Raw genomic sequence first — 288,358 nt, 5'->3', positions numbered from 1 at the left:
TTTGTTCATTTTTCTTTATTTCATAATGTTCTGCATATATTTTATTGTATAAACCATATGTTTTAGTTATGATTGAATCAAAGCATTCAATAATGTTAATAAATCATGATTTATTTAATCATTTTTCTATTAATGTATATTTACCTATATTTTTTGCAATTATGTGCAATGCCCTTATGGAAATCTTTTAAAGATGTTTCCATTAGCATCATTATTGTTTGGAATATTTTTTCAAGGGCTGCTTTAAGTAGTGTTCAAATTACATGGGCCAACATCTCTGTAATAACTATTTTGTCAGCTTAGTCTAATATAATGGGGGAAAAAAAGATTGAGCTTATATTTGGGGAGAAGCCATATTCTAATTAGTTATGTATCTCTTCCACAAGCTGGGTCATACATTGGTCTTTTTTTTTTTAAACTGTTGTGAATCTCTTAATAGCTTTTCTGGTTTTACCAGCGTTAGGTCTATTTGGCAGATCAGAGATGAGACTGAAATTCACTGAACAGTAGGGAGGATAATTATTTGTTTCAGGTAACCCAAGTATGAAAAGCCTCTTACTTGCTCAATAGACCATCCACACTGTCTTTCTTTAATAAAGAAGAAATTTAAGAAAGTGCATGTGGGCCTTAGATAATTTTATTGTATTTTGGCAGCATAAGGGAGTTACTTTGTAGTTGAAGAAATGTTTACATGTAGCTTCTGATTTTAATAAAATTAGATAAATTTATATAATAATATATAATGATAATTATTACATAACAAAATTGTGGAATCCATTATATAATTATGTTATGTAATAAATTATAATATTTCTAATAAAATTAATAGCATTTTAATTAAAATTAACTTCTAATTTTTATTAAAATCTTAGTACTATCAAGCATGGATAAAAGTCAATGAAAGAAACTTTGATTTTATTTTAAGCCCAGGATGGGAACAGAGGAAGAAAATCCATGCCATAATTTGATGAATTTTTGGCCAAAAGATAAGATACCTGGGCATTAGACTCAGGTCTGCTATCAACTAGATATGTGGCTTTATACAAGTCATTTAATCTCTTTCTCATTTTCTCAATTTAAAAAGAAAATGGAACATGGATTGGATAATCTTTAAAATGCTTTATGTTTCTAAGATTCTGATCCTGTGAATATAATTTCTTTCAGAATTCCAATTTCCTCATCTGAAAAAAAAGAACAAAATAAGGGCCTTTGAAGATTATTTGTATTATATTAGAATAGAACAGATACCAAATGTAGAATAAGAATTAATAAACAAAAATTTATGAAGCATTTACTATGTGGCAAACAAAATGCTATACTCTGATAACATAAAGGCAAAGAAAAGAAGGCTTCAGCCTCATTTCAGAATCCATCTTTTACTAGTTATGTAGTTGTGAGCAAATCATAATCTGTTTGAGCCTTATTCTCTTCAGTGAAATATTAGCAATAGCTTGCATTTACATATTGCTTTATATGTGCCAGAAACAATTCTGACATTTTATAATTATTATTTTGTTTGATCCTTATCATGACCCTGGATAGTAGGTGTTGTTATTATTCGTGCTTTACAGTTGAAGAAACAGATAAAAAGAGATTAAGTGACATATTTAGGGTCACACAGCTAGCAAATGTCTGACATGAGTTTGGAATCCAGGTCTTTCTAACTCCAGTCTGATATTCTGTGTTCATGATGATGATTAAACAAAATGATATAAACAAGTATTTTTATAAAATCTACAAGTGTGAAATTCATTGAATTCATTATGAAAAAAAAAAAAAACATTATGAGAAAAGCAGTATCTATATTTTGTAATGTATTAAGAAAATTGTAAGTGCAGAATAGGGCAGTGGGGTAGTGTAGTGGTTGGAATGCTGGGCCTGGGATTAGGAAGACCTGACTTCCAATCTGGCTTCAGAAATTTAATAACTGCATCACTTTGGATCAGTGAGCATCATCGTTGGGGTCCTCATCTGAAAAATAAAGTAGAAAAGAAAATGACAAACTGCTTCAGTGTCTTTGCCAAGAAAAAACCCAAATAAAGTCATGAATAATCAAACACAACTGGGAAAAATTGATTAAAAAGTACAAGATGTTTTGTATTTTCTTCTTTTTAAATTATGGCTATATTTTATATTCTCATTTTCTTAAGAGGTTACTTGTGAATCTTAGGTACTTGATTCCTACTTTCTTCTTAGCTATTTCATTTGAACAGCAAACCCTTTTTCTTTCTTACTTTTTTCCTTAGGTACCTTCCTCTAAGAGTTCAGAGCTATAAGATTGGGATTAAAATAGCTGATGCCTTTCTCAGATTAGAACATATATCAATTTAATCAAATATTTAATCAGAGTATTGAATTCAGTGTGAGTGAAATGTAATCTTTTTTGTTCAATTGGGAAATTCCAAGCAAGCTAGATAGAAACTTTATTTAAGTTGGTTGAATTGTTTGGTCACATCCTGAAGAACTGGATAAAACTGAACCTAATGTGTAGAGGAAAATTTAATATCTAACATTTTAGTGGTAGAGGGCTCTAGATAATTACCAGAGAAGGAATTATTTAGTCTGGAAGGAAAGAGAACTTCTAGACTTCAGAGGGCTAGAGAAATAGGGATTTTTATCATAATCACAGTATACCTGGCTGCAAGCAATTATGAGGAGCTTAGGATAATTGGGCAAAATGAAGAAGGACAATAAAAATTAGACAAAGAGTTCAATTAAAAAGCTACTGCCTCCCCAAGGGGAAAAATTTTGAGAAAAGACTTTCATGAGTTCTGATTTATTTCTTTAATACAAGTACTCATAAGCTTGAGATCATTTTTTTCATCAGATTAATTATATATCAGTGAAAAAGTATATCATATAAGATTTTGGGAGATGCATTTTATATCAATTGTTCTTAATATATTCCTTTAGTAAATGGCCAAAGGCAAATTAAAGTTGAATGACAAATCAATAACAACTGAAAGAGAATTATGAGATTCCTCAAGGAACAGTGATAGGGAACCCCTCCTCAAGACTTAAGATTGCCTTTAGATTCCCCAAAGAGATCTTGTAGTATCTTAGGGGTCTAATCTGACAGTGAAAGTGAGAGTTTGAAAGAGTTAAGCCCCAGACTAGCCTTTATTAAAAACATCTACCAAAAATATTTACAAAAAAGTATATTTTCCAAATCACATGGCCTTTGTAAATTTTGTAAAATACAAATTATTTTATAAATATTTTTGTAAGATTTTTTTTTGTCACAGAAAGAAGCCAATTTTGAAAATGATACCTATCGAATATTCTAAGGAAACCATTAAGCAAACTAACATTGAAAAGTGATTGTACATATTAATAAGGTAAATTTATTAATTAAACATATTTTATAAGATCTTGATGTTTAAAAGGAAAGAGTAATGTGTGATTTAATTTTAATAAGATAATACCCACATTATCATTTTTACTTGACCTGGTTTCTTTTTGTCACTTTATAAAATAAATATTTACAGTAGAATTAGTACAAATTGTGGTAAGAGATAATAATCAATGTATAGAACATTTATCTTCATATCAGGAAGAATTTGGTTTGATTCTGACCTCTAAGACACTTTTTTTTTTTTTGACTCTGAAGAAGTTGCTTACCCTTTTGGCAACTTAAATAACTATGTGAGTTGATAAGTTAGAGGGAATGAGTCTATGTGCATTGACACATAATTCCTAATGCCAATGAAATTACAGATCAAGTGTTTATCTTCCTATTTTTTATAGAAAAGAGTTGGAAACAAAATAAGTGATTAGAGATGATTATAAGAAGTCATTGTGTATTTGCAACAAATGTGTATTTGCATGTAATTTGAACATTATTGTACTCTCAAGTATATTACTTTCATCCCTCCCTGACGCCCATTCATCATCTATGTGTAGAGGTTTTTGGATCAAAGTATCCTTCCATGCTTTCATTTTCCTATATACTTATTCTCTTTCATGAAAATAAAAGTTTTTTTGGCAGCCATTGTTTTTGCATTTGTAATTTCATTCTCAATACTTTACACAATATTTTAGTTAACAATATTTTCCTCATTCATTCAAATTTGAGGAATTAAAAGACATTTGGAAGACTCATTTGTTTGCTATTTGTTATGCTTATCCCTAAAAATTATCATGAATAATGGATAAACTTTGGATAATTCAAGATAAAGTGAATACTACAAATAAGTATCAAGATATTGTTGGAGAAACAGCAAAAAGAGAAGTCCAATTTATGAGTGAGTCTTGGTATCAGTTAGTATGTACCATCCTGCTATTAAATACTTGCTTCATTGAATTGCGTTGAGAAGGGAAAACAATTGGATAGGTGAGATTGGTTCTTCTCATATAGAGCTTTGAATACTAAGGAGAGAAGTTTAGATTTTATGAGGTATCCAAGGAAGATGCTGACAATTTCAGATCAATAAGACAAAACTTGTATTTAAGCAAGAAGATTCTTGAAGCAGATTCTTGGTATATTTGTGTGGAGAGGAGAGTCAGACCATTTGGAAATTAAGTAACATAACTACTCAAATGAATAAAAGGCTAACATGGCTACTCAAATGAATAAAAGGCATCATAAATTCACTATTTTATTAATTTACTATTCAGTAATCTTTCAAATTATAAAAATTATAATACTTTTACACTTGCATTATTTTATCATTTAACTATTTTAGCATTTATTGCTTTTCTCTTTAACTATTGTACTAGCTTACTATTTTATCTATCTTGAAATCCTGTCATATGAGATAGTTTTGAAGCATCAGGCTCAGATACAATGGGAGCTTTAATCATTAACTTGCACATAGGTATCCCAGGTCATAGAAACAACTCACTGGACTGAAATAGCAGTGGGATTTGATAACACTCTAGGTCTCTGAGCATCTTTTTAAAGCCTTGTCCTGCTAACTTGCTGGCATGAGGAAAGAGCTATAAGAGTGTTCTAAACATTTTGTGCTTCACCTAACCCTGGTTTGCTTGCTGCAGAAGACAGAGATTTCACCATGTAGTCAAAAAAATGTACAGAAATTTTTGCAAAAATGATTCCATTCAGTGTTGACATATAGAATGTGATTATGTGCAATAAATAATCCAGTAAACCTGAAAGATAAACAGCTTTTGTTGCAAGAGAATGTCAAACATATCTCATTCAAATAGTACCTCTGAATGAAACAAAGCATATTTTACAAGATCATAAGATGGTTTAAGTAGATGCATTCTCCTCTAACTCACTCACAAATACCCGGACTCTTCTAATTCATTAATAGACTTTCCAATCATCTTGATGGTAGAGCTTCTTTCATATGTTGCTTTCCCCAAAAAAGATGTAAGCTTGTTCAGAGCAGACTACATGCCTTTTCTATTAGTGTCTCTATTGTTTAGTATAGTACTTGACACAATATGGGCTCTTTAATAAATGCATTTTCATTTGTTCAATTATTTATTCAGATATTGTATCATTAAACAAATTGCTATGATTTTATCCCTTCTTTCCAAATAATAATGTGCATAGTGACTGTCACATATTAAAAGCTAAATAAGACATTGTTAAATTTAATTGAATAGAATGATATCTACTTATACCTGTTTCAGAATTATGTTCTAAAAGCTAACACTAATTTAATGATATCTTGTGGTATTAAAGTAACTTAATAAATTATATTATTTCATTCTACATTATAAGACCTAAAATACCTTGAAAAACTATTATTCCTTTTATTTTTATTTCCTCAGAAATATTTATTTATTATTAAGAGCATACAGATAATAAATTGAAAACTAAGAACAAAAATCTCATTTCTATCCTAGGCTACAAATATTTCTATTAAATATTAACATCTTTTCTATTATGTCATATATACATATATATATATATGTGTGTGTGTGTATGTGTTTGTGTGTGTGAGCATTTACTTAAAATGCTACAGGAAATATAGCTATAGGAAAGGCTTATTTAAAATGAATTTTTATAAACATATGAGTTAATGGTCATAAAGCTTCTTTCTAAACCTAATGTTTGGGAAAATATATTTAAAGTTTTCTGCACTGATTTGAGAAAAGCATCCTATAGATCATTATGTACATAAGAAAAAAAATTAACTGAACTTATTGAGGAATTCATGATATAATAAGGATGTAGGGAATGTAATTTATATGGACAGATTTAGAATTTAATTGCGTATAGATATATGTATATATATATATATATATATGTATATATATATATATATATGTGTGTGTGTGTTGTGTAATATGTAAAATAAACATATATCATGCATATGTTTTTGCATGTATATGTAAAATAAGAATATTCAGTGGAAAAAAGACAGAGAGAAAGACAAAGACAGAGAGACAGAGAGAGAGGGAGAGAGAGAATTTCTGCTTTCCTTTCAAAAAGACATAACTTTTCCAAAATTGAGCATTCATTCTTTTGCTGCAATCCCTACTGGAGTCAAACTAATGCCTTAATATCACAGTGGAAGCAGATAACAGCAATGTGATCTGATTTTAATTAATTACATTTTTTCTTTTAGTAATGTAAGTTAAATTTTAATGATTCTGAGAAATTCTTAGCTTTCCAAGATTTTAATCTATCTTCTAGTTATTCCCTTCCCTCATTTGGTAGTTCATTCATTAATAGAAATTCAAACAATTCCTTCTTTTTTATTAATTTGTATAATTATAACATTTTCTTTAACAGTACATATGCATAGGTAATTTTTTTTTACAACATTATCCCTTGTACTCCCCTCTGTTCTGAGTTTTTCCCCTCCTTCCTTCCACCCCCTCCCCTAGATGGCAGGCATTCCCATACATATTAAATATCTTATAGTATATCCTAGGTACAATATATATGGGCAGAACAGAATTTTGTTGATATTGTTGTTTCAAAGGAAGGATTGTATTCGGAAGGTAAAAGTTATCTGGGAAGAGAAATAAAACAAAAAAAAAAATGCTCACAGTTTACACTCATTTCCCAGTGTTCCTTTTTCTGGATGTAGCTGATTCTGTCCATCATCTATCAATTGGAATTGGATTAGCTCTTTTCTATGTTGAAGATCTCCACTTCCATCAGAATACATCCTCATACAATATCATTGTTGAAGTGTATAATCCCCTAGTTCTGCTCCTTTCACTCAGCATCAGTTGATGTAAGTCTCTCTAAGCCTCTCTGTAATCCTCCTATTGGTCATTTCTTACAGAACAATAATATTCCATAACATTCATATACCATAATTTACCCAACCATTCTCCAATTGATGGACATCAATTCATTTTCCAGTTTCTAGCCAATATGAAAAGGACTGCCACAAACATTTTGGCACATACAGGTCCCTTTCCCTTCTTTAGTATTTCCTTGGGATACAAGCCAAGCAGTAATACGGCTGGGTCAAAGGGTATGCACATTTTGATAACTTTTTGGGCATAATTCCAGATTGCTCTCCAGAATGGTTGGATTCTTTCACAACTCCACCAACAATGCATCAGTGTCCCCGTTTTTCCACATCCCCCCCAACATTCATCATTATTAGTTCCTGTCATCTTAGCCAATCTGACAGGTGTGTAATGATATCTCAGAGTTGTCTTAATTAGGATTTCTATTATCAATAGTGATTTGGAACACTCTTTCATATGAGTGGATATAGTTTTAATTTCATCATCTGAAAATTGTCTGCTCATATCCTTTGACCATTTATTAATTGGAGAATGATTTGTATGTTTTGGAGATGAGGCCTTTGTCAGAACCTTTAACTGTAAAAATGTTTTCCCAATTTTTTACTTCCCTTCTAATCTTCCTTTCATTAGTTTTGTATGGGCAGAAACTTTTTAATTTAGTGTAATCAAAATTTTCTTGGGAGTCTGATTGGTATATCACTAAATAAATAGATTAGTTTGGAGAGTATTGTCATCTTTATTATATTCGCTTGGCCTATCCAAGAGCACTGATTGTCTTTCCAATTATTTAAGTCTGACTTTATTTTTGTGGCAAGTATTTTATAAATTTGCTCATATAATTCCTGACTCTCCTTTGGTAGATATATTCCCAAATATTTTATACTATCAACCGTTATTTTGAATGGAATTTCTCTTTGTATCTCTTGCTATTGGATTGTGTTGGTAATGTATAAAAATACTGAGGATTTATGTGGATTTATTTTGTATCTTGCAACTTTGCTAAAATTTTGAATTATTTCTAATGGCTTTTTAGCAGAGTCTTTGGGGTTCTCTAAGTATACCATCATGTCATCTGCAAAGAGTGATAATTTGATTTCCTCATTTCCTACTCTAATTACTTGAATCTCTTTCTCAGCTCTTATTGCCAAGGCTAGAGTCTCTAGTACTATATTGAATAGTAATGGTGAGAGTGGGCAACCTTGTTTCACTCCTGATCTTACAGGGAAAGGTTCTAGTTTATCACCATTACATATGATGTTTACTGACAGCTTTAATTATATGCTCATTATTATTTTAAGGAATACTGTACTCTCAAGCACTTTTAGTAGGAATGGATGTTGGATTTTATCAAATTTTTTTTTCTGCATCTATTGAGATGATCATATTGTTTTTATTAATTTGATTATTAATGTGGTCAATTATACTAATGGTTTTTCTAATATTAAACCAGCCCTGCATTCCTGGTCTAAATCATTTGGTCATAGTGTATTATTCTGGGGATAATTTTCTGAAGTCTTTTTGCTAATATCTTATTTAAGATTTTAGCATCAATATTCATTAAGGAATTTGATCTATAATTTTCTTTCTCAGTTTTCGATCTAAGTGGTATAGGTATCAGTACCATGTCTGTGTCATGAAAGGAATTTGGTAGGACTCCTTCAATCTCTATTTTTTCAAATAGTTTATATAGCATTGGAGTTAGTAGTTCTTTAAATGTTTGGTAGAATTCACATGTAAATCCATCTGGTCCTAGGGATTTTTTCTTAGGGAGTTGGTTAATAGCTTGTTCTATTTCTTTTTCTGAGATGGGACTATTTAGACTACTTACTTCTTCCTCTGTTAATCTGGGCAAGCTATATTTTTGAAGGTATTCTTCCATTTCATTTAAGTTATCAAATTTATTGGCATAAAGTTGAACAAAGTGGCTCCTAACTATTGTTCTAATTTCCTCTTCACTAGTGGTGAGTTCTCCCTTTTCATTTTCAAGACTAACAATTTGCTTTGTCTATTTTGTTGGTTTTTTCATAGAACCAACTCTTAGTTTTATTAATTAATTCAATAGTTTTTTTTTTCCTTTTACTTTCAATTTTATTAATCTCACCTTTTATTTTTTGAATTTCAAGTTTTGTGTTTGTCTCGGGTTTTTAATTTGTTCCTTTTCTAGCAATTTTAGTTGTAAGCCCAATCGTTTGGCCCTCTCTTTCTCTATTTTATGTAAGTAGAGATATAAAACTTCCCCTTATTACTGCTTTGTCTGTATCCCACACATTTTGCTATGATGTCTCCTTATTGTCATTTTCTTGGGTGAAGTTATTATATCTATGATTTGCTGTTTTACCCAAGCATTCTTTAGTATAAGATTATTTAGTTTCCAATTATTTTTGGTCTATTTTCTCCTGCCTTTTTATTAAATGTAATTTTGATTGCATTGTGGTCTGAAAAAGATGCATTTACTATTTCTGCCTTACTGCATTTGATTTTGAGGATTTTATGCCCTAGTATATGATCAATTTTTATATAGGTTCCATGATCTGCTGAGAAGAAAGTATACTCCTTTCTTTCTCCATTTAACTTTCGCCAAAGATCTATCATATCAAACTTTTCTAGTATTCTATTTACCTCTTTGACTTCTTTCTTATTTATTTTGTGGTTTGATTTATCTAATTATGAGAGTGCAAGGTTGAGATCTCCCACTATTACAATTTTGCTGTCTATTTCTTCTTACAGGTCTCTTAATTTCTCTTTTAAGAATTTAGATGCTGCACCAGTTGATGTGTATATGTTTAATATTGATACTGCTTCATTATTGATGGCACCCTTTACCAGGATATAATGCCCTTCCTTATCTCTTTTAATTAGATCAATTTTTGTTTTTGCTTGATCTGAGATGAGGATGGCTACCCCTGCTTTTTTGGCTTCACCTGAAGCATAGTAGATTCTGCTCCACCCTTTTACTTTTAGTTTGAATGTATCACCCTGTTTCACATGTGTTTCCTGTAAATAACATATAGTAGGATTCTGACTTTTAATCCAGTCTGCTAACTGCTCCTCTTTTTGAGGCAGTTTGCCCCATTCACATTTATGGTAAGAAGGACTAATTCTATATTGCTTGCCATCCTGTTAACCCCTGCTTATGCTTTTCTCCTTTCCTTCCCTCTTACCCCCCTACCCAGTATTAAATTTGTGAATACCCCTTGCTTTTCATAGCCCTCCCTTTTTAGTATCCCTCCCCACCTTAAAATTCCTCCCCTTATTTTACCCCTTTTCCTCAAAATTTTTGTATTCCCTTCCCCTTAGCTTACTCCTTCCCTCTCCTTTTCAATGAAGTGGAAGAAGTTTCACCATAAATCGAATATGTCTATTGATACACACTATGTTCATTTCCCTCCTTTCTTTCTTTCAGATATAATAGGTTACCTTTGCTTCTTCATGAGATGTAGTACCACCACTTTACAGTTTTTTATGATATAATTTCCTTTCCACCTCTAGTTTCTAGGACAAATTTTACATATGTTATTTACATATTTTTATGGCAGAAGTATAATTTCTCAAGATTTCTTTTTACCTTTTTAGAAATCTCTTGAGTTCTGTATTTGAAGATAGAACATTTTATGTAGATCTGGTTTTTTCACCAAGAATATATGGAATTCATTTATTTCGTTAAATGTCCATCTTCTTCCCTGGAAAATGATGCTCATTTTTGCTGGGTAAGTTATTCTTGGCTGCATACCAAGTTCCTTAGACTTTTGGAATATCATGTTCCAGGCCCTTTGTTCTTTTAATGTGGATGTTGCTAGATCCTGGGTTATCCTTATTGTGGCTCCTCCATATCTGAATTGCTTTTTTCTAGCAACTTCTAGTATTTTTTCCTTTGTCTGATGGTTCTTGAACTTGGCCACTATATTTCTTAGCGTTTTGATTTTAGGGTCTCTTTCAGTAGGTGATTGATGAATTTTTTCAATGTCTATTTTACCCTCTGTTTCCAGAACGTCTGGGCAGTTCTCTTTGATAATTTCCTCGAAAATTATGTCCAAGCTCTTTTTTTCCTCACATTTTTCAGGGAGTCTGATTATTCTCAAATTGTCTCTCCTGGATCTGTTTTCTAAGTCTGTTGTCTTTCTAATAAGGTACTTGACATTCTTTTCAATTGTTTCATTGTTCTGGTTTTGCTTGACTACTTCTTGGTTTCTCCTTGAGTCATTCATTTCTACTTGTTTGAGTCTAATTTTCAATGATGTATTTTCTTCACTCACTTTTTTTATATCTTTTTGTAATTGTCCGATTGTGTTTTTTTTTTTAATTATATATATATATATATATATATATATATTTTATAATATTATCCCTTGTATTCATTTTTCCAAATTACCCCCCCTCCCTCTATTCCCTCCCCCCGACGACAGGCAATACCATACATTTTACATGTGTTACAATATAGTCTAAGTACAATACATGTGTGTGAATATCATTTTCTTGTTGCACAATAAACATTAGAATCCGAAGGTACATGCAACCTGGGCAGACAGATATTAGTGCTAACAATTTTCATTCCCCTCCCAGTGTTTCTTCTCTGGGTGTAGCTACCTCTGTCCATCATTGATCAACTGGAAATGAGTTGGATCTTCTTTATGTTGAAGATTTCCACTTCCATCAGAATACATCCTCATACAGTATTGTTGTTGAAGTGTACAGTGATCTTCTGGTTCTGCTCATTTCACTCAGCATCAGTTGATTTAAGTCTCTCCAGGCCTCTCTATATTCCTCCTGCTGGTCATTTCTTACTGAGCAATAATATTCCATAACCTTCATATACCACAATTTACCCAACCATTCTCCAACTGATGGACATCCATTCATCTTCCAGTTTCTAGCTACAACAAAAAGAGCTGCCACAAACATTTTGGCACATATATGTTTCTTTCTGCTCTTTAGTATTTCTTTGGGATATAATCCCAGTAGTAGCGCTGCTGGGTCAAAGCCAATTGTGTTTTTAAGTGACTTTTTTTCTTCTATGGAATTTGTTTTCCATTTTATCCATTTTATTTTTTAGAGAGCTGTTTTTGTTATCCAGCTTACTAATCCTGTTTTCCTTGGAGTTGTTTTTCTTTTCCAATTCACTAATTTTTTTTTTCTCAATGATTTGATCTCTTTTTCCACTCTGGATAACTTCTCCAGGATCTCTTGCCAAGCTTCCCTTTCCTTTTCCCATTTCTCTTGCAGCTCTTTTGTGTGAGCCTTCTTGATTTCCTCTATGAGATTCTTTTGAATTGAGGAGCAGATCATATCCCCCTTAGGGGATTCCTCTGGGGACAGTCTGTTTTTAGTCTCCTCAGTATTTGAAGTCTGCTTTCTCTCCATACAGAAGCTGTCAATGGTTAGAGCCCTTTTGAATTTTTTGTTCATTTTGTCAGAGCGGAATCCCTTCTTTTTATGAAAACTGTTGCAAAATTATCTCTCTAAATAAAAAAAATTAAGAGGTTTATTTTATTTAACCTGACAAGTATCTCTGAATATGTCTGTAAAGATTTTGTGTTGTTTCTCATTTAAAAATTGTAGTTTTACTACTTTTTAGGTTTTTCTAATTAAAGACCTTGTAAGTATAATAATTTTTATATTTACTTCTAAACTTATAAAATTGCTATGTAACAATGTGTTAATTGTAAGCAGTATAACAAGACAAAAATATATTAAGTAATCAATTGGTCTCTTGAATATTCATCATCTTCATAACAACATCATGTATAACTTACAAGTATGTACAAAATAATTAAATTAAGATAATCTCTATGAGATACATAATTTTGTTAGATTTTTTTCAAAGTAGTCATTGATTATAGAAAAACTAGGTGATACAGTAGATACAATGTCAGGCCCGAAGTGAAGAAGACTTTTTCCTGCATTTAAATCTGGCTTTAGGGGGCAGCTAGGTAGTGCAGTGGATAGAGCACCAGCCTTGAATTCAGGAGGATGCGAGTTCAAGACACTTAACACTTTCTAGCTGTGTGACCCTGGGCAAGACACTTAACCCCAGCCTCAGGGATGTGGAGGGGAGGAATCTGGCTTAAGACACTTAATAGGTATATGATGCTAGGTAAGTCATTTAAATTTGTTAGCTCCAATTTTCTCATCTTCAAATGAGCTGAAAAGAGAAGTAGCAAATGACTCTATGGTTGCCAAGAAAATGTCTAGTAAGGATCAGAAAGAGTTGGACATGATTGAAAAATGTCTGAACAATAAAAATCATTGATTATAAATGCTTCCATTTATAGAGCTGCATTTAAATAAAACCAAAATAGAATTATCTTAACAAATGGAAATGATAAGTATTGTATGAATTTTATGTTATTTATGAATGTCTTAAATTTTACTTATTGATGTATTCACAATGTATTCCTTCCTTATAAAATTGTCACTAAAAATTAAGACACCTTTGAGGTACTACTGAACAACTTTCAACTAACTGACTAAGATGACAGAATAAAATAATGAAAAATGTTGGAGGGGCTATGGGACAACTAGGACACTAATACATTGTTGGTGGAATTGTGAATGGATCCAACCATTCTGGAGAAGATTATGTGATGATGGACAGAAAAATTGTGATAGACATGGCTCTTTTCAGAAAGTGAGGCAATTCAAGGCAATTCTAATAGACGTTTGATGGAAAGTGCTATCTGCGTCTGAGAGAAAGAGAGAGTCATAAGGACATTATGTGTACCAAAGCATAGTATTTTGACATTTGTTGTTATTTTTATTTGTTTGTTTTTGCTATCATGTGCTTTTTTTCCCTTTTTTTTTTCTTATGCAGCATGATAAATATGGAAATATATTTAGAACAACTGAAGTTGTTTAACCTATATTGAATTGCTTGCTGTCTTGTGTGAAGGAAGAAGAAAAATTTGGGACACAAAGTTTTGTAATGGTGAATGCTGAAAATTATCTTTGCATTTATTCAGGAAAATAAAATACTATTAACAATTTTAAAAAATAAAGAGAAAGTGCCAAAAAAGAAGAAATATTGGGCCCTAGATTTTAAGTCAAGGGATCTGTGTTGAATCCAAACTCTGTCACTTACTAGTTGTGTCATTTGGACCAAATAAATTCAACTCCTGAAAGCTTGTTCTTTTAGCTATATTTATGGTATTATCTCATACATATATATATATATATATGTTTAACACTGACCCTTATGAAAACTTCTGTTTTAAATTTCCTCTCCTTCCCCTCACCACCTCCCCTAGCTGGCAGGTAGCCTAATACATGTTAAATATGTTAAAATATATGTTAAATCCAATATATGTGTACATGGTGATAGTTATCTTTCTACACAAGAAAAATCAGATCAATAAGAAAAAAACAGAAAGAAAACAAAATGCAAGCAAACAACAACAGAAAGAATGAGAATGCTATGTTGTGGTGCACACTTAGTTTCCACAGTCCTCTCTCTGGGGGTAGATGGCTCTCTTTATCACTGAACAATTGGAACTGGTTTGAATTATCTCATTGTTGAAGAGAGAAATATCCATCAGAATTGATCATCGTATAGTCGCTTTATATAATGATTTCCTGGTTCTGCTCATTTCACTTGGCATCAGTTGATGTAAGTCTCTCCAAGCCTCTCAGAAACCACCCTGCTGGTCATTTCTTACAGAACAATAGTATTCCATATGCCATAATTTATTCAGCCATTTTCCAATTAATGAATATCCATTGAGTTTCAAGTTTCTTGATACTACAAAAGGTCAGCCACAAACATTTTTGCACATGTGGGTCCTTTTCCCTTCTTTAATATTTCTTTGGAATATAAGCCCAGTAGGGCTTCTGGGTCAAAGGGTATGCACAGTTTGCACAGTTTTGATAACTTTTTGAGCATAGTTCAAAATTGCTCTCCAGAATTGTTGTATCCATTCACAGTTCCACCAACAATGTGTTATAGTAATTATAAACAGAATATCTCTTCAATCCCATTTAATTTAACAAAAGTTTATTAGCATTCTGTTGTGATCAAAGAAAACTTAAAGGAGAGTTTAGCTTCTAAGAGTTTTACAGTAATCAGAAGATGATTGACTTCTGGTTAAACTTTTATTAGGTACCCACTGTTTCAGGTACTATGCTGACTAAAGGGGAAATAGTTAATAACAATAATTAAAAAAACAAAAAACAACAACAACAACAACAACAAAATAACAACAATCCCTTCCCTCAAGGATCTTACAATCAAATTCTAATAAACAACAAAAAACACATATACAATTCTGTCCATAATTTTTTTTCTTTTTCTTTTACCCACAAGTAGCTAAATCTTCTTCAGAAGATGGCAGATTTAGAGTTATAGAGACCCTTACAGGTCATCTACTCTAACAATGGTAATTTTACATAGTACAAGGAAACAACATAGCAGAAATGACTTGTCCTAGATCACACTACTACTAATTTGAAACAAAGTAATGTCATTCTAGATTTTATGTTTTTCTCATCAAAACAAGTTAATGCTTATTTATTAGTCATCTACTAGAAGAACATGATGGTACAATATAAATAAAGAATAAAGATCTAAGAAAATCATCAATCTATATGATTTTCCATTTGGATGACATGTTGTTAGCCATTAAGTTTCACCTTGATATGTCTTAAAGCAAACAATGTCATTCTATGTCATCAAAAATCACATCCATGCAATCCTTAATTCCAATATCAAAATTTCAACATAGTTTCCTACCTCAAATTGAAGGGCTATTAATGTAGGATACATTTTAAGAAGTTTGGAGATTCATATGTCTCGCATTATTTTTCTTGTATTATGGCACAGGAAATTAACTTAGCTGTAACAGATTTGTGGTGGTTTGATAATATAAGTAATATATTAATTACATTATAGTGAAATGAAATTCATGGGAGTAAATTTATGAGGAATGTGCCTATCTACAACCTTGATATAAAAAGAAGAAATTTTAGGGTATAAGAGAGAGCAAAAGTAAAAATACAATTAATAAATCAATCTATTAATGATAATTTATTGAACATCTAGAATGTACCAGAAAGTGACTTTTATAGATGCTACAGATTTAAAGAAAGATAACAGAGGTCTGTATCCTCACAGAACTTAGATTAATGTATAAAAATACAAATAAAATAAATACAAACTACTTGTTTTAGCACTTCATCGTCAGAAAAGATCTCACATAAAAGTTTATGCCTGAGCAGACCACTGAAGGAAGTGAGGGATAAGAAGAAAAGGTGAGAATGGGACAAGAATTGAAATAGAGAAGTAGGCCTGGAGTTCGACTGTCTGAAAAGAATATCATATCATCATTGTTATGAAGGATTCACATAAATTATGAATTTAGGAAAATATAGCAGAAAATATCCCAATGTCTTATCTGTTAAATTTAGGTGATTCAACTGATACTCTAATTTTCACAATATAGGCACACCACTTTCTTTTCCAATTACACTTGTTTTTATTAAAGTCATTCATAGTATTTATGACATTATTGTCATTGATGACAAAAAATTATACTTATATCTATCATCCATCTGTGCATTCTAATTTCTTATTAGCTTGTAGGATGTACTATTTATTCTCAGGTATATAATATAATAAAGTGTACACACACACACACACACACACACACACACACACACACATATATATATATATATATATATATATATATACATGAAATAATCATTACAGAATTTGACATCTTAGAGTCATTGAAAAAAAATTAGTAATTTACTAAAAAGCAATTCAGTCCAAAATCTTCTTCATATTATTCATTTGTTCATATATAATAATTCTCTAAGATACATTATTTGCTGGACTAATGTAGCAACCATTTTATTCACCTATAGATCTTTCCTATCGTTTTCAGTCAAAAGATATTATTGTTGCTGCAAGATAATTATTAAGACATAATCCATGAATGAGAGGATTTGGGGAAAGGTTTGGGTTTAATAAAGAGTGGGAAATGTTTGATTTGTTCACATTTTCTTAAACAGGAAATTTTTCACTAAAAGCATTATAATACCTTTTCTACTTGACAAGGCCTAATGCAGATTTAGCTACACTAAACATAATCTTTGAAACTTCTGTGTCATCTCCACAAAACAATATAATCAACAATCATAGTTTAACAGGAGTTTTAGTAATTCATTATCAATAAATCCAAGATTTATTAAACACATTATTATAAAAATGCATGCAATATTCAGTACCTATCCCTAATGAATTCATAGTAAAAGAGATACTTTTGAAGCAAATAGACTTAAATGTCCTAAGTAAGCAATATTTTTAGGGGAATCATTGAATTAAGAAGCAAGTAGAGTATAACTTGGTAAAATTATCATTAAAAGTAACTATATTTCAGGATTAGTGAACAATGTGATTATAAATAGGTTAAATTCAATTTAATTCAATAAATATTTATCATAGTTAATATAGGCATATAAATATGGCTATATAGAAAGCACTATGCTAGATGATGGCATTATGAAGGGTAAAAATGAAATAGGCCTTACCTTTGAAAAAGTTACAATTTACTAAGGATGGAGCCAGATTTGGACCTAGGACTGTGGTTAGTATATATTTAAGATTAGATATACTAAGACAAGTTGAACATGCTCTGGGTTTTGATCCTTCCTTTTGAAGTCGCTATGCTCAACCTTCAATGACCCCAAAAGAAGCCCTTTGCTACTTCACTGATTCCTTAAATATATTATATCAAGTCCCCAAAATATAGACTGTATAATTCTCTCACAAGTATAATTTACAAAGTATACCTCTGTATAGTTTTTCCATGACTAAGTCTGCTATTTGTGTTGGTTGTTTTCATTCTGATATATCATTTTCCTATAACAGCTGCACAGTATCACATAATTTCCTGGTGTTTATAGGAGGCAGATGAATATTACAAAAGTGTGACCTACATATACTATTATCTTATTTCTTATGTTCCTCTGACTGCTTCACTTAATTTAAAAAGATAGCATGATTTTCATTGAATTTTAAGTCTCTATACATTTGTAAAAATAACTTTAGAATGGCTGTTAAAGGTTATGAAGAGTACTTTTGGCATTGTTGTTAATTAAGTAGTGTATGGGAATCCAAACACTAAACTTAAAAAAAATAAAAGAAATCATATATTACTGATCGTATAGCTGTAGTTGTTTGTCTTATGGCAAATATTAGGGAGAATACAAGATTTTTAAATTAATGATGTCACTGATTTTCAAATTCCATTCCTTGTCTTATGTTAGTCATTTGTCAATAATGAAACTGGCTGCTGATTAAAAAATAATAAAACTGTCCATTACTTAATGTATAGAAGTTATTTAAATTTTTTTTACATTTTCTTCAATCATTTTTGAGAGTTAAAAGCAACATTAGAAGTCAGTGAATATCAGAGATGAATATTTGTGTCTATTAAACCAACAGTTCCAACTCACTTTTTTGCCTTCCTAACTGTTAAAGACATAGTCCTTAGAATGTACTATAGTCCTAATATTTTTCAAATTATTTTGACTTTGTTTTCTGTCTATAATATCTATCAAAATATAGACATATTATAGTATTCCAAAACTTTGCAGTTAAAGCTCATATTTTTCTATAAAGAGTATCACAAAAGAAAACTTTATTAGGAATTATTGATGAAATAAGTAATTTCCTAAAAGATTATGCCTTTGTGCTACTTAGTGTCTTGTATAGAAGTAATCAAATAACTGAGCTTTCCATAGGGCAAGTCAATCAGACAGTTAAGGAGATCTTTCAGGGGATGACTTTATGTTTTAGATGACTTGGTAAAGAAATATGGATTAGGTGAGATTTGCTCTACATTATGGCCAGCAAAAATTGACTATTCCACAACATGCAAAAGTCTATGAGTTCTTTCAACTCCCTATGACTTGTGCTAATTATAAAGTCATTATCCAAGACAATTATGTGACAGAGGATTAGAAATATAGTTTCTAACTTTACTGTTATTCTAACCATGTGTTTATTCTAATCATATATTCCATATATGGAATCCATTTAATTCCCATTTCAAAGTTATTATAATACAAATGACTCGTAGAGGCAAGGTCAGAAAACAAGAGCTAACTAACAACTCCTATATCAATGGTCTCTACTTTATTAACTGTCAATTTTTACTTTCTTTTTCTCCCTTGCCTCTCCTCACTCTCTTGCTCTTACTTTCCCTCGTTTACTCTCACCAGAGAACAGCAATGAAAAAAATGCCTAAAAGCCTGAAATAATAATTTGAATTGGTCTCAAGCTCAAAGGGTACACTTAAAAGAGCTGAAAAATGATTTGAAAGATCAAGTAATAGATGTAGAAGAAAAAAATTGGAAGAGAAATGACAGCTATGCAGGAAAATGATGAAAAAGCCAATAATTTGAAAAAGAAAAACCAAAAATTGGAAAAAAAATATTTAAAATATAGAAATATAGAATTGGTGAAATGGGAAGAAAAATTACACTGAAGATAAAAACTCACTTAAAAGTAAAATGGACCAGATTGAAAAAGAAGTAAAAAGGCTAACTGAATAAAATAATTCATTGAAAACTAGCATTGGACAAGTGTAGGCTAATGACTCAATAGGACATCAAGAATTAATAAAACAAAATGGGAAAAATAGAAAAAAAATGTAAAATACCTCAATGACAAAATAACAGACTAGGGAAAGAAATCAGGAGAAAAAAGTTAAGAATTATTGCATTACCTGAAAACTATGATAAAAATATATCCTAAACAAGATCTCTCAAAAAATTATCAAGTAAAAATGCCCTAATATTCTGGAACTATAAGGTGAAATATTCATTGAAAGAATATACTGATCATCTTCTGAAAGAGACCCTAAAATGGAAACTTGAAAGCATATTGCATTTAAATTTTAGGATTACATGTCAAGCAAAAATACTATAAGCATATAGAAAGGAATAACTCTAACATTGAGGATAGTATTACTCAGCATTTAACACTTCCACATTAAAGGATCAGAATATGATATTCCAAAAGCATTACTCAGCATTTAACAACTTCCACATTAAAGGATCAGAAGACCTGGAATATGATATTTCAAACATCAAAGGAGATTAGGTCTACAATCAAGAATCAACTACTCAGAAAACTGATTATAATCTTTTAGGGGAAAAGATGTACACTCAGAGAAATGGTAATGATACTAATTTTGTTATAATCTGTTTTTTTTTTCCAAATAATTGTATTCAGTTCTAGGTTTCACATTAGAATAGTGTTGGCTATATTTAATCCTGTTCAGAGGAGGGCAGCTCTGATGATGGAGAACTTTGATAAAATAGTTTTGTTTTTGTTGTTGTTGTTGTTCAACAGCTATTTATTGATTTACTACTTTGTGCAAAGCAACACTTTAAAAAAATATATATATATATATTTTTTTTTCTGAGTTACATTAGAGCCAACACTTTTTGGTCATACATGTACATTAATTTTTAGATATTTCCTTATGAATCATGTTATAGAAAAAGATCAGAACAAAAACGGAAAAAAAAAAGATAAAAGAAAAAGAAAAAAAACTGAATATAGCATTGTTGATTTACATTCAATCTTCATATTTCTTTCTCTGGATTTGAATGATGCTTTCTATCCAAACTTTATTTGGTTTCTTTGAATCACCTACCTGCTAAGAAGAAGCAAATCTGTCATAGTTGATCATTGTGCAATTTTGCTCTTGCTGCATAAAATGTTTTTTTTTTCTTTTTTGACTTATTTCATTCAACATTTAATCATGTCAATTTTTCCAGGATTTTCTAAAATCAACCTTTTAATAATTTTAGAGAACAATATTATTCCATTACTTTCACATACCATAACTTATTCAGCTAATTGATGGGCATCTATGTACTTTCCAATTCTTTGCTACCACAAAAAGAGATGCTACAAACAATTTTGCACATGTAGGTCCTTTTCCCCTTTTTATGATATCATTGAGATATACACCCAGTAGAGACATTGTTGGATCAAAGAGTATGCACAGTTTGATAGCACTTTGGCCATTATTCCAAATTGCTCTCCAGAATGATTGGATCATTTCACAATTCAACCAACAATGTATTAGTGTCCCAGTTTTCCCACACCCCTTCCAATATTTAGCATTATATTTTCATGCTTTTTTATCCAATCTGAGAGGTGTGAGGTGGTACCTCACAGTTCTTTAATTTGCATTTTCCTAATCAATAGTGATTTAGAGCATCTTTTTTTTTCATTTAATTATAGATAGCTTTAATTTCTGATGATAAAGGTGTTTTTTTTTTAAATCAAGGTAATTCAGTAAATAAAGTACAAAATCTGGAATCAGAAACATTTGATTTCAAATCTGGTTTCAGACCTTTACTAAGTGCATGACTTATGCAAGTCACACAACCTCTATTACTTCTGTTTCTTTTACTCCAAAATGGGTAAAATTAAATTAAATTAAATTAACTTCCAGGGTTTTTGTGAAGATCAAAAGATATGAAGAGCATCTAACACACTGCCAGCATTTAATAAATGTTGCTCTTTTTCCAAGCTTAATCTTTTTTGCCATACAAGGACAAGTTGAATGCATTGAGAGATATAATCTTAAGAGAAAATTCATGGAAAATATGAGAGAGGTTTAAAGTATTTAAGAGAAGAGGAGCCAAGATGACTGAGTAAAAGTAAGGACTCACATTAGTTCTCTCTCAAACCACTCACTACCTTTAAATAATGATTCTAAACAAATTTTAGAACATCATAACCCACATGAATAAAGAATGAACCAATTTTTCAGCCCAAGACATCTTGAAAGGTTAGATGGAGGGGGCTATTACACCAGAGTGGGAGTGGAGCACATTCTAGTGAAAGCTGCTATAGCATAGCCCCAACAAAGTAACAGCAGGCCTTGGTAGCCATTTAATCATCAGCAGAAGTGGTAGCTTCCAAAAGCTCTCATCCTTTAGACAGTAAAAGGAGGGTTGAAAAACTGGTTGCAAGGAAATTGCATCATGTTTCTTTGCTAGTTGTTAGCATAGTAAGACTATGTTGTTTTTCCCATACTTTGATCCCAGTTGCAGTACTGGGTGGAAGTCTCAGGGTGAGGAAGAGCACTAGCCTACCAGAGCTTGTAGCCTTAATGGAACAGGGATTCTTCACATTATTCCAGGATAGGAAAAAAGTTCTTGAGGTTACTTACAGACTGGAACACATTCCAGAAGGGTAGTAGACACATGTCTCCTTAGATTATAGAACCTTGGAACAACTGAAAACCTACAGGTCCCTAGAAGTATTTCAGAAAATAGCTCTACAAAATCCCTAATTCTTGGGATAGCATACCCTCCTCCCTAAAAGCAGAGCTCTTCTTTACCAAAGAATTAATAGTCAAATAATAGCATGGAAAATGAACAAACAACAGAAAAAAGATTCTGACCATAGAAAGTTATCATGGAGACAAGGAAGATCAAAACATATATTCAAAAGATAACAAAGTAAAAAATTCCCACATCCAAAGTCTTCAAAAAAAATATGAATTATTCTCAAACCATAAAAGAGAACAAAAAAGCATTTTTAAAGTAAGAGGGGTAGAGAAAAAAAATTGGGAAGAGAAATGAGAGTGATGGGAGAAAATCATGAAAAAACCTATTTCAACACACAAAAATGACATATTAAAAATAGACTGTAACAAATGATAAAGTACAAATACATATACAAACACATACATACACATGCATTGAAAAAATAACATCTTAAAAATAAACTGGGACAAATGATAAAACTACAAATACATACACATATACACAGGGAAGAAAAATATGCTTTAAAAAGAAAAATTGACCAAATGGGGAAAAAAAACTGTAGAAAACAACTCCTTTCAAAGGACAATTGGACAAATGAAAGGGAGGTGAAAAAGCTTTCAGCAGAAAATTATTCCTTAAAAATCAGAATTGAACAAATGCTAACAATTAACTTTATGGGACATCAAGAAACAATAAAACAAAACCAAAAGAATAAAAAAAGAATATATTGTAAAGTATATTATTGGTCAATATCATAATCAAATTCCATATCTCTCAAGTCTGACAGAAAATATTGGAAATAGTCAGAAATAAATAATTCATATAGAATGAAGCCTCAGTCAGAATGATATAAGATTTAGCAGGGCTTAGAAATATAATATTCTAAAGAAAGTATAATTACAACCAAAAATTACATACCCAATGAAAGTTAATATAATCCTTAAGGGGGGAAATGAATATTTAATGAAAAAGAGAATTTTCAAGCAATCCTGATGAAAAGACAAGAGTTGAATAGAATATTTGACTTTTAAATATAGAATTGAAAAGAAGCATGAAAAAGCAAAAGGAAAAGGGAAATCATAAGGGACTCAATAAGATAAAACTCTTTATATTCCTTCATGGGAAAATAATATTCCTATGTCATAAGAATTTTCTGATCATTAGAGCTATATAGATAGAAGGAAGAGGTATGAGTTGAATATGAAATGATGAAATATAAAATTTAAATTAAATTAAGGGATAATTCTATTATGAAAATGTTTTGCATGACTACAAATATATAACCTATATTGAATTACTTGCCTTCTCAATGGGGATGGGAGTGAGGAGGAAATATGGAATACAATCTAAAACACAGAGTTTTAAAAATGAATTTTTATAAACAGTTTAATCATTTCTGGAAAAAAATAAAATACTAAACAAATAAAAATCAAAAGAAGAAGAGAAAATAAAACAAGTAGGAAACTAAACAGATGTACAGAATATATAAAAGTTAGATATGAGAGAACTTTCAAGATAAATGAATAGGAACAGGAAGAAACATGCATTTTTCTTAGCAGTACTTGACACCTACAGAAAATAGACTACATAAATACTCAAAATCAACGTTAAAAAAGAGATATATAAATATATATTATTTTCTGATCATAATGCAATTAAATGACATTTAACAAAAAGCATTGTCTTGGATCACTGTGGAAGGAAAGAAGGGGGAGGAAATGGGGAATGAGTGAACTTACTCCCACTAGAATTTGCTCAAAGTATGAATAACATTCAATTGGGTATGCCAATCAATCTTACAGGAAAATAGGCAGGAGAGTAGATAAAAGAAGGAGGGGTGATAGAAGTAAGGTCAAAGATGGGGAGATGGTTCTCAGAAGCAAAATTCTTGAGGAGGAACAGACTGAAAGGAAAGAAAAACTAGAATAAAGAGGAGTGGGAGAATATAGTAGAAATATTTATTGTGAAAAATGTTCTCTAATAAAGGTCTCATTTTTTAGACATATAGAGAACTGAGTCAAATTTATAGAAATAAGAGCTATTCCCCAATTGGTAAATGATAAAAAGATACAAAGTTTTCAAATGATGTCATCTATGTAGTGATATAAAAATGTTTTACTTCACTATTTATTGGAAAAAAGTGAAATTAAAGAAATTTTGAGTTACTACCTCATACATATTAAATTGCCTAATAGGACAGAAAAAGGAAAATGATAAATATTGGAGGGGATATGGGCAAAATGAAATATTAAAACATTATTGGTGGAGTTGTGAATTGATGCAAACACTTTGTAAGGAATTCAAAACTATCCTCAAAGGGCTATCAAACCATGTCTACTCTTTGACTTAGCAACATCACTACTAAGTTTATATCAGTAGAGGAAAAAAAGACATATGTGAAAAATAAATTCTCTTTTTAAAATTATCACATAGATAGATAGGTAGATAGATAATTTTTCACATTCACCCTACAAAATCCTTTGTTCCAATTTTTTCCCCTGCCTTCCCCTCACCCAAGGTGGCAAGTTTTCTAATATGTGTGGTACACATGAGCAATTCCTCTATACATATTTTCACAAATATCTGGCTGCACAAGAAAAATCAGATCAAAATGAAAAAAACAAAAAAAGAAAAGAAAATACAAGGAAATACAAGGACATAACAACAAAAAGATTGAAAATATTATGTTGTGGTCCACATTTAGTTATCAGTATCATCTTTCTCAGAGCAGATGGTTTTCTTCATCACAAGACCATTGTAACTGGTCTGAATCATCTTATTGCTGACAAGAGTCATATCCATCAGTACTGATCACCATAAAGTCTTTCTATTGTGTACAATGATGAAGTTCTGCTCATTTCACTCAGTATCAGTTCATGTAAGTCTCTCCAGGACTATCAAATCATCCTGCTGATCATTTTAATAAGCTATAACATTCATTACCATATCTTGTTCAGCCATTCTCCAACTGAGGGGCATCCACTCACTTTCCAGTTTCTTGCCACTACAAAAAGGGCTACCTCAAACATTTTTGCACATGTGATTCCCTTTCCTTCCTTTATGATCTCTTTAGATCAGCTTTAGAAACTGAGTAGACACACTGCTGGATCAAAGGATATGCAGTTTGATAACACTTAGGGCATAATTCCAAATTTCTCTCCCCAATGGTTAAATCAGTTCACAATTCCACCAACAATGTATTAATGACAAGGTTTCCCCACAGCCCCTTCAACATTCATCCTTATCTATTTCTGTCATTTTAGCCAATCTGACAGGTATGTAGTGGTACCTCAGAGTTGTTTTAATTTGCATTCCCCTGATCAATAATGATGTAGAGCACCTTTTCATATGACTAGAAATTGTTTTAATTTCTTCATCTGAAAATTGCCTGTTCATTATCCTCTGAAAATTTATCAATTGAAGAATTGCTTAAATTCTTACAAATTTCAGTCAATTCTCTATATATTTTAGAAATGGGACCTTTATCAGAACTCTAGAATGTATTTTTCCCCAGTTTTGCTTCCCTTCAAATTTTGTCTGCATTGGTTTTTGTTTATTAAAAAAAAACCTTTGTGACTTAATAGATTCAAAAATATTTATTTTGTGTTCAGCAATTAACTCCAATTCTTCTTGGCTACAAATTCCTTCCCATTTTTCTTCTGACTCTCTTTTAATATCCCTTTTAAATTCTGCCAAGAAAACCTTGTGTGATAAGGCCAAATTCATATCACTCTTTGGAGTTTCATTTGGAGACAATCTGCTTTCAGTGTCCTTTGTTTGAAATCAGTTCTCTTTCTCCATAAAAGGTATATATGGTCAGAGGTGTTTTTTTTTTTTTTTTTTTTTTTTTTTTTTTAATATTGATGTTTGATTTTGTGGGAAAGGGGAGATTGTACAGCTTCTCTACAAGAAACTATGGCTGTGGCTGGATTGGTGCTGACTAACTTCCAGTGCTGGGTGGATGGCCAAGTCCTGAATTATTTTGGAGTTCAGACACTCACTTTTTGCCTTTTGTATTTGTGCTGTATGTCTTAAAGTAAATATGCTTATCTACTGGCTTGTAATAAGAACAGAATAGTCAAAAATCCTGGAGATTCCTCTGGTTATAATACCTAAGGATTTGGGGCCCACACTGTCCTGGATCTGCACTGTGCCAGCACTTAGCCCTTCTTTTCATTCCTGATTGAAATAGACCTTTTCTGAAGTTCTTCCACAATATCTTCTGCAGGAAATTTATTATACTCCTAATATTTTTGGTTCTGTCACTGCAAAACCTGTTCAGAGGCTTGATTTGGTGTTGATCTGAAACATATCAGAAAGTTCTCAGATTAAAGATGAATCTCTTTTCCACCCCTACAAAACTTTTTAATAGAAGTCCTTTACTTGTAGCAAATAATTAGAAATTCAGATGCTGATCAATTGGTGAATGATTAAACAAATTGTGGCATATTATTATGATGGAGCATTATTGTTCTATAAGAAATGATGAGTAGTACACTCTCAACAAAACCTGGAAGCATTTCTGTGAGTTGATGAAAAGTGAAATATCTTGAGTACAAAGTAAAAGCAATATTGTAATTGTTAATTACATATCTGTCAATGACTTAGTGATACAAAATTTTTGAAAGAAAAATATTATTGAGCTAATAAATACATCTAAATGCTGGATTTATGGGGGGGAAATAAGATAGATAAGCCTTTGGTCATTAAAAAAAAGAATCATAAAGAATATTTATTATCAAAACTGAAAAATGTTGAAATCACAACCACTGAAGAAAAAAAAAATAAAGCAATCATTAAGAAATATTTTGCCCTTTTGTGGGTCAATAAGTCTGACAACCTGAGTGAAACTCATAAATATTTGTAAAAATATAAACTGTGTAGATTAACATATCAGGAAATCAAATACTCAAATTATCCCCATCTTAGAAAAAGAAATTGAACAAGTTATTAATGAACTCTCTAAAAAAAATCCCCAAGGCCAAATGGATTTAAAAGTGAATTCTACTGAATTTTGCCAAACATTCAAAGAACAATTAATTCCAATAACATATATGCTATACAGTGCTGATACCTAAACTAGAAAAATATAAAACAGAGAAATAAAATTATAAATCAATTTCCTTGTGAATTTTGAACAAAATACTTGTAAGGAAATTATAATAATATATCAACAGGATAATATATTATAAACAGGTGGGATTTATACCAAGGACACAGGGATGGCTTACTATTAGGAAAATCATCAAGAATTGATGCTGAAAAAAAATTCTGAGAAAATGTAACACCCATTCCTAATAAAAACAATTGAGAATTAATATCCTTAATATGATAAGCAGTGTCTCTCTAAAAGATCAGTAAGCATTATATGTAATGTGACTATGCTAGAAACCTTCCCATTAACATTAAAGTTGAAGTAAGTGTGATTATTACCTTTACTGTTCAATATAATACTAGAGATATTTGATATAGCAATAAAAGAAGAAAAAAGTTGAAGGAATGTGAATAAGAAATGAGAAAAACACATTATCAGCCTTTGCAGTTGATATAATAGTATATTTAGCTAACCCTAGGGAATTAACAAAACAAAACAAAACAAACAAACAAACAAAAAAACAAACAAAAACAAAAACGAAACTTGAAATAATGAACATCTTTAGCAAAATTGCCAGATATAAAAAATCCTCAAAAATCGGTATTTCTTTTTAAGAATAACAAGGTCCAGCAATAAGAGATAGAAAGAGAAATTTCATTTAAAATAATTATAAATAATATAAAACAGTTGGAAGTCTACTTGCCAAGACAAACGCATAAAGTATATAAACACAATTCCAAAACACTTTTTACATAAATCAAATAAGGTCTAAACAACTGGCATAATATCAATGGCTCATGGGTAGACAGAGACAATATAATAAAAATTGCAATTTCACCTAAATTAATTCACCTATTCAATTATATATCAATGAAACTTCCAAAAGTTATCTAATAGAGCTGGAAAAAACAAAATTCATCTGGAATAACAAAAGGTCAAGAATATCAAAGGAATTAATCATTCTGTATTTTTTACATGGAATTTAAGATAGAAATTGAAAAAAAAACTTGGCTACTTGAGAAGAATGACAATTAACTTTAATAAAAGAGTAAACGTGAAAATTTGTATTTTATATTTGAGGTGCCAAAACTAGAAGGGAAAATATTGAGAAGGGAAAATATTATAGCTGTTCAGTTTTAGTTTGAGGTTTTCTCTATGTGAGAAGTGAACTCTAATCCTATTGTTCATGTTTATCATCCCAAATAAATGGAATTCTTCTTTGGGATTTACTTAAGCTAATTCATTAGCCAATCTAATAGATATGAAATAGAATCTGATAATTATTTTGATTTTCACTTCACTTATAAAAAAAATTAGCTTTTTCTATATGCCTGTAGATATATTACTTCATCTGAAATTTGTTTCTTTCTTTTGATCATTTATCAATTGAAGAATAGCTATCATTTCTATAAATTTGACTCAGTTCTTGATATTTTCAGAAATGAGACCTTCACCAGAGAAACTTTCTTCATTTTCCCCCACAATATCTCTTGTTCTCTCCTTCCATTCCTGTTCATTTTATTCTCTTGTTTTATGCCAAACCTTTTCTAAAGTTTTGTTTCTATCACCTGCTAAAATCTACCTTCATGTCTATCCATTTCCCCTCTCTTGTCTCCTTTTTCTCCTGATTTCTTGCAGAATAAGATAGGCTTTTTCACCTGTTTCTCATGTTTTTCCTGAAACTTCCATCATTCTCATTAAGGCTCATTCTTTGTCTCTTAAAACATCTTGTTGCTTGTTCTCTTTATCACAATTTTCTCTCTTCTTCAACCTAACTTCCACTCAATTGCTTTAAGTTTTTTCTTCAAGCATATTCAGACCACATCAAACCCCTGATCAATAAACTCTAGTGGCTCCTTTTCACTTTCAGGATTAAGTATAGAACTTTTGTTGTTCAAAGTTCATCCTCACCTGCTCTGCCCTCCTACCTTTATAGTTTCCTTACATCTCTCTTCCCTCCCCAAACTCAAGTACTTTGAGATCCAGTTGCATTGTGTTCTTTAGTGTTTCGTGAACATGACAAATTGAATTAAAATTCACTTACTGTCCTTCATGCCTGGAATTCTCCCCTTATCTCTGACTCCTGACTTCCTTTGGTTCCTTCAAATGTCCACCAAAATTCATAATCTATACTAGAGAAAGATTTTTTTGCATCTCTGTTAATTCCATTGCCTTTACATTATTGATTATTCCTAATTACATATCATTTCACAAAAATATGTAAACTTTTTACATTTTTAACCATTCATCTCCCTCATTAGATTGTTAGTTCTTTTAAAGTAGAGATTGCCTTTCATGAACTTTTTTATTTCATGTGTTTATCACATCACCTGGAATTTGGTAATCATTCAATATTTATTAACAGATCCATGATATTTATCCAATATTCAATTTTTTAAGAGTACTTACAACTTGCATTATTATAGTAATGGTGTATGGTTTTCCTGGTTCTTCTACTTAACTCTGCATTGGTTTATATGTTTTTTTCTATTGCTTCCCTAAATGTTCCTATTTGTCATTGGTTTTATAGAAGTAATATTTAATTTAACACACTAACATCATAATGATTAGCTTTGCTCTAGAGAAAACTTTCAATATCAACAAAGAAAATAACTGATAAACCGGGGAAAACTCATATTTGTTTTTAAAATTATTTTTCTATTTGCTTTTCAACATGCATTTTGTCATATAAAGGTAGTTGGAACTTTATTATTATCATCATCATTATATTTTTATTTCATCTTACCTGTTTTTAAAAACGTGAAAATGTATTAAGTGTATTAATCAAGACATATCTTCTAACAAGAAATAATTTATTTTTGTTTATTTTTCTTACCTACCTACCTATCTCAGACTAAGTCTTCTTATCTCATTCCTGAGGGAAGGGAAGGGAAGGGACTGTTGATATTTTTAATCCTACCATACGCATAAAATTATCACACATGGAGGTTCATATAACATTGAATGAAATGACAACTTATATAAACTATTCTCTAAATGCATCTGACTTCTATGTATAAAAGACAATGTTAAATTTCATCAATGGACTCTTCCTCCTCCTGTTTTCTGATTGTAGAAGCAGTGGAATCAACATGTGCAGGATAGTGAAGCTTTTGATTTGGCATTCCAGATCACAAAGGAGAACTGAAAGGTAGCTAAAGCATCATACCCCCACTACACAATTTGAGGTGCTTACATTAATACTTTTCGTTAGCAAAAAAAAAAAAAAAAAAAAAAAAAAAAAAAAAAAAAAAAAAAAAGTTGAAGAAAGAATAAAACCATAGAAACTTACTATGAGGAATAGGGAAGATTGAAGTTCATCTTTAGAGGAATACACTGAAAAATAAAAAGCTTCTTCTACCCCAAAGAGGCATGTTAAAAGGCTCCTTGCCCAGTGAGAATTTATAGAAGACCTCAAAAGCAAATTTAAAAATCAGATGACACACATTGGGGAAAAATAAATAAATAAAAACAAATGAATAAATTAATGAAAATTAAATAAAGAATTTCCAAGAAACAGTTTATGAAAAAAGTTAATTAACTAGAAAAGCAGGTAAAGTCTTAAAGACAAAAATAATTCTTTGGAAATTATAATTGAGCAAGGAAAAGCCAGTGAAGCTAGAAGAAACCAAAAAAATAATAAAAAGAACATAAAAATGAAAAAAAAAAAAAACTAAACAGAATGTGAAAAAACTATTATAAGAAAGAATCAATCAAATAAAACCAAAAGATTGAAAAATAGCAGCAAGTGCAAAATTTTTCATTGGAATAATAACAGACATGGAAAATAGATTCAGGAGAAATAACAAAAATTATCAAACTACAAAAAGCCCTGTTTTTAAAAAAATGAAGTGTATTGGACAACATATTTTAAGAAATTATCAACTAGAAAAAAATAGTAATTCAAGAAATTATCAAGAAAAACTAGAAAAAGCATGGCTTTCTTCAATAATGAGATAATTCAAGAAAAAAAATTACATGAACTAATGCTGAGTGAATAAAGCAGTCATGAATACATTGTACACAATAACACCAAAATGTGAGACGATCAGGTATGAAAGGCTTGGTTCTTCTCAGTAGTTCAGTGATCCAAAGTAATCCCAATAGACTATATGTATATGTATGAATATGTATGTGTATTGTGTGTGTGTATGTGTGTGTGTGTATATATATATATATATATATATATACCTTTATTTAATTATAACCTTTTTATGAGAAAGCTGAGGGGAAAAAATAGTCTTAAATTGCATTTTTCTTACCAATAGAGATTTAGAAAATTTTTTACTTTATATTTTTCCACATGACTAGAAGTGGTTTTCTTTTGTTCAACTGAAAATAATTTGTTCATATTCTTTGACCATTTATCAATTAAAGAATGGCTTTTGTTCTTAAAAATTTGAATCAATTCTCTCTATATTGTACAAATGAGGCCTTTTCTAGAACCTTTGGATGTAAAATTTCCCCCCAGTTTACTGATTCCCTTCTCCTCTTGTCTACATTGGCTTTCTTTGGTACAAAACTTTTTAACTTAATATGGTCAAAATTATCAATTTTGCATTCCATAATATACTTCTTTGTCCACAAATTCTTTCCTTCTCCACAGATCAGAGAGATATTCTATCCTTTATTCTTCAATTTGCTTATACTATCATTCTTTATGTCTAAATAATGAATTTTGACCTTATCTTGGTATAGGTGTTAGGAGTGGTGAATGCCTAGTTTTTGCCACACTAATTTCCAATTTTCCCAGCAATTTTCATCAAATAGTGAGTTCTAATCCTAGAAGTTGGGGTCTTTCAGTTTATCAAACACTAGATTATTATGGTCATTGACAATAATGCTTTGTGAACCAAATCTATGATTGATTGTTCCATTTCTTAGCTAGTACCAAATGATTTTGATGAACACTGCTTTATAATATAGTTTTAGGTCTGATACAAGTATAGCTAATTATATTCATTAAGGAATTCTTTTTTGCCATACATATCTGCATCTCCTTTTGTATTTAACCAATTTTAGTTTTTTAATAGTTTTCCAAACCATTATCTTTTTTTTCATAATTCTCTTTCATTGTTCTCGTGTCTTTTCACAGATTTTCTCCTACCTCTCTCATATAATGTTTAAGTTCCTTTTTTATCTCTTCCATAAATTCTTTCTGGGCTTAAAATCACTTCTCTTTTTCCTTTGGCATTTTTCCAGTAGAAATTATGACATTGTTGTTCTCTTCTGTTTGTATCTTGGCCTTTTGTATCACCATAATAACTTTCTATGGTCAGATTTTTTTTATTTATTTGAATATTTGCTTATTTTAAAACTTAATTAATTTCTTTACTTCTCTTAAATTTGCTCTGCTCTGGATCCCATCAGTTGAAGAACGGCTGAATAAGTTCTGGTATGTGAATACTGTGGAATATTATTGTTTGATAAGAAATGATCAGCAGGATGATTTTAGAGAGGCTTAGAGAGACATAAACTGATGCTGTGAAATGAGCAGAACTCAGAGATCATTATACATGGCAATTACTATATTATATGATGATCAATTTTGATAGACTTGACTCTTTCCAACAGTGACATGATTGAATCTAGTTCCAATGATCTTGTGATGAAGACAGCCATCTACACCAGAGAGAGGACTGTGGGAACTGAGCATGGATTACAACATAACATTCTCACTCTTTTTGTTGTTGTTCACTTGGATTTTGTTTTCTTATTCATTTTCTTTTCTTTTTGATCAAATTTTTCTTGTGCAACAAGATAATTGCACAAATGTTTACATGTATTGGATTTAATATATATTTTAACATGTTTAACATATATTGGATTGCTTGTCATCTGGGGGAGGGAAGGAGAAAGAAGGAAAATTTGTAACACAAGGTTATGCCAGGGTCAATGTTGAAAAATTATCTGTGTGTATGTTCTGAAAATATAAGCCTTTAATAAAAAAAAAAACACACAAGAAAAATAAAGGACAATGTTTAATATAAAAAAGAGCTTTAGAGGCTTTTACTTTTCAGGTAAATATTTTGCCCAAAGTCACACAGGATGTAAAAGCTTTGGAATCTAGATCCTTTACTTTGAATTAAATGCCCTTTCCACTAATAAACAAACAAACACATAAATACATTTGCTCTGCTTCCTGGTGGAAGGAATACTTTCTCAGGCTTTTTTTTTTGACAGGGACTATAGTCCCTGTATTTTTACCTGCTCATGCACTAATGAAAAAGACATGCTACTTTTTGTAGGTAGGGAACTAAAGTTATCTTCAGTTATTTGAAGTGCTGTCATGTAAAAAATGGGTTAGACTTTTTTTTTTTGCAAGTTGAATATGAGTCCCTAAAAATTCTCAAAATCTATGTTTTGTATTGTTATGTAGTAGACCCTACAATAAGAACTAGTCAGAAATGGCAAATATAAATTAATTGACTATTCTGGTTAACAGTAAATTTCCATGAATGCCAAGCAAAGATTATTATTTCAACAAATATGAATACCATGTTACAATTACCCATACCATATTGAACTATATTTATGCCTTTTTTTGCTTGCTTATTTAAATTCAATTTTTTTTAAAAAATCCCATATCTTAGCATGCCTCAAGGGCATTAATTATTGTTAAAATAGAAAAAAAAGGTGCTAAAGTACTAGGTGATTAAAACTGCAAAATAATAGACTGCAAAGAGTTGCTGGGATTTTATAAAATTCATAAAATTGTCTGCCAAATATAAATTATGGAAAGTAATATATGCTGAAAAAATAAATGATTATTTTAATAGATTGTGTATTTGTGGGTATACATACACATACATACAAAAACACACATACAAAAACAGTTCCATTTATTGATTTTTCTGGACCTATAGAGTTATCTCAAGTAAGAGAACCATGGTTTTCTTGGTCTCATATTTTATTTTCTTAGGAACACAGGTTTTGTTTAAAATCAAATAGTACACACAGTTGCTGCATGATGGGTTGTCTATGAAATGGACAGGGCAACTTGGTTATAAGTGATTTCATGAGCTAAATAGTGTTTCCATCAGTCATAAGAATGACACTTATACCCAAGGGTGACAAGGTCCCTAATTGCCTGATTTCAGCCTCACTGTCTCCTTTCTATTTATTCTCCTGTGCATCATAGGTCACCAGCCATGAGGCAAAAAGCCAATGCCATAACTTAGGAAGATGCTTTTTAATGAAACTAAATGTCTCCTCTCTACATCTGTGTGCCTCAGTAAAAGAGAGCAGTAGTTACTCTATTCTTGATTTACATTCAATTTACAGGGATAGAGAAGATTATTTCTCTCTTTGCTTTACTTCCTGAGCACAGGAGTCTCAAACTAAACCATTTTTTTTTTCTTTCTCTGTTCATTTCAGGCTAAAGGATTATGGTATCACAACAATAAGTAATGGTTTCTAATGCCATATTTATGAAAATTATTAAACTGAGGGATGTTATCCTTAAAGACTCCCAGAGCTTAATTTTTCTGCCTGTCAAACTGATAAACTGAATGGGTGAGGGTAACGAGGTGAAGATATAATCATATTATTTTTACTTCATTTTAAAAAGGATAAAAACATTCTCTATGGTAACAGCATCATTGCAGCTTATAAAGGACCCTATTTTCTCCCAGTTCAAAATGGTCTTCAGAATTATGCATAGAAACAGTTTAGTCAGAGATATAACTATTATGCTTAATTTACACATGCAAATGTTCTTTTCACATGGGAAGTTTGTGTATGCAATTACAGAGGCTGACTGTGGAAATGTATCACTGTATGTCAGAACTATTAATATAATATCATTGGTTAACATTTTTGTTTCAATTATACTCAGTGCTTTAATTATTGGGACCATTTATATGTATATTAACTTATGGCAAATACATTAATATAGCATACTGAGACAACACTGGTTTTAATTGCTGATTTCTTCTACCATATTCAGGAAATGGAGGGCAGTCAAAGTTTTCTATTATAATTCATGGCACTTGCAAACTTACTGTACCCTAATTTTACAGGACTCGTATGTTCCTCTTATATTCATCTTCCCTCAAAGCAGAAGGTAAATTCATTACCAAATATTGTTTTTACTTTTTCCATAACTATTTTATATGACCTCCTCTCTCACCCATAAAAATGGCATCCTAGCTCAGGCTTTCTTGAATTTCTGCAGACTTTGCTATATCTTCCTGATAGGTCTCCCATCAGCAAATCTTTCCCTACAGACCATCCTCCACACAGAAAATTGATTGCCCTAAAGATTGTCTGAGCATATCACTCCTCCTCTTAGTAAACTTCATTATCTCTCTACTCTTTAGGTCAAGTTGAAATGCATGAATTTAACATTTAAGATTCTCATGATTACAGATTATCTCAAGTAAGACTAAGATAATAGTCATTTTTTCAGGTCCAAGACTTGTAAAGTTTTGATTTTATATCCTCAGAACCTAGCACACTTTCTTAAACATATCAGACATTTAACAAATGCTTACTGACTTAAATATAACTGTACTTGTCAGTCATAATTTTTTAGCTGGAAAGGTTTTTCTGATGATTATTAAATCCATTAAGCAGTAAGTAGCAGTGATAAGATTTAAACTCAGGTTTTCTGAGTGCAAATTTATCCTTCTTTCATGTCATGTTCCTACCTTCCCTGTCTTTTCAAAAACAATGATGAAATGGAAAGAGATTTTTTTTTTCAATTATGAAAAATAATTCATAGTTGATACTTCTCTCTTATATTTATGCAGTTTTTTTGTTCTTTTAATAATATTGTTCATGTAAAGATATCTGACTCTAATTTTATAAAATCCTCATCAAATTTTGGGCAATGTAGAAACCCAGTCTCTACCAATGGAGAAAAAACAGAGCAGAAGTCAAGGATCTTTTTTTTTTTAAATAAGGATATAAAAATGGGTCACTAAAAATAGTTTAATGCTTTATTGTAAGGGAATTTAAAACATTATAATTGTTCTTACCATCCCTGAAAAACAGGTTCCTCTCTGAGTTAAAGCTAAAAACATTTTCAAAAGTCATTCTGCAACAAATATGTGAACAAAGAATTTTCAAAAGAAGAAATTTAAATTATCTACAACTAAAGAAAAAAAAATTTCAAATCACTAACAATAAGTGTTGTAAAATTATAAAACACTATATAAGCATCAAATAAAGATTACAGAAATTGAAAAGAAGAGAAAGCTTTTATGACCTGTTTTTTTTTTTAATTTGTTTGTTTCTCCTTAGCATTTAGCATGATGCTTAAAAAGCAATTAAATGTTTGTTTGTTGATTGCAAAAAGCCTAAATATTAATAGAAATAATAATAGAAGATTTAACTGTAAAGAAAGAAATTGTATTTTCTAATCAGGAGTCAGCCTTCAAAGTTCTTCACAGTCTGTATCCTGCTTTTATTTCCTGTTTATTTTCATATTATTCACCATGAAAAACTCTATGATCAAACTATCCTACTTGACATTGCTTGAATTCAACATTCCATTTTCAACCTTCATGACTTGTACATTAATAAAGTCCATGTGCTTCTAATACACTCTCCTCTTATCTCTACATTTTAGGAATCCTTTCAGTTTTTTTTGTTGTTGTTTTGTTTTTGTTTTGTTTTGTTTTGTTTTGTTTTTAAGGAGCAAATTAGCCAACAATTCTACTGAATCCTTTATTGAACCTTGAAACTTCTAGTGCTCTGTTCCTCTTCAGATGTCTTATGTTTGGTCATCTGTGTATTTGTTGATTTCTTTTAGTTGAATTTGAGCTCCTTGAGGATAATTGTACTGTAAGTTCATACTAAAGTACTGGCCTAATGCTTTCCTCTTGAATAAATATAAGATGAATCTCTGATTTCTCTCTCTCTTTCTCTCTTTCTCTCTCTTTTTCTGTCTCTCTCACCCTTCTTGATCTCCAAACATGTAGATATATGTACATACATATGTATACAGAGACACAAGTAAAGTATATCTGTATATGTGTATATATTTGTGTATATATATATATATTGCATATTGTAATGAATATTATAATTATGCACATTTTTATAATTTTATATCTATAGCTCTCCATATAATGTCTTTTTATCTATCTATTTATTTTATGCATCTGAACCAAAGTTGCCAGAGATGAATAGGAATTAATCATCTCATCCAAAGTTATATCATTATTGTCAAAGATGGGGCTTAAACCTTTCAATAGATGGAGTGCTGACCTTGGAGTAAAGGAAGCAGATTTATATTCAAATCTAGCCCCAGACACTATTGGTGAAATCCTGAATAAATCACAAGGTCTTTTTGACTATAAAATGAACATAATAATACTACTTAACTCCCAGGGTTGTTGTGATAAGATAATATGATATTAATAAGATGTTTAAAAAAGTTTAAAAACTATATAATTATTAGTTTTTTAATAATTCTAGGAATAACAATTCTTATTATTATATTTTAATGCCAAGTCCAGAACCAAGTATTCTTTGACATTCTGATTCTTCGGTTTTGGCACTCAGCAACAGTATTAAATATTTTAATGAAATTCACATTAACAATTTTATCTAAACAGAAATGGAAGAAAAATGGAAACAGAAAAACATAGATAGAAAAGAAGAAAGGGGACAGAGAATTAGGAAAACATAAAGTAAGAGAAGAGAGAGAGAAAAAGAAAGAAAGAAAGAGAAAAAGAGAGAAATGAAAGGAAACAGAAAAATTCATCCCACCATAAGGTATCCTAATGACAAAATCATACTGTCTTATTACTACTCCTATTCATAGAACTAGAAATTGTGGCTAGGCCTCATCTCTTTTGTGTTCCAGTCCCATATGCCTACTGGACATCTTTAGCTGCCTAGGCATTTCAAGCTATGTTTAGAATGCAATTCATTATATATCTTTCTAATCCAAACAGTTAAACAATCAAACAAATAAAACTATTAGTTTTCCAAACTAACCTATTTTGAACATATCCTTATATTTAAAGACATGCAAGTTTGCAGCTAGAAGTCCATTTTTAATTCTTGCCTCTTCCACAATCTACATATCAAACAAATAAAAGCAAGAACTACTACTTAATAGAAAATATTATTTTCTATATCCAAATTCAGGTCGTCATCATTTGTGAAGATTATTGCAATAGGCTCTTGATGTATTTCCTTGCCCTTATTCTATTGCTTTCTATGATTCATCCTCCTAGCAGCTATTAAGTTACCATTCTTAAAACATATCTGGATGTATCACACAAACTTCCAACCACACACATTTACACGCACACACATGTGTTTGCACATGCCACATTTGTGTCTTTCATAAAAGTTCACAATTTCCAAAATGTATTATCTTTTTATGTTTATCATTTAAACCCACTTTCTTCTTTCAAAGTACATATTGGGTAAAACTTACATTTTAAAAACTTGTTTTCTGTAATTTTAAACACTTTCTCTCAAATTTTTATGAATAATTTTGTATATCCCATCCTTACTCCAGCCAAGAAAAATATATCTGATGACCAGCATTATTTTTTAAAAATTTAACATTACTTAAAATAATAGTTATTCACATTACATTGCATAGAGACTGATTAATACACAAGAAAGAATCAAATAATAGTATTAGTCCCACAAAAATATCTTTGATTGTCAAATGTATTGCTTGTTGTAAAGAACTGAAACTCTAGAAAAGGTGTGCTTGAATCAGACAACAGAGCAACCTAAGGCTAATTAATTATTGGATATGAGACAATGACTCTATTAGCATATGTTTGGATAAATTGCTCTTCTCACAGTGCTGAGTGAATGTTTGGTGTTAAGATAATCATAGGTGTTAAGATAATCATGACAGGGTGGAGGGTCAGATGCCAGAGACACACTTTTTAACAGGAGGAGGAACAGGGAAGTTAAGGACTTTGGAGAGGAGAATGGAAGATACATCTTTAGTGAGCCTCATGGCAGTTTGCCTGCTTCTTTCACTTATCCCCCTAAAAGTCAAGGACTTTTACTTTTTCTGACTCTGGCTGACCCAAAGCCCTCCACCTAGGGTGGAAGGACCTATCCTGTACTTCACAGCTTGTATTCTCTTGAGAATCTCTCCTTTTTTCATTCAGTTTTCTAAGAAAATACTAATTAACAATCTATGAGTGAAGGTAATTAAATGCACACAACACACACACACACACACACACACACACACCCGTCAGTATCACATTTATCATTGTATACATTGTATACCCTACAAAGAAGAGTGTAATATACATTATTTGTCAGACTTTTTAAAATGATTACATTCTTTAAACTTATACAGTTATTAAACTATATGTTTGCTTGATTATTAAATTTCATTTGATGAGTAGTAGGTGCTGTTTCAATCACCATGTAACAGATTAAGAAATAAAGATATAAACAGGTTAAAAACTTTGCCTAGGGTCACAGATGTAATAGCTGTCATTTGAACTCAAATCCTTTCTTTTTCAAGACCAACATTCTATCCATTGAAACACCTAGTTGCCTCTATATTTATAAATTGTATGATAGGTGCCAAAATGTACAAGGTCACTGAAAGCTCCAAATATAGATGAAATCAGAGTTCTGTTTAAAATTGAGAGAGAAATAAAGTAATATATTGAAACAAATTAAAAATAATGTACTTGAAATCAGAATGACAAGGGAACCCCAAAACTCTGAAAAATCCTTAAAGGAGAAAACCTCCTTGGACTCTGCCTCAGGGAGGGTTCTTCACCCTAAGCACAAACAGTTTAATCTTTGTTATATGGCTCAGTCTAGAAACCCACTGAATTCAATTCAAATTCTAAACCTGGCTGAAACCCAGCCCCAAGCCAACCTGGGACTCCACCTACAATCCCCCTTCAACTTGTAGCCACAGCCCCCTATTATAAAAAAAAGCCAAGCTAGAGTCCTCTCTTTGCAGAGGTTTCAAACATGGCAGCCTTACACCTGGCATGTCAAAGAATTTCTACCCACTGGAACCCTGGTTCTGGTGCCTTTTATCTCTATCTTCAAATTTACTAACTAGACTTTACTTCCAAACCTCATAATAAACTTCTTTTATCAATCTAGGTTTTCAGGTCTGCAAATTCCTTAACAGGGCACTCTTGTGCCACTACTAGAACTCATTTAACTCTGTATCCTTGTGCCGAATCCAAAGGGGGAGCTTATTTGACTTCCTATACCCCAAACCTGCCACTAGACCTCAATTAAACCAATTTCATTTAGTTACCCCAATTCTAAACCTCATCAAGAAAACCTCATCAAGCTTCTGGATATAGATTCTCACAAGCCTATCATAAAAGTTTAGAAAAATGATTTAGACTAGGGATACATATGTACATTATACTTGAAGTCAAGAGGGGTGGGATTGTTTTCTGCCTTTATATATGTGCCAACTTGTTGCCAGGAACAAATTAATTGGCCTTAGAGATTAGCAATTATTGTCTCTAAAAAATGAAGATTTATGAAGTAGACGCATAACTACCTATTGAACTAGGTAATTGTGAGAAACATACATTGATTACATTAAAGTAATATAAAATTGTGAATTGTGGTTATAAATTTTTACCTTCAGTCCCCTAATTTGCAAAATGGTAATATTACTATATATTCTTCCTAATTCTTCCTAACACATATTAAGAACTTTGGGATTATAAAATGCAATAAAAAAAAAGAGAGAGAAGGAAGCCAGGAAGTTGCCTTCCCCCTTTTCCCTAATCAACAGTTTAATCAAGTCTCTAAAAGAATTCTGAAGCAACAGAATATGAAAGAAAGAAGGAAGGAAAGAAGGAAAGAAGGAAGGAAAGAAAGAAAGAAAGAAAGAAAGAAAGAAAGAAAGAAAGAAAGAAAGAAAGAAAGAAAGAAAGAAAGAAAGAAAGAAAGAAAGAAAGAAAGAAAGAAAGAAAGAAAGAAAGAAAGAAGGAAGGAAGGAAGGAAGGAAGGAAGGAAGGAAGGAAGGAAGGAAGGAAGGAAGGAAGGAAGGAAGGAAGGAAGGAAGGAAGGAAGGAAGGAAGGAAGGAAGGAAGGAAGGAAGGAAGGAAGGAAAGAAGGAAGGAAGGAAGGAAGAGAGGAAGAGAGGAAGGAAGAAACCTAGAATAAAACAACTTTTCAGCTCAAGAGAATTTAGAAGGACTTTAGGAAAGGTATGTCTCACTTAAGTAAAAGAGGATTGCAGCACATCTCAGGTAGTATTCAAGCCAGTGAGAGGGCTTTAGTTGTCCTAAGCTCAGCAGGATTTAAGGTGCTCTTAAGGTGCTATCCTAGCTCAGCAGACCACTGGAACAACAGGCCAGCTTAGAAAAAAGGGAAACAAAGGTGTGACTAGACTTGTCCATGCCAGGGAAGAGAGTAAAACACCAATAACTCAGGCCCTGGAGCAGAAAATCTTTCACCATGCCCTAGACTCCAATTAAAGACACTTAAGACACTAGTGCCTTCATTTTAGGAGAATCTACTTAAAAAAAAAATAAATAAATAAATAAAGGAAGGAACAAAAAAACAGAAAAGAGCCCTGACCATGGAAAACTATTATAGGAACAGGAAAAATCCAATCATGAACTCAGAAAATGACAAAAATGTCATAATGTCTACATGCAAAACTTCAAATGGGGAGATGAATTAGCCTCAACCCCCCAAAAAAACACTTTTTGGAAGAGCTCAAAAAGATAGAAAACATTGAGAAAAGACATGAGAGGTATGCAAGACAGAGTCAAGAGCTAAAAAAAAAAAAAAGAAAAGAAAAGAAAGACAAACGGACTGGAGAAAACAATTCCTTAAAAAAAAAATACAATCAGGAACAACTAGGAGGCACAGTGGATAGAGCACCAGCCCAGAAGTCAGGAGGGCCCTGAGTTCAAATCTGATCTCAGACACTTAACACGTCCTAGCTGTGTGACCCTGGACAAGTAATTTAACCAAAATTGCCTCAGCCAAATATATGTGTGTGTGTATAAATAAATAAATAATATATATATATATATATATATATATATATATATATATATATATATATATATATATATATATATATAAAATGAAAAATAAAAGAGATATAAAAGCTAACTGAAAAAAATAGTTTCTTAAAAATTAGAATTGGGAAAGTAGAAGCAAAAGACTCTCTGAGATATCAAGAATTAATAAAACCACGGGGGCGGAGCCAAGATGGCGGAGAAGAAACACACGACTCAGTGAACGTCCTCACTCCCTCACAACCAATTAGATAAATTAAGTCTCAGAATTAGCTCAGGACTGATAGATACCACAAGGACTGGAAGCACGACTTACCAGCTGAAGAGAATCTGGAGTTTCAACAGGAAAGGTCAGTTCTCAGGGGAGGAATAAGAAAGACCAGCACAGACGGTGGGGTAGGGGCACACTGCGCCCATTGCAGTGGGAAGGGCTCTGGGATCAGAGAAGCCATTGAGGTAAAGGAATCTGGCACAGGCTGTTAGCTCTTCTCTGCTAATTATTTAGCAGTTCAGAAGAGAAAGCCAAAATATTTTAAAACTCAGATTAGATTTTCCCCGGACCCTGGGGGTGACTCAACAGACTCGGCAACAGGGGGTGTGGCCTCAGCTACCACCTGAGAATAGTTAAGAGATTGACAAGTGGGTGGATACGGCCCAAGGCAACACACACTGCCTAGCTTAGCTGGAGGGAGTGGAACTCAGCTCCAGGAAGTCCCAGAGAAGCGGAACCTTTGAACTAGGGACCGCGGTTTCTGGCAGACACTTCCAGTTTGAGCGCAGGGGCTTCTCACGTCACCTGCTGCAGACATCCACTCCCCACCCGGACACATAGGCTGGGCTTCTTGCTGTCTTCACTATTCTACGCCCTTGAAGCAGAGTAGTGCTAATCACCTCTGAGGCACCTCCAGGGAGGGGGTGGGGAACTCTCTCCCAGAGCTCTCTCTTAGCTCAGGCTCAGGAGCCGCTGCATCCATCCGGTCTGGGAGGAAGCTGGTAAAGAAGTAAATAATTTCCTACCCCAGAGACAGACCCCAAAAGATTTTTTTAAGTATGAGCAAAAAAGCTAGAAAAACCATAGATTCCTTCTATACAGAGAAAGAGCGGGTGTCCAACCCCGAGGAAGTTGACAGCAGAGAACCAACAGACAACAACCTAAAGGGGAACGATTCCTGCCCCCCATCACATAACTCTCTCCTAGAAGAAGCTCTTAAAAAATTGAGGGAGACGAAGAAAAATGGGGAAAAGAAAGGGAAGTTATGATAGAGAATAACAACGTCCTGAAATTGGAGTTGGAAAAAATAAAGAATTCACAGGAGATGCAGGGAAACAAAATTAGTGAATTAGAAAAGGTTAAAAAAACACAGGAAAGTAGGATTTCTGAATTGGAAAAGATAAAAAAGTCTCAAGAAAATAGAATTTCTGAATTGGAAAAAGAAAATAATTCTCAAAAAAAAAATTAGGGAAATGGAAAAAAACTCAATAGAGCAAAATAATTCATTTAAAAATGAAATTGGGCATTTACAAAAAGAACTAAAAACTGTGAAAGAAGAAAATAACTCCTTAAAAGTCAGGATGGAACAAATAGAAATGAATGATTCACAGAGAACCCAAGAATCAGTCAAACAAAACAAAAAAAAAAAAAATGAGAAGCTGGAGAACAACGTCAAATACTTACTGGGAAAATCTATAGACCTGGAAAATAGATCTAGGAGAGATAATCTGCAGATTATTGGACTTCCAGAAAACTATGACCAAAACAAGAGCCTAGATTCTATTTTACAGGAAATTATCAAAGAGAACTGTCCAGAGATAATAGAAACAGAAGGGAAAGTAGATGTGGAAAGAATTCATCGAACTCCTTCTGAAATAGACCCTAAAAAAAGAACACCACGGAATATTGTGGCTAAGCTGCAGAATTACCACACAAAGGAGAAAATCCTGCAAGCAGCTAGAAAAAAACAATTTAAATACCAAGGTGCCACAATAAGGGTCACCCAAGATCTGGCTGCCTCCACATTAAAAGATAGAAGGGCCTGGAACCTGATATTCCGAAAGGCAAAAGATCAAGGACTGCAACCAAGAATGAACTACCCAGCTAAGTTTAGCATCTTTTTCCATGGAAGAAGATGGTCATTCAATGAAACAGAGGAATTCTATATGTTTCTAAGAAAAAAACCAGACTTAAACAAAAAATTTGATCTACATCCACAAGACTGAAGAGAAACAGAAAAAGGTACACAGAACCCTTGAGAACTGTAACTCTGTTGTGGGTATATAAAAAATACTCAAGGATAATTTGATTTTACTGATATAAAAGAAAAAAAGGGGGGTGTGGTAAAGGGAAGGAGGTCGGTTCAGAAAAAGGGGAAGGAGTGATAAAAAGAGGGAAACTACATCCCAGGAAGAGACATAGAAAATACAACATATCTGAGGGAACTTAGTGAGGGGGAGAATCATTGTGTGAATCTTACTCTCATCAGAAGAGGCTCAAAGAGTAAATAATTAACATATTTGTTTTTCAGAGAATTTTCTCTCACCTCATTAAAAGGGGGGAGAGGAAAAGGGGAAAGGAAAAGGAGAATAAGTGAAGGGACTTGGAGGGAGGGGGGAGGGATCCTAAAAAAAAAAAAAAAAAGAGGGAGGGTTGCGCGTCACAAGGGGGGTCTGTAAATTAAATATCGGGGAGGGGGATCAGGGGGGTCAAGGGAAAAAAGTATAATCTGGGGATAATACGATGGCAGGAAATACAGAATTAGTAATTTTAACTGTAAATGTAAATGGGATGAACGATCCCATCAAACGGAGACGGATAGCAGATTGGATCAAAAAGCAGAACCCTACAATATGTTGTCTACAGGAAACACACTTAAAGCAGGGAGATACATACAGAGTAAAGGTAAAAGGTTGGAACAGAGCCTATTATGCTTCAGGTAAAGCCAAAAAAGCAGGGGTAGCTATCCTTATCTCAGATCAAGCAAAAGCAGAAGTAGATCTCATTAAAAAAGATAAGGAAGGAAACTATATCCTGCTGAAAGGTAGCATAAATAATGAAGCCATATCAATACTAAACATATATGCACCAAGTGGTATAGCATCTAACTTTCTAAAGGAAAAGTTAAGAGAACTGCAAGAAGAAATAGACAGTAAAACTATAATAGTGGGAGATCTCAACCTTGCACTCTCAGATTTAGACAAATCAAACCACAAAACAAACAAGAAAGAAATTTAAAAAGTAAATAGAACATTAGAAAAACTAGGTATGATAGACCTTTGGAGAAAACTGAATGGCAATAGGAAGGAATATACTTTCTTCTCAGCAGTTCATGGATCCTATACAAAAATTGACCATATACTAGGACATAAAGATCTCAAAATTAAATGTAGGAAGGCAGAAATAATAAATGCCTTCTTCTCAGATCACAATGCAATAAAAGCTACATTCAGTAAAAAGTTAGGGGTAAATAGACCAAAAAGTAATTGGAAACTGAATAATCTCATCTTAAAGAATGACTGGGTGAAAGAGCAAATTATAGAAACAATTAACAATTTCACCCAAGATAATGATAATGATGAGACATCATATCAAAATCTTTGGGATGCAGCTAAAGCAGTAATAAGGGGAAATTTTATATCTTTAGAGGCTTATTTGAAGAAAATTAAGAAAGAGAAGATTAACGAATTGGGCTTACAACTTAAAAGGCTAGAAAAAGACCGAATTATAAACCCCCAACCAAAAATTAAACTCGAAATACAAAAATTAAAAGGAGAAATCAATAAAATTGAAAGTAAAAAAACTATTGAATTAATAAATAAAACCAAGAGTTGGTTTTATGAAAAAGCCAATAAAATAGATAAACCTTTGGTAAATTTGATCAAAAAAAAGAAAGAGGAAAATCAAATTGATAGTCTTACAAATGAAAAGGGGGATCTTTCCACCAATGAAGAGGAAATTAGAGAAATAATAAGGAGTTACTTTGCCCAACTTTATGCCAATAAATTTGATAACTTAAGTGAAATGGATGACTTCCTCCAAAAATATAGGCTCCCTAGATTAACAGAGGAGGAGATAAATTGCTTAAATAGTCCCATTTCAGAAAAAGAAATAGAACAAGCTATTAATCAACTCCCCAGGAAAAAATCCCCAGGGCCAGATGGATTCACATGTGAATTCTACCAAACATTTAAAGAACAATTAGCCCCAATGTTATATAAATTATTTGAAAAAATAGGGGATGAAGGAGTCCTACCAAACTCCTTTTATGACACAGACATGGTACTGATACCTAAACCTGGTAGATCGAAAACTGAGAAAGAAAATTATAGACCAATCTCCTTAATGAATATTGATGCTAAAATCTTAAATAAGATATTAGCAAAAAGACTTCAGAAAATCATCTCCAAGATAATACACTATGATCAAATAGGATTTATTCCAGGAATGCAGGGCTGGTTTAATATTAGGAAAACTATTAATATAATTGACCATATTAATAATCAAATTAATAAGAACCATATGATCATCTCAATAGATGCAGAAAAAGCATTTGACAAAATCCAACATCCATTCCTACTAAAAACTCTTGAGAGTATAGGAATAAATGGTTTATTCCTCAGAATAATCAGGAGTATATATTTAAGACCGTCAGTAAGCATAATATGCAATAGAAATAAACTGCAACCTTTCCCAGTAAGATCAGGAGTGAAACAAGGTTGCCCACTATCACCATTACTATTCAATATAGTACTAGAAACGCTAGCCTCGGCAATAAGAGCCGAGAAAGAGATTCAAGGAATTAGAGTAGGAAATGAGGAAATTAAACTATCACTTTTTGCAGATGACATGATGGTATACTTAGAGAACCCCAAAGACTCTGCTAAAAAGCTACTAGAAATAATTCAAAATTTCAGCAAAGTGGCAGGATACAAAATAAATCCACATAAATCCTCGGCATTTTTATATATCACTAACAAAATGCAACAGCAAGAGATACAAAGAGAAATTCCATTCCAAACAAATGTTGAGACTATAAAATATTTGGGAATCCATCTACCAAAGAAAAGTCAGGAATTATATGAGAAAAATTACAAAACACTTGCCACAAAAATAAAATCAGATTTAAATAATTGGAAAGACATTCAGTGCTCTTGGATAGGCCGAGCGAATATAATAAAGATGACAATACTCCCCAAACTAATCTATTTATTTAGTGCTATACCAATCAGACTCCCAAGAAACTATTTTAATGACCTAGAAAAAATAACAACAAAATTCATATGGAAGAATAAAAGGTCAAGAATTGCAAGGGAACTAATGAAAAAAAACTCAGAGGAAGGTGGTCTAAGTGTACCTGATCTAAAGCTATATTATATAGCAGCAGTCACCAAAACCATTTGGTATTGGCTACGAAATAGACCGGTAGATCAGTGGAACAGATTAGATACAAAGGACAAAAAAGGGTACATCTATAGCAATCTAATCTTTGACAAACCCAAAGATTCCAACATTAGGGATAAAAATTCATTATTCGGAAAAAACTGTTGGGAAAACTGGAAATTAGTATGGCAGAAATTAGATATGGATCCACACTTAACACCATATACCAAGATAAGATCAAAATGGGTCCATGATTTAGGCATAAAGAGGGAGATAATAAATAGATTAGAGGAACAGAGGATAATCTACCTCTCAGACTTGTGGAGGAGGAAGGAATTTATGACCAGAGGAGAACTAGAGATCATTATTGATCACAAAATAGAAGATTTTGATTACATCAAACTAAAAAGTTTCTGTACAAATAATACTAATGCAAACAAGATTAGAAGGGAAGTAACAAATTGGGAAAATATTTTTAAAAACAAAGATTCTGACAAAGGTCTCATTTCCAAAATATATAGAGAACTGACCCTAATTTATAAGAAACCGAACCATTCTCCAATTGATAAATGGTCAAAGGATATGAACAGACAATTCTCAGAGGAAGAAATTGAAACTATATCCACTCACATGAAAGAGTGTTCCAAATCACTACTGATCAGAGAAATGCAAATTAAGACCACTCTGAGATACCACTACACACCTGTCAGATTGGCTAAGATGACAGGAACAAATAATGACAAATGTTGGAGGGGATGTGGGGAAATTGGGACACTGATACATTGCTGGTGGAGTTGTGAAAGAATCCAGCCATTCTGGAGAGCAATCTGGAATTATGCCCAAAAAGTTATCAAACTGTGCATACCCTTTGACCCAGCAGCGCTACTACTGGGATTATATCCCAAAGAAATACTAAAGAGCGGAAAGAGACATATATGTGCCAAAATGTTTGTGGCAGCTCTTTTTGTTGTAGCTAGAAACTGGAAGATGAATGGATGTCCATCAGTTGGAGAATGGTTGCGTAAATTGTGGTATATAAAGGTTATGGAATATTATTGCTCGGTAAGAAATGACCAGCAGGAGGAATATAGAGAGGCCTGGAGAGACTTAAATCAACTGATGCTGAGTGAAATGAGCAGAACCAGAAGATCACTGTACACTTCAACAACAATACTGTATGGGGATGTATTCTGATGGAAGTGGAAATCTTCAACATAAAGAAGATCCAACTCACTTCCAGTTGATCAATGATGGACAGGGGTAGCTGCACCCAGAGAAGAAACACTGGGAGGGGAATGAAAATTGTTAGCACTAATATCTGTCTGCCCAGGTTGCATGTACCTTCGGATTCTAATGTTTATTGTGCAACAAGAAAATGATATTCACACACATGTATTGTATCTAGACTATATTGTAACACATGTAAAATGTATGGTATTGCCTGTCGTCGGGGGGAGGGAATAGAGGGAGGGGGGGTAATTTGGAAAAATGAATACAAGGGATAATATTATAAAATATATATATATATATTAAAAAAAAAAAAAAAAGAAATTAAGAGCTCAAGGAGAACTTCCTGAAGAGGGGGGCATCAGAAATGGAGCTGGAAAATTAGATAGGTATAGGTTAGATAGAAAAAGACTGTAACACATTTAAGAAATAGGGGGCATTATAGTTTGTGGTGTACCTTAAATGCCTGTGTCTTTAATGTACCTTCTCTCCAAATGAACATTAAAATATATATTTCTTTATACTTTAAAAAAAAAAAAAAAAAAGGATTAATCAAACCAAATCAAAAAAAGGAGTTATATATAAAATACTTAATTGGAAAAATAACTGACCTGGCAAAATAGGTGCAAGGAAGAAAATTTAAGAATTATTGGTCTATGCAAAAGCCATGATTAAAAAAAAAAAAACAAAACAAACAAACAAAAAAACTGGACAGTATTTTTTTAAGAAATTATGAAGGAAATCTGTCCTGAACTTGATGATAAAAAAAGTCTTTTAAAAATCCACCAATGACCCTGTGAAAGAAATCCCAAAATGAAAACTTTAAGGAACAGTGGTAGCCCAATTCCAGAACTCTCATGTCAAGGATACAGCAACCAACCAGGGTGGGGGTGGGGGAACAATTCAAATAGGAGCCACAGACAATATTACCTAGGATTTAGCAGTTTTTATATGAAGGGATAAAAGGATTTGGAATATGAAATTCTGGAAAACAAAGGAGTTTGGATTATGACCAAGAATCAAACCCAACACAATTATAAATCTTTTAGGAGGGATGATAAATGAAGGACTTTCAAAATTTCTTGATGAAAAGATCAGTGCTGGTATTGAGATACAAGACTAAGAGAAACATAAAGAAAAACCCCAGACAAAATATGTTATAAAATAAGGTTAAAATGTTTACATCGCTACACAGGAAAATTATACTTGTAACTTTTGACAATTGTATCTCTTTTAAGGCACTTAAAAAAAGATATATATATATATATATATATATATATATATATATATATATATATATATATATATATATATATATATATATATATATATATATATATATATATATATATATATATATATAGACAGGGACTGTGAATATAAGTTGACTGATAGAATGCTATTAAAAATTAAGAGATGAAAAAAAATGTATTATATTGAGAGAAGGGCCATAAAGGAGAGGGATATCAGGGTTTTTTTAACCTTATCTTATCAAATTTGGCTTAAAGGGGAAAGACATACATATTCAGCTCAGTATAGAAACTTATCTTACTTTATAGGAAAGTAAGGGGAAAGGAGAAAGGAGGAAGAAGAAGAAGAAGAAGAAGAAGAAGAAGAAGAAGAAGAAGAAGAAGAAGAAGAAGAAGAAGAAGAAGAAGAAGAAGAAGAAGAAGAAGAAGAAGAAGAAGAAGAAGAAGAAGAAGAAGAAGAAGAAGAAGAAGAAGAAGAAGAAGAAGAAGAAGAAGAAGAAGAAGAAGAACAAGAACAAGAACAAGAACAAGAACAAGAACAAGAACAAGAAGAACAAGTACAAGAAGAACAAGAACAAGAAGGGAAGGAGCAGGAAAAGAGTGAGGGGCAAGATAGAGGTTAAAGGGAGAGGAAAAGAAGAGAAAATGATATAGACAGAGAGAGAAAAAAAGAGAGAGAGAGAGAGAGAGAGAGAGAGAGAGAGAGAGGGAGAGAGAGAGGGAGAGAGAGAGACAGAGAGAGAGAGAGACAGAGAGAGAGAGACAGAGACAAAGAGAGGTGTATATAAGGGAGAACAGAAGGGAGGTCAGAAAGAGAAGGAGAAAAGGCAAAGCAAAGGAAGAAAGATTGATAGAAGGAAGGGCAGACTGAAGAAAGTTGTGGTCAGAAACAAAACACTGGTGATGGGTGTTTATAATAGGAGTATCATTTCTCAAATGAGTCAAATTTATAAGAATATAAGTCATTCCCAAATTGATAGTCAAAGGAAATGAACAGGCAGTTTTCATATAAAAAATAAAGCTATCTATAGACTTATAAAAATAATATATTCGCTATTGATTAGAGAACAGAGAATTAAAACAGCTCTGAGCAGTACCTCATACCTATTGGATTAGCTAATATGACTGAAAAGGAAAATGATAAATGTTAGAGAAGATATGGAAAAAAAATTGGAGTACAAATGCATTGTTGGTAGAGCTGTGAACTAATCCATTTGAAGAACAATTTAAAATTATGCCTAAAGGGCAACCAAATTTAGTTAACTATTTATCAGTTGGGGAATTGCTTTGTAGCAGCTCTTTTGGAGGTGCCAAAGAATTGCAAAAGAGTGGATGCCCAGCAATTGGGAGTAGATGAATAACTAGTTGTACATGAAAATAATGGAATACCATTATGCTACAAGAAATGATGAGCAGACATAATTCCAAAAAACCTAGAAAGATTTATATCAATCTATTCTGAGTAAAGTGAGAACAAAGAGAACTTTGGACATAGTAACAATAGCACTGTGTAGTTATCAACTATGAAAGACTTAGTTTTTCTCAGCAATACAATGATCTAATATAATTCCAAAAATATATATATTGGAAAAGATTTATGTTTTTATATTTGTACATGGATAACTTTTTCAGATTGCTGCTATATTGGGGAGGGAGGAGATGAGGGAAGAACAAAATTGGAAATAAAAATTAAAAAAAAAATAACATTGAAAACTATTTTTCCATGTAATTGAAAAAATGTCTTAAAATTTATACTTCTGAAGTGGGGCTCTAGAATGTGCACAAACCATGTGTGATGAGGTCTTTTCATGTGAACAAGATGAAAAGCCTGTTTGTAGGACAGTCCTAATCACAGAGAATAAAAGTCCCTTGCAAAGTCTGTGTAGGTTGGGCAACTTTTGAAACTGAGTCTAATCAATAACTACATGATAGGAAACAATATAACTAGGACTGATATGGGGCCTGACATTAAACAGTTTATAAAAAATCAACCTAATCCAGTTAGCCATATTCACATTCAACTTTGCACTGCTGATGTGAGATCCCTATCTTGTAAGAGACTGTAAGGGGAGAGATTTGGCCTTCTCCTCTATGTTTACATATGACCTTGTGAAATGGCTTTGTGTTTGGTCTTTAAATCTGTTCTTTTTCATTCTTTGTGAAAAGAATGTACAACCTTGTATTTTTGTTCTTCTTGTATCCTCAAAGACCCTTTGTAAAAATTGACTGAAATTAAATGATGGAGTAAAACTGAGATACTGACCAGTAGCATGTAAGAGTCAGAGAAATATATCCAGTGGAGATATGAGATATTGACACTAGAGAAGAATTACTTTTAAAAGTCTCATAGGAGATACCACTACACACCTGTCAGATTGGCTAAGATGACAGGAACAAATAATGATGAATGTTGGAGGGGATGTGGGAAAACTGGGACACTATACATTGTTGGTGGAGTTGTGAAAGAATCCAGCCATTCTGGAGAGCAATTTAGAACTATGCCCAAAAAGTTGTCAAACTGTGCATACCCTTTGACGCAGCATTGCTGTTATTGGGATTATATCCCAAAGAAATACTAAAGAGTGGAAAGGGACCTGTATGTGCCAAAATGTTTGTGGCAGCTCTTTTTGTTGTAGCTAGAAACTGGAAGTTGAATGGATGTCCATCAATTGGAGAATGGTTGGGTAAATTGTGGTATATGAAGGTTATGGAATATTATTGCTCTGTAAGAAATGACCAGCAGGAGGAATACAGAGAGGCTTGGAGAGACTTAAATCAACTGTTGCTGAGTGAAATGAGCAGAACCAGAAGATCACTATACACTTCAACAACAATACTGTATGAGGATGTATTCTGATGGAAGTGGAAATCTTCAACATAAAGAAGATCCAACTCACTTCCAGTTGATCAATGATGGACAGAAATAACTATACCCAGAGAAGGAACACTGGGAAGCGAATGTAAATTGTCAGCACTACTGTCTATCTACCCAGGTTACTTATACCTTTGGAAGCTAATAATTAATGTGCAACAAGAAAAAGGTATTTACACACATATATTGTATCTAGGTTATATTGTAACACATGTAAAATGTATGGGATTACCTGCCATCGGGGGGAGGGAGTGGAGGGAGGGAGGGGATAATTTGGAAAAATCAATTTAAAAAAATAAATAAATAAATTACCCATGCATATGTACTGTCAAAAAAAAAAAAAGTTATATTTATAAAATAAAATTAAATTAAAAGTCTCCTAGGAAGATGTAGCATAAATAGCTTTGTAAGAGTAGTATATCAGCTATAATCATATTACATATCCTCAAAACATTAATATGTTGTTGAAATTATTTTCCTTTATGGAAATAGTGTATATTTATAATTTGCTTTGAGTTTTACAATGCATTTCTTTTTATTTCAAAGTCACCCTATTTCCTATTTGTTAGGTTCTTACTAAGTGCTAATGAGATAATGAGATATTAGGTTCTTACAAAGTGCTAAGTCAGTACTTGACAATTCTCTAGTTCTGGCCCTTCCTGGGGAAGAGCTTGCATGTTTAGGAGGAGCAAGTTCATTGGTTGAAGTAATTCTTCCCAGAAGCCCTTGCATTATCCCACGCCTATTCTCTGGGAGGATAAAGAGGGCAGCTCTGGAGGAAAAAGGGAGTTGTTTTCTGGACCAGACTTGAGGCTGCTCTCTGCAGGAAGGGAAGTCAGCTCTCTACAGGAAGAAGAATCTGTCTTAGAGATTTGAGTTGACACAGCAGATCTCCTCCCAGAGAGTGATCAGCAGCTTCTGGAGACAACAGCACATTACATATTGGCGCCCAATGTGGGGCAAGGACTTTTCCTTATCCTGACAAGGACTTATTCTGAGCCCTACAGAGGAGCTAGACCGGATCATTGGAATTTGGCACCCGAACAGGGACAGACATGATCCTGATTCCAGTGGAAAAGCCTCCAATCCAGATCTCAGTCTCTCTGACCCAGAACCGTAAGTAACAAGGAAACTTTATTAAAGATTAAGTGAACATTCTAATAGATAAATAAGGAACTTAACTTGTTAAGGGCTAAACCAGCAATCTCTTATAGCTGAAATGGGGCAGATGTTAGCTAAAGACAATCCCTTGACCTCAGCAGACTCAGCCCAAGCTCCAGCGGCAGCCTCAGCTCCACCACCAATCAAGACTGGTACTATAGAGAGTATAAGTAAGATAATTGAGGAGCAGAGTTTACTTGTAACCTGGGTACAGATTGCTAAACTCTTGGCTGCATTAAGATGCATGTCCCCTTGGTTCTTAGAGGAAGAAAAAATCGATGTAGATAACTGGAAGCTAGTGGGATTTGAAATGAAAGAATTTCATGCAAAAAAATGGGCCTCGTTCAATTTCTGAAGAGGTATTTTATATCTACAACATAGTTCAATTAGACTTAAACTATCGAGAAGTTGTAGGAGAAAGAAAACTTTTAAGAATGAACAGAGGAGGAAGTGTGAGGAAAAAAGGAAAGATCAAGATCTTGCCCAAGAGAAAAGGGATTTAAATGAGGAATTAGGGTGTGATGACTCTAATTCTCTTGACAAAGCTTCAACCCCGCCTAAAGAGCAGATTATTGATGGGCCCACATCAACTCCATCTTCAGAGGTGGAGGAAGAAGGAGGAGGGGAAGAGGCAGAAACACAAACAGAATTACCTGTGAAGCAGCCTAAGCCTATGACAAGATTAGAAAAAGCATTGGTTAAAGCTAAGAGAGAAGGACAGGATATAAGTGATTTTATACATGCATATCCTGTGATTTAAGATATTGACTCTGTAGGTCATAAAAGGAGAAAATATGCACCTTTAGATTTGGATAAAATTAAAGATTTGAAAAAAGGTTGTACCCTTTATGGGGCTACATCAGCTTATGTTAAAATGTTACCAGATGGTTTGTCTTATGAAGTCCTAAACCCTGAATGATTGGAAATCCATAGCAAGGACATGCCTAGAACCTGGAGAAAATTTGTTATGGCTTGCGGAGTTTCATAAATTATGTAAAATCCAAGTAAGATGCAATTTGGAAATAGGAGTTAACACAAAATTCACTTTTGAGCACTTAGCTGGTAAAAGTCAGTATGGAGAGAATTCAGAACAGATTAATTATACCATGACAATATATGAGCAAATTGCTAAGGTTGCAATAAAAACTTGGAGTGTCCTCCCTGGACAGAAAGATCACGGAGAGGCTTTCACTAAAATAGAGCAAGGTCCCAATGAACCTTTTGCAGATTTTGTGGGACGTTTGCAAACTGCTGTCAAAAGAACTATTGGAGAAAATGCAGCTACAGAAATAATGACCAGACATCTGGCTAAGGAAAATGGCAATGAGATTTTAAAAAGAATTATATGGAGATTAGACAAAGATGCTCCTTTAGAGGAGATCATAAGACACTGTGCTACAGTGGGAACAAATGCTTTTTACACCCGGACAATGATGAACGTGGAAAGACAGGGTCCCTCCTGGCAAGGGACTTCTAGAGAAACTCGACAATGTTTTCAATGTGGAAAAATTGGACATCTAAGAGCTCAGTGTAGATATGGAGATACAGTGAGAAGACAGGGTGAGAGAAGACCTAAATCTCCATATCCAAAATATCACAAGGGTCTCCACTGGGCCTCCAAATGTAGATTGACCCAGGGAAATAAAAGGCAGGGCCCAGCTTCAGCCCCCAAAGTGGGGCATGATGGCAGCCGAGATTACATCCAGAAAATTTTAAGACATGATCAATCAGCCAAAAGGCAATCATATGGAAAAAAGGGATTGAAATTAGGAAAAATAGAGTTGTGTGCAGTAGAGACTACTGAGATACTGCCTGGAGAAGTGAAATCTGTTCCTATTGAGCCTATGGATCCTTTGCCTCCAGGCACAGTAGGCTTGACCATTTCACCTTCTGAGAGTGCCTACAAAACAGTGTCCATCCATACATTGATGTGGGAAACTGGAGAACATGTAGCTAATATCACAGTCACTAACACAGGTAGACAACGTGGGAGAAGTAGTAGCATCAGGCTTATTGTTACATACCCCTAATAAGCAACCTGGTGATAGTTGCCTAGAATCTGACTCCAGTGAACCAAATCCAGGAATATATTGGACAGCAGCTGTGACAGCTGACCGACCTATGCTTACTATTTATATAAATGGAATACCATTTGAAGGACTGGTAGATATGGGTGCAGATTGTACAGTTATTAGAGGTGCCAATTGGCCCAGTCACTGGCCAAAGATTAAGGCAGACATCTACATGTCTGGGGTAGGGGGATCAATAGCAGCAGAAGTTAGTGATAGGCCTTTGAGGTGGATATTTGAAGGTGAAACAGGAGTTTTTACTCCTTATGTGGTTGAAAAAATCCCCATCAACCTGTGGGGAAGAGACATTTTACAGCAGAAAGGATTACAAATAAGCACTTCGGCTTTTTAGGCAGGGCTGCTATTGAAGGCCTACCTGCACTTTCACCAGTTCCTATTCAGTGGAAGACTGATTCACCAGTGTGGGTAGAACAGTGGCCCTTAAGAAGTGATAAAATTCAGGCCTTATTAGACATAGTGAACGAACAACTTGACCAAGGACACTTGCGGCCTTCTCTAAGTCCTTGGAATACCCCAGTATTTGTGGTGAAAAAGAAATCTGGACAATGGAGGATGTTAACTGATCTAAGAAGAGTAAATGAACAGATGGAAACTATGGGAACTCTTCAACCTGGACTTTCATCTCCTACTCAGTTGCCAAGAGAATGGTCTCTATGGGTTATAGACATTAAGGATTGATTCTATTCTATCACTCTAGATAAGGAGGATATGAAAAGATTTGCTTTTTCAGTGCCTAGTGTTAATTTGGCTGAGCCTTATAAAAGATATGAATGGACAGTTTTGCCACAGGGAATGAAAAACAGCCCTACTATGTGCCAAAGGTATGTTGCTGCTGTTCTTGCTCCAATAAGAAAAGCATTTCCAAAAGTAATATTATTACATTATATGGATGATATTTTGGGATGTGCACCTGAGAAACAAATGTTAGAAGCATGTCTACAAAAGACCATGGAAACACTAAAGTACTACAAACTGCATATAGCTACAGAAAAAAATTCAAAAACATGCTCCTTTTCAATATTTAGGATATGAAGTACAAAAAGCTTTCTTTAAGAACAGAGTAGTTGAACACCTTAAATGATTTCCAAAAATTAATAGGAGATATCCAATGGATGCATCCAGTATTAGGCTTAACTACCAATCAACTTCAACCTCTATATGACATTTTAAGGGGAGACAGTGCTTTAATTTCACCACGCCAGCTTACAAAAGAAGCACAAGAGGCTTTGAGAGAAGTTGAATTGGCTTTATCTAATGTGGTTGAAAGAGTCACTCAAAAACCCTTGGAAATATCAGTTTTTGCTACAAAAGAGGCACCCACAGCAGTCCTTCATCAAGGAGACAATGTGATTGAGTGGATGAAACTCCCAGCACAACCAGAACAAAGCCTTACTCCTTACCCAGTGCTTGTGGCTAGAATTTTATTAAAGGCAACTAAGAGAGTAATACAATTATCTGTAATAAATTCTGAAAAAATATACAAATTCTATACTCACACACAAATTAATGTATGCTGTGAGACCATCCCAGAATGGCAAATTTTATTGGCCACCGCTCCAAATTTTGCACATGGATCTCCATTAAAGATAACCCGACTACTACATAATTGGCGATGGATTTTTGAAGAAAAGGTTTCTAAGGTTCCTCTTAAAGGACCAACAATCTTTACAGACACCTCCAAAGAAAATATTTGTGCTGTATACTCTCATGATTTAACCATAAAGAGAGTAGTCAGGACTCCTTTTCAGTCCACTCAACAGAATGAATTATTTGCTATCATGCTAGCTCTTTCTTATTACCCAGGATATGTAAATATAATTATTGATTCAGCCTATTCAGTAGGTGTAGTCTATTCAGTAGGTGTAGTACAAAGAATTGCCACAGCTGAAATAAAATTTGCAGCCTCTAATATTTATCAGCTCTTCAAGGAACTTCAGGAGCAAGTGAGAAAACATCCAGGCAAGATTTATATCTTGCATGTCCACTCACATAGTGGACTTCCAGGTCCTATTTTTGATGGAAATTCAAAGGCAGATAGCCTTCTAACCATGTTAGCCAATAGTCCTTTATTTCAGGAAGCACAAAAATCTATCATCAGGCTGCTCGAGCTTTACATTTACAATTTGGAATCACAAGAGAGGAAGCTAGGAGCATAGTAAAAAGCTGTACAGCTTGTCTTCCTTTCCATGCTCCTGCACTCTCTCCAAGGAGGTTTGAGGCCCAATGAAATCTGGCAAATTGATGTGACCCTCTATAAATCTTTTGGTCATCTGTCTTTCATCCAGTGGTAGTAGATACCTTTTCAGGATTCACTTTTGCAGTGCCAACAGCAAAAGAGACAGCCGAGTGCTCACTGAATTCCTTATCCAAGAATTTGCAATTATGTGTGTGCCACAAGAAATAAAAACAGATAATGGACCTGCATATAGTTCTAAACAATTTGCACACTTCTGTGTGCCGTATAAGATATTACACATTACTGGAATACCTTTTAATTGGCAAGGTTAGGCAATGGTAGAGAGAAGAAACAGAGACATTAAGACAGTCCTCTAAAAACAAAAGAAAGGGAGAACCACAGGTAGCCCTAGGGAACTTCTAAATTTAGTTCTCTATACCATTAATTTTCAAATTTTTGGCAAAGATGCACTGGCTCCGGTAGACAGGTTTTATAACCCACCAGAAGGGCAGTGTCCAGTGCGAGCATCTCCACTGTACTTAGATAATCGCCAGGTGATGTGGAGAGACCCAGAAAGTGGTGAATGGAAGGGACCAGATAGGTTAACTGCCTGGGGGAGAGGGTTTGCTTGTATTTCTTCAGATGGAGAAGGAATCAGATGGGTACCAATGAGTTGTATTCACCTTGTCCATCCGAGAGACACAAAAAAAGAGAAAGACCTCAAAACAAAGGAGAAAATCTAAGAAACATCTGACACTGAAAGAGCATGGCTAATAAGACTGTTAAATAACTGTAAAAACCATCAGGAATCATTAGATTTCCTAACACAAGATGAGACTTATGGACATTTATAAATTCTCAATTTATGATTATTTGATGATGTTATTTGTTACATACTTCTAGCATGCATTATGTTACTATGTTACTATGTGTTTATGTAATCTATGCAATTATGTGTAATGCCTCCCATATTGATGGATTTATGTTTCAAGGTTATGACCACCCTATGTTCTAAATCAAAAGAAAGGGGGAGATGTTAGGTTCTTACTAAGTGCTAATGAGATAATGAGATATTAGGTTCTTACTAAGTGCTAAGCCCGTACTTTACAATTCTCTAGTTCCGGCCCTTCCTGGGGAAGAGCTTGCATGCTTAGGAGGAGCAAGTTCATTGGTTGAAGTAATTCTTTCCAGAAGCCCTTGCATTATCCCACACCCATTCTCTGGGAGGATAAAGAGGGCAGCTCTAGAGGAAAAAGGGAGTTGTTTTCTGGATCAGACTTGAGGCTGCTCTCTGCAGGAAGGGAAGTAGGCTCTCTACAGGAAGAAGAATCTGTCTGAGAGATTTGAGTTGACACAGCAGATCTCCTCCCAGAGAGTGATCGGCAGCTTCTGGAGACAACAGCACATTAAACCTATTATTACCCTCCCTATTTTAGATAATAAATTGGTACTACAAACATTTAAAAGAATTATAGGGGGCTGAGTCAACCTGGCACCGAGTAGACAGGTCTTTGAGCTTTTCCTGGTTTTCCTCAGAAATACACCTGATCAATCTTCAGTTTAGTTGTGGCATGAAAAAAAACCACAAATATTTGGAGTATAACAAATTTCCAGCAGAATATTTTGGAAGAATTTCAAAAAAGGTCTGTCTCAATTGGGCAGGACAGGCAATCTGTCCAGGGCAGGTGCAGCACAGGGAGGCCTATAGTGGAGAGTCCTCTGTGCATGGGGGCAAGCTCTAAGCTGAAATATAGCCCTGTTTACTAAACTCTTCTGGTTCAAAAGCCAGTGGATAAAAGACTATTTGTGAAGCCTCCAACACAATTATAGAAGGCAAATAGTGAGCCCCTGAATGCCAGCATAATGTGGGATTTGGCCATGACTAGCCAGTACATGAAAGAAGCCTGCAATATGGGCCTAAGAAAGTATGAAGCCACTGTCAATTGTAGAGGAAGCTTGGGAAAATCTTCATTTTGCTCTAAGAGCAGATTTTAACCTTTTAAAATGACTAGAAAAAAAAGTAAAAACCACTTTGATCATAGATAGCTTTTATGGAGGCAGGGAAGAACACACCTCAGATTATGAGGACAATAAAAGCAAAATATCTTTAGATGAATTCTCAAAGGATGATATAAGTTGGTCTCCATCTACCAAGGTTCTCTTGGAAGAATTCAAAAAAAGGAACTTGAAAGATAGAAGGGATATAGAGAAAGGAAATGAGAGCTCTGGAAAAGGAAACACAGAAATTGTCTGAAGAAAATCACTCCTTAAAAAATAGTGCTGGTTAAATGGAAAAAGAAAACAATTCCTTGAAAAACAGAATTTGTGAAATGGAAAAAAAAATCAATGAATAAAACCACTCATTTAAAAGTTGCAAATATAAAAGGAGATTTTTAAAAAGCTAATGGAGGAAAATAATTCACTAAAAATTAGAATTGAAGAAATGGCAGTAAATGACTCAATGAGATATCAAGAATCATTCTTTTTTTTTTTTTTTGAAAAAAAAATTTTTTTTAAATAGAAGAAAATGCAAAATACCTCAAGGGAAAAACAAATGTCCTGGAATTTGATCCAGGAGACACAATCTAAGAATTATTAGACAATCTAAAAATGATGAAAAGAAGAGCCTAGACAACATTATTCAAGAAATCAAAAGGAAAACTTCCCAAATGTCCTAGAATCAGAGAGTGAAATGCACATTGAAAGAATACACCAATCATTTCCTGACAGAGACACCAAAATGAAAACTCCAAGGAACATTGTAGTATAATTCCAGAATTATCAGATTAAGGAAAAAATACTGCAATAAGCCAAAAAGAAATAATTCAAATATGGAGGTGCCACAATCAAGATTACAGCAGCTTTCATTTTAAAGGATTCAAGGCCATGGAATATGATCAAAGAAGCCTGAACTATAGGGAAGAATCAACTATCCAGCAAAATTAAGCTTTATGTTTTAGGGGGAAAGATGGGCATTCAGGGAAATGAAACAATTTCAGTCATTTTGGCTGAAAAGATCAGAGCTGAAAATAAAATTTAATCTTCAAATACAGAACTCAAGAGAAGCATAAAAATACTAAAAGGGGAGAAAAACTGAGGGTTTTTTTAAAGGTTAAAATGTTTACATGCCTCAAGAGGAAGATGATATATTTAACTCTTGAGAATTGTATCTTTATTAGAGATATACTTAGAGGTTTGGATAAAATTTGACTTTGTTATAATGACTAAAAAGAAACAAGGGTAGGAAAGGGATTGTGCTAGAAGAAGAAAAAAAAGGAGGTGAAAAAGGATAAATTATATAAAATGAAGAAGCAAAAACATTTTATTATAATTGAGGAAAAAAGGAAAATGGGTAAGAATTGTGTGAACGTTCATATAATTGGATTTAAAGAGAGTATATGAAATATATTTAGTTTTATATATACATTTATCTCACCCTATATGGAAGTAGGAAAGAAAAGGGGAAAGGAAAGGGAGATGTAATAGAAATGGGAACATGTGAAGATCCAGGCTAGCTTCTCTGAAGGGTTCAGAATCAGTCCTTGTCCCACATTGGGCGCCAAAATGTAAAGGTCCTGTCATCTCTAAGTTATAATCCTTCTCTTGGAGGAGATCTCTTTTCCGTATAATATTTTCCTCTGTGAGCAGGTTTCTTGGGAGGCTTCTGGATCCTCCAGCCAGAGTGAAAGTAGAATCTAGAATCCTCTTCTTTCTAAATCCTGGCTCTGAATCAACTTGAGCTTCCCTGAAGTTCTCTGGGGAAGTCTTATTCTTATCCCAGTCTAGCCTGGTTCTTCCAGACTGCCATCTAAACTCAATCTCCCAGTCTAAACTGAATCTCCAAACTCAATGCTGCCCTCTTTTATCCTCGAAGACGCTTAGGTCATGAACGCATGTTGACCTTATCTTGGTATATGGTATTATGTGTGGTCTATGCCTACTTTCTGCCATGTTTGTTTCCTTGTCATTCTCTTTGGATGAAATTATGGATTATTTCTGATTTGTTGTTTGATTCACTTATATTTTAATGTGAGATTATTTAACTTCCAATTGGTTTTTAGTCTATCTTTCCCTGGCCCTTTATTGAATGTAATTTTTGTTGCATTGGAGTCTGAAAAGGAAGCATTTACCATTTCTGCTTTTCTGCATTTGATTGTGGGGTTTTTATCCCCTAATACATGGTCAGTTTTTGTGAAGGAAGCATGTACAACCGAGAAAAATAGTATATTCCCTCATATCCCTATTCAATGATCTCTAGGGTTTCTAGGATTCTATCAATCTTTTTAGTTTACTTCTTCTTTATTTTATTTTTTTTAATATATTTGTCTGATTCTAAGAGGGAAAGATTGAATTCCCTCACTAATATAATCTTACTCTATATTTCTTCCTATAATTGGCTTCAAATCTTCTCCAGCAATTTTATTGTTCTACCACTTGGTGAATATACATTAGTATTTTTACTACTTCATTGTTTATAGTAACCTTTATGAAGATGTACTTACTTTCCTTATCTCTTTAAATAAGATCTTTTGGTTTTTGCTTTTTTCTGAGACCCCAATTGCTACTCTTGTTTTTTTTCTTTACTTCAGCTAAAGCATAATAAATTCTGTTCCAGTCTTTTATCTTTTGTCTTTACTCTGTACGTGTCTCTTTGTGTCAAATGCGTTTCTTATAAACAACATATTTTGTAAGATTCTGCTTTTTAATCCACTCTGCTATTTTCTTCCATTTTATGGGAGAGTTCATCACATTCCCATTCACAGTTATGATTACCAGCTCTGCATTTCCCTCCATACTATTTTCTTCCATTTTATATATATATAGATCTATATATATATAGATCTATAGATATATATATACATATATATATATCTATAGATCTATATATATAGATCTATATATATATATTTGTGTTCTCTCTTTCAACTCTGTCCTTAGTCTTCCTTTTTTTTTTTTTGTTTTACTCACCCAACACACTACTTCATATGCTATCATCTCTACATCCTTCTCTTAATAGTGTTTTCTGATGACAAGGCAGACCAAAATACAAACTCCGACAAGGGCAAAATGTGCACAGAGGACATCTCAAAGAGTAATATAAATTGGTCTTAAGCCCAGTGAGACTTCTTGGAAGTGATCATAAAAGATTTTAAAAGGTAAATAAAATAAAAATGAAAATATGAGAAAGGAAATGAGACAGATGCAGGAAAAAGTCAACAGCTTGGAAAAGGAAGGAATATAATTGTATGAAGAAAACAAAATTAATCAAATGAAAAAAGATACAAAAGCTAACTAAAAAAAACTTATACATTAAAAAGTAGAACAGGAAAAATGCATGCTAATGACTGTGAGAAAGCAAGAATCAGTCAAACAAACTCAAAGAAATGAAAAAATTGTTAAAAAAAAAAAAAAAAAAAAGTGAAATACCTCATTGCAAAATGGCAAAATAAATCCAGAGGAGATAATTTAAAAACTATTGACCTACCTAAAGACCAGACCAAAAAAAGAGACCAGACCACATTCTTCAAAAGATCATTAAGAAAACTGCTTGAATATTCTAGAAACACAGGGGGAAATACTCATTGAAAGATTCCAGCAATTGCCTTTGGAAAGAGATCCCATAAGGAAAACCCCAAGGATCATTGTTGTGAAACTCCAAACCTACACTTTCAATGAAAAAATACTGCAAGCAGCCAGACCAAAAAAAAAAAAAAGGCAAATATTAAGGAACAATAGTCAGGATTACCTAGGACCTTACAGTTTCTGTAATAAAGTATCAGAGAGCCTAGTATACGATATTCCAAAAGGCAAAGGATCTAGGGTTACAACTAAGAAATAATGAAATAATAAAATAACTACTCAGTGAGGCTTAGAATCTTTCAGGGGGAGGAATTGGATCTTCAATGAAGTAAGACACTTTTAATCATTTCTATTAAAAAAAAAAAAAAACAGAACTAAATAGAAAATTTTATCTACAAACACAAGACGCAAGAAAAGCATAGAAAGATAAATGGGATAATATATATTATTTAAAGGATAAATTGTTTACATTCATAGATAGGAAAATAATATCTGTAACTCTTGAGGAATGCATCTGTCGGGAGCAGAGCCAAGATGGCGGAGAAGATACATGCGATTTTGTGAGCTCCCTTCTTCCCTCATTATCAATTAGTTAAATCAGCCTCAAAAATAATGCTGGATTAATAGAAACCACAAGGACTGGAAGCATGACTTACCAGCTGAAGAGAATCTGGAGTTTCAACAGAAAAGGTCGGTTTCCAGGGGAGGAAGACAAAAGGCCAGCACAGACAGGGTGAGGTGCTAGCACACTGCACTGGCTGTAAGCTCTTCTCTGCTTATAAAACAGCAGTTCAGAAGAGAAATCAAGCAACTTTAAAATATAAAGCCAGAGCCTAGAACCACGCCAATCTGGAAGTGACCTAGCTGTCCAGGGCTTCACCTGGAGGTAGTTAAGAGCTTGAAAGGCAGAGACACAGCCCAAGGCAACATTTAATTCACATAGTGCCTGGCTTGGCTGGAGGCTGTGGAACTCAGCCAAGGAAGTCCCAGAGAAGTGGAACCTTTGAAATAGGGACAGCAGTTTCTGGGCAGACACTTCCAGTTTGAGCACAGGGGCCTTTCACTTCAACTGCTGATATCCATGCCCCATGGGACGCATTGGCTGGGCTTTGGGTCGCCTTTACAGTTCAGTGTTAAACCTCAGGGAAGTCTCTAGGACACACAGCAGGGTCCTTCACTGGGCAACCCAAACAGCACAGCCTCAACCATACTAATCACCTCTGAGGCACTTCCAGGGACGGGGAGGGGAACACTCTCCCAGAGCTCTCTCTTAGCTCAAGCTGCATCCATCTAGTCTGGGAGGAAGGTGGTAAAAAAATAAATAAATAAACTTCTTATCCCAAGGGCAGACCCCAAAAGATTTTTTTTTTTTTTTTATTATATATATATATATATTTTATAATATTATCCCTTGTATTCATTTTTCCAATTTACCCCCCCTCCCTCTATTCCCTCCCCCCGACGACAGGCAATACCATACATTTTACATGTGTTACAATATAGTCTAGGTACAATACATGTGTGCGAATATCACTTTCTTTTTGCACAATAAACATTAGAATCCGAAGGTACATGCAACCTGGGCAGACAGATATTAGTGCTAACAATTTTCATTCCCCTCCCAGTGTTTCTTCTCTGGGTGCAGCTACCTCTGTCCATCATTGATCAACTGGAAGTGAGTTGGATCTTCTTTATGTTGAAGATTTCCACTTCCATCAGAATACATCCCCATACAGTATTGTTGTTGAAGTGTACAGTGATCTTCTGGTTCTGCTCATTTCACTCAGCATCAGTTGATTTAAGTCTCTCCAGGCCTCTCTATATTCCTCCTGCTGGTCATTTCTTACCGAGCAATAATATTCCATAACCTTCATATACCACAATTTACCCAACCATTCTCCAACTGATGGACATCCATTCATCTTCCAGTTTCTAGCTACAACAAAAAGAGCTGCCACAAACATTTTGGCACATATATGTTTCTTTCTGCTCTTTAGTATTTCTTTGGGATATAATCCCAGTAGTAGCGCTGCTGGGTCAAAGGGTATGCACAGTTTGATAACTTTTTGGGCATAATTCCAGATTGCTCTCCAGAATGGCTGGATTCTTTCACAACTCCACCAGCAATGTATTAGTGTCCCAGTTTCCCCACATCCCCTCCAACATTTGTCATTATTTGTTCCTGTCATCTTAGCCAATCTGACAGGTGTGTAGTGGTATCTCAGAGTGGTCTTAATTTGTATTTCTCTGATCAGTAGTGATTTGGAACACTCTTTCATGTGAGTGGATATAGTTTCAATTTCTTCCTCTGAGAATTGTCTGTTCATATCCTTTGACCATTTATCAATTGGAGAATGGTTCGGTTTCTTATAAATTTGGGTCAGTTCTCTATATATTTTGGAAATGAGACCTTTGTCAGAACCTTTGTTTTTAAAAATATTTTCCCAATTTGTTACTTCCCTTCTAATCTTGTTTGCATTAGTATTATTTGTACAGAAACTTTTTAGTTTGATGTAATCAAAATCTTCTATTTTGTGATCAATAATGATCTCTAGTTCTCCTCTGGTCATAAATTCCTTCCTCCTCCACAAGTCTGAGAGGTAGATTATCCTCTGTTCCTCTAATCTATTTATTATCTCCCTCTTTATGCCTAAATCATGGACCCATTTTGATCTTATCTTGGTATATGGTGTTAAGTGTGGATCCATATCTAATTTCTGCCATACTAATTTCCAGTTTTCCCAACAGTTTTTTCCGAATAATGAATTTTTATCCCTAATGTTGGAATCTTTGGGTTTGTCAAAGATTAGATTGCTATAGATGTACCCTTTTTTGTCCTTTGTATCTAATCTGTTCCACTGATCTACCGGTCTATTTCGTAGCCAATACCAAATGGTTTTGGTGACTGCTGCTATATAATATAGCTTTAGATCAGGTACACTTAGACCACCTTCCTCTGAGTTTTTTTTCATTAGTTCCCTTGCAATTCTCGACCTTTTATTCTTCCATATGAATTTTGTTGTTATTTTTTCTAGGTCATTAAAATAGTTTCTTGGGAGTCTGATTGGTATAGCACTAAATAAATAGATTAGTTTGGGGAGTATTGTCATCTTTATTATATTCGCTCGGCCTATCCAAGAGCACTGAATGTCTTTCCAATTATTTAAATCTGATTTTATTTTTGTGGCAAGTGTTTTGTAATTTTTCTCATATAATTCCTGACTTTTCTTTGGTAGATGGATTCCCAAATATTTTATACTCTCAACATTTGTTTGGAATGGAATTTCTCTTTGTATCTCTTGCTGTTGCATTTTGTTAGTGATATATAAAAATGCCGAGGATTTATGTGGATTTATTTTGTATCCTGCCACTTTGCTGAAATTTTGAATTATTTCTAGTAGCTTTTTAGCAGAGTCTTTGGGGTTCTCTAAGTATACCATCATGTCATCTGCAAAAAGTGATAGTTTGATTTCCTCATTTCCTACTCTAATTCCTTGAATCTCTTTCTCGGCTCTTATTGCCGAGGCTAGCGTTTCTAGTACTATATTGAATAGTAATGGTGATAGTGGGCAACCTTGTTTAACTCCTGATCTTACTGGGAAAGGTTGCAGTTTATTTCTATTGCATATTATGCTTACTGACGGTCTTAAATATATACTCCTGATTATTCTAAGGAATAATCCATTTATTCCTATACTCTCAAGAGTTTTTAGTAGGAATGGATGTTGGATTTTGTCAAATGCTTTTTCTGCATCTATTGAGATGATCATATGGTTCTTATTAATTTGATTATTAATATGGTCAATTATATTAATAGTTTTCCTAATATTAAACCAGCCCTGCATTCCTGGAATAAATCCTACTTGATCATAGTGTATTATCTTGGAGATGATTTTCTGAAGTCTTTTTGCTAATATCTTATTTAAGATTTTAGCATCAATATTCATTAAGGAGATTGGTCTATAATTTTCTTTCTCAGTTTTTGATCTACCAGGTTTAGGTATCAGTACCATGTCTGTGTCATAAAAGGAGTTTGGTAGGACTCCTTCATCCCCTATTTTTTCAAATAATTTATATAACATTGGGGCTAATTGTTCTTTAAATGTTTGGTAGAATTCACATGTGAATCCATCTGGCCCTGGGGATTTTTTCCTGGGGAGTTGATTAATAGCTTGTTCTATTTCTTTTTCTGAAATGGGACTATTTAAGCAATTTATCTCCTCCTCTGTTAATCTAGGGAGCCTATATTTTTGGAGAAAGTCATCCATTTCACTTAAGTTATCAAATTTATTGGCATAAAGTTGGGCAAAGTAACTCCTTATTATTTCTCTAATTTCCTCTTCATTGGTGGAAAGATCCCCCTTTTCATTTGTAAGACTATCAATTTGATTTTCCTCTTTCTTTTTTTTGATCAAATTTACCAAAGGTTTATCTATTTTATTGGCTTTTTCATAAAACCAACTCTTGGTTTTATTTATTAATTCAATAATTTTTTTACTTTCAATTTTATTGATTTCTCCTTTTAATTTTTGTATTTCGAGTTTAATTTTTGGTTGGGGGTTTATAATTTGGTCTTTTTCTAGCCTTTTAAGTTGTAAGCCCAATTCGTTAATCTTCTCTTTCTCAATTTTCTTCAAATAAGCCTCTAAAGATATAAAATTTCCCCTTATTACCGCTTTAGCTGCATCCCAAAGATTTTGATATGATGTCTCATCATTATCATTATCTTGGGTGAAATTGTTAATTGTTTCTATAATTTGCTCTTTCACCCAGTCATTCTTTAAGATGAGATTATTCAGTTTCCAATTACTTTTTGGTCTATTTACCCCTAACTTTTTACTGAATGTAGCTTTTATTGCATTGTGATCTGAGAAGAAGGCATTTATTATTTCTGCCTTCCTACATTTAATTTTGAGATCTTTATGTCCTAATATATGGTCAATTTTTGTATAGGATCCATGAACTGCTGAGAAGAAAGTATATTCCTTCCTATTGCCATTCAGTTTTCTCCAAAGGTCTATCATACCTAGTTTTTCTAATGTTCTATTTACTTTTTAAATTTCTTTCTTGTTTGTTTTGTGGTTTGATTTGTCTAAATCTGAGAGTGCAAGGTTGAGATCTCCCACTATTATAGTTTTACTGTCTATTTCTTCTTGCAGTTCTCTTAACTTTTCCTTTAGAAAGTTAGATGCTATACCACTTGGTGCATATATGTTTAGTATTGATATGGCTTCATTATTTATGCTACCTTTCAGCAGGATATAGTTTCCTTCCTTATCTTTTTTAACGAGATCTACTTCTGCTTTTGCTTGATCTGAGATAAGGATAGCTACCCCTGCTTTTTTGGCTTTACCTGAAGCATAATAAGCTCTGTTCCAACCTTTTACCTTTACTCTGTATGTATCTCCCTGCTTTAAGTGTGTTTCCTGTAGACAACATATTGTAGGGTTCTGCTTTTTGATCCAATCTGCTATCCGTCTCCGTTTGATGGGATCGTTCATCCCATTTACATTTACAGTTAAAATTACTAATTCTGTATTTCCTGCCATCGTATTATCCCCAGATTATACTTTTTTCCCTTGACCCCCCTGATCCCCCTCCCCGATATTTAATTTACAGACCCCCCTTGTGACGCGCAACCCTCCTCTTTTTTTTTTTTTTTTTTTTTTTTTTTAGGATCCCTCCCCCCTCCCTCCAAGTCCCTTCACTTATTCTCCTTTTCCTTTCCCCTTTTCCTCTCCCCCCTTTTAATGAGGTGAGAGAAAATTCTCTGAAAAACAAATATGTTAATTATTTACTCTTTGAGCCTCTTCTGATGAGAGTAAGATTCACACAATGGTTCACTGAGTCGTGTGTTTCCTCTCCGCCATCTTGGCTCCGCCCCCCAGACCCCAAAAGATTTTAAAAATATGAATAAAAAGCTAAAAAGAACCATTGATTCCTTCTACACAGAGAAAGAGCGGGTTTCCAACCCCAAGAAAGTTAATAGCAGAGAGTCAGCAGATAACGGCCTAAAGGGGACCATACCTGCCCCCCATCATATAACTCTAACCTAGAAAAGACTATTAAAAAATTAAGAGAGTTAGAAGAAAAATGGAGAAAGGAAAGAGAAGCTATGAAAAAGAATAACAACATTCTGAAATTTGAGTTGGAAAAAATAAAGAATTCACAAGAGATTCAGGGAAACAAAATTTGTGAATTAGAAAAGGTTAAAAAAATCACAGGAAAGTAGGATTTCTGAATTGGAAAAGATAAAAAATTCTCAAGAAAGTAGGATTTCTGAATTGGAAAAGATAAAAAAGTCTCAAGAAAGTAGAATTTCTGAATTGGAAAAAGAAAATAGTTCTCTAAAAAAATAATTAGGGAAATGGAAAAAAATTCAATAGAGCAAAATAATTCATTTAAAAACTCAGTTGGGCATATACAAAAAGAACTAAAAACTGTGAATGAAGAAAATAACTCTGTAAAAATCAGGACAGAACAAATAAAAATGAATGATTCACTGAGAATCCAAGAATCAGTCAAACAAAACAAAACAAGAAAAAAAAAAAAAGCTGGAGAATAACATCAAATACTTACTTTACTGGGAAAATCTATAGACCTGGAAAATAGATCTAGGAGACATAATCTGAGGATCATTGGACTTCCCGAAAACTATGACCAAAAAAAAGAGCCTAGATTCTATTTTACAGAAAATCATCAAAGAGAGCTGTCCAGAGATAATAGAAACAGAAGGGAAAATAGGCGTGGAAAGAATTCATTGAACTCCTTCTGAAAAAGACTCTAAAAAAAAAAAAATTCCAAAGGATTATTGTGGCTAAGCTGCAGAATTACTACACAAAGGAAAGAATATTGCAAGCAGCTAGAAAAAAAAAAAAAAAAAAAAAAAAAAAAAAACAATTCAAATATCAAGTGGCCACAATAAGGGTCACTCAAGATCTGGCTGGCTCCACATTAAAAGATCAAAGGGCTTGGAATCTGATATTCGGAAAGGCAAAAGACCAAGGATTGCAACCAAGAATAAACTACCCAGCTAAGTTTAGCATCTTTTTCCATAGAAGAAGATGGTCATTAAATGAAATAGAGGAATTCCATATGTTTCTAAGAAAAAAACCAGACTTAAACAAAAAATTTGATCTACATCCACAAGACTGAAGAGAAACAGAAAAAGGTACACAGAACCCTTGAGAACTGTATCTCTGTTGTGGATATATAGAAAGTCCGCATGGATAATTTGATTTTACTGATATAAAAAAAAGGGGGGAGTAGAAAAGGGAAGGGGGTAGTATCAGAAAAAAGGGGAAGGAGTCATAAAAAGAGGGAAACTACATCCCAGGAAGAGGCATAGAAAATATACAATATCTGAGGGAATTTAGAGAGAGGGAGAAACATTGTGTGAATCTTACTCTCATCAGAAGAGGCTGAAAGAGAAAATAATTGACATATTTGTTTTTCAGAGAATTCTCTCTCACCTCATTAAAAGAGGGGAGAGGAAAGAGGAAAAGTAAAAGGGGAATAAGGGAAGGGAATTGGAAGGAGGGGGGAGGGATACTAAAAAAGGGCGGGCTGCGCATCACAAGTGGGGTCTATAAATTAAATATCAGGGAAGGGGTTCAGGAGGGTCAAGGGAAAAAGCATAATCTGGGGATAATATGTTGGCAGGAAATACAGAATTAGTAATTTTAACTGTAAATGTGCATGGGATGAACTCTCCCATCAGATGGAAACGGATAGCAGACTGGATCAAATGTCAGAAACCTACAATATGTTGTTTACAGGAAACACACTTAAAGCAGGGAGATATATACACAGTAAAGGTAAAAGTTTGGAGCAGAATCTATTATGCTTCAGGTAAAACCAAAAAAACAGGGGTAGCCATCCTTATCTCAGATAAAGCAAAAACAGAAGTTGATCTAATTAAAAGAGATAAGGAAGGAAACTATATCCTGCTAAAGGTTAGCATAAATAATGAAGCCATATCAATACTAAACATATATGCACCAAGTGGTATAGCATTTAACTTTCTAAAGGAAAAGTAAAGAGAGGTACAAGAAGAAATAGGCAGTAAAACTATAATAGTGAGAGATCATAACCTTGCAATCTCAGATTTAGACAAATCAAACCACAAAACAAATAAGAAAGAAATTTAAAAAGTAAATAGAACATTAGAAAAACTAGGTATGATAGACCTTTGGAGCAAACTGAATGATGATAAAAAGGAATATACTTTCTTCTCAGCAGTTCATGGATCCTATACAAAAATTGACCATATATTAGGACATAAAGATCTCAAAATTAAATGTAGGAAGGCAGAAATAATAAATGCCTTCTTCTCAGATCACAATGCAATAAAAGCTACATTCAGTAAGAAGTTAGGGGTAAATGGACCAAAAAGTAATTGGAAACTGAATAATCCCATCTTAAAGAATGACTGGGTGAAAACCATTCTCCAGTTGATAAATGGTCAAGGAATATGAACAGACAATTCTCAGATGATGAAATTGAAACTATTTCCACTCATATTAAAAAGTGTTCCAAATCAGTACTGATCAGAGAAATGCAAATTAAGACAACTCTGAGATACCACTACACACCTGTCAGATTGGCTAAAATGACAGGAACAAATAATGATGAATGTTGGAGGGGATGTGGGAAAACTGGGACACTATACATTGTTGGTGGAGTTGTGAAAGAATCCAGCCATTCTGGAGAGCAATTTGGAACTATGCCCAAAAAGTTGTCAAACTGTGCATGCCCTTTGACCCAGCATTGCTGTTATTGGGATTATATCCCAAAGAAATACTAAAGAGTGGAAAGGGACCTGTATGTGCCAAAATGTTTGTGGCAGCTCTTTTTGTTGTAGCTAGAAACTGGAAGTTGAATGGATGTCCATCAATTGGAGAATGGTTGGGTAAATTGTGGTATATGAAGGTTATGGAATATTATTGCTCTGTAAGAAATGACCAGCAGGAGGAATACAGAGAGGCTTGGAGAGACTTAAATCAACTGTTGCTGAGTGAAATGAGCAGAACCAGAAGATCACTATACACTTCAACAACAATACTGTATGAGGATGTATTCTGATGGAAGTGGAAATCTTCAACATAAAGAAGATCCAACTCACTTCCAGTTGATCAATGATGGACAGAAATAACTATACCCAGAGAAGGAACACTGGGAAGCGAATGTAAATTGTTAGCACTATTGTCTATTTATCCAGGTTACTTATACCTTCGGAATCGAATACTTAACGTGCAACAAGAAAATTGGATTTACACACATATATTGTATCTAGGTTATATTGTAACACATGTAAAATGTATGGGATTACCTGCCATCGGGGGGAGGGAGTGGAGGGAGGGAGGGGATAATTTGGAAAAATGAATTAAAAAAAAAAAAGAATGACTGGGTGAAACAGCAAATTATAGAAACAATTAATAATTTCACCTAAGACAATGACAATGATGAGACATCATACCAAAATCTGTAGGATGCAGCTAAAGTGGTAATAAGGGGAAATTTTATATCTGTGGAGGCTTATTTGAACAAAATAGAGAAAGAGAAGATTAATGAATTAGGCCTACAACTTTAAAAGCTAGAAAAAGACCAAATTAAAAACCCCCAACCAAAAATCAAACTTGAAATACAAAAATTAAAAGGAGACATCAATAATATTGAAAGTAAAAAAAAAAAAAAAAAAAACTATTGAATTAATAAATAAAACCAAGAATTGCTTTTATGAAAAAGCCAACAAAATAGATAAACCTTTGGTAAATCTGATCAGAAAAAGGAAAGAGAAAAATCAAATTGTTAGTCTTACAAATGAAAGGGGGGATCTTTCCACCAATGAAGAGGAAATTAGAGAAATAATAATGAGTTACTTTACCCAGCTTTATGCCAATAAATTTGATAACTTAAATGAAATGGATGACTTTCTCCAAAAATATAGCCTTCCTAGATTAACAGAGGTGGAGATAAATTGCTTAAATAGTCCCATTTCAGAAAAAGAAATATAACAAGCTATTAATCAACTCCCCAGGAAAAAATCCCCAGGGCCAGATGGATTCACATGTGAATTCTACCAAACATTTAAAGAACAATTAGCCCCAATGTCATATAAACTATTTGAAAAAATAGGGGATGAAGGAGTCCTACCAAACTCCTTTTATGACACAGACATGGTACTGATAGCTAAACCAGGTCAATCAAAAACTGAGAAAGAAAATTATAGACCAATCTCCTTAATGAATATTGATGCTAAAATCTTAAATAAGATATTAGCAAAAAGACTTCAGAAAGTCATCCCCAGGATAATACACTATTATCAAGTAGGATTTATACCAGGAATGCAGGGCTGCCAATATTAACAAAACTTTTAGTATAATTGACCATATTAATAATCAAATTGCGAAAAACCATATGATCATCTCAATAGATGCAGAAAAAAGCATTTGATAAAATCCAACATCCATTCCTACTAAAAACGTTTGAGAGTATAGGAATAAATGGACTATTTCTTAGAATAATCAGGAGCATATATTTAAGACTTTCAGTAAGCATAATATGCAATAGAAATAAATTGCAACCTTTCCCAGTAAGATCAGGAGTGAAACAAGGTTGCCCACTATCACCATTACTATTCAATATAGTACTAGAAACGCTAGCCTCGGAAATAAGAGCCGAGAAAGAGATTCAAGGAATTAGAGTAGGAAATGAGGAAATCAAATTATTACTCTTTGCAGATGACATGATGGTATACTTAGAGAACCCCAAAAACTCTGCTAAAAAGCTATTAGAAATAATTCAGAATTTTAGCAAAGTTTCAGGATAAAAAACAAATCCACATAAATCCTCAGCAATGTGCTTCCCTGGGCAGGGCCATTTCAAGTGCCTTGTGGGACTATTCCCTGAGCAACTGCTAATACCCCATAGTGAGCTTTGGCTTAGGATACTGACACTTTCACTGCTCAGCCTCTTGCCTCAGGGCAGTCGTTAATCCACACAGCAGGGTTCTTTGAGGGGTACCTCCATAGCTCTGCCATGCAGGACTGGATCACTCCCTTTGAGGAACTATTTCCCAGAGCATTTCTGTACCTGACCACTCTTTGTAGCCAGTTGGCAGGCTGTCCATACCCCTATCCCTGTTCTGCAGAGGAAACTGGTAACCTCAACATAAAGAAGATCCAACTCACTTCCAGTTGATCAATGATGGACAGAAATAACTATACCCAGAGAAGGAACACTGGGAAGCGAATGTAAATTGTTAGCACTAATATCTGTCTGCCCAGGTTGCATGTACCTTCGGATTCTAATGTTTATTGTGCAACAAGAAACTGATATTCACACACATGTATTGTACTTAGACTATATTGTAACACATGTAAAATGTATGGTATTGCCTGTCGTCGGGGGGAGGGAATAGAGGGAGGGGGGGCAATTTGGAAAAATGAATACAAGGGATAATATTATAAAATATATATATATAATAAAAAAAAAATAATAAGGAGCATATATTTAAAACCTTCAGTAAACATCATATGTAATGGTGATAAACTAGAACCTTTCCCTGTAAGATCAGGAGTGAAACAAGGTTGCCCACTATCACCATTACTATTCAATATAGAACTAGAAACTCTAGCCTTGGCAATAAGAGCTGAGAAAGAGATCCAAGGAATTAGAGTAGGAAATGAAGAAATCAAATTGTCACTTTTCGCAGATGACATGATGGTATACTTAGAGAACCCCAAAGACTCTGCTAAAAAGCTATTAGAAATAATTCAGAATTTTAGCAAAGTCGCAGGATACAAAATAAATCCACATAAATCCTCAGGATTTTTATACATTACCAACACAATCCAACAGCAAGAGATACAAAGAGAAATTCCATTCAAAATAACAGTCGATAGTATCAAATATTTGGGAATATATCTACCAAAGGAGAGTCAGGAAGTATATGAACAAAATTACAAAACACTTGCCACAAAAATAAAGTCAGATTTAAATAATTGGAAAGACATTCAATGTTCTTGGATAGGCCGAGCGAATATAATAAAGATGACAATACTCCCCAAACTAATCTATTTATTTAGTGCTATACCAATCAGACTCCCAAGAAACTATTTTAATGACCTAGAAAAAATAACAACAAAATTCATATGGAAGAATAAAAGGTCGAGAATTGCAAGGGAACTAATGAAAAAAAACTCAGAGGAAGGTGGTCTAAGTGTACCTGATTTAAAGCTATATTATAAAGCAACAGTCACCAAAACCATTTGGTATTGGCTAAGAAATAGACTAGTTGATCAGTGGCATAGGTTAGGTTCACAGGACAAGATAGTGAATAAAAATGGCAATCTAATCTTTGACAAACCCAAAGATCCCAAATTTTGGGATAAGAATTCATTATTTGACAAAAACTGCTGGGAAAACTGGAAATTAGTATGGCAGAAACTAGGCATGGATCCACATTTAACACCACATACTAAGATTAGATCAAAATGGGTCCAAGATTTAGGCATAAAGAACGAAATCATAAATAAATTGGAGGAACATGGGATGGTTTACCTCTCAGACTTGTGGAGGAGGAAGGAGTTTGTGTCCAAGGGAGAACTAGAGACCATTATTGATCACAAAATAGAACATTTTGATTACACCAAATTAAAAAGTTTCTGCACAAACAAAACTAATGCAAACAAGATTAGAAGGGAAGTAACAAATTGGGAAAAAATTTTTACAGTTAAAGGTTCTGATAAAGGCCTCATCTCCAAAATATACAGAGAATTGACTTTAATTTATAAGAAATCAAGCCATTCTCCAATTGATAAATGGTCAAAGGATATGAACAGACAATTTTCAGATGATGAAATTAAAACTATTTCCAATCATATGAAAGAGTGTTCCAAATCACTATTGATCAGAGAAATGCAAATTAAGACAACTCTGAGGTATCATTACACACCTGTCAGATTGGCTAAGATGACAGGAACAAATAACGATGAATGTTGGAGGGGCTGTGGGAAAACTGGGACACTGATGCATTGTTGGTGGAGTTGTGAAAGAATCCAACCATTCTGGAGAGCAATCTGGAATTATGCCCAAAAAGTTATCAAAATGTGCATACCCTTTGACCCAGCAGTGCTACTACTGGGCTTATACCCCAAGGAACTACTAGAGAAGGGAAAGGGTCCTGTGTGTGCCAAAATGTTTGTGGCAGCCCTTTTCATAGTGGCTAGAAGCTGGAAGATGAATGGATGTCCATCAATTGGAGAATGGTTGGGTAAACTATGGTATATGAATGTTATGGAATATTATTGTTCTATAAGAAATGACCAACAGGAGAAATACAGAGAGGCTTGGAGAGACTTACATCAACTGATGCTGAGTGAAACGAGCAGAACCAGAAGATCATTATACACTTCAACAATGATACTGTACGAGGATGTATGCTGATGGAAGTGGATTTCTTCAACATAGAGAAGAGCTAATCCAATTCCAATTGATTAATGATGGACAGAAACAGCTACATCCAGAAAAGGAACACTGGGAAATGAATGTAAACTGTTATTTTTACCTTCTGAATCCAATTCTTCCTGTGCAACAAAAAATTCGGTTCTACACACATATATTGTATCTAAATTATACTGTAATATATTTAACATATATAGGACTGCTTGCCATCTGGGGGAGGGGGTTGGGGGAGGAAGGGAAAAAATCTGAATAGAAGTAAATGCAAGGGATAATGTAAAAAATTACCCATGCATATGTACTGTCAAAAAATGTTATAATTATAAAATAAAATAAAAAATTAAAAAAAAAAAAAAGAAAATAACTCATTAAAATTCACAACTGAACAAATAGAAATGAATGATTCATTGAGACACCAAGAATCAGTTAAGCAACACCCCCCCCAAAAAAATGAAAAATTAGAAAGAAACATTAAATAGTTTCTTGGAAAAACAATAGACCTAGAAAATAGAACTAGGAAAGATAATCTAAGGATTATTGCACTTTCCAAAAATTATGATGAAACAGCCTAGATACTATTTTACAGGAAATCATCAAAGAGAACTGCCCAGATGTAATAGAATCAGAAAATAAAATAGGCATTGAAAAAATTCATCGAATACCTTGTGAAAAAGACCCCAAAAATATAATTAAAATATTACAAGCAGCAAGGAAAAAACAATTCAAATGCCAAGGTACACCATAAGGGTCACTCAAGATCTAGTTTCCTCCACATTAAAGAATCGAAGGGCCTGGAATCTGATATTTTGAAAGGCAGAAGAACTTGGAATGCAATCAAGAATAAACTACCGAGCTAAGCTCAGCATTTTTTTTCTATGTAAGAAAATGAACATTTAATGAAAAAGATGAATTCCATTTGTTTCTAAGGAAAAAAGCAGATCTAAACAAAAAATTTGATCTCCAACTATAGGACTCAAGAGAAGCAGAAAAAGGTAAAAGGAGCTCTTGAGAACTGTATTTCTTCTACATAAAGACCACATGTATAATTTGATTTTACTGATAAAACATAAAAAATGGAAGTAGAAATGGAAAGGGGATAGTGTAAGAAAAAGGGAAAAGGGGAGATAAAAAGAGGGAAACTACATTCCACAAAGAGGCAAAGAAAACCTATCATATCTGAGAGAACATAGAGAGAGGGAGGAACATTCTGTGAATCTTACTCTCATCAGAGTTGGATCAAATAGAAAATAATAAAAAAAAAAATCTCTCTTACCTCATTAAAAAAAATGGGAGAGGAAAAGGGAAAAAGAAAAGAGTATTAAGGGAAGGGTACAAGAAAGGGAAAAAGATTTAAATGGAGAAGGGAAGGATACTAAAGAGAGAGAATTGCATGATACAGGAGAGGCCCATAAGTTTAATATGGGGAAGTGGGTCGGGGAGGCAAGGGGAAAAAAAAAAAAAGTATAATATGGGGATAATATGATGGAAGGAAATACAAACTTAGTAATTTTAACTATAATATGTTGTTTACAGGAAACACATTTAAAGCAGGGAGATACATACAGAGTAAAAGTAAAAGACTGGAGCACAATCTATTATACTTCAGGTGAAGTCAAAAAAGCACAGGTGGTTACTCTTATCTCAGATCAAGCAAAAGCAAAAATTGATCTAATTAAAAGAGATAAAGAAGAAAACTATATCCTGCTAAAGGGTAGCATAGACAATAAAGCAATATCAATACTAAACATATATGCATCAAGTGGTACAGCATCTAACTTCCTAAAGGACAAGTTAAGAGAGTAGTAAGAAGAAATAGATAGAAAAACTATAATAGTGGGAGATCCCAACCTTGCACTCTCAGAATTAGATAAATCAAACCACAAAACAAATAAAAAAAGAAATGAAAGAGATAAATAGAATATTAGAAAAATGAGGTATGATAGATCTGTGGAGAAAACTGAATGGTGACAGAAAGGAGTATACTTTCTTCTCAGCAGTTCATGGAACCTATACAAAAATATATGGTATACATATACTATATATAAGGACATAAAGACCTCAAAAATAAATTCAGGAAGACAGAAAAATGCTTTCTTTTCAGATCCCGATGCAATAAAAAATACATTCAATAAAAAGTTAGGGGTAAATACACTAAAAAGTAATTGGAAAAAAATAATCTCATCTTAAAGAATGACTGGGTGAAACAGCAAATTATAGAAACAATTAATAATTTCACTCAAAATAGTGACAATGATAAGACATCATACCAAAATCTGTGGGATAAAGCCAAAGCACTAATAAGGGGAAATTGTATATCTTTAGAGGCTTATTTGAATAAAATAGTGAAAGAGAAGATCATTGAATTGGGCTTGCAACTTAAAAAGCTAGAAAAAGACCAAATTAAAAACTCCCAATCAAATTCTAAACTTGAAATTCTAAAATTTAAAGGAGAAATTAATAATATTGAAAGTAAAAGAATAACTATTGAATTAATAAATAAAACTAAGAGTTTGTTTTATGAAAAAAACAATAAAATAGATAAACTTTTCATAAATCTGATTAGAAAAAGGAAAGAGGAAAATCAAATGTTTAGTCTTAAAAATTAAAAGGGGGAACTTTCCACCAATGAAGAGGAAATTAGAGCAATAACAAGAAGTAACTTTGCCCAACTTTATGTTAATAAATGTGATAACCTAAGTGAAATGGATGACTTTCTCCAAAGATATAGGCTTCCCAAATAAACAGAGAAGGAAGTAAATTGCTTAAATAGTCCCATTTCAGAAAAAGAAATAGAACAAGCTATTAATCAATTCCCCAGGAAAAAATCCCCAGGGCCAGATGGATTCACATGTGAATTCTACCAAACATTTAAAGAACAATTAGCCCCAATGTTATATAAATTATTTGAAAAAATAGGGAATGAAGGAGTCCCACAAAATTCCTTTTATGACACAGACATTGTACTGATACATAAACCAGGTAGGTTGAAAACAGAGAAAGAAAACTATAGAACAATCTCCCTAATGAATATTGATTGGAAAATCTTAAATAAGATATTAGAAAAAAAGACTGTAGAAAATCATGCCCAGGACAATACAACATGATCAAGTAGAATTTATACCAGGAATACAGGGCTGGTTCAATATTAGGAAAACTTTTAGTATAATTGACCATATTAATAACCAAATTAACAAAAATGATCATCTCAATAGATGCAGAAAAAGTATTTGATAAAATCCAACAGCCATTCCTATTAAAAACACTTGAGAGTATAGGAATAAATGGACTTTTCCTTAAAATAATCAGTAGCATCTATTTAAAACCATCAGTAAACATCATATGTAATGGGGATAAACTGGAACCATTCCCAATAAGATTAGGAGTGAAACAAGGTAACCTACTATCACCATTACTATTCAATATTGTATTAGAAATGCTAGCTTTGGCAATAGGAGTTGAGAAAGAAATTAAAGGAATTAGAGTAGGTAATGAGAAAACCAAATTATCACTCTTTGCTGATGATATGATGGTATACTTAGAGAGCCCCAGAGATTCTACTAAAAAGCTATTAGAAATAATCCACACCTTTAGCAAAGTTGCAAGATACCAACCAAACCCACAAAAGTCATCAACATTCTTATATATCACTAAAAAATCCAACAGAGCTACAAAGGGAAATTCCATTTAAAGTAACTACTGATAATATAAAATATTTAGGAATCTATCTGCCAAGGGAAAATCAGAAACTATGCGAGCAAAACTACAAAACACTTTCCACACAAATAAAGTCAGATCTAACCAATTGGAAAAATATTAAATGCTCTTGGATAGGGCAAGCAAATATAATAAAGATGACAATTCTACCTAAACTAATCTATTTATTTAGCACTATGCCAATCAGAATCAAAAAACAAAACAAAACAAAACAAAAAAAAACTATTTTAATGACCTTAAAAAAAACAATAAAGTTCATATGGAAAAACAGACAGTCAAGAATTTCAAGTGAATTAATGAAAAAAAAACACAAATGAAGGTGTTCTACTTGTACTAGAACTAAAATTATATTATAATTCAGCAGTTACCAAAAACATTTGATATTGGCTAAGAAATAGACTAGTTGATCAGTGGAATGGGTTAGATTCAAAGGAAAAATATAGCCAATAACTTCAATACTCTAGTGTTTCACAAACCCAGAGAACCCAGCTTTTGGGATAAGGACTCACTGTTTGACAAAAATTGTTGCAAAAATTGGAAATTAGTATGGCAGAAACTAGGCATTGACTCACACTTAACACTGTACACCAAGATAACATCAAAATGAGTTCATGAACTAGGCATAAAGAATGAGAATATAACTAAATTAGAAGAGCAGAGGGTAGTTTACCTCTCAAATCTGTGGAAAAGGAAGGCATTTATGAGCAAAGAACTAGAAGCATTATTGATCACAAAAAAGAAAAATTTGATTATATTTCTACTTTACTAAGTAAAGTTACATGACACTGGAATGCCAGTCACTAATGACTGACATTGCCAACATATTGCTCTAGGAGGCTTAAGTCAAAAGCATTACAGAAAATAATAATAATAATAAAATAAAAAAACTCCTAAGAATCAACCCTGAGAACCTTGAAGTGGTATAATTGTTAATCTCTGAGAATTTTGAAACTCATGCTCATATTGATTAGACATATCCCAAAATAATCTACATCCTTCCTCAAAATTTTAAGAGTACATATGAAAAGTTGCAATGATCTTTTAATATTATTGACTGAAAATCCTTTTAGTGTTTCATCCCCAGTTATAATCACTGTTGATTATTGGCTCAATATATGTAACTAATGAAAATCAAATCGATTACATAAAGAGATAGTTATTGAGGATATATAGCAAGAACAGAATACAATTGCTACCTTAAATCCATGTAACAATATCTCTTTACCTTTGATATATTGGACCCTAAGGATAGTGGTTTTCAAGCAATTTTTACAAAGTATTTTACTCACCAATAGCATTACCAAATAAAGCTCAACTGATAAACAAGTCCCTCTCTTTTATAGACCCATCATCTTGGTTATAGAATCCATCCACAGCAAAATTTTAACTTGAACATATGGGAGTCTATTCTCCCAACCTTTTAAAGGTCACAAGGCCATTAGTCTGATTCAATAGTCCTTAATCTATGATCTATGAGCAGGAAACAATAGACACAACAGAGACTAAAAAAATGGCAGAGACATTTTCTCATGGGCTAAGTAGTGACAGCCTGGGTGGGGAGATAATAGCTTGAAAAGGGCTCTTGCTTAACTCAGAATCTCATTCTTGTCACTAAATTTGAACATGTTCTGGAAGGAGTAGGAAAATGCCTTGCCTGATTGCTAATGCTGTGGTAAGAGAAGCTAATATGGAGCATGACCTTTTCATTCCACATGTTATCATACTTTTTTAGAAGCAAAGTAAGCAATCTTTTTTACAAGGGCATGAGAAAAATGTTTTTTTGTATCCTGAGGGTGGGGCCTCATATGGATCAGTCTACTTTTCTTTCATGGGAATTACCAATGAAATGTTTGGGTTTTCTTTGGTGCTTTTGAGAAGACTGAATTTTCCATTAGAATAATTCATTCTGACATAATGGAAGCAATGAAGAGATAGTATGATGAAGTTGATAGAAATTATATTTGTTCAAACAAATATTCAGTGATAATATTTGTTCAAATAATCACAGTAGAGTGTTGTTGATATTCATTCAAATGGGTATACAAGGAAAGGAATCATCAGTATTTAGTAGGGGGAAGAATGGACTAGAATTCATGAGATTTGGGTTTGATTCTAAACCTTGCTACCAACTAGCAATATGTTTTGAGAAAGTCATGTGACCCCTCTTGGTCTTAGTTTACTAATCTAATAAAAAGAAGGCATTTGAGTATAGTATATCTAATATTCTGTCTATTCATGAATTTTTAATCTTTCTACTACATATGACTCTTATACAATACTCTGAATAAAATATTCTTCTGGAGATATGTGACACTGTTCTCTTTAAATAATTTATCTTTCACAGAATCACAGATTTAAGGCTGGAAGGGATGGTGATCATCATCTAGTTCAATCCTCTTGTATTAAAGATAAGAAATCTATTTCATTTCTGAATATTTTTAGAAACATGGAAAATATTTCTGGGGAAAGGTTGGTATATCAGTGGACAGAACAATATACCTTGAGTTTTGCACTTAGGGGAAAAAAAGGAAAAAAATACATTCAATTTTTGCCTCAGCCATTAGTTTTGTAATCCTAGGCGATTCAATTCCCTTTTGTCTGCCTCAGTTTTCTGAATGATAAAACAATGATAACAATAATATTTACTTCTCAATGTTCTTGTAAGGATCAAATGAGATACAAATGCTTGTAAGGGAGTAAAGTGACACAGTAGAAAGAATGCTTGAGTCAGGAAGATATGAGTTCAAATTTGGAAAGTGATTTGTAAATTTTTATAATACTGAAAGAACTTAAAGCTGTCCAAGCTTGTTAAACACTTACTTTTGTATCACTGATGAAAGACTAAAAATCATACTAGAGAAATGAAAAACCCTATCTCAGTAATCAACTTATTTATAGACTAAGGGAAATATACATTTTCTACATATACATCTGATTCCCTCCTCTTTAATGTCAAATGACTGAATATCAAATGAAAAGTTAGTAAAACCATCATACAAATCAATCATTTGAGGAAATCTTTCAATATTTAGCCAGATATTTGTTTCTCTACCTTAGTTTGCACTTACATTCATCTCTAGGTAAGCCAGATATCTTCATGATATAGATAAAATCAAGTTACTATTTATGACAGCAGATCACCTCATAATGTTTCCTAATAAACAAAAGAAGGTAAAACTGGAGAAAGGACAAAACTTTCTTGGAAATTCCATTATTGCTTGAAGAAGAGAAGATAACTATTAACATTAGCCATATGTTTTGTTATAAGAAACTTATCAGGCCATTGGCCTGTATAAATGTCTCCCTCCTTCTCCATAGTTCATTTTTTAAATCTCTGTCTTTTCCAATTTCTATTTAGACTGAATTCTCTCTAGATCAACATTTTATTTCCCCATTTCTCTTTGATGCCAGAACATCACACTTTGGTTCTGAAATATTTTCTAGGTTCAGGTAAGTTTTCAGGCTATGACTAAGTATTTCACCCAATTAAAAGAGAATTCCTTTTTTACCTAATGATGTCTGAGAACCATGTTCATTTCTTCTGAGTAAGCAATCAATATATGTCTAGGTGTGATAAATGTATCATGTCATGGCATTTAACTTATGTTAACTGAGGCTGCCTATGATGACCTCCACACTTACTTAATCAATTAACCAATACACATTTATTACACATTTACAACATGTATAATAGCTTGCTGAGCCTTAAGGTTATAAAGAAAGGTAAAATGAATCACTGTCTTAGAGTATGCTTAGAGGGTATGGGTAAACTATTTAAAAACTATTCATGATAATAGCTTTCTTTTTTTTTTTTATTAGACTCATTTTAATGGCCTCAGAAAAGTAGAAGTTAAAACATCGATATAAATTTCAAAGAAATAGATTTTGTGTAAAATCAAAATAAATATTTGTATAGCTTTTTATTTACAAGACATATACAAGACAATTTTTCAGACCTGACCCTTGCAAAACCTTCTGTTACAACTTTTCCCCTCCTTCCTTCCACCCCTTTCCCTAAATGGTAGGTAGAACAATAATTGTTAAATATGGTAAAGTATATGTTAAATGAAATATATGCATACATATTTATACAGTTATCTTATTGCACAATAAAAATCGGATTTAGAGATAAGGTGAAAATAACTGGAGAAGAAAAAGAAAAATGCAAGTGGACAATAACAGAAGGAGTGGAAATGCTATGTTGTGTCCCACACTCATTGCCCATAGTACTTTTGCAGGGTATAGCTGGTTTTCTTCATTATTGAGAGACTTTAAACCCTGAGGAGACTAAAAACAGACTATCTCGAGATGAATCCCCAAAGGGGGATATTATCTGGTCCTCAACACACACAAGATTCTAATAGAAGAAATTTAAAAGGCTCTCACAAAAGAGGTAGAAGAAAAATGGGAAAAGGAGAGGGAAGCTTGGCAAGAGAGTCTGGGACTCGTCCTACTCATTTAAAGATAGAGTGGATAAAGAAATCAAATCCTTAAAAAACAGAATTAGTAAATTGGAAAAGGTAAACAACTCCAAGGAAAACAGAATTACTGAATTGGAAAAAGAAAATAGCTCTCTAAAAAATAAAATTGGCAAAATGGAAAAAAATTCCAGAGAACAAAACTTACTTTAAAACTCAATTGTACAATTAGAAAAAATATATATAAAAGTGATTGAATAAAATAATTCATTAAAAATCAGATTTGAACAAATGGAATTGAATGACTCGAGGAGACACCAAGAATCAGTCAAGCAAAACCAAAAAATTGAAAAAAATGTCAAATAGCTTTTTGGGAAAACAACAGACCTGGAAAATAGATCTAGGAGAGATAATTTGAGAATTATTGGACTTCTTGAAAAATATGATGAAAAAAAGAGCCTGGACACTATTTTCCAGGAAATTATCAAAGAGAACTGCCCAAATGTTATAGAAACAGAGAGTAAAATAGACATTGAAAGAATTCATCAATCATCTACTGAAAGGGTGTCTAAAATCAAAACTGCAAGAAATATAGTGGCTAAATTCCAGAACTATCAGACCAAAGAGAAAATACTACAAGCTGCTAGAAAAAATCAATTCAGATATAGAGGAGCTACAATAAGGATGACTAAGGATCTAGCAGAATCCAAATTAAAGGATCAAAAGGCCTGGAATCTAATATTCTGAAAGGCAAAGGAACTTGGTATACAGCCAAAAATAACCAGCCAAAATGAGAATTTTTTTTTCCCAGGGAAGAAGATGGACATTCAATAAAATAGGTGAATTCCATCTATTTCTGATGAAAAAACTAGAACTAACTAAACAAAAAGTTTGATCTCCAAATATAGGATTCAAGAGAAACCCAAATAGTTGAAAAGAAATCTTGGGAACTATATTTCATTTATAAAGATATATAAAGAACACATGTATAATTTGTTCTAGAAACTAGAGGTAGAAAGGAAATTATACCAGAAAAAGGGTAAAGAGGGGGTACTACATCTCACAAAGAGGCAAAGGAAACCTATTATATCTGAGAGAAAGAATGGGGGGATGAACATAATGTGTATCTTACTTTCATCAGAATTGGCTTAAGAAATTGTGAGGAAAAGGGGTAACATAGAGGGAGGAACTCTAAGGTGAGGGGAGGAATACTAAAAAGGGGGGGGCTGTGAGAAGCAAGTGGTGCTCACAAGTTTAATACTGATGAGTGAGGTAAGAAGGAAGGAAAGGAGAAAAGCATAAACAGGGGTTAACAATATGGCAAGTAATAAAAAAATTAGTCATTTTAACCATAAATGTGAATGCGGTTAACTCCCCAATAAAGAGGAAGATGCAGACTGGATTAAAAGCCAGAATCCTACAATAAGTTGTTTAGAAAAAACACACTTGAAGCAGTAAAGGTAAAATGTTGTAGCAGAATCTACTATGCTTGAGGTAAAGTGAAAAAAGCAAGAATAGCCATCCTGATCTCAGATCAAATAAAAGCAAAATTTGATCTAATTGAAAGAAATAAAGAAGAGCACTATATCTTGCTAAAGGGTAGCATAGATAATGAAGCAATATGAATATTAAACATATATGCACCAAGTGGTGTAATATATAAATTCTTTTTTTTTATTTAGAATTTTTTCCCACAGTATATGTCATATAAATTCTTAAGAAACTAAGAGATCTGCAAGAAGAAATAGACAGCAAAGCTATAATAGTGGGAGATCTCAACCTTGTACTGTCAGAATTAGATAAATCAAACCACAAAAATAAATAAGAAAGAAGTCAAAGTAGTAAGTAGAATACTAGAAAAGTTAGATATGATAGATCTTTGGAGAAAACTAAATAGAAACAGAAAGAAGTACCCTTTATTCTCAGCAGTTCCTGGAACCTATAAAAAATTGACCATATATTAGGACATAAAAACCTCAAACTCAAATTCAATAATGCAGAAATAGTAAATGCATCCTTTTCAGAACACAATACAATTAAAATTACATTCAATAAAAATCCAAGGGAAAATAGACCAAAAATAATTGGAAACTAAATAATCTCCTCTTAAAGAATGATTGGGTGAAACAGCAAATCATAGACATAATTAATAACTTCACCCAAGAAAATGACAGTAATGAGATGTATACCAAAATGTGTGGGATAAAGCCAAAGTAGGAATAAGGGGAAATTTTATATCTCTAGAGGCCTACTTGCATAAAATAAAGAAAGAGAAAATCAATGAATTGGGCTTACAATTAAAAATGCTAGAAAAGGAACAAATTAAAAATCCCCAGTCAAATACTAAACTTGAACTTCTAAGAATAAAAGGACAGATTAATAAAATGGAAAGTAAAAAAACAAAACAAAATAAAACAAAAACGATTGAATTAATTAATAAAACTAAGAGTTTGTCCTGTGAAAAAAGCAACAAAATAGACGAACCCTTAGTAAATCTGATTAAAAAAGGAAAGAGGAAAATCAAATTGTTGATCTTAAAAATGAAAAGGGAAAACTCACCACTAATGAAGAGGAAATTAGAGCAATAATTAGGAGTTACTTTGCCCAATTTATGCCAATAAATTCGATAACTTAAGTGAAATGGAAGAATACCTTAAAAAATATAGCTTGTCCAGATTAACAGAGGAAGAAGGAAATTGGGTAAACAATATCATTTTTGAAAAAGAAATAGAACAAGCTATTAATCAACTCCCTAAGAAAAAATCCCCAGGACTAGATGGATTTACATGTGAATTTTACCAAACAATTAAAAAACAATTAGCTCCAATACTATATAAAGTATTTTTAAAAATAGGAATTGAAGGAGTCCTGCCAAATTCCTTTTACTACTGTACATAGCATTTTGATCCAACAGTGTTACTACTGGGCTTATACTGGAAAATGAATAGATACCCATCAATTGGAGATTGATTGGGTAAATTGTTATGTATGAATGTTATGGAATATTATTGTTCTATAAGAAATGACCAGCAGGATGAATACAGAGAGGCTTGGAGAGACTTACATCAACTGATGCTGAGTGAAACAAGTAGAACTAGGGGTTCATTATACACTTAACAATGATACTCTATGAGGATGTATTCTGATGGAAGTGGATATCTTCAACATAAAGAAGAGCTAATCCAATTCCAATTGATCAATGATGGACGGAATCAGCTACACCCACAAAAGGAACACTGGGAAATGAGTGTAAACTGTGAGCATTGTTTTTTTGTTTGTTTGTTTGTTTTGTTTTGTTTCTCTTCCCAGATTATTTTTACCTTGCAAATACAATCCTTCCTTTGCAACAACAACAATAACAACAAAATTCGGTTCTGCACATATATATTGTACCTAGGATATACTATAAGATAATTTAATATTTATGGGAATGCCTACCTTCTAGGGGAGGGGGTGGAGGGAAGGAGGGGAAAAATTTGGAACATAAGGGAGTAAAAGGGATAATGTTGTAAAAAAATACCTATGCATATGTACTGTCAAAGAAAATGTTATAATTATAAAAATTAATTAAAAAAAGAAAAAAAAGATTTAATTAAATGATTTAGTTTGTCAAAGCCATTTGATTTCTGATCCTATGATCATCATTGCTCTTTGATTTTGTGATAAAATTTTTCCTTTATAAAATTAGAAATTTGGGTAATAGCTACAGTGAAAAGAGATCAAAGAAATAAGGAAGATAATTTTTAAGATTCTATTCAGGGACTGTCAGAATATTGTTATTTTGATTAAATGTTGATTAAGGTGGCCTGTCAATACAAAGCTGATTTCTAATGCCAGAGAAAAACATAAGTTTAGCAGAAATCATGTGAAGATACCTCAGTAGGAGAGGAAAGCCTTTTGATTGGAAAACATCATTTTGAATCACTATTCTGGCAAATGCTATCTGGATAAACTTCAGCAAGTTACTAATATTCTTGGAGACTCAATTTCCTTATGTGTAAAACTGGGGAAACCTGAATCAGATCTCTAAAACTTAATTTTATGAAAAGATACAATAAATCTAAATTATGATCTAGAAGTTGTCAAGTAGAAGTGACCAGAGAAAAGAAAATTAAATAAAAGCTATGTCAGAAGGGTTATTTGGAAGATATTAGATTTTCTCCATAAATATTTAGCTTAGGGGACAGAGCCAAGATGGCACTCATCTGAGTTCTCTGGGAAACACCTCCAAGTACCTTTAAATAATTTTTTAACAAATTCTAAAATGACAGAAGCTACAAAAAAGGTAGATAGACATGTTTCCAGTCCAAGACAATTTTTGTGAGAAAATCTATATTGCAAGAAGAAGAGAGTAGAGAGCAGTCAAGGACAGACTGCACCTAGTGTAGACCCATCAATTTATCAATGATCAAAAGATAGGAACAATTCTCAGATTAAGAAATTATATATAGGGGCAGCTAGGTGGTGCAATGGATAGAGCACCTGAATTCAGGAGAACCTGAGTTCAAATCTGGTCTCAGACACTTAACACTTCCTAGCTGTGTGACCCTGGGCAAGTCACTTAACCCCAGCCTCAAAAAAAAAAAATATACATATATATGCATATATATATATATATATATATATATATATATATATATATATATATGTATATTTTGTATATGCATATATATATATATATATATCTCCACATGGAAAAGAGGCTCAAACAATATTGATTAGAGAAATGTAAAATGAAAACACTTTTCAAGTAGTATTTTCTACAATTAGATTGAGTAATAGGACAGAAAGGGAAAGTAACAAATGCTGGACTGGTTATGGGGAAAATGAGACATTAATGACCTCTTAATGGAGTTGTGAACTAATTTAACCATTCTATAAAGCAATTTGGAACTATGCCCAATGGGAAATAATAGCATGAATTTTTTTTTTAATACTATTAGGTCTGTATTCCAAGAAAGATGTTTTTTAAAAGGAAAAGGACCTACATTATAAAATATCTTTATAGAAGTGTTTTATCCCCCACTGGGAGCAAAGAATTGGAACTTCAAGGGAGGTCTATCAATTGGGAAATGTTTGAACAAATTGTGACATGTAGTTATGATGGAATACTATTATTATATAAGATGTGATGAACAGGATTCTCTCAGCAAAATTTGGAAAGACTTCCATGAGCTCATGGTTAGTAAAATGTTCTGTGCACAAAGTAACACCAATATTGTAAGATATTGTAAGATAGCTGTGAATGATGGCTATTCTCTGCAACATAATGATCCAAGAAAGCATTGAAGGATTTATAATTCAAAATGCTATCCATTTACAGAAACAGATTTATAGTGTCTGAATATAGATTGAAACATACTTAAATTTTTTTTCTTAATTTTATTTTTCTTATGTTTTCCAGAATAACTATTATGGAAATGTTCTTCACTACTACACACATATAGCCTACATTGAATTGTTTGTCTTCTTAAGGTGTGGGGGTGAAGGTCTTGGGATGGATGAAGGAAGAAAATTTGAGGCTCCCAATTTTTTTGTTTTTATTTAGCATGCAAATTTGCTTTCATCTTTAATAAATTGTAAAATAATATGTATACTAAATGACTGTTTTAAAGTAAATTTCTTTATGATTTGCTATTGCTAAATGTTTGATTTATATACCTATATACTAGGAGTCATGTAAAAATGTCTCTGGTGAAAAGGGGTCACAAATAGAAAAAGTTTAACAAGTCCTGGTTTATATGAAACTGACTGTCTCTGCAAGGCAAGCCTGCTGTTATTTTTAAATCTACACTATTCTAAATTGCTAAAATAATTTTCCTAAAGCACGAATCTGAGCATGTCACTTCCTCTATTTGATAAACTCCAATGTGTCCCTATTACCTCCACCATCAAATGTAATTGCCTTTGTTTGGCTTCAAAAGCTCTTCATAAATTTACCATTCTTCCCTATCATTACATATGACTATCCTCTACATATTCTGCAATCCAGAGGTACTAGTTTTCTTACAGATTTTTCCTTATACAAAATATTCCATATAGCAAGCCTTCAACATTCTTACTGGCTCTCCCCATGCCCAAACTACTCCTTGCTCATCTTTATCTCTTGAATTTCCTTCTTTCCTTCAAGTCTTAAATAAAACTCTAACTTTGGTGAGAGGCCTTTCCTAGTCCTGCTTAACTCTAGTGCCTCTCTTCTGTTAATTACCTCCAGTTTATCCTATCATTGTTTATATATACTTATTCTCATACTTTTCTATGAGATTGTGAGCTACTTAAGGATGTCTTTTTTTTTTTTTTTTGCTTTTGTATTCCCAGCACTTAATCCAGTATCTGGGACATAATAGGCTCTAAATAAATGTAAACTTTATGTATTGAAACCTTATTCATATCTTTTACCCTTTCATTGATGTGAAAATGGCTCTAGTTCTTAGAAATTTGAATCAATTAATTACATATCATGTAAATGAAATATTTATCAGAAAATCTGATAAAAAGATTCATTTGATCATAAATTCTTCTTTAATCCATATGAGAAAATGTTTTCTTATTTTCCCTCTAAGTTTTTCATCTTTAAATTTATGTATTTAATATTTTCCTAGTTACCATCAACATATATTTTTTACATTTGTTTCAAAGATTTTTGAGATCTAAGTACTCTCCCTTATTCCCACCCACAATTAAGAAATCATATATAAATTTTTGCAAAACATTTCCATAAAAGTCAAGTTGTGAAAGGAAAAAAAAAAGATTTCTCATCATAATGAAAATAAAAATCTTCAAGAAAAACTAGAAAAACTAAGATAAAAAGAGAAAACTGAGAGAAATAGAGAAAGCTTCAGTATGTATTCAGATCAAATAAATTCTTTCTCTGGATATTTATAGGAATTTTTATCATAAGTCCTTCAGAGTAGTTGTAGATGATAATACTACTGAGAATAACAAAGCCATTTTTAGCAAGTAATCCCAGAATATTGCTATTACTGTTTATACAGTATATTTCACTTTATTCATGGAGGACTTTCTAGATCCTTTTTTTTCCCTGACAGCTCATCATTTTTCCTAGAATAATAATATTCCATCATAAACACATACAAAAGTTAATTAACCCATTTCCAAATTGATGGGTATCCCCTCAATTTCTAATTTGTTTTGTTTGAGAAGAGAGCTTCTATTAATATTTTTGAGTACATATGGGTCATTTTCTTTTTCTCTGTATTTTTCTGAATCTATTTAGATATTCATGCCTAATAGTAGTATTGCTAGGTAAAATGATATGCATGAATTTGCAGGCTTTTGGGCATAGATAATTATCTTTTGATCATTTATCAATGGGGCAGGTTATGAGAACTTATCAAAGAAACTTGCTTTGAATTTTTTTTATAATTACTATTACTAATTATATTCCCCCCCATTTATTCTCTCTCCCCTTTCACCCTGCCCTTCCTCAAAGTTGTTTTACTACTGAGCACTCCCTCCAACAATATGCCCTCTTTTTTATGACCTTCCTCTCCCTTCCCATATCTCATTCCCCTCCTATTTTCCTGCAGGGTAAGATCGATTTCTGTGCACATATGGTATACTATTTCTTCTTTAAGCCAATTCTGATGAGAGTAAGAGTTACTCACTTACCTTCTCCTAGACTTCTTCCTCTCCACTGTAAAATTTATTTCTTGCCTTTTTTTAATTGAGCTATTTATGTTCAAATATATATGCATATATAATTTTAACATTAATCCTTGCAAAACCTTGTATTACAATTTCACGCCCCTTCTCAACTTCCTCCTCTAAATAGCAAATAATACAATATATATTAAACATAGTAGAAACATGTTAAATTTAATATATGTATACATATTTAAACAATTATTTTGCTGCACAGAAAATCAAATCAAACAAGTAAAAAAATGAGAAAGTAAATAAAATGCAAGCAAACAAGAAAAAAAAATGAAAATACTATGTTGTGAACACATTCAGTTTCCATAGTCCTCTCTTCTATGGCTCTCTTAGTCACAAGATCATTGGAACTAGTCTGAATCATGTCATTGTTAAGAAAGCCACATCCATCAGAACTGATGATCATTGTACACTATACACATGTACACTGATCTCCTGGTTCTTCTCATTTCACTTAGCTTCAGTTCATGTAAATCTCTCCAGGCTTCTCTGAAATCATCCTGATGATTGTTTCCTATAGAACAATAATATTCCATAACACTTATATACCATAATTTATTCAGCCATTCTCTAAACAACAGGAATCCACTCATTTTCTGGGGTGCCACAAACAGTTTTTACCCATGTGGGTCCCTTTCCCTCCTTTAAGATCTCTTTGGGATATAATCCCAATAGAAACACTACTGGATCAAAGGGTATGCACAGTTTGAGAACTTTTTGAACATAGTTTCATATTGCTCTAAAGAATGATTGGATCCATCTACAATTCCACCAGCAATGTATTAGTATTTAAATTTTCCCACATCCATTCCAATATTTGGCAATATATTTTCCTGTCATTTTAGCCAATCTGAGAGGTGTGTAGTGGTATCTCAGAGTAGTCTTAATCTGCATTTCTCTGATCAATAGTGATTTAAAGCACCATTTCAAAGGACTAGAAATGGTTTCAATTTCTTTATCTGAAAATTGTAAGTTCATGTGCTTTGACAATTTATCAATTGGAGAATGGCTTTAATTCTTATAAATTTGAGCCAATTCCCTATTTATTTTAGAAATTAGGCCTATATTAGAGTCCTTGAAGGTGAAAATGTTTTCCCAGTTCATTGCATCTCTTCCAATCTTGACCATATTAGTTTTGTTTGTACTACAACTTTTTACATTAATATAATCAATATTATTCATTTTGTGATTAATAATGATCTCTACTTCTTCTTTGGTCACAAATTCTTTCATCCTTCATAGGTCTGAAAAGTAAACTATCCTATGTTCTTCTAATCTGCTTATATCACTCTTTATGTCTAGATTATGAACCCATTTAGACCTTATCTTGGTATACATTGTTAGGTGTGGGTCAATGCCTGGTTTCTATCATACTAGTTTCCAATTTTTCCAGAAATTTTTATCACATAGAGTAGTTTTATCCCAAAAGCTGGGACCTTTAAGTCTGTCAAACACTAGAATACCATAGTCATTGACTATTTTGTCCTATAAGCCTAACCTATTGCATTGATCAACTACTCTATTTATTAGCCACTACCAAATGGTTTTCATGATCACTGCTATAATAGTTTTAGATTTGGCACAGCTAAGACACCTTAATTTGCATTTTTTCCATTAATTTCATTTAAATTCTTGAACTTTTCTTCTTCCAGATGAGCTTTGTTATTTTTTTTTCTAGATCTATTTTCTAGTAAATAATATCTTGGAAGTTTTATTGGTATGGTACTAAATAAGTAGATTAATTTAGCTTGTATTGTCATTTTTATTATAATCACTCATGAGTGCTTAATATTTTTCCAACTGTTTAGATATGACTTTATTTGTGTGGAAAGTGTTTTGTAGTTGAGATCATATAGTTTCAGACTTTGCTTTGGCAGGTAGTCTCCCAAATATTTTGTATTATCAACAGTTATTTTAAATGTAATTTCCCTTTTTATCTCTTAAAGCTGGTCTTTGCTGGTAATGTATAAAAATGCTGATGATTTCTGTGGATTTAATTTGTATCCTGCAACTTTACTGAAGTTGTGTATTGTTTCTAGTAGTTTTTTAGTTGATTCTCTAGGGTTCTCTAAGTCTAACATCATATCATCTGCAAAGAGTGATTTGGTTTCCTCATTAACTACTCTAATTCCTTTAATCTCTTTTTCTCCTCTCACTGCCAAAACCACTTCTTGTAATACAATATTGAATAGTGATAGTGGGCAACCTTGTTTTGCCCCTGATCTTATTGGGATTATTCTAGTTTCTCCCCTTTAGATATGATGCTTGCTGATGGTTTTAAGTAGATTCTTGACCTTTTAAATACACATAATTTGTGCCATTCTCCTCCCTTTCTCTTTCTCTCAATATATTTCTCTCACACTTGTTAATTTTATCACTAAAAAGAGATATCATTTGTTCATATTCAACTCAAAATTGTACCCTCTATTCACACATACTCATTCTAAGTTACATAATAATGAGAACATTCTTATGACTTACAAGTATCTTCATCTCATATAGGAATATAAACAGATAAATCTTATTGAGTTCCTTATGATATCACTTTCCAGATTACCTCCTTATGCTCTTCCTGAATCCTGCATTTGAAAGTTAGATTTGGGCACTATATCCTGCTAAAGGATAGCATAGATAATGAAGCAATAACAGTATTAAACATGTATGCACCAAGTGGTGTAGCATCTAAATTCTTAAAAGACAAATTAAGAGAACTGTAAGAAGAAATAGACAGCAAAACTATAATAGTGGGAGATCTCAACCTTGCACTCACAGAATTAGATAAATCAAACCACAAATAAATAAGAAAGAATCCAAAGAGGTAAATAAAATACTAGAAAAGTTAAATATGATAGATCTTTGGAGAAAACTAAATGGAGACAGAAAGGAGTACACTTTCTTCTCAGCAGTTCATGGAACCTATATAAAAACTGACCATATATTAGGACATAAAGACCTCAAACTCAAATGCAGTAAGGCAGAAATAGTAAATGCATCCTTTTCAGACCACAATGTAATGAAAATTATATTCAATAAAAAGCCAGGGAAAATAGACCAAAAATAATTAGAAACTAAATAATCTCATCTTAAAGAATGATTGGATAAAACAGCAAATCATAGACATAATTAATAACTTCACCCAAGAAAATGACAATAATGAGACATCATACCAAAATGTGTTGGATGCAGCCAAAGCAGTTACAAGGGGGAAAGTTTATATCTCTAGAGGCCTACTTGCATAAAACAGAGAAAGAGAAGGTCAAAGAATTGGGCTTGCAACTAAAAATGCTAGACAAGGAACAAATCAAAAACCCCCAGACAAACACTAAACTTCAAATCCTAAAAATAAAAGGAGAGATTAATAAAATGGAAAGTAAAACAAAACAAAACAAAACAAAAAAACAAAAACAAACAAAAAAAAAACTATTGAATTAATTAATAAAACTAAGAGTTGGTTCTATTAAAAAGCCAACAAAATAGACCAACACTTAGTAAATCTGATTAAAAAAGAAAAAAGAAAAATCAAATTGTTAGTCTTAAAAATGAAAAGGAAGAACTCAAGAGTTACTTTGCCCAACTTTAAGGCAATAAATTCTATAACTTAAATAAAATGGAAGAATACCTTCAAAAATATAGCTTGCCCAGATTAACAAAGAAGTAAATTTATTAAACAGTCTCATCTTAGAAAAAGAAATAGAACAAGCTATTAACCAACTCCCTAAGAAAAAATCCCCAGGAATAGATGGATTTACATGTGAATTCTACTAAACATTTAAAGAACAATTAACTTTAATATTATTTAAACTTTTTGAAAAAATAGGGATTGAAGGAGTCCTACCTAATTCCTTTTATAACACAGACATGGTACTGAAATTTAAACCAGGAAGGTTGAAAACAAAGAAAGAAAATTATAGACCAATCTCCCTAATGAATATTGATGCTAAAATCTTAAATAAAAATGTTAGCAAAAAGATTACAGAAAATCATCCCTAGAATAATACACTATGACCAAATAGGATTTATACCAGGAATGCAGGGCTGGTTCAATATTAGGAAAACTATTAGCATAATCAACTATATCAATAACTAAATTAACAAAAAACATATGGTCATCTCAATAGATGCAGAAAAATCATTTGACAAAATCCAGTATCCATTTGTAATAAAAACACTTGAGAGTATAGGAATAAATGGACTATTCCTTAAAATAGTCAGGAGCATATATTAAAACTGTCAGTAAGCATCATATGTAATGGGGATAAACTGGAACCTTTCCCAATAAAATCAGGAGTGAAACAAGGTTGTCCACTACCACCATTACTATTCAATATTGTATTAGAAATGCTAGCTTTGTCAATAAGAGTCAAGAAAAATATTAAAGGAATTTGAGTAGGTAATGAGGAAACCAACCTATCACTCTTTGCAGATGATATGATGGTATATTTAGAAAACCCCAGAGATTCTACTAAAAAGCTTTAAGAAAGAATTCACAACTTAAGAAAGCTGCAGGATACAAAATAAATCCACATAAATCCTCAGAATTTTTATATATCACCAAAAAATCCAACAGCAAGAGATACAAAGAGAAATTCCATTAAAAATAACTGTCAATAGTATAAAATATTTGGGAATCAAGCTACCAAAGGAAAGTCAGGAATTATATGAGCAAAATTACAAAACACTTGCCACAAAAATAAAGTCAGATTTAAATAATTGGAAAAACATTAAGTGCTCTTGGATAGGCCAAGCAAATATAATAAATATGACAATACTCCCTAAAGTAATCTATTTATTTAGTGCTATACCAATCAGAGTCCCAAGAAACTATTTTAATGACCTAAAAAAGAAAACAACAAAAGGTTGAGAATTTCAAGGGAATTAATGAAAAAAAAAATCAAATGAAGATGGCCTAGCTGTACCTGATCTAAAACTATATTAAAAAGCAGCCGTCACCAAAACCATTTGGCATTGGCTAAGAAATAGATTAGTTGATCAGTGGTTAGGTTCACAAGACAAAATAGTCAATAACTATAGCAATATAGTGTTGGACAAACCCTAAGATCCCAGCTTTGGGGGTAAGAATTCACTATTTGATTTAAAACTGCTGGGAAAACTGGAAATTAGTATGGCAGAAACTAGACATGGACCCATACTTAACACCATACACAAAGATAATATCAAAATGGGCTCATCATTTAGGCATAAGGAACAAGATTATAAATAAATCAGAAGAACATAGGATAGTTTATCTCTCAAACTTGTGGAGGAGGAAGGAATTTGTGACCAAAGAAGAACTAGAGATCATTATTGATCACAAAATAGAAAATTTTGATTACATCAAATTAAAAAGCTTTTGTACAAACAAAACTAATGCAAACAAGATTAGAAAGGAAGTAACAAAGTGGGAAAACAATTTTTACAGTTAAAGGTTCTGATAAAGGCTTGATTTCCAAAATATAGAGAACTGATTCTAATTTATAAGAAATTAAGCCATTCTCCAATTGATAAATGGTCAAAGGATATGAAATTTTCAGAAGATGAAAGTAAAACTATTTCCATTTATATGAAAGAGTGTTCCAAATCACTATTGATCAGAGAAATGCAAATTAATACTAATCTGAGATACCTCTACACATCTGTCAGATTGGATAAGATGACAGGAAAAAACAATGATGAATTTTGGAGGGGATGTGGGAAAACTGGGACACTAATACATTGCTGGTGGAGTTGTGAAAGAATCCAACCATTCTGGAGAGCAATCTGGAATTATGCCCAAAAAGTTATCAAACTGTGCATGCCCTATGATCCAGCAGTGCTACTACTGGGCTTATATCCCAAGGAAACAGTAAAGAAGGGAAAGGGACCTGTATATGCCAAAATGTTTATAGCAGCCCTTTTTGTAGTGGGTAGAAACTGGAAAATGAATGTATGCCCATCAATTGGAGAATGGTTGAGTAAATTGTGATACATGAGTGTTATGGAATATTATTGTTCTGTAAGAAATGATCAGCAGGATGAATACAGAGAGGCTTGGAGAGATTTACATGAATTGATGCTGAATGAAATGAGTAGAACCAGGAGATCAGTATACACTACAACAATTATACTCTATGAGGATGTATTTTGATGGAAGTGGATATCTTTGACAAAGAGAAGATCTAATTTAGTTCCAATTAATCAGATGGACAGAATCAGCTACCCAGAGAAGAAACACTGGGAAATGAGTGTAAACTGTTTGCATTTTTGTTTTTCTTCTCAGTTTATTTTTACCTTCTGAATGCAATTCTTTCTGTGTACAAGAAATTTGGTTCTGCACACATATATTGTATCTAGGATATATTATAACATATTTAATATGTATAAGAATGTCTGCCATCTACGGGAAGGGGTGAAGGAAAGGAAGGGAAAAATCAGTAGAGAAGTGAGTGCAAGGGATAATGTTGTAAAAAATTACCCATGCAATGTACTGTCAAAAAAAAAAATCAGATTTTCCATTCAGAGCTGGTCTTTTCAATACCAGTGCTTGAAAATCCTTTCATAGAATGACTACCTTTTTCTTTGAAGGATTATATTCAGGTGATTCTTGTTTGTAAACCTAGCTTTATTGTTCTCCAGAATATCATCTTCCAGTCTCTCTGGTTCTTTAATGTAGAAGCTGCTATATCTTGTGGTATCTTGATTGTGACTCAGTACACTTGAATTGTTTTTTCTGGATACTTGACCTCTATTTCTTCCTTCCTTCCTTCCTTCCTTCCTTCCTTCCTTCCTTCCTTCCTTCCTTCCTTCCTTCCTTCCTTCGTCCTTCCTTCCTTCCTTCCTTCCTTCCTTCCTTCCTTCCTTCCTTCATTCTTCTCTTGTTCCTTCCTTTCTTCTTTTTTTCCTCTCCCTCTTTTTCCTTTCTTTCTATATTTCTTTTTGTATTTAATTTTTTACACAAGATCCTTCAGGGAAGGGAAGTTGGTAGCTGGACTACCAGCAATATAATGGGCATTCACCAGGCCAGAAATAGTTTTTTGGTATATTTTTTAATAAATTTCTCTTTTGATTAGACCTTTGATTTCATCAAAGAGTGCCCTATCAGTAAGGAGCTTTCCCTACCTTTTCCAATGGGACTTCAATTTGTTTTTTGTGACTTGTCCAGGATAAAGTGTTTTAACTAGCAGGTAGTAATTACTCAGTACATGCTTGTTAAATAATTTAGTAAATGAGAGAAAATAGTCTTCCTTATCTAATAAACCCATTGTCCAATGGATTAGTGAGTACAACTCTAAAAATGGTTTCCTAGACTACTAGTGAACTTGAAAACTAAATAGCAAAGGACTATTAATTTTCTTTGTTCCCTATGCTACAAATCATTTTCTAAGTTTGCAATTTTGCTAATGTTTTAAGAATATGTACTATATATCTTCACTCTATTTCCTTTTACTTTTTTTGCCACTGAATATACAATAGTTGCAGATCTGTAATTATATCAGTGTGTATAATCCCATCACTTTGAAAATGGTTTTATTATTTGCCATGACCAAAATAAATTCCTTGCTGCTTAGTTTATTTTTTGATGATGAGGAATCATCTTTGATTTTAGGTTGGCTCATCCTTAGACAATAAACACACAGTTTTTCAAGGGCATGTATTTTAAATATCATGGTATATAACCTCAGAGGTCTGGTCTTCTGTCAGAAGATAACTAAAACAAGGTGACTGGGACTTTGTCTTAAGACATGAAATTTTCTTGATTTCAGCTCTCTTGTTTGTAATTTTTTGAACCTCAAAAATTAAGTGCCCTAACACTCATTAGCAAAAATAAAAGTTTTTTTTTTTTTGTTTTTTTTTTTTAATTCACAGATAATAGATTGAAGTAATCTCTTTCCCTGTCAAACTCTGCTTCCTGTATAGTAGTTGGGTTGCATGTCAGTGTCCCAGAGGATCTTATTCTTTTTCATTTGATCTTTTTTTTTAAATTAATAATTTTTTATTATATATATATATATATATATATATATATATATATATATATATATATATATATATATATATATATATATATATATATATATATATATATATATATTATAATATTATCCCTTGTATTCATTTTTCCAAATTATCCCCTCCTCCCTCTATTCCCTCCCCCCGATGACAGGCAATCCCATACATTTTACATGTGTTACAATATAGTCTAGATACAATACATGTGTGTGAATATCATTTTCTTGTTGCACAATAAACTTTAGATTCCGAAAGTACATGTAACCTGGGCAGACAGATATTAGTGCTAACAATTTACATTCACGTCCCAGTGTTTCTTCTCTGGGTGTAGCTACCTCTGTCCATCATTGATCAACTGGAAGTGAGTTGTTTTTTCTTTATGTTGAAGATTTCCACTTCCATCAGAATACATCCTCATACAGTGTTGTTGTTGAAGTGTACAGTGATCTTCTGGTTCTGCTCATTTCACTCAGCATCAGTTGATGTAAGTCTCTCCAAGCCTCTCTGTATTCCTCCTGCTGGTCATTTCTTGTCTTATTTCTTTTTTCTTTGTTCTTAATGAAAAATTGTACAATATACAAATTGCCCTGAGAATGATAGTTGACTTTTGTCCCAAATATAAAAAATTCTTTGCTATAATTTTGACATAGTCATTAGGAACCTAGAGGAAAATATGAAATACCTACTAGGCAAAACAACTGACCTGGAAAATAGCTCTAGGAAAGATAATCTAAGGATTATTGGACTTCCTGAAACCTGATTAAAAAAAAAGAACCTAGACATTATCTTGTAGGAAATCGTAAATAAACATGTCCTAATATCTTAGATTCAGAAGGTAAAATATCCATTGATTCCCCAATCACTTCATGAAAGAGACCCCAAAATTAGAACCCAAAGTTATTACTATTTATGGCTAAATGTCAGATCTATCTGACCAAGGGAAAGATATTGCAAGCAGTTAGAAACAAACAATTTAAATATCAAGGATACAGTCCCCTGTAAGGGAATTTACAGACCCAAAAACCTAGATGAATAAAAGAGGTTTATTGGGAGTTTGGAAGTAAGGGTAAAAGTAGAAAGACAGCAGGGCCAAAGCTGGCACCAGGTGGACAGGAACCCAAACATGGCCAGTATAAGGATACCATGTTTGGGGCTCCTGCAAAGAGTGGGCACCAGGGTTCCCCTTTTTATAATATGGGCTTTTGGTAATCTTGAAGGTGGGTGGAGTCCCAGATTGGCCTCTGGCTTGAGCTTAGGCCAGGGTTAGAATTGAACAGAATTCAATGGGTTTTTACATAAGGAGGAAGCTGTTTGTGGGGATTGGGGAAACTTAAGCAGATTAGAATGGGGGCTGGGAAAGCCTAGATATCTCCCATTGGGATTAATGGGGCTGGGAATTAGAAAAGAATCTTTAACCCACATCACTTCTATGTTAAAGGATCAAAAGGCCTGAAGTCTAATATTCTGAAAGGAAAGGAACTTGGATTATAACCAAGAGTAAGCTATCCAGCTAAAATGAACATTGTTTTCAAGAAAGAAGATGGACATTCAATGATACAGGTGAATTTCTCTTATTTCTAATGAAAAGATAAGAACTGAACAAAGAAACTGATCTCCAAACACAGAAATCATGAGAAGTATAAAAAGGTAAAAAGGAAAGAACTCTTGAGAGCTATATTTCTGTTCTGGATATACTTAGAAAATGTGGGTATAATTTGACTTTATTATGATAATATGAAAAAGAAACTAAAGATAGAAAGGGCAATGTACGGGGAAAAAAAGGGAAAAGGAGGTAAAATAAAGGAAATTACATCTCATGAAAAGGCAAAGAAGAACTATTATAATTGAGGCAAAGAAGGGACAGGGATGAGCACAGGTGAATTTTACTCTCATTCTATTTGGTTCAAAGAGAGAACATGAGACATATTTGATTTCACAGAAAAACTGGTTTTACCTTAAAGGGAAATAGGAGGGAAAAGAGGAAAAGAAAGGGAAACACTATAGAAGAGAAAACAGAAAAATTAAAAAAGAGGTGTAAAAACCAGGAAGGGGCTCTAAAGAGGTAGGGCTGTTTGAGGGAGGTAATGATCAGAATCAAAATACTGGGAAAGAGGGAAGAGGAAAGGAAAGAGAAAAAAGCATAACTTTGGGTAAATATGTTGGCAGTAATTACAGAATTATTTGTATTCACTGTGAATGTGAATGAGATGAACTCTCATAAAATGGAAGTGGAGAGCAGACTGGATTAAAAGCCTGAGTCTTACAATGTTATTTACAAGAAACACGTTTAAAGCAAAGTGACACATGGAAAGTGAAAGTAAAGGGCTGGAGCAGGATCTATTATGCATCAGGAGAAGTAAAAACAAAACAAAACAAACAAACAAAAAAAAACAAACAAAAAAAAAACAGGGGTAGCAATCCTGATTTCAGATCAAGTAAAAGCAAAGATAGATATTAATTAAAAGAGATAAGGAAGGAAACTAAATTTTACTAAAGGGAACCAGCAAAATAAATAATAAACATATATGTATAAAGTGATATAGCATCCAAATTCCTAGAGGAGAAATTAAGAGAGATTCAAGAAGAAATTGACTAGTGGGGGATCTCAACCTTGTGCTCTCAGAACTAGAGAAATTCAATCAGAAAATAAATAAGAAAGAAGTTAAGGAGGCAATCAGAATGTTAGAAAAGTGAGCTATTATAGGCCAAGATGGCGGAGAAGAAACACAGGACTCTGTGAATGTCCTTACTCCCTCACAACCAATTAGATAAATCAGCCTCAGAAATAGCATTGGACTGATAGATACCACAAGGACTGGAAGCATGACTTACCAGCTGAAGAGAATCTGGAGTTTCAATAGAAAAGGTCAGTTCCCAGGGGAGGAAGAAGAGAGGCCAGCACAGATGGCTGGGCACTAGCATACTGCGCTGATCGCGCTGGGAAGAACTCTGGGATCAGAGAAGCCACTGAGATAAAGGAATCTGGCACAGGCTGTTAGCTCTTCTCTGATTATAATATAGCAGTTCAAAGGAGAAAGCTAAACTATTTTAAAAATTCAAAGATAGATTAGATCTTCCCAGGATCCTGGGGGTGACTCAGCAGATCTTGGCACTGGGGGGTGTGGCCCCTAGCTCCCACCAGAGACTAGTTAAGAGATTGAGAAGTGGATGGATATGGCCCAAGACAACACACACTGCCTAGCTCAGCTGGAGGGTGTGGAACTCAGCCCCGGAAGTCCCAGAGAAGTGGAACCTTTGAACTAGGGACCACCGCGGTTTCTGGCAGACACTTCCACTTTGAGCGCAGGGGCTTTTCACATCACCTGCTGCAGACATCCACGCCCCACCAGGATGCATAGGCTGGGCTTTGTGTCGCCTTTACTGTTCAGTCTCAAACCTCAGGGAAGCCACTAGAACACAGTGCCCTCAAGGCACAGCAGTGCTAGTCACCTCTGAGACACATCCAGGGAGGGGGTGGGGAACTCTCTCCCAGAGCTCTCTCTTAGCTCAGGGGCCGCTGCATCCATCCAGTCTGGGAGGAAGCTGGTAAAGAAATAAATAAATAAATTCCTAGCCCAGGGACAGACCCCAAAAGATTTTTCAAGTATGAGCAAGAAGCCAAAAAGAACCATTGACTCATTCTACACAGAGAAAGAGCGGGTATCCAACCCCGAGGAAGTTAACAGCAGAGAGTCAGCAGATAACAGCCTAAAGGGGAATTATTCATGTCCCCATCACATAACTCTCTCCTTGAAGAGACTATTAAAAAGCTAAGAGAGTTTGAAGAAAAATGAGGAAAGGAAAGGGAAGCTATGATAGAGAATAACAACGTCCTGAAATTGGAGTTGGAAAAAATAAAGAATTCACAGGAGATGCAGGGAAACAAAATTAGTGAATTAGAAAAGGTTAAAAAATCACAGGAAATAGGATTTCTGAATTGGAGAAGATAAAAAAGTCTCAAGAAAATAAGATTTCTGAATTGGAAAAAGAAAATAATTCTCAAAAAAAATAGGGAAATGGAAAAAAAATTCAATAGAGCAAAATAATTCATTTAAAAACGAAATTGGGCATTTACAAAAAGAACTAAAAACTGTGAAAGAAGAAAATAACTCCTTAAAAGTCAGGATGGAACAAATAGAAATGAATGATTCACAGAGAACCCAAGAATCAGTCAAACAAAACAAAAAAAAAAAAAAAATGAGAAGCTGGAGAACAACGTCAAATACATACTGGGGAAATCTATAGACCTGGAAAATAGATCTAGGAGAGATAATCTGCGGATCATTGGACTTCCCGAAAAGTATGACCAAAACAAGAGCCTAGATTCTATTTTACAGGAAATTATCAAAGAGAACTGTCCAGAGATAATAGAAACAGAAGGGAAAGTAGATGTGGAAAGAATTCATTGAACTCCTTCTGAAATAGACCCTAAAAAAAGAACACCACGGAATATTATGGCTAAGCTGCAGAATTACCACACAAAGGAAAAAATCTTGCAAGCAGCTAGAAAAGAACAATTTAAATACCAAGGTGCCACAATAAGGGTCACTCAAGATGTGTCTGCCTCCACATTAAAAGATAGAAGGGCCTGGAACATGATATTCCCATAAGGCAAAAGATCAAGGACTGCAACCAAGAATGAACTACCCAGCTAAGTTTAGCATCTTTTTCCATGGAAGAAGATGGTAATTCAATGAAATAGAGGAATTCTATATGTTTCTAAGAAAAAAACCAGACTTACACAAAAAATTTGATCTATATCCACAAGACTGAAAAGAAACAGAAAAAGGTACACAGAACCCTTGAGAATTGTAACTCTGTTGTGGGTATATAAAAAGTACTCATGGATAATTTGATTTTACTGACATAAAAGAAAAAAAGGGGGGTTTAGTAAAGGGAAGGAGGTCGCTTCAGAAAAAGGGGAAGGAATGATAAAAAGAGGGAAACTACATCCCAGGAAGAGGAATAGAAAATACACCATATCTGAGGGAATTTAGTGAGGGGGAGAATCATTGTGTGAATCTTACTCTCATCAGAAGAGGCTCAAAGAGTAAATAATTGACATATTTGTTTTTCAGAGAATTTTCTCTTACCTCATTAAAAGGGTGGAGAGGAAAAGGGAAAAGGAAAAGGACAATAAATAAAGGGACTTGGAGGGAGGGGGAGGGATACTAAAAAAAGGGTGGGCTGCGAGTCACAAGTGAGGACTATAAATTAAATATCGGGGAGGGGGATCAGGGGCGTCAAGGGAAAAAGCATAATCTGGGGATAATATGATGGCAGGAAATACAGAATTAGTAATTTTAACTGTAAATGTGAATGGGATGAACGCTCCCATCAGATGGACACGGATAGCAGATTGGATCAAAAAGCAGAACCCTACAATATATTGTCTACAGGAAACACACTTAAAGCAGGGAGATACATACAGAGTAAAGGTAAAAGGTTGGAACAGAGCCTATTATGCTTCAGGTAAAGCCAAAAAAGCAGGGGTAGCTATCCTTATCTGAGATCAAGCAAAAGCAGAAGTTGATCTAGTTAAAAAAGATAAGGAAGCAAACTATATCCTGCTGAAAGGTAGCATAAATAATGAAGCCATATCAATACTAAATATATATGCACCAAGTGGTAAAACATCTAACTTTCCAAAGGAAAAGTTAAGAGAATGGCAAGAAGAAATAGACAGTAAAACTATAATAGTGGGAGAACTCAACCTTGCACTCTCAGATTTAGACAAATCAAACCACAAAATAAATAAGAAAAAAATTAAAAAAGTAAATAGAACATTAGAAAAACTAGGTATGATAGACCTTTGGAGAAAACTGAATGGCAATAGAAAGGAATATACTTTCTTCTCAGCAGTTCATGGCTCCTATACAAAAATAGACCATATATTAGGACATAAATATCTTAAAATTAAATGTAGGAAGGCAGAAATAATAAATGCCTTCTTCTCAGATCACAATGCAATAAAAGCTACATTCAGTAAAAAGTTAGGTGTAAATAGACCAAAAAGTAATTGGAAAATGAACAATCTCATCTTAAAGAATGACTGGGTGAAACAGCAAATTATAGAAACAATTAATAATTTCACCCAAGATAATGACAATGATGAGACATCATAACAAAATCTGTGGGATGTAGCTAAAGCAGTAATAAGGGGAAATTTTATATCTTTAAAGGCTTATTTGAAGAAAATAGAGAAAGAGAAAATTAATGAATTGGACCTGAAACTTAAAAAGCTAAAAAAAGACCAAATTAAAAACCCCCAACCAAAATTAAACTTGAAATACAAAAATTAAAAGGAGAAATCAATAATATTGAAAGTAAAAAAACTATTGAATTAATAAATAAAACCAAGAGTTGGTTTTATGAAAAAGCCAATAAAATAGATAAACCTTTGGTAAATTTGATCAGAAAAAAGAAAGAGGAAAATCAAATTGATAGTCTTACAAATCAAAAGGGGGATCTTTCCAACAATGAAGAGGAAATTAGAGAAATAATGAGTTACTTTGCCCAACTTTATGCCAATAAATTTGATAACTTAAGTGAAATGGATGACTTCCTCCAAAAATATAGCCTCCCTAGATTAACAGAGGAGGACATAAATTGCTTAAATAGTTGCATTTCAGAAAAATAAATAGAACAAGCTGTTAATCAACTCCGCAGGAAAAAATCCCCAGGACCAGATGGATTCACATGTGAATTCTACCAAACATTTAAAGAACAATTAGCCCCAATGTTATATAAATTATTTGAAAAAATAGGGGATGAAGGAGTCCTACCAAACTCCTTTTATGACACAGATATGGTACTGATACCTAAACCAGGTAGATCAAAAACTGAGAAAGAAAATTATAGACCAATTTCCTTAATGAATATTGATGCTAAAATATTAAATAAGATATTAGCAAAAAGACTTCAGAAAATCATCTCCAGGATAATACACTATGATCAAGTAGGATTTATTCCAGGAATGCAGGGCTGGTTTAATATTAGGAAAACTATTAATATAATTGACCATATTAATAATCAAATTAATAAGAACCATATGATCATCTCAATAGATGCAGAAAAAGCATTTGACAAAATCCAACATCCATTCCTACTAAAAACTCTTGAGAGTATAGGAATATATGGACTATTTCTTAGAATAATCAGGAGCATATATTTAAGACCGTCAGTAAGCATAATATGCAATAGAAATAAATTGCAACCTTTCCCAGTAAGATCAGGAGTGAAACAAGGCTGCCCACTATCACCATTACTATTCAATATAGTACTAGAAACACTAGCCTCGTAATAAGAGCCACGAAAGAGATTCAAGGAATTAGAGTAGGAAATGAGGAAATCAAACTATCACTTTTTGCAGATGACATGATGGTATACTTAGAGAACCCCAAAGACTCTGCTAAAAAGTTATTAGAAATAATTCAAAATTTCAGCAAAGTGGCAGGATACAAAATAAATCCACATAAATCCTCAGCATTTTTATATATCACTAACAAAATGCAACAGCAAGAGATACAAAGAGAAATTCCATTCCAAACAAATGTTGAGAGTATAAAGTATTTGGGAATCCATCTACCAAAGAATAGTCAGGAATTATATGAGAAAAATTACAAAACACTTGCCACAAAAATAAAGTCAGATTTAAATAATGGGAAAGACATTCAGTGCTCTTGGATAGGCCAAGCGAATATAATAAAGATGACAATACTTTAATCTATTTATTTAGTGCTATACCAATCAGACTCCCAAGAAACTATTTCAATGACCTAGAAAAAATAACAACAAAATTCATATGGAAGAATAAAAGGTCGAGAATTGCAAGGGAACTAATGAAAAAAAAAAAAAAAACTCAGAGGAAGGTGATCTAAGTGTACCTGATCTAAAGCTATATTATATAGCAGCAGTCACCAAAACCATTTGGTATTGGCTAAGAAATAGACTGGTAGATCAGTGGAACAGAATAGATACAAAGGACAAAAAAGGGTACATCTATAGCAATCTAATCTTTGACAAACCCAAAGATACCAACATTAGGAATCAAAATTCATTATTTGGAAAAAAACTGTTGGGAAAACTGGAAATTAATATGGCAGAAATTCGATATGGAGCCACACTTAACACCATATACCAAGATAAGATCAAAATGGGTCCATGATTTAGGCATAAAGAGTGAGATAATAAATAGATTAGAGGAACAGAGGATAGTCTACCTCTCAGACTTGTGGAGGAGGAAGGAATTTATGACCAGAGGAGAACTAGAGATCATTATTGATCACAAAATAGAAGATTTTGATTACATCAAACTAAAAATTTCTGTACAAACAATACTAATGCAAACAAGATTAGAAGGGAAGTAACAAATTGGGAAAATATTTTTAAAAGCAAAGGTTCTGAAAAGGTCTCATTTCCAAATATATCGAGAACTGACCCTAATTTATAAGAAACCGAACCATTCTCCAATTGATTAATGGTCAAAGGATATGAACAGACAATTCTCAGATGAAGAAATTGAAACTATATCCACTCATATGAAAGAGTGTTCCAAATCACTACTGATCAGAGAAATGCAAATTAAGACAACTCTGAGATACCACTACACACCTGTCAGATTGCCTAAGATGACAGGAACAAATAATGAATGTTGGAGGGGATGTGGGAAAACTGGGACACTGATACATTGCTGGTGGAGTTGTGAAAGAATCCAGCCATTCTGGAGAGCAATTTGGAACTATGCCCAAAAAGTTGTCAAACTGTGCATACCCTTTGACCCAGCAGTGCTACTACTGGGCTTATATCCCAAAGAAATACTAAAGAGCGGAAAGAGACCTGTATGTGCCAAAATGTTTGTGGCAGCCCTTTCTGTATTGGCTAGAAACTGGAAGATGAATGGATGTCCATAAGTTGGAGAATGGTTGGGTAAATTATGGTATATGAAGGTTATGGAATATTATTGCTCTGTAAGAAATGACCAGCAGGAGGAATACAGAGAGGCTTGGAGAGACTTACATCAACTGATGCTGAGTGAAATGAGCAGAACCAGAAGATCACTGTACACTTCAACAACAACACTGTATGAGGATGTATTCTGATGGAAGCAGAAATCTTCAACATAAAACAGATCCAACTCACTTGCAGTTGATCAATGATAGACAGAGGTAGCTACACCCAGAGAAGAAATAATGGGAAGTGAATGTAAATTGTTAAGACTAATATCTGTGTGCCCAGGTTACATGTACCTTCAGAATCTAATGCTTATTGTGCAACAAGAAAATGGTATTTATACACATGTATTGTATCTAGGTTATATTGTAACACATGTAAAATGTATGGGATTGCCTGTCATCGGGGGGAGGGAGTAGAGGAAGGGGGGGTAATTTGGAAAAATGAATATAAGGGATATTATAAAAAATATATAATAATAAAAAAAAAAGAAAAGTGAGCTATTATAGATCTTTGGAGAAAATTGGATTTTATTTTTTTCTTTGTGTTTCATGGAACCTATACAAAAATTGACCATGTATTAGGGCATAAAAACCTCAAAATTAAATACAGAAATGCAGAAATAGTAAATACAATTTTGTTCAGATAATGATGCAATAAAAATCACATGCAATATAAGACCAAGAGAAAATAGAGCAAAAATTACTTAAAAATTAAATAATCTAATCCTAAAGAATCAATGGGTGAAATAACAATTTGTAAAGGGCAGGAACTCTGTGTGATTGATTTAATATTATAACAATGTGTTTACTCAGTGGAATTGATAAGATAATGATTATCTAATTTAGCATGTGAGTTCTCTAGTCCAGTATGATTGATTTAATCTTACAAAAAATATTCCTTAGTGATATAATGATTGGTTTATACTCAGTATACTGTAATGATGTGATTGTAATAAAATATATAAACTGGGGACAAACTCAGCCAGAGGCAGAGAAGACTTGACCAGATTCCTGGTGGTTTTCCTGCCTCCTGCATTCCTCCACTGAAACCAAGACCCATTCCAGAGACCCTCCTGACAGCTATCCAGGCCTCAGGTGAAGGAGACAGACTGTGAAGGAGATAATAAAGACTTTGGGCTTTATCCCTGACTATTCTCATGATAATTATTCTGCTGAAAACAAGGCAGGTCCTGAGACTTCCACAAAGCTAACCAGAATATTATAGGTCAGTCCACCAGAGTCCACCATTCTGCCTTGTGGTATCTTTCCCTTCTGTCTCCCCTATGCCACATGGTTTCTTTCATCATTCTATTGTTTCTATTGGGCCTATATCACAAAGAGAGCTTAAGGGAAGGAAAAAGAACCACAGGCACAAACATGTTTGTGGCAGGACTGTTAGTAGTGACAAAAAAACTGGACACTGAGTGGATGCCCATCTGTTGGAAAATGGCTGAATAAGTTATGGTATGGAATGTCAGGAATTGATTTTAGCAAGTCCTGGAAAGACTTACATGAAGTGATGCTAAGTTAAATGAGCAGAACTGGGAGATCATTATACACAGCAATATCAATATTATATGATGATACATTCTGTAGAATGCAACTCTTTCCAACAATGAGATGACATGCCAGTTCCAATGAATTTGTGATGAAGAGAGAGCCCTCTACACCCACTGAGAGGATTGTTGAAACTGAATGTGAATCACAATATAAAATTTTCATTTTTTTTTGTTGTTTGCTTTGTTTGTTTTCTTACTTTCCCTTTTGATCTATTTTTTTTTTTTTGCAGCAAGAGAATTGTATACATATATTATATATATATATATATATATATATATATATATATATATATATATATATATATATATATATATATATATAGCATTTAACATATATTTTAACATGTTTAAAATGTATTGGATTGCTGCCTTTTAGGGGAAAGGTTGGGGAGAAGGAGAGAAAAATCTGAAACATAAGGCTATACAAGGGTCAGTATTGAAAAATTATTTGTGCATATGTTTTGAAAATAAAAGCTTTAAAAATTAAAAAAATTAAAAACTAATTAAATGAGTCTTCCTGACTCCATAATGAATACTTTATATACTGTATCATCTAGCTGTCCCTGTTTTGTAATAGGATCATAAGCCTAAGTGGAACAGGGATGATATCATGTAATCTTTTGATGATTCTGGTTTCTACAATAAAAACAGTTATATTGAACTTTAATGCCTGTAACTTTTTTACATATATTATTTTATTCATTGAAATTTTAATCATTTAATTTCATTAATTTTAATTTAATTATCATCATAACTGTGTGATTTAGATGCCATCATGATTCCCTATTTACAGATGAGAAATGTTGAGTTGAGAAAGCATAAGGATCTTGCCAAGGCTCATAAAATAACTTGGTACCTCAGGAAAAATCTAAACTTTTGTCTTCCAGTATTCTATTAATTAAGCTGCATATCATTTTAGGGAAACAAGATGATTATATACTTGACAATTACATCTTATAAGCAATTGCACATACAGACATGCTGACCCCAAACCTTTTCTTTCCTCTTCCTCCTCATCTATCTATCATTCTATGTATTTGTCATGCATATATAAATCCTATCCTCCTGCTCACCTGATAAATTGGCAGGTCAATAATGCAATTACAAAGTTTTAGTGCATACAACATTTATAAATGAGGCATCTATTCTTAGATACCTTTATGAGTTATGAACATCTTTCTGACTGTCTCCTTGTCTTTGAGAAAAACAACAACAAAACCAGTAGATGTTTTTAATGAGGTAAATATTGGATACATTCTAACAGCTGGAGTGTGAGATTTGGAAATAATATTAGAACTGGAAAGTACACTGGCTAACACATTCCATGAAGTGTGGGAAAACCGATTTTTTTTTCCTATTCCCTCCGTCTCCCTTTTCAAGTTGATTGAAAAGCTTTGAGGGAGGAACCAAGATGGTGGAGAAGACTCAATGTTTCTTTCTGAACTTCTCCTACAACCCAGACTAGAAATCCAGCCCCAGAATCCACAAAGAATGGGGGTACAACAAATTACCAGCAGAAGATAATTTGAAAGATCAGCAGAAAAAGTCTGTTTCAAATGGAAATGGGAAGAAGGCAGCCAAACACAGGCAAGCTAAGCACATACTCTGCAGGGTGGTATAGATTCTACATGGCAGAGAATCTACGGGGAGGAATCTATAGCAGTATTGGCCACTCTGCCCTGGTTGCAAGCCAGTAAATCATCAGAGAAGTTATAAAACATCCAATACAAACACAAAAGGTAAATAATTAACACCAAAATGCCAGAATCTCACAGGATCTGGCCACAACCACCTAGTACCAGGAGTATGTCAGCACTGTACCAGCACAGCTGTGGCAGCTTAGATAGTAAGCAACTGTTTGTAGAGAAAGCTTGGAAAACCTCCCCTGCCCTAAAAGCAAACCTTAACATTTTTTTAAAAAATAAGTAAAGAAGTAAAAAGAACTCTGGCTATAGGAAGCTTTTATGGTGAAAGAGGGGAACAGATTTGAAATTCTGAGGGCAGATCATCTCCAGATGAAGCCTCCAAAAGTTCCCATCACACAAAGGTCTCCTAGAAAAAATTAAAAGAATTTTAAAAGAGTTACAAGAAAAATGAGGAAGGGAAATGAAAACTTTGCAAGAGGGTTTGGAAAAGGCATATAACTCATTAAAAGAAAGATGTGATAAAATGGAAAAAAGAAAACAACTCCCAAAAAAACAGAATTTGTGAAACAGAAAAAAAGAAAAAAACTCCTTAAAAACCAGAATTTGTGAAATGGAAAAAAAGTCCAAAGAAAAAAACAATTCATTAAAAAATTCAATTGGACAAAAACAAAAAGAAAAAAAAAGTAAATGAAGAACATAATACACTAAAATTCAGAACTGAACAAATGAAAATGAATGACTCAATAAAACAACAAGAATCAATAAGGAAAACCAAAAAAAAAAAAAATAGAAAAAAAATTAAAATAACTGGAAAACAACCAGCCTGTAAAATAGATCTAGGAAAGAAAGTCTAAGAATTATTGGACTCCCTGAAATACAAGATGAAAAAAAAAAAAAAGAACCTAAACACTATTTTTTAAGGAAATCATCAAAGAGAACAACCCAGATGTCATAGAATCAGAAGGTAAAATTACCATGGAAAGAATTCACAGAATACTTCCTGAAAGAGACCCCAAAATTAAAACCCCAAGGAATATCGTGGTTAAATTCAAAACTATCAGACCAAGGAAAAATATGTCAAGCAACCAGAAAGAAACAATTCAAATAACAAGGAGCCACAATAAGAATTACTCAGGAGTTCTACTTTAAAGCATCAAAAGGCCTAAAATCTGATATTTCAAAAAGGGAAGGAACTTTTAATGCAGCCCAAAATAAATTACCCTGCTAAACTGAGCATTTCTTTCAGGGGAAAAGACGGACATTAAATGAAACTGGTGAATTCCATTTATTTTTGATGAAAAGACCAGATCCAAACAAAAATTTGACCTCCCAATATAGAACTCAAGAGAAGCATAAAAAGGTAAAAAAAAAAAAAAAACCCTCAACCTCTTGAGAATTGTATTTCAGTTATGGGTATACATAAAGAGTACATGTACAATATGATTTTACTATTATAATATAAAAAAAAGAAACTAGAAGTGGAAAAGGGGAAAAGGAATTGTGACAGAAAAAAGGGGAAAGTGGAGGTAAAATGAGGGAAATTACATCTTAGGAAGAGGCAAAAGAAAACCTATTATAATTGAGGGAAAGAAGGGAGGGTGATGGATATTGTGTGAGTCTTAAACTTATCAGATTTTGCTCAATGAAAGACTCTTAGTTATATTTGGTTTCACTTATAGAAAAGTGGGAGGGGAAAGAGAAAAATGGGAGGGGTAGGCTAAATAGAATGGAAAACAGAAATACTAGGGGAAAGGCTACTACAGGGGCTACTATAGGGGGAAAGGGGAAGAGTCTCTACAGGGGGAGGATTGCTTGAGGCAAGTAGTGCTCATAAGTAAAATACTGGAGAGGACAGAACTGGGAAAAGAAAAAAAAAGTATGACTTGGAGTTAATAAGATGGTAGGAAATACAGAATTAGTAGTTATAACTGTATATATGAATGGGGTGAACTCTCCCATAAAGTGCAAGTGGATAGCATATTGGAATAAAAGCCAGAATCCTACAATATGTTGCTTACAAGAAACACATTTAAAGCAGAGTGATACATATAGAGTAAAGGTAAAAGGCTGGAGCAGAATCTATTATGTTTCAGGTGAAGTAAAAAACAAAACAAAACAAAACAAAACAAAACAAAACAAAACAAAACAAAAAAAAACAGGGGTAGCCATTCTGATCTCAGATCAAGCAAAAGCAAAAATTGATCTAATTAAATGAGATAAGGAAGGAAACTATATCTTGCTAAAGGATACCATAGACAATGAAGCAATATTAATACTAAATATATATGCACCAAGTGATATAACATCGAAATTCCTAAAGAATTTAAGAGAGTTGCAAGAAGAAATAGACAGCAAAACTATAATAGTGGGAGACCTCAATCTTTTTTTTTTTTTTTTGTCTCAGAACTACCTGAATCAAACCAGAAAATAAATAAGAAAAAAATTAAAAGAGGTAAATAGAATACTAGGAAAGCTAGATATGATAGATCTTTTGAGAAAATTGAATGGAGGCAGAAAGGAATAAACTTTCTTCTCTGCAATTCACAGAAGCTATACAAAAATTGACCATCTATTAGGAAATAAAGATTTTGAAATCAAATGCAGAAAGGCAGAACTAGTAAATGAATTTTTTTTTAGATCACAATGCAATACAAATATATATTTGATAAAACACTAGGGAAAAATACAGCAAAACATAATTGGAAACTAAATAATTTTACCTTAAAGAATGAAGGGGTAAAACAGCAAATCATAGACACAATCAATAATTTCATCCATAAGAATGACAATGAGATAACATAGCAAAATTTGTGGGATACAGCCAAAGTGGTAATAAGGGAAAATTGTATATCTCTAGAGGCTTACTTGCATAAAATAGAGAAAGAGAATATCAATGAATTGGGCTTGCAATTAAAAAAGCTAGAAAACAAACAAATAAAAAAAAAATTAGTCAAGTGCCAAACTTAAAATTCTAAAATTAAAAGAATAGATCAATAAAATTGAAAGTTAAAAATATATATTGAATTAATAAATAAAACTGAGTTAGTTTTATGAAAAAAAGATGAACCTTTAATTAATTTGATTAAAAAGAGGAAACAAGAATATCAAATTCTTAATCACAAAAATGAAAAGGGAGAATTATACACCAATAAAGAAGAAATTAGAGCAATAATGAGGAATTATTTGCCCAAATTATGCCAATAAATTTGACAACCTAAGTGAAATGGAGAAATACCTACAAAAATATACATTGCCCAGGTTAACAGAAAAGGAAATAAATTATTTAAATCATCCCATTTTAGAAAAAGAAATAGAACCAGCTATTAATCACCTCCCTAAGAAAAAATCCCTAGAATCAGAGGGATTTACATGTGAATTCTACCAAACATTAAAAGAACTATTAACTCCAATACTATATAAACTATTTGAAAAAATAGGAAAAGAAGGACTCCTATCAGATTCCTTTTATGACATGGACATGGTATTGATACCTAAACCAGGTAGGATGAAAACAGAGAAAGAAAATTATAGACTAATCCTCCTAATGAATATTGATGCAAAAATTTTAGATAAATATTAACAAAAGGTTACAGAAAAATAATTCCCAGGGTAATACAACATGACCAAGTAGGATTTATACCAGGAATGCAGAGCTGGTTCAATATTAGGAAAACTATTAGCATAATCAACTATATCAATAACCAAATTAACAAAAACTATATGATCATCTCAATAGATGCAGAAAAAGCATTTCACAAAATCCAATATCTATTCCTAATAAAAACACTTTAGAGTATAGGAATAAATGGACTATTCCTTAAAATAGTCAGGAGCATATATTTAAAATTGTCAATAAGCATCATATGTAATGGGGATAAACTGGAATCATTCCCAATAAGATCAGGGGTGAAACAAGGTTACCCTCTATTACCATTACTATTCAATATTGTATTAGAAATGCTATCTTTGTCAATAAGAGAAGAAAAAGAGATTAAAGGAATTAGAGCAGGTAATGAGGAAACCAAATTATCACTCTTTGTAGATGATATGATGGTATACTTAGCAATCCCTAGAGAATCAAGTAAAAACTAATAGAAGCATATTCAATTCAACTTTAGCAAAGTTTCAGAAAACAAAATAAATCCACATAAATCATCAGCATTCTTATACATCACTAACAAAATCCAACAGCAAGAGATATAAAGAGAAATTTCATTTAAAATAACTTTCTAAAATATTGATTATTTGGCATTCTATCTACTAAGGGAAAGTCAGGAATTATATGAGAAAAACTACAAAACACTTTCCACAAAAATAAAGTCAGATCTAAGCAATTGGTAAAATATCAAGTGCTCTTGGATAGTTCAAGTGAATATAATAAAGATGACAAGACTACCTTAACTAATCTATTTGTTTAGTGCTGTACCAATCAGACTCCCAAGAAACTATTTTACTAACCTAAAAAACAACAACAAAAAAATTCCTCTGGAAAAACAAAAGGTCAAGAATTTCAAAGGAATTAATGAAGAGTACAGTAAATGAAGATGGTATCATTGTATCAAATCTAAAACTATATTATAAGGTAGTAGAAATCAAAACTATTTAGTACTGGCTAGGAAGTAGAGAAGTTGATGAGTGGAATTGGTTCGGTTCATAGAACAAAATAGCCAATAATTATAGCAATCTAGGATTTGACAAACTCAAAGACCCCAGCTTTTGGGAATAAGAAATCACTATTTGACAAAAACTGCTGGGAAAATAGGCATAAGTAGGCAAAAAGTAGGCATAGACCACACCTAATACCATATGCCAAGATAAGGTCATGATCTAAGCATAAAGAATTATATAAATAAATTAGAACAACATAGGATAATTTGTCTCTCAGATTTGAGGAGAAGAATGGAATTTTGTGACCAAAAAAGAGCCAGAGATCATTATTCATCACAAAATAGATCATTTTGATTATATTAAGTTAAAAAGCTTTTGTACAAACAAAACTAATGCAGACAAGATTAGAAGGGAAGCAATAAACTGGGAAAACATTTTTACATCAAAAGATCTAATAAAGGCCTCATTTCTTTTTTTTTTATTTTTTTTATTTTTTATTTTATTTTATAATTATAACATTTTTTGACAGTACATATGCATGGGTAATTTTTTACAACATTATCCCTTGCACTTACTTCTATTCAGATTTTTTCCCTTCCTCCACCAACCCCCTCCCCCCGATGGCAAGCAGTCTTATATATGTTAAATATATTACAGTATAATTTAGATACAATATATGTGTGTAGAACCGAATTTTTTGTTGCACAGGAAGAATTGGATTCAGAAGGTAAAAATAACAGTTTACATTCATTTCCCAGTGTTCCTTTTCTGGATGTAGCTGGTTCTGTCCATCATTAATCAATTGGAATTGGATTAGCTCTTCTCTATGTTGAAGAAATCCACTTCCATCAGCATACATCCTCGTACAGTATCATTGTTGAAGTGTATAATGATCTTCTGGTTCTGCTCGTTTCACTCAGCATCAGTTGATGTAAGTCTCTCCAAGCCTCTCTGTATTTCCCTTGTTGGTCATTTCTTATAGAACAATAATATTCCATAACATTCATATACCATAGTTTACCCAACCATTCTCCAATTGATGGACATCCATTCATCTTCCAGCTTCTAGCCACTGCAAAAAGGGCTGCCACAAACATTTTGGCACATACAGGACCCTTTCCCTTCTCTAGTAGTTCCTTGGGGTATAAGCCCAGTAGTAGTATGGCTGGGTCAAAGGGTATGCACATTTTGATAACTTTTTGGGCATAATTCCAGATTGCTCTCCAGAATGGTTGGATTCTTTCACAACTCCACCAACAATGCATCAGTGTCCCAGTTTTCCCACAGCCCCTCCAACATTCATCGTTATTAGTTGCTGTCATCTTAGCCAATCTGACAGGTGTGTAATGATACCTCAGAGTTGTCTTAATTTGCATTTCTCTGATCAATAGTGATTTGGAACACTCTTTCATATGAGTGGAAATAGTTTTAATTTCATCATCTGAAAATTGTCTGTTCCTATCCTTTGAAGGCCTCATTTCTAAATTATATTTATAATAGTACAATACATATAATACTTTTAATATAATAGTTATAATATATAATATAATAGTCATAGTATATAAATATATGTATATATATAATGCTATATATTATATAATATTTATAATAGTTTATAATAATTTAAGCCATTCTCCAGTTGATAAATGTTCAAAAGATATGAACAGACAATTCTATAAGAAACGACCAGCAGGATGATTTCAGAGAGGCTTGGAAAGACATACATAAACTTATGCTAAGTGAAATGAGTAGAACTAGGACATCATTATACACAGCAACAACAAGACTACATGATGATCAATTCTTATGAATGTGGCTCTCTTCAATAATGAGATGATTCAAACCAATTCCACTTGTTCAGTGATGAAAAGAGTCATCTACACCCAGAGAGAAAACCGTGGGACCAGATTATGGAAAGCAACATATCATTCTCACTCTTTCCATTGTAATTTGTTTGCATTTTGTTTTCTTTCTCAGTTTTTCTTTTTCTTCATTCTTGATCTGATTTTTCTTGTGCAGCAAGATAACTGTATAAATATGTATATATAGATACATATATGTACATTATATATATATATATATATGTATATATATATATATATATATATATATATATATATATATATATATATATATTGGAATTAACATTTATTTTAACATATGTAACATGTATTGGGCTACCTGCCAGCTTAGGGATGGGGTGGGGGCAAGCAGGAGGAATTTTGGAACAAAAAGTTTTTGCAAGGGTCAATGTTGAAAATATTTCCTATGCATATGTTTTGTAAATAAAAAAAATCTTTAATAAAAAAAATATTAAAAAAATAAATAAATAAAAAGCTTTGACGTAGTCACTGACCCAGTAGAAGAGACTGGACCCAGATGAGAGCAGTTACAAATTCCAGATAGACATATATAAAAATAGATACTGATGTGTGGGTAAAATCATTTTCAAGAATTTAATCCTAATAATTAAGAAAGAGAAAAGAGAAACAGTGTTTGGACCTTGATGAGCAACCCACTTATCAAGCTAAGATGCTACAGCAAAGGGAATTTTAGGATGACTGCAAAAAGAAATAGGACTGACAGAACTTTCATGACAAAGGGTTGTGAGTTAATATATTCAAAATATATTTTTCACTGTCCTTATTTTGATTACAATTGTTCTGTGAATCAGGAAATCTTCATGTACTATCAGAAATAATTTAGTCAATGATTAATTTTTATATCCTATTTTTTCTTCTCTTTCTTATACAATTATTATTAGAAAAAATCATTTCCCCATAGAAATGGTAGGAGTATATTTGGAAATACATACATACATATATATATATATATATTAATATTAATACATACTTGAATGAAATGAAGTTAGGCACGCATAAATCACTCAGCTTGATGAGAGATAGTTTGTTACAAAAGTGGTACATAAAATTTTGTTTGTGTAAAATCATATGGGCATATGCATATAATCTTCCTAATGGCAAATTAAAATGCTGTCTTTTTTCAAAGAATGATTTTTAAAATCCTTGATTATTCTTTATTTATCAACTTTTCTGAATAATTTACTTTAATTAGAGAATAAAAGCTAATTTAGCTATTACTCTAAGTATATGTTTGAAAGTAAAATAAAAATGCTAAATCATTAGGGGGTATAGGTTCACTTATTGATGTTTCTGCATGCACCTTCCACTGTAATTTCATTTCATTTTCATGTCCCTCATAATTATTCCTGGAGCTCAGTTAGCAACAAATGAATTCATTATAAAATAAATATGTATTTATAATAATTAATAGTATCAAACATAAGACTGTGCCTTTTATGATATTATTAATAAAAATATGTATTTTCTCCAGTCCTAAATTTGTTTTTAACCAATATTAAAGAATGTGTCATTGATTCAATATTTAGACATATATTTAAAGTTAATATGATTTTCTTAATCCAAAATACTTGATTGTTAATTACCCTACATCAAGTTGTAAATCAAATATTTACTTCATATACATATTCTCCATAGAATAAAGTTTAAAAGGCTTTGATTTATGAACTATTTTTAATGTTAAATACTTTCAACAATTTCATGATCCTTATCACTATTTCATGTTAAAGTCATGGAAGAATCATTGCTAATCACAGGCAAAGCAGTAAAAATACAACTATTTTGCCAAGTTTCAACTTCAGAGAATAAGATTTCTCTCCCAAGATAAGCTCATTATTTCTAATCTCATTATTGTTTAGTATTGTCTTCATGAACCATACTACTCCAATATTGTTTATTGGGTTTTCTTGGCAACAATACTGAAGTGCTTTGTTATTTCCTTCTGTGTTTTAAGGCAAACTTGCTCAGGGCCACACATCCAGTAAGAGTCTAAGTTCCTTATCTGTAATATGACCTAAAGAAAGAAATGGCAAACCAAGCTGGTATCTTTTCCATAAAGAACAAAACAAAAATAAACAAAAACCAAAAACAACTGAAAAAAAACAAGTTGTTGGGAATCCTAGGAAGACCAAGTGTTCTTATATGTTGATTCAGTTATCTTGCTGGCTCTTTCCATCTCATCACAAAGTTTGTAATTCAAGTCTGGACAATACCTTTTTCATTCTCTTTTTCTCTTTTCATTAGAAGATGGGAGGATGGAATACTTTACTTTATGTATTTGTACTTCATTATATTTGTCACATTTTCTCCAGTATTATTTTTAAAACACAAGTTTCCCCTAGCTCTAATGAATCAAGAAACTTAACTCTCAGTCAGTAACCTTGCCTTCATAGATTTGATTCAGATGTATATTGTATGTATGTGTGATGTTGCCTTTATTAAAAATGGGAGAAAATAAATAAGATCTACATGTTTATATATTACATCTACAATATTAAACATTTGTAATTATCTGATATATTCCTGTTATTAATCAAGATATTTGCTGATATATACATTCACATTTAAATATTTTGATCCAAAAAGAAGGTCATATTTTTTGCATAGCAACTAGTTCTTGAACCACATGGAAGGATGAACTTCAGAAATATTTTGATGGTACATTGAAGGAGAGCATGTGATATGATACAAGAATATATTTTGTTTCTTATATGGAGGCAATGAATGGGTGATATTTACAGACATATTTTTAAATACAACAACTGTACTTCTCAAGATTTGAGAGAGGCCTAATATTATTCTTTTCCTGTCCTCATTTAGCAGTGGGACTTATAATGATAACACTTATCTGGGATACTAAAAGCAGAATCCCAATATCTATGAAAATAAAGCCTTCCATGTGGGGAACTTCACTGTAAAACAAAAAAATTTAGCTACAAGTTGAAAAGAGTAAAAATGTAGTACTTAAAAAAGTCTTTTTGCCTTTTCAAAAGGCTTTAGGAAGCTTCTTTGTAGAAATAGTATAGCTTTTCAAATTGATTTTTTTTCCTTTTTAAAAGGCATTTTCTTCTCCCAAGTTCTGGGATTTTGTCCTTAAATCCTTTATGTAGAAAACCATTTAATATAGTTACAGTTATCTAAGCCTTTGAAAGTTGTATATAGTACTATTTCCTATAGAATTGAAAGAAATGCATTCTCCTGACAGTCTAGAATACTGGAAAGAGAGGTTGAGGCACAGTCAAAATCTTGGTTCTAATTCTCCTTCTAAAATATATCGGCTGCAAGATCCTGACAAAGAGTCATTCAACCTGTCATTACCCTAGATAATTTTCTGAAATCTTGAGATATGCAACTGATGCCAGAATACAAAATATAAGTAAAAAAATGAAACTTGCCAGGGATAGTGAAGATGTGTATTTCTGGTTTTCTTTTCTTTTCTTTTCTTCTTTTTTTTTTTTTTTTTTTTTTTTACTGTGTGTCTTAAATTCAACAAAGATGCATACATACTCATATAGACATAAACATACATGATCACACATATAATGAAAAATTGTGGCATAAGTACTCTAGTTTATTTGTGGTATAGGTATTTTGTTATGAAACATAACAAAGCTGTGACAGTACATTTGAAAAGAAAATACTACTTTAAACATAGAAGACTTACAATATTGCTTTTCTTTAAGTCCTATAGGCCCCCCAACCAAAAATTAAACTCGAAATACAAAAATTAAAAGGAGAAATCAATAAAATTGAAAGTAAAAAAACTATTGAATTAATAAATAAAACCAAGAGTTGGTTTTATGAAAAAGCCAATAAAATAGATAAACCTTTGGTAAATTTGATCAAAAAAAAGAAAGAAAAAGGAAAAAGGAAAGAAAGAGGAAAATCAAATTGATAGTCTTACAAATGAAAAGGGGGATCTTTCCACCAATGAAGAGGAAATTAGAGAAATAATAAGGAGTTACTTTGCCCAACTTTATGCCAATAAATTTGATAACTTAAGTGAAATGGATGACTTCCTCCAAAAATATAGGCTCCCTAGATTAACAGAGGAGGAGATAAATTGCTTAAATAGTCCCATTTCAGAAAAAGAAATAGAACAAGCTATTAATCAACTCCCCAGGAAAAAATCCCCAGGGCCAGATGGATTCACATGTGAATTCTACCAAACATTTAAAGAACAATTAGCCCCAATGTTATATAAATTATTTGAAAAAATAGGGGATGAAGGAGTCCTACCAAATTCCTTTTATGACACAGACATGGTACTGATACCTAAACCTGGTAGATCGAAAACTGAGAAAGAAAATTATAGACCAATCTCCTTAATGAATATTGATGCTAAAATCTTAAATAAGATATTAGCAAAAAGACTTCAGAAAATCATCTCCAAGATAATACACTATGATCAAGTAGGATTTATTCCAGGAATGCAGGGCTGGTTTAATATTAGGAAAACTATTAATATAATTGACCATATTAATAATCAAATTAATAAGAACCATATGATCATCTCAATAGATGCAGAAAAAGCATTTGACAAAATCCAACATCCATTCCTACTAAAAACTCTTGAGAGTATAGGAATAAATGGATTATTCCTTAGAATAATCAGGAGCATATATTTAAGACCGTCAGTAAGCATAATATGCAATAGAAATAAACTGCAACCTTTCCCAGTAAGATCAGGAGTGAAACAAGGTTGCCCACTATCACCATTACTATTCAATATAGTACTAGAAACGCTAGCCTCGGCAATAAGAGCCGAGAAAGAGATTCAAGGAATTAGAGTAGGAAATGAGGAAATTAAACTATCACTTTTTGCAGATGACATGATGGTATACTTAGAGAACCCCAAAGTCTCTGCTAAAAAGCTACTAGAAATAATTCAAAATTTCAGCAAAGTGGCAGGATACAAAATAAATCCACATAAATCCTCGGCATTTTTATATATCACTAACAAAATGCAACAGCAAGAGATACAAAGAGAAATTCCATTCCAAACAAATGTTGATAGTATAAAATATTTGGGAATCCATCTACCAAAGAAAAGTCAGGAATTATATGAGAAAAATTACAAAACACTTGCCACAAAAATAAAATCAGATTTAAATAATTGGAAAGACATTCAGTGCTCTTGGATAGGCCGAGCGAATATAATAAAGATGACAATACTCCCCAAACTAATCTATTTATTTAGTGCTATACCAATCAGACTCCCAAGAAACTATTTTAATGACCTAGAAAAAATAACAACAAAATTCATATGGAAGAATAAAAGGTCAAGAATTGCAAGGGAACTAATGAAAAAAAACTCAGAGGAAGGTGGTCTAAGTGTACCTGATCTAAAGCTATATTATATAGCAGCAGTCACCAAAACCATTTGGTATTGGCTAAGAAATAGACCGGTAGATCAGTGGAACAGATTAGATACAAAGGACAAAAAAGGGTACATCTATAGCAATCTAATCTTTGACAAACCCAAAGATTCCAACATTAGGGATAAAAATTCATTATTCGGAAAAAACTGTTGGGAAAACTGGAAATTAGTATGGCAGAAATTAGATATGGATCCACACTTAACACCATATACCAAGATAAGATCAAAATGGGTCCATGATTTAGGCATAAAGAGGGAGATAATAAATAGATTAGAGGAACAGAGGATAATCTACCTCTCAGACTTGTGGAGGAGGAAGGAATTTATGACCAGAGGAGAACTAGAGATCATTATTGATCACAAAATAGAAGATTTTGATTACATCAAACTAAAAAGTTTCTGTACAAATAATACTAATGCAAACAAGATTAGAAGGGAAGTAACAAATTGGGAAAATATTTTTAAAAACAAAGGTTCTGACAAAGGTCTCATTTCCAAAATATATAGAGAACTGACCATAGTTTATAAGAAACCAAACCATTCTCCAATTGATAAATGGTCAAAGGATATGAACAGACAATTCTCAGAGGAAGAAATTGAAACTATATCCACTCACATGAAAGAGTGTTCCAAATCACTACTGATCAGAGAAATGCAAATTAAGACCACTCTGAGATACCACTACACACCTGTCAGATTGGCTAAGATGACAGGAACAAATAATGACAAATGTTGGAGGGGATGTGGGGAAATTGGGACACTAATACATTGCTGGTGGAGTTGTGAAAGAATCCAGCCATTCTGGAGAGCAATCTGGAATTATGCCCAAAAAGTTATCAAACTGTGCATACCCTTTGACCCAGCAGCGCTACTACTGGGATTATATCCCAAAGAAATACTAAAGAGCGGAAAGAGACATATATGTGCCAAAATGTTTGTGGCAGCTCTTTTTGTTGTAGCTAGAAACTGGAAGATGAATGGATGTCCATCAGTTGGAGAATGGTTGGGTAAATTGTGGTATATGAAAGTTATGGAATATTATTGCTCAGTAAGAAATGACCAGCAGGAGGAATACAGAGAGGGTTGGAGAGACTTAAATCAACTGATGCTGAGTGAAATGAGCAGAACCAGAAGATCACTGTATACTTCAACAACGATACTGTATGAGGATGTATTCTGATGGAAGTGGAAATCTTCAACATAAAGAAGATCCAACTCACTTCCAGTTGATCAATGATGGACAGAGGTAGCTACACCCAGAGAAGAAACACTGGGAGGGGAATGTAAATTGTTAGCACTAATATCTGTCTGCCCAGGTTGCATGTACCTTCGGATTCTAATGTTTATTGTGCAACAAGAAAATGATATTCACACACATGTATTGTACTTAGACTATATTGTAACACATGTAAAATGTATGGTATTGCCTGTCGTCGGGGGGAGGGAATAAGGGAGGGGGGGTAATTTGGAAAAATGAATACAAGGGATAATATTATAAAATATATATATATGATAAAAAAAATTAAAAAAAAAAAAGTCCTATAGGCAAACAATAATGACAATTTAAAGGTTTTTTTCAAAGGTATAATGTTTATAATATAATTTATTATCTATATATTTGAGGTACTTAATGAGACCATTGATTGTAATCATGAAATTAAGAAAGTATTAAGTTGTACATTAAAGATGATTTTATGTTTGTGTTTATGGAAACAAACATGTATAGGAAATTTTCTCCCAAGATGAAATCACATTATATCATATCATGTAGAATAATATAACATAATAGGAACAATAGAATATGACATAATAAAAACAATATTAAGGCAGTATAACAATATAATATACTATATAATATTATGGTATAGAATGATAAAGTATAATATAATGCAATGTAATATAATGTACAACATAGTCAATATGATAACATGACATGATATGATTGTCTTGTTCTATTGTTTTAATCATTTATTACTTTTCATGAACTCATTTGAAATTTTCTTGGTAAAGCTACTAAAGTGGTTTTGCATTTTCTTGTCCATATCACTTTACAGATACGACAATGGAGACAAACAGGGCTAAGTTACTTGCCTATGGTCATATTATTGTTAAATGTCTAAAGTTTGATTTGAATTTAGGTCTTCTTGACTCCAAGCCTACTACTCTATCCATAATTCCACATACATGTTCCTTATGAGATGATATAATAGATAATATTACATAATGGAATAGACCAGAACATAGTATCATATAATATAATATAATAGAGTATAGTGTATAGTGCAGTTTAATCTGGACTTATAATTTTATTATTTTCAGGAACTCATTTATAAACTTCTTCTTATGATGTAAGATATACATGTAAATTTGTCTGTATTTATAGGAATAAGAAGGCATGCAAATGTGTAGATATATAAAAACTATGTGTATGTGAATGTTTGTGTGTGTGTGTGTGTGTGTGTGTGTGTGTGTGTATGTATCTGTGTCTCAGATACAGAAAGAGTCTCTCTCAGCCATAGACCCAGAAGGACTCTCCCAGCCACAGACACAAAGAAGACTTTGGACTTCATCTTTGATAATCCATCCTCATGCCTCTCCTGTTTTCTTCACTCCTCCACTAAGAACAAGCACTGGGGCTGATCCTGAGGTCCTCCAGAGAGCTAGTCCAGACATTACATTTTGGTGTCCAAACGTGGGGCCCCAGAAATGAAGGGCCTTGCAAAGCAGGGCACAAATCAGTTCCGCTGACATAATCCTAAACTCAATAGAGAATTCCCTGTGACCTGGAAATGAAGTGAGTATAAAAATAGACAAGCAGGAAACTTTGGTAAGGGCTAAACTACTCATTTTCATTTTTTTTTCAGCTGAAATGGGGCAAATACTAAGAAAAGAACCTCCTCTATCCAAGGAAAGTGTGTAGAATGTATAAAAAGGTTAATATAGAAGCAAGTTTTTTTTTGGTAACTTGGAAGCAGATCACTGGATTCTTAAATATATTAGAGTGCACTTCGCCTTGGCTATCTAAGGAAGAAAAAATAAAGACAGATATGTGGAAAATAGTGGGAGAGCAACTAATTGAATATTGTGGAAGCTATGGGTCCTGATTCTATTGCTGAGGAAACATTCCTTACTTACAACAAAATACAATTGGTTTTAAAGAATCCCACAAGTTCTAAAAGAAGGAAAAGTTTTGTGGTGGACAACTAAACAAGAAAGTGTGAGGAGAAAGAGCAGAAAGGGAATAGTACAAAAAATGCAGCTGGAGGGCATAGCCAATTAGACCAAGTTAAGTATCTTAAATACCATGCTGATAAGCTTAATGGCAATGGTACTTCTAACTTTCACAGTTCAGTTACATCCAAACAAGTGCCCTCAGGTCATTCTCCACCTCCTGACCCTCCCCCCTCAATTTCATCTTAGTGGATGGAGGGAGAAGAAGGAGGAAGAAGGGTAGTGACATCATCAGCACCACCCATGCATTGGCTTTGTCCACCCTCTATGATTAGATTACAAAAGGCACTAATTAAAGCTAAAGAGGAAGGACAGGATACATCTGATTTGAGAATTGAAGCATACCCTGTGCTTGAAGAGTTTGACTCCTCAGGTCAAGAAAAAAGAAGATATACTCTTTTTAATCTGGAAATTATCAAAGATCTGAAAAAAGCTTGTATTCTTTATGGTATGAGGCTATACCACCTTATGTTAAGATGTTATTAGAGAATGTGGCTTTTGAAGTTTTCACCCCTCATAATTAGATATCTATAACAAGGACATGTTTAGAACATGGACAAAACTTGTGGCTTTCTGAGTACTGAACTCTGTAGAATACAAGCCCAGTGAAATAAGCAACCTTTGAACAACTGGAAGATTTATGTCCTTATGCAGACACTTTAGAGTAGATTAATTCCCCTATAGTAGCATATGAGCAAATTGCTTCTGCTATTATCAAAGTCTGTAGCACCCTCCAAGGAACACAAGATAGAGTTGAAGCCTTCATGAAAATGAAACAAGGTCGAAATGAATTCTTTGCTAATTTTGTGAGACATTTGCAGACAGCTGTTATACAAACTATTGGTGAAAATGCAGCAACAGAAATTATAAGACAACTTGCTAAAGAAAATGCTAATGAGATTTGTAGAAGAATTGTACTAGGACTACAAAGTGTACTCCTTTAGAGGAGATCATAAGAAATTGTGCCACAGTGGGCACAAATGCCTTTTATACCCAGGGTATAATGTTGAACATGAGAAGACAGAGTCCCTCTTGGCAAAAGACTTCCAGAGATATTTGTCCAATAGTCCAATACTTTCAATGTGGTAAAGTGGAGCATCTGAAAGCTCAAAGTTGGCATAAAAAACTGGGTGGGAAAACAGCACCTAAAATGCAACAAAGGATTCCACTGGGCATCAGAATGTAGATTGACTCAGGGAAATAGGAAGTTGAACTGGATTTATCCAATGTGATTGAAAGAGTTACTTTAAAACTCTTGGAAATATAAGTTTTTGCTACAAAAGAGGCACTTACGGAAGTCCTTCATGTAATAGATGAATGTCCTAGCACAACCAGACCAAAGTTTTACTCCTTATCCAGTGCTTGTGGCTAGAATTTTATTAAAGATATTAAGTGTATAGTACAATTATCTGGGATAAGACATGACAAGACGCACATCTTTTATACTAACACACAAATTAATGTATACTGGGAAACCATCACAGAGTGGAAAATTTTATTGGCCACAATTCTAAATTTTACACATGGGTCTCTATTAAAGATAACCCTATTATTACATAATTGACAATGGATTTTTGAGGAAAAGATTTCTAAGGTTCCTCTTTAAGGACCAGATATCTTTACAGATGTATCCAAACATAACGTTTGTTCTGTATACTCGCGTGACTTAACTATGAAAAGAGTAGTCAGAACTCCTTTTCAGTCCACTCATCAGAATGAATTGTATGCAATCATGATTGCTTTTACTTATTATCCAGCTCTTACTTTATTTTATATAAATACAATATCTGATTTTGCCTATTCAGTAGGTGTGCTACAAATAATTTTCACTGCCCAAATAAAATGTGTAGCTTCCAATATATATATAAGCTTTTTAAGAAACTTCAAGAGCAAGTGAGAAAGCATCCAGGTAAGATTTGTATCTTTCATGTCCCTTCTTTTAGTGGACCTCCAGGTCCTAGTTTTTATGGAAATTCAAAGGCAGATTGCCTTCTAACCATGTTAGCCAATACTCCTTTATTTCAGGCGGCCCAAGAATCTCATTTTAAATATTATCAGGATGCTCAGGCTTTACTTTTGCAATTTGGGATCACGAAAGATGAAGCTAGGAGCATAGTAAAAGCCTGTATACTTTGCCTTCCTTTCCATGCTCCTATGATCCCTCCAGGAAAAAAAAAAAACCCTCGTGGTTTGAGACCCAATGAAATTTAGCAAATGGATGTGACCCATTATAAATCTTTTGGTTGTCTGTCTTTTATTCATGTTTTAGAATTTACTTTTCAGAATTTACTTTTGCAATACCAGAAGCAAAAGAGACAGCCTGAGTGGTCACTGAATTCCTTATACAAGTTTTTGCAATTATGGGAGTGCCACAAGTAATAAAAACAGATAATGGACCTGCATATACATCTAAACATTTTGCACATTTTTGTGCACAGTATCAGATTTTATATACCAATGGCATATCTTTTAATCCTCAAGGACAGGCAATAGTAGAGAGGAGAAACAAAGACATCAAGACACTCCTCCAAAACCAAAAGAAAGGGGGAGCCACAGATAACCCAAGAGAACTCCTAAATCTAGCTCTTTATACTATTAACTTCTTGATTTTTGATAAAAATGCACAGGCTCTAGCAGACAGTTTTGTAACCCACCAGTAGGGCAGTGTCCAATATGAGCAGCCCCACTATCTTTAGATAATTGCCAGGTGATGTGGAGAGGTTTAGAAAGTGGTAAATGGAAAGGACCAGGTAGCTTAACTGCTTGGGGGAGAGGGTTTGATTGTAAAGATGATGAAGGAATCAGATAGGTGTCAATGAGCATTTGCCTTTTCGATCAGACAGAGATGGAAAAGACCCTTGAAACAAAGCAGAAGACCCAAGAAACATCTAGTGGTTCTATCTCTGACAATATATGCCACTGAAGAGCCTGACAGTTAACTTTATGTGTATGACAATTGACTCATGAACATAAAAAATTGTTGATGAGACTGTTGCAGTACTTCAAAACCCATGAGAATCATTCAATTCTTTAAGACATGATGAACCTGTTGTAGGATTTCAAAACATGCAAGAATCATTGGATTCCCAGAGACATGATAAGAGTGTTACAGGACTTCAAAATCTGCAGGAATCATTGGATTCCCTCATAAGTAAAGTAAGAGAGAATAGATTGATTTTTGACTATCTTTTGGCTGTTGAAGGAGGTGTATTTATGATTGTTATTTATAATCTCCTAATAGGACTTATGGATATGTATATATATAATTCCTCATATTGATTCATCTTGTTTGTTACATCACTACTAACCTGTGGTACATTACTATGTGCTTATGTAATACTTCCATACTGATGGATTTATCTATATCTGTTTAAAGTAAGAATCTTTATCCCAGAGAAAATCTGCTAACAATATCTGTTTTGACTTCCCATTTCCCTTTGGTCTCCACCTCCCTTCCTGAGAAGTCAGGGATTGCATGATCACCTCTTTTTTGGTGTTTTCACTTCCCTTCCTGAAGTCAGGGAGAGTATGACCACCTGTGTTCTAAAACAAAAGAAAGCAAGAGATTTAGAGGGCTGGAACTCTGAAAGGATGTACTTGAATCAAGTACAGCAGCATACTTATAGTTAAGTACCTATTTTGTGTGAGATAATGGTTCTCTAAACATATACTTAATATGATGACCATATAATGATGCATGCTCAATGTGCTTTAGTGATGTAATTGTAATGAGGTATTTAAGGGAATCTCAGACGCAGAAAGAAACTCAGCCAGAGACACAGAGAACTCTCTCAGACACAGACACAGAAGGACTTTCATAGCCATAGACACAAAGAAGACTCTGGATTTTATCTTTGACCATCCATCCTGGGGAGTCTCCTGTCTCCTTCATTCCTTCACTAAGACCAAGGACTTGGGATAATTCCAAGGTCCTTCAGAGAGCTAGTGCAGATATTACAATCATATATCTAAAGGTTGTTCACCAAAAAAGAAATGTTTTAGTTTAGCATTCTACATTTATGTATAGAGTATATTAATATTAGTTTTTTATTTATTTCATGAAGCTAGAATTACAGGACATCAAGAAGTGAAAATCAGTCAAACTTCTTCATATAAGTACAAAATACCAAATATCTATATGAAAATGTTTTTTGGGAAAATGTTTGCCATTTTGAGTTTCACCACTTCATTTGTAGGCCATGAATCTGAGAAACATAGAATCTGGTTGCTGGAAATACATATTTCTTGCCCTGCCATCATGCATTTTCAGAAATTTCAATCTTATAAATTTATGTTTGTGTTTATGGAAACATGTATAGGAATTCTCTCTTAAGATAAAGTTACATCACATCATATCATATCATGTCATATCATATCATATCACTGTGTGCTCAATTAATGGACAAAGATAAAACCACTCAATATTAAGACACTAAAGACAATACATTTTTTTTTATTATTACATAAGAACCAAATGATGTTCTCTTGTACTGACTGGTCAAAATTTTTAAATATTTTTGGATGACACAGAAATCACATTTTGAAAGGCAATCCACTGTTTTAGGCATATATCCAAAATGAAGATGAAATTGATAAGATAGTTTAGAAATGGAGACACAAATTGTTATATTCAACAAATAATATGATAATAACATTGATTGATAGAGCCTGAGGGATGTGAAATATTATTTGAAATCATCTCCCCCTCTTTCAAATAAGAAGAAATAGATCCACAGATTAATGTGATTTAGATGAAGCAATTTACCTAAATAGGCACAGATCTGGGGCTTGGAACAAATCTAGTGATTTTTTTTAGTAGAGACGAGGATTTTTCTTGGACTTGGAATAAGGTATCTCTAATGCCATACAGAACTTTAGACACATAGCAGCTGTGATGTTAGATGAGTCATTTATATCAGTTAGACCCTTTCCTTGATTATAACATGAGGAAGAGTGACACTTAATTCATATTTTGTGAGGTTACAACTTAAAAACCTCTATAAAATATTTAATAAAACACCTGGTAGATGATGGGTTGTTAGTTGTTTTCTGAAACTCTTGAAGAGGATTAAAATGACATGAAGTCAGGTGAAGTGTCCAATTGTAGCTGATCAGACCATATTTCAGAAGGCACTACTACAGTTTAGAAAGAAAGATTTCATTCAATGGACTTTGAAATAGAGATGTCTCAACATTTATGCATCTCACTTTTGTTTTTGAAAATACTGCAATTTTACTTCATGAATAGCACCCAACATTTTTTTTTGATTCAGGCAAGCCAAGTCATTCTTAGAAACCTTATGCCAGTTTCTTCCATGTCAAACAATAGATTTCAAAGTTCTTCAGAAACAATTCAAGATTATCTTTAATATAAATTTTTCTTAGACAATTCAAATGGAAGTAATTCAGTTTTCTGGCATGATACTGGTATAATGTTCAGGATTCACAGGCCATATAACAATAAAGTCAGCACAGTGTCTTTTTAGACCTTCAATGCAGTAGACATTGTAAGATATATTCTCTGCAACACTTTCCTTTGGAGCATCCCCAACAATGTACTATCTTTGCAAACAGTATTAACATTGTTAATGTGTACATCACCAGAAAATGTATTACCCAGTTAAGTGAATATATCCACAGTATTCAAAACATCTTCATTTGTTGTAAGTGATGATTCCATGGGTAAAGGTATATTACTGACTGAATGACCATCTATGTTTTCTTGGTGTTAATTGTTAAACAAAAATTAGTACAAGCAGCAGAGAATTAAAATAAATTTTGTTGCATATCTTTCTTAGAGGCTACACTGAGTGAACAATTATCTTCAGATAAAATCATTCATGCATTATGTCTCATGCCATTTTAGTCTTAGCACATAGACTTTTCAAATTAAATTATTTACTATCAGTGTAGTAATTGTCCTTGATGCTGTCATTATCCTTGTTGAAATTATCTCATTATATTACTGAAAACATCATGCAAAAAGCATGCGAACAAGCACAAAATCTTGCTTTAATCCATTGGTGGGTGAGAACATCAGCATTATCTAGATCTCATGGAAACATGATATCAAAAAACTAATGCATAATGCTGATGTACTCAGTAAACACAAATTTTGCCATAATTTCCCATAAGCCTTTGTGACTGATAATATTAAAGGCCTTGGTCAGACTGAGGGTCTGATGTGGAGACCTCTGTTATCCTCTTGACATGTCTGCTGAAGTTGTTAGACAGCAAACAACATATCACCAAATCTTGGTTCTTTCTGAAGCACATGGCCTCTCAGGTAAATGACCATCTTCCAGATGAAGGATGAGCCTATTGAGGAGAATTCTGGCAAGACTCTTGCCAGCAATGACTAAGAAAGAGAAATCTACATGACATATGATAATCTTTTCCTTTACTTTCTTTTAGAAATGAGCAATGGAGGCATTTTTGAACTGCTGGAGGATAATCTTCCTTTACCACATTAACTAGAATTTTTCAGGTTTTGTTTTGTTTTGTTTTGGTTTTTTTTTTTTGTATGAACAATGGACTTCCTGCCTTATAAATTAGCTACAATAGAATCAGTACCTGGTTCTATGCCACATGAAAGAAGCCTAAGAGAACTCAAATAATCTTCAGTTGAAAGTTTAGCTCTTCCAAAGATGTAATTTCCCCCATTTTAACTCCACTCTCCCCCCCCTTTTTTTTCTGTTATAATCCCTTTGATTTCCACCTGAGATATATAATTAATGGCTTCAACACTGATCCTTAGAGGCTTACTTGAATAAAATACAGAAAGAGAAGATCAATGAATTGGGCTTTCAATTTAAAAAGCTAGAAAAAAGACTAAATTAAAAACCCACAATCAAATACTAAACTTAAAAGTCTAAAATTAAGAGGAGAAATTAATAATATTTAAAGTAAAAAAAAGCTAACAAATTAATAAATAAACCTAAGACTTGGTTTTATGAAAAAACTAATAAAATAGATAAACTTTTGGTAAATCTGATTAGAAAAATGAAAGTAGAAAATCAAATCAGGCTTAAAAATGAAAAGGGAGAACATTCCACCAATGAAAAGGAAATTAAAGCAATAATAAGGAGTTACTTTGCCCAACTTTATGCCAATAAATTTGATAACCTAAGTGAAATGGATGATTACCTCCAAAAATATAGGCCTACCAGATTAACAGAGGAGGAAGTAAATTGCTTGAAAAGTCCCATTTCAGAAAAAGAAATAGAACAAACTTTTAATCAACTCCCTAAGAAAAAATACCAGGACCAGGCAGATTTACATGTGAATTCTACCAAACATTTAAAGAACAATTAGCCCCAATGCTGTATAAACTATTTGAAAAAAATAGGGAATGAAGGAGTTCTACCAAATTCCTTTTATGACACAGACATGGTACTGATACATAAACCAGGTAGGTTAAAAACAGAGAAAGAAAAATATAGACCAATCTCCCTAATGAATATTGATGCTAAAATCTTAAATAAGATATTAACAAAAAGCCTACAAAAAATCATCCCCAGGACAATACACCATGATCAAGTAGGATTTATACCAGGAATGCAGGGCTGGTTCAATATTAGGAAAACTATTAATATAATTGACCATATTAATAACCAAATTAACAAAAAACACATTATCATCTCAATAGATTCAGAAAAAAATTTGATAAAATTCAACATCCATTCCTATTAAAAACACTTAAGAGTATAGCAATAAACGGACTTTTCCTTGAAATTATCAGCAGCATCTATTTAAAACCATCAGTAAACATCAGATATAATGGGGATAAACTGGAACCATTCCCAATAAGATCAGGAGTGAAACAAGTTTGCCCATTACTATTCAATATGGTATTAGAAATGCTAGCTTTGGCAATTAGTTGAGAAAGAGATTAAAGGAATTAGAGTACATAATAAGGGAACCAAATTATCACTCTTTGCTGATGATATGATGGTATACTTAGAGAGCCCCAGATATTCTACTAAAAAGCTATTAGAAATAATCCACACCTTTAGCAAAGTTTCAGGATACCAACCAAACCCACATAAGTCATCAGCAATCTTATATATCACTAAAAAATCCAAAAGAGCTACAAAGAGAAATTCCATTTAAAGTAACTACTGATAATATAAAATATTTAGGAATATATCTGCAAAGGGAAAATCAGGAACTATATGAGCAAAACTACAAAATACTTTCCACACAAATAAAGTCAGATCTAACCAATTGGAAAAAAAAATATTAAATGCTCTTGGATTGGGTGAGCAAATATAATAAAGATGACAATACTAACTAAATTTATCTATTTATTTAGCACTATAGCAATCAGACTCCCCCCAAAAAAACTATTTTAATGACCTAGAAAAAATAACAACAAAGTTCATATGGAAAAACAAAAAGTCAAGAATTTCTAGAGAATTAATGAAAAAAAAAATCAAATGAAGGTGGCCTAGCTGTACCAGATCTAAAATTATATTATAAAACAGCTGTTCCCAAAATCATTTGGTATTGGCTAAGAAATAGATTAGTTGCTCAGTGGAATAGATTAGGTTCAAAGGACAAAATAATCAATAATCTATTGTTTCACAAACCCAAATACCCCAGATTTTGGGATAAGAACTCAATGTTTGACAAAATCTACTAAGAACATTAGAAACTAGTATGACAGAAACTAGGCATTGACCCACATTTAACACCATACACCAAGATAAGGTCAAAATGGGTTTATGACCAAGGCATAAAGAATGAGATTATAAATTAATTAGAACATAGGATAGTTTATCTCTAAAATCTGTAGAAGAGGAAGGAATTTATGACTAGAGAAGAACTAGAGATCATTATTGATCACAAAATAGAAAATTTTGATTATATCAAATTGAAAAGTTTTTGTACAAACAAAAGTAATGCAGAGGAGATTAGAAGGGAAGCAATAAACTGGGAAAATATTTTTACAATCAAAAGTTCTGATATAAACTTTATTACCAAAATATGTAGAGAATTGACTCATTTATAAGAAATCAAGTCATTCTCCAATTGATAAATGACCAAAGTATATGAACAGACAATTCTCAGATGAAGAAATTGAAACTATTTCTAGCCATATGAAAAGATGCTCCAAGTTATTATTAATCAGAAATATGTGAATTAAGACAACTCTGAGATACCACTACATATCTGTCAGATTAGCTAGAATGACAGGGAAAGATAATGTGGAATTTTGGAGGGGATGTGAGAAAACTGTGGCACTGATACATTGTTGGTGGAATTGTGAATATATCCAGCCATTCTGGAGAATGATTTGGAACTATGCCCAAAAAGTTAACAAACTGTGTATACATTTTGATCCAATAGTGTTACTACTGGACTTATATCCCAAAGAGATTTTCAAGAAGGGCAAGGGGACTGTATGTGCAAAAATTTTTATGGCAGCCCTCTTTGTAGTGGCCAGAAAAAGGAAATTACATGTATGCCCATCAATTGGTACCTGAATAAATTGTGGTACATGAATGTTATGGAACATTATTGTTCTGTAAGAAATGGCCAACAAGAGGATTTCAGAATGGCCTGGAGATATTTACATGAACTGATACATAGTGAAATGAGCAGGACCAAGAGATCATTATATATTTCAACAACAATACTATATGATGATCAATTCTGATGGATGTGGCCATCTTCAACAATGAGATGAACCAAATCAGTTCCAATAGAGCAGTAATTAACTGAACCAGCTACACCCAGTGAAAGAATTCTGGGAGAAGACTATGAAGCACTACATTTCTATGTATTCTATCCCTCTATTTTTATCCTCATGCATTTTTGATTTCCTTCACAGGTTAACTATACACCATTTCAACGTTCCATTCTTTTTGTACAGCAAAATAGCTGTTTGGACATGTATACATATATTGTAATTAACTTATACTTTTACATATTTAACATGTATTGGTCAACCTGCCATCTGGGGGAAGAGATGGGGGAAGGAGGGGAAAAGTTGGAACAAAAGATTTTGTAATTGTCAACTCTGAAAAATTACCTATGCATATATCTTGTAAATAAAAAGGTACAATAAAAAAATAATAAAATTTAAATAAATAAATAGAAATGTCAATATCTCCAGAGAAGATGAAGCTACAGTTTTGTTGCATTTAGGTAAATGAAAAAATGGTGATGAAAAGGTCATGAAATGCACAAGTCTTCAGTAGTAAGTAACCTTTGCTGTAGCTATTTCTGTTTCCATTCCACTCATGTACTACATTTCATATCATATAATATGTCTGTACTTTCATTAAAGTCAAGCAGTATTATAAGGTTTTTTTCTTTTGGCATATTGATGATGAGGTTCCCTGGGTTATCATAAAATATTACTTTGACCTCATCATAATGAGAATGTATTTGTTGGTGATTAGTGATATGGCAATTTCCTAGATGTGGCAATTATATCATCATGAGTCTACCTTTCTCTCCTTTGGAAGGCATACAATTGTGTTGACTACTTTTGATTACATGACCTACACCAGCTTTACTCCTCTCCTTCTGACTGCAGTGACTCTAGAAAACAAAATTGTATACATCTTTGACTTTGATAAGCTGACTTTCATTTGCCAAGTTTATTTCACTCAGAGATGCTATTTGGATGTGATGTCTGCTGAGTGCTTTCCCAATAAGAACTTTTTTCTTGGATTTCATGTTTTCCTTAAGTATGTGCAAATTCCATGTACCAATTACAAATGAAATGTTTTGAACATTTTTTCATGCAATTCAACTTTAGGGTGAGATCTTTGACTACCAAAATAGGCTAATATTGGGTAAGGCAGACATTTTTTACAGAATCTTTTCTAATCCCTTCCTCATGCCAGAAAATGAGCAGTATGGTTTTTCAAAAATCACTACTCAGCCACTCAGAGTCTCAGAGTACAGCCAAATTTCATTACTACTTCAGTCCAATGAAAAGACAATTTTGGTGGTGCAGAGCAGACACAGCTTTCTATAACCTCCTCTGACCTTTTATCAAACCAACAGTAGATTAAGCCTCTAAACTGGTTTTGGAGTCACAAAATCTACAAATATTTAGAGCAAAACACATTTCCAGAAGAAGATACATTGGAAGAACTTCAGAAAAGACCCAGAATGCAGCACAGGGAACCTGGGACAAGGATCTGGGGCAGAAGTTAAGAGTATTAACTACTTTCAGGCACCTGGGAATCTTCTCTGAGTCTCTTAGGCTACTCTGCTCTGATTTCAATTGGGTGATCTAGCAGATTTTAAATAAAAGGCAAATTGCCAACACTGAGCCAAGAAAGAATGCATGACCTAGCCGAGGTTAATGAGAAGTTACACTGGATTTCAATCAGCAGAACTGCCCCAGAGCAAACTAAAGCAGCTGTTATTCTTTTTTGTTAAGAGCAAACATAAAGATTTTTTTTAAATGAGCAAAAATTCAAAAATAACTCTCACCATAGACAGCTTTTATGAAGAGAGAGAACAGACCTCAAATCCTGAGGTTTTTAAAGAAAAATTAAGTCAAGTTAAAGCCCCAAAGGAAGATATGAGCTGGTCCCCATTTCACAAGGTTTTCTGGAAAGATTACATAAAAGATCTTAAAAGAGAGTTAGAAGAAAAATGGGAAAAAGGAAATGATATACTTGCAAGAAGGCATGGAAAAAGAATATTATAATTCCCTACAAAATAGATTTGATGAAATATAAAAATCATATTACTCCTTACAAAATAAATATGAAAAAAGATATCAATTCATTGAATAACAGAATTTGTGAAATGGAAAAAATGATATGAACAAAACAATCCAAGTGGCCAAATACAAAAGGAGCTAAAAAGGTAACTGAGGAAAATAATACACTACAAATTAGAATAAATAGAAGTGAATGACTCAATAAGACTTTAAGAATCAGTGAAATAAAACCAAATAGTAATGAATAAAATGAAAAATATGAAATACATCCTCTTGCCACTATGAAAAGGACAGCCACAAATACTTCTGCACATGTATGTCCCTTTCCTTTCTTTAAGATATTTTTGAGATACTAGCTCAATATAAAGATTGAGTGGCATCTATTTTAAACCAACAGGACCCATACTATCTAATTGGAACAAACTAGAACCATTCCCAATAAGATCAGGAGTGAAACATTTGCCCACTATCATAGTTACTATTTAATATTGTATTAGCATTTTTAGTTTTGGCATAAGAGAAGAAAAAAATTAAAGGAATTAGAGTAAATCATAAGGAAACAAAATTATCATTTTTGCAGATAATTTGATGGTATATTTAGAGAACCCTAGAGAAACAAGTAAAAACTACTAGAAAAAAAATCATACTTTAACAAAGTTGCAAAATACAAAATAAATCCACAGAAATCATCAGCAATTTTATATATTACCACCAAAGTCCATCTGCAAGAGATACAAAAAGGAATTCCATTCAAAATCATTGCTGATAGTATAAAATACTTGTCAATTTATCTGCCAAAGGAAAGCTAGGAACTATATGAGCACAATACAAAAGACTTTCCACTCAAATAAAGTTAGATTTAATCAGTTGGAAAAATATATTAAGTGTTCATGGGTAGGTCAAGCAAATATAATAAAAATGACAATACTATCTAAATTAATCTACTTATTTAGTGCCATACCAATCAAACTCCCAAGAAACTATTTTACAGATTGAGGAAAAATAATAACAAAGGTCATCTGGAAGAACAAAAGGTCAAGATTGTTCTTGGGAATTAATGAAAAAAAAGCCAGTGAAGGTATCCTAGCGGTGCCAGACCTAAAGCTATATTATAAAGCAGCTTATATCCTAACAAGATCTTAAAGGAGGGAAAGAGAGCCCTTTTTTGCATGTGCAAAAATGTTTATGGCAGCCCTTTTTGTACTGGCAAGAAACTGGAAACTGAGAGGATATCCATCATTTGGAGAATGAATGAATAAGGTTATATGAAGGTTATGGAATAGTATTGCTCTATTAGAAACAATCAGTAGGATGACTTTAGAGAGGCTTGGAGGGACTTATATGAACTGATGTGAAGTGAAATGAGAAGAACAAGGAGATAATTATACATGGCAACAGGAAGATTATACAATGATCAATTTGGATGGATATGGCTCTCTTCAACAGTGAGATGATTCTGGTTCAATGATCTTGTGATGAAGAGAGCCATCTGCACTCAGAGAAAGGACTGTGGGAACTGAGGATGGATCACAACTTAGTTTTGCTTGCTTGCTCTTTATTTTCTTTCTCATTTTTTTTCCTTTGTGATCTGATTTTTCTTGTGCAGCATAATATTTGTGGAAATGTGAATAGAGAATTACATATTTAACATATATTGGATTATTTGCTATCTAAGGAAGGGTTTGAGGTGAAAGGAGTGAAAAAATTGGAGCACAACATTTTGCAAAGCTGAGTATTGAAAATTATCCATGGATGTAGTTTTAAAATAAAAATCTTTACGAAAAAAGAAAATTGTTCATATCTTTTGATCATTTATAAATTGGGGAATGACTTGTATTCTTATAAATTTGACACAGGTCTTTATATATTTTAGAAATGAGATCTTTTTCAGAAATACTGGCTCTAAAGATTTGTTCTCGGCTTTGTACTTCCCTTTTAATCTTTTTTTTTTCTGTTGTTTTTCTTTGTCCAAAACTTTTTTAATTTAATGTAATCAAAATTGCCCATTTTATCTTTCATAATGTTCTCTAGTTCTTCTTTGGTCATAAATTTCTCCTTTCTCCAAAGATTTAATAGGTAAATTACCCCATGTTCTCCTAATTTTTATGGTCAGTGGATTCTTTTGATTTCTCTTTTACTCTCTGATTCCAGAATATCAAGACCGTTTTCTACAATGATTCATTTTCTTTAAAAAAATATTAATAGTTTTTTTATGTTTCAAAATACATGCAAAGATAATTTCCAACATTCTGCTTCCCACTTCCTTCCTTTCCTAGACAGCAAGTAATGCAATATGTTAAATGTGAGCAATTTTCTAAACATATTTTCACATTTATTATGCTGCACACCAAAAATCAGATCAAAAAGGGAAAAAAATGAGAAAGCAAAAATAAGCAAACAACAAAGTGAAAATATAATGCTGTGATTCACACTCAGTCCCCATAATGCTCTCTCTTATGCAGATAGCTCTCTCCATCACAAGTCTATTGAAATTAGCCTGAATGAGCTAGATGTTGAAAGTAATGTAATCTATCACAATGGATCGTCATATAATCTTACTGCTGTGTAGTGTGTTCTCTTGGTTCTACTCACTTCACTTAATATCAGTTCATGTAAATCCCCCAGGTCTTTTTGAAATCATCTTACAAAACATTTCTTACAAAAAATAATATTATATTACATTCCTATACCATAACTTATTCAGCCATTGCCAACTGAGGGTTATCCACTATTTCCAAATCCTTGTCACTACAAAAAGACTGCTACAAATATTTTTGCACATCCCATAATTCTTTCTTGAAAGTTGATGTCTTCTCTGTTTCTGACTTTCTAGTAATCCAATAATTCTAAATTTATTTCTCTTGGATCTATTTTCTGTGTTTGTTGTTTTTCCAAACAAATATTTCCCATTTTCCTTTGTTTTTTCATTCTTTTGATGTTCTTTTATTGTTTGTAGATGTCTTATAAAGTCATTGGCTTTCACTTTATGATGCTAATTTTTAAGGATTTTTTTTTCCTTCAATGCATTTTTGTGTCTCTTTTCCAGTGTGGTTAATTCTGCTTTTCAAGATACTCTTCTCTTCTTTGGATTTTTGTGTCTCCTTTATGATTTTTTTCTATTCTATTTTTAAGGTGTTACTTTCTTCAGTATTGCTATTGTATTATTATTATTAGTAGTAGTAGTAGTAGTAGTAATAGTATTTTCTTTGTGTTTTAATCTTCTCTGTCGCCATAATAACTTTTGATACTAAGGACCTTTTAATATTTTTGTTTTCATCTTTCCAATTATTTCTTTACTTTTAATTGTATTCTATAGTGCACCTGGTGTGAATGAGATCACTGTCCTAATCTTTATTGATTTGTTTGTTTGTTTTGTTTTGGTACAGCTGTTTTCAGAAATAATTCTGGGAACCTATAGCATTTTGATTCTTCTAAGTTGTTGAGTGTAGTTTCTATATTCTTCTTCTATCCTTTGGTCTGTAATCAATCACACACACACTCATTTCTATCTTGAAAATGTGGTATGAGTCCCCACTCTTCTGTTGCCACAAACTCTAGTGTACTAGTGTCTAGTGTACTGCTTTTCAGCTGAGCCAAGAATAGGATTGTGACCCAGATCCAATTACTGGTAATGTAACAGATTTATGTATCCTCATGTCCAGTAAATGAACCCCTGTAATCTACTTTTAACCAGTTGTCTAACCATCTTATGCTCTGTGGCCTGAGAATTTCAGCAATAGCCTATGTAGCCATTGTCTCAGCCTACTGCTGCTTTCCTAATATGTGGCTGATATTGACTATACTCCATTGTCAGCTCAGGGAAATAGATCTTTCTTACCAGGATTCTAAGTTATCTTGCATTGGAAAATTGTTTCATCTTTTCCTTTTGTGAATTCTAACACTTCAGAGTTTGTTTTGAGGCATTATTTAGACCTGTTTGGAAAGGCTTGGGGGAGAGCTCAGATGAGTCCATGCCTTTTCTCTACTATCTTGGCTCTGCCTTATAATTTGACAATTTTGAAAGAAAATGTTGTTGTTATGGAATAATAGGTATGGTAGGGAAATCACACAATGTCACATTAAAATGATGTTTAAAATATCACAAACATATAATTTTCTTATCTATTTATTTAGATTGTCCTACTTACTTTTTTCCCCCACTATTACTTGGCTTCTTGGTGGTGATTAATTCACCACTTCAAGAATATAATTAACATTAAATTACTTTGACATAAGAAAAATGTATATTTTTTACTAATAAATGTTATGAGATACTTTTCCTCTTCCTTGGCATTACAAATTACCTCTTGGCCCACAAAAAATAGAGAATTATTTATCAATTTTATTCCAAAAATATACTGAGCAGATATCAAAATAGTAGAGTGATCCCTGTCCTTTCCCCTCTTAACCTTGAACAGCAATGAAACTTAATTAATATATGTATGCTGCTTAAAAAGGATCTCTCTTCACCACAGAAACTAGATTGTAAAATGCTATTTGATGGGTAAGAAATCATTCATTTGTCACAGTGATAGGTTGTTTGACATCTATGGCTTAGGGAAGAAATGATGGGCTTAGAAACCAATGGAATAGAGGATTTTGTATAAATTGGTTAGTGCATTATGCTTACTTTAGGAATACAACGGCAATGAAATTTTCGCTTTATAGAACATCACATGTGATTAAATTCTTCATTGTGGAACCAAATGACCTACATTTGCTCTTTTTCACAGGTTATATATTAAAGAGACAATCAAAACACAAATTATTTCAAATTATGTCAGAGAAGCTCTTCAATATAATGGTTAAAGTGTGGCAATTCTTTTTAAAAATGGACAAAAGAGAGGGCAATGTGACAATAAAATGTTTCAATTATGCTCTTGTGATTTTTTTTAGAAAATAAAATGGGAATTTAAAATCTATAATTTAATGGCTTTGATATGATAACATATCTTTTGCAGAAATATTGATATCTAATAGTGCAACATCTTTTTATATCCATATCTTCATATATTTTGTTTTTAAATTATAAACATTACTATATTACTCACACTCCACTAAAGGGTTCTTGCTAACAAATTAAAATAGAGTGAATCAGAAATGAAAACTTCCACTTTTATAATACTCATCACATCTCTATTTTTTTAAAGAACAAATATCTATCTTCTTTTCTTCTTAGATTCTACCCCATTGGGTAAAAAAGAAAGACCATGTGAAACACCATGTGAGAATATTTTTTTGACTTCTAAACTTCTGATTCCAACATCTGACCCCAGTGGATAAATAGGTCCTGGCCCTTGGTTTCAGCATCTCTTCTTTCCAGTTTTAGGAGAAGATACTGAAGTTTCTAATCTTGTGACTTTTCCAGTGTCCTGGTACCTTAGCATTACTTTGGCATCCCTGAGTCTCAACATTATACTTTTGTAGTTATCCTTGCAATGAAATACCAAGTAACAAATATAGTGAGTTTTGGTACCCAACTAAATAGTAATTGAGAGATGTATCTAGTAGTCATGCTACAGGATAATATTACCTTGATGAACCTTATGTAATACAGAAAATGCATTAGGAATGAGGTTGGAATCACAATTGTATGTCAACCTTAATAAAGAAGCAATGAAACACTCTACCTTTACTGAACTGTCTCTTAATTAATAGTGTCATATAGAGAATCAAACTACAAGAAAGGAGCCAAAGAACAAATACCCTTTGAAGTAAGTCTTCTAGTTACTTGTGGCTTATTAAGTCACTTCACATTTCTGAATATAAGGTCAATCAAAGTCTTTCCTAGCCACATGATTAATGAAGTACAATCAATTGCAAAACTCTTTGTGTCTCTCTGTCTCTCTGTCTCTGTCTCTCTCTCTCTCTCTCTCTCTCTCTCTCTCTCTCTCTCTCTCTCTCTCTCTCTCGCATTGCCATGACACATTATCAAAAAGCTCCCAAAGCTTCTCCATTTGGGGAGATGTAATGAGTCTCTCTCTTCTTAGACTTGTCCCTATTAAATATATAGATACAAAGATAGATGAAGAGAGACTTATAGAGAGTAAAATAGAAAGATCAGAGACACCACATTTTCATTTCCTATTTGGCTTCAGTGATATTTGTTTCTGCCTTCATCATGTCTCCAGTAAATTCATAATTAGGGAATTTCATTATCTTGCAAGATCCAACAAAACTTTATATTATCATTTAATTTGTATCTTTTTGCCCCTATTTATTTTGATTTATATAGGTCTGAGAGTGCAAGGTTGACATCTCCCACTATTATATATTTTTTCTGTTTATTTCTTCTTGCAGATCTCTTAACTTCTCCTTTAGGAATTTGGATGTTATCACTTGTTGCATATATGTTTAATATTGATATTGATATTGCTTCATTATCAATGCTGCCCCTTAGCAATTTATAGTGCCCTTCCTTATCTCTTTTAATTAGATCAATTTTTGCTTTTGCTTGATCTGAGATCAGTATGGCTACCCCTGCTTTTCTGACTACAACTGAAGCATAGTAACCAATTTGGCTTTTTAAGACATTCTTCTTCTCTATGTTTTTTTGTACCTTGTTTTGTTTGATTGTTTTGTTTTGTTTTACCATTTGGCTAGTTTTCTTTTTAAGATATTATTTTCTTCAGTATTTTTTGTATTCTTTACCCAGTTGTTGTTTTGTTTTTGTATCACTCACCTGAAGACCTCCTATTCCTCATGGTGATCTTTTATTTTATTTTATTTTATAATTTTTTATTTTATTTTATTTTATTTTATTTTTTGTAATTGTTTATTTAATTTTTATGTTATTTTATAATTATAACTTTTTTTGACAGCACATATGCATGGGTAATGTTTTACAACATTATCCCTTGCACTTACTTTTATTCAGATTTTTTCCCTTCCTCCCCCAAACCCCTCCCCCAGATGGCAGGCAGTCTTATACATGTTAAATATATTACAATATATTGTAGATATAATATATGTGTGTAGAACCGAATTTCTTGTTGCACAGGAAGAACTGGATTCAGAAGGTAAAAATTAACAGTTTACAGTCATTTCCCAGTGTTCCTTTTCTGGGTGTAGCTGATTCTGTCCATCATTGATCAATTTGAATTGGATTAGCTCTTCTCTATGTTGAAGATGTCCACTTCCATCAGAATCATCCTCGTACAGTATCATTGTTGAAGTGTATAATGATCTTCTGGTTCTGCTCGTTTCACTTAGCATCAGTTGATGTAAGTCTCTCCAAGCCTCTCTGTATTTCTCCTGTTGGTCATTTCTTACAGAAAATTAATATTCCATAACATTCATATACCATAATTTACCCAACCATTCTCCAATTGATGAACATCCATTCATCTTCCAGCTTCTAGCCACTATGAAAAGGACTGCCACAAACGTTTTGGCACATACAGGTCCCTTTCCCTTCTTTAGTATTTCCTTGGGATATAAGCCCAGTAGTAGCACTGCTGGGTCAAAGGGTATGCACATTTTGATAATTTTTTGGGCATAATTCCAGATTGCTCTCCAGAATGGTTGGATTCTTTCACAGCTCCACCAACAATGCATCAGTGTCCCAGTTTTCCCACAGCCCCTCCAACATTCATCGTTATTTGTTCCTGTCATCTTAGCCAATTTAACAAGTATGTAATGATATGTCAGAGTTGTCTTAATTTGCATTTCTCTGATCAATAGTGATTTGGAACACTTTCATATGAGTGGAAATAGTTTTAATTTCATCATCTGAAAATTGTCTGTTCATATCCTTTGACCATTTATCAATTGGAGAATGGCTTGATTTCTTATAAATTAAAGTCAATTCTCTGTATATTTTGGAGATGAAGCCTTTATCAGAACATATAATTGTAAAAATGTTTTTCCAATTTGTTACTTCCCTTCTAATCTTGTTTGCATTAGTTTTGTTTGTGCAGAAACATTATAATTTGGTGTAATCAAAATTTTCTATTTTGTGATCAATAATGGTTTCTAGTTCTCCCTTGGACACAAATTCCTTCCTCCTCCACAAGTCTGAGAGGTAAACCATCCCATGTTCCTCTAATTTATTTATGATTTCATTCTTTATGCCTAAAATCTTGGACCCATTTTGATCTAATCTTAGTATGTGGTGTTAAATGTGGGTCCATGCCTAGTTTCTGCCATACTAATTTCCAGTTTTCCCAGCAGTTTTTGTCAAATAATGAATTCTTATCCCAAAATTTGGAATCTTTAGGTTTGTCAAACACTAGATTGCTATTTTTATTCACTATCTTGCCCTGTGAACCTAACCTATGCCACTGATCAACTAGTCTATTTCTTAGCCAATACCAAATGGTTTTGGTGACTGTTGCTTTATAATACAGTTCTAGATCAGGTACAGCTAGATCACCTTCACTTATTTTTTTTTTATTTTCATTACTTCCCTTGAAATTCTCGACCTTTTGTTGTTCCATATGAATTCTGTTGTTATTTTTTCTAGGTTATTTAAATAGTTTCTTGGAAGTCTGATTGGTATAGCACTAAATAAATACATTAGTTTAGGGTGTATTGTCATCTTAATTATATTTGCTCGGCCTATCCAAAAGCACTGAATGTCTTTCCAATTATTTAAATCTGACTTTCTTTTTGTGGCAAGTGTTTTGTAATTTTGCTCATATAATTCCTGACTCTCCTTTGGTAGATATATTCCCCAATATTTTATACTATCGACCATTATTTTGAATGGAATTTCTCTTTGTATCTCTTGCTGTTGGATTGTGTTGTTAATGTATAAAAATGCTGAGGATTTATGTGGATTTATTTTGTATCCTGCCACTTTGCTGAAATTTTGAATTATTTCTAGTAGCTTTTGAGCAGAGTCTTTGGGGTTCTCTAAGTATACCATCATGTCATCTGCAAAAAGTGATAGTTTAATTTCCTCATTTCCTACTCTAGTTACTTGAATCTCTTTCTCGGCTCTTATTGCCGAGGCTAGCGTTTCTAGTACTATATTGAATAGTAATGGTGATAGTGGGCAACCTTGTTTCACTCCTGATCGTACAGGGAAAGGTTCTAGTTTATCGCCATTACATATGATGTTTACTGAAGGTTTTAAATATATGCTCCTTATTATTTTAAGGAACAGTCCATTTATTCCTGTACTTTCAAGTGTTTTTAGTAGGAATCGATGTTGGATTTTATCAAATGCTTTTTCTGCATCTATTGAGATGATCATATGGTTTTTATTAATTTGATTATTAATATGGTCAATTATACAATAGTTTTCCTAATATTAAACCAGCCCTGCATTACTGGTATAAATTCCACTTGGTCATAGTGTATTATCCTGGGGATGATTTTCTGAAGTCTTTTTGTTAATATCTTATTTAAGATTTTAGCATCAATGTTCATTAAGGAAATTGGTCTATAGTTTTCTTTCTCATTTTTTGATTACCTGGTTTAGGTATCAATACCATGTCTGTGTCATAAGAGGAATTTGGTAGGACTCCTTCAATCCCTATTTTTTCAAATAGTTTATATACCATTGGAGTTAGTTGTTCATTAAATGTTTGCTAGAATTCACATGAAAATCCATCTGGTCCTGGGGATTTTTTCTTAGGAAGTTGGTTAATAGCTTGATCTATTTCTTTTTCTGAGATGGGACTATTTAGACTACTTACTTCTTCCTCTGTTAATCTGGGCAAGATATATTTTTGAAGGTATTCTTCCATTTCATTTAAGTTATCAAATTTATTGGCATAAAGTTGAGCAAAGTAGCTGCTAACTATTGTTCTAATTTCCTCTTCATTAGTGGTGAGTTCTCCCTTTTCATTTTCAAGACTAACAATTTGCTTTTTCTCTTTCCTTTTTTTAATTAGGTTTACTAAGGGTTTGTCTATTTTGTTGGTTTTTTCATAGAACCAATTCTTAGTTTTATTAATTAATTCAATAGTTTTTTTTTTTTTTTTTACTTTCAATTTTATTAATCTTACCTTTTATTTTTTGAATTTCAAGTTTTGTGTTTGTCTGGAGCTTTTTAATTTGTTCCGTTTCTAGTAATTTTAATTGTAAGCCCAATTTGTTGGCCTTCTCTTTCTCTATTTTATGCAAGTAGGCCTGTAGAGATATAAAAGTTCCCCTTATTACTGCTTTGGCTGTATCCCACACACTTTGGTATGATGTCTCATTATTGTCATTTTCTTGGATGAAGTTATTTATTATGTCTATGATTTGCTGTTTTACCCAATCATTCTTTAGTATAAGATTATTTAGTTTCCAGTTATTTTTTGGTCTATTTTCCCCTGGCTTTTTATTAAATGTAATTTTGGTTGCATTATGGTCTGAAAAGGATGCATTTATTATTTCTGCCTTACTGCATTTGATTTTGAGGTTTTTATGCCCTATTATATGATCAATTTTTGTATAGGTTCCATGAACTGCTAGGAAGAAAGTATATTCCTTTCTGTCTTCATTTAGTTTTCGCCAAAGATCTATAATATAAAACTTTTCTAGTATTCTATTTACCTCTTTGACTTCTTTCTTATTTATTTTGTGGTTTGATTTATCTAATTATGAGAGTGCAAGGTTGAGATCTCCCACTATTATAGTTTTGATGTCTATTTCTTCTTGCAGCTCTCTTAATTTCTCTTTTAAGAATTTAGATGCTGCACTACTTAGTGCATATATGTTTAATATTGATACTGCTTCATTATTGATGCTACCCTTTAGCAGGATATAATGCCCTTCCTTATCTCTTTTAATTAGATCAATTTTTGTTTTTCCTTGATCTGAGATGAAGATGGCTACCCTTGCTTTTTTGGCTTTGCCTGAAGCATAGTAGATTCTTCTCCACCCTTTTACTTTTAGTTTGAATGTATCACCCTGTTTCAGGTGTTTCCTGTAAACAACATATAGTAGGATTCTGACTTTTAATTAAGTCTGCTAACTGCTTCCTCTTTATGAGGCAGTTTGCCCCATTCACATTTATGGTTAGAATGACTAATTCTATATTGCTTGCCATCCTATTAACCCTTGCTTATGCTTTTCCCCTTTCCTTCCCTCTTACCCCCCTACCAAGTATTAAACTGGTGAACACCATTTGCTTTTCACAGCCCTCCCTTTTTAGGATCCCTCCCCCACCTTAAAGATCCTCCCCTTATTTTACCCCTTTTCCTCGAAATTTCTGTATTCCCTTCCCCTTATCTTACTCCTTCCCTTTCTCTTTTCAATGAAGTGGAAGAAGTTTCACCATAAATCGAATATGTCTATTGATACACACTATGTTCATCTCCCTCCTTTCTTTCTCTCAGATATAATAGGTTACCTTTGCCTCTTCATGAGATGTAGTACCACCACTTTACACTTTTTTATGATATAATTTCCTTTCCACCTCTAGTTTCTAGGATACATTATACATATGTTCTTTATATATTTTTATGGCAGAAGTATAGTTCTCAAGATTTCTTTTTACCTTTTTAGAAATCTCTTGAGTTCTGTATTTGAAGATCAAACCTTTTATGTAGGTCTGGTTTTTTCATCAAAAATAGATGGAATTCATTTATTTCGTTAAATGTCCATCTTCTTCTCTGGAAAACTATGCTCATTCTTGCTGGGTAAGTTATTCTTGGCTGCATACCAAGTTCCTTAGCCTTTTGTAATATCATGTTCCAGGCCCTTCGTTTTTTTAATGTGGATGCTGCTAGATCCTGGGTTATCCTTATTGTGGCTCCTCTATATCTGAATTGCTTTTTTCTAGCAGCTTCCAATACCTTTTCCTTTGTCTGACGGTTCTTTAACTTGGCCACTATATTTCTTGGCGTTTTGATTTTAGGGTCCCTTTCAGTAGGTGATCGATGAATTTTTTCAATGTCTATTTTACCCTCTGTTTCCAAAACGTCTGGGTAGTTCTCTTTGATAATTTCCTCGAAAATAGTGTCCAGGCTCTTTTTTTCCTCACACTCACATTTTTCAGGGAGTCTGATTATTCTCAAATTGTCTCTCCTGGATCTGTTTTCCAGGTCTGTTGTCTTTCTAATAAGATACTTGACATTCGTTGAAATTGTTTCATTTCTCTGGTTTTGCTTGACTACCTCTTGGTTTCTCCTTGAGTCATTAATTTCTACTTGTTCGAGTCTAAGTTTCAATGGTGTATTTTCTTCACTCCCTTTTTTATATATTTTTGTAATTGTCAAATTGTGTTTTTATCTTCTATGGAATTTTTTTTTTCCATTTTATCCATTTTATTTTTTAGAGAGCTGATTTCTTTATCCAGCTCACTAATCCTGTTTTCCTTGGAGTTGTTTACCTTTTCCAGCTCACTAATCCTGTTTTCCTTGGAGTTTTTTGCTTTTTTTAATTCACTAATTTTATTTCTCAATGATTTGATCTCTTTATCCACTCTGGATGCCTTCTCTAGGTTTTCTTTCCAAGCTTCCCTTTACTTTTCCCATTTCTCTTCTAGCTCTCTTGGGAGAGCCTTTTTGATTTCCTCTATGAGATTCTTTTGTATTGAGGAGCAGATCACATCCCCTTTAGGGGATTCCTCTAGGGATAGTCTGTTTTTAGTCCCCTCAGTATTTTAATTCTGCTCTCTCTCCATACAGAAGCTGTCAATGTTAGAGCCCTTTTGAATTTTTTGTTTATTTTGTCAAGAGCTGAATGGAAGAAAACATATTGACAAGAGAAACAATTGGTCTGTTTTTTTGGGGGGATGGGGCTGGATGGTGTTAATGGGCTTCCTCTACAGACTGGGGGTAGGGCAGCAGAAAGCCACTAACAGAACAGAGATGGCTGCATTGAGTCTGTGCTCTGAGACTCTGAGAACGTGCTGAGTCACTCCAAGTTGGGGTTGGGGGTGGCCTGTTAGGAGAGAGGCTAGCTTTACAGGGTTTTAATCTTCACCTCTGGTGTTTACACCCTCTCTGCTACTCCTGGCTTGTTGCCAAGATGGAATATCCATACTGGAGTAAAAGTCTTTTTACAGAAATGGCAGAGATTGTACCCCTCCCCCCTCAGGTCTGAGCTGTGTGAGCTATCTGTCTTGCTCTGGCTTGCCTGCCCTCAGTCTGTGCCCAGTCTGTTCGACCCTCCCCCGAGCAAACACAGACCTTCTCTGGTGAATTTTAAGGATGTTGTCACTTGGTGATTATTTGTGGGTTTCTTTTCTGGTCAAGCATTAACTCTGAGACTTGTCATGAAGTAAGTCCTGAGAGAAAACACAGAGCTCAAGCAGCTGTCTGCCTCCATGCCGCCATCTTGGCCAGAAAGTCCCATCAAAGCCTTTATATAGGAAGAAATGGTTGATTCAAGATGGATAATAAATTGAAGCTTCTTCAGTAAAATGAAGCTTCTTCATCCTGAAAGATCACATAACCTCTGAAATCCATACCTCAGAATTATCCTTCTGTCTCTGAGATATTTCCCTTTGACTAGGTAGATCTTCTTAGAACATCTATTTTAGGAGACTTTCTGGGTTATCCACCTCTTCATTATTCACTAAGCTGCAAAATGGACTTCTCCATCATTGCCAGACACTTTTCTATGTATGCTGCTTATCACATAGTAAGCTACATGATATAATATAATGCAATGCACATTCATTAAGTTCCTATGGTATACACTATATAAAATGACATTGTTCTGAGAACACAAATAAGAAAAAGAAAGACAGTCTTGCTCTCAAGGAGTTTATAATCTTGTGGATAATGAAAAAGAAAGACAGTCTTGCTTTCAAGGAGCTTACAATCTTATGGATAATAACAACATAATATGAAGCTGAAAAACACAAAGAAAATGGTAAAGAATAGTAATGATGGAGTCAAAACAAGAATACCAGTTGATAGAAAATGAAGAGAACTCAATAAATGCCTATTGTTTAACTACATATAGATAAATATATGTATACATGTATACATGCATATGCCTGTGGATGTATAAGTACATGTATATACATCTACTTATACATACATGTAACATGCCACCAGTGATGTTTCTATATGCATGTGTATCTATATGTATATACATATGTATGTGTGTAATATATATATATATATATATATATATATATATATATATATATATATATATATATATATAATCACACAGAGGCGTGTTTATCTTTACAGATATAATATATCCATATTTATATCCATATGTATATTAATATATGAGGTATGGGGTGAGTTGTATACTTCAAGAGTTCTGTCTAAACTTTCATTGTCTCTGAATAGAGATGTCAATTATCAATTGGATATTGAAAATCTTGATTTGATTTTTTTTTCTACATGAGATCCTTATGATTGGACTTCATGTTCATGATCTTTTTTCTCTACTTAGACATATCATCATAATTCAGTTTGCATTAAAACTCCTAAATCTAAATTTTATATTCAACAATCTTTATCTTTTAAACTATAGATATAATATATCCTAGGTGTCTTTGAAGTAGTTTATAATGGCAACTTTCATGCTTCTATTAATGTGATACCTCCTTCTGAAAACTGTTTTCCATTTCCTAAAAACTAGAAGAAATTCACTACCACAGCTAGTTATAAGAATATTGCAAAAAGCCTAATTAAAGTGAACAGGGATGTGCTCCAAGTTGGCTTTTCCTGAAAAGGAAGTGAAAAGATGCTGATATAAACTTCCTCACATCAAAATACTTTGTCACTTCTGATTTAATCTGTCTGATAATCAGGATATTACACTAATAGTGTGTTGGGGGTGCTCAAGTGTGGTCTTTAGTGCTTTTTTCCCTTGTCATATTTCCATCTAATTTGAAAGGTGGCATGAAGGTCTGGAACCAAATGACTATAGGACTTAGAATTATGAGTAAATGTTACAAGTTCTGGGAAGATAATTAAAAAATGTAATGTTGACATCTGCTTAATATATGTAGTAATTCCAGAAGTTGATCGCAGACCACCTCCAAGTAGTAAGGGTCAGAGGCAGCCTCTTTAAATAAAGTAATTATGAAGTGTAGGGGTATGGATATAAAACTTGGAGAATATCCAAATGGAGTCATAAAATGTGCTAATTGGTACTGAGAATTAGAATGCAGTAAAAGTCAAATTTACAACACTGGACTATTTTATAGTGGAATTAACTTTTTTACTCTAGAGGCATAAAATGTACCTTAGTGGTAGCAAAAAAATGTAACAAGATTAGAGTGACTTTGCAAACATTTAAAATATAATATTTTAAAAATATAATATTTATAAAATATAATATAAATATGTTTTAATAACATTTGATCTTAGCATATGTAATACGAATATACATAGTCACCAAGCTCAATTTCATGGGTGTAAGTTGCACAGCCTATTTTACATATTTAGTTAATCAAGAAAATTGAATAGTACTATTTGGACAAATGAGTAATTAGTAAGGTTAGGCTTGCAGTAAAAACAAAAAAAAAAAGTAGAATAATGATTTTCCTAAGGAACTACTAATGGATCAAAATATAATTGATTCTTTCCACCATTATTTAATACAACATATTTACAAGCAAAAACAGCCCTTATATTTTCCCTTTTATATTCATCACAACAAAGCAGAAATATGTAAACTAATGTTTAGTGGATTTACTGCTGAAATATTTCTCTCTAATTTCTACATTCTCTGCTAAAATTTTAAATAACAAGAAATCCATTATAAAAAAAAACTATCTCATATCTCACTGTTTTCAAGAATAGATAATAATTAGATGCCTAGAACTTTATTAGATGACTAGAACTTTAGTAAAGTTCTAGCCTAATTTACTTATCTTGATGTAGCAGTGGTCTTGGGTTCTTAAAGGTTATTCATGCTGAGTTCAAGTTCTCAGGATCCTATCCTAACATTTAAGGGCAAAACTGGCAACTTCAGACCAATAACAAAGTCATGAATATTTCAGTTATTAAAAAACAAAAACAAAAACAAAAACAAAAAAAAAAAAAAAAAAAAAAAAACTACTGTCAGGATTATCCAAAGTGTGAGTCATATTATATCTGGGAAGGGAGGTGGGGAATAAAAGATCTTCTGAAAGGATGATTGAATCAGTGATCATATAGTATATTTTTTATTACAACTCCTTTATAAATACATTAATTTTTAACTGTTCTTATTTTTCTAAAAATAAAATAACTCATTGTTATAGATAATGCTCAACTTATGAGGAAATATAAAAGGAAAACTTTTTAGTTCCACTTATAATACTGAGTAATAAATATTTTTTCAGTGTAAAATTCTTTCTAGACTTACCTATAGGATATTTATCAGTATATACTAAAATTGGTGAAGAAACAGTGCCTTCCATCAAAATCTCCTCTTAAGCCATATTGGTTTTCTTTTAAAGACCATGTATAAAAGTATGAAACAGAAAACTAAGACCAATGAAATTAAGAATGAGAATCACATGTGGAATAAATAGTATTTTTTGTTCTACTTGAAATTATTGCCTTATCCCTTCCCCTGAAGGTATTAGAACTGACCACCTGAGGGTAGTATCTTCTCCCCTAATACTAAATGGATAAAATTATTGATTAGAGAGAGGATTCCCTGTGATTACTTCTGAAGCACACTAGAGAAAAAAAAAAGTGTTCAAAGAGGGATACATTACTTTAGGAAGATAATTCTCTAAAGGAATTGTAAAAATAAAAAAAAGTACATTAAGCAGAATGTACTGTTAGTCCATGTTTTTGTATTATATTTTCCTTAAGATTCCTATTAATGATACATCAAAATGTTTATGTTAGATATTTGAGAGCCTTTATTGATAGCAGATACTAACAGTTTAGCCATTTCATTCCAAGTAAAATAATGCTTGAATTTAGAGTAATTTTGAATTTAAAGTCTATAGCAGAACTCTAACACAAATGCTACAATATTAAAGTTTTCTTCCACTGTTTAAAAACAAAATATGCAACAGCTGACACTAGTTCAATGAAAAAAAAATAGAGTAATGAAAATACAAAAGCACAAAATGAGGAACTCCCTCCCCCCAGATCCATCATATATACTTTGGGATAATAATTAGCATTATTTATTATTTATATTTATTTATTAGTTTATTGAATTTATCATTGAAATTTAAGTATTATTATCATTAAAGAGGAAAGACTAATATATTTATTTTATAAAAAGTTTTTAAATTAATATAATATTCAATAATTCAATAGGAATAATTCAATAACAATATGAATTTCAATAAAATTCAATAATTTCCAACTTTGGAAAATCTATATATAGCAACATACCAAAATATGGTCAAAAAGGGTACATGATTTGAGCATAAAAGGAGATACCATTACCAAATTAGAAGAGCAAAGAATTATTTACCTATGAGAACTTTGGAGAAGAGAGGAATTTGTGAACAAGAAAGAAATAGAGAACATTATGAAAGGCAAAATGGATAACTGTGATTGCATTAAATTAAAAAGATTTGGCATAAAACTAGAAGAAAAAAGATTAAGAGGTAAGTACAAACCTGGGGAAAAACTCTAACCAATCTTTCTTATGCAGGTCTCATTTCTAAAATATATAAAGAATCCTGTCAAATTTATAAGAGTATAAATCATTGCCCAATTGATAAATGTCAAATGATATGAACAGTTTTTAGATGATGAAGTTAAAACCAGCTATAATCGTATGAAAAAATGCTCTAAATCATTATTGATTAGAAAAGAGCAAATTTAAATTACTGAGTACTACCACATACTTCACAGATTGGCTAAGATGACAGAAAAAAAATAATAAAGATTGGAGGAGATGTGGTAAAATTGAGACAATAATGTATTATTGGTGAAGCTGTGGAATGATCCATCCAAGGTTATGGAATATTATTGTTCTGTAAAAATGATGAACATGCTGATTTGAGAAACACCAGGAAAGGCATCAGAAACTGATGCAGAGCAAAACAAGGAGCACCAGGGATACACTGTACACAATAATAGCAAGAATGTGTGATGATCAACTATTAAAATTATAATATTATTATCAATATTACAGTCCCAATAGACTTTGGATAGAAAAAGTCATCTGCATCCAGAAAAAGAACTGTAAAGTTTGAATATAAATGGACACATGTTATTCACTACTTTTTTTTTTTTTTTCTTTCTCTCCTATGGGTTTTGCCTGTTCTGATTTTTTTTCTTTGAACATGATTCATAAAGCTATGTGTATTGAAAATTAATTTATTTCTCTTTCCTTTATTAAATCAGGTTAACTAAGGATTTGTCTATTTTGTTTTTTTTTTCATAGAACCAATTCTTAGTTTTATTAATTAATTCAATAGTTTTTTTACTTTCAATTTTATTAATCTCATCTTTTATTTTTTGAATTTCAAGTTTTGTGTTTGTCTGGGGTTTTTTAATTTGTTCCTTTTCTAGCAATTTTAGTTGTAAGCAAAATTTGTTGGCCATCTCTTTCTCTATTTTATGCAAGTAGGCCTGTAGAGATATAAAACTTCCCCTTATTATTGCTTTGGCTGTATCCCACACACTTTGGTATGATGTCTCATTATTGTCATTTTCTTGGGTGAAGTTATTCATTATGTCTATGATTTGCTGTTTTACCCAATCATTCTTTAGTATAAGATTATTTAGTTTCCAATTATTTTTTGGTCTATTTTCCCCTGGCTTTTTATTGAATGTAATTTTGATTGCATTATGGTCTGAAAAGGATGCATTTATTATTTCTGTCTTACTGCATTTGATTTTGAGGTTTTTATGCCCTAGTATATGATCAATTTTTGTATAGGTTCCATGAACTGCTGAGAAGAAAGTATATTCCTTTCTGTCTCCATTTAGTTTTCGCCAAAGATCTATCATATCAAACTTTTCTAGTATTCTATTTACCTCTTTGACTTCTTTCTTATTTATTTTGTGGTTTGATTTATCTATTTATGAGAGTGCAAGGTTGAGATCTCCCACTATTATAGTTTTGCTATCTATTTCCTCTTGCAGCTCTCTTAATTTCTCTTTTAAGAATTTAGATGCTGCACCACTTGGTGCATATATGTTTAATATTGATACTGCTTTATTATTGATGCTGCCCTTTAGCTGGATATAATGCCCTTCCTTATCTCTTTTAATTAGATCAATTTTTGTTTTGGCTTGATCTGAGATAAGGATGGCTACTCCTGCTTTTTTGGTTTTGCCTGAAGCATAGTAGATTCTGCTCTACCTTTTTACTTTTAGTTTGTATGTATCACCCTGTTTCAGGTGTGTTTCCTGTAAACAACATATAGTAGGATTCTGACTTTTAATCCAGTCTGCTAACTGCTTCCTCTTTATGAGGCAGTTTGCCCCATTCACATTTATGGTTAGAATGACTAATTCTATATTGCTTGCCATCCTATTAACCCCTGCTTATGCTTTTCCCCTTTCCTTCCCTCTTACCCCCTTACCAAGTATTAAACTGGTGAACACCATTTGCTTTTCACAGCCCTCCCTTTTTAGGATCCCTCCCCCACCTAAAAGATCCTCCCCTTATTTTACCCCTTTTCCTCGAAATTTCTGTATTCCCTTCCCCTTATCTTACTCCTTCCCTTTCTCTTTTCAATGAAGTGGAAGAAGTTTCACCATAAATCGAATATGTCTATTGATACACATTATGTTCATCTCCCTCCTTTCTTTCTCTCATATATAATAGGTTACCTTTGCCTCTTCATGAGATGTAGTACCACCACTTTACACTTTTTTATGATATAATTTCTTTTCCACCTCTAGTTTCTAAGACAAATTGTGCATATGTTCTTTACATATTTTTTTGGTAGAAGTATAGTTCTCAAAATTTCTTTTTACCTTTTTAGAAATCTCTTGAGTTCTGTATTTGAAGATCAAACCTTTTATGTAGGTCTGGTTTTTTCATCAAAAATAGATGGAATTCATTTATTTCATTAAATGTCCATCTTCTTCCCTCGAAAACGATGCTCATTCTTGCTGGGTAAGTTATTCTGGGCTGCTTACCAAGTTCCTTACACTTTTGGAATATCATGTTCCAGGCCCTTTGCTCTTTTAATGTGGATGCTGCTAGATCCTGGGTTATCCTTATTGTGGCTCCTCCATATCTGAATTGCTTTTTTCTAGCAGCTTCCAATATCTTTTCCTTTGTCTGATGGTTCTTGAACTTGGCCACTATATTTCTTGGCGTTTTGATTTAAGGGTCCCTTTCAGTAGGTGATCAATGAATTTTTTTCAATGTCTATTTTACCCTCTGTTTCCAGAACGTCTGGGCAGTTCTCTTTGATAATTTCCTCGAAAATGGTGTCCAAGCTCTTTTTTTTCACCTCACATTTTTCAGGGAGTCTGATTATTCTCAAATTGTCTCTCCTGGATCTGTTTTCCAGGTCTGTTGTCTTTCTAGTAAGGTACTTGACATTTTTTTCCAATTGTTTCATTTCTTTGGTTTTGCTTTACTACCTCTTGGTTTCTCCTTGAGTCATTCATTTCTACTTGTTCCAGTCTAATTTTCAATGGTGTATTTTCTTCACTCATTTTTTTATATCTCTTTGTAATTGTCCAATTGAGTTTTTAATCTTCTATGGAATTTGTTTTCCATTTTATCCATTTTATTTTTTAGAGAGCTGTTTTCTTTTTCCAGCTCAATAATCCTTTTTTCCTTGGAGTTGTTTACCTTTTCCAGCTCACTAATCTTGTTTTTAAATGATTTGCTTTCTTTATCCACTCTGTCTTTGAATGAATGGGATGACTTCTCCAGGCTCTCTTGCCAAGCTTCCTTAATTTCCTTAATGAATATTGATGCTAAAATCTTAAATAAGATATTATCAAATAGACTTCAGAAAATCATCCCCAGGATAATACACTATGACCAAGTGGGATTTATACCAGGAATGCAGGGCTGGTTTAATATTAGGAAAACTATTAGTATAATTGACCATATTAATAACCAAATTAATAAAAACCATATGATCATCTCAATAGATGCAGAAAAAGCATTTGATAAAATCCAACATCGATTCCTACTAAAAACACTTGAAAGTACAGGAATAAATGGACTGTTCCTTAAAATAATAAGGAGCATATATTTAAAACCTTCAGTAAACATCATATGTAATGGCGATAAACTAGAACCTTTCCCTGTAAGATCAGGAGTGAAACAAGGTTGCCCACTATCATCCTTACTATTCAATATAATACTAGAAACTCTAGCCTCGGCAATAAGAGCCGAGAAAGAGATTCAAGGAATTAGAGTAGGAAATGAGGAAATCAAATTATCACTTTTTGCAGATGACATGATGGTATACTTAGAGAACCCCAAAGACTCTGCTAAAAAGCTATTAGAAATAATTCAGAATTTTGGCAAAGTTGCAGGATACAAAATAAATCCACATAAATCCTCAGCATTTTTATACATTAATAACATAATCCAACAGCAAGAGATACAAAGAGAAATTCCATTCAAAATAACAGTCGATAGTATAAAATATTTGGGAATATATCTACCAAAGGAGAGTCAGGAATTACATGAGCAAAATTACAAAACACTTGCCACAAAAAGAAAGTCAGATTTAAATAATTGGAAAGGCATTCAGTGCTCTAGGATAGGCCGAGCAAATATAATTAAAATGACAATACTCCTTAAACTAATGTATTTATTTAGTGCTATACCAGACTTCCAAGAAACTATTTAAATAACCTAGAAAAAATAACAACAGAATTCATATGGAACAACAAAAAGTCAAGAATTTCAAGGGAAGTAATGAAAAAAAAATTAAGTGAAGGTGGTCTAGCTGTACCTGATCTAGAACTATATTATAAAGCAACAGTCACCAAAACCATTTGGTATTGGCTAAGAAATAGACTAGTTGATCAGTGGCATAGGTTAGGTTCACAGGGCAAGATAGTGAATAAAAATAGCAATCTAGTGTTTGACAAACACAAAGATCCCAAATTTTGGGATAAAATTTCATTATTTGACAAAAACTTATGGGAAAACTAGAAATTAGTATGGCGGAAACTAGGCATGGACCCACATTTAACTCCACATTCTAAGATTAGATCAAAATGGGTCCAAGATTTAGGCATAAAGAATGAAATCATAAATAAATTGGAGGTACATGGAATGGTTTAACTCTCAGACTTGTGGAGGAGGAAGGAATTTGTGTCCAAGGGGAGACCATTATGGATCACAAAATAGAAAATTTTGATTACACCAAATTAAAAAGTTTCTTCACAAACAAAGCTAATGCAAACAAGATTAGAAGGGAAGTAACAAATTGGGAAAACATTTTTACAGTCAAAGGTTCTAATAAAGGCCTCATCTCCAAAATATACAGAGAATTGACTTTAATTTATAAGAAATCAAGACATTCTCCAATTGATAAATGGTCAAAGGATATGAACAGACACTTTTCAGATGATGAAATTAAAACTATTTCCGCTCATATGAAAGTGTTCCAAATCATTATTGATCAGAGAAATGCAAATTAAGACAACTCTGAGATACCACTACACACCTGTCAGATTGGCTAAGATGACAGGAACAAATAACGATGAATGTTGGAGGGGCTGTGGGAAAACTGGGACACTGATGCATTGTTGGTGGAGCTGTGAAAGAATCCAACCATTCTGGAGAGCAATCTGGAATTATGCCCAAAAAGTTATCAAAATATGCATACCCTTTGACCCAGCAGTGCTACTACTGGGTTTATATCCCAAGGAATTACTAAAGAAGGGAAAGGGACCTGTATGTGCCAAAATGTTTGTGGCAGCCCTTTTCATAGTGGCTAGAAGCTGGAAGATGAATGGATGTCCATCAATTGGAGAATGGTTGGGTAAATTATGGTATATGAAGGTTATGGAATATTATTGTTCTGTAAGAAATGACCAACAGGAGAAATACAGAGAGGCTTGGAGAGACTTACATCAACTGATGCTAAGTGAAACGAGCAGAACCAGAAGATCATTATACACTTCAACAATGATACTGTACGAGGATGTATTCTGATGGAAGTGGATATCTTCAACATAGAGAAGAGCTAATCCAATTCATATTGATTAATGATGGACAGAATCAGCTACATCCAGAAAAGGAACACTGGGAAATGAGTGTAAACTGTTATTTTTACCTTATGAATCCAATTCTTCCTGTCCAACAAGAAATTCAGTTCTACACACATATATTGTATCTAGAATATATTGTAATATATTTAACATGTATAAGACTGCCTGCCATCTGGGGGAGGGGTTTGGGGGAGGAAGGGAAAAAATCTGAATAGAAGTAAGTGCAAGGGATAATGTAAAAAAAAAATTACCCATGCATATGTACTGTCAAAAAAAAAGTTATAATTATAAAATAAAATAAAAATTAAATGAACAAAAAATAATAAAAAAGAAAATTAATTTATTGAACAATTAATTAATTTGGGAATTATATATGTAATATGTTGGCAAAACTAGGAAATCTTTCCAAACTTAGATGTTCTTAATAACAAATGCTAGTATCAATTGAAACAAATTAATTAAGAAGACTGAACAATCACATTCAGAAAAAAAAAAGTTTCAGACTATCTTGTATGAGACTTCATACTTACAGCATTAAAGATACACATGTCGATATAAACCATGTGCTTGTGAAATGATAATTTTCTTTAAGAAAGGAAAGTTGTTTTTTTTGCATTTCATATATTTTAACTTATTGTTCATGCTTTGTTTTTGAAGACAACCAATGAAGTTGCATTATGATGTCTTGACTTGCATATGAGTTTGATTTAAGTGAGGCAGAGATGCATAGATTCCTCAAATTTGCTCTTACTTTCAGTTATCAAGGTTCATTAGCAAGGCAAAAGTCATGATCAGTAATGGTCTAGAATGCAGTGAATGACTTTGGTGTCTTTGATGTTTGATGAAGCCTTAAATTCTGTACAATTCCTGCTTCATTTGCTTTCATTGTCACTGAAAAAAATATTTTCATCTGCCTATTCTCCTTGAGGGATGTCTTCACATACTTGGAGTCAACATTCTTCTTCACTCAAAGAATTGAGGCTTGTTTGTTACTTTCTACTTGGTGTTTAGTGAGGCCTGGCATTCTGGTGTGGGAACTCACTGAGTTCTTTTCAGGTCTGTTTATGCATATTTGAAGCCCACCTATCATCCAATTCTCACCTGTGGTTCTAAGAATCTGTATAATTAGCAGTAATCATACCACTAAAATTGTCCTAGACAATGGCCTAAAGGAGTATTTTTAAGGGTATGCACATGGTAGAGCAACTAAAACCTCATCTCTTTTGGTTTTCTTTTAATTTAAGTATTCTAACAAAGTATTTTTAAAATTTCAACATAATTTCTCCCTTGATAATTAAAGTAAAATAGTGAAATAAGAGTCAAATATAATTTCCCTAAGGTATCATTAACAGGGATTCAAAAGGAACCTCACCTTTTATTCCAGCTCTTTGTTCTACACATGAGAAAAATGAGAGTAGCAAGGTTATTTACTCATGATCATACAAGTATTAAACAGCAAGAGTATTTAAAATCTCAATTCATCAATCTCAGAGTTGGTCTTATTTTCATTTTTTCATGATAAGTATTTTCCTTTTAAAATCAGTCAATAAGCATCTTGTTAAGCACCTATCACTGTACTATGCATTGGGGTTACAAAAATTTGTTAAAAGACAATTATTGCCTTTGAAGAACTTTCATGTAACTATGAATAAACAAACTATATATAAGATAAAAAGAAATAATTATCAGAAAGGAAGCACTAGAATTAAAACTGATTAAGAAAGATCTCCTATAAAAAGTAGAATTTTTGTTATCATTGGAAGAAAGCCAAGGAAGGCACGAAATAAAATTAAGAAAGAAAAATACTCTAAGTATGAGGGAAAGCCAGAGAGAATGTCCTGAGCTTAGAGATGCATTCTCATTCATGGAACAGACAGGACCAGTGTAACTTTATATAAGTATATATATATATATCAGGGAGTAAATAAAAAGACTGGAAAAGTGGAAGGGGGAAAGTTATGAAAAGCTTTGATTTTCAAAATATTTTTTATTTAGTCTTGGAGATAGGAAGAAACTTGAGTTTATTGAGAAGTGGCATAGGGGTGATGTGATTTGATCAGCAATTTATCAAAATCACACTTGGATAAATGGACAATGAACTGGAATGGAGACAATTTATGGGAGGCAGACCAATTAATAAGCTATTTCTATAGTTCATTCATAAAGAGGCACTATACATTTTGTATTCTAGATGTTTAAGAATGATTTGTTTTTTTTTCTTTCATTTTTCCAAATTAATCAAAAGTTGTTTTTTTTTTCATAAAACCAACTCAGTTTTATTTATTAGTTCAAAAGTTTACTTAGCTTCAGTTTTATTAATCTGTCTTTTGAGTCTCAGAATTTTTAATTAAATATTTAATTGAAATTTTAAAATTTGATCTTTTCCAAACATTTTTAGTTGCCTGCCTAATTCATTGATTTCTTTTTCTATTTTAATCTTGTAGCTATTTAGATATATAAGATTTCCCCTAAGAACTGCTTTAGATGCATCCCATAAATTTTTGTATGTTGTTTCCTTATTGTCATTTTCTTGGATAAATGTATGTATTATTTCCGTGATTTGCTATTTGACCCACTTATTATTTTAGAATAAAATTATTTAATTTCCAATTGATTTTTATTCTATATTTCCTGGTCCTTTTTTTGAATATATTTTTTTTATTCCATTGTTGTCTAAAAAGGAAGCATGTACTATTTCTGCCTTTCAGCATTTGATTGTGATGTTTTTATGCCCTAATATATGCTCAATTTTTGTGTAGGTGGTGTGTACTCCTAAGAAAAATGTGTATTCATTTCTTTCATTCTTCAATTTTCTCCTGACTTCTATCTTATTTAGGTTATTTTGTATTTTCTTAACCTTACTAGTTTCTTTCTTGTTTATTTTGTGGTGAGATTTGTCTGATTCTGAGAGGGGAAGGTTGATGTCCCCCCACTAGAATAGTTTTGCTGTCTATTTCTTCCTGTAACTGGCTTAAAATCTTGTCTAGGAATTTGCTTGCACTAGCACTTTGTGCATAAACATTTAGAACTTCATTGTTTATAATATTCTTTATCAAGATGTAATTTCTTTCTTTCTCTCTTTTAAAAAGAAATATTTTTACTTTTTCCTCATCTGAGATCAGAATTGCTAACTCTGCTTCTTTTACCTCAGGTGAAGCATAATAAATTCTGTTTTAACCTATTAAAATTATTCTGTGTGAATCTCTATGTATCAAATGTGTTTCTTGTAAACAAATATTATAGGATTCTGTTTTTTTAATTCATTCTTCTATGTGCTTCAATTTTATGGGAGAGTTCATCCGATTCACATTAACAGTTATGATTAGCAGTTCTGTATTTCCCTGCATCCTGTTCTCTCCCTGTCTATACTATTGTTCTCTCTTTCCATCCAGTTGTTAATAATATTTCCCAATACCCCTCCCCATTCTCTTAGTAATATTTTTAATACACTTTTAATTTAATTTAATTAACCCCTATTATTACTTAGCTTTTATCAACCCTTACCCCTTTCTCTTACTTCTCCTCTCCTCCCCACAGTGTTTCTGCCCTTCCTTCAACCCTGCAATTTTGTTTCTTTCTTTTTTTTCCTCCCACTTTTTACAGGGTTATTTTTACAAATAAATTTAAATACTCAACTGCATAATTTAATTATTCCCTCTTATAGTCTACCTATCAGACCTGTGGAGGAGGAAGGAATTTATGACCAAAGGAGAACTAGAGATCATTATTGATCACAAAATACAAGATTTTGATTACATCAAATTAAAAAGCTTTTGTACAAACAAAACTAATGCAAACAATATTAGAAGGGAAGTAACAAATTGGGAATATATTTTTACAGTTAAAGGTTCTGATAAAGGCCTCATTTCCAAAATCTATAGAGAACTGACCCTAATTATAATAAATCAAACCATTCTCCAATTGATAATTGGTCAAAGGATATGAACAGACAATTCTCAGAGAAAGAAATTGAAACTATATCCACTCACATGAAAGAGTGTTCCAAATCACTATTGATCAGAGAAATGCAAATTAAGACAACTCTGAGATACCACTACACACCTGTCTGATTGGCTAAGATGACAGGAACAAATAATGATGAATGTTGGAGGGGATGTGGGAAAACTGGGACACTGATGCATTGTTGGTGGAGTTGTGAAAGAATCCAGCCATTCTGGAGAGCAATTTGGAACTATGCCCAAAAAGTTATCAAACTGTGCATATCCTTTCATCCAGCAGTGCTACCACTGGGCTTATATCCCAAAGAAATACTAAAGATGAGAAAGGGACCTGTATGTGCCAAAATGTTTGTGGCAGCACTTTTTGTGGCTAGAAACTGGAAAATGAATGGATGTCCATTAATTGGAGAATGGTTGGGTAAATTATGGTATATGAATGTTATGGAATATTATTGCTCTGTAAGAAATGAACAGCAGGATGAATACAGAGCAGTTTGGAGAGATTTACGTGAACGGATGCTGAGTGAAATGAGCAGAACCAGAAGATCACTATACACTTCAACAACAATAGTTTATGAAGATATATTCTGATGGAAGTGGATATCTTCAACATAAAGAAGATCCAACTCACTACCAGTTGATCAATGATGAACAGAAATAGCTACACCCAGACAAGGAACATTGGGAATTGAATGTAAATTGTTACCACTATTGTCTTTCTGCCCAGGTTACTTATACCTTCGGAATCCAATTCTTAATGTGCAACAAAAAATTGGATTTTACACACATATATTGTATCTAGATTATACTGTAACACATTTAACATGTATAAGATTGCCTTTCATCTAATGGAGGGAGTAGAGGGAGGGAGGAGGAAATTTGGAAAAAATGAATACAAGGGATAATGTTATAAAAAATTACTCATGCATATGTACTGTCAAAACTTTATAATTATAAAATTAATAAAAAAAGAAAAGAGAAAAAAAATTATTCCCTCTTTGAGGCCCTTTGATCCTTTAATGTGGAAGCAGCCAGATCTTAAGTCATACTTTTTGTGGCACCTCAGTATTTCAACTTTTATCTGGCTGCTTGTAATATATTTTTCTTAGTTTTATAGTTGTGAATATTCCTTGGAGTTTTTATTTTAGGGTCATTTTCAGAAGGTTTTTGATGAAGTCTTTCAATGCCTATTTTACCTTCTGATTCTATTATATCTGGGTAGTTTTCTTTGATAATTTCCTGTACAGTAGCATCTAGGCTCTTTTTTTTAATCATAATTTTCAGAAAGTCCAATTATCCTCAGATTCTCTCTTCTAGATCTATTTTCCAGGTCTATTGTTTTTCCAAGTACATATTTAACCTTTTTTTCTAGTTTTTCATTTTTTTGGTTTTGCTTGATTGATTCTTGATATCTCAATGAATCATTCATTTCTAGTTGTTTGTTTCTGATTTTTAATGAGTTATTTTCTTCATTAGCTTTTTTACTTCTTTTTCTATATGTCCAATTGAGTTTTTAAATGAGCTGTTTTTCTCTATGGAAATTTTTTCCATTTAACTATTTTTTTCCACTGAGTTATTTTCTTTTTCCAATTCACAAATCCTATTTTTTGGGGAGTTCTTTATCTTTTCCAATTCACAAATTCTGTTTCTCTGCACTTCCTGAGAGTTCTTTACCTTTCCTAATTCACATTTCAGGAAGTTGTTGCTGTCTTGCATAGCTTCTCTTTTTTTCCTTTTTTCCTTTTTTTTTTTTTTTTTTTTTTTTTAATCTTTAGGGTGTGCCTTTATGGCAAGGAGGTTACCAGCTTTCTCTGCAGAGTAGGGATAGGTATATGGACAATAGCTGTCCTGTCAATGGGGTGCAAAGAGAGGCCAAGCTGTGGGAGTGCTCTGGAAAGAGTTCCACACTGGAAGTGACTAGGCCTTGGTATCAGGGGCTGAGCTGCAGAAGTGCCCTGTGAGGAGCCCTGCTGCGAGGATTAGTGACTGCCTTGGGGTTAGAGGCTGAGCAGTGAAAGTATCACTGCCCCCCACAAAAGCCTGATAAGGAACTGGAAGTGTCTCTGCCTGGGGAGTGTAATTGAGCTGGGGAAATTCCACTGCCCCATGCTAAGCCCCCAACTGTGAAGATTAGAGGCTGCCCCAGATTGTGCCCCCTGCCATGAGGATTTCAAAGCCCTTGCTGCAGAATGCCCCTAGAGATGTGTTATGGTTCGTGCTGAGTCACTTTCAGTTCTGTGTGGGCATGGCCAGATCCTATTATGCTCTGACATCCTTCAGCTTACTTTCTCCTCTAGGCTCTAATTTCTCTGCTGGTCCACTACTTTGCAAATAAAGCAAAGCAGTCAGCTTATGGCAGAGAGCTCTATATAAACCTTCCATCCATGGAGCCACCCTTGCTCCTGTTTCTATCCCTACCTGCATTGGTCTTTTCCCACCACTTAGGACAAAGCTAATCTTCCAGATTATCTTCAACTGGTAAATTGTTGTACTTCCAATTTTTGTGAATTTTAATAGTCAAGCACTATTTTTAGGCTGATTTTAAAAATTGGTAATGAAAAGGATATGAGAGGAGCTTAGAAAGTTGCTTATGCCTTCTCTGCCATCTTGGCTCCACTCCCTTTTCTCCCATTTTCTATGCTATGCTTGAATCCTATGTTTATATATTAAAATGTCTGTGTAGTTCTATTTTTTTTCAATATAAATGATTGAAATTCTCTTACTTCATTGAAGCTCTATATCTTTCCCTGAAAGATGATGCTGAATCTTGCTAGGTAGTTAATTCTTGCTTGTAACCCTAGGTCTTAGGCCTTCTGAAATATGGTATTACAGGCCCTCTGATCCTTTACTATAGGAGCTTCCAGATCCTGAACAATCCTGACAATTATTCTTTTGGATTTGAATTGCTTTCAACAAGCAGTTTACAGTATTTTGTCCTTAAGATTGTCATTCTGGAGTTTTGCAACTATGTTCCTTGGAGTGTTCCTTGTGGGATTTCTTTCCAAAAGTGATCAATGGAGTCTTTCATTGAATATTTCTCCCTATTTTTCTAGATTATCAGGGTTTTACTTAATAATCTATGAAGAAGGGTATTCAGGCTCATTCTTATGGTCATGGCAGACCAATGATTTTTAAATTGTCTCTTCTGGGATCTATTTTCCAATGAGGCATTTCATATTTTCTTCCATTTTATTTTTCATTTTTTTAGATTGTTTGAATGATTCTTACTACATCACAGAGTCATCAGCCTGCATTTTCCCTGTTCTAATTTTTAATATTTAATTTTCTTCATTTAGCTTTTGTATCTTTTTTGTCCCATTTGGTTAATTCTATTTTTTTTAGACAAAATTTTCTTTCCTCTTCCAAGCTCTTGAATCTCTCATGTATACTTCTTCTTCCTCTTTTTTTTTAATTTTTTACTTTTATCTCTTTTATTTGCCTTTTACAGTCTTTTATGAGCAATTCCAAGAAGCCTATGGGTTTGAGATCAATTCATATCACTCTTTGAGATTTTGTTGTTTTCCTGTGGATATTTTGTCCTCATCTGAGTCTGTGTTTTAGTATGCTCTGACCTAGTACCATTTTATGGTCAAGGTTCTCTTCTGTTTCTTGCTCATTTTCTTTCCTTTTATTTTGGCATTTCATTTTTTGTTGTTGTTGTTGTTGTTGTTTGTTTGTTTTCTTTTTTTTACTGTTATGGTTGATATCTACTCCTGTGATAAATGGGGTGTATTCCAAGCTTCCTGGGCAACTCTGAACCTCTTGAGTACAGGTTTTTTTCTTTTTTTTTTTTCAGGGGATAGTTTTGCCTGTTCTTTTCAGAAAACAACCTGATTTCCTAGAGTTTGTCTTCTAAACTAGAATGAAAGTTGCCCCACCGTTTTGCTCTTCTACAAGCCAGGATTGAGGGTCTTAGTTACTGATTTGCTTTGATTAAGACCCTCTCATTAGCTTTTCCAGAGTTAGTCTAAAGCTGGACTAAATACCCTTTTCACCTCAGTCGAAACTGACCTTTCTTGAAGTTTTTCCATTATACCTTGAGCTGGACAATGGCTTCTTTCCATCAGACTCTGTTAAGAGGCTTGGTTTCATATAGTTTTTGTGAAACAATGGCAAGGTTTGAGCAGGTTCATGGTTTATCTTCATCCTCTTGGCTTCATCTCTGAAGTCATATATAAGCATTTTAAAACTTTCTATATGATATATCCAGCCACTTACTTCATCTTCCACAATTATTTTTCAAAACATTGGATTTTTGAGTCTTTACTATCTTTATAATCCAATTCAAATAAAGACAAGAGAGTGCAAATCTAACAACAATGAATAATTGTTTTAAATAGTTGTTTAAAATAAAAGCTTTATAGAAACAGGTATCACTTTTGCAGCATTTTAACTGCACAAGTGTGGTGTTAGCTTAATATCTATGAGTTAACAGCTGTGAAGCAATTGCCCTTTTAAAATGTAATTATGGAATGATTGTGAAAAGAGCATCAGAAGCCAAATCTTTTCTGGTGTCACTCACAGATGCTGGGAACAATTCAAATATGCCACTTATGTAATTAAAAGGCAAGAACTATATTTGACCATAAGGTGGGAGTCATTAATATTATTTGTAGTTCTTGAGTATAAGTACTTATTTTTCAGAACTAGTAAACAGATTAAAAAAAAAATTACAAGCTGGAGAAAAAGTGAAATGAGTGTACCTCTAAGCACTATATAAAAAGAAGACAAGAGAAATTAAATGTTAATGATGAATGGGGTCTTACAAACACTGTTATAGGATTGTAGACTATAAATGAAAAACAAAAACAACTATTTATAAGATCTAGCTCAACCCGTTTATTTTATACTTGCAGAGAAATCAGTGAGCAGAGATTTTAAGGGTCTTGGCTAAGATCAGGCATATTCAGTTCTAATAGAGCTTTGCTATCATTACCATATAATGTATCATCTACCTGAGGTTAATTTATATTTGATAAAGGAAAAATATAATTTGATGTTGTTCACATAATAAAAAGAAAGAAGTAAAATCAAGTTTCAAGACAGTTTTTTGTCTTAATTTTCTTCTTTTGAGATATTTGTGTGGATATTTAAGCTAAAGAATTCAGAAAATTCTAATAATCAGGAAGATTTTTTTTCCAGAATGCTTAGCTTTTCTTTTAGTCTACATTGTTGAAAAGACTGCTGAATAATGCTCCCCAGTCAAACTACAGAGATGCTAAAACTCAAACTGCTTTTTTGACGTTATGATTAGAATGTTTACTAAAATTATTGTTGCTTTAGATCAATACGAAAAAAAATCAGTAATTGTCAAAATTATAAATAGTACCTCACTAGGTAATAGAAATTTAACAAATAAGTCTTTGCTTTCCTTTCATGATAATTCAAAATATCATGCACTAAGGATAGCAATGGATACCAAGCTAAAAAGTTTATCTGCCAAAATCACTTGGGGGGGATGGCAGAGAAGGCACACACGACTTTCTGAGCCTCTCTCATATCCTTATGACCAATTGTTAAATAGCGCTTGACTGGGAAAATTCATGAAAATTAGAAGTACAACTTACCAGCCAAAGATAATCTGGAAATTCATCAGAAAAGGTTTGTCCTGAGGGGCCAGAGCACAGGCAGGGATAGAACTAGAGGCTAGCTTCTGGAGTGGACAGAGGATGGGGGTGGCCTCTGTGATTAGAAAATCTATAGAAATGACTGCTATAGGCTGGCTGCTCTACTCTGCTCACAAAACAGCAGAACAGCAGAGAAATTAAAGCCAAAGGTAAAGGGTACTCTAAAAAAACATCAGGACCTAACAAGATCTGGCTACACCCACCCAAAACCAGAAGTGATTCAGCACAGACCACAGAATTGCTGTGCAACTTCATTCTACAATTCAGGCCCAGGCAGCCACAAATCAGCATGGCAGGGGGCCACACCCCAGGTCAGCCTCTAATTTGCATAGTGTGGGGCTCGGCCTGAGGCAACAGAACTTCTGCAGCAAGACTGTTCTTCCTTGAGCAGAGACACTTCCAGTCTAGAGGGACTATTGGTGATCAGCCGCTAATATCCACAGCCCCACAGTGGCCTTTGTCTTGGGGCACCAACACTTTCACTGCTCAGTCTCTAGCCCCAAGGGAATCACTAATCCACATAGAGAGGGTTCTAGATACTTCTGCAGCTCACCCCATGATAACCAGGTCTGAATCACTAGGGGTGGTGGGGAAATTTTTTTCCCAGAGCACTCCTGTACCTCACCCATTTGCAGGACAGCCACTGTCCATACGTTGTATCCTTGTTCTGCAGAGGAAGCTGGTAGTCTCCTTGCCCTGAAGGCAGATCATAAGGGCTTTAAAAAATGAGTAAAAAAAATCAAAAGGACTATCAATAGCTTCTATACAGAAAGAGAGCAGGTTTTCAATCCCAAGGAAACTAATAGCAAACAGTCTTCAGACAACAGCCCAAAGGGGAATTTTACCTGGTCCCTATCACACAAAGCTCTCCTAGAAGAGTATATTAACAGTCTTAAAAGAGAGCTAGAAGAAAAATAGGGAAAGGAAAGAGAAGCTAGGCAAAAGAGAAACAACTTACTGAAATGTGAATTGGAAAAGATAAAGAAATCAAGGAAAGTAGGATTTGTGAATTGGAAAAGATAAAGAATTCCCAAGAAATTAGGATTTGTGAATTGGAAAAAGAAAATAACTCACTAAAAAAATTAGTGAAATGGAAAAAAATTCCATAGAGCAAAACAACTCACTTAAAAACTCAATTGAAGGGGGCAGCTAGGTGGTGCAGTAGATAGAGCACCAGCCTTGAATTCAGGAGGACTAGAGTTCAAATCTGATCTCAGACACTTAACAATTCCTAGCTATGTGACCCTCGGCAAATCACTTAAGCCTAGCCTCAGAAAAAACAAACAAACAAACAAACAAACAAACAAACAAAAAATAAAAAACTCAATTGAACATATACAAAAAGAAGTTTAAAAAGCTAATGAAGAAAATAAGTCATTAAAAATCAGAACTGAACAAATAGAAATGAATGATTCATTGAAATATACATATATACATCTTGGTTTTGCTTAACTGGTTTTTGATATATATATATATATATTTTTTTTTTTTCAGCTCAGTGATGAGGTCATAACCTATAATGTAATTATTTGAGAATAGGAGAAATTCCAAGGAACAAAAGTTTTGTTGTTTTTTTTATTTTTTATTAATTTTTATAATTATAACAGTTTCTTTGACAGTACATGTGCATAGGTAATTTTTTTTTACAACATTATCCCTTGTACTCCCTTCTGTTCCGAGTTTATCCCCTCCTTCCCACTACCCTCTCCCCTAGATGGCAGGCATTCCCATACATATTAAATATCTTATAGTATATCCTAGGTACAATATATATATATATATATATATATATATATATGCAGAACCGAATTTTGTTTTTGTTGTTACAAAGGAAGGATTGTATTCACAAGGTAGAAATAATCTGGGAAGAGAAACAAAACAAAATAAAACAAAAAAAAAAAACCACACAATGCTCACAGTTTACACTCATTTCCCAGTGTTCCTTTTCTGGATGTAGCTGATTCTGTCCATCATTGATCAATTAGAATTGATCAACTAGAATTGAAGCTCTTCTCTATGTTGAAGATATCCACTTCCATCAGAATACTCAAAGAACAAAAGTTGAGAAGCACCAAAGTATTAATGGAGGGGTACATAGAAAATGAGATAAATTAGCTGCAGCATTACTCAAATAAAGAATAATAGAGAAAAATATGAAATTATTAAAAAATAAGAAAAGAAAAGATAAATATATAGCTATTGACTAAATGTAGCTAGTGACTTTTTTTTTTCATGATTTTCCTTTATCACTCATTTTTTTTCTGAATTTTTGCTCTATCTCTTTACTTGATTTTTAAAATTCTTTTAATGCTTTTCCATGGGTTGGAACCAATTCATATTTTTCTTTGAGGCTTTGAATGTAGGAGTTTTGACTTTGTTGTCTTCTTCTGACTATCTTTTGATATTCCCTATCACCATAGTAACTTTTAATAGTCAGGATCTTTTGTCTACTATTTACTCATTTTCCAGCTGACTTATTAAATTTAACTTCATACTATAAAGTTGGGATCTAATTTCTGAGTGCAGAAGACATAATCCCAAGATTCAGGTTTTTTCAGGGTTTTCAGCTATTTTCCAAAATAATTTTGGGGTCCTGTATGTCAGTTTTTAATTCTTCCAAGGTGGTATGATCTAAAGAAATATATATATTTACTATTCTTCTAGACAGTGCATTGATCTGTGAGTCACAACTAGCACCCCTTCCCATTCTGTAACTGTTATTGGGGGCCACTCACCCCTAAAGCTGCAACCTCAAGTGCTTCTCTCACTTCTCAGACTGAGACCTGGGACTTCAACCCAGGACAAGTATGGGCAATAAATAGAGTTCTGTTCCCTGTCCTGCAAAGTCACCCCTATAATCTACTAACCAGTTATTTGACTCCTTTACTTTCTGTGGACTGAGAGGTTCAGAAACTTCCACTGTGGTCACTGATTCAGTTGTTTTGAATGCCTGCTTCTGTTTTGCTGGGGTCACATCTCACTGAACTGCGCTTCATTCTCAACCAGGTACATGGAACCTTGATAAACTTCTAAGTTGTCATGGGATGAAATCACGTTTAACTCCAATTCTTTTGTGGATTCTTCTACTCTAGCATTTATTTTGAACTATTATTTCAATGTAGTTAGAAGGTTTAAAGAAGCCTGGTGAATCCCTGCCTTTTTTCTGCCATCTTCATTCTACTGATGTACATAAAATATGAACTCATCTTTGTGCAGAAGTAGACACCTACTAAATAACTTTTGCTCTTAGTAGTAGGACATATACCTAGTAATGAATAACTTGACTTGACCAGGAACATTAGACATGGCTGCAATTTGCTAGAAACTTTCCTCAAAAGGATTACCACAAGAACAGAATTTGTTGGATTCTCTTGTTTCCCCATTTTTCTTTGTTTCCAGGTTTTTTTGAAAATAGGATGAAATGATATGAGTAATGAATCTTGCAAATCCTAAAGCACTATATAAATGGTAGCTATTATTTATAATGTAATTAATAAATACCAGGCACGGATCTAAGTTCTGGAGATACAAACATAAAAACCATGAACAATTCTTACTCACAAAGAATTTATATGTTAAAAGAGACCAGAAATAATACACACATACGTGTGTGTATATATATACTTAAAAGTGAATAAATTCAAATATATACAAATACAAATGTGACTTAATATAAGGTGTTGCAAGGAAAGAGCACTAGTAGCTATGGGGTTCACAAAAAATTTTCAAGCAGTAGATATTGCTTGAGGTGAATATCAAAAGAAGGGAAGTACCTATGAAATGGAGATCAAGAGGGGAATACATTTCAGGAACATAGCTTCACCAGGTCAAAGACCTGGCGATTGGAGAGAGAATAAAAATCAGACAACACAAAGATCATAAAGTAAAAAGGAATAATCTGTACAATGTACATTGTACATTTCTAAATGTAGAAAAATGGATTGCCAGCTGTTTTTTAAGGGTTTACAAATTTAACCATGGAACTTTGATTTTATTTTACAGGAAATAGTTTTAGAATAGAATGGATGACATGGGAGAATGACATAATCAGAATTGGTTGAAGGAAAAGAACCTTAGCAACAATAGAAAAGTCTGTAGTAGTAAAAGGATTGAGAAAAAAAAAAGACCAATTAGTGTATGTTGTAAAAAAAAAGAGGCAAGAGATAATGAAGGTCTAAACATGGTGATAAATGTGTGTGTGTTTGGAGTGAAAAGGTCACATATGAGAGCTGTCATGAAGGGGAAAAATAACAAATTCTAACAATTGAATAAATGGGAGAGTTAAGAAAGAATGAGAAGTGAAATATAATGCAAAAACTAATATTTTTACCTTCAGCTCATTGCATTAACTAGAATTTTTTTTTTAATTAAAGCTGCTTGTTAACACACTCCCTAAGAAAAAATCCCCAGGACCAGATGGATTTACATGTGAATTCTACCAAACACTTAAAGAACAACTAACTCCAATGCTGTATAAACTATTAGAAAAAATAGGGATTGAAGGAGTCCTACCAAATTCCTTTTATGACACAAGCATAGTACTGATACCTAAACCAGGTAGATTGAAGACTGAGAAAGAAAACTATAGACCAATCTCCTTGATGAATATTGATGCTAAAATCTTAAATAAGATATTAGCAAAAAGACTTCAGAAAATCATCCCCAGGATAATACATTATGATAAAGTAGGATTTATACCAGGAATGCAGGGCTGGTTTAATATTAGGAAACCAATTAGTATAATTGACCATAATAATAATCAAATTAATAAAAACCATATGATCATCTCAATAGATGCAGAAAAAGCATTTGATAAAATCCAACATCCATTCCTACTAAAAACGCTTGAGAGCATAGGAATAAATGGACTATTCCTTAAAATAATAAGGAGCATATATTTAAAACCGTCAGTAAACATCATATGTAATGGCGATAAACGAACATTTCCCTGTAAGATCAAGAATGAAACAAGGTTGCCCACTATCACCATTACTATTCAATATAGTACTAGAAATGCTAGCCTCAGCAATAAGAGCCAAGAAAAAGATTCAAGGAATTAGGATAGCAAATGAGGAAATCAAACTATCTCTTTGCAGATGACATGATGATATACTTAGAGAACCCCAAAGACTCTGCTAAAAAGCTATTAGAAATAATTCAGAACTTTAGCAAAGTTGCATAAATCCTCAGCATTTTTATACATTCCCAACACAATCCAAGAGCAAGAGATACAAAGAGAAATTCCATTCAAAATAGCGGTCGATAGTATAAAATATTGGGGAAATATATCTACCAAAGGAAAGTCAGGAATTATATGAGCAAAATTACATAACACTTGCCACAAAAATAAAGTCAGATTTAAATAATTGGAAAGACATCCAGTGCTCTTGGATAGGCTGAGCAAATATAATTAAGATGACAGTACCCCTTAAACTAATATATTCATTTAGTGCTATACCAATCAGACTCCCAAGAAACTATTTTAATGACCTAGAAAAAATAACAAAAGAATTCATATGAAACAACAGAGGGTTGAGAATTTCAAGGGAAGTAATGAAAAACAATTAAATGAAGGTGGTGTAGCTGTACCTGATCTAGAACTATACTATAAAAGCAACAATCACCAAAACCATTTGGTATTGGCTAAGAAATAGACTAGTTGATCAGTGGCATAGGTTAGGTTCACAGGGCAAGATAGTGAATAAAAATAGTAATCTAGTCTTTGACAAACCCAAAGATCCCAACTTTTGGGATAAGAATTCCTTAATCGACAAAAACTCCTGGGAAAACTGGAAATTAGTATGGCAGAAACTAGGCATGAACCCACTTTTAACACCACATACTAAGATAAGATCAAAATGGGTCCAAGATTTAGGCATAAATAACGAGATCATAAATAAATTAGAGGAACATAGAATAGTTTACCTCTCAGACTTGTGGAAGAGGAAGCAATTTGTGTCCAAAGGAGAACTAGAGATCAGTATTGATCACAAAATAGAAAATTTTGATTACATCAAAGTAAAAAGTGTTTATACAAACAAAACTAATGCAAACAAGATTAGAAGGGAAGTAACAAATTGGGAAAACATTTTTACAGTTAAAGGTTCTGATAAAGGCCTCATCTCCAAAATATATAGGGAATTGACTTTAATTTATAAGAAGTTAAGCCATTCTCCAATTGATCAATGGTCAAAGGATATGAACAGACAATTTTCAGATGATGAAATTAAAACTATTTCCACTCATATGAAAGAGTGTTCCAAATCACTATTGATCAGAGAAATGCAAATTAAGACAACTCTGAGATACCACTGCACACCTGTCAGATTGGCTAAGATGACAGGAACAAATGATGATGAATATTGGAGCGGATGTGGGAAAACTGGAACACTGATGCATTGTTGGTAGAGTTATGAAAGAGTCCAACCATTCTGGAGAGCAATCTGGAATTATGCCCAAAAAAGTTATCAAAGTGTGCATACCCTTTGACCCAGCAGGAAATACTGAAGAAGGGAAAGGGATGTGCCAAAATCTTTGTGGCAGCCCTTTTCATAGTGGCTAGAAACTGGAAAATCAATGGATGTCCATCAATTGGAGAATGGTTGGGTAAATTATGGTATATGAATGTTATGGAATATTATTGTTCTGTAAGAAATGACCAACAAGATGAATACAGAGAGGCTTGGAGAGACTTACATCAACTGATGCTAAGTGAAATGAGCAGAACCAGGAGATCATTTTACACTTCAAAAATGATATTGTATGAGGATGTATTCTGATGGAAGTGGATATCTTCAACATAGAGAAGAGCTAATCCAATTTCAATTGATCAATGATGGACAGAATCAGCTGCACCCACAAAAGGAACACTGGGAAATGAGTGTAAACTGTAAGCATTTTTTTTTGTTTTGTTTTGTTTTTCTTCCCAGATTATTTTTACCTTCCGAATACAATTCTTCCTTTGCAACAACAACAACAACAAAATTCAGTTCTGCACATATATATTGTACCTAGGATATACTATAACATATTTAATATGTATGGGAATGCCTGCCATCTAGGGGAGGGGGTGGAGAGAAGGAGGCAGAAAATTTGGAACAAGGGATAATGCTGTAAGAAAAAAAAATTACCTATGATATGTACTGTCAAAAAATGTTATAATTATAAAATTAATTTAAAACAGAAAGAAATTAAAGCTGCTTATTTTTGAAATATATGTATGGATAATGTTTTAACTTCAATACTAGCAAAACCTTGTATTCCAAATTTTTCCCATTTCATTTAACTCCCTTCAAGTCACATTCCTTTGCATTTTTTCATAAATTCTTTAATTTTTAAAATTCTTTACCTTTTTTTTTCCAGATGAACATTGTTATTATTTTTTCAAGCTCTGTAAAATAATTTCTTGGGAATTTGAATAGCATGGCATTGAATGAGTAGATTAATTTAGTTGGTACACTCATTTTTATTATATTCACTCAATCTACCAATGAGCACTTGATATTATTTCAATTGAGATTTGACTTTATTTGTGTGGAAAGTGCTTGGTAGTTGTGTTCATAGAGTTCATGAGTTTTGACTTGGCAAATATTTTATAATATGTACAGTTATTTTAAATGGAATTACCTTTTTTATCTCTTGCTGCTGGACTTTTTTTTTCTTTTTTCTTTTTTCTGAGGCTGGGGTTAAGTGACTTGCCCAGGGTCACAGAGCTAGGAAGTGTTAAGTGTCTGAGACCAGATTTGAACTCGGGTCCTCCTGAATACAGGACTGGTGTTCTATCCACTGTGCCACCTAGCTGCCCCCTGACTTTCTTGATAATATATAAAATACTGATGATTTCTGTTGTATCCTGCAGCTTTACTAAAGTTGTGAATTATTTTTGGTAGTTTTTTTTAGTTGATTTTCTAGGAGATCTCTAAGAATACCACTATTATCATCTATAAAGAGTGATAATCTGGTTTCCTCATTACCTACTCCAAATTCTTTGATCTCTTTTTCTTCTCTTATTGCCTAACATTTCTTTTTTTTAAGCTTTTTTATTTTCAAAATATATGCACGAATAATTTTTCAATATTGACTCTTGCATAGCTTTTATTATAGATTTTCTCCTACTCCAACCATCCCCTAGATGGGAAGCAATCCAATATATGTTATACATGTTAAAATATATATTAAATCCAATATATGTAAACATATTTATACAATTTTCTTGCTGCACACAAAAAATCTGATCAAACAGGAAAGAAAATGAGTAAGAAAACAAAATGCAAGTGAACAACATCAAAAAGTGAGAATGTTAAATTGTGATTCACAGTCCTCTCTCTGTGTGTAGATGACTGCTTCATCACAAGATCATTGCAACTGGCCTGAATCATCTCATTGTTGGAAAGAGTCACATTCATCAGAATTGATCATTGTATAATATTCATGTTTTTGTGTACAATGATCTCCTACTTCTGCTCATTTCATTTAACATCAATTCATGTAAGTATCCTCCTGATCGTTTCTTATAGAACAATAACATTCATAACATTTATATAGCATAACTTATTCAGCCATTCTCAAATTGATGGGAATCCACATGGTTTCCAGTTTCTTGCCTCTTTACAAAAAGGACTGACACAAACATTTTTGCACATATGGGTCCCTTTCTCTCCTTTAAGATTTCTTTGGGATACAAGCCTAGTAGAAACATTGCTGCATCAAAGGATATGTATGCAGTTTGAAAACTTTTTGAGCCTAGTTCCAAATTGCTCTCCAGGATAGCTGAATCCATTCACAGTTTCACTAACAATGTATTAGTGTCCTAGTTTTCCCACATCCCCTCCAACTTTCATCAGTATTTTTTCCTGTCATCTTAGCCAATCTGAGAGGTGTGTAGTGGTGTCTCAGAGTTGTCTTAATTGGTATTTCTCTCATGACTAGTGATTTAGAGCATCTTTTCATATGATTAAAAATGGTTTTAATTTCTTCATCTGAAAAGTGTCTGTTTATATCCTTTGACTTTATCAATTAGAGAATGGCCTGAATTCTTATAAATTTGAGTGAATTCCCTACATATTTTAAAAACGAGGTCTTTATCATAACCCTTAAATATGAATATATTTTCCCAATTTATTGCTTTCTTTCTGATGTCGTCTGAATTATTTATGCTCATACAAAACTTTTTTTTAAATTTAATATAATCAAAATTATCTATTTGGTGTTAAAATATGAGTTTCAATTGTTCTTTGGACACAAATTCTTTCTTTCTCCATAGATCTGAGAGAACTGCTATGTTCTTCTAATTTGCAAAGCTAACTTTTTCTTTCTTTCCCCCCTCCCCCCCCCCCCCCCGCCCCAGGCTGGGGTTAAGTGACTTGCCTAGGGTCACACAGCTAGGAAGTGTTAAGTGTCTGAGACCACATCGGGTCCTCCTGAATTCAAGGCTGGTGCTCTATCCACTGCACCACCTACCTGTCCCAAAGCTAACATTTCTAATACAATACTGAATAGCAATAGTGATAGGGGCAACTTTATTTCACTCCTGATCTTATTGGGAATGGTTATAGTTTGTCCCCATTATACATAATGCTTGTTGATAGCATTAAATAGATACTATCAATCATTTTAAGAAAACTCCATTTATTCCTATGATCTCCAGTGTTTTTAATAGAAATGGGTGTTGAATTTTGTCAAATGGCTTTTTCTTATCTATTGAGATAATCATATTATTTTTGTTAATTTGGTTATTGATATATCCAATTATGCTAATAGCTTTCCTAATGTTGAGCCAGCTCTGCATTCCTAGTATAAATATTATTTGTTCATGGTGTACTATCCTGGGGGTGACTTGCTGTAATTTTTTTGCCAATATTTTATTTAATATTTTTACATTAATATTTATTAGGGAAATTGGTCTGTAATATTCTTTGTCTGTTTTGACTCTCCCTGGTTTAGGTATGGACACCATATCTGTGTCATAAAATTTGAGAGGACTTCTGCTTTCCTTATTTTTTCAAATACTTTGCATAGTATTGCATATTGTTTATTAATTATTGCATAATTGAAGCATTCATATGTAAATCCATCTAGCCCTAGAGATTTTTTCATAGGGATTGATTAATAGCTTGTTGTATTTCTTTTTTTTTAATGGAATTATTTTAGTAATTTATTTCCTGTTCTGTTGATTTGGGCAATATATATATATATATATATATATATATATATATATATATATATATATATATATATATATATATATATATATATTTAAAGAATCCACTGATAACATCTTGAAAGAGATCTCAAAATAAAAATGCCCAGGAACATTATAGCCAAATTATAGGTCTCACAGATGAAGGAAAAAATATTGTGTGCATCCAGAAAGAAAAAAAAATCAAGTATAGTGAAGCCACAGTCAGAATATTACAAAATTTAACATCTTCTATATTAAAGCACTAGGACTTGGAAAATATTTCAAAGAGTGGTGGAGTCAGGAGTAGAACCAAGATTCACCTACCCAGCAAAACTGAGTATAATTCTTCAGAGAAAAATGTGGTCATTCATTGAAAAAGAGGGTTTTCAAGCATTCATGATAAAAAGAGCAGAGCTGAATGGCAAATATGATTTTCAAATTCAGTACTCTAGAGAAGCATAAGGAGGTAAGCAGGAAAGCCAGATCATAAAGGGACTTAATAAGGTTAACCTGCTTACATTCCTATATGAGAAGATGATACTTGTCATTTATTAGAATATTTTCATTATTATGGCATTATTATTAGGAGTATATATAGAAGATATATATATATATATATATAGAGAGAGAGAGAGAGAGAGTATATAGACAGATGACATTTATATTTATGTGATTTCAATATGAAAGAATAATATCTTTTTTAATGATGAATTTAAGGGGTGAGAGGAATTGAAAAGGAGAATTGGAATGGTGCAAGTTATCTGCCATGAAAAAGAGGCAATAAAAGCTAATTAATAAAGGTTGCTTTAATTTGCATGTTTCTATTCAATAATGATTAAGACCATTTTTTCATATGACTAAAAAGTGTTTTGACTTCTTCAGAAAACTGCCTATTCTTATCAGGTGAAAAATGATTCACAAATTTATAAATTTGACAAAGTGACTTGCCCAGGGTCACACAGCTAGGAAGTGTTAAGTGTCTGAGACCAGATTTGAACTCTCAGGTCCTCCTGAATTCAAGGCTGGTGCTCTATCCACTGCATATTTTTCATTTACTTATTTGCGTTTGGTGTTTATCCCAAATATAGTATAAAGTCTTAGTGTTTAATAGTGGTTTTCCCTATTGTCTTTTTATCCTTATTGATTATGACATTCTAAGTACAAATATATGTTTAATTGACTTCTCCATCAGGGGTCGTCATGTTAAAATATGCTCTTGAGGATTACATTAAAAAGTTATGCCAATGAGTTTTGCAAACAGAAATTTCAGAAATGTCCAAATAACATAAAGTCTTAACAAGTCAGTTCTTAATTCCTACCCCCATTTTCCCATTAAAAGATTATTTGAAAAATTCATATTTGAGTAATATGACTTTTGAGACAGCAGATGTTATGTCTATTTTATTTATTTCACAAGTATATTAACTTAAATCGGAACTAACTTATCATGAGGAGTTGAGATTTTTTTCAAATAAAAATTTTAATTCCATATATATTTGATTTAAACCCAAAATCTAAAATCTAGTTTTAAGCCCTGAATTAGTCAGTGACCTAATCTTGTAAAACCTTTTGATCTCTACAGAGATATTAAATTCCTTTTCTATTTTAGTTTCTGACACTTACTCTTTACTCAGATCTCTGAATCCTCCTGATTTTTCAAGTTGATTCCTTTATTGTCATTGTTATTTTATTAATGGTTATCCCTCCTTGCAAGAAAGCTTTCAGTTTTAAAATATATCCCATTTTCTTTCCCAAATTCAAGTAAATGAATTCAAATGAAATTAAAAAACAGAATATGATTTCAACATAATTAAGTACTTGAAAACCTTTATTTCCCCCATTAGATTAAATTTTCTGATAAATTTATAGCATTTGGGCAGTGCTCATTCTTTTTTGCTAGAGATGATTTATTTTTAAATGTCATAACAAGGGTTAAATTCACCTTCTCAAATGTTACCATGTGGTATTTTTCTCCAGAAAGAAACACCTGCAAAGAGTAATTGACAGACTATTCTTTCTCATGTATAGATAACTCATTAAAGCCTTGAACTGATTGCAATGATATGAGAAAAGGACATGCATGGAATATATTCATTTTTTTACTCCTAATTCATCCTCTGTTATCTACTTAGGCTTTCAGAGCCCAAGAGCAAATAGCCCATATATACCAAAGACTATATGTGAACCATGATTTTTTTTTCCATTTTAGTGTCCTTTTTTACTACCATGTATTGATTTTAATCTAATTAAAATGTATTGTTTCATGAATATTATAATTAACTATGGAAAATATCCTTTTAGCATTATTTACATTTTTAACTATATTTAAAGCAGTGTTTTGAAACTCTTCTTTAATGAGTCAGTTCTGCTCTTTATTTCTTCTGAGATTTTCTATTTACATATACATTTATTCTAGATTTTCAAAATTTAATAAAAGTTTATTCATTTAGACATGGTATACATTTAGACATAGGATTTTTTTTTAAATGCTCTTCTTGTTTATAAGCATATATAATAATGTGTGTTTAAGATTCTTGAGGGAAATCCTTTCCAGTTGTACCAAACTTTCATTTATATTTATGAATAAAAGTTCTAGGCATAACTACCACCCAACTAGATCATGTAATATTTAAGCCTACTAGAAGACTACCAGAAAGGAAAGGGCTCTTCAAGCTACAGTAATGAACAGTTGGGTAAAATAATTTCCTTGCAAATAATTGAAAGGATAGATTTACGTTTATATTATGTAACCAAGTGTAGGTATGAATTTCTAATTGATGTATATTTATCATATTTAGCTGTTCCAATCCAGGAATTTAGAGGACAAACTGACATTCTGTGATTGGAATATTTTTTAAATTTTCAATTGAGTTTTTGGATTAAAGTTGATATTGTGAAAGCATAACCAATTAGTAAGAGGTTGACTTTGGTAGACATAACAGTAGATAGTCCATATAAAGCCTTGTAGATAATGTAGTTGAGAGATTCTAACAAACATAATTCTCTCTAAGCTTTTACAATTCTGGGAACATGGTAGTACTATGAGAGAAACCCTCATATCAACAAAAATTTGGCAGATATATAATCCATTTAATTGTGATTATAGAAATGTATAGAAAATGGAATGAAGCACATAATAGTCAATCCAGTTATTTTAGCTAATTTAAATATAAGTGCTAATCTCTTCATGATTACTTGTAAAGCAGTAGCAAATTTAAGTTTGGACAAAAGTCTGTAGCCTACTTAATTTGCTGTTTTTGAAAGGATCCATCAAGTATTTCTAATATATTTATGAATTTTATATTTTTCCTAATTTAATTACGGATTTATATTAAACATAAGTAAACCTGAGAAGATTCATATCCATTAGACCAAAAATCTCAAGAAATTTCACTGCTAGGAATATGTCCCAAGAAAATTATTGACCAAAAGAAAGAGTCCATAAGTGAAATCATTTTAGCCATTTTTTTTCTGACAAAGTATTGGGGGAAAAAAAGATTTCCATCAGTTGGAGAATGGATAAATTACAGTGACAGGTGCAAGTCAAGGAATATTATTGCTTTAGTCATACCAGGTCTACATCCAAAGATGGCATTGCTGAAACATTAGTAACCTTGTCTCAACTGGCATGAACTGTACTATTGTATTATTGAAAATGCTAAATATGATGATACAAAAAAGCATAGAAAGCACTCCTATATAAACTGATGCAAAATAACTAAATGGAGTTGAGAAAAAACATAGACTATAAAAAGGTTTGTCTTTAATTCTTGAAGAGGACCATGACCTCAGGAAGGTGATGCCATGATATGCAAGTGAATTGGATTTAAGTGAGGGAGACTATTCCAGGTCTCCTATCTCACATTCCCTCCAGAGTCATCTGTGTCCAAGGGCAAAATATAGATCAAAGGAGATTGCCTCGGATGAAATGGGAGACTTTGTTCTTTTAAAGTAGGTCTTCAACAGATTTCAGTTTGACTGATGCTGCACCCATTTAATGATTAAGGCTTGAATCATTTTGCAACACAGAAAAATATAAATGAAAACAATAACCACTAAAGAATTATAATTTTTAAAAATTGTTACAAATAATAAAGATGGCCCAGAATAACATATGTAGGAAGAAAATGTCTTTTCCCATGACATATACACCTTTTTAGAGGTGGAAAAACAGAAGTGTAACATTTGTTGTCAGGTGATTTTTAAAGTACATTTTTTCCTTTATTTCTTTTTATTCTTCATATAAAGACAGGCATATATAGATGATATAGATATAGGCAAACTTAGAAAGTTATTATAGTGAGTTCGTTTCAAGAAAGGAGGTCAGGAATACAAAATATTAACTTTAAATTTTAGATCACATATAAAGGAGGAAAAGATAAAAGAAAATAATGTAAATGGAAAGAGCAATAACCACATTAAAACTGAATATCACAAAATTATAAAGAATAAGCATGACCCTACAGAATACACACACACACACATACACACACACACATATATATATGTATAATAGAAGATATCATATATATATATATATATATATATATGATATCTTCTATTAATTATTTGAAGTTCTGCAATGACCATAAATATGTGATATTCTATAATGATGGAATATATATATATATATATATAAACATATAAATTTTATAAGGGTTCTTTTATTAATTTTCTTTATTTTAATATACTTATGAATAATATCTTTCTTCATTGAAGAAGGAGAGAATTTAGGTAATGTAAAAACAAAAAAGATCAATAAAATGATTAAAATTAAATAAAACTAAAATCATAACCAAACTTTCCCCCACAAATTTTTCTCATCTTATTACCAATGACAAAACAATAAAAGCAATAGTAACAACTATAAATACAATTACTAAAATATTAGACCAAAATACCTATAGGACCCCTAAAAATATTTTGATCTTTTTGTCTTTGAGATGATGGTTTAGTCCCTCTACTATAGGAGTGTTTAATTCTCTCTCACAACAAAAGGAAGTTTATTTTATATATTGTCCAACAGCATATTCATTTACAATATTAATTGACACTCAAGAGGCAAAAAAAGTTGTAGTTTTTTTTTTTTTTTTTTTTTATCTTGAGTAATAGTTTTATTTGTTTTCCGTTCCTCTAGTGTTTCACCTGTGAACTGTACCTTAGGTGAAGAAGTCCACTGACAGATAGTATGTAACTGAATTCTAGAAACAGAGAATTCAAATAAAACAGATTCCTTCCTTTATACCCAAGTGAAATAGATATTTATGTGTAAAACTAATAGAATCAAGTATCTTTAATGCTCAAGCATATTTTCTAACACAAATGATTCCATAATTAGCAGTAAGAATACAACATATACGATCAATGCCCATCATTCTAAAACAATCCAGAATACTTGAAACACAAAAAAACAGGGAATCCTGATTATCCTGACATATTCATTCACAGTATTTCACAGTACAATTTATCATTTGCCACAGCAATCTGAAAAATGATGGATTGGTAGAGTCTGAACCTGTAGTAGGGCCATGCAACTGCATAGTGTTTAGTGCATAGGGAGACACAAGAAATGACACTTAAAATATTACTTGTCAAAAAGCAAAAAATATATTTTCAATGTCAGAAAATCTGTTCCCAATTGAACATAATGTATGTTTTGTGATAAGTAAAGTTGCCAGATACAGTGAAGATTCAAAGCATCCTTTTGTATCCACAAAGAGTATAGATTTCAAATGCAGCAGAATACAATCTTCAAACTCTACTTAGATTGCACAAATGTCTTACCTTATAAACAAAACAACTTAAATCTTGATTTCCAATTATAAAGTCCAACAATCCTTTGGCTAAATGGGAATTAATTCTTTTTTCTCTTTTTACACATTTAATTCAAATGATCTAATCCAAATATAACAGAAGTAGAACCTGGTGAGGTTACTTGTTTGCTTTCTGAGCTTTTCTCAAGTGTACCTTTCAACACATTGACATTTCCATTTTATTTGAGCATCCATGATAAATTCCTGTCATGTATTTAGCAAGGTTGAACTGAGATAAAGCTAGCCTGTAACATGAGCACAAAATAGTTGTAATTATTTTGTTTTAAACCTTAAATCAAAACATACAACTCACTTTAGAAAATATCTATGAGAATTTCTGCGTGTAAATTAACAGTAGGTTATAGACTCCATTGATTCAGATTCATCATAAAAATTTATTCTCATACACAATATTATATTGAGACATAATAAAATCACTATCTGACAAAAGGGATGATTCCATAATCATCAGAAATGAAGTCAATATAAAAAGAAAAACAGTCATATGTTTCATGAATTTCATAATTTCCTTAAATGAACCACAATCATAATGCATTAAATTTATTTTGATAAATATTTTAATAGCATGATTCAATTATTTTTGTAATTTCATCAAAGAAAGTTTCTATGTAAATTCAAATCATTAGTGATTTATTGTTCCTCTGATTTGGTAGTTTGTATGTTTTCCTTTGTTCATTCATACTGAATAAAGTAATAGGTGTTAGTATATCTAATATTTTAGTGGCATAGACATTCAATTCACTTTTATGGACAGTGATATTGGGTAGACATTGCCAAAATGAGCAAAATGAGGCTCAATACTAAGTGTGAACCTAAGACAATTGTTGTCATAATGTTAATGAAATATTGGGACTGGAAGGACAAAAAATGATTCAAAATTGAAATATGCAAAGTGGGAAAAATTGTCAAAGCCATTTTTATTCTATACACAACATTTTTGATAACTTCTATGGATCTCATGGCAAGAAAATAAATTCAATTTAATAATTATTTATAAGCACCACTCTGAACAATATAATGTGATATATTAGGTGCTGAGGGTTAGGGAGAAACAATAAGAAAACTAATCTTTAGCACCAAGTAGCTTACATTTTTCTACCATTATATGTATGTCAATAAGACAAATTCTTATATAAAATTGTGGCAAATACAACAAAGTTTTGAAACTATTTTTGAACTATTTAGAATATATAAGAATTATTTATTTAGGTATCTTGAATCCTTACATTTAATCAATCTACTATAAATTCATCTCTTCCACTCATACATAGTTTCTTATAAAATTAAGTTTAATAAAAATATTACTACCATAATTAACTGCATTTGAATTACATGCAGATGATTTTTACTTTTTTTTTTTAACCAACAATCTGGGAGTTTGGTATAATTAAATGTTTTTTAATGTGTAGCATGAGGTAGAAGTTTGGGAAATTTTACAACAAAAAGAGTCACTGAAGTAATAATACTGCTTTTATTCTTGCAGAATAAATTAAATGACTAATTCCTCAGTGTCTCTCTTCTCATTATTATTAATTTTTTTATATAAAGAATTTCCAGCACAGCCTGGAGTCAAACAAATAGGTCACTATTTAGGTAACTCATTTGCTAGTGCAATGGCCACTGGGTCTGCCTATAACATTGCATTGTCAAACCTAGCTTTTCTATTGACATGGATATTGATTTCCTGATTAATGCACCACTCTTTTATTGGCATTTACTCCAGGAGACATAATTTTAATGTTTGTATGATCAATAGCTCCATCAACATTTAGAGGTCCTACTGTTTGCCAGCATGGTCCTAACTATAGGGTGTTGTGTATTTCTTGATAAATACACCAAAGAAGTTGTAAACATTAGAAAGCCAAAGAAAATTGATGTTCCATGTGGTCTCTTATTGTATTTTATCCCTGAGAGAAAAAAAAATCTCAAGTAATTTGACAGAGAGAAAGCTATCCTACAGGGGCTAGCAGTTTGAGGTAAGATGTAAATGCATGGGAAGCAATTACTTTCAAAATTCTCATCTTCTAGCCCCTTTATCTCAAAATGTGTAAATAACCAATTCTAAATGTGTAAATTTTGTTATTCACTTTTAGATCATAGAATTGCATTTTTAAAGTTCTTAGTCAATTTAATTAGAATAATGAATTCTAGGGTTATCATTTATCTTTTTGAAAAATGACTCCAGTCCATAAATTTCAACAAGGACTTGAGGGTGGCTGTTGAAAATGTAGGTAAACCTGTTCTTGTCTATGCATTGTAAAGATTATAAAATTACCTGCATGTTAAAGAAAACATTTTTTTTTTCTTTTTGGAATGTTAAATGGAGTGGCCAAAAAAATAAATTTTCCCATTTTAAAATAATGAGTAACATAGTATTGTATATATGAGATCAGTTTAAAAAGTGAATGGAGTATTTTTTAATCTGTTAAGTATAATTCACAATGAGAATTAGTTTCAAAATGGAAAATTACATTCACATTTTTTCACATTTAAAAATTAGGAGAAACCGAAATGATATCTGCTTGGAAAACCCAGCTTGAAAGAAGCACTTTTCTCCTTCTTTTTTTTTCCTTGAGGCAATAATGATAAAGGTTATGAAATTGCTTAGAATATATTATGACATACATATATATGCATAAAACTATATATCCATATGTGTGTGCTTATACACACAGACACCCAAATGTACTTAATGGCTCTCTAAGACATTTAACAGCAGATAGGGTCCATAAATGCCTCTGTAGTAGGGGTTTTTAGAATATGAACAGGCTACTATCAAAACAATATATTCATTTTTTATTTAATAATGAAAAAAATCAATTACCAAGTTTGTAGTTTTTGACTGATAGTCATATGCATGTTCTAGAAAAGAAATATGAACAAAGTATTAGCTACTATATGCTAAACTGTATAATATATTTATTCAGAAAAAATAAATTATAGCTAGAAATGGAGTGATCGTTTTCTACTTACTGATCCTTCACAGCATGCCAGAGAAGACATATAATTTGTGTATGTGTGTATGTGTGTGTGTGTGTGTGTGTGTGTGTGTGTGTGTGTGTGTGTTTTGGTTAATTTAAGCTTTTTATTTTCAAAACATATGTATGGATAATCTTTCAATATTGACTCTTGTAAAACCTTATGTTCTAATTTCCCCCCCTTTCTCCACCCTCTCCCCTAGATGGCAAATAGTCCAATATATGTTAAATATGGTAGAAAAATATGTTAAATCTAATATATGCATACATAGTTATACACTTATCTTGTACAAAAAAAATCAAATAAAACAGTAAAAAAAATTAGAAAAAAATGAAGTGCAAGCAAACAACAAAAAGAGTGAAAATACTATTTTGAGCACTACATTCAGTTCCCACAGTCCTCTTTTTGGGTGAAAATGTCTCTTTCCATCACAAGATCATTGGAAATGGTCTGAATCATCATACTCTTTAAGATAGCAATGACCTTTAGAATTGGTCTCCATATAAGCTTATTGTTGTCATGTATACTGATTTCATGCTTCTCTTTATTTCACTTAGCAACAGTTCATGCAACTCTCTGCAAACTTCTCTGAAATCATCCTGTTGATCTTTTCTTACACAATAATAATATTCCAGAACATCATTTATCATAATTTATTCAGCCATTCTCCAACTGATGGGCATTCACTCAGTTTCCAGTTTTTTGCCACTATAAAAATGACTGACATGAATATTTTTGCACATGTGGGTGCAAAAATCTCTTCTTTAAGATCTCTTTGGTCTATAAGTTTAATAGAAACACTGCTGGATCAAAAAGGGTATACACAGATTGTTAATTCTTTGGGCATAGTTTCCAGTTGCTCCAGAGTGGTTGCATCTGTTCAAATTAAACCAACAATGTTTTAGTGCCCCAATTTTCCCACATCCACTCCAACATTCATCCTTATCCTTTCCTATCATATTAACCAATCTGAGAAGTGTGTAGTGGGTATCTTGCAGTTGTTTTAATGTGCATTTCCTCAATCAATAGTGATTTAGAGCACCTTTTCGTATTACTAGAAATTTTTACAATTCTTCATCTGAAAATTGTGTGTTCATATATTTTGACAATTCATCAATTAGAGAATGGCTTGAATTCTAATAAATTTGAGTCAGTTCTCTATATATTTTTAGAAATGAGACCTTTATCAGGACACCTAAATGTTAAAATATTTTCCAAGTCCATTGCTTCCCTTCTAATCTTGTCTGAATTAGTTTTGTTTATACAAAAACTTTTTAGCTTAATATAATCAGAATTATCCATTTTGTGATTAATAATGATTTCCAGTTTTTCTTTGGTCACAAATTTCCTCCTCCTTCACAGATCTGAGACAAAAACTATCCTATGTTTTTCTACCTTATCTTGGTATATAATGCTAGGTGGAGGTCAATGCCTCATATCTGCCATACTAGTTTTAAATTTTCCCAGAAGGTTTTGTCAAATAACGAGTTCTTATCCCAAAAGATGTTTTTTTGTGTGGGTTTTCAAATATTAGATTGCTATAGCTGTGGATTATTTTGTTCTATTAGTCTAAACTATTCCACTGATCATCTACTCTATTTCTTAGCCAATACTAAATTATTTTGATGACTGCTGCTTTGTTATATGGTTTTATATCTGCCACAGTTAGGCCATCTTCATTTGCATTTCTTTTCATGATTTCCTTTAAAATTCTTCACCTTTTGTTCTTCCAGAATAAACTGTTATTTTTTTTTTCTAAATCTTTAAAGTAATTTCTTGGGAGTTTGATTGGTATGGCACTAAATAAGTAGATTAATTTAGGTAGTATTGTAATTTTTATTATATTAGTTTCACCCACCCAAGAGGAATTGGTATTTTTCCAATTGTTTAGGCCTGACTTTATTTGTGTAGAAATAGTTTTGTGGTTGTGTTCACATAGTTCCTAACTTTGTCTTGGCAGGTACACTCACAGATATTTCATATTATCAACAGTTATTTTAAATAGAATTCCTCTTTGTAGCTTTTACTGCTGTATTTTGTTGGTAACACATAAAAATGCTGATGATGTCTGTGGATTTATTTTGTATCCTGAAACTTTCTTTTTTTTTTTTTTTTTTTTTTTTTTAAGTTTGATAGTAATACTTATTGTTTCTTTTTTTTTTTATTTTCAACTTATTTATTTATTTTTTTATTATATATATATATATATATATATTTTATAATATTATCATTATCCCTTGTATTCATTTTTCCAATTTACCCCCCCTCCCTCTATTCCCTCCCTCCGACGACAGGCAATCCCATACATTTTACATGTGTTACAATATAGTCTAGGTACAATACATGTGTGCGAATATCATTTTCTTGTTGCACAATAAACATTAGAATCCGAAGGTACATGCAACCTGGGCAGACAGATATTAGTGCTAACAATTTTCATTCCCCTCCCAGTGTTTCTTCTCTGGGTGCAGCTACCTCTGTCCATCATTGATCAACTGGAAGTGAGTTGGATCTTCTTTATGTTGAAGATTTCCACTTCCATCAGAATACATCCTCATACAGTATTGTTGTTGAAGTGTACAGTGATCTTCTGGTTCTGCTCATTTCACTCAGCATCAGTTGATTTAAGTCTCTCCAGGCCTCTCTATATTCCTCCTGCTGGTCATTTCTTACCGAGCAATAATATTCCATAACCTTCATATACCACAATTTACCCAACCATTCTCCAACTGATGGACATCCATTCATCCTCCAGTTTCTAGCTACAACAAAAAGAGCTGCCACAAACATTTTGGCACATATATGTCTCTTTCCGCTCTTTAGTATTTCTTTGGGATATAATCCCAGTAGTAGCGCTGCTGGGTCAAAGGGTATGCACAGTTTGATAACTTTTTGGGCATAATTCCAGATTGCTCTCCAGAATGGCTGGATTCTTTCACAACTCCACCAGCAATGTATTAGTGTCCCAGTTTCCCCACATCCCCTCCAACATTTGTCATTATTTGTTCCTGTCATCTTAGCCAATCTGACAGGTGTGTAGTGGTATCTCAGAGTGGTCTTAATTTGCATTTCTCTGATCAGTAGTGATTTGGAACACTCTTTCATGTGAGTGGATATAGTTTCAATTTCTTCCTCTGAGAATTGTCTGTTCATATCCTTTGACCATTTATCAATTGGAGAATGGTTCGGTTTCTTATAAATTAGGGTCAGTTCTCTATATATTTTGGAAATGAGACCTTTGTCAGAACCTTTGTTTTTAAAAATATTTTCCCAATTTGTTACTTCCCTTCTAATCTTGTTTGCATTAGTATTATTTGTACAGAAACTTTTTAGTTTGATGTAATCAAAATCTTCTATTTTGTGATCAATAATGATCTCTAGTTCTCCTCTGGTCATAAATTCCTTCCTCCTCCACAAGTCTGAGAGGTAGATTATCCTCTGTTCCTCTAATCTATTTATTATCTCCCTCTTTATGCCTAAATCATGGACCCATTTTGATCTTATCTTGGTATATGGTGTTAAGTGTGGATCCATATCTAATTTCTGCCATACTAATTTCCAGTTTTCCCAACAGTTTTTTCCGAATAATGAATTTTTATCCCTAATGTTGGAATCTTTGGGTTTGTCAAAGATTAGATTGCTATAGATGTACCCTTTTTTGTCCTTTGTATCTAATCTGTTCCACTGATCTACCGGTCTATTTCGTAGCCAATACCAAATGGTTTTGGTGACTGCTGCTATATAATATAGCTTTAGATCAGGTACACTTAGACCACCTTCCTCTGAGTTTTTTTTCATTAGTTCCCTTGCAATTCTTGACCTTTTATTCTTCCATATGAATTTTGTTGTTATTTTTTCTAGGTCATTAAAATAGTTTCTTGGGAGTCTGATTGGTATAGCACTAAATAAATAGATTAGTTTGGGGAGTATTGTCATCTTTATTATATTCGCTCGGCCTATCCAAGAGCACTGAATGTCTTTCCAATTATTTAAATCTGATTTTATTTTTGTGGCAAGTGTTTTGTAATTTTTCTCATATAATTCCTGACTTTTCTTTGGTAGATGGATTCCCAAATATTTTATACTCTCAACATTTGTTTGGAATGGAATTTCTCTTTGTATCTCTTGCTGTTGCATTTTGTTAGTGATATATAAAAATGCCGAGGATTTATGTGGATTTATTTTGTATCCTGCCACTTTGCTGAAATTTTGAATTATTTCTAGTAGCTTTTTAGCAGAGTCTTTGGGGATCTCTAAGTATACCATCATGTCATCTGCAAAAAGTGATAGTTTGATTTCCTCATTTCCTACTCTAATTCCTTGAATCTCTTTCTCGGCTCTTATTGCCGAGGCTAGCGTTTCTAGTACTATATTGAATAGTAATGGTGATAGTGGGCAACCTTGTTTAACTCCTGATCTTACTGGGAAAGGTTGCAGTTTATTTCTATTGCATATTATGCTTACTGACGGTCTTAAATATATACTCCTGATTATTCTAAGGAATAATCCATTTATTCCTATACTCTCAAGAGTTTTTAGTAGGAATGGATGTTGGATTTTGTCAAATGCTTTTTCTGCATCTATTGAGATGATCATATGGTTCTTATTAATTTGATTATTAATATGGTCAATTATATTAATAGTTTTCCTAATATTAAACCAGCCCTGCATTCCTGGAATAAATCCTACTTGATCATAGTGTATTATCTTGGAGATGATTTTCTGAAGTCTTTTTGCTAATATCTTATTTAAGATTTTAGCATCAATATTCATTAAGGAGATTGGTCTATAATTTTCTTTCTCAGTTTTCGATCTACCAGGTTTAGGTATCAGTACCATGTCTGTGTCATAAAAGGAGTTTGGTAGGACTCCTTCATCCCCTATTTTTTCAAATAATTTATATAACATTGGGGCTAATTGTTCTTTAAATGTTTGCTAGAATTCACATGTGAATCCATCTGGCCCTGGGGATTTTTTCCTGGGGAGTTGATTAATAGCTTGTTCTATTTCTTTTTCTGAAATGGGACTATTTAAGCAATTTATCTCCTCCTCTGTTAATCTAGGGAGCCTATATTTTTGGAGAAAGTCATCCATTTCACTTAAGTTATCAAATTTATTGGCATAAAGTTGGGCAAAGTAACTCCTTATTATTTCTCTAATTTCCTCTTCATTGGTGGAAAGATCCCCCTTTTCATTTGTAAGACTATCAATTTGATTTTCCTCTTTCTTTTTTTTGATCAAATTTACCAAAGGTTTATCTATTTTATTGGCTTTTTCATAAAACCAACTCTTGGTTTTATTTATTAATTCAATAGTTTTTTTACTTTCAATTTTATTGATTTCTCCTTTTAATTTTTGTATTTCGAGTTTAATTTTTGGTTGGGGGTTTATAATTTGGTCTTTTTCTAGCCTTTTAAGTTGTAAGCCCAATTCGTTAATCTTCTCTTTCTCAATTTTCTTCAAATAAGCCTCTAAAGATATAAAATTTCCCCTTATTACTGCTTTAGCTGCATCCCAAAGATTTTGATATGATGTCTCATCATTATCATTATCTTGGGTGAAATTGTTAATTGTTTCTATAATTTGCTCTTTCACCCAGTCATTCTTTAAGATGAGATTATTCAGTTTCCAATTACTTTTTGGTCTATTTACCCCTAACTTTTTACTGAATGTAGCTTTTATTGCATTGTGATCTGAGAAGAAGGCATTTATTATTTCTGCCTTCCTACATTTAATTTTGAGATCTTTATGTCCTAATATATGGTCAATTTTTGTATAGGATCCATGAACTGCTGAGAAGAAAGTATATTCCTTCCTATTGCCATTCAGTTTTCTCCAAAGGTCTATCATACCTAGTTTTTCTAATGTTCTATTTACTTTTTTAATTTCTTTCTTGTTTGTTTTGTGGTTTGATTTGTCTAAATCTGAGAGTGCAAGGTTGAGATCTCCCACTATTATAGTTTTACTGTCTATTTCTTCTTGCAGTTCTCTTAACTTTTCCTTTAGAAAGTTAGATGCTATACCACTTGGTGCATATATGTTTAGTATTGATATGGCTTCATTATTTATGCTACCTTTCAGCAGGATATAGTTTCCTTCCTTATCTTTTTTAACGAGATCTACTTCTGCTTTTGCTTGATCTGAGATAAGGATAGCTACCCCTGCTTTTTTGGCTTTACCTGAAGCATAATAAGCTCTGTTCCAACCTTTTACCTTTACTCTGTATGTATCCTGAAACTTTCTTAAAGTTGTGGATTATTTCTAGTAGCTTTTTAGTTGATTCTCTAGGGTTCTCTAAATATGCCATCATATCTGCAAAGAATGATAATTTGGTTTCATCATTACCTATTCTAATTCCTTTAGTCTCTTTTTCTTCTCTTATTGCAAAGGATAGAATTTCTAATACAATATTGAATAATAATGGTGATATTACAGACTTGCTTTGTCCCTGATCTTATTGGGAATTGTTCTAATTTGTCTTCATTACATATGATATTTCCTCATGATTTTAAATAGATGTTACTGATCATTTTAAGGAAAACTCCATTTATCCTTATATTCTCTAGAGTTTTTTTATAGGAATAGTTGTTGGATTTTATCAAATGCTTTTTCTGCATCCATTGAGATAATCATACATTTTTTGTTTGGTTGGTTATTGATATATTCAATTATGCTAATAGTTTTCCTGGTATTCAATCATCCTATTTAGTCATGGTGTATTATCCTGGGCATGACTTTCTGTATTCTATTTGCTAATATTTTCTTTAAGATTTTTGCATTAATATCCATTAGGTAAATTGGTCTATAATCTTCTTTCTCTCTTTTCATACTATCTGATTTAGGTATCAGTACCATGTCTGCCATAAAAGGAACTTGGTAGAAGTTCTTCTTTTTTTTTTTTTTTTTTTTTTTTTTTTTTTTTTTTTTTTTTTTTCCCAAATACTTTGCTTGGTATTGGATTTCATTGTTCTTTAAATATTTGGTAGAATTCACATGTAAATCCATCTGGCCCTGGAGATTTTTTCTTAGGGAATTGAATAATATATGGTTCTTTCTCTTTTTTAAAAAATGGGACTAATTAATAATTTATTTCCTCTTTTAATCTGGGCAATCTATATTTCTGTAGATATTCCTCTTTCACTAAGATTATCAAATTTATTGACATTTATTTGGGCAAAATAATTCTTAATTATTGTTCTAAATTCCTCTTCAGTGGCTAAAGTTCTCCATTTTCATTTCAGAGACTTAAAATTTAATTTCTCTCTTACCTTTTATGAATCAAATTAACTAAAAACTTGTCTATTTGGTTTTTTGGTAAAAAACAAATCATTTTATTTATTAATTCAATAGTTTTCTTACTTTCAATTTTATTAATCTTCCCTTTTATTTTTAGAATTTCAAATTTGGTAATTGGTTGGGAGGGGTTTAATTTGTTCTTTAACTAGTTTCATTGATCTTTGTTTTTCTATTTTATGCAAATAAGCATCAAGAGATATAAAATTTTCCCTAATTACTGCTTTGGCTGTTTCCCACAGATTTTGGTATGTTGCTATTTATTGTCATTCTCTTGGGTGAAATTACTGATTGTGTCTATGATTTGCTGTTTCACCCATTTGTTCTTTAGAATTAGGTTATTTAGTTTCCAATTAATTTTGGTCTATTTTCCCCTGGCCTTTTATTTAACATAATTTTTATTGCATCATGATTTGAAAACATGCATTTACTATTTCTGTTTCTCTGCATTGATTTTGAGACCTTTATGCCATAATATATGTTCAAGTTTTGTATAGGTTCCATCAACCACCAAGAAAAAAAGTATACTCTCTTCTGTCTCCATTCAATGTTCTCCAAGATCTATTATACGTAACTTGTCTAAAATTCCATATACCTTTTTAACTTTGTTCTTATTTATTTTGTGCTTCTATTTGTCTAGTTCTGAAAGAGAGCAAGATTGAGATCTCCTACTATTATAGTTTTGCTTTCTATTTCTTTTTGCAGGTTGCTCAACTTCTCCTTTAGGAATTTAGATTCTATACCATTTGGTACATTAATGTTTAGTATTGGTATTACTTCATTATCTATGGTATCCTTTAACAAGATATGGTTTTCTTTATCTGTTTTAATTATATCTGTTTTTGCTATTGCTTGGTCTGAGATCAGAATTGCTACCCCCGCTTTTTATTTATTTATTTATTTATTCATTCATTCATCTATTTGTTTATTTATTTATTTGTTTGTTTGTTTGTTTGTTTATTTATTTATTTTTACTTCATCTGCTCTAGCTTTTTACCTATACTATGTATGTATCACTTTGCTTCATATGTTTTTCTTGAAAAACAACATATTGTAGGATTCTGGCTTTTAATCCAGCTGCTATCCACTTCCATTTTATGAGAGAATTCATTCCATTCACATTCATACTTAAAATGACTAATTTTATATTTCTTGCCTTCTTATTTAATCCAACTTATGTTTTTCTTTTTTTCTTTCTCCCTTTTCCTCCTCCCTAGTATTTTGCTTTTGATCATCACTCCTCTCAAGAAGCCCTCCCCCTTTGTAGCCTCTCTCCCTTTCTTATACCTTTCCCCTACTATTTCTGTTTTTCTTCTAGTAGCCTACCCCTTGCTTTTTTTCTTTCCTCTCCCACTTCCTCATAAGATGAGACAAGTTTCTCTGTGAAAACAAATATGTTTAATATTTTTGCTTTGAGTCAAATCTGATGACAGTAAGATTCACACAATGTTTATCCCCTTCCCTTCTTTCCCTTAATTATAATAGGTCTTCTTTGCCTCTTCATGAGATGTCATTTCCCTCAATTTACTTCCACTTTCCTCTTTTTCCAATATTATCCCTTTTCCATCTCTAGTTCTTTTTCATATCATCACAATAAAATCAAATTGTACCTGCACTCCCTATTTATATCCATAACACAGATATAGTTCTTGAGTTCTTTCCTTTTTATTGTTTTATGCTTCTCTTGAGTTCTATATTTGGAGGTCAAACTTATTGTTCAGCTCTGGTCTTTTCATCATAAATAAATTAAATACATCTGTATCATTGAATACATCTATAATTTCTTCCCTGAAGGATAATGCTCAATTTAGCTGCATAGTTTATTCTTGGCTGTATTCCAAGTTCTTCTGCCCTTTAAAATATCATATTCCAGGCCCTTTAATCCTTAAAGGTGGAAGCTCCTAAGTCCTCAGTAATCCTTATTCTGGCTTGTCAGTATCTGAAATGTTTCTTTCTAGCTGCTATTTTTTGTTGGTCCAATAGTTCAGAAATTTAGCCAAGAAATTCATTTTGGGGTCTCTTTTAAGAGATGATCTGTGAATTCTTTCAATTGCTATTTTACCTTCTGATGCTAAGATATCAGGGCGGTTTTCCTTGATAATTTCCTGAAAGATAATGTCTAGGTATTTTTTTTCAACTTGGTTTTCAGGAAGTCCACTAATCCTTAGATTGTTTCTCCTAGATCTATTTTCCAGGTAAGTTGTTTTTCTGAGGAATTGTTTCATGGTGTTTTCTTTTCTTTTTGTGTTTTGTCATATCTATTTTCTAAGGAGTTATTTTTTTTTCCCATTTCACTAAATCCATTTTGTAAGAAGTTTCCTTCAGATAATTTCTGTGTTTCCTTTTTCCAAACCCTGCTGCAAAGTTATCATTTCCTTTCCCAATTTTTCTTTTAGCTCTCTTTTAAGAGTCTTTTTGAATTCTTCCAAAATCTCCCACTCTTATAATTTTGCTGTCTATTTTTTTTTTTAATTTTCCAAAGAGAGACTTGTGAGAGGGGACCAATTTATATCAGTTTATGGTTTCATCTGGAGGCAACCTGCTTTTAATGTCCTCAGAGTTTGCAATCTCTTCTTTTCATAAAAACTATCTATGGTCAGAGTTCTTTATACTTTTGTGCTCATTTTTTTTTTAAGTTGAAATCTTCTTTTAGGGCAAAAGGGAGATTGTCCAAGCTTTCTCTACAAGTGACAGTGGCTGTGCTGAGTTGGTGCTGACTAACTTCCAGTGCTGGGTGGGCATGACCAGGTCTTGTAAAATTCTATCATATCTGTGATCACTATTTGCCTTTTATATTTGCATTGGCTGTCTTATAACTAGTTTGCTGATCTACTGGTTTGCAACCAGGACAGAGTAGCCAACCCTGATGAGATTCCTCCTGGTATATTCTCTGGCTATTGGAGACCATACCACTCTGGGAATGTGAGCTGCCTGTATTCTCATCATGCTAGCAGACATGTACTTGGCTCACCTCCCTCCATGCCCATTTGAAACAGACCTTTTCTGGAGATCTTCAAAATTATCTTCTGCTAGAAATTTGTTACACTCCCAATATTCATGGGTTCTATCACTCCTAAAACAGTTCAGAGGCTGGATTTACTGTTTGTTTGAGAGTCATGGAGAGAGTTCAGAAAAATAAATGTCTCCTCTTTGGCATCTTGGCTTCACCCTTTCTCAGGCATATTATTAATAGTGTTTGTTGAAGTGTTTTCTTCCCCTCTGAAATCTTGAACTTCAAATAGCTTTCTCTCTTTCTCTCTCTCTCTCTCTCTATATATATATATATATATATATATATATATATATATATATATATATATATATATATATATATATATAGATAGATAGATAGATATAGATATAGATATAGATATAGATATATTGATATATAAATATTTATATATTTTTTAAAAATCTAATTTCATTTTTTGATATATAACAATAAAATTACACTATAAACAAAATAAAACTATTATAATAGCTCATTACAAATTTAATAGTTTAAGTTGGGGACATAAGAGATAGAGAGAAAAGCCATCAAGATAAGAGACTAGCCTTCTATGATGGGTAGTTTTATGTGATACTACATTAATCAACTTCATGTTATTCATTTTCACATTAAATGAATATTTTCACATTAAATTTGGAGTGGAAGAATCAATTATATACAGTTTAATATTTAATCATAAATTGTCTTGTATGGATATTTCACACCTCTAAAGTTTTTTTGTCAACAAAAGAATCAGAATTTCAAAATAAAGGACTATAAAAATGACTTCTCACCTCCATTTTCTAGCCCAAAGCTGAACATGTGCTAAAAAAACAAAAACAATGTTTTAGGAATTAAAATGGCAAACCTTCTTTAGTGTCAACTGAAAGCAATTTGATATCTTATATCTTCCAGGGACTATTCAAGTCAATAGGAATAAAAAGACAAAAGCAAAGACCTATCTTCCAGAAACATATTCAGAAACAGTTTTTAACTAGAAAAGCAAAAGCAAAGTCAAGTCAGTATGTATAATAGAAAGCAGAAGAAGATACAATGGAAGAGTTATTGGCATGTGTGTGTGTGTGTGTGTGTGTATGTGTGAGAGTGTGTGCTCGTTCACGCACATGGTTATATATGCATGTGTGTGACGCATCCCTTTGACAATGTATTTAAGCCTGTCAACTACTACTTCTTACTTCATCTAAATAGACTTATAAAGAACACATATTTTATTGAAATGCAGTTACCATTTTTAATTCAAAGACTACAGGTAAAGAACTGGTCAACTAAAGAGGCTAATAGTATATAGCAGGGTCCCTTGAAGAAGATGCTGCTTCCATGTGAGCACCTTGCAAAAGAAAAAAACTATATATTTCTATATCTATAGATATAGATATCATATATTTTTTTTAATTCAACATTGAATAATTCCTCAGGAAATCTCTTGGAAACAAATCACTGTTAATTAGATTTTATGAGACTTTGTTTGAAAAATACCAATTCTCGCACTTATTTTTGTGACTGGTTATGATCCTCTACTTTAGTCTCCTCATCTGAAAAGTGGAAGGGTTGAACCAGCCTATTTCTAAGGTACTGTCAAGTTGATATGAATCCTACTATTGTGTGTGAGTGTGTGTGTGTGCTTGTATGTGTGTGTGTGTGTGTGTGTGTGTGTGACATAGTAAGTTTTTTTTTAAATTATATTATGGCATTTGGGGACTTTGTTTTAATAAATCAACATTTTGAGCTAGAAAGCATTATTCCTTGTTGACAAGTGATAGGTACAACTTAGCTCTACCTCGCATTTAAGTTCATAAGATTCTAATACTTTTTTTAACCGATATTTATTTTTGTAGCACCTGATTTAATTCAACCTTTTTAATTTTCCTGTTTCATTTTAGGCCTAGCTTCATAAATGAAATGAGGATTTTATTTTTCACCTAACATAGTTGTGTTCTTGCAGGCCTCTCTATGGACTGTTCCTCAGAGAATCTTTTTTAGTGCATGAATATTAAACGAGTAATTAAATTCCATTCTGTTTAGTCTTTCTGGAGGTCAAGTAAGTCATATCTGCAATGGGTTTGTCTAGACTTCACTAGGTTTGGCAATGAATAATGAATAATAAATCTGAACATTCTGTAGCTACTGGTCTCATATAGCTAAACTTCCCCCCCCCTCTTCTATAAATATGTAGGGGAGGTAGAGGCAGTCACACAAAAGAAGAGTTTGATAGAATATTAAGAGAATATCTGTGTGGCTATTGAAATGAATGTACAAATATGACATAAAGAAAAAAGGAAGAATTAACAAAGTGACTTCAAAGGCAATAACTACAGAAATAACCAATTCCAACAAAACTTTAACTATTAGGTAGTACACATTAGGTAAATTCCTTAAGCACTTATTGTTCTTCATATTCAAAAATGACATCACTATGTTGGGGTCAAGATTTTCAGTATATAACTGATCAGATCAATATCAGTGCAGAAAGCTCTACCACAGATCAGGTATAAATACCCTGAAGGAAAATCACCAGTAAAATTGCAATGGGATCACTATTGGAAAGTGTGTGAAATTTAGCTTCTATTCTAAGTTGCTCAATTTCCTTATATATTTTTATGATCTTATGACATACTATATTAAAATTTTCAAAGAACTTTCCAAACAATAACCCTATCATATAGATAGTACAAAAACTAGATGCAAAAACTAAGGCTTAAAGATATAAAGTAGCTTGACCAGGGTCATACAATTAGTAAGGCTCAGACATGAATTCAACTCAGATGTCTTAACTCCAAAACCAATGTTATTGCTATGTCCTACTGCCTCTCAGAAAAAACAAAAACAAAAACAAAAACAACTGACTAACAAGAATTTGAATCAATTTTAGTAGCTTTTTGTTACTTAGATTATTACCCTTTGTGCTTTCAGCATCTTTCTATGGGAATATAGCTGGTGCTGAGTATGGGGGGGGGGGGAAAGTCCTTGTGTATGATACAATCTGTGATTTATGGTGACACATGTATACAAAAGTTAGAAGTTTGCTATGGATTTTATATGGGTTATCTTCCATCTAGAAAGTATCCCTTCTTTTCTAATTCTTGATTCCCCTAAATTCCTTCTGGAAGGTTCAGTTTCCACTGCTGTCCATGCCCAATCTTGATTTGCTAGCTTCCCAGGGCCCTCTTATCCTATTGATAAAACATTCCTGTTGACTTTCCAAATTATCTTTGGTGTCTCTGGGCAGAGAGGTCTAGAAACCTCCCGAACAGCCACTGATTTAGAGGCCCCAAGGCCCATTCCTGTTTTTATGGTGCCTGGCCAGGATTGGAGCCAAGACTGCAGTTGTCCTAGCATGGCCTATGCCAGGACTGAGCTTTGGACTCTCACTTTGGTGCTCAAACCATTCCTGCTAACATTCAAAGGTGTCTTCAGCTAGAAAACTATCCCACTCCATCTTTATGTGAGTCCTGGCACTCTGATAGTAGTTACATCTGGCTAGTCTCTTACAGCCCTCAGGCTGTAATAGGTTGGACATTCTTATGGATAATCTTATGCAAAAATTGAGTAGTGCCAAGTCTCATTGATGAGTCAGTATGCCCAGACCCCATTGAGATTAATGTTCTTCCCTCTGTACTAGGTCTTTCCATCTCAGGCTATGACTATTCCCTGAGGGAAGAGAAAAAGGAAAACTGGGAGGGAATGGATCATCTATCTTATCTCCATCTTTGTAGGTTGAACTTCCATCTTCTACTAGTTTCCTATCTTATCTACAGCTTTCAGAAAGAACAAAAAGGGGGAGTGCTTTCAACTGACCATCTGAATGTCACCTACCTTCTCATATTTCACTTGTCTCTGCATGATTTATAACTTTCACTTGGAAAAGAATGGGAGTTTTCTACTCAATGATAGACATGCTCACACCTGATCTTACCTTATAACTGCCAGGAATTCAGAATGATTATTCTATCCATCATTCAGACTTCATTCACTCTCTAACACCATCCAATTCCTTATTTGCATTCCCTTCATCCCTCACTCCCCAGAATCTCAACCAACACCACCAAACCTTTCTATCATGCCTTCTTAAATGCCAGTTTCCAGGTAACAAGCTTCCCTTCATCCTAATTTTTTCTTCTTCTCCCATTCTTTTCACATCCTTTTAGTCACTAAAAGATCTGCTGATGGACGACAGAGGCTCTATGATCACCTTTTCCAAAACTAGCTGCAATTTCACCCATTTTCCTCCACCCACTCATTGTGTTAGGGGAATTAAATTATTCCTTGATCACCTTGCCCTCTCTCAGATTTTTCCCCTACCTCTATTATTGTGTAACCTCTTCATTTGAGGCTCATATCAATCATCAAACATTTTTCTTCACCAAGTTCTGTACTTGACTCACATTTTTTTTTCCCTTTCACAATTCCTTCCCTCACTCTGAAGGACATCAGATTGATAATTGATTATCCCTCAAATATAATGACCATTAGGTTCCTTTACCTGCTTTTTTCCCATGAACTACTCCCCCAACTTACCTCAGCCACACACACACAAAAAAAAGATTGTCATTTGGATGATCTTGATATTACCCAGAAACACACTTATTTATCTCTATATATCTATATTCAAGAATTCTGAAACCCCTCTATCTTACCATAATTGTTGACTTTCCATCTTTATTTTAATCTTTTATTTAAAAAGGAAAAAAAAAGCAATTCACATCCACACCATGACTTCCAATTCCTCTCACTTCTCACCTATGACATAATAACCCCTATGTTAATGATGTAAATGGTGATAACAAGAAGAAGAACATCGAGAAAACCATTTTAAGAAAGAAATACCCACCATGTCTCTGGAACTCACATGCTATAGAAGTTTTCTATTAATCAATCAATTAATAAGCATTGATATAGCATTTACTATATCTCTGGAACTGTGATAAATTTGGGGCATATTAAGAAAAGCAAAAAGGATGTGCCTTTAAGACACATTCTCATGTTGGGAAATACATAATTATGCACAAAATACAGAGTAAATAAAAGACATTTTTAGAGGAAACCTCTAGAAAAGGGGGACACCTTCTTCAGAAGTGAATAGAGTTTTAAGAAAAGTCAGTAATTCTAAGTGCAACCAAATAAGGAAACTTTCCTCTTTTGAAAGAAATCTAGTAGAAAGGCACAGAGATAACATGAAATATTAGGAATCCTGGTAATATGTATTTTTATGATATCATTAAGAAAATACATTTCTTTTTGATTCGACATCAGTATGTAGCACAATTCTTGACCCAAGATACTTTTTCAAGGAAAGTATTGTTGAACAAAAGTTTTTATAAGTCAAAACATGATAAGTCCTAAAGAAAAGTCATATTTTTTTTCCTATGTAGATTTAGAATTGAATAAAATGAAGGCAACTGACAAATTAAAGGGTGATTAAAAGCAATAAGCATTTTTGCCAATGGGAATTTTTTTCTCTGGGAAAAAAAAGACAAAGATTGCTTGTTTATTATATTGAAAGCTGTTGGCAGAGATGATGCTTATTTTTACCAATGGTAATTATGTCAAATAAACCCAACATAAGTTCACAATGAGAGTACTAGAAAAGATATGGCAAAGACAGGGGGAAAGACCATTACACAAAATACAGTGAATACCAAGCTAACCCTTGAGAAGTGCAGGAGTGGGAAGAATGCTGGAAGGATTAAAAATGCTGCTCAGGAATAGTCAGGAGCAGTATTTCTGGGAAAATGCAATTGGCAACAGTGGTAATATCAGTGACTGAGTAAGTGTTTGAAGTATAATATATTGATTTGGACAGGTCCAAAGGATCCAGACTGCAAATAGAAGAAGTCACTCTTACTAAAGTTATGAGTTTGTTACTAATTTACTTATTTAAGTCTATGTTTCTTTTCTCTGTTTCCTTGTTTCTCTATTTCTCTGTCTTTCAGTCTCTGTCTCTCTATATACATATACATAGGTATATATATGTATGCATGTATATATCTTTGAGGCACTGTGAAAAAAAATGAGCCAATTCTGAGTTTAAGTATTTTTTCAAACACTGTGGAATTTACTGACCCTTAGTAAATTTGGTTTTGTAAGAACTATTTCTTCTTAAATTTTGTTTTCAATTGTGGAAGCTGTCATTGATAAGCCAAGTTTGTTAGCATAAAGCTTGAACTTAGTACATTAATTTTCTCGATAGCCAGCAATTTAAAGTTCTTTAGTATTCTTAAAACAATTTACATGTTTCATTTTTATTTATGAAACATCTATATAAGTGCTATTTTAATCTTCATTGTACAAATGAGTAAATTGAAGTATAGAGATATAAAAGTGACTTGCCTAGAATCATACAACTTGTATGTATGTGAAGAAGTATTTGAATTCAAGTTTTTTTCTGACTCTGAGTTCAGCACTCTATTGATTATATAACTCTATATTAATGTGATATCTCCATTAGACTGAGAAATTTTAATGATAATTAAGGGGATAGTGCTTTCTTGTTGCTGTAATGTGCTTTTCTTGTATCTATCTCTCCCATGAGTACTTGAAACCTAATAAGTAATTAATCCATTAATTGTTATTAAATAGATATCCAATTTCATAGAATGAAACATATAATCTAATCATATAGACCCCACCACAATACCTGCCAATTTTACATAAAATTTGTCCTTAAATCCAAATGAATGTTTCATTGTTTCATGGAGAGAGTCCTTAGTTCTCCAATATTTTATCAGTGTTCTAGCAACTCATCTGTTTCACAGAGATGAGAGTAAATTAAAAAAACAAACAAACAAAAAAAAAAACTGCATCAAAAGTAGACTGGCCAATTAATAGATTATTTGGTTATTACAATGCTTCAAATCCTCAACTCCAACAACTATATTAATTGATATGTAGATAGTAATGTAAATTTTGCAAAATGCCTCTTGTTCTTATCTCATTTGAGTTTCTCAAAAATGCTGTGAGGTAAAGAAAATGGGAATAATACTACCTGTATGATTAATCTCATTATATTATTGGGAAGTTCCAATAGATTGCAAACTCTTTGAGGAAACTGAGGCTTATAGAATTTGTTTTCTTGGGAATCAACAAATCATAAATAGTAGAGACTGGATTTGAACCCCGGACCTTTCTAGTTCTCTTGCCACTGCCTCTGCAAGTCATAGGGAAACCAATTAGGATTGAGGCCTATTATTTAGTATTTTCATTTATGTTTACAAATGGTAACAAATGAATTTCCCCACCTGCTCCTTTCCTTTGCTTTTAATACCTTATCCACACTGACTTAGCAGTGGTCTAAGAATCTATGATTAGAACAGCATGAATTTGATGAATATCTTTTCTAAGGTAGATAGACAAAGTTCAGATGTTTTAGAACAGCTTGACATAAGAAACAAGGGCACTTGTGAAAGGCAGACTGAAAAGGGTGTTGATTATATGAAAAGGGTAGTTTTTAAATTGCTTTCTCCTCTGAACTGGATTTCCCAATTCCTACCCACCTGATGGAGATTGCTGTGCAAACTTGCAAAGGTAAACAATACTGAAACTTCTAGGTTTGGTTTTCTATTACCCAGGAAACTATTTGCAATTAAGTTTAAGCACCAACTGGTTTGTGATGAGCATACAACTTGACAAAGGTTTTCAAAAAGTCTTTTTCCCATTTCCTTTCCTTCGGAGAATGGCAGGGGTTTCTTTGAAAACTAAAGAAAGATAGAGAGGTAGCAAGCTGTGCATTGGTTAGTAGGTAAGATCAATCAGCTCTTCTGGGCCAAGAGAAATGATGATAGGAAGGAAAATGGTTTGCAAGCCAGTCATTTGAAAATACGTTTAATGGAGGGTAGGTCGATTCTATTTGAAATCAATATATTAACAAAGTTGTGCTAATGTTTGAGTTCTTTCATAGATTGCAAAAAAAAAATGAGACAAACAAAAAATACGTGAGCTGAAGTATACAAATGGCTCAAATCAGTTGTTCGCTTTTTAAATATTAAAGCAAAAGTATTCCTATGACATTTTCTCTTAACTAATTCAATTATGATTGAAACATACGTATTCATACCATTCTAGATACAGGATCTAATAGTAAAATGGTATGATTTATGCCTTCAAATAATATAAAGTTTAATAGGCACATAAGACATATACAAAATTAATTACTGTTTAAATTATAGTGGGATAAATGCTTATTAAATAAGAGAGAATGAAAGAATCTTGAAGGATTATAGACCTTGATAGACATGATAAAAACAGCCAACATTTTTCAGATAAGGTTATGAAATCTCTTCACTTCTGACTTACCTTGGTAATACTATGGTTACTAATACTTTTAAGTGGTATCCCTATCTCTACCATTCTTGCAATAGCAGAGTGAACAGCTGATACTTTCCAGTAACTTCTAGATGAAAATATTTGTTAAAATAATTTATTTATAGTTTATTTTTTTCCCTTATTAGCTTTTCCTAGCTAGGCAATTCTCCAAAGAGTGACTTTCAGTCATCAGTACAGAATCAAACTTTTTCTTTTTCTAATATGTATTTATTTTTAATACATATTGCTTTATGAATCATGTTGGAAGAGAAAAATCAAAACAAAATGGGAAAAACATGGAAGGGGTAAACAGAAAAAAAAAGTGAACATAGCATGTATTGATTTACATTCAATTTACATATTTCTTTTTCTGGATGCAAATAGTATTTTCTATCCAGAATCTATTGGGATTACAACAAAGAATGGTGGTTCAGCAGTACCTAACCTGAAACTATATTATAAAGCAGCAGTCATCAAAACTAATTGGTACCAGCTAAGAAATAGAGTGGTGAATCAGTGTAATAGATTAGAGACACATGACACAATAATCATGGCATATAGTAATCTAATATTTGATAAACCCCTAAACTTCAGCTTCTGGTATAAGAACTCACTATTTCATAAAAGTTGCCAGGAAAACTGGAAAATAATATGACAGAAACAGCATAAACCTATATCCCACTAAGTAAGATCAAAAAGGGGACATGCTTTGGGTAAAGAATGATACCAAAAACAAATTAGAAGAAAAAAAAGATAATTTACTTCTCAGATCTTTGGAGAAGGAAAGAATTTATGACCAAAAAACTAGAGAAACATATTTAATAGACAATTTTGATTACATAAAATTAAAAAAATAATGCTAAATAAAAAAGACTATGCACATACAAAACCAACAGAAACAAGATTAAAATGGAATTATAAAGCTGGGGAAAATTATAGGTAGTGTTTCTAATAAAGATCTCATTGTAAAATATATAAAGAACTATGTCAAATTTATACATGTATAAGAATACAATACGAATCAACAAATGATCAAAGGTTATGAACAGGCAATTTTCAGATAATGAAACTAAAGCCATATATAGTAATGTGAAAAAATGTTCTAAATCACTATTCTTCAGTGATATGTACATTAAAACAACAATGAGGTACCGCCTCACAATTCTTAGATTGGCTAAGATGACAGGAGAAGATAATGATAAATATTGAAGGATATGTGGGAAATCTGGGACACTAATGCATTTTTGGCAGCGTTATGAAATGATCCAACCATTCTGCAAAGCAATTTGAAACTATGTACAAATGGCTATGAAACTATGCATGCCCTTTGACTCAGTACTGCCACTACTAGGTCTGTATCCCAAGGAAATCATAAAGAAGTGAAAAGTACTCACATACACAAAAAATGTTTATAGTAGCTCCTTTTTGTGGTAGCAAATAATTGGAAAACAAGTAGATGCCCATGAATTGGGAATTGCTGAATAAGTTGCAATATAGGAATAACAGAATATCATTGTTCTATAAAAATAATGAACAAGCTGATTTTAGAAAGGTTGGAAAGATTTTACATGAACTAATTTTACATGAACTAAGCATAACCAATTGTACATAACAGCAAGAATGTGTGATGATCAGCTATGAAAGACTTTGTTCTTCTTAGTAGTTAAGTGATACAAAGCAATCCCAATAGACTCTAGACAGCAAATTCCACCTATTTCCAGAAAAAAAAAAAAAAAAAAAAAAAGTACTATGGAGATTGAATGTCAAACAACACAAGTTAAGTCCAGTTCTTGTTTTCTGTTCTTTTCCCTTTCCATTGGTTTTTCCCTTTTTTCTGATTTTTCTCTCCCAAAATGATTTATAAAGCAATGTCCATTAAAATAAATTTTTAAAAAGATGACAATAAATGAAAATAGGTCGATACTGAAGAAGTTTATGGGAAATTCATTTGTTTTCAATCATGTCTTCAGAGAAGAATTAATGAACAATGTTCCTGAATCTCCTAAATTCTAGCTAGAGGAAGACAATTTCCAAGGTGTGAATATATATATATATATATATATATATATATATATATATATATATATTGTCCCTTAAAATTTTCACAACACTTCATCTATTGTTTTTGTCCAATTTGATCCAACTTAACAAGCTTTATAAAGCACCCTCTAGATTTAGGAACTGTGTGAAGCACTGAAGAAAGAAAAGGAAAAGTGAGGCAATATCTTTCTGAATTACCATTCATTTTATATTATATCAAGGAGTTATTATACATTCATAGGAAAAAATGACCTAGACAGTATACAAGTGAATTTATTTTGTGGGTGTCATCATCAAGAGTTGTGGAAGAAATTTATAAAGAATAATATAAATATAAAATATATTACCATAATTCCCACTACCACCACCATCCTTGTCCTCATTACCTCCCTTCTTTTGGATGCCAGTTATTATTCATAAAGGTTTTACAATGCAGTTTATTCTAATTACTTTTAATGACTCATATAGCATTGTCCACTTGCCCTTTTATTATGAGTATTTCATCTGTACCTGACTCTTTGTGATCTTATTTGATATTTTCTTGGAAAAATTGAGGGTTTGCCATTTCCTTGAGGCAAACAGGATTAAGTGACTTGCCCAAGGCCATGCAGCTAACAAGTGTCACAGGCTGAATTTGAATTGAGGTTCTCCTAACTTCAGGGCCAGCACTCTATCTTCTGCAACATTTAGCTGCTCCAGAGTAAAATTTTAGAGTCAATTGTACTGAAAATCAAAACAAAAATTCCAAAAAACATAAAAGATAAGGTGCTCTCTTTCTCTCTCTCTCTCTCTCTCTCTCTCTCTCTCTCTCTCTCTCTCTCTCTCTCTCTCTCTCTCTCTCTCTCTCCCCTTCCTTTTCCCTCCCTCTCCCTCCTTCTTTCTCTGTCTGTCTCTGTCTCTGTCTGTCTCTGTCTCTGTTTCTCTGTCTCTGTCTGTCTCTGTCTCCTCTCTCTCTCTCTCTCTCTCTCTCTCTCTCTCTCTCTCTCTCTCTCTCTCTCTCTCTCTCTCTCCCCCTCCTTTTCCCTCCCTCTCCCTCCTTCTTTCTCTGTCTGTCTCTGTCTCTGTCTGTCTCTGTCTCTGTTTCTCTGTCTCTGTCTGTCTCTGTCTCCTCTCTCTCTCTCTCTCTCTCTCTCTCTCTCTCTCTCTCTCTCTCTCTCTCTCTCTGTCTCTTTCTCACACCCACACTCCCACACACTCAACCCTCAAAATTATAGCAACACTATAATTAGGGCATTTCTCACTAACAATGGGTGAAGGATAAGTCAGGAGTTAGTGGTTTCTGCTTAGGAGACAGTATTTGGGTTCAAGCTTATTTTGTCACTTAAATTCCTCCTGGAACTCTTTAAGACACACTTATTTAGATTCATCCTTAAAATCTCTGACAATATTTCCTTCCCTTCAATTAAACATCCAAGGAGAAAGGAAGGGAAAAAAAATCTCCAGGACTATTTTTAACCTGATATTTTATGAAATCAAGGAATATATGGATTGTTCCATGGAGCATTTAAATAATAAATGAAGAGTGTTCCAAATGAATCCATTGTCCTTTAAAATTGGATGTGTCTCCTTTCTCAGAGGAGCAACTCATATGCCAGGACATATCCATGTTGACTTAATGCTGTCACCAAGAGAAACTAAATGGGTGAAAAAGTTCCCAGTAAACAGAGATATGACCCACTAGTGAATTAATAGTACCAATAGTGCCAAAGAGCAGGATTATTTAGTGCTTTTAAAATGCAAAAACATATCCTTAGGGAAAACAGAAATATGTTCTTAAGACTTTCATCTCCCTTCCCTCCAGTGATGAGTATTTCCTTTTTAGCTTTATAAAGTTCCACAATCTTGAAACTATTATTTTGGAATAAAATGCAATATTAATTTTTAAAAATATCATGGAAACTACTTCTTTTCTTCCTCAGATGGGAACAATAATTTGGGGAGAAACTATTAAAATGTACTATGTGTAATAATAAACCTGGTCTTATTCCTCCATAAGACTTACTCAAACTTTTCTGTCAATTTTGTTTCCTGTTTATACATTTTCTTTGGCTTTTGGCTACATTGCTGATGGTATCACAAGCCTTCAGACTGAAAATCTCCCTTTCCTTGCAAACAAATCCTTCCTTTAGGACTTGCTGAATGATGAGAGTTTACTACATGATATGCCTAACTTTATTGGAAAACACTGATTAAATAGAATATCACTATTGCTTTGAAAAGGGGTGTGACAATCAATTAACTTTCTTAGTTTTTTTTCACCATTTCTATAACTTTACCCTTCCTTGCCCCCACTATTTTATATGTGATATGTTCTTTTTATTTTTGTTTTTAATTAAAACATTTAAAGAACAAAACTGTAAACAAATTGAAGATAGGAATTATCTGTTTTGTATTTGTAACCCTAGTCTTTAGCACAACTCATAAGTACTTCATATTTTTTGCTTGTTTGTTTAATTCATTCAATGCAATAGTGGGAATCCAAAGGCAAGATCTTAAGTTAGTTAACCAGTGCCTCACTATTAAGGGCCAAGAAAATGTTTTCTATCCTTCACATCTGACCTCCCAAATATTTGAAGATCATCATTAATTCTTGAAAGGCAATATTTAAAGTAAAATGCAATCCTGTTGTATATCTTCTATACCATTCATTAAAATAACCCCAAGTTGTCTTTGTCCTCTTTTCCTTTATTTCTCTTCTCTCCTTTTATCATCATCTAAAGTTATTTGTCCTTTGTATTTTATCATAAAGCAAAATAATCTGACTAGTTAATATTACACACATTATATATATACTGTAAATGATGTAATGAAATAGCATGAGCTAGTTCATAGAGATGGATTTGAAGTAAGAATTACCTGGAATTAAATCCCACCAATAGTCATTATCACCTATCTGACACTAATCATCCTCAGTGTTTCATATGAAAATCTGTAAGATTTCTTTTTAAGTCCATTGATCTATTCTAGTCCTATTTATTAGTGACAGTTGTTGTTGTTAAAGAAAGTTTTCCAAATTAATGAAATTAAAAATCCTATATATAATTGTAGTTATAATATCATCATAATAATATCACATAATTATCCTCGAGGAACCTAACAAATTTTCTATTTAACTTTTTTAAAAGTTTTGAAAATTGCAAACATTATGACAGACTGAAAATGTTATACTTTGGAGTAAGTCATTTATTTTGTTTCCCCTTCAATTCCAGTAGCCATTGAAACCTGCCAATCCTGCCCAATAATCTATATATTTATATTGTAATTCCCTAGGTCACTTGCAACTATAGGAATCTATGACAATTGAAACAACATAATGGAAAAGAAGAAAAGGGTATTTAAATCTATAGAAAATATCACTATGGGAATATTAGAATATTTCCATTTAACTTATAAACTAAGACAAAATTCTTTTGACTTTCCCCAACTTTATTTTCCAACATCCTTAATTTCACTTGAAAACTTGTACTTGCTTTTTGATTGGGTATCATAGTGTAAAAACATTGCCAAGTTGTCCTCCATACCCAGACCCCAGCATTTAAAAAAAAAAAAATATATATATTTAATTCAAAACATTTTTATGTATTATGGAAAAATACATACCTGTCTTTAAAGTAAGAAGTTATTAAATTAAAGTATGTAAAGTCATTCAGTTTTTCATTTCGTCCTGGTGCCAAATTATTTAATCATACCTGAAAGCTTGAGATTAGTAAAGGCTAAAAGCATCATTGCTGCTCCAAATGAATGTCTGTGAAAAAGAAATTTATTTCCCAGCTCTGCAAGATGCTGGCACTATCTTATGGTTATAAATCCCAATCAGAAGGTAAAGCTGAGACTTGCCATTCATGCTCATATAGTGTGCATTTAAACATTGTTCAATAACCCCATATTTTATGCACATGATGTCTCATAAAGGGTTAGGTGGAGAAAGGAATATAATGTGAGTGAGGGAAAAGATGGGAAATAAGAATGATTGACTCACTAGAGAGATGGGAATTTAAGAATATCTAAGCCCTATGTTACTTTAATTGATGAAGCATATTTTTAATCATTAAATAAGAGAAAGTAGAATAAATAATTCATTAAACATTTTTTCTTCAAATAATGTGCTTGAGTGTTTTGGTGTTTTAAGTAATCCTGCTTAGTACCTTACTTTACAATTGCTACATTGCTGTGAGACAAATGATCTATCTACAACAACTGCAGTTCTGTCTTTCTCTGTCTACAAAGATTCTTTTGGTAACTAAAAAAATAAATCTTCTTATGGAACAAGTTTATTTTCTGATTACTTTCTTTTTTTAAAATTATAGTTTTTTTTTATTTTCAAAATATATACATGGATAATTTTTGACATTCACCCCTACAAAAACCTGTGTTCTATTTTTTTCCTTCCCTTCCTCCCTCTTCTCTAGTATGCAAGTGATCCAATATATGTTAAACATGTGCAATTCCTCTGTACGTATTTCCACAAACAGCACGCTGCACAAGAAAAACCAGATCCAAAAGAAAAAAAAATGAGAAAGAAAACAAAATGCAAGCAATCAATAATAAAAAGAGTGAAAATCCTATATTGTAGCTCACATTCACTTCCCACTGTCCTCTCTCTGGATGCAGATGGCTTTGTTCATCATAAGATCATCAGAAATGGTTTGAATCACTTCATTGTTGAGGAGATCCATGTCCATCAGAATTGATCTTTGTATAATCTTGCTGTTGCCTTATATAATGATCTTCTAGTTCTCCTCATTTCATTTAGCATCAGTTCATGTAAGTCTCTTCAGGTATCTCTGAAATCATCCTGCTTATCACTTCTTATAGAGCAATAATATTCCATAACATTCATATATATATATATGTATATATATATATATGTATATATATATATATACATACATATATATACATATATATATATATATATATATATATATATATATATATATATATATATATATATATATATATATATATATATTCATAAACCTGGTCAGACATTCTCCAATATCCACTCAGTTTCCAGGTTCTTGCCACCACAAAAAGGGCTGCCACAAACATTTTTGATCTCTTTAGGATACAAGCCCAGTAGAAACACTGCTAGACTAAAGGGTATGCACAGTTCAATAACTCTTTGGGTATAGTTCCAAATTGCTCTCCAGATAGTTGAATCAGTTCACAACTCCACGATCAATGTATTACTATCCCAGTTTTCTCTCATCTCCTCCAACATTTGCCATTATCTTTTCCTGTCATTTTAACCAATCTGAGAGGTATATAGGTATATATACCTCAGATTTGTCTTAATTTGCATTTCTCTGATCTACAATGATTTACCTTTTCATATGACTAAAAATGGTTTTAATTTCATCTGAAAATTGACTACTCATATCCCTTGAACATTTATCAATTGGAGAATGACTTGAATTCTTTTAAATTTAAGTCAATTCTTTACATATTTTAGAAATGAAGTCCTTATCAGAACCCTCTCTGGTTACTTTCAATGAAATCTTCATTTTCTCACTCCTAATTAGAGTCACATGCTTTATTTCATAATTGTCCTGTAGGCATGAATGGACTACTCAGATTTCTAAAACACAAATGCCACATGCTTATATCTCCCCCCCCCCCAATCTCATTTATCACAGTATTTTGTAGATTCATTTCCACAAGTTTTCAGTAATGGATTGACTACTGATCCAATCAGCTTTTCTCTCTGTTTTTTTTTTGTTTGTTTGTTTGTTTTGTTTTTTGTTTTTTGTCTCTCCTGTTTTTCTCTGTGTCTCTAGACCTGAAGCAAAGCAATACCTTCCAAGGTAAAGTTTGGCTTCTTGGCTTACTCTTTGGAAATAAACATATTTCTGACAAAAAAATTAATAAGGAACAAGACCAATTGACTCATTAATACCAAATAATAAAGACTAATTATATTTGTTCAAATCAATATCAGTAAAAGCTGGGCTATACAAGAAAAGAATAGTGTGCTTGTCTGGGTTCCAGTGGGTGCTTTGAGAGTAAGGAAAGTGATTTGCATACTCTATTTACTTTCTCCTAACAATTCTGTTCTCTGATTTGGTCCTATGAAAATTTACTTATGTTTTATGGAGATACTTTGAGTGACAATCAGAAAAATAACATTGTTATAATATTTATTAAGAAGAATGTTTTATTCAGTTTATGTTAAAGAATTGGGTCTTTACTGAAACTTTTAAGCCTTATTACCTTTACAAATTGGATACGATATATCTTGAATTTAAAGCTCTCATATATCTGAAGTTCAATGTTTCTTTTTTGTTGAAAATTTTAATAGATTTATTTTGCTTCAAGATAGTCCTACACTAGTCATAATAGAAAGCACCTTCCTCATTTAAATAAAATGACTTCCTTAGGTTAACTTTCATGATTGACACTAAAGGATGGGAGAGATTTCAAGATAATAATAAATATTGTGAATTGAAAGCTTGAAATATTGCCAGCAAGAGCTATGTAGACAGTTTGATAACATATAGATATAGGTGCAAGATTCTAGAAGATGTATATACTATCATAAATAGCATGCTGATGTCAGATTATAACATATTTCTCGCTGTCTCTTGGGATTGAATGATGGGTTCTATCAATTATAGGGTGTTATCAGCAAGTGAAGATATCTCAGGGTTTTCAGTATTGCTCCAAAGAGAAGGATTATAGCTGAATAAAATTTCTCTAAAATGCTTAGAAAACAAATATGTAGACATGACCTTTCAAATGGGTGTATTTGAATATTAAGATTAGAATTTAGTAACTAGCATCTTCATTGTTTTTCCTTTGATAGATTAAATGGATTTAAATTATTGTCATATTAAAAACAAAATAAAATATAATTTAAAAAAATAAATCAAATGTCAGGTTTCTAGATATCAACTCATTCCAACCCTGGGAAAAAAGTTGCCTGCACTTAACCCAAAACATACACTACACACCTCACATACAAGATTTTATTTTAAAATTGAGGGATTGCTAATTATTGTGAACCATTTATGAATCCAAAAGTGAGAGTCAATAGAGGATACTAAACAAAGCAAGAGGAGAGTTTGAAATGCTTTGAAGAATAACTTTTGAGAACTCAGAACATTTGCAGCCTTAGGCAATGGCATGAAGCATCCACAATACTGCTCTCCTTAGAAACTACAAAACAATTTAAAGAATCATTGTGGGAATAAGAGAGAAAAACAAAGGTGTCCACATACAAACACACACATATACACACAGCACTCCCCACCCAAAAAGTTTTTGATTCCATATTCTAAATATACAAAATATGAGAAGTATTAAAATCATACATTAACATATCTAAACTAATATAAACTTTCTATTAAAACAAAAGTTTGGATTTCAATTGCTATTCATACATATATACATCCTGAATCTGTATTAAGATTTTGAAAAAGAAAAAAACCTATATATATATATATATATATATATATATATATATATATATATGTACATAAATCATTGCAGCTTATATATAATAAATTACATGGGTATTTGTAAGTGATTAAAGCTCACACCTGCACAAAGACTAGGAATACCTTGAATATTATAACCTTAAAAAACAGTCATGGGAATGTCTAGGGAAAATAATTTTCAAATGAAAATAGTTTGTGAATTTGCACACATAGTTCTTAAATTTATGACATGTCCAAATAGCAGAACCAAATGTATCTAACAGCTTGTTTTCAAATTTAACAACATGTACTTAATAAAACCACATACAGGTAAAACAGACCATTAAGTTTGGCTAGTTTGCAGTATATTTGTGTGTCTCATTAATCCATGGGGCTGAGTTGCATTTTCTCAATATTTGTGGCTCTTCAGTTTCTTTCACCCGTCCCTGGCAGCACCAGCTCTGTCACCCATTAGACTCACTTAGAATGATTGCCTCTTAATAGCCCTCACATTGGAGTTGTTTACTGCCAACAGTTGAAATTAACTCTAGTGCCCATTAGCCCAAGAGAAACAACATTTTCAAATTAAAGTCTCAGCACTTTTTATTTCTCTTGGAGCCTTTCTATCAAATATGTTCATAGTAAACCAAAATCATCTTCATGGTTTAAATTGTTATAAATTTAACAGTACACTTGGATGGACTTGAGGGGATTAAGACAGTAACTGGTAGTGAGAATTAGATGAACCATACTGACTGCATTTTGTGACTAAATTTTGCATCTAGCCTAGTAGCCTTTCTATTCAATTATGGGTTTAGTCCAATTTCTTTCTTGTGAAAATTGTGAGAAAATATTATTGCATTGTTTGAATTTAGACCTATATGTTTAGAAAGCTAGATCAACTGATGCTGAGTGAAATGAGCAGAACCAGAAGATCACTATACACTTCAACAACAATACTGTATGAGGATATATTCTGATGGAAGTGGAAATCTTCAACATAAAGAAAAGCCAACTCACTTCCAGTTGATCATGATGGACAGAGGTAGCTACACCCAGGGAAGAAACACTGGGAAGTGAATGTAAATTGTTAGCACTAATATCTGTCTGCCCAGGTTATATGTACCTTCGGAATCTAATGCTTATTGTGCAACAAGAAAATTATATTCACACAAAAAAATTAAATGAAGATCAAAATAAAAAAAAAAGAAAGCTAGATCACTTCTACTTGCTATTTATAGACCTTTAATTAAGGATCTAGTTTATGCTGACCAGGAACTCCCATGTCTTATCTGAAAATTGACCCCAAATACCATTTTTTTCTAATATCAGGAAATTGGACCCATTTACTGTCTCCTTCCTAATTTGGAATGTCCTTATTCATTTCTTCAATTAGAAATCAGATTACTTAATTTTGTATACTAGTTAATTATTTGGTTTTAATTAATTGCTTATTTCGTGTATTTTCCATATAAAAAGCAATCTACCCCTCTGTTTGGGGTCCAGTGCCAAGGCTGAGGAAACCTGTTCCCAGTTTGTTAAACAAATGGCATACATTGCTTAATAAATCAGCAAACTCATAAGACTGAACTTTAATTTTCTCAAACATTTCATCTTTTACCTTCAACAACTTTTTGAGTTGCTTTTTTGTAAATGATACTTGTGGGAAACAGAGACAAATAATTCTTCTAACAAACCATATTTTTTTTCACCATCCCAGCTAATACCTACCTTTTTTTATTTTAGAACTGGCAATAACACACATATGAAAAGAGAGATTGCACAATTAACTGAGTACAGGGAGATCTAAAGAAAGAATAGCTTTGACTATTTTATGACTGTCACGTCAAAAGTTATTATGCAAGATTATCTATAGAAACCCACTGATGAATCTCCTTCCTGACAATTATGATTCACTTAAACTGAACCAGTTGTTGATCAGATAATTGCCAATGTAATGATTAGCATACTGGCTTTTGTTTTGTAGGCAAATTTCTGCAGTATGTATTGGCACTATTGCATCCCAAACCCCTTATATTATTATCAGCAAACCAAAGGACTATTGCACCCTATTCTCAAACCTCTTATATCATTATCAATAAACCAAACCACTAAAATAAATTCAATATATTTTTCACTTTTTATTTTTTAAACTTTCCTCATAAAATTAAACTGATTTATTGTTTCCCTTTAAATGATAGTGACAAAATAAATGTTGATCTAGATTTTAGAAACTAAGTAATGTCATCCACATATATCTTTGATTATATACATAAGTCCTGGTTGGTTAATTGAGGACTCTGCAAGTGCCCAGGTATGGCTATAAAGGACAAAATACTTCCAATAAACTTTTTTTTCCTTAGGACCTTTATTTTTTTTCTTTATAAATAGTATTTTAGTTTTTCTCCACATACATGCCAAGAACATTTTTACAAGGTTCTGAGTTGGAAATTTTTTTTCTCTTCATCCTTCCCCTCCCCTCTTCTAAAGATGGTAGACAGTTTTATATTGTTTATACATGTGTATCATATAAAACATATTGCCATATTAATTACACTTGTTTTTTTACTTTTTATACCAAGATCTTTTTTAAGTCTATATGAAAAGTCCTTTAGATAGGTAGTCTTCTAATCAAGAAGAAAAGTGATAGCAGTAAGATGGCATAATACATATATCCCAGGTTTTGGAGTCAAGAGTACCTGAGTTCAAATCCTACAGGAGATGATTTGCCAACTGTGTGACTATAGGCAAGTTACTAAATATCTCTCATTCATAAAATGAGTATGATAATATGACCTACTTTATGGGACAGTCATGATAAAATGAGGTAATATGTTACATTCTTTAGAAAACTTTAAATTGTATAACTAATAGCTATTATTGTATTTTGTTTTTTAATGTCATTTTTTCTCATTAAAATTAGAATCATAATTATATTAATATTCCTACCCATTAAAGAGATATAAGAAATTTTGTAAATCAATTCTTTATACATGGTAGAAATGTGACCTTTATGAGAAAGACTAGATGTAATTTTCTCTGATCAATAGTGATTTGGAACACTCTTTCATATGAGTGGATATAATTTCAATTTCATCATCTGAGAACTGTCTGTTCATATCCTTTGACCATTTATCAATTGGAGAATGGTTTAATTTCTTATAAATTAGGATCAATTCTCTATATATTTTGGAAATGAGACCTTTATCAAAACCTTTAACTTTAAAAATATTTTCCCAATTTGTTACTTCCCTTCTAATATTGTTTGCATTAGTATTGTTTGTACATAAACTTTTTAGTTTGATGTAATCAAAATCTTTTATTTTGTGATCAATAATGATCTCTAGTTCTCCTCTGGTCATAAATTCCTTCCTCCCCCACAGGTCTGAGAGGTAGACTATTCTCTGTTCCTCTAATCTATTTATTATCTCATTCTTTATGCCTAAGTCATGGACCCATTTTGATCTTATCTTGGTATATGGTGTTAAGTGTGGATCCATATCTAATTTCTGCCATACTAATTTCCAGTTTTCCCAACAGTTTTTTTTTTTCCAAATAATGAATTTTTATCCCTAATGTTGGTATCTTTGGGTTTGTCAAAGACTAGATTGCTATAGATGTACCCTTTTTTGTCCTTTGTATCTAATCTGTTCCACTGATCTACCAGGTCTATTTCTTAGCCAATACCAAATGGCTTTGGTGACTGCTGCTATATAATATACCTTTAGATCAGGTACACTTAGACCACCTTCCTCTGAGTTTTTTTTTTTTTTTTTCATTAGTTCCCTTGCAATTCTCGACCTTTTATTCTTCCATATGAATTTTGTTGTTATTTTTTCTAGGTCATTGAAATAGTTTCTTGGGAGTCTGATTGGTATAGCACTAAATAAATAGATTAAAGTATTGTCATCTTTATTATATTCGCTCGGCCTATCCAAGAGCACTGAATGTCTTTCCCATTATTTAAATCTGACTTTATTTTTGTGGCAAGTGTTTTGTAATTTTTCTCATATAATTCCTGACTGTTCTTTGGTAGATGGATTCTCAAATATTTTATATGCTCAACATTTGTTTGGAATGGAATTTCTCTTTGTATCTCTTGCTGTTGCATTTTGTTGGTGATATATAAAAATGCTGAGGATTTATGTGGATTTATTTTGTATCCTGCAACTTTGCTAAAATTCCGAATTATTTCTAATAGCTTTTTAGCAGAGTCTTTGGGGTTCTCTAAGTATACCATTATGTCATCTGCAAAGAGTGATAGTTTGATTTCCTCATTTCCTACTCTAATTCCTTGAATCTCTTTCTTGGCTCTTATTGATTGCCGAGGCTAGCGTTTCTAGTACTATATTGAATAGTAATGGTGATAGTGGGCAACCTTGTTTCACTCCTGATCTTACTGGGAAATGTTGCAGTTTATTTCTATTGCATATTATGCTTACTGATGGTCGTAAATATATGCTCCTGATTATTCTAAGGAATAGTCCATTTATTCCTATACTCTCAAGCGTTTTTAGTAGGAATGGATGTTGGATTTTGTCAAATGCTTTTTCTGCATCTACTGAGATGATCATATGGTTTTTATTAATTTGATTTTTAATATGGTCAATTATACTAATAGTTTTCCTAATATTAAACCAGCCCTGCATTTGTGGTATAAATCCTACTTGATCATAGTGTATTATCCCGGGGATGATTTTCTGAAATCTTTTTGCTAATATCTTTTTTAAGATTTTAAAATCAATATTCATTAAGGAAATTGGTCTATAATTTTCTTTCTCAGTTTTCGATCGACCTGGTTTAGCTATCAGTACCATGTCTGTGTCATAAAAGGAGTTTGGTAGGACTCCTTCATCCCCTATTTTTTCAAATAGTTTATATAGCATTGGGGCTAATTGTTCTTTAAATGTTTGGTAGAATTCACATGTAAATCCATCTGGTCCAGGGGATTTTTTCCTGTGGAGTTGATTAATAGCTTGTTCTATTTTTTTTTCTGAAATGGGACTATTTAAGTAATTTGTCTCCTCCTCTGTTAATCTAGGAAACCTATATTTTTGGAGGAAGTCATCCATTTCACTTAAGTTATCAAATTTATTGGCATAAATTTGGGCAAAGTAACTCATTATTTCTCTAATTTCCTCCTCATTGGTGGAAAGATTCCCCCTTTTCATTTGTAAGATTAACAATTTGATTTTCCTCTTTCCTTTTTCTGATCAGATTTACCAAAGGTTTATCTATTTTATTGGCTTTTTCATAAAACCAACTCTTGGTTTTATTTATTAATTCAATAGTTTTTTTACTTTCAATATTACTGATTTCTCCTTTTAATTTTTGTATTTCAAATTTAATTTTTGGTTAGGGGTAGCGACTAGCTTTCTTTTCCCTAAGATTTAGAATAGAGGCTAGTGTATAGTAAGCATTTGATAAATGTTCATTGACTTTCCCAATTTTCCCATGGCTGAAGCTGTTATCTTTCTTGCCTTTTCATTGAGTTAGTTAAGAAACTTTCTTGATCTACTCATAAGCAAATGCCATCAAATGTAACACGATATATCTAATTATATACTCAGAGCATAAATAAATGTTTTACATTGTATTTAAATACTATAGTTATGCTGAAATAGTCATGAAATTATTTCCATAATGAATCTTTACTTTGATTTCATAGTTTCATTAGTTTTCCCTAGTTGTTGTCCCAATACTGGGTAAAAATAAAATAAATTATAATTGTTTAAATGGAATGAGAGGTTATATTTTGGGGAGATAGGATGAGTGTAATATTTCAAATACTACAATTTCCTTGATAAAAGCTTCCATGTATTTCTTGAAACTGTTTTAAATATCATTTGTATCATATATTAATGTCAGATTTGTTAATGTATCTACATTTCATAGGAATATTTTATAATTGTTTATTCAACAGAATTAAAAGAACAGCATCTATTGAACAAAGGAAAAAAAAAATCACTTATTTTGATCTTTTGTTAGCTTTCTGTCCCACTAACCATATTTTATAAATCAGATCACTTTGTAATCTTCCATCTCATTATATAGTCTCCATAATAAAAAATGAAAGCCTTAGCTTAACACATTCAAATAAGTTTTATTGGTAGCTCCAAAAAACTACTATTTCTTTAGATTATGTTATCCCAACTTGGATATGTCTTTGGGAAATTTCAGAATGTAACTCTACTATAATGTTCAAGGTAACAATGTATTTAAGTAAAAGGAAGCCTTTTTTTTTTTTCACAGAAGATATAGAAAAAGCACATGATGACAATAATTATTTCCCCTCTCTATGAATTTTCCTCTCAGTTCCTACATGCCAGAATCATAGTATTTATGAGCACTTTGGATTCCCCTTGGAAAGGATGTAAATGTGGAGTTAAAACATTTGAACATTCTTTTTAATGTCATATAACACTTGAGAGGCATATCCATCTCTAGTTGAGGTAGTACTTTAAGTGTTTGGACTTTCTCTAAAAGATGACTAAAAAGAAAGATTATTTTTCCTCTTCAAAGTCTTAATAATCAATGGTAGTAGTAAAAGACAAAATCAAGTTGCACTATGATATTCTTGTGTTGCTCCTGTAGCTATGGATTCTTTGTGTGGAAGCTTCTTCTCTATAGGAAGCTGGTGATATTCAAATCATAACACTATTAATTTATAAAATATATGCAGTTCTTCTTAAATTGTACTTTGTGATCTTTAAAAATAAGAACATTTAAAATAAGATAAAGATTAAATAAAAAGTAATTTTAATATTTTAACTGACTACAAACTCATTTCTTTTTTGCTTTCATTGAATATTATTTATTTATTATTTTAAGGATAACAGTGAGACTATGCTTCATTGTTATTGTTGTCTGCTTTATTTTTTGGAGGCAATTGTGGTTAAGTAACTTGCCCACCTCATATATATTTTAAAAATCACTTTAACTTTCTATTGATTAGAAAAATGCTCCTTTCTAACAAATATTTGGCTTTTAGATCCTGGGTAAGTAACTCACTTTTCATTGTTTTAGGTCAAAGCTTCTAAAACTTTAGCTTGTGACCCCATATGGGGTCACATAATTGAATACGGGAGTCACTAAATTATAATTTATTTCAATAAATGTTTAATTTGTATAACTATTTTGTATACCTATATTCTTGGGGTCACATAGCAATTTCTTTCCTGAAAAGGTGTCACAAATGGGAAAAAAAAAGTTAAGATGCCCTATTGTGGATAATTCTTTAACCAAAATTTGGAAAGAAAGTACAGAAACTTTGACAAAGGCAGTTTTCTCATTTGAGACTTATTTATACTACTGAAATCATAGGTCCATTCTCTACGTATATAATATATGATCTTTCTAGGAAAGCATAGTTTTACTTTTGTCTTTATATGTAAGATGCTAGACACAATATTTACTTAGTAAAAAATTATTGAATTAAATTACAATATATCTACCATTTCATATCCATTTAAAAAACAACAGCCATGCACTATTTTGACTATGTCCATGTAGAATCAAGTTATTTGGTATTTATAAATAATTTCAGTTTCCTCATAGTCCAGGACATATGCATTTCATTGTAATAAAGTTGTTACTTAACTTAATGATCTTCAAGGAGAGGAAAACCACCACTACTTGAGTCAGGCTTTAGCACTCTGAGAGCTCTAAGGCTTTTGAAGTTCATCCTATTACTAAGTCAAAATTTCTTCTTTGCAGCTTCTAGCATTTTCACCTCTTCTAGCCCTCTAGTGCCATAAAGACTAAAGTTTATCATCTGTCTGTAAAAGAAATAATTCTTTGAAAGATCATATTAATAAGAGAAAGAAAATTTCTAGCATGAACTTCACTGTAAGTATAGCACAATTGTAATTTCTTTTCTTCTTATTATTAACTAAGGAAACATCAACAAAATTTAATTTCGTTATACAAAAAAAGTTTTTAAAACGTTTATGGAACTAAATTTCTCTTCTATACTTTTTATTTAGGTTTTTTATTTACTTTTTTATTTTTTTTAGAGTAGCTTAAACTTATTATTCTAAAGGCAACATCCTGTTTTTGTCTCCTTTTGAAGTTCTTTTTTCTCCTATGTACTTCTTGATGCTCTTTAATTTTTCCCTTTCTTTTTTGCTTCTATCTCTATCCCTTAATCAATAATTAATTCCCCTAAAATAATTCAGTTTATGACAAACAAGTATAATAAAATTGATCAGAGAACTCCGTGAACTAATTCTCCTCACAAAATTTGTATTCTCTCCTCCACAGATTTTTGTATTGAATTTTATATTGAAATATTTATTATGATTTTCCATGATTGTGGCATATTTATCCTATGTTTAAAGTATCATGCTGAAATGTGAAAAAGTTATTTGTAACATAAAATCTGACATTAAAATAGTTAACTATTTTATTGACAAAAATAAGAGCATAGTATTGTATTAAAAATAAAAAAGCAACAACCAATTTCTAACCAGCTATTCTATGTCTTCAAATACATTTGCTATTTCAAGTGGCTCCCTTATTAAATCCTGGAATTGTTATCTTGCTAAAGACTTTTGTTAACTTTCCTCTTTACATTTCTTGAGGGTAAAGCGCTGTTTTATTCAAAAATCTCCAAGGCTGCTAATCAAAGCAATATTCAACATATAAGTTCAAAGAAGCATAACAGCTCTAACATTATAAATTGTAATTCCATTTAGTTAGGAATTTTAAAGTACAATGTAGCATATATTTAAGGACATAGAGTTCCAATTATCTTTACTTGTGTGATATAGATTCATACTGTTCTAGCAATCTATTGTTTTTCAGTGAGATACACACTAATCCATTTAAGAAAAATGAGCCAAAAGAATAATAAAATAAGGTTAAAATTCAGTTTAGAACACTAAAAGTTTTCAAAATTAATGTGTGGGGAGAGTGCAATATTTTCTTTGTTTCTTCTTGCTTTAGAATGAAAATCCTAGAAATAATAAAAGAATGACAACATATAATCAAAAGTATGAAAAGTTATATGAAACATGTGAGAAACATTAAAAAATGATATATGTAGCCATAGTCCCAATAGAAATAAAATTGCTTCTCTCTTTCTCTCTCTCTCTCTCTCTTTCTCTCTCTCTCTCTCTCTCTCTCTCTCTCTCTCTCTCTCTCTCTTTCTCTCTCTCTCTCACACACACACACACGCACACACACACACACACATACACACAGTGAATCTACTTATTTGTGCACTCTGAGTTAATCAGGACCTCCAAATAGTGAGGAAATGGGGCTTGGCTTAGGATCTGTTGGTGACCAATTAGAATCATATTGGTTTTGGTTTAAGACCTGGTGTTTAAGAAAGAAATGTAGTTAATAAAACCTCAAGATCTTTTGGGAGGGTTTAGAAGTGCAAAAGAGGAAAAATACTTTTAAGATCCCCTAAAAGTAAAGGTATGATATTGTGTGGGAAAGTATTATCCAAAAACAAACAAAAAAACAAAAAACAAAAACAAAAACAAAACAAAACAAAACAAAACAAAAAACAATCAGAGCCTCTCAAAGTAAGAAAAAACAAAAAAAGATCTATTATGATTTTGCAAGAAAGGGCAACTCCCATCTGACAAGGTGTTTGTCAGAAAAGAAGTTCAAAGTAAAAATTGCTAAACACAAGATCAAATACCCTGAACACAGAAGCCCTCACTCCCACCTGGCCTTTTCTCCCATTGTTCAAGGGAGTCTGGGATTACATCTTAATTGCATAAATCTAACCCAGAAATAAGAGAATTAATTGTCTTTACTGAGATACTTAAATGCTAATAATGAGGTATTAGGGAACAGGAGGGGACAAACACCTGCATCTTTTTAAGCTATAGCCCTATTTGCTAATATAAAATCTCAAATTACAAGTAAAGTATTGTTTAAGGCTATATTCCCATGAGAGTGTCTTCATTCAGCTAATTCCACACAATCGCTCTTCTTTTATTTATTAAGCTTTGAAAACTTCTAAAACCATTCTTGATACATTTCCTCAACTATCTTGTTCTCATTTCCAATTCTTCTGGACCAGGTTTGTCATTTTTCTCTACTGGGGTTCACACTCGTCTAATTGAACCTCCCTCTCTAGGTTGTTCAATCTTTCCTCTATGGAAATCCCAGTCATGTCCCTGAGGTTAAATGTTCCCTATAAAATCTACTTATAGGCCATCCCATGATTGTCACTCTGGATTACCCCATCATATCATCCTACTTTGTAGTATTTCCCTTCCTCCATACTACATGGTATCTCTTCTAATTCCATTATGCTTTCTGACCCCACTTTTCCTTCCTACAATCAACTAACTCCTTTAGGGTGCTAAGTCCCTTTCAGAATTTTGCTTTCTAGCTAAAAGCATGCTCCAATCTCATGGGGACACTGCTTTTCTACTAGAAAAAATGTGAGTTCCATCAAGGAACTTTTAAAAGTTCCTTGCTAATCATATGCTTTCTCAAATCTAGAACAAATCCAATGCCTTTGTCATCTGGTTATTAATTATTTTGTCCAGGACCTGGACTCTAATGAGCCTATTCAGCATACAAATTAGAGTTCTGTATCTCCAGTCCCAATCTAAGGCCATCTATCACTCCAACGATCTGTGTTCCCAGTAATAAGAAGAGTAATCTTTTACAAATACAAATGCTGATCAGCAAAAACAAAATACCAAAAGAAATAGACAGATATATACATCTAGCAACATACAGATGACTAGGTCAAATACTCACTTAATGACCCCAGATTTTCAGATAGGGAACTGTATAAGGTCTTACATTACTGAACACTTGCTCTGATTATAGAAATTTGCTATAACAGGAAAAATAAGGGACATGATTATAATTGCTCTTTCAGACCTCAGCCTGAAAGCAAATATGTGACAGGATAAAGCATACTTAACTCAGTTTAATAATTCCACTTTATAGCCAGACTCAGGAATAATCAGGGTTCTTACACCACTGAGAAGCTGAATCAGAAGAATTTCACCTTAAGCAGAGGTCAAGGTTGTCCTTCCAACTCTTGCCCAAATACTAACTCCACTTGTAACAATTCAAGATCACATTCCTTTGAATAACTTGTGCTGTATTCCTTTCAGATGGTGGATTACTGACCTGATGATCCATCAGATAATCATATCTCAATTCAAAGCTCCAAATAATATCAGGTATAGTCCCAAGAGGTTTTCTTCCAAACATTAAATCTCATTAATAATCAAAGCTTCAGGTGAATTTAATTCTCAAGGATCACATATCCTAAATAAGTATTCCTACATACTGAGAACAGTAAGAGATTCATCCTAGAAAGGCCATGGCTTATCTTAGTAGATGGGTTTTAAATTCATCATTACACAAATTATTTTACTTTACAATGTTCAATAACCAATTAATCAAAACATGATCCTAGCCATGTTCAAAGGGAAAAAGATATAGACCACTGTTCTCAGAATCTCCCTAACCACTAGAAACAGTTTTAACATGACTCAATACCACCAACCAAACCTCAGAATATAGAATATCCTAATTTCACATTAAAGAATCCTATCATAAATAGCAATATTTTTTTTAAATCCTAAAATGTCAATTCAACTTCCTCCAATGGAGGAGTCCCTATAAAATATAAATAACAGGGACACAATCAATATTGTTAAAATTCCTCTAAACTCAAACATTCCCACCTCCCTCCAAAACATTTCTAATTTCAAAGTCAGTTTTAAAGGATATAAATTGCCCTTCACAATCCATTTTTGAATTCCTCCACAGGTCCTTTAAGCCTGATGTTCTCAGCCTCCAGAGGACAATCTCATTCATCTGTAATGTCAGATAATGTCTTTCCACTCTGTTTCTTCTAGGACTCCTGGAACTGATAACTTCCAACATATTGTCTGGGTCAATAATCCTTGCTTCCTAGGGGCTGAAAGGAATAAGAAGAACACTGATAGTATATAATTCCTTAAAAACTTATCCTTTGTCTGAAAGGATGGGACTTCTCTTTCCCTTCTTGGTTAAGGCATTCCATTCCACCAAACCTTCTTTAAAGTAGCAGATCTCAGGGGAAAACTTCCAACCATCCCTTATATCTTAGTTTCCCCACTGGTGTCATTTCACCAAAATCTACCCTAAATATGCTGCAGCTAGGTTCCCTCCCTCGGAAGGGACACCTCCTCAATACCTTTCATATGTCTGTAGATATATTACACACTCTTCAGACTTAATTTGCTCTGAAATTACACACATTACCTGTGCCAAATTTTCTTACTTTTACTTCTTTGTTAAAGGGAGAAAGCAAAACAAACCTTTAAGATTAATATTCTAAATAACTTTGGATTAAATTTTCATGAAATTTATACCATATACCAAGTTGGGCAGACAAAATGTTAAAGCACAGATCATACAATTTTACAAATAACCCAATATATAATTTAGCGGGCAGTATAGTAGCTTAAATATATTTCATCTAATTAGAAGATACAAACATGTGACCTCTTTTGGTTATCAGAGAGCCAAATTTTTAACAAAATTAAGTCAAATACAGATTTAAATTTCTAATAATAATACCTAAATATCAATGCACATGTATTTCTAAAATCTTATACCAGAATAAACAAGTTCACTATTTTAGCACACACTAGTTAATGGCAAATATTTCATACAATTTCAGAATCCGAATTTCAATTTAAACAGAGAACCACGATTTAAAATGGAAGAAAACTGCCCTTTCAAGTCTGTCTACAAGGCTTTAAGAAATTGGTGTACTTCAGAATCTGGAGGGAGGAGGGTTGTAGAAATTTGGACATATGTCTAGCTACAATTGTGTGGCCTACTGACTAACCCACCCTTTATGCCAGAAATACTAGGGTGTGGGGGATATTTCACAAACCTGGAAAGCTTTGAAAATATCCCACAGAGGGTGATTTTTTTCCTTCTGAAGTTTTTTTGTTGTTGTTGTTATTGGTGGTGGTGGTGGTGTTTTGTTTTGTTTTTTTTTTTAAGTTCTGGCCATCTGAAGGCTTTTAGTCATGTAACTTAGGCCTACTTAAAAATAACAATAGACCAACTCATTTTAGCTATAGTGTCAAGCAATTTAAAACTTAATCTCAAAACCTCCAGAATCTGCTAAAAAATATTAACAGTTCTGTAACTTTAGCTAATTATTTCTGCATACCTAAATTAGCCTGTTCTAGGTTCACAGAAATGGCAGTGGGTCTTTTTGTTTTGTTTTGTATTTATTTTTGGTGTGGTGGCTAAAATCTTTGATTATTTCAGAATTAGTCCTAGCTCTCTCTAGCTAAAATCTATTTGCATAAGTCCAATTAAATACAACAGGAGCACTTTTTGAATTCCAAATAGCCAGATCTTTTCCTTTGTACTTCACATGACTGAAAGAAATGCAGGAGACCAACACAGGCTCACACACACATACAAACACAAACTATTTTTCTAAATCAATCCAGCTTCTGTTCTTGGCCCCAACTTGGAGTAGAAGCAAGGAAGGGAGTTCTGGAGCAGAAGCCTTAGGAGATGATGCTGTTCTAGTGACAGAGTTGTGGGAATCCTCTTCTTTGGTCAGAGGTGCAGGTCCAACATGAAAAGAATTCATGAACCCAAAAAGTTTAAATGGCAAAAAGGAAGTTTATTGGCACTGAGAAGTCAGCTTTGCTTAGGAAGGCAGACTTCTGAATGGCAAAGTCCTGTTAGGGAAGTAAAGTTTAGCATTGAGAAGAGAATGTCTTTACAGTCAGTGGACAAGAGTCCTGGTAGGCAGCTGTGCCAAGATGAGAGAGAGATCCTTTGGCAGAAGCCTAATTCCTGCTTTATGTAGTTTAGAATTGTTCATTATAAATAAAGTCTGAGGCTAACTTCCCAGTTGAAAAGAGAGTCAATGATCCCAGGCCTAGATGCTTATCTTGGAGTTTCAGCCACTCAATATTAAGCTCCAGTTGAATGACATTCCTTTTGAAGGCTTCCTGAATTGGGATCTGGCTTCCCAAAAAATCAATGGGGGCGAGAGGAGGGGAAGGTGATTTGCCTTAGAAAAGGCCCAATCTGGAAAATATGCCTTCTCCTAGACTCTCTGGAGTCTGGAAGACCCCGAATCAAAGGGGACACAATTTTAGAATGATTATTTTATAAATTAAAGGGGACACAGTTTTCAGAGTTAATCCCTGTCAGAACTAGCCAGCCAGTATTGAAGGTTACATATGAGTAACCATCAGTTTTCTCTGTATATCAGTAGGTACTATATTAATCAACATAGCGGTACCCTGTTCTTGCCTTATTACCCTAAGTCAGTGAAATAACTTTTATCAATGAGTCATGAGTTGTAGAGATTCTTAAATAGTTGTGATCCAAAGAGGCTATATTCATTCATAACATTCTCTATGACAACTTCTTTTGTGGCTGGTAAATTCCAGTCTTCTCAGAGACAGTGTCAAAATAATGAGGCACTAGCAATGAAAAGTGTATTTCCAGATTTTTTGAGACCCAGATCTTAGCATATAAGTTTGCAGAGAATGATTTTGAAATGACAGAAGTTTGCCCTCTACTAATGAACTCAACTTTCAAAAGTGAAAACCCACTCTAAACTTAGTTGCTTATTGTTTTTTTTTCTCTTCCTAGAGATATAGTTTAAAAATCCTCTACATAAAAAGTGCACAATTGAACTTTATTATAACGAATCTTCTAAATAAATATCTATCTAATGCTCAATTTAAATTTAAATCATAAATTGTAGAAGGAGGATTTCTCATCAATTCCAGTATGCATCAGGAGGTATCACAAATCATAGGCACAAAGATATAGTAATTTTAGTCACCCTAGAAGCATTGTAACATACAAGAAATAAATTGTCTTTAGAATAAACAAGACAGATTACTGCAGAAATGACCATTTTCCCTAGTGTCAAAACAGATTGCATAAAGGAGTCTTTTAGCAAACTCTTTAATTTTAATCCTTTACATTTCTTTCATCTCTGCCATATACAATTGAACAATGGGGGGAAAAGAAATAAAACAAAAATCCACCTTTTTTTCTATTTAGTAATATCTTTCCAAATTATATGTAACAATAGTTTTCAACAATCATTTTTATAATACATTTAGTTCCAAATTTCTTTCCATCTCTTCCTCCCTTCCCCATGCCCAAGATAACAAATAATTTGACATAGATTATATTTGCATAATTATGTTAAACATATTTCCATATTAGTCATATTGGGAATAAAGAATTAAAACAAAAAAAAAAGCATAAGAAATAACAAAATCAAAAAAGTGAAAATAGTAGGCTAGGATTTCTATTAAGTCTCCAAACTTCTTTCTTTGGAAGTGCGTAGTTCTTGTCTTGTATCATTGAATTGATGAAAAGAGCTAAGTCTATCATACTTGATCATTGTAAAATTTTGTTGCCATGTTTTACAGTTTTGTCCTGGTGCTACTCACTTCACTCAGCATTAATTCATGTAAGTCTTTTCTCTTCATTTTTTCTTATAGAAAAATAATATTACATTATATTCATTTATCACTACAATTCCCCAGTTGATGAGTATCCTCTCAATATTCAATTCTCTGTTACCACCAAAAAAAAAAAAGAGCATCTCTGAATATTTTTGGGCATATGGGTCCTTTTCCTTCCTTTTCCTTTTTTTTTTTTTTTTTTTTTTTTTTTTTTTTTTTTTTTTTTTTTGATATGAAGGCTCTGTGACAGAGACCTAGTAGTGGTATTGCTGGATTAAAGGGAAGATTATAACCTTTTGGGCATAGTTTTAAATTGTTCTCCAGAATAGTTGGATCAGGTCACAACTCCAGCAATAATGCATTAGTGTTTTAATAGTGCCACATCTTCTCCAATTTATCATTTTCCTTTTTGGTCACATAAGCCAATCTGTTAGATTTGCGGTATTACCTTAGAATTGTTATAATTTTCATTTATCTATTCAGTAGTAATTTAGAACATTTGTTCATATGCCTATAGATTTAATTTCTACATTAGGAAACTACATATCCATATTTTTGACAATTTATCAAAGAAGAATGACTTTTATTCTTATAAACTTTTCTCAATTTTGTGTATATGTTAGAAATGAATCCTTTATCAGAAATACTATCAGTAAAATTTGTTTCCCAGCTTTCTTGGTTTCATTGGTTTTGTTTATGCAAAAACATTTTAATAAGATGCAATAAAATTATCCATTTTGCATTTTATAATGCTATCTTAAAACCTAGCTTATTGAATCACCCTATCAATTTTGAGAATTAAAATAATACTATGAGAGAGCCCTTTGTGAAAAAAAATCTATAGAAAGCTACTTTACAAAGTTTCTTTTTTGTACAGCTTGGAAAGTATTAGAAAATAAATAGAATTACAAAATAAAAGCAATATATTAGTTTAATGTTTGAATTTCTTAGATATTAGTTTCTTAGATATTCATTCTCTACATCATTCTCATTTTTTTTCAAAGTCAGAAATCACATGGAGTTGGAATAAGCAAGTCTGAAGTAGTAAATATATGAGAAAAAGTTGAAACAGAAGAACTAAAGCATAAAACAAGGTCAAGGAATGGATCACAAGGTGGATATTTGAATTTAAGTGTAGGTGAGAAATAAAATTGTAGAAAATGCAAACATGAGGTAAGTACCATTACTTAAATGTCAAAAGTTCAGTGTGTCTGTGTAAAGATAACATAGATATGTCTGGCAGATAATCAATAGAGGTCTTAGTAAGTGCCACTGCAGTACATATTGAGGATCTAAATATAAAATAATTGGCATAAAAACAGGAATCAAATCACAGTCATTGAGTAAGTGGGATATAAGACAGAGGCAGAGCCAAAGAGAAATTAGAACTTAAGGAAGGAATACAATTTTGTGGGTGGTGTGGCAAGGAATCCTCTGACTTAAAAATAGAAATTCAAGGCAGGAAATCTAATAAGACAAAATGTAATGCACAGCAAAACAAGAATAAATTCAAAGAGGAGAAAGTACAAAAATTGTTGAGACTGAGTTATAGAATGACAGAAGTATAAACTTTTTAAAGTCATAAAAAACCTCAAAAATCATATTGTTTAACCTGTATGTTAAAAAAAAAAAAAAAAAGTGTCTCCTTTCTAAAAGTCTCCAATGGTTATCTTGTCATTTCTGGAATCCAGCCATCAGTCTCTACTACATTCTAAACTAATCCAGTCCTCTGTTGAGTATTTGAAATGTTTTACTCCTAAGTCAAGGTTAAATATAGTTAAGTACCACTTCCAAACAATCTTTTATTTCTGTTTTCTGGATTGAAACAGACTGAATCTATTTCCTCTTCCAGGTTTTGTTGTTGGTATTCTCATTTAGGTGTTTGATTCTTTGTTACTCCATGGAAAATAGTATGGCAGAATCTTTTATCCTCCACTCTTTCTTGAAGTCTGTCATAGTTCGTCTTCATTATTTCAGTGATACACCTATCAATCTCATCCTCAGTTCCTATTCCTATTTGCCTTCAATCTTTCCACGCATCAGGTCTTTTCCAACAAATCTTGTCTTTGCATTATGTGGCTAAAGTACTTAAGCTTCAATTTGAGTATATGACCTTCTAATGAATAGCCTGAATTAATTTATTTAAGTATTGACTAATTTGACCTCTTTGATGTCCAACATATTGTCACACATTTTCCCCAGCACGATAATTTGAAAGCACTGATTCTGTATCAGTCAGCTTTTCTCATAGTCTAATTCTCTGAGCTATACATTGCTACTGAAAACAAAAACAAAAACCAAAAAAAAGCCATAACTTTGTTTGAACATTTGTTGACAAAATGCCTCTACTTTTTAGTTTGCTGTTCATATTGGCTATATTTTTCTTTCCAAAGAACACGTATCTTTTAATTTCATGGTTGCAGTGATCCTTGAATACAAGAATATAAAATCTGACACTACTTCTATTTCTTCTACTTTTTGTTAATAAGTGATAGGACCCATTGTCTAGATAATGTTCTTTTCCATTTCTTTTTTAATATTAAGTTTCAAGCCAGATTTTACACTCTCCTCTTTTACCATTAGGTTTTCAAATACTCAAGAAAAATTAGCTTGTCTTCTGTTCTTTAGACAAAATATCCCCAGTTCCTTCAACTGAACTGCATATTTATTATACATATTCAGAAACATAACTTTTTACATTCTTTACTATATGTTAGGTTTGAACCAAGAAAATAATGGTATAATAGAAAGACCACAGAAATTTGTTAGGATTCTTACAAGGTGGTAAGTAAGATAGTTTGGCTTATGAAATTGTAATCCCCAATGATTGGAAATCCATAGCAAGGACATGGTTTAGAACCTGGACAACTTACTGTGGAATTATGTAGGATTCAAGCCCAATGCAATAAGCCAACTGAAATTAATATTCCAATCACCTTTGACCAACTAGTAGGTGAAGGTCAATATGCAGAGAATTCAGTGCAGATTAATTACCCCATAGGAGCAAATGAGCAAATTGCTACTGCTGCTATAAAAATTTGGCATACCCTTCCAGGGAAAGATCGAGGGGAAGTCTTCACAAAAATAGAGCAAGGTCCCAATGAACCCTTTGCAGATTTTGTGGGACTTTTGCAAAAACTGTCACAAGAACTGTTGGAGAAAATACTGCTACCAAATTAATGATAAGACAACTGGCTAAGGAAAATGCCAATGAGGTTTGCAGAAGAATTATATGGGGACTACACAAAGCTGTTCCTTTAGAGAAGATCATACAACACTGTGCCACAGTGGGCACAAATGCTTATTATGACCAGACTATGATGAATATGGGAAGACAGGTCCCTCTTGTCAAGGGACTTCTAGAGAGAATTATCAATGTTTTCAGTGTGGAAATGTTGGACATCTGAGAGCTCAGTGTAGGCAGAGACAGAGTGAGAAGACAGGGTGAGAAAAGACCTATGAATCATATGTCCAAAATGCGATAAGGGCTTTCACTGGGCCTCAGAATGTAGATTGACCAAGGGAAATGAGAGGGAAGGCCCAGCTCCAAGATATAATAACAAAAGACAGGTGGGGCATGATGGCAGCTGAGTTTACAACCTGAGAGTCTTCAGAAGTTCAGTACTCTAATGTACTCAATCAGCAAAAAATCAATCAGATAGTAGAAAGGGATTGCAATTGGAGAGAATACAGGCTTTTTAATCAACAGAAGGGCAGTGTCCAGTGTGAGCAGGTCCAATGTCATTGCCAAATGATGAGAAGAGATTCAGAAAGTGGCAAATAGAAGGGATTAGACAGGTTAACTGTTTGGGGAAGAGAATTTGCTTGTATTTCTACAGATGGAGAAGGAATCAGATGGGTGCCAATGAGCTGTATTTTCCTTGTCCATCAGAGAGAGAAACAGAAAAATATAAAAATCTGTAAACAAAGGAGAAGACCTAAGAACAAAATCTGCAGGAATCATTAGATTCCCTAACACAAGATCAGACTATTGCAGGACTTGAAAACCAGCAGGAATCATTGGATTCCTTGAGATAAAAAAAAAAAAAAAATGTTGATGAGACTATTGCTGGATTTCAAAACTTGCAGGAATTATTGGGTTCCTGGCACATGAACTAATGGACAATACATTCCTTTTGGACTATTTCTAGGACTTATGGACACGTATAATTTCTCATTTTGATTCATGTTATTTGTTACATCACTACTAGCCTGTGTTAGATTGCTGTAATTATGTGTAATACCTCCCATATTGATGGATTTATGTATACCAGTTTCAAGTGAGCCCCTTCAGAAACCCACTAATCTGATTTAATTTCTCATTTCCTTTGGTGTTTTCATCTCCCTTCTTGAGATATCAGGGAGGGTGTGATCACCTCCTTTTTATGGTGATTTTACTCCTTTTTTGAGCAGTCAGGGAAGGCATGATCACCTTCTTTTTGGGGGTTCTCACCTCCTTGAGAATTCATGGAGCTCATGACCACCTATGTTCTAAAAACAAGAGAAAGCGGGAGATATTAGAATTCTTACTATGTGCTAAGTAAGTAGAATTGAGGAGACAGTGGTTAAATCTAGTTTAGCACTGATTTAATCCTATAACAAATAATGGTTTCCTAGTGATATAAAAATTAATGCATACTCAGTGTGGGACATATAAGGAGGAGCTTTCAGGGCCAGAAAGGACAAGCTCACTAGAAGTTTTCTGAGGCTGAGACAGATTCATTCCATCTTCTACCTTTGTGCTGGCTGGAGGCTGAAGCTGGCAGAGGCAAAGGACTAGAGGCAGGAGCTCTTGGAACCAAGGAAAGAGATAGGATTCTAAAAAAAGCTAACCATGTCCAAGGAAGGAAACAAGTCTTTGAAGGAGACAATAAAGAATTTGGACTTTAGCTCCTGGCTGCGTTTGGGGTGATTACACTGAACTGAAACTAAGGCTGCCTCCAGAAGCTACCCAAGAAACCTGCTCCCAGAGAACATTACCATTTAGAGAAGAATATTACAGAAACGTCAGCTGGGAGAGACTATGGTTAGAATCTCATGTTTGATATTTAATATTGTTTTCTTTCCTAATCTTTCCAAATGCTGATCTCTCTCTTCCAATCATCCTCTTTTTCCTTTCCTCTAACCCTTGTAATAATCAAGAACTTATTTTTGATAATCCTCAGACTTCCCCCATTTAAAATGTGTACACACACATGCACACACATATATATACACACACATATCAGCTAACATTTTTCAGGAGAGATATATAGATGAGGAAAAATATGTCCATTATGATCTCCTACTCTTTGTATCCATAAAACAAAGCCAAATATCCTTACTGTTGTCAATAATCACTGTACACCTTAATAGTTTAGTCCATTTTAGGGACTTATACCTTAAACATTTTAAAACCACCACTCTATTACTTATTAATTATAACAACAATAATAAAATTATCATTAAAATTATCATTTTAAAATATGGGTAATTACTTTGGTTACTGTGGTTCACTGCAAGTCTCCATTTCTGTGACTGTGTTAGAAGCAATAACAATTGTTCATATTTCATATTTTTTATTTTAGAAGTATTTTGCATGCATTATGAAAAACTGTACCCTGATAATTAGAATGCTGAAGTTAAAACACTCTTTATTTGAATCTTGTTTCAGATAATTGCTAGTTATGTATTGATTAAGTCACTTTCATTCTTAACTTACAAAGTTCCTCTAAGCCTCAGATGCAGTAAGGTCTTCAAAGTGTTTTTAAACATTAAATATATAAAGTATTAGGTTTTTTTATTTATCTCATTGAAATCCTCATATGACTTTAAACCCTTGACTTCAAGGAGTAGATGCTATATCTTTTTGTATGTATGACCAGTATTTAAAAGAGTCCAGTTGTGCTATACAGAGCATCAACAATCTTTTTTTTAATTATTTCTGAAGAGGAAGCCTCTTATCTGACCTATAGATCAAACTTTCATTATTTCTGAACTTGAAGAAATCTTTACAAAATTTTTTTTGAAAAGTATTTACTTTTCCACTCCTCATTTGACATTGTTCCCTTAAAAAGGTATACATAAAAGCCAAAATAGACTAGCCATTATGCTCAAAATATACATTCTTTACATCTGCATTTATTGAAATCATTTCCTTCATTCAAGACTCAGATCACATATTACTCTCTTTTGCCAGCCTGCCCTATTTTTCTTCAAACAGTATATATCACTATGATCTGACCTCCCCCAATTTGTCTCTTTCCTCCAACTAGCAATAGCATTGTTAAGCTAGTTTTCCACAGGATGTATTACTACTTTTAGCATTAGTGTGTTCTAGAAATGATACTGAAACATGGTAACTTTTGAAAGAAATCATGAAAGGCAAGATGGCAGGAAGGAGGGAAGAAGAGAGGGACAGAGGCATGGAGATAGGAAGAAAAAAAGGGAAGAAGGGAGGAAGGAAAGGAGAGAGGGAATGTGGCAGAAGAGAGAGTAGGAGACAGGAGGGAGGAAAATAGGAAAGAAGGAAGGAAGGAAGGAAGGAAGGAAGGAAGGAAGGAAGGAAGGAAGGAAGGAAAGAAGGAAGGAAGGAAGGAAGGAAGGAAGGAAGGAAGGAAGGAAGGAAGGAAGGAAGGAAAGAAGGAAGGAAGGAAGGAAGAGGAAAAAAGGAAGGAAGGAAGGAAGGAAGGAAGGAAGGAAGGAAGGAAGGAAGGAAGGAAGGAAGGAAGGAAAGGAAGTAAAAAAGAAAGAAGGAAGGAAGGAAAGGAAGTAAAAAAGAAAGAAGGAAGGAAACCATTAAGTAGAGTGGGGGAAGGAAGCACATAGCTACTAGATATAAGCTTTAGCTACAGTTAGCTGAATAAAATTTGGGCCTAAAATCAGAAGGACATGAGTTCAAATTCACTCTCTGACATTTACTACATTTGTAACCATGAGCATATCACTAACTTTTATTTTTACTCAATTGACTCATAGTCAATAATAATAATTGACTAGTCTCCTCATGATTATTGTGGAGATCAAGTGAGATCATATTTATTTTAGCATAATAGGCTCTTAATACTAAATATTTATTTTATTCCTTTCTTTCCCTCCTTCCCCATGGTGGTAGTGCAAATCAATCTACTCAGAAGCTTCTAGGGAAAAGAATGAAAGCTTGACCACCTAATCTTTTTGTGTGTACATTTAACTTTAGGTCTGCCTCTCATGAGTTATAAATTCTTCCCAATTCAAAGCCAATTAAAAAGCTTTTTGTAGCCATATATTACTAAGTTATCATTGTTGAAACCAGCTTCTGAAATTCTGAACATTGGATTAGCAGAGGTCAGAAATAATTTCATTGGTCAGTCTATACTATCAGTATCCCCTTTACAAAAAACAGAAATTCCACTTTTACTCATTCTCATTCTAATGTTAATCCCTTTAAAGGAAAGAATTATGAAATTTTCCATTTTTTTTTTTTTTTTGTATCCTGGAACCTACTGCGGTGTTTTGCCCTTTAGTGTTTTAACACTTTGTAGTTTTTAATTGATTTTTTAATTTAATATTGAAATCCAAAAATCAGTGTATATTTTTAATGTATACTTGAAGATATTTGGATCATAACAGATCACTTAAAAAGAAATGTCTTTCTAAAGTGAAATCACTGTTATTTATTAACATCAATTAAAGTAGAGAAAAAATATTGCAGACTATTATTAGTCCTGCTTGCAAAAGAGGTATTTACCACTCTGCTGTTTTTATTTATTTAAGAAACTTCCTTCTAAACTATGATTATGCTTTTCAAGTGAACTTCCTTTAGCTTCCTTCCTAATGATTCTATTCTAATTTTAATATAAAAACAATCTAATCAATATATGTTGCCTAATTCAATATATACTGAATCACATATATTTAATCAAAACATAAATGATTTTGTTGCTGCATAAGAATTGATTTAGTAAGACAAGACAGCCATGGAAAGTATAAAGTAATGAGATGCAGAAATACAATTTATGTATAGTGAATTTTAATCATAGTCTTTAAATTATTTTTTGCTACTGGGGGAAAGTATGAAGAGATAGTTTTACAAATGCCAAAGACTAATTCTTACTACCAATTAGGAATTTTCTATGAATTTCAAATATTTAATTTCATTTAAAAATATCTTATAAATTCCAATTAATTTTTTAAAGTATTCAAATTCATTGTCTTCTTTAAGTACATAACTTTCATTGTCCAAAATTTTGATTACAAGTGGAGACTAAATGCTCTATGGAAGAAGAGTGCTGACTGCCTTGGACCCAGAAAAGTCTAACAGGTTTAATTTTTGAGCTCAATATCCAGCTAACACTAGGCTTTTCAACAAATGAACTAGTATTTAACATTTTATACCCATGAGGCTTGAGTCTCAAGCTATATATTTTAATTCACTTCCTTTTTTTCTAATAATGAAAGCATAATAAGATGATTATTTCATGTTTTCCAATATCTTTATGGACTTCATCTTTTTGACCTAATGAAGGAAATTTATTAAAAATGGGTTTTCTGGCAACCAAGAGACTCAATAAATCTCATTTGCAAGGATTATTTTTAAAAATTTTATTGTTTTGCATTAGAATTTCCTTAACCACTTAAATAACTAGAAGAAAAATTGACAATGGAGATTAGTAGGCAAGTTATCTGGTAAATTTATATCATACTCTTAAGTAAAATCCTCACTTTCTAACCTAAATCAACATCTTGAAGCTTAATTAAAATGATTCTAAGTGATATATTTCTTCATGGTATTGACCTAAGTGTAGCAAAAACTGAATATATTGCCTAGAAAAGCAGATATTATTCACCTTTATGAATCTATTTGTGGAGAAAATGAAAAAAAATAAAAATTAGAATTAAATCTAAACGAATAAGATTCATGATGTGAGTCATTCCAAAGTCTGCTTGTCAGCAAATTTTATTGAGTGCCTGCTTTGTGAAGTGAGCTGGATGATGGGTAGATATGCAAAAGAAATAGCAGATGTAATAATAGCTTACATTTACATAACATTTAACACTTTGCATTTTGTAGGTTTAGAAGAGGAAAGGACATCAGGAATCATTATGTCTAGTTTCCTCATTTTTAAAAATCTATAGATAAAGTTAAATGAAGGTTCCAAAGTCATTGGGGAAGTAATTAGCAGAGGCAAAATTTGAAAACGTCATCTCACTCTTAACTCGATAGCTCTTACCATTACAAGAGGTTTTCTATAAATGAAGCATATTTATTACAAAATAAAACAAAAAAAAAATGTCCTTTACAGGAGGTAGTAACTTAGCATCTGAGCTCAATTCAATTGGAGTGAACCAAATTCAACCATACTCCAAAATTTTTATTTTATATCCAGAGCATTTGGGAGAAAGATTGAAACAGGCAAGCTCTGTTAGAGACAATCTGACTGAAAGTGTAGTCATGGTGAGAGGGAGTTTGGGTGGCATTGAACTATACCTCTCTTTTCCCAATTTCCAGTTATCCTATTTATTTACCTTCCCAGCGAAAAAATTTTATTATATTAAGGGCCAGTGGAGTATGCTGGGCACACGGGTATCCCTCTCTGTAGTACCATAAGTAGAAAGAGTCTGCCAGAGGTATTCATTTCTAGTTAACTATATACTACTTAAGAATTTCATTTTTAATGATCCTGAAATAGAGTGGAAAAATAGGGGAAATGAAATAAGAACAAAGGTCTAAATATTCATCTCTTCTATATTTTAGTATTCTATCTTCATCAATTATTTCTTATTTATGTTGGATATAACTTGCCTTTAGCATTTATTTGCATGTTGCCTCCTCCTTTAAATCATGAGCCCCTTGAAGGAAGGGACTTGTTTTTTTGTTTGTTTGTTTGTTTTTTTGTTTTTCTTTTTGCATCCCTAGTGCTTAGCTAAATGATGGCACATAGTAGGCAGTTAATATATGGTTACTAATTGATTATAAAAAATACATAATCAAAGTAATATAATTGTGGAAGGGAAAGAAATAAAGAGCCAGAGAGCCAGAGAACCAGAGACAGAGAGAGATAAAGACAAAGAGAGTGACAGAGAGACAGAACAAGACAGAAACAGAGAGAGACAAAGAGAAAGAGAGAGATACCCCCCCACACACACATACACACAGAGAGACAGAGAGAGAGAGACAGAGAGAGAGAGAGAGAGAGAGAGAGAGAGAGAGAGAGAGAGAGAGAGAGAGAGAGAGAGAGAATGAAAGAGAGTTTTAAGGGAATATTAGAAGTAAAAGACCATCCAGGTAAAGTAGTTCAAGGGAGGCATCATGATGGAAGTAGGTATTATTATAAGGATCATAAATTTCATTATCTTCATTGAACATCCCATTCTAAACCTTACTTCCCCTTTTGACTTCAGGATCAATTGTGTGGGAACTAACTAGAATGACTGTGCTGTGAATCACGGTCTGATGCTTTTCACTTATATAGACAAGTATTCTAACTGCATTTATGCTATACTGAAACAATCCATCAATTTGAGTTATTCATGTAAAAAATCAATCAAAAGTATTTATCTGGTTTCTATTATAAAATCACAGAGCTTCAGTTTTATAAAGGATCTTATTAGTCATTTAGTCCAAACCTGAACAAGAATCCTTCCTACATTATGAGTAACAAGTGATCATATCCCTTTGCTTGAAGCCATCCAATAAAAGCAGAAGGAATCCACTGCCTTCTTAGTCCATGTCATTTCTATGTAACGTAAAGAAAATGATGGATTTAAATCACAGAGTTCAAAATGCAATATGCCACATGTTATATGACCTTGAACAAGCCATTTATTTCTCATCAGGTTCATTACAAAAAGAGATAGATGAACTGCATGATATTATTTCTAGTTCTAAATCTTTGAGTCTGAGGATAAACAAGAGTAGGAAATGGACCTATAATTATTTAGTATAAGGAACTTCTGGATTAGGTAAAGTCCTTAACAATGACAGTTTATAATTTTAGCCTTATGAAGTGACTTAAGTACTTAGAAGTTAAGTGACTTGCCCAAGATCAGACACAGCAATTTAGTGATTGGCACTGTGAGTACAGATTTGCACTCATATTTTCTGACTCCAAATCCAGTACTCTGTACTGTACTTTGCTCCTATCTTCCTACCAGATTTGTAGGTTGGGAAAATACTTAATTGATAAATTCTGTCCATGAGAAGGAAGGCTTAATTCACTTCCTCTGGAAGAGAGCAGTAACAGATGAGACCTTAGGAAACTAAGGATATTAAAACAATATTTAAAAGCACCAATGAAATGTAATGGAAGAGACAAACTTTGTCTAAATCATTTCTATCTAATGGCCACTGCCCTTCTTCATTCTCAAAGGCTTCAAGAGATTTAAAGATGTGAATTTAGAGGTGTGAGCCTAGTAAGTTTTTTCTGAACCTGGCATGAAGGCTAGATACTTCATTGCCATTTGAAATTGGAGTAGCAAGACTAATTGACTCATGATCATAACAGAATGGGGGAGAAAAGCTGTCCTCTCAAATATTGCTAGTCAACCAACCTTTATTTACAGTTCCCAAACCAAATGTATTTTAGCTTCCACATGGCATGACATGTGAACTCATTGCTTAGTATACTTGTGACCAGTTAAATAGGAGTTGTGATGTTTTACAACTATAAAAGACAGTTCACTATTACTTTCAAGAGCATTATCTATTCTTGCATGCATTGCTGCAAGTACAACATCTGTTGCTAACTTCTGGTTACCTGTTTATGATCACCTAACCCTAGATTTATTGCTGACTACAGGAGATATCTTTTCTAATGGTTCCACAAGGATATATATGCTTTGCCTTTGAAGTGCTCTGATTTGTTTTGTTTATTTCTTTTGCAAAAATGAGGGTGGAGAATGGTATGTAATGCAGGTAGACACTGAGAAAGCCTTTGTCTATATTAGTAGTGGCAACCACTGACATTTTGGGATTATTGCACTGAAATACTAGAATGCTTATGGCTACCCAGGGAATTGGTATGCAAGCTAAATACAGACCACGAGGAGAGTGGGTATCCTTTATAGCTTTAGAAAACTGCTTCAAAGGTCACCTTTCCCTATCTGCCACGTCAAGACTTGAAAACTTGCTTTCCTAATGCTTTTGACACTCAACCAAGGTAGCATTCCTGGGAACTGAACATACCTATCCAGGGCACTTAGTGTTCAACTGAGTACAACAAGCACACCAGAGCTTTTAGCTATAAATATATGCTGAACTATAGATTAAAATAGAACAATTAATATTCATGTTTTTCTCCTTTTTCATCCCCAGACCTCAATTCATTAATAATAGTTTATGCAGAATATTTTAATATTTTTAAATGGTTAGCAAACAGAAGTGACTAGAAAGCTAAGAGAATTGGATTATTTAATCAATGAAACCTAATAATTGGAATTAGAAAAAAAAATTACAGCCTGGAAAAGATAATATTTAATATGTGCTGACATTTTCAGTTTCATAATCTGAATTGATTAAGTTGCTGCCCTGAATTGTCACTGTGGGTTAAACTATTTTCACTGAAACTGCAGTAACCAAAGAACCAATATTGAATTCAGCTCTAAAAGGAAATATATTAACTCAAACAGTCAAATAGTGAGTGTTTCTTTGAATATTCTATGACAAAAAGTTTTATTTTATCTTATATACAATGTATGGTATGTGCATTACCCATGAAGTTTACGTGTAAGTCCTCTTAGCCTGTCTGTAAGCAGGTACTGAGGATCCATAAATAACTATTCTCATCCATTTTCAAAGCACACTTTGATTCCTGCCTTGAAGAAAACAGGAAAAAAATAGCTATTTTTCTATTGGAGGAAAATGTATTAAATATATAAATAGAAAATATAAGTGGAATATAAAATAGAATAGAAACAAATATATAATAGAATATAGAAATAGAATTGAATAGATGAAATAACATTATATATGTATATATGCATACATTATATATGCATATATACATATACATATATATACATATGCATATATACACACACACATATATATATAGAGAGAGAAAGAAGTATTAATCAATTCATCTATAGATAGATCTAAATATTTATATAGATCTATCTAGATCCAGATGTCTCTGTCTTTTCTTTGGTGTATATCTTTCTCTGTGTCTCTATGAACATTATTAGTTGGCATAAGTAAAATATTTATTTTAAGGTTCAAATAACTTTTATGATCACTATCCCCTCAGAACAGTTTATCTTCGTGTGAGCTGCCAAAGTGGTTTTACTAATGCAGAGATTGGAACAATTTACTCCCCTTACTCAATATTCTCCAGTGACTCCATATTCTGTCAAAATCAAATATAAAATCATATTTTAGCAATTCAAAACCTCTTGCAACCTAATATTATTAACCTTATTTATCCAGTTTTTGTTTTGTTTTATTTTGTTTTGTTTTTACATATTGTTCTCAATCACATATTCTTTGATCAAATAATACTGGCCTACTCACTGGTTCATGAACGAGACACTCCATCTCTCATTTTCTTTTGATGTCCCACAAGGATGCTAGGAATGTTCTTTCTCATTTCTACCTACTTCCCTGAAATCACACACACACACACACACACACACACACACACACACACACACACACACACACAAATCACATCTTATTCAGGAGGAGTTTTACAACATTTCTTAATTCTATTGCTTTTTAATTATTTTCTATTTATCATGTGTGTAAATTGTAAAAAATATGTTTATTTGTTATCAATTTGATTGTGAGCTTTCTGCAGGAAGGGACAGTTTCACTTTGCTCCCTTCCCATTTTTTTGTATACATAACACTTGGGAAGATGTCTGACACATATAGATTCTCAATGTTCATTGTCCAAATAAACATTATTTACATGCTGTGTCTTGTTTTAAGTTCTGGCAGAGAAAAATGCAGAAATAAAATTATGCCTGATCTATAAAAGCTTTTAGTAAAAACAAAACAAAACAAATAGTGATAATAGTTGTATTACCTGCTTCACAGGTTGTTGTGGTGAAAGACCTTCATAAATCTTAAAATCCTATAGAAATGGGAGCTATGGTAATTACTCTTTTCTCTAGTACTTTATCTACTGCATAAATAGCTGCCCCGATATGTAGGTGTGTGTGTATATATATATATATATATATATATATATATATATATATATATATGAAGATATATATATATATATATACACATATATATATATGTGTGTGTGTGTATGTACATACACATATGTATGTGCACATATATAATATTCCTTCCTCTCCACTTTCATCATTTATTTATTTTATTTTAATTTTTAAGATTAATTCATAATATATATATTAAAATATAATATATATAATATAATATAACAATATAATATAATAATACAGCAAGGGGAAAATATAAACATGGGGAACAGTTCAAACAAACATATAGAAATTATAGATGGAAAGTGATGGATTTAAAAGAAGTAGGTAATAAGTTAGTTGAAAGAGCTAAATAAGTAAAGAGAGAGAAAGGATGGATTACAGGAACAATTTGTCAAGTGATTGGAGAACATGAGATCAAGGGCATCACCAATACAATGTCAACTTGATGATAAAATTTTTGTTTAGGCCAACAAAGATGAAAAAAAGAAGAAGAAAAAATAAAAACCACATGGTTTTTAGAACTATATAGAAACCCTGCTCTTCTAAATTGAATCCATCTATACTCATGGAGATAAATTTTTTATTAGAGAAATACAAATTAAAACAAATCTGAGATATGACCTCACAACTATCAGATTGACTTAGATAAAAGAAAAAGATAGTAATAAATGTTGGAATGTAGAAAAACTGGGACATTAGCACATTGTTGGTGGAGTTATAAACTGATCCATCCATTTTGGAGAGTAATTTGGAATTATAGTCAAAGCACTCTCATACTGTGCAAACCCATTCATCCAATAGGGCTACTAGTGGGTCTCTATCCTAAAGAGTTCATAAAAGAAGGAAAATCACTCATATGTGCAAAAATATTTCCAGAAGCTCTTTTTGTTGTGTCAAGGAATTATAAATTGAATCCATCAGTTCAGAAATTCATCAGTTAGAAATTGAAGCCCATCAGTTGTGAAATGTCAGAATAAGTTATGGTATATGAATGTGATGGTATATTATTGTCTATAAAAATGATGAGCAAGCAGATTTCAGAAAACCCTGGAAAGATGAACTGATGCTGAGAAAAGTGAACAGAACCAAGAGAACATTGTATGCATGCAGTAAAAACAAGATTACATGATGATCAACTGTGATATACTTAGCTCTTCCCAAAAATACAATGATCCAAATCCAAATCCAATAAGTTTTGGTAGAGGCAAATACAGAAATGAAATGATGTTTGATATATAAAAGCTTTTAGTTTTAAAAAATGGTGTTAATAATAGTTGTATTACCTACTTTTGGATTACTACTGCTTTATAATATTGTTTTAGGTTTCATAGTAGTAAGCCAACATCCTTTGTATTTTTTCATTAATTCCCTTGAATTTTTGATCTTTTGTTATTATTTTTCTAGTTCTATATAGTCCTATTGGCAATTTGATTGATATGACACTGAACAAGTAAACCAATTTTGACAGAATTGTCATTTTTATTATAATAGCTCAGCCTAGCCATGAACAACTGATATTTTTCCAGTTGTTTAGATCGGATTTTATGTGTATGAAGAGTGGTTTGTAAGTGTATTCATAGAGTTCTTAAATTTGTATTGGCAGGTAGATCCTGAAGTATTTTATTTTGTCTACAATTATTTAAATGGAATTTCTTGATCTATTGCTGATGGACTTTGTCAGTAATATATAGAAATATTGATAATTTCTGTGGGTTTATTTTATATCTTGCAACTTTGCTAAAGCTGTAAATTCTTTCCAGTAGGTTTTTGGATTATTTTCTAGGATTGTCTAAGAATATCATCCTGTCGTATTCAAAGAATTTACTCATTGCCTATTTTAATTCCTTTAAATTCCTTTTTTTTTCTTTTCTTATTGCTAAAACCAACATATCTAGTACAATGTTGCATAATAGTGTTGATAATGGGCATCCTTGTTTCACTCTTGATCCTACTGGAAATGTGTCCAGCTTCTCTCCCTTACAAATAATGCTTGCTGTCGGTTTTTGGTAGATACTGGTTATTATTCTAAAGAAACCCTCTTTTTCTCTATGCTCTCTAGTATTTTAACAGAAAAGGGTGCTGTATTTTGTCAAAAGTTTTTTCTGCATTAATTAAGATTATTATATGATTTCTATTGGCTTCCTTATTGAAATGGTAGATTATGAAAATAGTTTTTCTGATTTGGAAGTAGCACTGCATTACTGCCTTAAATCTCACTTGATCATAATGTATTATTCTGCTTATAAATATATGTAACCTTTTTGCTAATATTTTACTTAAAATTTTTGCATAGGTATTCATAAGATAATTTGTCTGTAATTTTATTTCTTTGCTTTGGCTCTTCCTGGTTTTGGCTATAAGTACCACATACGTATCATAGAAGGGTGTTAGCAGTACTGCTTCGTTACCTATTTTTTCCAAATAACATATAGAATTGGAATTAATTGTTCATTAAATGTTTGGTAGAATTCACTTTTGAATCAATCTTGCCCTCGAGATTATTTCTTAGGGAATTCATTAATTGCTTATTCAATTTCTCTAAAATGGGATTATTTAAGTGATATATTTCCTCTTCTGTTAATCTGGGCAATTTATATTTTTTCACATAGTCATCCATTTCTATTAGATTTTCAGAATTGTGCCATACAATTGGGCAAAATAGCTACTAAATATTGATTTTTTTTTTGGTCATGGTAAGTTCACCTTTTTCTTTTTTGATGCTGGTTATTTGTTCTTTTTGTCTTTTTCTCTAACCAAATTAAGCACAACTTTGTCTATTTTGCTGTGTTTTTTTTTCTTTCATAAAAACCAAACCTTAGTTTTATTTATTAGTTCAATAGTTTTTTTTAGTTTCAGTTTTATTAAATTCTCCTTTGAATTTCAAATTTTTTACTTTGGTATTTTATCAGGGATTTTTAATTAGTTCTTTCTCCAATTTCTTTACTTGCAAGACAAATTCATTAATATCTTCTTTTTCTGTTTTATTCATATAGCTGTTTAATGATATAAAATTTTCCTAAAAACTGCTTTGACTGCATCTTATATGTTTTGGTATGTTGGCTCATTATGTCATTCTCTTGGATGAAATTATGGATTGTTTGGGTGATTGTTTGACCCATTCATTTTTTTTTCTGAATTAGATGATTTATATATTAAGTTTAAAAGTTTTTGAACAAATAAAACTAATGCAGACAAGAATAGAAGGGAAGCAATAATCTGGGAAAACATTTTTACATTCAAAGATTCTGATAAAGGCCTTATTTCTAAAATATATAATTACTCAAATTTATAAGAATTCAAGCCATCCTCCAACTGATAACTGATTAAAGGACATAAACAGATAATTTTCAGATGAAGAAATTGAAACCATTTCTAGTCATATGAAAAAGTGCTCTAAATCATTATTGATCAGAGAAATGCTAATTAAAACAACCCTGAAATACTAGTACACATCTCTCTGATTGACTAAGATGACAGGAAAAGATGATAACAGTTGGAGGGAATGTGGGAAAACTAAGACACTAATACATTGTTGGTGAAATTGTGAATGGATCCAACCACTCTGGAGAGCCCAAAGAGTGATCAAACTATGTATACCCTTTGATCCAGCAATGTCTCTACTGGGCTTTTAGACCAAGGAGATTTTAAAGGAAAGAAAAAGGACACACATGTGTAATAATATTTGTGGCAGCCCTTTTTGTAGTGTCAAGAAACTGGAAACTGAATGGATGCCCATCAGTTGGAGAATGGCTGAATAAATTGTAGTATATGAATGTTATGGAATATAATTGTACTGTAAGAAATGATCAGCAGGATGATTTCAGAGATGCCTGGAAACACTTACATGAACTGATGCTGAGTGAAATGAGAAGAACCAGAATATCATTGTACATGGCAACAACAAGATTATATGATGATCAATTTTGATAGATGGGAATCTTTTCAATAATGAGATGATTCAGGCCAGTTTCAATGAACTTGTTATGAAGAGAGCCATCGACACCCAGAGTGAGGACTATGGAAACTACATGGATCACAACATAGCATTTTCACTCTTCTTGTTATTTGCTTGTATTTTGTTTTCTTTCTCTTTTTTTTTTTTTTCTTTCTGATTTGATTTTTCTTATGCAACAAGATAATTGTATAAATATGTATGGATATATTGGATTTAATATATGTTCTTACCATGATTAACATTTATTGGACTACTTGCCATCTAAGAGCAGGTGGAAGGGGGTGATTAAAAAACAAGTTTTTGCAAGGATTAATATTGAAGAATTATCAATGCATATGTTTTGAAAACAAAAAGCTTTGGGGGTAGTTAGTTGGTGCAGTGGATAGAGCACCAGCCCTGAAGTCAGGAGGATCGGTGTTCAGATCTAATCTCAGACACTTAACACTTTCTAGTTGGGTGACCCTGGATAAATAACTTAACCCCAATTTTCTCAGCAAAAAAGGAAAAAGAAAAAGAAAAAAAGAAAACAAAAAGCTTTAAAAAAAAAGATTTAAAAAAGATGATTTAATTTCCAATTGGTTTTTACTCTATCTTTCCCTGCCCATTTATTGAAAATAAATTTTATTGCATTGTGATCTGAAAAGGAAGCATTTTACTTATTTCTGCCTTTCTGAATTTGACTGCAAGGTTTTTGTGCTCTAATACATGGTCAGTTTTTGTGATAGTGCTATGTACTGCTGAAAAAAACAGTGTATTCCTTTTTGTCTGTATTCAATTTTTTCCAGATGTTTTCTATATCTAAGTTTTCAAGGATCCTATTAACTTCCCTAGTTTCTTTCTTGTTTATTTTGTGGTTAGATTTGTCTGATTCTTAGAGTAGAAGGTTGAGGGATCCCACAAGTACACTTTTGTTATTTATTTCTTCCTATAACTGGCTTCAAATCTTCTCTAGGAATCTGACTGTTCTACCATTTGATGCATAAACATTTAGTATCATTACTACTTCATTGTTTATGGTACCCTTTACAAAGATGTACTTTTTCCTTATCTCTTTTAATAAGGTCTATTTTTACTTTTGTTTTATCTGAGATCAGAATTTTTACTTCTGCTTATTTTACTACATCTAAAGCATAACAAATTGTCCCAAGCTTTTACCTTTAATCTGTATGTATCTCTGTATCAAATGCATTTCTTGTAAACAACATATGGCTTTTTAATCCATTCTGGAATTTGCTTCCAGTCACATTCTGTTATGTTTACTGTTATGTTTTACTATTATGATTACTATCTCTGTATTTCCTTCATTCTACTTTTCCCTGATACATATTTTTATTCTTTTTGTAGCCTCTCCTTAGTTCTGAGTTTTTTTTAACCCACACCACCCACTATTTTATCTCCTCCTACCTCTTACTTTGTCTTATTAACATTTTTAAAAACTATTACCTTTTCTTCTATCATCCCTTCCCACCTTCTCTTAGCTTTTTTCCTACCTTTTATGCTGTCCCTCCTTTTTTTTCCTCTTTCTCCTGCTATTAGGAATTAGGTAGGGTTTGATAAATTTCTATAGACAACCGAATGATTAAGTTATTCCCTCTTAGAGCTAACACTGATGAGATAAACATAAGCCAGTATTCAGTCTTCTCCATTCTGAGATTGTAATTTTGGAGTTTTGTAACTATGCTTTTTGGAATTTTCATTGTGAGATCTCTTTCTGAAGGTGATTGAGTTTTTCCCTCTCAGTTTCTAGAATATTTTTAAATTGTCTCTTCTGGATCTATTTTCTAGGTCAGCTGTTGTTCCAATGAAGTATTTCACATTTTCTTCCATTTTTTCATAACTTTTTTAGTTTGTTTGAATCATTCTTGGGATCTCACAAGCTTCCTTTTCCTCTGTTCTACTTTTCAATGTGTGATTTTCTTAAGGTTAACTTTTGTCTATCTTTTTGCCATTTGGTTAATTCTACTATTTAATGAGTTGTTTTCTTCAGATTTTTTTCCTTTCCTTTTCCAAGCTATTGACTCTGTCATGAATAATTCTTATTTCCTTTATCATTTTTGATTCTACCTCTCTTACTTGTCTTTTAAAGTCTTTTATGAGCACTTCCAAAGAAGACTCTTTGGATTTGAGACCAATTTATATCACTCTTTGAGATTTGTTTTATGTATATTTTATCTTAATCTCAGTTTGCATTTTGGTCTACCTTGTCACCATTATAGTTTTTTATTGTCAAGGTTCTTCTCTGTTTCTTGCCATTTTCTTTCCTATTCTTTTGGTATTTCCATTTTCTTTTCTTTTTTTTTTTTTTACTGTTATGGTTGAGTTATGCTCTTGGAGTAAAGGGGATGCTGTCTCAAGCTTTCTTTGTAGCTTTTAGATTTAGTTTTGAGCAGAGGAGTCCCTTGTGTTTACAGGATGTAGTTTTGTCTGTTCTTTTCAAAAATAGCCATGTTTCCCAGAGTTCTGCTTTTGATTTGGGACTGAAAGCTGCCTCCCTGATTTGCTCATCTACTGAGCCAGGACTAAGGTTTTTAGTTGCTGATTTATTGTGATTAAGAACCTCACACAGGCTTTCCCAGAGCCTATTTGAGCTGGGCTAACCACCCTTTTCACCCCAGTAAGACTGACCTTTCTTGAAGGTTTTCTTGAGCTGTAAAGTGGTTTTGCTCTATCCAAATCTGTTCAGATACTTAGTTTCATGTGGTTTTTGAGAGAAAATGAGAGAGCTGGAGCAGCTTTCTTACTTTACTGTCATCTTGGCTCCACCTGGAAGTGAGGGATAATATATATATTTTAAAATTAGGAATGTTGAGAGGAGAAAGGGAAAGGTACAAGTATGGAATAAATTATAAGCCATAAAAGCAGGTAGAAAAACTTTTATATTAGAAGGAAGGGGAATCAGTTAACCTATTATCAGAATTGACTCAAAGAGGTAATAATATACACGCTCAATATGGGTATAGAAATTTAATTTACCCTGCAGAAAAGTAGAAGGAGAAGATATGAGAAGGGGGAGAGTGTTAGAAGGGAGGGCATATTAAGGGACAGCAAGTGAAATACTTGAGGAAAGACATAGTGAAAAGAGAGAAGAGAATAAACAGTGGAAATACAGTTAACAATAGTAATTGTGAAAAGAATTTTGAAGCAAGTTTCTCTGATAAAGGCCTCATTTCTCAAATGTATAGTAAACAGTCAATTTTTTTAAAAAGCCATTTTTCAATTGATAAATGATAAAAATATGTTATCAATTTTCAGATGAACTAATCAAGCTATTGATAACTTACTACTGATTGAAGAGATACAAATTTAGAGAATTCTGTGGTACTACTTGATACCCATTAGATTTGATTGGCTGGCGTAGCAGAAGGAAGAATAACAAATAATACCAGGGAATGCGAGAAATATGAGATATTGATCCATTTTTGGTGGAATTGTGAACTAAATCAGCCATTCTATTTTTCAATATGGAACTATGCAAAAAAAAACTATAAAATCAAGAATGCCTTTTGATCTAGCAATTCAATTGCTAGACATGTAACCCAAAAAATTTTTTAAAGGAAAAGAGATGTGTGTGTGTGTGTAGAAATATATTTATAGAAATTCATTTCTCAGGGCAAAGATTTGGAAAATGAGGAAATATCCATCAGTTGGGGAATGATTGAAAAAGTAATGGTATGTCATTGTAATGGAATACTATTCTATGATAAATGATGAGGAGGATGCTCTCAGAAAAACCTCAAGTCCTTCAGGAACTCATGTGAAGAGATATGTACTATATACAAAATAATAACAATGTTGTGGAATCATTATCTGTGAATGACATTGCTGTTCTCCGCAATGCAGTTATCCAAGACTACTCTGAAACTGTCGAAACTCAGAGAAAGAACTGGTTTTGTCTGAGTACAGATTAAAGCATCCTTTTTTTATTTTTATTTTTAGTTTATTTTTCTTGAGAGTTTTTTATGGTGAACTTATGTTTTCTTTTGAAACATCATTTTTATGGAAATGTTTTATATAACTTCAGTGTGAAGGGATGGGGAGGAGGGAAGAGAGAGACTCTAGAACTCAAAGTTTGCAAATAAATATTAAAAACAATTGTTTTATATGCAACGGGGGAAATATATTTAAAAAAGAAATGTATACAAATTTATACAAATTTTAAAAAATTAAGCAAGTAATTCTTATGTATTTAATAAAAAATGTGAGCAATGAAGAGAGTAAAGAGAAAAATGGTAACAACATTTATAAAAGTATAACGATTAAATCTTCGCAAACTGGGAAACCTAGCTAGTAGGCAAACATGGATAAGTTATGATTTTTACTGTTGGAGGTATTTTCCCAAATCAAAGAAGTTGCAGATGCATACATAGGAAACTTTAAAAAAAAACACAATAAAACATAGAAATATACTGTATAATATAATTTTCTATGTATTTGTAGAATCTTATGATTTGTAGAAAGGCAATGTGATATATCAAAAAGCAAAATATATATATATATATATATATATATATATATATATATATATATATATATATATATAAATTCCAGAGATTTTTTTTTACAAATTATAATTATAATAAATATAGTACATTTTATATCTCTAAGCCTCAGTTTGCCTATTTATAAAATTGAGATAATAATTGACACTCTATTATACGTTTTTTTTTAGGATTGTTAGAAACTAAATTGTAGATGATTGCAAATTCTACAGCAGTTATCCTTACAGAGGGAATTTTTTAAAAATTAATTTTATAACATTTTTGACAGTACATATGCATAGGTAATTTTTTTACACCATTATGCATTCTACTCCCTTCTGTTCTGAATTTTTCCCCTCCTTCCCTCAACCTCCTCCCCTAGATGGAAGACATTCTCAGTCTCATACATATTAAATATCATATATACATATATATATATATATATGTATGATATATATGTATATGTATGTATACATATATATACATATATATGATATATATATATATCTATATATATCGATATATATATAGATATGTATGTATGTATACATATATATGATATATATCTATATCTATCTATCTATCTATCTATCTATATATATATATATATATATAAATGCAGAACCAAATTTTGTTGCTGTTGTTGTTGCAAAGAAAGAATTGTATTCGGAAGATAAAAATAATCTGGGAAGAATAACAAAAAAATGCTCACAGTTTCCACTCATTTCCCAGTGTTCCTTTTCTGGGTGTAGCTGATTCTGTCCATCATTGATCAATTTGAATTTTATTAGCTCTTCTCTATGTTGAAGATATAAACTTCAATCAGAATAAATCCTCATACAGTATCATTGCTGAAGTGTATAATGATCTCTTAGTTCTGCTCATTTCACTCAGCATCAGTTGATGTAAATCTCTCCAAGCCTCTCTGTATTCATCCTGTTGGTCATTTCTTACAGAACAATAATATTCCATAACATTCATATACACAACCATTCTCCAAATGATGGGCATGCATTCATTTTCCAGTTTCTAGCCACTACAAAAAGAGCTGCCACAAACATTTTGGCACATACAGGTCCTTTTCCCTTCATTAGTATTATCTAGGAATATAAGCCCAGTAGTAGTACTATTCGGTCAAAGGGTATGCACAGTTTGATAATTTTGGCATAATTCCAGATTGCTCTCCAGAATGGTTGGATTCTTTCACTCCACCAACAATGCATCAGTGTCCCAGTTTTTCCATATTCCCTCCAACATTGATCATTATTTGTTCCTATCATCGTAGCCAATCTGACAGGTTTGTAGTGGTATCTCAGAGTTGTCTTAATTTGCATTTCTGTGATCAATAGTGATTTGCAACACTTTTTCATATGACTGGAAATAGTTTTAATTTCATCATCTGAAAATTGTTCATATCCTTTGACCATTTATCAATTGGAGAATGGCTTGATTTCTTATAAATTAAAGTCAATTGTATATTTTGGAGATGAGGCCTTTATCACAGCCTTTAATTGTAAAAATGTTTTCCCAATTTGTTACTTCCCTGCTAATCTTGTTCCCATTAGTTTTATTTGTGCAAAAGCTTTTTAATTTGAGGTAATCAAAATGTTCTATTTTATGATCAATATGATTTCTAGTTCTCCCTTGATTACAAATTCCTTCCTCCTCTGCAAGTCTGAGAGGTAAACTATCCTATATTCCTCTAATTTGTTTATGATCTTGTTCTTTATGCCTAAATCTTGGACCCATTATGATCTTATTTTAGTATGTGATGTTCAATGTGGGTCCATGCCAAGTTTCTGCCATACTAATTTCCAGTTTTCCCAGCAGTTTTTTTTGTCAAATAATGAATTCTAATCCCAAAAGTTGGGATATTTGGATTTGTCAAACACTAGATTGCTATTTTTATTCACTATCTTGCCATGTGAACCTAACCTATTCCACTGATCAACAAATTTATATCATAGCCAATACCAAATGGTTTTGGCGACTGTTGCTTTATAATATAGTTCTAGGTCAGGTACAATTAGACTGCCTTCATTTTTTTTTTCATTATTTCCCTTGAAATTCTCAACCTTTTGTTCTTCCATATGAATTTTGTTGTTATTTTTTCTAGGTCATTAAAATAGTTTCTTGGGAGTCTGATTGGTATAGCACTAAATAAATAGATTAGTTTAGAGAGTATTGTCATCTTGATTATATTTGCTCAGCCTATCCAAGAACACTTAATGTCTTCCCAGTTATTTAAATCTGACTTTATTTTTGTGGCAAGTGTTATGTAATTTTGCTCATATAATTCCTGACTTTCCTTTGGTAGATATATTTCCAAATATTATATACTATCAACAGTTATTTTGACTGGAATTGCTCTTTGCATATCTTGCTGTTGGATTTTGTTGGGAATGTATAAAAATGCTGAGGATTTATGTGGATTTATTTTGTATCCTGCAACTTTGCTAAAGTTCTGAATTATTTCTAATGGCTTATAAAATCACATCTTTACAATATAATTAAAAATATTTATACATTCTCTGATTCAATTTTTCTGAAGAGTGAAGCCCACTATATTGAAAGGCCAAGCATAGAGTATTAAAGTTATTTTTTTACATCAAGATAAAAATACTATTTTCAGTTCAACCATCATTTTGGCTTCTGTATTTTGGAACCAAATGAAAAGAAAAAAAGTTCAATATCTTTTTCACATGACAATTCTTTCAACACCTGAAAACTGGTAAATATATCAATGTGAATGTTCTCTTCAATGATATAGAAAAGAGTTATCAAAAATGTAACCTATAACATTCTTCTCTATTATTATGTTCTAAGCTTATGTTTATTCCTCCCATAAATGTCGTCCTTATTTAAGGAAAGAATGAATTTTGTTTTTATTTAAATTTAAATGCAAAATAAGGAGGGGAAAAAACAAAGTAGAAAAAGAAAGATAGAAAAGGAAAAACAAAAATAAAACAAAAGCAAAACACTGATTTGTGCCCAGCATAATATTAGGGAAGGGGTATGTGTTTGTGTGTGTGTGTGTGTGTGTGTGTGTGTGTGTGTGTGTGTGGGCTTGAATATATATGGTCATATAATATTTTCTATTATTATGTGTGCTTTCTTGAAATGGAAATTTATTGTTACATATTTTGAATTCCCCCTGATGTTCTGTTGGGTAAAAAACATTTTTTTAATTTCTATTTTTTTTTTCCCTTTCTGTTTTTCTTTTTGTTTTGTTTTGTAATTTGATTGTTCTCTTGATTTAATTTGTAATTAAATTTGCCCATTTTGCATTTTATAGTGTTCTCTACTCCTTCTCTGGTTATAAACTTCCTGCTTCTCCAAATATCTGATAAGCAAATTATCCTTTGCTCTCCTAATTTGCCTTTGGCATCACCCCTTATGCTCAAATCCTGTACCCATTTTGACCTAGTTTTAGTATGGGGTATGAGATATAGATCTATATTAAGTTTCTGATATATTATTTTCCAGTTTTTCCAGGAATTTTTGTGAAATAATAAGTTCTTATTGCAGAACCTGGAGTTTGGGGTTTTATTAAATACTGGATTACTATAAACTTGCATATTTTCATGACTTTATCCCAACCAAATCTGAACTCAATAGAAAATTTGACACATGAACCAACATCAAAGATTGATTTTAAAATCAAACTCAACAAGGACAGATGATTTATGCTATTTACCTGGAAATGTATACTGTATATTTAAGATCGACATTAGGAACTGGATAGCTCAAAAGAAAGATCTGAATGAGCTGAATATGATTTGTCTTTAAAAAGCAAAACTGTCTAGGAAAAGGTAAGAAGAGCAATTATTCTATACAAATGACATGCAGAAAAAGAATAGACACAGAGGAATTAGATGGGGGAGGCAGACTCATAATACTGAAAATCTATTCACATTGGAAATGGGTTAAATAGGGAACATACATTGTGTGTGTATGTGTGTATTTCTGTCTGTACAAATATACCATAAAGGGTAAAACACTCTCTAAAATCTATAAAGAAATAAGGGAGGTTGGATAAGTGGGATATAGTAGGGTGGGTAGATGTATGGAACTTAAGACAAGGTGTGCAGAATAATGGGAAAGGGATCAAGAGGGGGGTAAAGGATGACATAGTATAAGTAGGGGCACTGAAAAGGTATTTAGATTAACCAAAGTGGAATAAAATTTGTAGATTAATGGGAATGGGAGGGAAAAGGTAGAGAGTGAAGATGAGGGAGGGATCCATGGGTGGGGGGATGTTAAATAATAGAAAGGCAAGGTAAGGAATAGAATTATAGTAGAAGAGTTAGCAAGGATAGGAAAAAAAGACAAATAAATAGTATAACAATCAGAAGTGTAATTCTTTATAAAAAGTAGGGCTAGTAATCATTGATCTGAGACAGAGTCAAACTTAGAGATTCACATTTTAATCACATTAAATCAAAAAGTTTAATCAAAAAGATTAAAAGGCAAGTACAAAGCTGGGAAAATATTTTACAGCCAATGTTTCTAATAAAAGTCTCATTTCTAAAACATATAAAGAATGGTGTCAAATTTAAAATAATACAAGTGATTCACAAATTAATAAATGGTCAAAGGATAAGAACATACAATTTTAAGATGGCAAACATAAAACCATCTATAGTTAAATGAAAAAATCCTCTATCACTATTTATTAGAGAAATGTAAAATTAAAACAACTCTATGGAACCATCACATACCTCTCAGATTAGCTAAGAGAACAGGAAAAGAAAATGGTTAATTGTTGGAAGGAATATAAGAACACTGGGACACTAATGCATTGTTGGTGGATGTGAAATGATCCAATAATTGCGCTACTATGACCAAAAGGCTATAAAAGTGTGCATACTATTCAGTTAAGCAGTGGCAATACTATGTCTGAATCCCAAGGAAATCATAAAGGAGGGAAAAGGACCCACATGTGCAAAAATGTTTGTAGCAGCTTTTTTCATGGTAACAATGAATTGGGAAATGAATAGATACCCTTGAATTGTGGAATGACTGAATAAGTTGTGGAATATGAAAGTAATAGAATATTATTTTTCTATAAAAATGATAAGCTGTTTTTAGAAAAGTCTAGAAAGATTTACATGAACTGATTCTGAGTGAAACAAGCAGAACCAGTAATATACTGTACACAATAAAACAATAATGTACCACGGTAAATTATGAAAGACTTGATTCTTCTCAGTAGTTCAGTAATCCAAGGCAATCCCGATATATTTTGAATAGAAAATGCCATCTGCATCCTGAAAAAGAAATATGGAGATTGAATGTAAATCAACACATGCTATGTTCACTTTTTTTTTTCTGTTTTTTGTTTTCCTCCCAACAAGATTCAAGAAGAAATGTGTATCAAAAAATTAAGACTAAAAAAAGAAAATATGAAAATTTGTTGAATATCCATTTTTTTCATTCAATATCATGGCCACATTTGCTAAATATCATATTTTTGGCTGTAGCCCTAATTCTTTTGATTGTCAATATATTGCATTCCAGGACCTGTGGGGTTTTATTGTAGCTGCTGATGAATCCTGCACAATTCTAAATTCTAAAATAAAGCTCAAGGATAACTGAATTTTTTTTGTTTGTTTTTGTTTTGTTCTTGTAGAATTTTCTCTTTGATATGAAGTTTTTGAAATTTAGCAATAATATGCCTGTGTTTTTCATGTAGGATCTCTTTGATGTGTCACAAGTGAATTTTTTTTTTTCTACTTCGACTTTCTCCTTATTTTCAAGAAATCATTTCAGGATTTTTTTTCCTTGAATTATTGTTCAAGATTCATTTTTTTTTGTTCACATCTTTTAGGCAGTCCAATTATACTTTTATTTTCTCATCTTGATCTGTTTTCCAGATGCATTATTTTTTTTCTTTTGTAAGATGTTTCACATTTTGTTTTATTTTTTCATTCTTTACATCTTGTTTTTGTTATTTCTTAGTCTCCTATAAAATTTATTGGCTTCCCCTTACCAAATTGTAATTTTCAATGAATTATTTTCTATAAATCTTTAAAATTGAAGACAGAGAGAGGATGGAGGAGAGTACATAGGTCTTTATCTGAGCTCTTCCTGCCTTTCTTCAGATCAACACCAGATCAAGGCTTTGGACTAGTTTTAAAATGACAAAACCCATAAATATTTGGAGTGTAACAAATTTCCAGCAGAAGATATTTTGGAAGAACTTCAGAAAAGTTCTCTTTCAATCAGCCTGGAGGGTGGGGGGGAGAGAGTGGTAGAGGAAGGAAAGGAGAGAAAGCAGCCAAGTTCAGGCACAGCACAGGAATCTAGGGTGCTGTGACATCAATGTGCTGGGGAATCTCCCAGGAAACTCTTAGAAAAGGTACAGCAAAAGATAAAATGGTTTACTGAAGAAAATAATTCATTAAAAATTAGAATTGAAAAAGTGGAAATGAATGACTCAGTGATCAATAATCAATAAAATAAATGAAAAAAATAGGAGAAAATGTAAAATAACTCTTTGGAAAAAACAACTGATCTGGAAAATAAATTTAGGAGATATGATCTGAGAATTATTGGGAGTCTTAAAAACTATGATGAAAAAAAGAGTCTAGACATCATCTTTCAGGAAATCAAAGAAAACTGCCCTAATTTCCTAAGAGTCATAGGATACATGTGAATCCTAATAAACATTTAAAGAAAAATTAACTCCAATGTTATATAAACTATTTGGAAAAATAGGGAATGAAAGAGTCCTACTAAATTCCTTTCATGATACAGACATGATACTGATACCTAAATCAGGTAGGTTGAAAACAGATAAAGAAATTTATAGACCAATCTTTCTAATAAATATTGATGCAAAAATCTTAAATAAAATATTAGCAAAAAGACAAGGACATTATCCCCAGGATAATACACCATGACCAAGTAGGATTTATACCAGAAATGCAGGGCTGGTTTAGTTTTAGGAAAACTATTAGCATAATTGACTATATCAATAACAAAATTAACAAAAGCCATATATGATAATCTCAATAGATGCAGAAAAAGCATTTTATAAAATCCAACATCCATTCCTATTAAAAATACTTGAAAGTATAGGAATAAATGGACTTTTCCTTAAAATAATAAGGAGCTTATATTTAAAACCATCAGTAGTAGGGATAAACTGGAATCATTCCCATAAGATCAGGAGTGAAACAAGGTTGCCCACTATCACCATTACTATTCAATATTGTATTAGAAATGGTAGCTTTGGCAGTAAGAGTTGAGAAAGATGGGCAATAAAAATTGATAAAGAGATTAAAGGAATTAGAGTAGGAAAACCAAATTATCACTCTTTGTAGATGGTATGATGGTATACTTAGAGAACCCCAGAGATTCTACTAAAATGTTATTAGAAATAATCCACACCTTTAGCAAAGTTGCAGGATACAAAATAAATCCACATAAGTCATCTTCTATATTACTAACAAAATCTAGCAGTTAGAGATACAAAGAGAAATTCCCTTTAAAGTAACTGACAATAGTATAAAATATTGGGGAATTTATCTGCCAAGGAAAAGTCAGGAGCTATATGAAAAAAACTAAAAAACATTTTCCACAAAAATAAAGTGAGATCTAACCAATTAGAAAAATATTAAGTGTTCTTGGATAGGTCAAACAAATATAATAAAGATGACAATACTACCTAACTAATTTATTTATTTAGTGCTATCCCAATCAGACTCCCAAAAATCTATGTTGATGACCTAGAAAAAAATGACAGCAAAATTCATTTGGAAGAACAAAAGGTTCAAGACTAATGAAAAAAAAAAATCAAATTGAGATGGCCTAGCTGTACCAGATCTAACACTATATGATAAAGCAGCAGTCACCAAAACTATTTGGTATTAGCTAAGAAATACACTAATTGATCAGTGGAATAGGTTAGGTTCACAGGACAAAATAATCAATAATTTCAATAATCTATGTTTGAGAAATTGAAAGACCCCAGCTTTTGGGATAAGAATTCACTGTTTGACAAAAACTTCTTGGAAAATTGGAAATTAGTATGGCAGAAATTAGGCATTGATCAACCACACTTAACACCATACATCAAGATAAGGTCAAAATGGGTTCATGATCTAAGCATAAAGAATAATATTATAAATAAATTAGAAGAACATATCTCTCAGACCAGTGGAGGAGGAAGGAATTTGTGACCAAAGAAGAATCAGAGATCATTATTGATCACAAAATAGAAAATTTTGATAATATCAAACTAAAAAGCTTTTGTACAAACAAAACTAAGGCAGATAAGATTAGAAAGGAAGCAATAAACTGGGAAAACATTTTTACAGTCAAAGATTCTGATAAAGGCCTCATTTCCAAAATATATAGAGAACTGACTCTAATTTATAAAAAATCAAGCCATTCTCCAATTGAAATATGGTCAGAAAATATGAACAGACTATTTTCAGATGAAGAAATGGAAACTATTTCTAGCCATATGAAAAGATGCTCCAAATCATTATTAATCAAAGAAATGCAAATTAAGACAACTCTGAGATACCACTACACACCTCTCAGATTGGCTAGGATAACAGGAAAAGATTATGCTGAATGTTGGAGGGGGTGTGGGAAAACTGGGTCACTGATGCATTGTTGGTGGAATTGTAAATGAATTTAACCATTATGGAGAGCAATTTGGAACTATACTCAAAAAGTTATCAAACTGTATATACCTTTTGATCCAGCAATGTTACTACTAGGCTTATATCCCAAATAGATCTTAAAGAATGGAAAGGGAGCTGTATGTGCAAGAATGTTTGTGGCACCCCTCTATGCAATGGCCAGAAACTGGAAACTGAGTGCACCCCCATCAATTGGAAAAATGGCTGTTATATGTGGTATATGAATATTATGGAATATTATTGTTCTGTAAGAAATGACCAACAGAACGATTTCAGAAAGGCCTGGAGAGACTTACATAAACTGATGCTGAGTGAAATGAGCAGGACCAGGAGATCATTATGTACTTCAAGAACAATATTATATGGTGATCAATTCTGATGGATGTGGGCCTTTTCAACAATGAGATGAACCAAATCAGTTCCAATAGAGTAGTAATGAATTAAACTAGCTATATACAATAAAAGAACTCTGGGAAATGAGTATGAACCACTTCATAGAATTCCCAATTCCTCTTTCTTCTAAATTTTGTGATGAAGAAAGCCATCTACCCTCAGAGAAAGGACTGTGGGGATTGAATGTGGCTTACAACATTTCATTTTTTTTGTTGTTGTTCCCTTATATTTTGTTTTCTTTCTCATTCTTTTCCCCCTTTTGGAGCTGATCTTTCTTGTGCAGCATAATAATTTTGGAAACATGTTCACATTTATTAGAACATTTTCAATCTAGAGGAAGTAGTGGGGAAGTCAGGGAAAAAATTAGAACACAAGGTTTTGCAAGGGTGAATGTTGAAAATTATGTATGCATGTTTTGAAAATAAAAAAGCTTTAATAAAAATTTAAAAAAGGGGGGGCACTAGATTATACCTTTAAACCTAAAACCCAAATCAGTCTTGCTTTGTGTCAGATAATAAATAGCCTTAAGCCAAGCTTCTGGGGCTTGTTGTTTAGGCTTTTACATATTAAAATGAGTGTTATCTGTTCTGGCCAGAATTTAGGGAGATATTTCCCTTCCAGATTGTTATGTTTGTAATGGCAATGAAGCCATCTTTTGTTTTGATTCTTATCTAGCCTTTAGTCATTGAATTAACATGGCCTCTGACAAATGAAGTCCTGGGAAATACTTTAATTTAGAAAAGCTAAGGTTATCTTCTGCAATCTTGGTCATTGCCAGTCATCTTGACTTTTGTCTTGCCTCTGAAATTCCATGCAGAGTGGGGAGAGAGTAAAGCTTTTATTAAATATAGCAGATGTTGAGAAGGCTTCTAAGTGGTAGCAGTGATTCAAGTCCTAATATAATAGGCACATGACCCTGGTCAAGTCACTTGACTTTTCAGCACCTCAGAAATGTTCTAATACTCTAAGTTGCAGAATAATTGCCATTCCACCTTTTGTAGCTCTGTATCTCTTGGATCCAATTCATGCACAAATGAAGACATCATCCTCAGATCTTCTTTAAAAAGGAAAGGTGAACAACATTAACATTTCTCACACAGCCTAAAACACTACTGAGCATTGCTAAATCCAGATTAAATTGTAATTTAAAGAATTTAACAAAATAAAACAACAAAACAAGATATAACATTATAAAATAGTCAATATAAACAATTCTACATTCATCTCTCTAGTTAAATAACAATAATTAACATAAATTTATTTTCTCTTCTCACATACTATTTAAAAAAGAAAAAAAATCAAATTGTTTTTAATGAATATTCATATTCAATCTAAACAAGTTTCCTCATTAACCATATAAAAGTATATATTTTTTCTTGTATCTTTCATCTATCATCTCTGCTGGGAAGTAATAGTATATTTGATCTTCAGTTCTCTGGAATCAAAAATTTCACTGATTACAGTTTTTATAATTTCAAAGATATTTATCTGTATCATGATTTTGTTTCATAATTTATTCCTCTTGTAATGCTCATTTCATTCTTTGTAAGTTAATTTAAAATTTCAAAATTATTTATTTTGTAATATTGATAATCATGTGATTGGGGTAGCACTTTCTAGCTTGAAATAAACAGGTGACAAATTCACATTGGTCATTGTCTTTGGCAAAAGGTGGATTGATTTAGAAGTTACAGATAAAATAAGAGATTGTGTGGTACGGAAATGGTGAAGGGTCACCATTTAATAAAAAAGCTGGAGAGAGCTCTAGAGAAAAGCAAAGTTTATTGTACTTCTCGCGAGAAGGGCGTCCCACTCTTCGAGTAGACTATCGAAGAGAGGAAGCGCCTCCTGTGGGCAGGACAGCACCTTTAATCCCTAACGCAAAACGCCCCCTCCCACCACTGACCCTCATCCTCATTGGCTGAGAGTCTTACATTCTAAACGCGAGATCTACCCATGAAATTGAACTTGACCAATAAGTACATAGTTGCCCATATTTGGATGAAATAGGGAGATGTCATAGGAGGGCAAGGCAATGCCCTTCAGAGTCCTTCAGGCCTACTCGAACTCTGAAGTAGATGAAGCCTTACTCGATTTTCACAACTGTCTTGAAAGATCTCACCTCATCTCATTCAGTCCCTCCTCTTATTTTGTACACTGAGATCTCTTCAAATTTTTTTGTAACATAATTTCACATTTCCTATGAATTCCTCACTTCCTTCTGGTTTCTGTTGGCCTTGGGCCACAGGCTCCACCCTTACCCTTTTAACAGCATCTATTTAACAGACCCTTCAGCTTTCTCTTCCAACCTGATCATTCCAGATGATGAGTTTTGGACAATTCTGGTTATTAATCTGATCAAACAAGATAGGGAATAATATAACACCACTAAAAGCTATAAGGCCAACCAAAGGAGCTGCTTCCACCAGCTTCCCAAACCAGGACCATCTAGAAGTATTGAACAGTGAGGGTCCAAGTCTGTACAGGAACATGAGCAAGTTTCTTAATGTTCTTAGTGATTTCCTTCACTAGATTACCATTGTTATCAATCTCTATACAATATGTGGATAAATTTAGTTTAGCACAAACTCTCCCTTCCTCAGCCAACAAGTAATCCAGCACAAGTCTATGTTGTAAAACAGCCTCTCTGGTTTGAGTAGCTTCATCAGCCAAAAGATGTAGTGCCTCAGCTGTCTGATTGGTGATAATCTCTACAACTGCCTGAAGCCTAATTATCCTGTTCAACATGTATATTGGAGTTCTATATCCCCAACTTCCATCTTGAGCCCAGGTCGCTGGCCCTTTGACTATTCTTTCTGGAGGCCAGGCCTCACCCCAACCATTTGCATCTCCAGTCCAAGTGATGGAGGTATCTAAACTCCTTTTCTCCCTTCCCAAATTATCATACAACTGAATCCCTAAATATTGGTTTGCCTGTTCGGGAAGAAAGAAAAATTTTGGCCTTATTAGTCCAATATAACAATTCCCTGTCCAATTAAGAGGCAGATGAGTATAGGCAGTTAAACCACAGATCCAATAATGACCCTTTAGAGCAGGTTGTTCCCTTGGAAATATGTCTTGAGCTATTCCTTGTAAAGGGGTAATATTGTTGGTCTCTCGTCCCTAGGGGGCTTCTCCCCACAAAGGGGTCATACTGGCATTTCCATAAACCTTGCTCTTTTCTCCAACTACAATTGGCAACTGGCCACTGGCCTGTTAGATTAGAGGTACTCCAAAATGTGGAAAACAGAGTCCCATGTTGCCCGGGTGTCCCTGGGGTGACATTATACCAACCCCATTGGTAACTGTACCCAATGTATATGTTCCCTTTCCTCTTATTCTCTTTTATACATCTCAATACATCCCATTCTACTTCACTACACTCAGCAGTAGTGACTTGTTGATAGCAATATCCCTGCTCTCCTATTTCTGGGAGAACATCCAAGGTACAGTCTTTCTAGTCCTTCCCACACTTCAATTGAGGATTCCTCCCCGTATCCCGCCAATATTTAGACATTTTTGTACAGTCAATTGTCTTTGGCCTCAGGTCTGTTCTCGAATAGGTCCACTCACAAACACTATTTCCCAGCTTCGAACCTTGTCCTGTCTGATTTAAGCAGTATTTCCCTTTCCTATCTTTGGTCAATGACCACTGATGTTTCTCTTCTAAATTCCAGAAACCGGTCCCATTATGAATTTGGGATCTGTTGCTAAGGATCCAGGCTGGGCTTAGGGGGACAGGTACCCATGGCCATTGGTTCAATTGTTGGGATCCACCACAGATCCAACAATTTGATAAGTTAAATGTCCTCCCTATATTCTGCATGAGCAGGAGAAATTGGTTCTCATCTCTAGAAGGTCATAAGGAAATAGATAAACCCAAAGCTTAGGGAGAGCCTCATAATGTTCAACTATTATAACACCGTGAAGTTAAGGTGAACTTCCCAAAGGAAAATATATCAAATCACAAACAGGCAAAGAGACCCAAAGTAAGAAAAGTCATACAGTTACAATTCCCATTCAGTGGAGGTCCCCTCCTCTTATGTAATTGGAGGTCTCCCCTGTCTTCAACTGTCCACTCTGATAAAGGTGGCGCCACAGGTCCTTTTGTCCTGGTGTGGTGTGTCCAGCCTCGTTCCTGGGTGCGAATCGCAGTATCTGAGGTCAGTATCACTTGGTAGGGTCCGTCCCAGCACGGAGTCAGCTTCTCATCCTTCCAGGAACGGATCAGCACCCAATCACCAACCTGAATTCTATGAACAGGGAAACCTAGAGGAGGAGTCTGAGCTATTAGCCCTTTTTGTTGAAGTCCTTGCAAATGTTCCAGCAATGATTTCACATATCTCTTAACAAACAAATCCTTAGTTTCTAAAATAGGGTCCCAGTCTCCCTTAGGATAAGCCTGGAAAGCATGACCATACAATAATTCATAAGGTGAAAGCCCAATATCTCTACGTGGCTTGGTCCTGATTCTAACCAGAGCGAGAGGAAGGCATTTCGTCCAAGGTAATTGGGTCTCTAAAGATAACTTAGTCAGCTGCCGTTTTATTTCTTGGTTCATCCTTTCTACGTTCCCAGAAGAGGGAGGATGCCAAGGGGTATGGAGATCCCAAGTGATTTCTAAGGCCCTAATCAGATTCTGCAATACCTGGGCAGAAAAATGTGTTCCCTGACCCGAGTCTATCCTCTCCACCATTCCGTACCTAGGAATAATTTGTTCTAATAAGACCTTACTTACTGTCGAGGCAGTTGCTCGGCCTGACGGGAATGCCTCCACCCATGAGGTCAGATGGTCCACTATGACCAGCAAGAACTCGACCCACTGGTGGCAGCTCAGTAAAGTCCACCTGGATGCTTTGGAATAGTCTGATTCCAGGAGGTCGTCCCCCTTTTGGAAGCTGGCGTTGGGCAGCCCTGTTAGTCCTTCGACAAACAAGACAACCGTCCACCAGTTGTCGAGCCATAGTATATAGGCCGGGGGAAACATACCTTGTCAGTATAGCATCACACAGGTTTTGGACATCCCAATGGCTGCCCTGGTGCAGTTGCTGAAGGACTTGCCTCATACTTGCTTTGGTCAGTACCTCTCTGCCGTCAGGTAAGAGCCATCATCCTTCCGAGTTCTCAACTGCTCCGAGAGTTGAGGCTTTCTCTTTTTCCTCCTGAGTAAAACTAGGAGAGGGTAGACTAGGGGGAAGTACAGGTATCAAAGCCATTATATGAGAGATTTCCTGATCTCCGGCTCCCTTGGCCTCCCGGTCTGCTAATCTATTTCCCCTTACCTCAAAAGAATTTCCCATCTGATGTCTCTTTACAAGTATTACTGCTATATTCCTAGGAGTCAGAATATTTTCTAGTATCTCTCTGACTAGTGTATGATGAACCAGTTCTTTACCTTTACTGTTTACATATCCTCTTTCCTCCCAAATCCTCCCAAATACATGCACCACACCCCAGGCATATTTAGAATCAGTATATATATCCCCATCTTGGTCACACAATAATTTTAACGCTTGATTTAAAGCATACAATTCACAGCAATTCACAAGTTTGAGCAGACCAATGGGCAGGTAGACTGCCCTTGGTAACAGTGTAAGTTCTAACAAACCCATTTCTTTTCCCATTTACCATCCTAGAAGAACCATACATAAATTCTAAACAAATATTTATCATAACCTTGTGTTGATAACAATAAGGAATTTGTCCCAATGAGTTTATATCCAAGTAGATCTTTCATAAGTGAACATTATTCATACAAATCAGTTTGTTTTTAAAAACATCCAATGCAAATACAATCATATACAGAATGTCTAATTCCACACAAGAGAATTCAAGAAGTTTTGATAATAGATTCCCATTAACTTGTAATGGGAGAGACATTCTGCTATTCTGAAACATAAGGTCTTATCAAGTATTCTGATAAAGAGGCAGGGGTTTTTTTTTGCAGAACTAAGAGGCAAGGAAACTGAGGCAGGACTGAGTCAGGACAATAATTCAAAGTTAAAACATAAGCTAGCCAATCATAGTCTAGCAAAATTTCAGCTAGAGTCCCCTGTAAAGGCCTTTTGTCTCTGCAGCCTTCTCCAAACCCCGCATCTGCTAAAATCAGGTGTGTCTAGCTAGTGGACAGGTAAAGAGCTTTTTCAACTTTTTGCAGCCTCTCCCTTATCTGTAGAGACAAGAGAGCGAGACAAAAGGAGACCTTTTGTCAATCGCAGCAATTCTTTTAAGAATTGTGCCGAGCATAGAGCTCTAACAACGATCCAGGCCAGAAGCAGCCTGGATGTCCGGTGCAAAAAAGAAAAAAAATCTTTTACCTTTTCCAGAGTTCCATTCAGTACCCAAATTATGTCTATTTTCGAGGTCCTTCATCAGGGAACCAAAATGATGAGGTAAGCAAAGAGTAAGTAGTTTCCAATTAGGCCTGAACTGAAATAAGACATCAGTTTTTCCCAATTTTCTGACTAGTTGAAATCTCAGTTTCCCTTCCCCCCCCCCTGTTTACAGAAATTATCATATTATACACAACAGACTAGTAAATTTCCCAAAATAGCAATAGTCATACAGTTTTATACAGCAATAGTTCTGTTCTCCAGGGGACAAAAAGGAAGCAGGATTAAAATTTTTGCAAATAATCCTATCAAATTATCAGATCAGATTAAAATAATCTTTAAACAAGGAGACTATCACGCATGTAAATAAATATTGAATAACTTGTTTTCAGAAAACTTCAGTTCCAACTCCTTAGAACAGTTATAGACTTGAAAAATAAAAATAAAACATTCAGTTATCAACACCATATAAATGTAGGCTTTTCCTTTAAACAGTAGAAATAATTAATATCTAAATCAGCAAGGAGGTGCAGTTATTAAAAACAAACAAACAAAAAAAAACCCCACTATACTTAATGGGAGGGACCTCTCCACGTGGTCACCCTTCCCCCACACCACCATGCTTCCTGACCCAATATATCATAGCTCCATTTAAACTATTAATTACTTTTACAAATCAATCTTTCCTGTCCCGCCTTTAAGTAAATATATATGTATATATTTTTAAACTTTACACTTCAATGTTTGCACGTAACTGACCCAAATTTCATAAAACTTAATACATGCCCAACAGAGCTGACAAACACTTAAGGCATAGCTCAGTTACAAATTACCCAATTACCTCTAGCAAACATAACATCGAAGTAGGGAGATACAACCACAACCTCCCCTAAGTAAGCTACCAGCATTGTTTTAAAAACCTATGTTTTAACTTAAAATCCCAATCACAGCTTTAATTCCCAATAATATAAAACTACTTTGCTATCATATTTAAAACAATGAACTTCACCAAATAGCGGTTTCTTTCCCCCGGCCCCCGTGGCCCTGCTGCAGTCAGGACACGTGGGAGGAAGAGGAAGGAAGCCACCATCTTCACTGGCTCAATCCCACATACTTCCCCATGTACAGGGTTTCTGATCCCAAATGGGATCTACTAACAGCTATTTCTGGTCAGCTGAAACGACCCCTGCTTCAAAAGACCTAGTTCTCCTCCCCGCCCGAAGGCCCCTGGAAGGGCTAATGGAATTAAATCCTCTCAGGTCCTTCCTTTCAGGTACCATTTAATCCTTTTGACACCACCAGTCTGCAACAAAACAACAATACCTTATCATCTTTTTCTTGCTTTTTATTTTTCCTCATATTTTGGCAGTTTGTTCCAATTACTTAATTTATCTCCCAAGGGAATATCTACCGGTATTTTCTGATATTTTTCTCATTTCTCTCCGCGAGGGCTGGCTGGGACTAGGCCACACCCATTGAATTTGGAAGGAGTTTAACAGACTCCTAAACGCCCAAACACGCTAACTGTCACCAGTTAACTCAGTCACCCAGGAAGGCCTAGCTCTCTTCCTGTCTACCGTCTACAGCCCCCTCCAGAACCTATAACTAGACTCAAGGGGCTTCACAGGACGCTTACCTCCACTGGGTTGCTGCGCAGCAAATTTCTTGACTGATCTGTCCTCCACCAACCGGTTGGGATTTTCACCGCGGAGTTTCCGTTGCTTTTCTCTGAGTTTCTCCACTTCGGGTCCACTCTACGTCAGGGAGCAAGGAGAAGCCCCTGGAAGCTGGCGGGCTGCCTAAATCAAGGCAGGGCGCCATCCCACTAGCACCCAGGAGTTCACTTACTCACCGAGTAAAGGATCCGGACGAGCCCCCAAACTGTGTGGTACGGAAATGGTGAAGGGTCACCATTTAATAAAAAAGCTGGAGAGAGCTCTAGAGAAAAGCAAAGTTTATTGTACTTCTCGCGAGAAGGGCGTCCCACTCTTCGAGTAGACTATCGAAGAGAGGAAGCGCCTCCTGTGGGCAGGACAGCACCTTTAATCCCTAACGCAAAACGCCCCCTCCCACCACTGACCCTCATCCTCATTGGCTGAGAGTCTTACATTCTAAACGCGAGATCTACCCATGAAATTGAACTTGACCAATAAGTACATAGTTGCCCATATTTGGATGAAATAGGGAGATGTCATAGGAGGGCAAGGCAATGCCCTTCAGAGTCCTTCAGGCCTACTCGAACTCTGAAGTAGATGAAGCCTTACTTGATTTTCACAACTGTCTTGAAAGATCTCACCTCATCTCATTCAAGATAAATTAGGCACCAAGAGTGGCAAATATGAAACAAAGTAGGGAGAGACTATAGTTTGAAAGGAAAAAGACAAATTCCTCAGGGGAACTCACATTAACCAGGAGAAAGGAAATATTCCTTGAAGTGGGAGTAAGCATAGATCCATAGAGGAGTTTAATAGACTAACCAGAATTAGTTAGAGCAATGAGAAAAATGCCAGTAAATGGAAGATAGTATGAGGAGAGAGAGGACAATCTCATAGTGTGCTTAGTTCTGAAAAGAATTTAACAAAGATCATCATAAACAGATCTTTTATACCGGGAAATAAAGCCTTGGGGTTTCTCAGAGAAACCAAGGGAATTAAAGGCAGGAACTCAGAGGGAGGGATCAAGGAAGAGAAGTGCCAGGAAGCTCAAAGTTGGGGATCAAAGAGGAACCAGATGGAATATCTGGTAAACCAGATCCCAGATTTGTCTAGAGATAAGCTAATCAATATCTCAAAAGATTGTTTAAAGATACCCAGAGTTGAACAATGGAGTTAATAAAGAGTTCCTTCCTTACAATCACTCTAAACAAACAGGATAGTGTGGGAATTGATTATATCTGATAATAGCCTCCTTCAGCTTCTTTTAGACAGGAGAAGAGAATAAGTTCACATCAGATATTAGTGTATGTTTTACTTTTGCTTCTCTTTCTGCATCACATCATTTAAACTTTTCTACATCTTTTTGAAATAATCTATTTTTCATAATAATTCACATTCATTCAGTCAGTCAATAAACATTGGATATGCATCTACTATATACTAGTTACCCTGCTAAATGCAAAAAGAAAAGAAAAAGCAAAAGACATTTAAGTTAATGTTTAAAACAAACAACATATAGGAATATTTGAAATAATCAATAGAGGAAAGGCACTAGAATCAGTGGGCAACAGGAAAGGTTTCTCATATTTAATAGGACATTAACTGAAACAAAGGTAGCTATGATGAGGAATAAACTGAGGTTCTAAACAGAGATGGCTCAGTTCCTTTTCTCTCTCTCCTTCCTTCCCCAAAGTAACCAAGGGCGGGTTCGGCATCAAAGGAATTTGCTACTTAATGCTATATGGAAACAAAGTCTTTATTGATAGTAAAGGGATAGACAGGCATCTGGAAGACCCAAAATGCCTGAAAAGGGGGACGTCAGTTGACGGGCATTTGGCTGGTATATACCAAATGCAAAGATTTCATTTTTCAGCCTTCCTTATATACATACATGATGACTAGAGTTATCAAAACAATGTTTGCACAGAGATGTTATCAAGAAGTTCCGGAGATATTTGTCAATAATACAAGAATTCTCTGTTGTTGTAAATAAGACAAGAATTTTCTTATTATTGTAAATAAGACAAAAATTCTCTATGGTTTTCTCCTTCAGTCTCTCCCAAAAAAGGAATTTCCTGTTGGTATTTTTGATCTTAAGCTATCTCCTTTCCAAATCTCATCAGCTAGGGAAAGCAAGAAAAGGCGACAAGAAAAGAGATTTTTTTTTAAGAACAAGGGATGGCCAGTGAAAATGCCAAGAGTGAGGACATTTAATGTCTTTGTCAAGGAGCTGGAAGGAAGCCAGTGTCACTGAATTGCTGAGCCTATGCTCCACTGTATAATTATCACTCAAGAATTCATAAAATTCAAATTGTTTTACTTTTTCCTTCTATGACACAATGACAAGTTGGAATAAGAATTTAATGCAGAATTTCAGGTATCCAATTCTTATAGTCCTGTGTTCTTTCCCAAGTCAACATGTCTACATTAAAAACACTCTTCACTCTTCTTCATCTTTGTAATGTCCTGATTAGCTTTCTGGAGGTTTTGGGACCATCCTTCATTTCAGCAGAGTAATCACCAAGAAAATAAAACAGGGATAAAATCAAAAAGTCTTTATTGTCTCCTTCACAATCCTTCTCCTTGCAAGGGGCCTGGGCTAGCTTTCTGGAGGCCCTTCAGATGGGTCTTTGTCTCAGTGAGGGAAGCAGGAGAGCCACCAAGAAGCTGATGAAGTTGGAATGTCTCTATGAGACCAAGAGCTTGAGCTCTAGCTTATATACTCTATTACAGTATACTGAGTATAAACCAATCATTATATCACTAGGGAACCATTATTTGTTATAATGTTAAATCAATCATATTGAACTAGAGAACCCACATGCTAAATTAGATAACCATTGTCTTATTAATTCGGAGTTAACATCTTATTTAAATCAATCATATTGAGGCTTAAGTATATTCCTCCAAAGTTCCTGTCCTTTACACATTTTGACTTCTTTGTGAAAATGTCCTATTTTATATTGTAGTCTTCTCTTGCTGTATTATCTTATAATCAATCTTGCCCTGACAATATCTTGATATACATTATTGTTCAAATGTTATATGTGAGTGTAAAAAATAATATATAATTACATAGTTATATAACATAATATGGACAATATTTATGTCATATATGTATGTGTGTATGTTACATATAAATAATTATTTTCAAAATGTCCATCCCATTAAAGGGGCAGATGGATGGTGTAATGGATAGAGTGACAGAGTCAGAAATTTTCATCTTCCTAATTTCAAGTCTTTTTTTTTTAATTATAGCTTTTTATTTACAAAACATAAGCATGGGTAATTTTTCAACATTGATCCTTGCCAAACCTTCTGTTCCATGCTTTCCTCTCCCTCCTCCACACCCTCCCCTAGATGGCAGGTAGTCCAATACAATGTTAAATATGTTAAAGTATATTTTAAGTCCAATATATGTATACATATTTATACAGTTATCTTGCTTCACAAGAAAAATCAGATCTAGAAAGAAAGAAAAAATCTGAGAAGGTAAACAAAAATGCAAGCAAACAATAACAGAATGAGTGGAAATGCTATGTTGTGGTCCACATTCATTTCCCATTGTTCTCTCTCTGGGTGTAGCTGATTCTCTTCATTACTGAACAACTGTTCAAACTGAACAACTGGTTTGAATTGTCTTATTGAAGAGAGCCATGTCCATCAGAGTTGATCATTGCATAATCTTATTTTTGCCATGTACAATGATCTTCTGGTTCTGCTGATTTCACTTAGCATCAGTTCATGAGTCTCCCCAAGTTTTTCTGTATTCCAAGTTTTTACAGAACAATAATATTCCATCACATTCATATACCATAACTTATTAAGCCACAGATGAGCATCTATTCAGTTTTCAATTCTTTGTCACTACAAAGAGGGCTGCCACAAACATTTTTTTTTGCATATACAGGTCCCTTTTTCTTCTTTAAGATCTCTTTGGGATATAAGCCCAGAAGTAACACTGCTGGGTCAAGGGGTATGCACAGTTTGATAACTCTTTGGGTATAGCTCCAAATTGCTCTCTAGAATGGTTGGATTCATTCACAATCCCCCCAACAAAGCATTAGTGATCCAGTTTTCCAACATCCCCTCCAACATTCATCATTATCATTTCTTGTCATCTTAGCCAATCTGACAGGTGTATAGTGTTATATCAAAGTTGTCTTAATTTGTATTTCTCTGATCAATAGTGATTTGGAGCACCTTTTCTTATGACTAGAAAGCCTCATTTTCTTAATCTGAAAACTGTCTGTTCATATCCTTTGACTATCACTAATTTCAAGTCTTTACTCAGGATAAGGAGGTAATTTTCCCAAGGTCACCCGGGAATAATTTATGCTGGAGTTTGAATCTAGATTCTTCAAATCCATTACCAAGTACTTTTATGTAGCATTGTACTAACTCTGTAAATCTCTTCATATATTTAAAGGGCTATGACCTATACAAGGGAACAGACATGAATAGTTCATGCTATTTAACATGGCAATGCCAGGAGGATTAAATGAAAATTGAGTAGATAGATTTAGATAATATTAAGTTCACAATTAGAGCTGCCTAAATAGATGATACTAGGATGTTCTAGGAGATACTCCTATATGAAGTCTTTTTATAAAGGCTACATCATAAGATATGTTTTATATTGTAGTTGGAATTTATTTTTCAAATTTGAATTGCATTAGTTACCAAGGTCCTTTCTCAATTTTAGACACCAAGATTGTTTTTAAGAAAAAAAAAATGGCTCATTAATTAATCAATAAATAATGCACTGAGAGATTTTTTAGAAAACAATTCCTGTAAAAAAAAAGAAAGAAAAAGAGAGAGAGAGAGAGAATGAAAGAGAGAAAGAGAAAGAAAGAGAGAGAAAGAGAGAGAGAAAGGAAAGAAGAAACAAAAATCAGTTTCTTAAATTCATTTATCTTTTTAATGATGACATTCTAATAAATGGTTTCAGAAGCTAGTACATACAATAAAGCAAGCATAGAATAGAAAATATCCTATATTACTCTAGTTTAACTCTAAAATATTCTTTCAAAGTTTGTACATGTTTGAAAATTGAGAATATATGCTTTCTATATAGTTCTTGGGACAGCTAGATTGTGTAGTACATAGAGTGCTGGCTTTGGAATCAAAATAACCTGATTTTATATCTGGCCTCAGACACATATTAGTTGTATGATCCTGGACAATTCACCTAACTAACTGTATTTGTCTCTGTCCCTCATCTGAATATGAGCTGGTATTCCAGGATCCTTGACAAATAAGCATCAACTGAAGTCATAACCAGACATAATTATAAAATGAATGAATAATGAAGACTATAATCCTACAGAAAAATACTTCATTCATTTCCCAGAAGATGGCTAAGAACTTTGCTTTTGAGCAAATTATACTGAACAGAACATACCTGAAAAAGCATTTGTCCTTTGGAAAGGAGAGAATTGTGCCTTTCTAGCTTTTTCTCCTTTACATGGAGCAATCACTGACAAAGTAGCTAAGTGTTGGACTTACTGGAAAGAAGAGTAAAATTAAAATCACATGCCAACAGTTGTCAGTTTGTGGCCTTTAATAAGCAACTTAACTTTTGTGCCTCTAAAAAGTCCCTAGGATCTCTTATTGGATAGTAGACAGATTACGCTTGACACAATGAGTATTTAATATAATGATTAAATCACAGAATTTAGTATCATATGTTGATATAGTGAAATATTTTAGAGAACATATAACCTAATGTCATTTTACAGGTGGGGGAAACTGAAAGCCAGAGTATAAGAATATTAACCTTACATGGATTAACCAACAGTTTATCATTTAAATCCCACAGGTGACAGTAAAATAAAATCCAGAAACATTGTCAATCACATGATCTTCCTCTTTTCCTCTCTCTCCCCTCCGTTTTTCAATGTTTAAATGTTTAAAAGCATTTCCTCTGGAGGAAAAACATATTAAACTCAAATAATGAATTTTACAACTCACTGTGGCACATAAATAAACATACAATACTAGAGTTAACAAGAAATAAATGCTAGAAAGCTTTCGGATTAGCTGCCAAGATCCCTAGCAAGATATTTTATCTCTTTTCTCAATTTTTTTTTTTTTTAACGAATAACTTTATCCATCTTTCAATTAGCGGTTTTGAATTTGGATGTAGAAAACATTGTTTAATGTATGAAAAATAGAATTGAATGGAGATAATTTTGTAATAAGATTTCTATTTCTTTCATTTTATATGAAAGAGCTTCTGTAATAAATCTCTTCTGATACCCTTCATATGTTGATTTGCTGAGGCTCACTGTTGTCTTTGATCTTACAATATATCATCTCTATTAGTAAGCAAATGAAAACTGAATTGAGGATAAACATTTCCTCTAAGTAAAGATGTATATAAACTCTAAGCCCATATATTTTAATAAGTAATCTAAAGAACAAGAAGAAATTCTTACCTTTGAATAAATATAAATTTTATATATATATGCATTACATTTCACATATGCATACATAGGAAATAAAACAAAAACAACAATCTCTAAAATATTGCCAATCAAAAAAGTCAACTAGAATTTCTGAATACCCTCATGAACAGATAGTCAAACATTTAAACACTGAATATCTATAATGAACAGAGCAAAGCCCTGGAAGTTATGAAAAATGCCGGAACAATAAATAACTCAATAAAAATCTGAACAGATAATATAGTGCTTAACACTATTTCTATTTCCAAATGTTCTGCTGTAAAATATGCTATTTACAAGTGTAATTGATGCATTATGATGAAAGATGATTATAAGTGGAATTCCCAAGACTGCAGAAACCTTTGAATTCACTATTTTAATAGTTAACTAGATTTCTTGATAAACCTATAGTAAAAGCATTATATATATATTATGGTGATTTATCAGGTAAGGAAAACTGAGTTCATATACAACTTAAGTGTTAAATAACAAAAAAATAAACTAAATATAAGAATACAGATAATGACTAGATATAGTTTGCTCATCTCCAAAATGAAGGTGATAATAGTACTTTTATCTCAGTATTATTGAGAGGATCAAATGAGTTAACATATGTAAAAAGCATTGCAAACTTCAAAGTGCTATATAATTCCAGCTTTTAATATGCTCTCTATAATGTAAATTTTAAATATTATTCTGAGAGTTATAATAACAATAACAATTAGCATCTTTGTAACACCTTAAAATATATAATTTTACAAATACTGTTTTTTTGGTTTTTTTTATCCTGACAACAACTCTTAGTTATAGGAGCTGTTAGTATCTTATTTGTACACAAGGGGCCTGAAGTTAATTGAAGTTGAATAACTTGTCAAGTGTCATAGAATTAATAACTGGCTGAGGCCATATTTTTACTCATCTTTTCCTTTCACTGTATTCAGCAATCTATCTGCCAATATTCTGGCTAGATTTTGAACTATATTGATTAAATTTTGTATCTAGAATTTTCTTATTCTAGAATTATGTCTGTGGAAAGAATGCTGGCTGTGAAGTCAAAAGAGACTTGAGGTCAAAGTAGGCCTCTGATAGATACTAACTATGTGACCATGGATATATCACATAATTTTCCAGAAAATAAGATTTCTTTTTATTTGTAAAAATGTCAAAAAGAACTAATGAAAGGATCAAATGAAATAATTTATTTAAAGGGTTTTCAAAACTTCAATATGCTATATACCCAATCAATAATTGTTATCAATATTAAATGACCCATGTTTTATTTTTAATATATTTTATTATTTTTTAATATCAAAATTTTTTTTTCCAATCCATCACAATTCCCTTTGTCTTCACAGAAATCCAACTTTTATTACAAAATACAAAGGAAAAATTGAGGAAAGGGGAAACAGTTTAGCAAAACTAACCAATGGGTCAAAAAGTTGACAATCACAGAAATGTTCCATTCCTAGAGATTTCTACCACTGTGAAGAAAGATAGAAACCATAGAGCATCTTTCATTTATCTTCTTCATGGGCTGTGTTCAATTAATACATTTTCCATAAGTCACACTTTCATTTTTGTTTTCTGATGCTTTCAGATTCTTCACTTTTAAAATGATTATGGTAATAGCTGTTACTCTCTTTCTACAACCAGATTTTATGAAAACTAATGAAATAGTTGTAAGGAGTGTTGAGCTCCTTAGATAAAGTATCACAGAAATACAAGTTCTGTTTATCAATACAAAGGCTTCTTATTTGATTTCCAATATGACATGAATGTCAAATAAGATTCAGAAAAAATCTATCATTGAAAAAGTGAATACGTGAAAAGAAAAGTATATTAGGAAAGCAGAATCACCTCTGTCACCCCTTAAGGTAGAAAGAACAAGTAGTTAGGAAAATATTAGTGATTGGACTAAAAAGATACACAGTATTGAGTTGACTCAAAATAATTCAAATGCAGGAAAAAAATTAAATCTGGACTTCAAAGAACTTGGTTCATATCTGGGAACGGGAATTTACATACTTTTTCAGTCACCTAGAACAAATCACTTAACCTCTCTAGGTCTCAGTTTTTGTCTCATAAATTTAGAGAACTTCATGAGATAATCTTTAAAAGTTCCTCTGGCCCAAATTGTATGATTAGAATGTCCTCATTTAAAAACAAAAAAAGAAAGAAAAAAAGAAATCTTAAAGAAGTTATGAATTATTTGTATTCTAATTAAAAACATTTTACTACTCTTCTAATATGGCTGGCCTCACATATATTAATTAAATTAAATGAATGGATGAATGAATAAGAAGATAGATGAAATAACACACACACACACACACACACACACACACACACACACACACACACACACACACACATTTATTCCACACTTGCTCTGTTTCAGAAACTGTTAAAAATGATGGAGTTGTAAATACAAAACATTTTAAAAATCCCTACTCTCTTTTTTTTTTTTTTGAGGGGGGGTATTTTATTTAAAAAAAAATTATTAAAACTTTTTATTTTTCAAACCATATGCATGGACAATTCTTTGACATTAATCCTTGCAAAATTTGTGTTCAGAAGAGGGATGGAGCCAAGATGGCAGAGATGGCATCTTTTTCTGAGCTCTTCCCACAACCCTCACACTTAGAACTCTGAATTCTTTTTGGACTGACAGAATCCATGAATATTGGGAGTGTAACAAATTACCAGCATAAGATAATTTCAAAATCTCCATACAAGGTCTGTTTCAATCTGGCACAGAGGGAGATGGGCCAAGTGTAAGCAGCCGAGTGCACAGTCCCGGAGCAATGTGGGCTCCAGGAGCAGAGAAGCTATTAGAGGAAATCTACAGCTGTGTTGGCTACTTTTCCCTGATTACAAGTCAGTAGATCAGCAGAGAAGTTATAAAACATCCAACAGAAACATAAAAAGCAAATAGTGAACCTTGAAACACCAGAATTTCACATGATCTGGTCATGCCCACCAGCAACAGAAGCCAATCAGCACAGACCTAGTGCAGCTGCTACCATTGTAGAGGAAGCTTAAACAATCTACCTTGTCTTAAAAGGCATTTTCTTTTAAGTGAGCAAAAAGGCAAAAAGAATTCTGACCACCGATAATTTTTTTGGTGAAAGAGAAGAACAGATTTCTAACTCTGAGGTCACTAAAAGCAGATTGTCTCCAGATGAAGCCCCAAAGGATTATATAACTTGGACTCCATTTCACAAGGCTCTCTTGGAAAAAATTTGAAAGGATCATAAAAGAGAGCTAAAAGAAAAAATAGGGAAAAGTAATGAAAAATTTGTAAAAGGATTTGGAAAAGGACACAGAAATTATCAGAAGAAAATTCTTTACAAAATAGATTTAGTGAAATAGAAAAAGCATATAACTCCTTACAACTCCTTTGACTGTTGGAAAATGGAAATGTAAAAAAGAAAACCATGCCCTGAAAAACAGAACTTGTGAAATGAGGAAAAAATCCATAGAATAAAACAACTCATTTAAAAATTCAATTGGCAAAATACAAAAAGAACTAAAAAAGGTAAATGAACAAAATAATTCATTAAAATCAGAAATAAACAAATGGAAATGAATAATTTAATGAGACATCAAGAATCAGGCAAAAAAAATAGAAGACAATGTAAAATCCCTACTTGGGAAAACAATTTACCTGGAAAATAGATCTAGGAGAGACTAAGGATAATTGGACTTCCTGAAAACCATGAGGAAATAAAAAGTACACATTATCTTTCAGGAAAGCATCAAAGAAAACTGCTCTCTTCAACAATAACATGATTCAGCCCAGTTCCAAGTGTTTAGTGATAAAGAGAGCCATCTATACACAGAGAGAGGACTGTGGGAACTGAGTGTAATTTACAAGATGACATTTTCACTCTTTTTGCAGTTGGTTTGCTGGCATTTTATTTTCTTTCTCATTTCTTTCTGGTTTGAATTGATTTTTCTTCTGCACCAAGATAAGTGTATAAATATGTATGCATATATTGGATTTAACAAATATTTTTACCATGTTTAACATACACTGAACTACTTGCCATCTGCAGGGGAGAATGGGAAAAGGAGGGAAAAATTGGAACCCAGGGTTCTGTAAGGGTTATTGTTACAGAATTATGCATACATATGTTTTGAAAAATAAAAAGCTTTAATAAAGAAAAAACAAAAACAAAAACAAAACCTTGTTGTTGCTGTTTACAATCATCTCCTGGTTCTTCATCTAGCATCAGTTCATGTAAGTCTCTCCAGGCCTCTCTGAAATCATTCTGCTTATCATTTTCTTACAGAAAAAAAATAATACTACATAATATTCATATACCATAACTTGCTCAGTCATTCTCTAGTTGATGGGCTTCCATTTGGTATCCTGTTTCTTGTCACTACAAAAAAGGCTGCCACAAACATTTTTGAACATTTGGGTCTCTTCCCCTCCTTTAAGATTTCTGTTGGATATATGACCAGGAGAAACACTGCTGGATCAAAGGGTAAGCACATTTTGATAATAGAATTCCTACTCTCAAGAAAAAAAAAAATTGTCTTCTAATAGGGGCAGACAACTTATAAAGGTAATTGGTGGTTATGGGATAGCGTGATTAAAGGCTAATGAGGTAATGACATGCTCTTTCCAGGATTTTCAGGATTAATATAGTTTAGGAGGAGGGAGGACAATGTAAACCTACTTGGAAGACAGAAGTGTATCTTTCTTTATCTTGATTCTATCTTGTGTTTTTCAGAAAATGAATGATGTAGTTCAACATAGGTCCTCCGGACAAGCAGTTGGTCATCATTTTGAGCAGAGTTAAGAGTTTCAAATATGTTTTTGTTTTGAAATTTTTTTCTTTCCCTGCATAAATTATTCTCTTTAGACTACTCATTTTATTTTAAATAACTTGTCATTAGGTCAAAATTCTCTGAAAATTCTTTAATCACTTAGTTTTGGATGCAAAAATGTTTTATTATATCCATAAATACCACAACTTGTTCAATCATTATTTTAAAAAAGTATATATATATATATATATATATATATATATATATATATATATATATATATATATATATATATCTTTGTAAATTTTAACATGTTTCATACATGTCAGCTATTTCCATTGAATTGTAGAATTACATAACTGAAATGGACCACAGAAAACATCTGCTCTCACCCAGATTGAAAGAATAATCCCCAAGTTTCATCCTATTATTCTATAGAACAAATACAATAAAAGATAATTCAGTCTTTTTACTAATTACTTCAGTGCTTATAAATTTACACTTTCCAATGAATTTCATTCAATTTTGAGGAGGTGCTAATCATTAGAAATTATTTTCTTACAATGAATCTAAATAGTGCTTTTTGAAAATGCTATTCTTTTTTACTAGTTCTGTACTGTGAGATCAGCAGATTAAATGTAATATATCTTTTACAAGGCAAACTTGCAAATAATAGAAGACAGCTGTAATGAGTCTCTTGAGTTTGCTCTCTTCTAAGTTAAACATCTCCAGTTCCTTCAACTATCCTCAGTTGGAATAATATCATCTCTATTATCATCACAGCAATACATTCAATGTGGCACCTAATTCATCATAATACTTTCATTTAAGCAGGATGCTCAGGGCAGCTATGTCTCATTCCTCTCCAAGCTACATCCTAGACATTTTTCTAACAAGTCCTTGACTAAATATCATTTCTCCCTCTACTCTCTATGTCTGTCTCTTTCACTGAGTCTTTGTCTCTGTCTCTGAACATTTCTCTCTGTCTCTGTCTCTGTCTATCTTTCTTTCTGTCTATTTCTCTCCAGATAGATAGAGAGAGAGAGAGATAGGTACATATATAATCTCACGCTTGCTCTCAAACATCTTTTTCTATACTATCTTCCTTCATTAGAATGTAAACTTTTTGAGGACAAAGACAACTTTTTTCCTTTCTTATATTTACATTTTCTCCAGTTAATTCAGAGCATGATATAATGAATACTTAATAAATATGTGTTTATTGACTGTCTAATAGAAAATGACTATGTAGCCCTTATTGAATGAAGATATTTTCTAGTAACTATATATCAGAGTATATAATAGAATAAGTGTCCAGAATGATCTTAGCAAGCAAGAATATTAAACAGAATATAAGATGAAATCAAATGGGAAAATACACACATTTTTTAAAGGAGTATATTATTCTTGATATCATGAAAAACAATCGTTTAACTATTACTGTTGCATGAAATGGGAAGGTGAAAGGAGGGGGCCTGGGAATTGGATTTTAGATTGGACTTCCTAGAGAGACAGTGGGTCCTCCACCCCCATCTAGTAGAAATCTTCAACAATTTTTTGCATAATCACTTATTGAATCTATTAGATTTTATACGTTGGACTTGGTAGTTACTAATCAACCTTCTTCCTCTCAAAGGTGTATGTGCATCAATGAAAAGGTACATTTTATACTTCTATATCAGGGTTGCTGACCCCATTTCAGGGTTGCTTTCTACATTTTCTGTCCACCTGCTACTCAACTCTCATCACTGGTTCCATAGCATACAGAATGGTCTCACACTTGCAAAACTATTTTGGAAAGTGAGTTAAAGTAGTTTGAGGGTAACTGAAGGGCCTAAAATCCATTAATGAATAAAGGGGAGTGTTTACCTCATGCATTGAGAATACTTCCCCTGGTAGAATGGGCAGATATGAATAATTTGTTCTAATGTGCCATGAAGGCAATGGAAGCTGATACTATGGAATGCTTAGAGCTTGATTAGACATCAAAGCTGT

The sequence above is a fragment of the Sminthopsis crassicaudata genome, chromosome 4 (assembly GCF_048593235.1).
Source record: "Sminthopsis crassicaudata isolate SCR6 chromosome 4, ASM4859323v1, whole genome shotgun sequence".
In the NCBI taxonomy this organism is placed as follows: domain Eukaryota; kingdom Metazoa; phylum Chordata; class Mammalia; order Dasyuromorphia; family Dasyuridae; genus Sminthopsis; species Sminthopsis crassicaudata.
This window is presented reverse-complemented; position numbering follows the sequence as displayed.